Raw genomic sequence first — 266655 nt, 5'->3', positions numbered from 1 at the left:
GGTAGATGGAGGAGGTTTAGATGAGTGGAGCGGGAGGAATGGGTTGACTTTTGTAGGATGAGAAGTTCTTTGAGATAGGGGGGAGCATGTCCATGGATGCATTGAAAGGTGAGGAGGGAAACCTTGTATTCAATCCTGGTGGAGACAGGAAGCCAGTGGAGTGAGAGGAGGATGGGGGTGATGTGTTCCTGTTTGCGTACTCTCATCAGGATCCTAGCTGCAGAGTTCTGGATGTAGCCTATTGGAGACTCTGCAGGCTCTTGCTAGGGATCCCTATGAGAAGTGAATTGCAGTAGTCCAGTCTGGAAGAGATAAACACATGGACAAGCTTTTCAGCATCTGTGAGAGAGAGAGTGGGGCGAAGTTTGGAGATGTTTCGCAGGTGATAGAAAGATGTCTTACAGAGATGGTTGATGTGGGATTCGTAAGTGAGTTGGGGATCCATTTTTATGCCACGGTTTGTGACTACTGAAGAAAGAGTAATATTGGAGCCAGAGAAAGTGATGCTGGTTATTGGTGATGATTTGATCTGATGAGGAGTGCTGACTAGAATAACTTCGGTCTTAGAGTTGTTGAGTTGTAGGAAGTTGTGCCCAATCCAATCCATCTCCTCCAGACAAGTGGTAAGTTGTGACTGAGGTGATGGCAATGGAGAGGGAGGGGCTGCAGCTCTGGTGTTGATGTAGAGCTGCATGTCATCGGCATAACAGTGGAATGATAGACCATGACGGCTGATGAGTTGACCAAGGGGAGTGAGGTAAAGGATAAAGAGGATGGGGCCAAGAACTGACCCCTGGAGGACACCACAAGTGACTGGGAGAGGGTTTGATGTGGAGTGATCCAGGGAAATGTATTCTGTCCGGTTTGTGAGATAAGATCAGAACCAACTGAGGGCAGTGTCAGTGAGTCCAATGGTGAAGTGAAGCCGGTTTAGTAAAATGTCATGGTCGACAGTATCAAATGCAGCAGATAGATCCAGGAGAATGAGGAGGGAGGGGGAGCCAGAGTCTGAGGACATCAGGAGGTCATTTGTGACTCTTACAAGGGCAGTCTCTGTGCTGTGAGCAGGGCAGAAACAAGACTGAAATTTTTCATAAAGGTTGTTGTGTGTTACATGGTTCTGGAGATGAGTAGCCACTACTATTTCAAGTACTTTGGATATGAAGGGGAGATTGGAGATGGGCCAGTAGTTTGAGAGGATCTTTGGGTCAAGGGTGGGTTTTTTGAGAAGTGGTCTGATAATGGCTGTCTTCAAGATGGAGGGGATTGGGCATGAAACTCCCGGGCTGAAAAAGGGGCCCACTCCGGCCCTGCTCAAAGGTGTTAAGTATTTTAAATAAAATACACACTGGCTATACCGAAGTTCACCTCTGACCATGACTTTGCAGTATTACAGCAGTGTTATGTCTAAATACCTAGTTAGGACAAAACTAGAGTGCTCAATGAAGTTATAATCACTGTAACTCCAGAATATAATCTGTAGTGTCTTTATGCATGTGCAAATGAGGGGACTCGGAATTTGGCACAACACATGTTGTTTTGAAAAAACGTGCTAAATAAAATTGAGCACTTTCTTTGATTTTCAACTTCGACCTACCACCTGATTCACTTCTGCTCCGCCCCCTGACGGGTGAAGCAAAATCTACAGAAAAGCCGCACCTCAAAATAAGCCGCATGGTTCAAATCATGGGGAAAATGTAGCGGCTTATAGTCCGGAAAATATGGTGTGTATATATATATATATCAATGGGGAACCATCAGGGCCCTCTACGCCCTCTCAGAGGGCCTAAAATATTCTTAAAACATAAATATATATAATATAATTTATCCAATTTTATTTTATCTACTTACAGTTTGACAATCGACATCTAAACAATTACAAAAATATAAGCAAATAAATTATTCAACCGTGTCTATTCAATCTGTGTTGGAAGGAGGGGTTATGTTAAGTGGAAGCCTGGGAGATGTCACGTTGAGGACCCCGGCCCCTCCCTTTTGGGCGTGTGTAAACGTTGTCCACGTGCTCTGTCTGCGTTTTCGGAACTCCGTAGTGACAGCTTTGTTGTGTGGATAATGTGTCTCACCTGTGAATCGTCTCGTAATCACATGGGGCTAATGTGGTCTGTCTATTTAATGTGCGCTCGCGCAGTGTCCTGTGCTCGTCGTTGTCTATAGTCTGCACGTTGTGTGCCTGTGAATGTTTTCTGTGCGCCGTTGCGCAATATTCGTAATAAAAACCTTGTCGTTTGGATCGGAGACCTGGACTCGTGTCTCGTCCTTGCTCCAGCACCCCACCGTCACAGAACGACGAGCCGACCAGAGACACCCGAACATGCCAGGCTACAAGCCTAAGCCCAAGAAGGGCAAGAAGCCCAGCAAGCGGCACCACCACGCATCGTCCTCCCCCCCGCGCCGCAACTCCACGCCGACTCCGGAGCAGCTGAAGCGGGATCCCGAGTGCTCCTATCTGCTGTGTGCGGCTCGGGAGACCGCTATACCGGAGTTGGCTGAGGAGTACCGCAAGACAGCGGTGCGGGTGTGGCGGGAGAGACATCCCTCGCCTTCCCGGGAGCTCTCGCCTGTAAGGGTCAGTGTCCCCGAGCTATATGGGGCAGAGGGCGAGCTGGGAGGAGACTCCTCCTCGCACCACGAAGCTACGCCAACGTTGGAGCAGCTGAAGCGGGATCCGCAGTGCGCCGATCTGCTGTGGATGGCTAGACAGGCGTCCAGCCCCGAGTGGGCGGTGGTGCTCCGCCAGGAGGCGGTTAAGGTCTGGCTGGCCAGACACCCGTCTCCTCCCCGCTCCCTCTCACCGCTGTGGGTGGGCTCGTGCGTCCTCTGAGCTACCGAGTCCACTCCAGAGAGCAAGTTCGGGGAGGAGGACTCCGAGGAGGAGCAGGAAGGAGAAGACTACCCCCCTTCTATATGCGACGCCTCCACCGTGGACTACGGTGGAGAGGAGGAGGAAGAGGAATACCCTCCGTCAGAGGACTCCGCCTCCACCGTGGACTACGGTGGAGGGGACGGAGAGGAATACCCTCCGTCAGAGGACTCCGCCTCCACCGTGGACTACGGTGGAGGGGACGGAGAGGAATACCCTCCCTCGGAGAACTCCGCCTCCACCGTGGACTACGGTAGGGAGGAGGCGGAGTCGGAGGAAGAATCAGAGGACGAGGATTACCTCCCTCCGCCCGTGTGCTCCTCTCGCACCGCAGAGAAGGGTGAGGAGGAGGAGGGCTCCTACACTACGGAGGAAGAAGAGAGCCCTCCCCCCTCAGAGAGGTCTGCGGAGACCGTAAGAGGGAAGCGGACGCCCTCTTCCGCTCGCTCCAGAGACAGTGCTATGGACTGCTCCCGGGGGTGGCAGCCCGGAGCAGCCCATGGAGTGGAGTCGGGGAGGAGAGGAGGAGGAAGAAATGGAGACCGAAGGGGACCACTCACACGGCCCGTTCGGTCAGTCCGTCAGCCGCGACGCACCAGGCGCGTACGCCAGCCCCGGCGCTCCTGGCACGTCAGCCCGCCGCGCTGCCCCTGGCACGTCAGCCCGCCGCGCTGCCCCTGGCACGTCAGCCCGCCGCGCTGCCCCTGGCACGTCCGCCCGCCGCGCTGCACCTGGCGGAGAGTCCGCAGCAAAGGCAGGAGGAGCACCGCCTACCGCAGCGCCTGCAGAACCAGCAGCTCCGGACCTCTCTCCCCTGCTCGCTCTCCTCCTGGCGCGAAGCCTGGCGCCTGTTATGTGTTTGTCTGTGCCAGTGTTTGTCAGTCTTCCCGTGTGTGTTCCTAACCCATTTTTCCCATTCGTTCCTCTATGTGTCAATGTGCCTGTGTGCGTGTTTGTGAATGTCCCGTGTAACGTGTCTAATGTCTTTTCCCCTATGTTCCCAGGGAGGGTGTTCTAGGCGGTCCGTGGCGGACGCTTCCCCGAGGGCAGTCACCTCCCAGACGCAGGACTGAGCGCGTCAGATCCGCCCATCGTCGTGGGTTCGGGGCACTCGGTCCTGTTGGCACCCCGGGACGGGTAGTGCCCTTGGAGGGGGCGTCTGTCACGTTGAGGACCCCGGCCCCTCCCTTTTGGGCGTGTGTAAACGTTGTCCACGTGCTCTGTCTGCGTTTTCGGAACTCCGTGGTGACAGCTTTGTTGTGTGGATAATGTGTCTCACCTGTGAATCGTCTCGTAATCACATGGGGCTAATGTGGTCTGTCTATTTAATGTGCGCTCGCGCAGTGTCCTGTGCTCGTCGTTGTCTATAGTCTGCACGTTGTGTGCCTGTGAATGTTTTCTGTGCGCCGTTGCGCAATATTCGTAATAAAAACCGTGTCGTTTGGATCGGAGACCTGGACTCGTGTCTCGTCCTTGCTCCAGCACCCCACCGTCACAGGAGACTGTGTCTCCCCTTATCAGGACTGTGATGGTAATGTTGGTAATTGGTGGTCCCGCTGTTCATTTACAGAGGGCCAGGCAGTTATAATTCAGCGCAATACCAGTTTGAAATGACCAATTTCATATCTTCCCTCTTAGTGGGCGGGCTTAACTGTATGATAATTTTCTGCCCTTCCTTTGATGCCCTCGTGTGTGTTGTTTACATATTCTGCTCCCGAGGAACACGGAGCTGTGGAACCTTATTTTGTTGGAACCTTATTTTGCTTAAGTAGTTATCTAGTACAGATATTATTGTTTATTGCGTTTCTAAAGCTGTACTGACATCTGTTTTTTATTTTTTATTTATTGCAGTTAATTAAGAAAGGAACCAATTTTTTTCGGGGGGGGGGGGGGTGAGAGCGGGCCCAGGTTTAATGGTCACGATTCGCTACTGATGCCAACTGTGCAACAAATCCAGTAGTGAAATTTCCTCGCTCCTAAATATTCCACAGTCAACTGTCAGCTGTAGTATAAGAAAATGGAAGTGTTTGGAAATTACAGCAACTCAGCCAAGTTTTAGGCCACGTAAACTGACGGAGCGGGGTCAGCTGATGCTAAAGCGCATAGTGTGAAGAGGTCGCCAACTTTTTGCAGAGTCAATCACTACAGACATCCAAACTTTATGTGGCCTTCAGACTGGCTCAAGAACAGTGCACAGAGAGCTTCATGGAATGGGTTGGAGTAAGACAGTGTGGACAGTGTGAAGACAAGATGGCGCCTGTGTTTGGCTTTGCCGCTGCTCTAGCTCGACTGTCTTACCTGTTTATTGTTTTCTCCTCAGTGTTGTTTTTCTATGCTTATGATGCATCACACACACAAGATGATGTGTTTATGATGCTTATGATGCCATCATCACACACAAGATGGCGCCCACCGAGGCAGACGTCTTTGTGTGTTCCTCCGGCAACCAACGCTATTTAGTATTTATTATAGTTTTATTGTACATTTTGTATATACAACAAACACACGGAACATTTAGTTACAGTAGAGAAGCACTGTTGGAGATAAGTAAAGTTCGTCACGAACTTACGTTCAGCCTCTCGGACTTCAGCTTTCTTTTACGCTCGGACTCCACAACCAGCTCAACAACACCGGCCTCAGGTGAGCAGCGCAACCGACGAACAGAGCGGCCAAAGCGTAAACGGGGCAAGAGAGGTGGGCTACATGCTAGGCTAAAGGCTAGGGCTACTAGACCACCGCTGCCCAGCCTGTTGCTAGCTAACATCCGCTCCCTTGAAAACAAGCTGGATGAGCTGAGAACCAGAACAACAACTCAGCGAGAGACCAGAGAGTGCTGTGCGCCTATTTTCACGGAAACCTGGCTCTCAAACAGCGCACTGGAATCAGCGATCCAGCTGGAAACACACACCGTTCATCGTGCAGACCGTACGGAGGCATCGGGAAAGAACAAAGGCGGCGGTGTCTGTGTTTTTGTAAACAAACAGTGGTGTTCGGATGTAAAGACTGTCGAGAAACACTGTTCAGCGGATTTAGAATTTCTGCTGGTGAAGTGCAGACCCCACTATCTACCGAGAGAGTTCAGCGCCGTGTTTATTCTGGCTGTTTACATCCCACCACGCGCGAACTCGGCCACAGCGCTGGGGCTGCTGCATGACGCCATTAATAAACAAGAGACCGCACAGTCAGACGCCGTGTTCATTGTGGCCGGCGATTTCAACCACTGCAACCTGAAGACTGTGCTGCCCAAATATTATCAGCACGGGAGCTTTTCATACAGGGAGAGGAACATACTCGACCAGGTCTACAGCAACGTGAAGGGTGGCTACAGAGCCGTGCCTCGGCCGCACTTCGGACAGTCTGACCACATTTCCGTGTTCCTCTACCCAGCATACAAACAACTTCTCAAGCAAGGACCCCCTGTGAGTAAAATAATTAAAGTGTGGAATGAAGAGACTGACTTAATACTTCAGGACTGCTTTGATAGTACTAACTGGGATGTGTTCAGAACTGCTGCTATGAGGGAGGATGGTTCTGTGGACTTAGAGGACTATGCTTCTGGGGTAACGGGTTACATCAGCTGCTGCATCGAAGCCACTATCTCCACAAAGCGCTGCATAACGTACCCCAACCAGAAACCCTGGGTAAATGGCGACGTTCGGTCCATGCTACGTGCCCGACATACTGCATTTCTCACTGGCAGTGCTGAAGACTACAAGAGGTCCAGATATGATCTGCGTAGATCCATCAGAGAAGCCAAGAGACCATACAGGCTGAAACTTGAGGGCTACTACACCACCACAGACTCTCGACGCATGTGGCAAGGACTGCAGCACATCACCAACCACCAGCAATCAAGCAGGGCGATCACAATCAGCCAACAAACATCACCTGATGAACTGAATCAGTTCTATGCTCGCTTTGAGGACTTCAACTTGTGCCCTGGACAACTGGAACTGAAAGATCTTACAGACAAAGAGAGCATGCAGGACTCAAAGTTCACAGTGACTTCAGCAGATGTGCGCAAGAACTTCAGGAAAATAAAACCACGGAGAGCAGCTGGCCCGGATAACATCCCTGGACGTGCACTCAGGGCCTGTTCATCAGAACTGGCAGATGTGTTCATGGACATTTTTAACCTCTCTCTCGCACAAGCTGTTGTGCCAACCTGTTTTAAGACCACTACCATCATTCCCACTGCGACCTGCCTGAATGACTATCGACCTGTGGCACTCACCCCAATTGCAATGAAGTGCTTTGAAAGAATAGTCATGACTCACATTCAGCAGACCATTCCAAACTCCATAGATCCTCTCCAGTTTGCATACCATCAAAACCGCTCCACTGACGATGCAATCAACACCGCACTTCACACAACCCTGATACACTTAGAGGGCAAGGATACATATGTTAGAATGCTGTTCATTGACTATAGTTCGGCATTCAACACGGTTGTTCCATGCAAGCTCGTAGAAAAGCTCATCACCCTTGGACTGACACCCGCCCTCTGCAGCTGAGTGCTGAACTTCCTCACGGACAGACCGCAGACTGTCAGAGTTGGCAGCCGCACATCAGGTACAAAAATATTGAACACAGGGGTTCCCCAGGGCTGTGTGCTAAGCCCCCTTCTGTACACACTCTTCACATATGACTGTGTGGCCTCCCAGAACAACACCAGCATCATAAAGTTTGCTGATGATACGACAGTCATTGGACTGATCACTGGAGGGGAAGAAACGGCTTACAGGAGGGAAGTGGCTGACCTGGTGACCTGGTGTCACAATAACAACCTTTCCCTGAACACTGACAAGACCAAAGAAATGGTTATTGATCCCAGGAGAAAGCAGGAGCCACACTCATCCCTGTACATCGGTGAGACTGAGGTCAAGAGGGTGAAAACCTTCAAGTTCCTCGGTATCCACATCAGTGAGGATCTCACCTGGTCTCACAACACACACACCATTATCAGGAAGTCCCAGCAGCGCCTGTATTTTCTGAGAAGGCTGAGGAAGTTTGGCATGCCATCTACAATTCTCAGCACCTTCTACAGAAGCACCATCCAGAGTGTCCTTAGCAGCTCCATCATGGTCTGGTATGGAAACTGCACTGTGCAGGACAGGAAGGCTCTCCAGCGAGTAATCAAAACTGCACAGTCCATTTCAGGAACTACTTTCACACCCTTACAGGACATCTATCACTCCAGAGTAATCAAGAGATCACGCAACATAATCAAGGACAGTACACACCCACAGCACTCACTCTTTACACTCCTCCCTTCAGGCAGATGCTACAGGAGTGTGAAGTCCAGGACTAAAAGACTGACAAACAGTTTTTACGCACAGGCAATCAGGCTCGTTAATGCCTCTCAAGCCCCCCTCAACGCTCTACATGTTCCTGCACCTTACCACATTTAAATGCCCTTAATGTGAAATGTTTACACATACATCTCGAATATTTTACGTCAGTAACTGCCAATGTTCACATGTCCACAGTCTTTTTGCTGTGAAATATTCAAATTCACTTTATTTTCTGTATTTAATTACTTATTTACTCTTGTATTATTTCTTACTATTGTATTGTTAAATATTTTAATTTTTTAATGGTGAATGGAGGAACACCAAAGTAAGAATTTCATTGCACAGTGTAACTGCCTGTTTCTGCTGGGCACATGACAATAAATCTCTTGAATCTCTTGAATCTTGAATCTTGAATCAGCAGCTCTAGTCTATGACCGGCAAATGTTGCTGCAAATTAAACACTCTATGGAAAACTTGTCGGTCTCTAAAAACTTTTTATTTACTGGACCGACTCTCTGCTCACCTGCTCGCGGACTTCCGCTACTGAATGACTGGGGGAGAAGATCAAAAACTTCACGGGAAAAGCGCTACAGGAAAAGGAGGGGTACGAGGGCTGGCGTCCAGGTGCAATCCCGACGGCTCTGGAAGCAAGTTCAGGCTACTCCGTTGTTTTCCTGGGTGGCACTGGGTCCTTCCGTGGGAGTGCTGGATGCCATGGGGCGTGTGAGCGGCTGCGTTAGAGCGTCCTATTTACGGTTGGTGAGCGTCCTATTTATAGGCTACTTGACTGTTTGGAAGCCATTAGGAACTGGTTGTCAAATAATTTCCTACAGCTAAATGCAGAAAAGACAGAAGTTTTAATTGTTGCTCCTAGTAAGGTGACTCATGTGATCAAACAATCGCTTGGTTTTCTTTCCCCAGCCTTTTTAAATTGGCTTTTGGATATTTTACTGTAACTGTATTTCATTTTATTGCCTTGCTGCTTGTTTTATTGTTTTATGAACTGTTTTGTGTAAAGCACTTTGTGACTGCTGTCTAAGATAAGTGCTATATAAATCAATTTTACTTACTAATTTACTTTCCATGGTCGAGCAGCTGCATCCAAGCCATACATCACCAAATGCAATGCAAAGCGTCAGATGCAGAAGTGTAAAGCACGCTGCCACTAGACTCTAGAGCAGTGGAGGCACATTCTCTGGAGTGATGAATCACGCTCCTCCATCTGGCAATCTGATGGATGCGTCTGAGTTTGGCGGTTGCCAGGAAAACGGTACTTGTCTGACCGCATTGTGTCAAGTGTAAAGTTTGGTGAAGGGGGGATTATGGTGTAGGGTTGTTTTTCAGGAGCCTAGTTCCAGTTAAAGGAACTCTGAATGCTTCAGTATATCAAGACATTTTGGACAATTCCATGCTCCCAACTTTGGAGCTGGCCCCTTCATCTTCCAACATGACTGTGCACCAGTGCACAAAGCAAGGTCCATAAAGACATGGATGGCAAAGTCTGGTGTTGGTGAACTTGACTGGCCTGCACAGAGTCCTGATCTCAACCCGATAGAACACCTTTGGGTTGAATTATGTGACTTCAGCCAGGCCAGGCCTTCTCATCCAACATCAGTATTCTCATCCAAATTCGCTTCTGGAAGAATGGTCAAAAATCCCCATAAACTCACTCCTAAACCTTGTGGACAGCCTTCTCAGAAGCTGTGCTAGCTGCAAAGAGCAGACCACTGTCATATTGAACCATATGGATTAGGAATGGGATGTCACTGTGAGTCAAGGAAGGTGAGCGAATACTTTTGGCAATATAGTGTATATCGGGACCCCCTAGAGTGCTGTTCAATTGGTGACTTGGTGCACTCCCTCATGTATTTTGTGGCTTCGTGGTTAGTTTCATTTTGAGCACATATAGTTTGTGTACATAACCTGTCTGTGTTCTATGTGCCTCACAAGAGGTGTAGGGTGGGCTGCTGATTATTTTGGGGGGGGGGGGGGGGGGGTTGTGTTTTGTGGCTAGTCAGGGAAGTAGGTATTTCCTTGGGTTTGTCTCTTTGTTTTACGTTACATTATTTAGATTATTTCATTTTTTTGTTTTTTATTGTTTTAACAATAACATTAAATATTAATAAAATATTTAGTTATTGTTTTGTTGGCAATATGCTAACAGCTACTGGGTTGGGAGGGCAGAGACTGCAATACAGACAAAGTGTAAAGATGAATGATGGTTTATTACTAACAGAATTATTGGTTGAAACGATTTCTCAGTAAAACAAAAAATATATATATATTATTTCCTTAAAACCAACATAAAGTTCAAATATACCCAGGTAGCAGGGGCGGACTGGCATACATTACTACCGGTGATTTCCCCGGTGGGCCAATGGGTTAGTGGGCTGCCGGGCCGCCGGTGGTAACTCTGTCCGTGGAGGAGCCTTTGCCTCGCACTACGGCCCCGGCCCGTAGTCATGCTGCTGTTTAATGGTGCCTATTACCTCTCCCCCGCTCCAGTCAGGCAAACCTGCTCAGCGTGCAGCCGCTGGGAAAAACTGGGAAAAAACGAACTTGTCCCAGAAAATCCGGGCCGGACTACGAAAACCTACAGCAGCTGTGTCACTTATTTATACAAGTAGACACAAACTGGAAAAGCCTTGTCCATACTAATGCCACATTAATTATATCTCCCTGTTTGTATCCCACGAGTGACAAGTCAAGAGAGAGACGCCAGTTACACACTGACACTGCTGAGGGTCGAACTCATCATGTGATCCAGAGGTGGGGACTCGAGTCACATGACTTTGACTCGAGTCAGACTCGAGTCATTAATATTAAGACTTTTGACTTGACTTGAAAAAATATTCAGAGACTTAGACTTGGACTTTTACACCAATAACTTGGGACTTGAATTGGACTTGAACCTGTTTACTTGCAAAGACTTGATTTTTTTTAACCCCAAATCTAAATTTTAAAACGCATATTAATATTTATAAAGTGCGCCCCATTAATTTCATTTCCGTCCTTCTGACGCAGACCGGCGTTACACCAGATTCTGTGACCGTCGAGTTTTGTGACCACAGGGGGCGCTATTTCACAGTTTCTGTTCAGAGGCACAAACGCTTTACGAATGCTACGTAAACTACGCTGATGCACTTTCTTTACTCGTTTTGTTGGTGTCCACGAGCCAAAATATGACAGATGTTTATATTTACATTTATCGTCTCTTAATTACATAAATGTACTTAAACAAGATTTACCATCCCCTCACCATTGCAGCCAACAAAGAAATCATGAATGGGATGTACAGGTGAGCCTTTTTAACTGGGGTCACCAATTCTGACGGCAGCCATCAGAATATGTGACCCCACTGAATCTCCAGGTAACAATAGTAGCCTACACCGTGACCCCACAATAACAGAAAACAATGAAAAATAACCCTAACCTTTTATTAGTCTATATTTAAACATTTTATCCAAATGTTTAGAATAACCATTCGTAATGACAGCATCTTGCTTACGGTGAAGCTTTTTTCGTGTAAAATGATGTAACGAAACATTCTTGTTTAAGTACATTTATGTAATTAAGAGAAGATAAAATGTAAATGATCTGTCATCTTTTGGCTGGCGGACACCAACAAAACGAGTAAAGAAATGCATCAGCGTAGCATTCGTAAAGCGTTGGTGCCTGTAAAAAAAAAAAAAAAGACTCGAAAGGACTTGAAATTCCAAGTTTCAGACTTGGGACTTGACTTGACGGTTGCTTGTCTTGCCTCGAGACTTGACTTGAGTTGACTGTCTTTGCTTGAGACTTGACTCAGGACTTGAGGATAAAGACTTGGACTTACTTGAGACTTGCAAAACACTGACTTGGTCCCACCTCTGATGTGATCCCTCCACGACATGGTTGACACTACTGAAACATCAAGTTTTTCCCCTGTATTTTGTCAGGGTCAAGTTGTTAAGTTTGTTAGTTATTCTGTTATGTTATACTTTGTTATCACATTATTGCTGGAAGTAATATTGTCAATATGACAATAACAGCTGTCATATTCACTACGTGCCATGTATAGTGTATACAGATTATATATATATATATATATATATATATATATATATATATATATATATATATATATATATATATATATATATTATACACACATACAGATACATATATGTGACAGGCAGGGTGAGCGATATAAAATGGAAGCAATCATGCCAAGTCTCAGGGGAAAAAGGATGGTTTAATTGAAAAAGTGCGCAAACCAAAACCTGTGAACTGATCCAAATTAAGGATATAATAACCAGCGGTCAGCAAGACATATATAGACAAACAAACGACACTCAGGTGAGACCGGTAGGGGGCCCTCCGTACCGTGACAAATCCCCCCTCCAAGCCGCACTCCCCTCCACCGGCTGTGCGGCACACAGCGGCAGCACACAAAACAAAGGGGCAGGAAGGCAGGGACAAGGGACACACCCCCTGTAGTCCCGGAGCTGAAACACAAAAACAAACACACGTTAGCTCACCTACCTGGGCGGGACCCTGGACCGACTGGGCCGTCAACAACACAAAACCACGCCCCGGTCGGTCACAGGGCCCTCACGCCCTAACTGGCATTTGGCTGCTTAGCCCCACATGTGAGGACGAGGAGCTATGGCTCCTTATTCGTCCGAGGTGCGTGTGTGTGCAGGTTACCTCCCCGGGGCATGGTTACGTCACCTCCTGGACCTACCTCTTCCTGGAGCTGACCCCTGCCTTCTGCTAGGGGCCACCCCAGCCTCCTGGGGAGTCAGCCCCAGCCGGGGCCTCCCTTTACGAGGTGGATTCCTCCACCCAACCCAGGAGCGCTAGAGACTGAGGCCCAGAGCACCCCCGTCGCAGGCTGGGGAACAGCCCCAAGGGCCTCCTGGTCACCCCGAGCAGGAGGGAGGATCTCCATCTTCAGCAGGAGCTCTTCAGACCGGAGCCCCATGATCCCCAAACATCTGGGGGCCCCAGCCCTCTAGGGAGGGGCTCTTTATGACCGGGCTCCGGTCACCCCACAACATAACGGGGCTCCTGCCAGGTGGAGACCCCCACAAGGTCCAGGAACACCACGATCCACTTACAGGGAGAAGCACCTGCACATAACACACACACACACACCCACCCACACACACCAACACAAAACACACACGCGCACTACCCTGATCCCTGATGGGGGAAGGGTCTCCTAATCAGGAGAACCCCCCACTTACCTGGTCAAGGCCTCCGTCAGGAGCGACGCCCTCCATGCCACACCCCATGGCACGGGACCACAGCCAGTCCTCCCCCAAACACACATTTAAGGGGAGGAGCATGCGTGGAATTACAAGTAACAAATCACAGACACGCTAGGACAAAACAAACACGCAAAGACTAGACAAAACAAAAAATCGTGTTCAAATGATGAACGGACGGGACCCACAGGTACGCGCTCGTTTACTCTATTGTGACGTGCTGCTCAAGTACGCAGTCGCTCCCCACATAAACACAAGACGAACGGGGAGCGACCATGACGAGCGGCAGCTGCGTCACATACAAAACATGTAACATAAACCCAAACGAGCAAGGCACACAGACCACTACGACCGTTCACACTACCACGACAACAACCACACAACAAGAAGAGTTTTTCCCAGGGAAGACGCCCTGGTCCTCGCCGTGCCACACACAACACAAACGCACGGCGGAACTCTTCATACAAACAAACAACGGACATGAAGAGCTTTCCCAGGGCAGACTGCCCTGGTCCTCGCCGTGCCACACACGCGCACACAACACATAAGCACGGTGGAGCTCTTCAAACAAAACACCACGCAGACAAACACTTACCACGAGACATGACCACGAACAAAGGAGAAAGAAAAGGAGACTGGCGGCTTCCGAAAGCGGCTGGTTATTCTGTGACGGGCAGGGTGAGCGAAATAAAGCGATCACTCCAAGTCTCAGGGGAAAAGGACGGTTTAATTGAAAAAGTTCGCAAACCAAAACCCATGAACTGATCCAAATTAAGGATATTTTTCTTTGTACCAGAGGACCAGCAGTCAACTGGTACAAAGACAAGACATATATAGACAAACAAACAACCCTCAGGTGAGACGGATCACGGGCTCCGCCCACCCGAGGGATGAGCACAACGCAACAATAGACAGGACATACATATATATATATATATATATATGTGGATATATGGGCCAGTCTGTCAGGAACTCCCGGGCCACTTTTTCTTCCCAGTCCGCCCCAGCCAGGTAGTATATGCTTGTGTGTAATGTGCATTTATCTTTGTTTTCTAGCTGATCTATTTTTTACGCAATGATTGTAGATTGTAGGTTGTAGAACTACTATTGTTCAATTTGTTGCATACAGAGTGGTTTTCCAGTGTAGGAATTGTAAGAATACCTTGTAAGCATGACACAAAATGGATAAATAAATCCCATGTTTTTCTCATTTTATGCATATATATATATATATATATATATATATATATATATATATATATATATATATATATATATATATATATATATATATATATGAATATACACAATCATGAGCCTGAGGCCCACACAGACATTTAATATAAAAAAAATTAAAGTGAATCTGAAACCACAATGAGCAAACACATATGCATGACAAATACTGGATTTAACTTGGAGGGTTTAATGTGTGATGTGATACAGCACACTTGTGGTCCAGCAGAGCCCGGGAGCTGAAAAAAGAGACCCTTACCCAAGGCACCATGGTGATCAGTGGTGGCAGCTTCAACAGGTCTGGTGCCGCAGTAATCATGGTAGCAGCTTTGGCTGAACCCTGCAGGGACAGACCAATGAGGTACAATAGCACATGCGCAGGAGCCCATGCAGAGGACATGCAGAGGAACACGTCCATTGACCAAAGCATCTGCTGGTCTGCTGATAAGGACCTCCGTAATTGAGCTTCCACCCATGGTCTAAAGGACTCTGTTTAAAAATAAACATGCTAATTGTTTGGTTATCTTAAAAGATAATTATTTTGTTGTTTGAAATTATGAATATGTTAAACTCAATTTGAATGTTATACTATATACACATGAACAATATATTATCTGAACAAAAGATAATTAGTTGGCACAACAAACTGAGTTTGTCTTCATAATTGATGCAATAGCGCACACTGTGAAATAGCATGAATTTAATGGGTCCATCGTAAATCTAATCTAATGAGGCCAGTGTATGTTCTCAAGCACAAATAAAAAAATATCCCCATAGGAACGTGGACACATACATAGGGACATGGACATATACATATGGTATCTCGAAGTGTCCCCCTCACTCCAGATTTCAGGACAGCCTCAGAAACCAAAGTTCATAATCATATTTTAACTCTAACATTGAGAGACACTTGATACTGGATTCACCTTTAATCATGTTTTCTTGTACAGTACATTTTGCTAAACAATTTAGCATTTTCAGCACTGCAGGAAAGCATTAGACTATAGAGGAAATAAAATAGAATCTCAGATTCTGTAAGTAGATCTGACAGCACATGTACATACTTCCTGTCTGTCTGTACCTCCCCTATGACATAGGGCTTCTCATAAATACAAGAACACAGGAAAAGGTAACATGCAAAGTAAAAATAAGCCCAACCTCAGAGGAAGCCAGACATCTGCTAGTTACCGCCAGCTACCGTTTCGCTTTCCTCATCTCACTGGTGGCAGCCCAACATGTTTCTTCACACCAAAAAACTCTTTCTCTATTTATTCATGGTACACATGACTCTTCAAGGTGAGAAACTTGATTTCATTGTGACCTGATTATTTTATAATTGTTTCACCTTAAAAAAACAATGTTGCATCTAAGATATTTCCCCAGACAGAAGATGAATGCAAACAGAAATTAGATTTAATTTCAATTTGATTTAGTTTATATACCTAATTTTGGCTGGAGTGTGGTGGGTGAAATTAATATTAAAAGTAACAAAGACAATAAGAGTGACAATTATGAGCAATTTTTAACCAATGTAAAAAGTTGTTATTTCTTGTCATATCTGTTATATTCATATAGACATTCTCAAGGCAGAAATTTGATTTGGTTTAAATTATATGTTGTTCATTTGCCTAATTTTGGCTACAGTGTGTGTGGTAGGTGTGATTAATATTTAAGTAAAAATGAGCAGTGACAACTGAGCTACAAAAACAACAGTCTTGATATTCTTAGTAATTTCCTTGGGATCATGGAAACTGTGACAGCTGTGCTGTGTAAAATGTATCTAACTCCTTTGAAGACTTCAGGATTTCTAGTTTTACAACCAACCCATTCTCATTTTTAAATAACTTTATGTATTTCAGGTTGAAAGTATCACCTCAGATGCATTGAGACATTTATGTTTAATATATATTGACAATACAGTCGCATGATAGAACATGCAGACAGATATGCTGGCTGGCTGACTGACTGACTGAATAATTAACTAGGCTGCATTTGTAGGGGGCAGACATGGCTGAAGTGCCCTTAAACAAGGCTAACTAATCCCTAAGTTGCTTCCCAGCTGCTGCATTAGGTGACTGTCCACTAATATTTTTATCACTGCCCTGGTATGTACTGTGCTAATTGGTGCTGTGCTAAGTGCTGTATTTAGTGTGTATTCAGTCCAGATGGATTAAATGCAGAGAGAGAATTTCCTCAAAGACATAAAATAATAATAATTAAGTACTACTTCTCATAGAAGTACATTAAACATAGAATTGTAGAATAAACATATAATTAGATAAATATATTTAAAGAGTTGGGTATTTGATAATGCACATAAGAAATAATCTAAATAAAATTCAATATAGGTTTAAATGGTTGAATTATAATTAGGCAGAGTGCTCGCCATAAGCTTACAAGCAGATGTAATTTGAATTTCAATTCATAACATTCAGCTGGCCAAACTACTTCCAGTGCAGTAAGACAAACATCACTGTAAGTAGAAACAAGCTATTACTGAACATTGAAAATACAGCTACACTGTTGCTGTCATTTGCCAGCTAACCTTTTAGTTTGATTTACAGTAAGATTGTTGTTTTTTGCATAACTGCTATGATATGATGCAGTGACATTAATTTTTTGTGTTGATCTGTAGTACATTCCAACAAGGATACTCAAAAACTAAACCATAATTTAGTTATTCCCTTTGCCTCTCCAACAACAATCCAAATGGAAAGACAAGCCAGCTGCCAAAGTGATACAGTCTGAATCGGCAACAAATGTGTAACAAATTGTTTTGTGTAGAATTAATCTTTTATCTGTTGCTATTAAAAGCTTCTAATGTAATGTGTGAAGAATCATTATCAATTCTGTACAATGATAAGGATTTTAAAATGAACAAGAAAGAAAAAAAGGGCAGTAGAATCAGTTATATTTGGTATTGGCCAATACTCCCAGCTCAGATGTGCAATTTCATATCCGTAACTGAGTATTCATATGATACACAAATTGGACAGATTGCTTTGGCATAAAGTTTAATTCACTAAACAGTGCTCAACACAGCTCCAACACAACTTTTACAACAGTTGCTGTCAAAAAGCAGCTTTTCAAGTGTCCAGGCTCCCAGTGAACAAGCCAAGGGAGACAGAGGCAAGAAAAAACTCCCTAAGAGCATGAGGAAGATATATTGAGAGGAACCAAGACATATAGCATATAAACAACATATAATTTATGTTTTTGCCACCTATAGGTTTTCATGGCATTTTTATGTGTTGTCAATCCTCCGAACCTGTTGTACACTGTACCCTTTGACCTGAGTGTAAACTTGTATACAAGCGTTATCTTAAACTACACCAAAGCCATCATGTCTACAGTTATAATGTGTAATAGAGAAAGAACGGAGACAGAGAGCTGCTCTCCTGGAATGAATAGACAGATCAAAATGGTCAGTTTTGCTGTTTGTAAATTTTTTTTTATTGTAAACACAGAAATGAAATTTTGTCAGTAAAATTATGCTATTAAAATTATACAATTTATATATATATTAATTTAACTACTTTTGTGAACCTAACACTTTGATAAAATTATTTCTAAAACCAAATAATCACCTACACGAGTATGAAATATGAAACACTTTTAAAAATCTGACTTCATATTATCAGCTGTAGGGCCATACTATTTCTTTATGCTGTATTGTCAAATGATACTCATTAGGAAGACAGCTGAGATTGGTCTGAACATTTTTATATGAGATATGGGCATCATGCAATAAGTAAATTTGATTAAAGGAATGCCCTGAGAAAATGCCCTGAAACCTCAGAGGGTTAAATGGGCAAGTACTCACATTATAATGTTGTGAAATAAATATTACAATATTTTTGTAATTTATGGCTGTTATTACTTCAGTATTTTTACTTGCACACTTTTCTTCTTTCAGTGGAATCTAATGTCAGCAGCGTTAATAAGACAGTTGGGAAGGACGCCTGGATTAATTTCACATTTGAATCACTGAACAGCAGTAAAATAGATTATAAGAGCTTGGTTGTGCGCAGAGATGACAAAAAGATTGAAGGCTTCAAATGGACTGAAAGCCCCTCAAACTGTACACAGTTCTACATTAACATATCGTCCACGAACGTTTATCTGTACTTCCCACATCTCAGCAAAACACATATGGGAGTTTATCAGCTGGCATTATATGTAGAGAATCAACAAATGGTTCTTATTGAGAGCAACAAAGTTAATCTGACTGTATATTCTGATACTAATACAACAGCAGGTGAGCATTCTCTCAGAAAACCAGACACATTGACACTACATTTTATTCAATATAATATAACAAAGCCCTATGTCAATAGTTATGATCTGAAAGCATACTCTACAGCTATTGTTCACTCTATTACTGTAGGTTTAGGAATTTATTTTAAACTGTATATTGTATATTTAGTTGTAAATTCTGTGACATGCAGGATAAAAAGTTTATTGATTTTTTGCAGAAACTCCAGTCAGTAATGATGATTCCAGGAAAATGACCCAATCAGAAATTATCACAAAGATCTTAATCTTCAGTATCCTAGTGATCATGCCTGTGTTTGTGCTGTCAGGAATGTTGGGCTGGTTCTATTGGACTTCAAGAAAAACAGGTACAACCCAGATTGACATGCACATAAAGACATAAAATGTATACAATTTAAATATATAAGATAACCATGAAATCCGGTTCCTTGTTGATTCTTCCAAAGCTGCCTAAATAACAATTTGGTAGGTTTTGTTTGCGGAAATATTAAGCGTTGGAAAGTATGAAATGCACTCACTGTGAACTTATGAGCTGCTTCCTTCCTCACCCTCAACTCTGGAAACTAGAACTTTGGAAACATTATTGAGCTTATTTGTCATTTTAACTTGTCTAAATGACTTCAATTGAAGACACAAAAAAACAGACCAGACCAGAAATGCATAAAGTATGAGTAACATTATTAATCTTTGAAGCTTTTTTTACAGATGACACACCAGCACAGAGCCCCAGTTCACAGCAGGTATGAATACAACATTTGATTCTACATCATGAAATGAACATTATCCTTTGAATTACATTGAATTATCCATTGAATTTGTGCTGTGTGATGTTTCAGAGACAATGCCCAATGCGCAGTACAGTACCTGCTGTGAGCACTATTGAGTATGGGGTTCTGAACTTTCATAAACAACCAGACAGACCAACCCTAGCAGAGGCACCAAAGGTCCAGGAAGGAGTAGAATATGCTACCATCCTCTACCCTCCTCAGAGAAAGAGAACATGAGACTAGAGCAGACCAAGCACCAGAAAACCAGAACTGTAAATGACTTGAATCATTATGGTTTGTCCTCAGTGCACAACATACTTGAGGCAATAAATGAATATTGTGTTGAACTTTACACATGCAAAAAGTGCAATTCATTGACAGGGAACATGCATGAAAGAGAAAGCTGCTGTGAATAAATTGAATCCATATTGAGGACAATTGTGGAGAAAATGTCCTCCATATTTAATGTATTTCTGATTATGTATTTGCATATCTTTGCCACTGTAAGTACACAGTACTGTAATGTTATGAGTAACCTTTTTAGAGAGGTGATAACCACAAAAGCCCCTAGTGAGAAACCCCCTGTCCACATCACAGCTCTACACCAGCCCAAAGCCTCATTCTGTATTGCTGCTGGGTAGTTTAAGCAATATGCAAAACACTATTAGCATATAAATGTGGTGTATTTTGTGAATATTAAGATATGAATTAAGTGTGTTTTGAGTATATTATATTCATATAACATTTGAATGCAGTATGATTTTGTTATTGTGTTATTTTGTTAATGTTGATGACTTTGTGCATTCTGTGAGTAATGACAGTATTTAAAATGTAAAATGGTTTGTTAATGTATGTTTTATTGTAATGTTTTCACATGACAGAGGGGCATTTACTCTTGTAATCTTTATAATGCTAAATGGTGCCAATAAATCCTTTGTATTATTTAATCAGCAGTGTTTTTATGTGTAACATACATACACACTCACTTTGCCTGCTTATTACAATTGCATGTGCATAAACATTATTTGTATAGAAGACTCAGTTAAGCTTTGGAACTTAGATAGCATCAATGATGAAACTCAGTATGTGGTGAGACTGTATCACAATTTCTGCAGTTTTTTTCTGTTCATAAGGAGCAGGAAGGATGTGAACCTCTTTAGCTCAATTTCAGCTAGACCTGTTTGCATGCTGTGTTGATGGTGACATACTCCTTGGCTTATAGTGGATGCCTCAGCATTTCCACCACCTACTCTGCCACTCTAATGAGAAACTAACTGCAGGCCACTGCTCTCCTTCAGTCACGCATGTTTTTTGCCTTTCAGTCACAAGTAAAAATGTTTCCATTCAGCCTACAAATTAACCACAGCATGACTGGATCAGCAATTTTAGCATTCTGTAGGCTTGTTTCTTCTTTGGCCTTGAGTGTTTCAACCACAGAACAGAGACTTAATACACAGGACACACAATTTCCAGCTTCCTCTCATGAGGTTATCAAAAAGCAAGCTCTGATATGCTTTATGATCAAAAATCTCCTGGATAAACTGCTGTAAAATCCTTACACCTTCACCTAGAAGCGCCATTTAATTTTACATGGCAGAGAAACTTGTCCTTTCTGGCAGGCCAAAATATCTCGTCAATTGATCAATTAGTTTTAGAGTTATGAGCATTTATTTGGCCCCCATATACATTTCTCAGAATCAGAATCAGCTTTGTTGAGATTTTTCTGTGTTTTTAACTTGTCATAAATCAGTCATTTTTGGGTCAAACCGCACACAATTACACCAAAATCATCGGCAAGGGGTCCTCTCTCACAAAATCTCTTCGGTTCAGAGATAAGGTAAATGTATCCCAAACTACGACCATTTGTACAGATGGTGCAAATCACACTAAAACAAGGTTTTTCCACTCAGAGAAAAAGTGAGAGTGACAGTTATTTTTGAATGTCTCTCCACCCCTCCCCCACACACGCACGCGCACACACATACTGTACATCTCTCTACCATACTCACTCCACGCAGACACACACAAGCAAACATACATTCATCTCTCTCACACATACTGTACATCTCTTTCCCATACTCACTCCACACACACACACACACACACGCACGCACGCACGCACACACACACACACACACACACACACACACACACACACACACACACACACACACACACACACACACACACACACACACACACACACACACACACCTCTGTCCCATACCAACTGCACACAGACACCCTAACATCTCTCTCCCATACCAGCTCTACACAGACACACACACAAACATACTTACATCTCTCTCATACACATATCTCTGTCAAACCCACTAGACACACGCATACACACAGAGACTTGCATCTCTTTTCAAGCACTATGTATTTCCTTCAGGAAATGCACATCTAGTTGAATTTGAGTTCTCCTTAGGGAGGCAACCTCAATCTATAAGTTAAATACTCTTGCCCACAAATACACAAATGCACACACATATACACATTTAGACCAACAAAAAAATAGAATTACAAGTGACATCTGGTCCACTACATCACCCATGTCAACTCTTCCATAGGTGGGAGTAAAGCATGATCATCATTTTCATTTACTTTTTGATGTGATTCTCTGCACCTCGCTTTCGATTCCACAGAGTGGGAAACTGCCACAGAGAAGCTACAGTCATAAACTTTTAGGAGAATGTTCTGTGAAGACATATGCTAATTATCCATGTCAGTAAACATAAAAAAGTGTGATTCATTTAAGAATCAACACTTACAGCAACATATATGGAGCCCTTGTTATATGTTATGTGATTACATAAATTCAGATTTATATCTGATATCTTATATATACAGAATTGTGTTCCAAGCTACTAACAGAGACTGCAGAGAGGGGCATGCTAGATTTCATATGGCATCGACAACAAGGTAGTATATTTTTGTTATTCATTCAAGTAGTTGAAACTGAGTTGAAACCAACTCTCTTTTCCAGTGTCCTACCTAAACACAAAAATGTAATCTTGCTGATTTTTGCCTTTCAGTCAAGAGTTTCTCCTGTTATTCAAGATGGGAAAATTGAAAAGCACAAGGCCCTGAATTTGGTCTCCTGGGCTCGTTCAATTTCATGTGTGTACCTAACAATGTCATTAGATTCGATCACATCAGACCAGTCCTATAAGCTCCCAGTTAAATTGGCTCTGCAATTCTGTACTGATTTAAAAGTTCTTCTACTGACTTATAAATCACTGCATGGGCTTGCTCCTGATTACCTCCAGAGCTTATTTCCTATTATGAACCCCCACGTCCACTAAGATCACAGGGTGCTGGCCTCTTATTAGTTCCAATAATTAATAAGGTAACAGCAGGGGGAAGAGCCTTTTCTTATAAGGCCCCTCAACTATGGAATAACCTTCCAGAATGTGTCCGGGACTCTGACACAGTCTCAATCTTTAAGTCCAGGTTGAAAACTTACTTATTTAGTTTAGAGTTTGATAACTAATGTGCCCCCTTAGATAAAGGTACAGATCCAGGTGTTCACGGGCAAAGGGTTTAATGGTAAACTGGGGCGCTGTCATCCTGTCACTGCACATGCTCACTCAAGTTGCTCACTGGCTTGGACTTGGACACTTGTAAAGCTGCTTTGTGACAACAATTGTTGTAAAAAGTGCTATATAAATACATTTTGGTTTGATTTGATAGATGTGTTGCTGTGTAAGTGTCGGTACTGGTAAATGCTTGTTAGCAGTCATAAAAAATTGTAAATATAAAAGCCTAGTGGAGGAAGTTAGGTCTAAACACGAAAAGAAATGTGCCTGGATTTCCATGGAGGTGTCAACAGTAATGGAAATCCAAGAATGAAGTACTTATGCTTTTACAAGCCTGACGTTTTGTTTGCAGAGTTAGGGTGAGTTCTGTTCTTTGGGATGTCCTTTTTGCAGATGCTAAGATGCAATTTATGAAAGTATGTATCCTTTTGTCAAAACATAACACCCAGCAGCCAATGCCACTGTCACGGTGGGTCAGCCAGATCGCCACAAGTGGGCGCGCACACGCATTCCTTCTCTCACACATGCCCACAACATCACAGAGCACATCCTCTCATTCGGACACTCCTTCCATCACAATCACCCGAAAACTGACACCTGTCACTTAATCAGGTTGGGGTTGTATATATCCTCACAGGTAGCACTGTCTAGCGCTGCGCATTTAGCCTGCACCCTTGCATCGCTTCTGAGAAGAGCTGCTCTGCACTTTGGACTGCTGCATCCCGTTGATTTTGTTACATTCATTTTCTTCTTTGATCTTCTTATTGTGTTTGTCCTGCCAAGTGGCCTGAGTATTTGAGTTCTATTATAATGGATAATAAAGCCAGTCACTCTCAGCCTCTGCCTCCTGCTGCTTCTGTCCCGGCGTCACAAACACAACACGCAAAACATCTCACACTTTTGGAAAAACTAACACTTCAACCAAAACTCTTTCAACTCTTGCCCAAACCATATTTTGCATCAAAACTCTACACACAAACATCAGATGTGACAAATGAAAAACACTACTACCTTGTGTTATTTATGCATATTCAGTACTGTGAGTAGATATTCTCCGTCACAACAACCAGGTGAAAAGTGTCAGTGAAAAGCAACACACGCACACAAATTTGTTACTTCACCAAAGCACTCTAGTGTATTCCTAAGCACATCATAAAAGTTTCCCACCCTAGGGTGTCATGTCTGCTGTATGCTCTTGCTGGATAACCTTACATGTTGCATTTAGTTTCTGCCTGTTGTGTGTATCAAGCCCTTTAATTGGTTCATTTCCCATGAGCATTTTTATTTGTTTAAGTTCTCATGTATAGAACTCTCTTGTGTTTCCTTATCTTTAGCTCTGGCTTTGCTGTGTAGTGTTGCCTGTGTATTTGCTGACATGGCATTTTTTACATTTCATCAATCAGTTTGTGAATCTCTCATTGCAGACTGGCCATATCATGGCAGTCATGGCCTGGCGGTTAGGGAACTGGTCTTGTGACCTGAGGCCATTACTGAGGTGCCCCTGAGCAAGGCCCTTAACCCTAAATTGCTCACTTGTATAAAAATGAGATAAAATGTAAGTCGCTCTGGATAAGGGCATCTGCCAAATGCCGTAAATGTAAATCAGGGGTCACCAACGTGGTGCCCGCGGGCACCATGTCACCCGCGAGAACGTTATGAGTCGCCCGCGGGCTTGTTTTAAAAACAGCTCACTATATTGCCATGCACCAAAGCGCTGCATCGCTTATGTTTTTGCTGCTATTAGCGATTGTCCGCGGTTGCTAGCGGTCTTCCCGCTTAGCAATTGACACGCGCACATGAACCCAATTCCCTCCCCGCTCAACAACTTTCGTTCGCCCCCCTCCCCCCCCCCGCTCAACAACTTTCTTTCTGGTAGCCCTCCGCAATAATTGGTATCCAAGAAGTAGCTCCCAACTTCAAAAAGGTTGGTGACCCCTGATGTAAATGCTTGCAAACTACAGGCCTATTTCCAACCTTCCTTTTTTGTTAAAGGTCCTAGAGAAGGCAGTTGCATTGCAACTTCAGAACCAATCTCAACGGAAACAGCATGTTTGAGAAGTTCCAGTCTGGCTTCCATCCAGCACACAGCACAGAAACTGCCCTTCTTAGGGTAACAAATGATCTACTAATGTCAGCTAATGCAGGGTCACCATCCCTGCTTATTCTTGACCTAACAGTGGCTTTTGATACAGTGGATCGTTCCATCCTACCAGATCGCCTCTACAACACCATTGGACTCTCTGGAACTGCATTGCAGTGGTACCAGTCCTACCTGGCTGACAGGACAGAATATGTTCTACTGGGTGGTTATAAGGCAACTTCCTGTCATGTGTGGCGTTCCACAGGGGTCGGTTCTTGGCCCAATTCTTTTTATCATTTACATGTTACCCCTTGGACAAATTATCAGTAAACAGGAGTTGTCCTTTCATTGCTATGCCGACAATACCCAACTTTATTTTAAAACTGCACCAAGCTCCTCTGAACCATGTCACAACTTACCATATGTCTTGAGGATATACAGACATGGATGAGCAGCAACTTATTTCAGCTCAACAGTGGCAAAACTGAGGCACTACTTGTTGGCATAGGCGGAGCCAAAGCAAGGGCCGGGGTGGCACTGGACCCCCCTGAATTCTGATTGGACAAGTGTCACCCCAGATGACTGACGTCACCGCACCGCAAATTTTGTTGAGAGCCTAATGCGTTTTGTAATCAGTAATAATACCTATTGACTGCTAGGTCCCTCCTGTGCAGTAGTTGGTGCTATGTATCACAGAACTGCAATCCACCCCAGGAGGAGAAGAAGAGAGTAAAACGCTCACAAAATAATGCGGCAAGGAGAAGAACAGCAGCCTACCTGTTGATGGATTGAGGTAAGTTTTATGGTTTCATTCAAGTCAGAGTCATGTTTAAAGTCACTTATGTTCAGATAGAACATTTTTTTTGTAGTTTAACTTTGCTAATGTTAAAATGTGATATGATAGTTCACCCATGAGTATCAAGATAACTCCAATGATTTTATTGGAATGCCGTTAGCTACATTAGCTGATTCATGCACTGCTGGCATGAAGGTTGTGGCTAACTTGTCTACTAGCTGAAAAGTTTGAATATTAAACTTACATCTACAGTAGTCTCTTTGCCCCGACTTAAGTTTGTGTGACCATATCAGTGATGAGTGAGTTAATGAAAATATGGTGCAGGGTTGCCAACTCTCAGTTTATTTACCTCTGATCCACATATATGATTCAATGAGTTACTAGTTTGCTCTGGCGCCAACCACCGGCGATCGACAGATCGCGATATAACACTTAATTTGTGTCCATTTAACGTTCGTCACCCCCCCCCCCCCCTCCTCCAACAATTTACACTCGCCACCTCCTCCAGGTTAAAATTTCACTCCAAGCAAACGTTAAAAGTTGGCAACCCTGTATGGTGGGCAGTCATGGCCTGGTGGTAGGGAACTGGTCTTGTGACCGGAGGGTTGTGGGTTCGATTCCCAGACCTGAGGCCATGACTGAGGTGCCCTTGAGCAAGGCACCTAACCCCAACTGCTCCCTGGGCACTGGGCTAGGGCTGCCCACCGCTTTGGGCACGTGTCATCCACAGCCCCCTAGTAATCACTTGTGTGTGTGTCTTCTAACTGCACAAATGGGTAAAAAGCAGAGGATAAATTTCAATTGTGGTGAAAAATCAAAATATGGCAGATTTGATGTACTCAAGTGCAATTAGTTTTTGACGACTGCTAACGTGCATTTCCCAATACTTGTGATACATTGTCAAAACTCTAAACACAGCAACACATTGACCTCACACAAATAGCCAAATAGTTAATATCGTGTTCAAAAGCGCATTTTCTTAACTAAATAACAACTCTGCATTTCACAATGCAAACAACTTTGTTAAAACACAGCAAACCTGGTTCAGTATCCAATCATTCTTTCAAACACTAGCACATATTCTCTTTTCGAGATGAACATAGTCAATCACTGCACAACCACTGTAAAAAAAACTAACATTTGATGGCAATACAGAAACAGTATTACATGTAATATTTTACCCTCTCCCAGCAAACAACAGACATTTTACAGTAACATCTGTTGTTTTCTTAGTCAGTTCATTTTTAATGTAATCCGCTTCATTTGGACCTTTTTTTCAAATGTGTGCATTTTTGGCAACATACTGTCTACACAATGAGCAGGGGCGATTTTAGGATCTGGTCTTTAGGGGTGCCCAGCCCCCAGTGCTCACAGAGGCACAATACCAAAGTATTGCGCAGGTGCAGAGCAAGTTTTTTGCATAATATAATATTTAAAAAATGTGTTGAGCCAGGGGGTGCTGAGCAACCTCACGGTGGTGCTCTAGCACCACTAAAAATACCCTAGCCTCGCCCCTGACAATGAGTGATATTTACTGTTAGGTACTATATGGAATGTAGATTAGACAAAAAAGGAGTCAGTAACAGTTTTGCAGTAAAGGGTATATTTTACTGTATTAGGGACATTACTGTAAATTGTGGACTAACCCAAAAAATAATTATCGTAATTGTAAACATAATTAGCCGTAGTCCCATATGTGTAAAAATAAACATATACAAAAAACGCCACACAAAGGGGAAAAACAGAATACAAAACTGAACAGTCTTGTTAGGTCTAATCTAAACGGCCTTCAGCAGTTGTCCACATGTTTTCATCCACATCACATCTGATGTTGGCCCTTGCCATGCACCTGGGAAAGAAAAGCTTGGTATGTCTTATTCACCTCTGACAGTCTTCAGCTGAAATGTCTCTGCAGCCGGGATCCATTTCATGCAGCAGGGACATTTGGTCATGGGGCCGATGATCATACACCTTCCACCTCCAGACTGAAAAAAGTTCTTTAGTGGGGTTGAGTAAAGGCAAGTAGGGTGGGAGGAAAAGGGACATCACTCTTGGATGGTCTATAAACCAGTTTGTGATGACATGAGAATGACAAAATGCTACATCGTCCCATCACAAATGTCCTCGTGTTTCCTCTCACCTGTTCCCTTTCTGCTTCTGGAACCAGTTGTTGGTAGAGTTCATTCAAAAACGAAAGAAGGAGGTCACTGTTATAGGGACCAATCTGGCATTTGTGAAGCACCAAACCAGCACTTGAGATTGCAGGACAAATTGTTATATTTGCTCCTCTCTGACCCGGTACATTACTGTACTTCATTTTATTTTATACTTTTTATAAATATATATATATATATTTTATACTATACTTTATTTATCTATATGTGCAAAAAATGTGTACAACAGTAATAACTTTTCAGCTGCCTTTGTTTTTGCAGAACTTGGCATTTTATACGATATTTAAGGTTTTGAACCTTAGGTTTTTCATTTTTTTTTTCAAAACGATCCAGAATTTTGTTATTGGATAACCTTGTGTGTACAGAAAATTTAAGCATTATAAAAACATGTAAAATGACTGCATTTTGTGCCATAACAACATGAATTGAACTAATAGTATAGCCACTGAAAACTGATGTTGTGTTCACTGTGTTTGGAGTTTTGAAAATGTGACTACAGATTGGACAAACGCACGTTAGCAGTCGTCTTTCAAAAACAGTGATTCACTGTCACTCAATGATCGAGGGAATGCTGAAAGCAGCTTTCCTATTTAGTATATTTGGATTGTAAGATATGCCAGAAGTAACACGACGGCTTATTTTTGCATAGGGTGAGTTGAGAATGAAAAGACAGGGGGAGATATTCGACTTCTTTGTAAAGAGACGCAAGTCAGGCACAGATCACGCAAAGACAGAAATCAACCCTGGCATCAGCAGTCCTGACAGCTTCCACCCTGGGACTAGGGAGAGTCAGTGTGAAATACAACCCAGCTCTCCATCACCAGGTCAGAGTAATTGCAGAAGTAGTCACATTCTTAGTTCAGTAATTGATTTTATTGAATCTTCAGAATTTCGATTTAATGAGAGCATGTGTTTTTTTTAATTATGGATTAATATTTATTTTGTTTTAAAATATTTATTTACAATGTAGCTTCATTGAGGGGGGACACAGATCTGCCTCTGACCAGGATGATGATGATGATCCAGAGCCAGGAGATGCAACTGACCACTCCCCAGCTGTGTCCAGTACCATGTTTTCTCCTCCAAAAGGACCAAGTGGTAGGCATGATAGGTTCTATCAGGTGATTTACTGTCTCATAACTGAACTGAAGAGGCATTTTTCAAAGAAAAGTTGTGAGATTATGTAAGGGATGCAGTCTTTGAACCCAAAGAGTGCAACTTTCCTGAACGAAGAACCCCTGTTTGGCCTTTGAATAATCTGTTACATATTTAACACATCACATATCTTTCTTCTCCGAGGTTCACCTGGGGAGTAACACTGCAGTCGGAGCCTACAATACCAGTATCATCGCTCCGACATGGAATGAAAACCTGGCGTTCATCACAAGACATTTACATTGACAATATCAACACCCAGAACTTTCATTCTAGTTACCTTATACTTAGCCTGATTGTGTGATTTATTTGTGGCTTGTGTATTCATCTGTATAATTTTTTTTTTTTTTTTTTTTTTTTTTTTTTTGTAATTTGTGTGTTAACGGGCCGCCCAATGGAGGATGGGTTCCCTTTTGAGTCTTGGTCCTCCCAAGGTTTCTTCCTATTCCTTGCCACTGTCGCCTTTGGCTTGCTCATTAGTGTCACGTTGAGGACCCCGGTCCCTCCCTTTTGGGCGTGTGTTAACGTTGTCCACGTGCTTTGTCTGCATCAGTGGATCTCCGAGGTTATGGTTATGTCGTGTGATAATCTGTCTCACCTGTGAATCGTCTCGTAATCACTTGGGGCTAATGTGGTTTGTCTATTTAATGTGCGTTCGCACAGTGTCCTGTGCTCGTCGTTGTCTAAAGTCTACACGTTGCTGTGTGAGTGTGTTTGTTATCCGTGCGCTATTGCGCAATCATTGTTGAAAATAAAAGTGACGTCAGTCAAGAAGGAAGGATTCTATGTCTCGTCCTTCACCCTGCCCGCGCATCACAGAACGACGAGCCATCAGAGACACGAGAAAAATGCCAGGCTATAAGTCAAAGCTCTTTTCCATCTCCTCAGCGCCGCAAAGCCCCGCCGACTCTGGCGCAGCTGATGCTGGACCCCGAGTGTTCGTACCTGCTGTGCGCGGCTCGGGAGACCTCCATACCCGAGCTGGCAGAAGAATACCGCCGGACAGCTGCACGGGTGTGGGTAGAGAGGCACCCCTCTCCTTCTCGGGAGCTATCACCCCTGGGCATCCTCGAGCAGGAGGAAGACCCCCCTGGTCGAGAAGTGGGCTCTTCCTCGTGCCAGGAGGCTTTGCCCACGCAGGAACAGCTGGAGCAGGATCCCGTCTGCGCGTTCCAGCTGGCCGCGGCACGGGGGACGCAGGACCCTGAGTTGGCAGAGGAGCTCCGTGAGGGTGCGGTGCGGATTTGGCGTGAGCGCCAGCGACGCCCCCCTCCAGCACGCGCCCTCTCGCCTCTGAGGGTGGACTCCTGCGTCTACGGTGCTATCGAGTCCACCCCGGAGAACGAGTTTGGGGAGGGGGACTCCGAGGAGGAGCAGGACGAAGAGGAGGCATACCCTCCGTCGCTATGCGATGCCTCCACCGTTAACTACGGTGGGGAAGGGGAGGAGGCCTACCCTCCGTCGCTGGACGACGCATCCACAATTGACTACGGGGCAGAGGAGGAGGAGTCCGAGGAAGAGGACTACCTCCCTCCGCCCGTAGGTCCCTCTTCCATCGTAGAGGAGGGGGAGGAGGACGAAGACGAAGACTACCCGCCGTCGGAGCGCTCCGCATACCCCTCGGACTACATGAGGAGGAGGAAGGGCTTGAGGAGGAAGATCGTCCTCTGTCCGTGCGCTCGGGCGTTTCCGAGTGCACGGACAATGAACTTTACTCAGAGGAGGAGGGCAGTCCGCTCAGCCCCCTCTGAGTGTTCTGTTGGGACTGTGAAGGGGAGGTGGAGTGCGTCCTCTGATCGCTCCGGAGGAGAGAGGATGGACTGCTCTCGGGGTGGCAGCCCAGAGCAGCCCATGAGTTGGAGCCGGGGCAGCGAGGTGGAGGAGATGGAGGTGGACGAGCCCTCGGTCAACTCCAGAGGACGGTCGTGGAGCGAGGTGGGCTTGCCATACAGCCAGCTGGGGGGAGAGTCCGCCAGTCGCGCTGCACCCGGCGCGTCCGCCAGTCGCACTGCACCCGGCGCGTCTGCCAGTTGCGCTGCACCCGTCGCGTCCGCCAGTCGCGCTGCACCCGGCGCGTCCGCCAGTCGCGCTGCACCCGGCGCATCCGCCAGCCTCGCTGCACCTGGCGCGTCCGCCAGCCTCGCTGCACCCGGCGCGTCCGCCAGCCGCCCTGCACCGGGCGCAGGATTTGCAGCAAAGGCTGGAGGAGGACCGTTCACTGCAGCACCTGCAGCTCCTGATCTCTCACCCCTTATCGCCCTACTCCTGGCGCATAGCTTGGCGCCTGTTGTGTGTGTGTGTGCCTGTAATTGTAAGTCTGCCCGTATGTGTACCAAACCCCCTCTTCCCGTTTGTGTCTGTGTGTGAGCGTGCCTGTTTGTGTGTTTGTGACCGTGTCGTTGTCTAACGTCTTTTCCCCTGTGTTCCCAGGGAGGGTGTTCTAGGCGGTCCGTGGCGGACGCCTCACCAAGGGCGGTCACCTTCCAGACGCAGGACTGAGCGCGTCGGATCCGCCCATCGTCGTGGGTTCGGGGCACTCAGTCCTGTTGGCACCCCAAGGATAGAAGTCTAGCTCCGCCACTGCTTATTGGTACCCCTCATCAAGTTCGTTCCTCCTCCATACCCCAGTTTACTTTTCAGGCATGAAAATCTGTCACCTTTCGGCGAAATTCGCCGTTTTGAAGTTGAAAAGGGTGACCTACGTGAATCGTGTAGATCCGATGAGTTTTTTGTTGGGGGGGTCGGGAGATTATATGTATATATTTTAATTATCATATTGACTTAATAAGCAAACAGAGCACTTCCGAAATCGGCAATTTCAATGACACCGTGGCCAGCAGTTTCCGCCCCGAACCTTCATAGAGGCCAAATAGCGTTTCAATCATACGAACGTTCTTCATTCATGTTATTCATTTACTGCTAAGCGGGACGAGAAGCAGGACCTAGTGCTACACCGGGGACAAGGCAGAAGAGCGAACATTTACCACTACATTTACCAGATCGTACATTTACCACTACATTTACCAGATCGTACATTTACCACTACATTTACCACATCATACATTTACCACTACATTTACCAGATCGTACATTTACCACTACATTTACCAGATCGTACATTTACCAGTGGATTTAATTGGGTTATTAATGGTATCAATCGTTTTCATATTTTGCGGTAAAACAAAGTTACTGCCGTTCGCTACAGCGTTGAATACTGTCAGAGCCTCAAGCTCTTGTGATAAATAGGTAGATAGATGGGCCTATTAAGTTCGCGTCAACCCCGTGTAGTTAACGGTGACATAAAATAAGAAACAAGATTTTTTTTCTAATGTGTCTGTAGTTGTAACTGTTGAATATAGGGACGTGTGATAACATTCGCGCCAGGGCTGAAAAGGTTGAAGATGAAGTTGTAAACTCTTGTCGTTTGAGTCTACCCTGTGCTTTAGCCCATGTTAGAAAATTAAAACACGTGAACCCTGGTATTTTTACACTCATTTTCGCCGCTGTTGTATTTATTGGTTTATTAAGATGTAATGGTTTTGACTGAGCCATCTGGAATGGCGAAAGCGGCTTCTCGCGTTTATGATCTGGCTCCATACATTGAAGACAAGACAGTCAAAAAAATGTTTTTTTATGGATTTCCCTATATTGTGGCGTGGTACAGGAAGGAGAGACAGTAAACCGATCCATTTGACAAAACAGGCTGGTTTTATTCAAATACCTATCAATCGCAATCAGACTGTTGGGGAATGATCACGTGGAACAAACTCAAATAAGACATGAAACATGAGGGCAGGTCATTAGCACAGTAACATCACACACACATGGCAGGTTGATTCAGACAATGCACAACTACATAAACTAATACAGGGTGGCTTAAACTACATAACACACACATAATCAGATACATAATCAATAACACACATCATAGCATTACATATAACATGAACCAAAACCGGAGCCGCAGGGGCTCATGGGAAAGTAGTGCCGTCCCCCATTGGGCCGACGCTACAATATTTTACGGAGCCCGTAAGGTGACATCATGTAAAAAAATAATAATGCGTGGAAACGAGATACTAATGTCGCCTTTCACACGCGGCAACAAAGTTTATTTTTTCACAGCAAAGCAAGCAGATGCCAGGGATGTTCGCGAACTGACTGCCCAAGGAAGGTAAACCTGGCTTTATATAAAGTAATACTTAATTATCTTGTTCGCACGCGTTAATTATCTCGTTCGCACGCAGTAAAGCCTGGTTTATACTTGACGCGCCGCGAGCGGCGAAAATGACTAATCGCTGTGGCTCCGCCCGTGCGCGAGGGGCGCGAGGTCGTGCACCTCTCGCTTCAGCGCATGGACAAAGTCATGTTTGCCGGGTTCATACACCTATACAAGGTGGAATTAAAGCACTTGTACGTCACTTTAAAGGTCCATTTCAATATTTCCCAGCACGTTAAACTTAATTAAGTTAAATATTTATACATATACTCGAAATGAATCGAAATAATTCGCTTTTTTATCACATTATTTAATGGTTGTTTATTTTCAAAACGCCCAATCTTAACGTCTTCACGTTCTCTCATGTTTCGTCCTGGAATTACAAGAGGCTCGTATTTGTTAACGTATCGTTTCGGACAACACTGCAAAGCCATAATTACGTTTGATGCCTGATGTGTATATATACGGGCTGTGTTCGAAATAGTCTACTACATACTACTGGCATACTGATCGAGCCCCAAATCAGTATGTCGTATGCAGTATGTGACCAAAATGAAAATTTCCAGTACGCGAAACATACCCAGATGACCTACTACTTCCGCAAAATATTCCAGTACGCGAACAGAGCTATCTTCGTGGTGTACTGCATCCCATCATGCAACGCTACGTTCACGTGACCCCGTAGTGTGCTTTGCTTTTGTCGCATACTGGAAACTGTACTGCATACTACTACGAGGACCAGTATGCAGTATCCAGTATACACTGAGTCCAGTATGCAGTGTCCAGTATGTAGTAGTCTATTTCGAACACAGCCAAAGTCTCTGGTCAGGTAAAAATGTTCTTTCACCGGTTTTGCAGGGGTTTTTTATTCTCCTATCGCCACCTATCGTTTCGGAGAACACTGCAGCGACGCTCGCGACGTTCGCGAAAGTATAAACGCCTACACCGCTCGCGCAGGGTCGCGAGAGGTGGGCGGAGCCGCGCGCTACGGTCGCTCGCGAAAGTATAAACCAGGCTTAAGTCGTGGCCACGCGTTATTATATTTTTTACATGATGTCACCTTACGGGCTCCGTAATATTTGGCATCACCTGTCGCTGTACCCCCGTACACCAGCAGCCACTCCCCTGTCGCCGTATCCCCATGACGTCACATGTCAACGCCCCCCCACATGTCAACGCCCCGTCGCCGTATCCCAATGACGTCACATGCCCCGCCCCCCGGTCTTCTCACCTTTTTAACCCCTGACCCATTTTCATGCCTGACTTTTGATGGTCAGATTATCACTCTCTCCTCCTCACTATATAGGGGTTCCTCCTCACTAATATAGGGGTTCAGTTTGATCCACAGTTGACTTTTAATACTCACATAAAATATCTCAGCAAAAACTAATTTCACCACCTCCAGAACATAGCAAAACTTTGTTCTCTTCTGACTCACAAAGATGCAGAGAAACTGTCTTCAGGTTGGCTAAGGCTGAAAAACCAAAACAAAAATATAACCACTACACCAAATGTCAAATCAAACAGCCACCAACCCTGAAGACAGTGGGGTTTCACATTTATGTTTATATATATTTGCATGTCTATCACCTGTATATAAATCACCTGTATATAAACTCATATCACTATGTGCTCTTGCTCAGCAACTCAATCACACAGTCAGAGGAACGATGAGGGGGCAGTTTCGCAGCGTTTACTTTGCAAAAACCGTCAGTGTAGTCAGTATACTCGGGAGGGAGGCAAATAGTGTCTTGGATGATAGGGCTTTCTATATTAGTCGTTCTGACTGCTGTGTGTAGGCAATGCTCATAGCAATATTCACTCCACTTGATCAGTTCTCCCGATGTCAGGTGATTACTCCTGATCCACCACAGGTGGTGGTGAAAGCTGAGGTATGGCTGGCTGGGCCGGAGACAGGGTGAGACCTTGCAATGTACAAGACAAGTCATCGACTGCGGACATTAGTTGGTGAGTAGTTGTTCATGTCCTCCTAGCATGCATCCCTGGTTCAGTACTGCAGTTTGGAGCACTGACAGTCCTGCTGGATCCAGTGACGGCAAAGTATTCTTTAATGGTGGTGAACCCGAGGGTAGAGATGGATCCATAAGCAGGTGTAATATAATTTGATTTTAATATAAAGAAACAATGAGCAGTGGTCCCAAAAGGGGCAACCCCGTAAAGAAGGAAGGCAGCAGCACAAAAGGGTGAGGCAAAAAGGGAGGGTCAAAAACTAGTGATGGGACATCTGAAGCAAGGCTTCGACGTGTGTACCGAGTAAAAAGGGGGCGTGTCCGATGAAGCCCCGCTTCGGAGCTTGTGTCATGTTGAGCAAAATCACGTGATCAGCAACAAACGAGGCCTCGCATTACATCGGCCAGTTCATTGCTTCATTTTGCGTATCGTTTTTCAAAATAAAAGCGCTATGATCCCTGTTGCTTCGTGGGTTGTAGTAGGTGGTTAAATTTAAATTTAAAATCTGGAACGTTCTAAATTCTTTTTGTTTGATCACGATGTACATCAGATTCACACATCAAAAACAGACTAAAAACCATTGGAAAAGGCAAACCTTATTTGTAATGTTAAAAACCAGATCTAGAACCCCCAAGAAGCGATTATTTTAAACATATTCTGTTTTTTTAACTCAGTTTCTAACTCAAAATATTCAGTCTGGCTCAACAAACACTCAATTCCCAATATAGTAAAGTACAACATATCTTCATTGTCAAATAAGTCCATGACATACAAGAAAACCCAACAAAACCACTGATGGTCAAGGATTAGATTGGCTACATATCATGTTAATAATTAAAACATGACAATTAAGTATGATTTAATTGATTCTCCTGTTACTAAACATGAGTTTGATGGAAACTGTGACAATATTGCATTTACAAATTTTTGAATGTATGATCCAACTGAATGACAAGGCTGTTACAGTTTCACCAGCAGATGTCACTAGTGTGTGATGAATGAAGCCTTGAATAATGAACCTTTTTGCAAAGCAAAGGGTTGGAAAGCTTCATTGCTTCATGAGGCTTCATTTGCCCATCACTATCAAAAACCAGGCAGTGAATATTCAAAAACCAAAACAGTCTTCAGAAAGGGCAAGGCGAAACAGGAGGATATCAAAAGGCCAGAGCAGGGATCAAAAACAGACACTCGGGGAGGCAATACTTCACACTGGTGGCTTGTGAACAAAGTCCTTAAGTAGGGTGTGGTGAGTTGCAAATTAGAGACAGGTGTGCAGATCAATACTCTGGCGAGGGCGCCCTCTGGCGGTCATGGGTGTGACTGACATTCCTGACAGTAATGTACATTATAAATGTAGCAAGTTTTTTCATTGAGGATGTGGCTTTTTCCACCTTGTCATTTTAACTTTGCTTGTGTTCCATGCGGGACCACAGCTCTTGATCTTTATGTGTAACGATATATTTCAGTGTGTCTTTAAGTACAAATAATTGACCACTGTTGACAAAAATAGAGCACTGACAAATCTCCTAATTATAGAAATCGAAGGATAGACACACAGACAATTAAAAAGTGAAATAAGATACACCTTAATAATAATCAGATTTGAAATGCAGTTGATGCAGAAGTATAATCTTTAGACGATATATGGTAAAACGGTAAACGTAAAGTACAAAAAGGTTGTATACACAGTATGGAATATGTGTAAATTACTATAAATTGAGATGAAGTAGTACATTACAGTATATTACAGCATTATGACAATACTGCCACTGGGTAAAGCGGAAGAAAACAACAACAATAAGTAAAAATAGATAAATAAATAGATAGACAAATACATAAGCAGGTTTAAGTATATCATTGTGTAATGTCCAATGCATGGCAATCCTAAACATTACGAAAGTTCAACACCGGCAATAAATAAATAAGCTAAGTGTAAAATTGACTAGCTATCAAATCAGTACAATATGACACAGGAAACTGAAGACAGGAGGTTTAGCTCCATCTTAATCCTGACCCCAAATGTCAAAAACATAGTAAAAACCTAGCGTTCGCTGCAGAACACAGATGACTCGACAAAAGAAAAGCTCTCAATTTTAAAAAAAGATAGCTAATTTCCACTGGCACTTCAATTTTATCTCTTTGACAAGTTTGCCAAAGGCTAGAACCAGACAGCCAACAAAATCGGTTTGGAGAAAAACGATAATATAGATGAATGTCTCTGAACGATGCTTTACGACTTCTCAACATTTTGCAGATTTATTTCGACAGATATTAAAACATGACCATCCGCCAACTGGGTTGTGCGCAGACAACAACTGACCGATACATACGAAATCTCGTGCATAAGACTAAGGCTGTGTTCGAAATAGACTACTACATACTGGATACTGCATACTGGACTCCGTATATACTGGATACTGCATACTGGTCCTCGTAGTAGTATGCAGTACAGTTTCCAGTATGCAACAAAAGCAAAGCACACTACGGGGTCACGTGAACGTAACGTTGCATGATGGGATGCAGTACACCACAAAGATAGCTCTGTTCGCGTACTGGAATATTTTGTGGAAGTAGTAGATCATCCGGGTATGTTTTGCGTACTGGAAATTTTCATTTTGGTCACATACTGCATACGACATACTGATTTGGGGCTCGATCAGTACGCCAGTAGTATGTAGTAGACTATTTCGAACACAGCCTAAGAGTGTCAGACTACGGGAAGTCCATTATGACAAGATTACAATATGTGCATACAAAGGTTTTATCGTTTTAGCGCTCTCTTGCGCCTTCTGGTGTCATTAAAAGAATAACAGTATTTACAAGTCATGTAACCTGAGGACATATTTTCATACATTTTAACAGTCTCGATTGTGAACAGTTCAGTTAATGTCTCATAGTCTCTGTTTTCATACCTAGTGGACCTAACAAACTAGCTAAACTAGTGTTGTCTGTGACGTTAGCAATTTACCAGATCAGCTAGTTATAATGTCTAAATGTAAAGAAAATCCACTTTACAGTTGCCCGGAACTAAATTATTCCTAAAAGCAGATTAAAGATTGGTGAGGGTTTCAGCCACTATGGCCCAAAGCTCTAGTTCAGAGACATTTCGTCCCTACACAGCTTCAAGAAGAATCTCAAAACCTTCCTGTTTAGATCTGCATTTAGTTAAGAAACTCTAATGGTATTTGATAACTTTATCACACCATTTTATTTCAATCATTTTATTATTCAATGTCTGTTCTAATTATTTTGAATTAGAGTTTGTCATTTTATTAATTTATTTTATTATATTCGTTTCCCTTTTTTATCATTAATTTATTTTAAAGTTTATTTTTTATTATTGCTTCCTTTTAACGTTTTGTTTTATTTATTCTGTAAATCACTTTGTGTTGCATGTATGAAAGATGCTATACTGTACAAGTAAAGATTATTATAATATAACAATCTGGCGGCAACGTTGACGATTCAGCGTCATATCTACGCGTCTATGGTGATTAACTAGTGACGATATACACGCGACAAAACTGGTAGTTATAGTAACAAGGATGTGTACAACGAGTATCCGTCGATGTATTTTCATTCTTTAATAATGGATGGTTCAGACGTAGGAGCAAATACTTATCTTATTAGACCAAATTATCAGCACAAGTAAGTGAATTCGGCACAGCTATATGTAGTTAGATGCTTTTTCTAAGAATGCAAAAGCAGAGCTGGATACTTGGGTAGCCAACTAAAGAGCTAACTTTAGCTAGCTTAGCTAAGACTAGGTTTTTAAGACTTAGGTTTAGGTTAAATTAACCTTAACGTCAAAACATTATTTCAGGTCCGATGTAAACATTAGCTAACTGAACGAAATTCTGGAGCTGCTGCTGTTTTGTAAAGTTCGCCATAATGGAATGAATTTTCAACGTTCAGGGCTGAAATAACAATTGGCCTAGATTCCGAAAATCTGCGAAAGTTGAACTTTACATCTGCACTAAGCTTTAAAAACGGATCAAATGTATTAGAATATTACCATCTAGCTAAGCTGCTTCTTATCGTTGTTTCAGGTTCAGGGTGGGAGTAGTGGAAAAATGTATTCGAGAGGTCCAAAGAGAGATGCTGTCTGGTGTAGAGTATATCCCAGAGGAAGTTCCTTCGTTGTCTCTCTCGCTGGCAGACAGTATTAAAAATCGACTGAAAGGTAAGGCGGATCAAATGCTAGTAACGATTCTTACCGTTCATCCCAAACATGTTCAGATTGAATATAAATCTAACTGTAGTTAATTGAGCCAGAGTGTAGTTATTTCTAAGTAGTTTCTTCTTTTCAGAGCTTGGCTTTAACAGGTACAAGCTGGTTGTGCAGGTGGTTATTGGAGAACAACGTGGAGAGGGATTGAAGTAAGTGTACTGGTGTGCACCGAATGCTGCCATACACAATAAATGTCCCAATAACATTTAGGAAAAAAACTTGTTGTACTGATTCATATTTGTGACAACTGAATACATTCTTATAGTCTTGAAATATACTGTATGGTTTGATTTCACAATAGTATTATTTATTTCCAATATATATTTCCCCCCTGTGAAACAGAAATAATCACTACCTTCCTTGTAGGATGGCAGCTCGCTGTTTTTGGGATGCAGACACAGACAGTTATGCCAAGGACATATACACGAATGTAAGTTTTAAAAATACTGCTGAATGAGAATACAAAAATCACATGAATATCATACAACTATAATCTCTACATCTTCCCCTTTGCTTCCTTTGTATTCAACCATAGTCATATTGTCCTTTTTCTGCAGGACAGTTTATTCTGTGTGGCTGCTGCATTTGGAATTTATTACTACTGACAGTCCAGAGGAAGTGCTGGTGTCTGGCCTCAGGCCTCAGAGAGGCACCTGGTTTAGAAAGCGTTACATGACCTGTAGGACATTGCCTATCAGGTGATCTTTACAATCTTGAACATTTTTGTGTAAGCAATAAATAGAGTATTATTTCTATATTCAGTTTGGAGAACACATATGATTTCACCAAGCTTATAAAACATAAAACTGCATTCATTTTTTATTATCTGTTAAATTAAAACATATGAATTCTATTTCTAATACCATTTTGTTTGTTAAAATGCAAAAAAAAAATTAAATATAATGGTGATCAATACCTTTTTAATTCTTTTGATTTCCATTCATATTCCAAACAGTTTAGTTAATCAGCTTAGCTTTATTTTGAAGGTATTTTACATAGTGTATGTACTCTGTTAGCTTTATAGGAGTCCAGTAGGACCTGTTGTACTAGAATGTTTCAAGAAAACTACAAATGTGTCTCTACCCATAGTGACCAAAGTCTATGTCTAAAAAAAGACATGTCTATGTCTAAAAAATGGTGGCAGATACTTAAGTGATCATGAGGTAACTGGAAATGTCAGTTAATGCAGCCAGTTAATACATCAGGGAAATAAATAAATAAGTAAAAATAAAATTAACTACATTTTGATGTATGTAGAAACCTGGCCATTGCATGCATTTCAAGGGAAGTATCCCAAGTAGAGTATCCTAAGTTTATTCTAAGTAACCCTAGGTTTTCTGCAGTTATGTTACAGACATCATCTAATATATACAACCTTACAAACTTAACACAGACAGGGCTTGTTTGCCATCACTGATAAATATGCAATATGAATGGATATCTAATTGCAGATATCAGATAGTGAAAACATTTCTTTTTCAGAGATCCTAAACAAACAAACAGACAAGACAATATGTTTCAAATGGGGAGTGCTGTTGGGTTTTTTTATTTAGTTGTGGACATGAAGGTCCTGTACCATCCATTAGGGGAATTTACTATTATACAACCTATTGGGTTTACCACTGTCTTAAAGTCTGATGCTACCTTTTTAGAAAAAAATAGGACCTCCCATATTGGCTCCTTGGAGTCCATCCTTTAATCTTTAGGATTATGGTTATGGGTTATGGGTCACCCCCCTTCACACACTGGTATATGTATATGCACGATGTAAATTACGCCCATCTCCATATACAATTCAAAATACAACAGCTTCAGACTGATCTAGCCATATTGTACACTGTAAAAAATCATTTAAGCAATAAGTCATGGTAACATCCTTGAGTCAGATTTTGTAGTTTCAACTAGATCTTTTAAGGTTTTATCCTTTCAATTCATGTTTTTAGACTAGTTCAGTGACACGAAAATTTTTAAGGAATGAAATAAACTTAACATTTTGACTTATGTATGTAAGTCAGACATGTGTATCTAATGTGCCATAGAAGGGGTGCTTCATTTAAAAATATGCTGTATTGTGGTCCGTTGTGAAAACATCGTACAGCTGTTCCTGATGCAATACTGGTTCCAAATACAGAGAATTCTAATAGAAAAACGTAAGAGAACCTACAGACAGACTACCCAAAGTGATCTCACCCAGGAGGTGGATGAATGCATTTTGACGTTGGAACAGCATCACCACAAATCAGTGGGAGGAGAGGAAAAAAAGACTGAGAGAAAGGTGAGGATGTGTGTATCATTCAGTACCTGAAAACCTGTCTGAATATTTTTGTCCAGTGTTTTGTGTCACGGCCTCCATCTCCGGGAACTCCACTTCCCATCATGCCCAACCACGATGGCAGAGATCCTCCTCCCCAGATTATAAGGCACCTGTCGCTCATGATTTACATTATTATGATTATCGATGTACCTCCTATGATAATAATAATAATTTCCACTTATATAGTGTATTTTAAAGTACCCAAGGATGCTTTACAGAGAAATACAAAAAACAAAGACAAGAACAAAACAAAAAAAATGAACAAAAACAGAAATCACATAGAACAGACCTAAGTTGAAGAAGTTGTGAGAAATTTTTGAGTAAACAGATGGGTTTTTAATTAAGCCTTGAATGTGGAGAGAAGGTAAGAGCTGGAGAGAGAGGGGAAGAGAGTTCCAGAGGGTCAGGGCCGCCACTCTAAAAGATCGACCACCCATAGAGCTCAGCTTAAATCTGGGAACAACTAGGAGACCAGAGTCAGATGACCGAAGCCGGCGAGTGGGAACATAGCGGTGCAAAATGTTAGCCAGATATATGAGAGCCAAGGCAGAGAGTGCTTTATAAGTAAGTCCTAGAAGTTTGTACTGGATGCGAAGATTTATCGGAAGCCAATGAAGATGCTCTAAGAGAGGTGTTGTTGGGGAGATATAATGATAGCTAATTCGTTTAGGTGTTAGGCGTCATCCAACATGGGGCATCGGTCAGAATGCCAGGTAGAGGAATGATGAGGAGACGATGGGCTTGGTTAATTAATTGTATTCTGACTCAATATTGAAACCGGTAGCATTAACATCCACACTGATTCATATCCACAGCTTTATACCCATAGACTGACGTTGTGAATTCACATTCACAGTAAAGCGAGATGAGTTGACATTTCACACACACACAGTCTGAGAGGGTAAAGGAAACAAGAAATAGAAATAAGAAATAAGGCACTATATAATACAAATAACGATCTGTAATTACGTCAACAGTGAAGTGCCTGTATTACACTACCAATATAAACATAAATCACTGGCGATTTCTAATAGTAATAAATACAGCTCAGTCACGAAACAGGCATTTTACAGTCTCAGGAGCCATCTAGAGGCCAAAATAGGTAGTGCAAATGCAACGTCTATCTCGCGAGGACAAATGAAAACTTCACTCGAAGTATTCTCATACAGCATCGAGGCAGATAGTGCTGTACGAGATAATACACTAATAACAGGCCACTCAGAAATATATAGACATTGGACTTAGAACATTGTAGGCACGTTAGGGAAACATAGACTACACAATACATCCGAACAATATGCTAACTAGCTTAGCATACATACGGATTTACAGGCGATTTAAGTAAACGAAACAGATACCCACGAAACAGCATGACTTACTTCTCATCATTGACTGTGAAGAAATGCCACCACCATTAACTAAATAACTAAAATGAACTTCACTTAAAGGAAAGATTCAGAATTGAACTCTGAGCGTGCCCAACGAAAAGACCGCTTCGTTTCTAATATAGGCTGATGAAACAGGAAACAATACGCAACATCAAGAAATCCTACAATAAGAGTCCCGGCCTTTTGTACAGCCGCCCCCAAACGTGCAAAGCACGTTTGTTAACTATAAAGGGACAATCAGTCAGGAACTGTAGAGTCAGTGGTTGGCGAAGTATCGTCCTCCCCAGGTGGAAGGGCTGGCAACATCACCAACCGGGCCACCGGTCGGGTGTAGGTGTGTCCATTGATGAGTACATCAGCGGACCTGATGTAGCCGTCATCGCTGCGATAAACCTGGGTCACACGGCCAATGAGCCACGAGGCCCGGGGAAGCTGAGGATCAACCATCATGACCACAGCATTATCCAGGAGCTCGGGAGAAGAGGAGTGCCATTTCCGTCTGGTCTGCATGCTGGGGAGGTAGTCTCTGATGAATCGGGACCAGAAGTGGTCCGCCAGGATCTGCGAGTGCCGCCATCTCCGACGACTCAGGATCTCTGACTCGGGGTAGACCACTTGGGGAAGTGATCCATCAGGCCGCCCCATGAGGAGGCTGTTTGGAGTTACCGGATCGATATCTGCAATGTCAGCAGACACGTAACCCAGTGGTTTGGCATTGAGGATGGCCTCAACCTCCAGGAGTACGGTAAGGAGCACCTCTTCGGGGATGGGTTGAGACCCTACACAGGTATAAAGTGCAGATTTGACCGAACGCACTTCTCTTTCCCACACACCCCCGAAGTGTGGGGCAGCGGGGGGGTTAAAGTGAAACTTGATTCTCTGGCGAGCTAGTTGCCTCTGCAAGGTGGGTGCCATACTGGCAAAGGCTTCCTTAAGCTCCCTTTCACCTCCTTTGAAATTAGTCCCTTGGTCGGACCATAGTTCAGCTGGAGTGCCTCTCCGCGCAATGAAGCGCCTTAAAGCCATGAGATAGGCATCAGCGTCCATAGTGTTCAGAAGATCCAAGTATACTGCTCTGGTAGTTAAACACTTGAAGATGATCCCCCAGCGTTTCTCGTGGCGCCTACCCACCTTCACAGTCATGGGGCCGAAGCAATCCACACCCGTGGAATGAAACGCAGGCTTGTGTAGTCGTAAACGGGCGGCGGGAAGATCAGCCATTTTCGGGATGGCCGGCTGAGCTCTCCAGCGTTGACACTCCACACAGGTTCGCTGGTGTCTTCGGATCGCCTCTCTTCCATGTATCACCCAATACGACCGCCGCAGCTCTGCAAAGACGCGTTCGGGACCAGGATGATGTAGGTCTCCATCGTACTTCTGGATGAGCAGGCGTGTAACTGGGTGGGAGGCATCCAGGACAACAGGGTGCAAGGTTGTGTCGCTTTGCCCTTCCAGTCTCCTGAGTCGTCCGCCAACTCTAATGAGAGCTGTGGACTTGTCCATCTCGGGAGCCAGGGTAATGAGGCGGCTACCAGACAAGACAGGTTTCCCGGCAGATAGTAGTCGGTAATCATCAGGGAATGACTGCTGTTGAGCTCGCTGAAGAATGATCACCTCTGCCTGGCGATACTCCTCAGCAGTAGGGGTGGGGCTGCTGGGGTTCTGTTGGAGTTCACATGCAGTAACATCCATAAGCTCTTGCCAGGTGCTATATACTTTATCAGATGCTTGAGTCATGGGAGAGGTGACTGCCACTCCACAGAATGCAGACTTGCGCAGCTCTGTCTTGTCCTCAGGTGGCTCTGCACTAGGCTGCTCTGGCCATGTGTCTGGGCCCTGGAGCAGGAACGGAGGTCCTTGAGACCAACGATTGGGCTCCACAAGGGCTTCTAGGGATTTTCCCCTAGTCAGGTCATCGGCAGGGTTATTCGCCGAGTCGACATAACGCCAGGAGCAGTACTCCGTTAACTCTTGAATTTCAGCTACTCTTGCCCCTACAAAGACTTTATAGCGACAAGATTCAGAGTGTAGCCAGGTTAGTACTGTAGTGGAGTCGGACCATAATACGGTACGGGACACTTGCAAGGTGAGCTCTCGCTCAAAGACACAAGCTAGCTGGGCTGCAACCAGAGCAGCACACAGCTCCAGGCGTGGGATAGACTGCATGCGCTTCGGCACTACTCGAGAGCGGGCAAGAAGGAACGACAGGTCCACATGGCCATCAGCATTCTCAGTCCTCATGTAGGCCACCGCACCATAAGCTTGCTCTGAGGCGTCTGCGAAGATGTGCAGTTCTCATGCGGCAGCCTCTAGGCTGGCTTCGGCTGGCGCATAAGGACGAGGAAAGGCGATGTGGGGTAGGAACTTGAGTTCACTTTCCCAGGTGGACCAGGATTGCAGGTGGTCAGTTGGCAGGTTGGAGTCATCCCAGCTACGCTGTTTGTCCCACAGCTGCCGGATAATGAGCTTTGCCCGGGTGGAGTAGGGCAACAGGTAGCCCAGGGGATCATACTGTGTGGCAACGACTCTGTATATGTTGCGCAGCGTTGGGGCATCATATACAACTGGTCTGTGTTTGTAGCCGAAGGTATCTGTTTGCCAGTTCCAGCTGAGGCCCAGGGTGGACTCCAGCGGTTTGGACTTATCCTCTGCTAGCCACAGGTCGAGGCTTTCTGATCTGGCTTCTTGAGGTAGGTGGCTCAGTACGCTGGGGTCATTGCAGGCCCACTGTCGCAGCTGGAAGCCTGCAGAGGCCAGCAGTTCCTGGAGTCGGTTCACCAGCAGCTTGGCTTCATCTGTTGAGCGTACACTCTGTAGGCAGTTGTCCACATAAAAACAGTTCTCCACGGAGAACCTCAGGCTGTCATCAGGCTTGGTGTGATCAATTATGTGGCGTTGGAGTGCGTACACAGCGCAGCAGGGGCTGCAGGTAGTACCAAATGGTAGGACTTGCCACTCAAAGGTTTTAGGAGGCTCACTGACTTTCAGATCGCGCCACAGGAATCTTAAGAGGTGACAATCATCAGGGAGGAGGCGGACCTGGTGAAACATCCCCTTGATGTCTCCACTGACTGCCACAGGGTGTTCACGGAACCTCATAAGGACGCCCAGAAGGGAGGCGCCAAGGGTGGGGCCAGGCAGGAGATATTGGTTGAGCGTCTGTCCCTGGTATTGGTGTGAACAGTTGAAGACCAGGCGGTTCTTCCCGTTGTGGCTCACAAGGTGATGAGGGATATACCAGCTTTCCTTTGAGGAACTCTCCTCGCTGACCTCCTTCACCACACCGGCTTCAATGAGCTTGTTCATTTCTACCTTGTATGCATCTGCCTGCTGGGGGTCTCTTGTGGAGGCGCCTCTCTGTGCTACGCAGCAAGGGCATCACTGACTCTTTAGGTGAATGCAGTGGCGGCATACATGTATGCTGCAGCAGGGGAGTAGCATACCGGTAGACTCCTTCCACTTTGACACGGACGGTCTGAGCTTCAAGCAGAGCGATTGCCTGCTAGTCCTGCTTTGACCTGGTTACTTCCTTTTCTCGCTGGTGAGGTAGGGTGTCCACTTGCCAGAGCCGTTGGACGTGCTTGAAGAGCTCTTCTGGCGGTGGGGTGGCAGAAATGAACAGGCACTTTGTGGAGTGTGATGGCCGCCCCATGAGTTGGACAGGGCCTTGAAGAGTCCATCCCAGGCGAGTACGAACAGCTGCCGGGCTACCGGGCGGTCCAAGTCTTACAGGTTCGACAGGGGTTATTAGGTGAGGCTGGTCAGAGCCAATCAGGAGGCATGGCTTGGCTCCCTGGAATGCAGGTAGGGGGATGCCACGCAGGTGTCTGAATTTGTGCTGAAGATGCTCAATAGGGTAGATGCTTAGGAGCTAAGGTGAGACGGCTTGCTGTGAAGGCACCATCTATCTTGTAGCTGACCTGAGGTGTGGCAGCAGGAGAGACGCGGAATAAAACTGTGTGTCCGTGGAGTACCTGGATATCCTGACGGACTGTGCATAGTGGTAGGGCTTCAGGAGTTCCCCGTATGGCGAGGGACTTAGCTGCGGAGGGCAACAGCATTGTCCTCTCAGACCCGTCATCGAGGATCGCGAAGGTGTCGAAGGTCCTTCCACCACAGTGCACAAGCACAGGCACAACCTTCAGCAGTGCATGGTTGCTTGCGCCAGGTCTGTCCAGGTAGAGTGTGTCAGAGGCAGGACTGGCGCTACTTTCTTTAGCTGTTACATCTCTCCGAGCCTTGTCTGTCCTCATGTTTATTTCGTGGAGGGCGAGGAGATGCTTCCCTTGGCAGAGGTTGCAGGGTTTCTTGAGTGTGCACTGTGCTGCCTGGTGGGCTCGGGCACAGCGCCAACAGCGTTTGTTGACTTGGATCCACTCTCTTAGTTGATCCTTGGAGAGCTTGGCAACATCAGTGCACTGACTGAGGTAGTGCTCAGTACTCTCACAGTAGGCACAGTAGGCCTTCTTCTTTGGTTTCTTCTGCACAGGTGACTGGGAGGTGGACTGTAGGACCTCACCCGCACCATGCAGGACTGACACGGTCTTCTTTGCCTGACGGCTATCACTCTTTGTGTTCTGCTTCTCTTTACTGCATTTCTCGGGGACTAGCTCGTCTGTGCCTTGACACCATGACTCATGGCGGAGCCACTCTGACAGGTTGTACAACGTGTGGGCGGTTCTGGAGTGCTTTAACTGATATCGGCGAAAGTTGGCTCGTAGTTCAGGAGGGAGCTTACCAAGAAGGTTGGCTACATGTGAGCCGCAGTGGAGTTCAATCTCCCCTTCGGGTCCTACGTTCTGCAATAGGCCCACGAGCGATTGGATCTGGAGGGAGAACGCCTCGAAGGCGGGTATGTCACCGCGCTTGACTTCCGGACCCCCCAGGACACTCCGTATCCTTCTAAGGGCAAGCTGATGGGGTTGGCCGAATTTATCATATAAAGCAGCCATTGTGTCAGAGTAAGGTGTTGGTGAGTTCAGGTAGGCATCGGCGATGAGCTTAGCTTCATCTAGCTTCAGGTGGTCTACAAGTATTTGGTACTTAAAGAGTTCTGTAGCATTAGATGGAAGCAGGTTTCCAAGAGCTATGCGTAGCCGAGCAAAGTCACTAGGATCTGGGCGAGCAAACTTGGGGATAGTGGGTTTCGGACCCCTATAATGTTCTTCAGGCACTGAGGGACGCGGTGGTAGGTAAGGTGTAGTTGCCGCAGGTCTCACTCTGTAGGATGATGCTGGAAGGTAGACTAAGCTAGGCACTGCGGGCCATGTCCTGGCATAGGCTGGAGCAGGATGAGCGATTGGCTGTGAGTGTGATACAGGAGGTTGAGGCAGCTGTTGGGGGTACTCTGCCTGCGCGTAGTAGGCTAGTACCCTTCTACGAAGCACAGACTTGGAAGGTGAAGGGTGAGACCGCACTGGAGGTGGAGGTTTGTAAGGCGTGTACGCAGGTTCTAGTGAGGCATAGGAGGGTTGGCTGTAGCCTTGCTTTGGTGCCTCAAACTTTAGGTTGTATACACCTTCATTCAGTTCCTCCTCAGGCTTGCACCACACTGGAGGGTCGGGCCATGTTTCCTCTTCCTCCTCTTCCGCCCTAGGCTGTACCGCGAGGGAACAACTTGGATCTGCAGTACTGCGTGGAGGGGGATGGTGTGTGGGGTAGTTCGATGCGGGGGCATTGGACTGCCCAATCTCTGTTCTCAGTGAGCGTGCCACCTCTATTAGCTGTTTGATCTCGCTTCGTGCCTTGTTGAGCTCTGCTATGCCTGACTCAAAGTAATGCCTTGTTTGGAGCAGCTTAGCGTTCTCCTCTTGGATGGTTCTCAACTCCGCTGAGGAGTGGGGGCCTAGGTGTGAGCGTTGCAGGTGATGGTATTCAGGTAGGAGGTCATCGCTGGTCAGATCCCTCCTCTGGAAGCAGCTGATGGCTAGCTGAGGGATCTCACTGTGAGCAGCATCACTTTGGCGGCTACCAGGACGAGTCTGTGAGGTTAGGGGACTTGAATGACCTGAATGCATCCCTGTTGTGGGAGGTGATGAGCCCATGTAACGGTCCACTTCATAGTCATCAAGCCAGGGAGGTTGACTTATTTGCCGTTTAGGACGCACGACAGGCATGGTCTCTTCACCAAACTCCATCTTGAATATGCCTATCCGGCTCGAAGGACCAATGTTGGGGAGATATAATGATAGCTAATTCGTTTAGGTGTTAGGCGTCATCCAACATGGGGCATCGGTCAGAATGCCAGGTAGAGGAATGATGAGGAGACGATGGGCTTGGTTAATTAATTGTATTCTGACTCAATATTGAAACCGGTAGCATTAACATCCACACTGATTCATATCCACAGCTTTATACCCATAGACTGACGTTGTGAATTCACATTCACAGTAAAGCGAGATGAGTTGACATTTCACACACACACAGTCTGAGAGGGTAAAGGAAACAAGAAATAGAAATAAGAAATAAGGCACTATATAATACAAATAACGATCTGTAATTACGTCAACAGTGAAGTGCCTGTATTACACTACCAATATAAACATAAATCACTGGCGATTTCTAATAGTAATAAATACAGCTCAGTCACGAAACAGGCATTTTACAGTCTCAGGAGCCATCTAGAGGCCAAAATAGGTAGTGCAAATGCAACGTCTATCTCGCGAGGACAAATGAAAACTTCACTCGAAGTATTCTCATACAGCATCGAGGCAGATAGTGCTGTACGAGATAATACACTAATAACAGGCCACTCAGAAATATATAGACATTGGACTTAGAACATTGTAGGCACGTTAGGGAAACATAGACTACACAATACATCCGAACAATATGCTAACTAGCTTAGCATACATACGGATTTACAGGCGATTTAAGTAAACGAAACAGATACCCACGAAACAACAGCATGACTTACTTCTCATCATTGACTGTGAAGAAATGCCACCACCATTAACTAAATAACTAAAATGAACTTCACTTAAAGGAAAGATTCAGAATTGAACTCTGAGCGTGCCCAACGAAAAGACCGCTTCGTTTCTAATACAGGCTGATGAAACAGGAAACAATATGCAACATTAAGAAATCCTACAATAAGAGTCCCGGCCTTTTGTACAGGTGTTATATGATCGTATTTCTTTGACTGGATCAGAACACGAGCAGCAGCATTCTGAACAGTCTGAAGGGACAGAAGAGACCATAGAGGAGAGAGTTGCAGTAATCTAGTTTAGAAGTTGTAAAGGAACCAAGGTTTCAGCAGATGTAGAAGACAGAAATGAATAAAGGCAGGAGATATTGCGGAGATATTCCACTTCATCTGGGAGGAAGTGGAGAAAGAATTACTTGATTGATCCTTCAGCAGATCCTGATAGATAACTCACACTTTGTTAGTGAAAAAATTAAGAAATGCTTTACATTGATCAGATGTAGGAGCCAGAGGAGATGAAGGGGGACACAGAAGATTATGAACAATTTAAAATAGACACTTGGGGTCGGAAACAGAGTTATTTATAGCAGACGTGTAATATAGAGCACGGGCTGAGTTTAAAGCAGTGGTTCCCAAACTTTTTCTGCCGTGCCCCCCTTTAGTAGATGAGAATATTTTTGCGCCCCCCCCCCCCCCCCCCCCCCCCCCCCCTATTGACTAGGGATGCACCGATTCACGTTTTTCACTTCCGATACCCATTCATATCTATCTGAGGCTTGGTATCGGCCGATACTGATCCGATACCGATCTGATAAAACAGTGCTGAATCGACTTAAAACATTTTTTTTTTAAACACAGACATACTGAATTACAAGTTTATTGAAAACTCTGCACCAGTATAGCACACTTAAACACACATAAAAACATGTAAAAAAAAGCACAACTTGCATTTGTTCAGTCAGGGCAATTATGAATATAACATTGAATGTAAAATATCAAAGAACCTGAAACAGACAAAAACAATAGGTTCACATCTTTGGTCAAACATGAAAAAAATAAACTGCAAGAAACCTTTGAAATGGTTCAAGAATTCTAAATATCATTTTAAATAAATAAGGAGATGAAATAAGAGAAACAGCAATACCTATGCGGCTAGTTTGCTAGCGTTGACATCACGCAGAGCACAAAGCATGTAACGGCCAGAAATATGTGTACTGTCTCTTTAAGGGAGCGAGTTGAGCGCGCGTATGGAATATTGTTGTTATTTAGCTTTCCACTGCTTTAGAAAACCACTGCTCTTTATTTTATCTTTATTTTATTTCTGTAAGTAACGCATTCAATGAGCTTTGGACAACTCACCAGTTCATGTATGAACAGTCAAGTAATGATGGAGCCCAGGTTTATTTTGGTCAACCAGCACATAAACGGACTAAGTGGAATAGCACCAGCGCGAATACGAGTGAGTGATTCACCTCTTCTCTGCTTCGTGTTTCACTCGCCTGTTAACTGTCCAAGTTTTCTGTCCGTGTCGGAGTGTAACTCCGAAAAGCGTTACAAGCATAGAATTAGACTGAATAGATCTGTTTTAATGGATCGGTCACATTGTCACTGATACCCGATATAGAATTTTTTCAGATATTAATATCGGAATCGGTGCATCCCTAATATTGACACATGTGCACGTTTTACTTTCAAGCTCCGCGCCCCCCCTGCAATAGCTCCGCGCCCCACCTAGGGGGCGCGCCCCCCACTTTGGGAACCACTGGTTTAAAGCATTCTTATATTTGGTCAAGTGGTCAATATAACCCTGGTGATGAACAGGCAAACCAGTTTTCTTATATAACTGCTGAAGACGTCTGCCCGTAGTCTACAGAACATGTAGGTCAGGTGTAAACCAGGGTGATACATCGGTGGAGGGTACATACCAAGTTATCACAGGTGCTAAGGTCAGAGTGTCAGAAAGGTAATGATTGTAGACAGATAAGGCAGTATCGAGATTGAGAAGAGAGGGAATGAGGGGAAAAGAGGATGATTCTAGGGCAGAGAAGAACACCAAATAGTTTACAGATGAAAGTTTACAGTAGGTGAGAAGTAATTTGGAGGAAGGAGGCAGAGTGCTAGAAGAGAGACATGAAATGATAAACAGATGGTTAGATACCCCAGTGTCATCACCCACCACATTGGTAATGGGTGCAGGAGTGGAACAAATTAAATCCAAGATATGACCATGTTTATGGGTAGGAAAATCAACAAGCGGAAGCAAATCAAAACAGCTTAACAGTGATGAGAAGCCAAGAGAACCAGATGAAGCAGAATTAATATGGAATTTGATAGAGGATTGAGAGTAGAAAGGATTTCACCAAATTCTTGCAAAAAGTCAGAGACCGAGCTGACTTTACAGATGAGTTATATAACCAGATGTTTTAACCGCCATGCATTCAAAGTGAACTGTTTCCTGAATCATAATTTCACTGAAAGTATATTTGCTATAAAATATGACTGCTAAACCCCCTCAACGACCATAGAGTTTGGGGGCAGAGAGATGTTTAAACCCAGGTGGGGCGGAAACATTTAAATAGTAGAAATCATGTTGTAACTGCCAGGTTTCAGTCAGCAGAAGGAAATTGAGGCGATGCTGTCCGATGAGGTTGTTAATAAGGGCAGCTTTGTCAGTCATAGAACGACCCAGGATGAGCAGGCGAGGATGAACAGATGAAGGACGGAGAGTAGTAGGAAAAACCTGGGACCGTGGGACCTCTCTCAGAGCTCGAGGGTCCACTCCACGTCGAGGCGTCGAAGGGCCAAAGCTTGGGGAGACAAACAGAGCTGAAAAGCACAGGAATGCTGAAGACAGAAGATTGATGGACTAGAGAGCGATGTCTGCATCCACGGTGAATGTAATAAGGCTGATGGGCAATATCAGTGGAGAGACACATCCCGTATGTAGTGGAGTCCAGTCGTGATGAAAAACGAAGATTGTAAATTTCACCCAGGGAGTAAACTCACTGGAAATCCTCAGCAACACCCGAGACCAGCATAACAGCCATAGCCTCTAGTACGGAGACCAACATAGTAGCCACAATAGCAATGGCGGAGAAGCTAATGCTTAGGCTGCGTTAGCCCATGTTACCAACCAGATCCACAGGCTGAGATCCGCTAAGATCCACAGGCTGACAATCGCCAATAAATATCACAGATCACAGATTGGTAAACAACAGACAGAGAGAGGGAAAACTCACTGATGCATGTCGAATAACAGGGGACTGATAAAGCCACACAGACTGCTCGCAGGTAAATACAAAAGCAACCAGCTAAGCAAAGTGGGCAGTTGCAGTAGTTAGTGAATTCACACAACTCTGAATAGAATGTGGGTGAGGGCAGTGCAAACCCACTGAAACACACCACCCGCAGGTAAGTAGCTCTGACATGGTCACAGTGACGCTGCACCGCGCTACACTCGTGCCACCAGGGAGACGTGGGACCACCCGGCATCTGAGAAGTGGTAGCTGGGAAACCACACTGGAGAATGGAGGCTCGGTCTTGATTCCAGAGGCGCCTGAGTTTCACCTGCAGACCAGATCTCGAATCACTCTTTCTCCTACTGCGTTTTTTGCGCAAGGACTTCGGCTCACCTTCAAACAGTGGAATGTAGGATGGCGAGTAAACAGCAGAGCCAGGAAATGAAAAGGTTTTTGCAGTAGACCAACTTTGCATTGAGTTCCAAATCTGCAGCAGCATTTTCCGATAATCACTGTTTTAGTAATTCAGAGGAGGGGGACAGAGCATTTCTTTGATCTAGGTTACTAATCTTTTCTCACCTGAGAAAAAAAGGATCTTTTTGCTGAAGGGATTATGCTCTACGTAAGTGGGTCTCCTGTAAAAACATCAGATCAGAGTTTAGACTTTTAAAATGTGAAAACACCCTAGAATGTTTAACAGGATTATTCGTCCCCCTAACATTCCAGCTAGTAAATCTTAAGAGGTGTGCTCAGCCCATCCAAGCTGGGATTAACATTACTGCTAGCCATTTACATTGTGCGTAATCGAAACCTGGAGCCATATTTACCTATGAACGCACCTCAGACCCTCAAATTACAAACACGAGATTATACATATTAGAAATGAAATAAATCCGTTATATATTTAAAGCAGCCAGAGTATCAGTCCACACACATTTTGTGCATGTCCATGCTAAAGTAGCCCAAATGCTATTTAGCTGTTAGCACAAAGGTTTACCCATTAATCAGAGTTGATATATAACGCCCCCGCAGAGACAAATTTTTTTAACAGCACTTTTTACGACATCTTGTCACAAAATAGCTTTACAAGCACATGGGTCCAGATCTCTAATGAGCAATCAGGAGTGACAGTGGCAAGGAAAAACACTTTAGGAGGGAATTAGGATGAAACTTTGGGAGGACCAAGACTCAAAAGGGAACCATTTTGGCTAGTTGAAGTCCATATTTCTAGTTCCATTTCTAGGCTGAGCAGTCCCTCCAATGTGGATGGTGGGCCTCAGGTTGGAGTCGGCATCTGCGCGTCCACTGGCAACATTGGCACATCCATCCACAGCATCGACAGATCCAGTGGCAAGCCAGACCATATTCGAAGTACTTATATGGAATTGTCTTTGTAGAAGAATGTAACCCGTATACAAAATACAGGCTGAATATTTAAACATCAAACATCCTAAGCACACGTGCCAGTAATTAGCATGTAGCTCCAGCAGGCTTATCTATAGCAGCATAACTAAAGGGAGGGGCCTGGTGGTGACTAGGGCTGTGACGGTATGGATTTTTTCTTACCGCAGGGAGAGAGCAACATATCACCGCGGTGAAGCGGTTAACTGCCCCCCCCCCCCCCCCCATAATAAAAAAAATTATAATTTATAAATAAAAACATGCACTTTTAAATGAACAAAAACTTCATTCATTGTAAAGTAAATACTTTACACAAATTATGGCCATAATATTGTTAATAATTATGTGAATAACGTGAATTATAAACTTGCAAGACAAACCAACATGTTCACTTTGTCCGGTGTAAGGGACGATCTAAACGAGGTGGCAATCTTGCCTGCCGTGCTGAATACATGCGCCGATGGAGTGCTCGTTGCGTAAATGTAGTGGACCCCCCCACTGTGGTCTTTTTGTTATCCCCTCATTCTCGTTCTTTGTTTTGATGGTCGTTATGTTATGAGTTGGATGTGTTATCTAGCTTAATCATGCTGTGGCACTTTATCACCAGAAGATGGCAGTAAAAGACCAGACTAAGATCTGAGTAGCCAGTAGCGGGTCACGTGAAAAAGAAGAGAATAAAAACTAGACCGAAGTGACGGCAGAAGGAGAGGTAGCGGTGGTAACGCTGGAGCTGGATTGTGCTGAGTGAGGAATGCAAATAAACAACGAGCCCGTTGAAAATAAACACACTTGAGGACCTTTTTCATTTAAGTGTGCAACATAAACAGTCATATATTTTCTGGCAATGTTTGACAGAAGAGGGAATCGATTTTGATTTTCCCGCACCAGGCAACTGGATCCGAATGCGAATTGAGGGCTTCCTCCTGCAAATACCTCGCGAGTTCAGTGTCCGCACGTATTCTCCTGGGGACTGGAGTGGAGGTCTTTTCTTTTCGGAAAATGTTGTATAAGCCGCATATATCTACTGAAAATACTGAATATCTACTATATATATATATATATATATATATATATATATATATATATATATATATAATTTAAGAGCAAAGAATTTTTCAATCCAACATGTACCAAATTCCGACTCCCCGACAGAATCTGACTCCCCTCGTTTGCACACACAAGACGCTACAGATTATATTCTGTATAGTATAGTGTATAGGAGTATAGTGACATGAGATGCATGACATGGCCCAGAGCTACACACCTTCATATGTAGAATATTAACTGAAGGCTTGCTTAAATAGGTGAGTCTTAAGTCTAGATGTAAAGATTGGAACTGTGTCAGAATCCCAGCTTTAATCACTAATGTGATTAAATTCCAGCTCTAGTTTTGACTCTGGTTGCATCATTCTTTACGATTCTGTACTAGCGTCTCAAGCCCAGACTTCTTTCACCTCATAACAGTGCACTTGTTGTGACTTGTCTATACTCCAGACCATATGACTACAGGACATATTTTAGTTCCAGCATCAATGCTGAGGCATTTGCATTATTGGCTTTTTTTACTGTCAAGGTGCTGTTATCATACTGCCAGGCATTCTCATCATAAAATCAGACCAGTACATTTAGAAATGTATCCACACTTTTGTCCATGGCCTCATCAATCTTGAGTGAAAACATGCTGTTCTTTAGCTTCTTGGATGGACTTCACTGAGATGCTTTGTAACAAAATAGCTGACATACTTGAGACGGAAATATGTGCAAGGGCGGCTTTATCCTCCCCTAATTTCTTAAATAAAGTGAGAGGATGATAGAGAGGTAACTGACAGGTCAAGCTCAACAATAAAGGAGCGCAAGTGAATTTTTTTATTAGCCACATCGGACACTGAGGGTGGGATATCTGCCATGACTGTTGACCCTGGTAACATGAGGTGTGCTGAATTGCTCGGACAACTGTTTTTTGACTATGGTCTACTTCATGCCATGACAGTTTTTCCTGCTAGTTCCATATATTAGCTTCCTTGGGCACAAATTGCAGAAGCATGCTCCTGGTTACTAACCTGAATCAATCTGTATGCCCAAGACCCAAGGCCCATCCTACCCTATTACTGATTGGCTTATTGGCTAGTAAGCCAATTTTCAGTGTGACTGAGAGTGAAAACTGTGTCACTCAGATCCAGAGATCTGTCAGATCAGTGGGCGATCTGGATTTTTTTTTTCCCCCGGCCACGAAATATTGCCGGAATGCTATCAGTTCTGTAGATGGCCTACAAAGTTCCCGCTGCACATAACATCACCATCTGTTCACCATCTGTTCAAACTGCTACATTTCAATAGATAATAAATGAATTCTAAACTTTCTTGAGAGAGAGAAAAAAGAGAAACAAATTCAATAAATTCTGTTGTGTCTAAAAAAAGGTTGTAAAGATGAAGGACAGATTAGAAATTGGCCTGAAGTTGGACAGTTAAAGTAATTAGCAGCTTAATGACTGCAAGGTTAAATTATTTACTTTAATTATTTATAGCGAGCAAAGGTTCTATAGGGTGGCAAAGGGTGGAAGTGTCATGTCTTTACTGTCCATGTCTCAATGCAAAACACAGAAAGTGCAAGGTGCTGTAATGACTTGGAAAAATAGGGCAAAGAGAACAAGCAACAGGTGCCATATATAGCCATACAATTTATTAGGTGTTCCTAATTGTTAAAAAAAACTACATACTAGTAGATGCAAGTAATACAACGGGCAAGTCTTTATTACTATTAATGTTTTATTGCTATTTTATTTGCAAATGGATTAGAGAGAACACACTTGAGATTCAAGTTCGAATCATGTACCACTGTGTTAACAGAGAAAGAGGCCACTTCTGAATGGAAAAGGATAGGAAGTACAGCAGTCCCAAACTCCCATACCACATAACATACACAGTCGGCGTGGCTCAGCATCAACTGAAATTACATTACACTACCATCTCTTTGGAAACAGTCAAAATATTATCAATCATAAATATATTTTTACACACACACACACACACACACACACACACACACACACACACATATTCTAATAAATTCTGATAAGGGGCCAATTTCTAATCATTTATCGTTTAATCATTTATCAAATAGTAGAGAGGAGACACATGTGGAGAGAAAAAGTTCTAAAAATCCAGATGCTTGTTGGTGGGACCACATCCTGGCAGTTCAACTTTATTGACACGACTCACAGATTCTGATAGGTCTGGAGGCAAATGCAGCTTCTGTGGGGGTGGAAAGACAAAGAAAATGTCACATTCGTATACGCGGACAGCTCAGTATCCAAGATGTGATCAAATTAGTTCCTAATTCAGAAATACAATGCCCTCCATAATTATCCAGGCCCCTGCGTTAAGAAGTGTTCTTTGACATTATATATATATATACACACACACACACAGCTCAAAAAAATAAGGGGAACACAACACAATATAACTCCAAGTCAACCACACTTCTGTAAAACCAACCTGTTCAGTTAGGAAACAACACTGATTGTGAATCAATTTCACCTGCTGTTGTGCAAATGAAATAGACAACAGGTAGAAATGAGAGGCAATTAGCAAGACCCCCCCTATAAAGGAGGTGGGGACCACAGACCACTTCTCAGTACCTATGCTTTCTGGCTGATGTTTTGGTCACTTTTGAATGTTGGTGGTCCTTTCACACTCGTGGTAGCATGAGACGGACTCTACAACCCACACAAGTGGCTCAGGTAGTGCAGCTCATCCAGGATGGCACATCAATGCGAGCTGTGGCAAGAAGGTTTGCTGTGTCTGTCAGCGTAGTGTCCAGACGCTGGAGGCGCTACCAGGAGACAGGCCAGTACACCAGGAGACGTGGAGGAGGCCGTAGGAGGGCAACAACCCAGCAGCAGGACCGCTACCTCCGCCTTTGTGCAAGAAGGAACAGGAGGAGCACTGCCAGAGCCCTGCAAAATGACCTCCAGCAGGCCACAAATGTGCATGTGTCTGCACAAACAGAGCGATCTGCTGCCTGCAACATTCTTCAGCATGACCGGTTTGGCAGTGGGTCAGTAATGGTGTGGGGTGGCATTTCTTTGGAGGGCCACACAGCCCTCCATGTGCTCACCAGAGGTAGCCTGACTGCCATTAGGTACCGAGATGAGATCCTCAGACCCCTTGTGAGACCATATGCTGGTGCGGTTGGCCCTGGGTTCCTCCTAATGTAGGACAATGCTAGACCTCATGTGGCTGGAGTGTGTCAGCAGTTCCTGCAAGATGAAGGCATTGAAGCTATGGACTGGCCCGCCCGTTCCCCAGACCTGAATCCGAGCACATCTGGGACATCATGTCTCGCTCCATCCACCAACGTCACGTTGCACCACAGACTGTCCAGGAGTTGGCGGATGCTTTAGTCCAGGTCTGGGAGGAGATCCCTCAGGAGACCATCCGCCATCTCATCAGGAGCATGCCCAGGCGTTGTAGGGAGGTCATACAGGCATGTGGAGGCCACACACAATACTGAGCCTCATTGTTACTTATTTTAAGGATCAGCCTGTAGTGTTTTTCCACTTTTATTTTGTTTGTGGCTCCAAATCCAGGCCTCCATTGGTTAATAAATTTGATTTCCATTGATGATTTTTGTGTGATTTTGTTGTCAGCAGATTCAACTTTGTACAGAACAAAGTATTCAATGAGAATATTTCATTCATTCAGATCTAGGATGTGTTATTTGAGTGTTCCCTTTATTTTTTGAGCTTTGTCATTACTTGGGTAGCACGCATATTCTGAATGAGCCATTTTAATCTATTAATTTCAAGATTTCAGTGAGATTAATCTAGATTAAAAAATTAATCTATGCTGCCCTAATATATATATATATATAATATGTATGTCCGTATTTCACATCCTGTCCCGGGTTCTTTTTAAGTGAGGAAATGTCCTGGTTTTTAAATGACCTTCATTGGACCATTAAGACTGGATTAAACTTTCGCGAGTGACCATAGCACGAGACTCCACACACCTTGCATGAGCTGCGGAGGCGTTTCTTGACGCGTCACATTATGTGCAGAGTTGTTCACTCTCTGTGGTCGAAGATAAATGCTTACAAGACGCGCTGCAAATTGCGTCAACTGATGCAAGTTACGAACTGCCGTCCAGAAAGACAATGCCGAAGAAAATCCAGCAGCTGTATGATGAGGAAAGGGAAGTAAAACAGGTTATTGTGCCACAAATGTGGCTCTGACTGGGGATCACTGGACCTCTGTTAGCAACAAGAATTATCTTGTTGTGACAGCTCATATTATAGATGATGAATGGAGGATCCAGTCATTTGCTTTGAGCATGCAGAAGACCACTTCTAGGCACTATGGAGATGCATGTGGCAGAGGCCTGGGAAATTAAAGAAAAAGTATATAATCTAAAATGGTATTAAAAACATCTTCTGGTACTAAAAACATCTTCTGATTTACTTCAATTCTTCTTATTCTTCCAATATCCTGAGCAAAGCTCCCAAAATTAAACAACATTTTTGGTCAGAATTTCCAGTGTTCTGAAAACTGTTTGCTCTGTTTTCTGCACTCATCTATTGGTCTGTGTAGTAGACTGGTGGAAAAATAAACAAGATGTTGAAATTTATGCTTATGTTCATTGATTCATTCATCATTCAAACATCATTCAAAAAATTTATATTTCTCATGTTAAATACTGAAATGCGATTAAAATGCGATTAATTAATTACAAAGCATCTGATTAATTCGATAAATTTTTTTGATCGCATCCCACCCCTAATACACTGTATATATATATATAACGTTTAAATGCTGCAAGTTGCTGACGTGAACGTTGCCTATGAATTATTGCTTGCATCTGGATTAATGCTTGAATACTTGATTTGATACAAAATAAAGCAACGCTAACTGAAGCTTGGATTTACGTTCAAATGCTCTAACGCATCGGGCATTAGTTTCCCCTATTCAGCTGCTCGGCGACTTTGGAGTTTGTTTGACAGTCATCAACACTAACAACTACAATAGGTTTCCCACACTGTGTGTGTGAACCCTAATTAATCAAGAGAAAACACTATCATGTTATGCTTCCTTGTGTAAAGGCCCGCTTTAAGTAGAAAACAGCACAGCGCTAATAGTAAGTAGTAAAAGCAGTCAAATGACCAGCTCTTGGTGCTTCTAGTTATATTAATGAGGTGATGGCAATATTACATAGATACGAACATTTTTTGGTGTTGGATGATTACAGTTTGGCACTTCTAGGTACATGTAGGTCAAACAGGTGCGGCGCTTCTAGGAAGATGTCACAGCGGTCAAAAACGCTTCTACAGTTAACATTAACTTCCTACCCAGGGCCGGACTTTCGCAGGGGCTTATGGGGCTAAAGCCCAGGGCCCCGGCGCTTTGGGGGCCCCGCCCCAGATTGCCGTTTTGTTTATTGTGAGTGAATAGATCCAGGTGCGCCTGCAGGATTGGGTGGAGCGTCATTGATTATTTTCTCACAATGGCGGACAACAGAAAGTACGACTGGAGCGCAAAAAAGAAAGAAAAAGAAAGAAAGGAAGGAACGCGACAAAGAGGTGCTGAGAAAAATACCCAGACTTACTGGCTTTTTTAAACCGCTCGGTGGAGATGGAACAGAATCACCATCCCTCTTGTCTTCCCAAAACATTAGCTTTGCTAACACAAGCAGCAGCAGCCTTGCTAACCCCGGTCCTGGTGCTACGATCCCACCAGAAACTGGAGCTGAGATGTCTCTGGAAACCGTGACGGAGGCGCAAACTTCTTTGGCAACAGCAACCGTGACTATGGAAAATCCACCTCATAGTGGACATGGAGAAGAACCATCCCTCTCGCTTTCTCAAAATGTTAACTTTGCTAACACCACCAGCGCCAACACCGGCGGTACAGTGTTAGCAGCAACCGTGACTATGGATAACAAGCACAGTACTGATCCTGCGCATTGGGGAAATATTGATGAGTCTGTGCGGGCTTATTGGGCTGAGAAAGGACCGGGAAGTTGCCAAAATATGGATGGAAATTTTGAAGCATCGGAACGGGTGTACAAGCATCAGAAGCGGCTCTTCTCCAGATCGCACTTTAAACGCAAGCTCGCAAATGGTGAGTACGTCCAAAGGCATTGGCTGCTTTACTCTCCATCCACCGGAGCAGTGTTTTGCTTTGCATGTCGCATTTTCAGCGATGCTAAAAATCAGTCACTCTTTGAAACGGGATTCAGTGACTGGAAACACGCAGCAGAACGCACGAGGGAGCACGAAAACAGCGAAAATCACAGAAAAGCAATGCTGACATATATTAAACTTTCTTCAGCCAGTGGAAGGATAGACACAGAACTGAACAAACAGTTTGAATCTGAGTGCGCATATTGGACTGAAGTGTTGAGAAGAGTTGTGTCTGTTGATAAGTTTTTGTCAGAAAGAGGACTGGCTCTTAGAGGCTCTACTGATGTTTTTGGCAGGACTGATAATGGGAATTACCTGGGTATTTTGGAGTTAATCAGCGAGTTTGATCCCTTTCTGAAGTCTCACATTAAAAAATATGGAAATGCAGGTGCAGGGACACCTTCATATCTTTCTTCCAAAACATGTGAGGAGTTTATTCAGCTAATGGGCGAGCGTGTTTTATCTGAAATAGTCAGTGAAGTAAAAATGGCAAAATACTTCTCAATCAGTGTTGACTCAACACCTGATGTAACACATATTGATCAGCTTACATTTGTGCTAAGATATGTGTCACCTGAAGGACATTCTCTGGAACGCTTTCTGAAGTTTTTACAAATAGAAAGTCATACAGGGGAAGCACTGTGTGAGTCTGTACTCAAAGTTTTGGAAGAGATGAATATTGACATTGCAAACTGCAGGGGGCAATGCTATGATAATGCTGCCAACATGTCTGGAGTATATAAAGGATTACAAGCACGCATAAAGGAAATCAACCCATTAGTTGAATGGGTTCCATGTGCTGCACACACACTGAATTTGGTTGGAGTCAACAGTGTTAATTGTTGTTTTGAGACAGCTGATTTTTTCCAGTTTATGCAAAATCTTTTTAACTTCTGCTCCAAGTCAACAGCAAGGTGGAAGTTAGTGACAGATGGACTGCAGCCAAATGCAAACAAACGCATAGAAACACTGAAATCACTCAGTAACACAAGATGGGCTGCACATGCAGATGCCACACAGGCAGTCTATATTAACTATGCAAACATTCAAAAATCATTAAAAAATATTGCAAATGACACTAATCAAAATGCAGCAATTAGAAATGAAGCAAGATCTCTTGACAAGAAAATGGACAAGCTTGAAACTGCTTTCATGTGCACATTGTGGCATTGCATTCTCCAGCGCTTTGAAAAAGCAAGTGTTGCCTTGCAGGCTGTGGAACTGGACTTGTGTAAAGCTGTAGACTTGGTGGGATCCTTGCGAGACTACATTGAAGGTCTGAGAGATCAGTTTGACAGGTTTGAGACTCAAGCAAAGGGGTTGTCTCCAACAGTTTCAGATGTTTACAAAGCTAGCTGTCAAAGACAAAAAAAACCAAAAGCGGTTTTTGGAGAAAGCACCACCTCAGAGGTTGAGTTATCAGCTCGACAAAAATTCTCCATCAGTGTTTTTTTGGTGGTTGTTGATAGACTACGTTCTGAAATGGATCGCAGGTATGCTGCATATGATAACCTCAAAAACACCTTTGGCTTCCTGAACAACCTTTGTGAAACTACTGTTCCAGAGCTAAGAAACAAAGCATCACATCTCCAAAGTAAATATTCAACTGACCTGGAGATGGACATTGTGGAGGAGATTGTCCAGTTTAAAGACTTTATTCATGGTAAAGGCATCACATCTGCTCCACTGTTTTTACAGTTAATTAGAGAAAAAAACCTTCAGGACATCTTCCCAAATGTGGACATTGCATTTAGGCTGTACTTGACATTCCCTGTCACAAATGCAAGTGGTGAGCGATCATTCTCAAAGCTTAAAATAGTGAAGAATAGACTCAGATCCACAATGGGACAGGAAAGACTGAATCATTTGACTCTCATGTCTATTGAGAGTGATCTGTTGAGAAAGTTGGACTTCAGTGATCTTGTCAAGGACTTTGCTGCAAAAAAATCCAGAAAAGTAAACATCTCTTCAGTTTCACTTGTGAAGGAATTCTAAATGCTGGGTTGTTTGTACATATATCACTTGTTCATATGACTTTGTAAAATATACTTAAGTGTACCACTTACCTGCACTCTGTTTTAAAGCTTGTGTCGATTTGAAATAAATAGGAGTGTTTATAGGAAGTAATTTTCAGCTTATAATTTTGTGTGTGTGTGTGTGTGTATGTATGTACATGTGAAACTGCATAGCCATTAAAAAATAGGGGCCCGTTACTGGCTCAAGCCCAGGGGCCCGTATCCCCCTAAATCCGGCCCTGTTCCTACCTCAGTAACAATGAGATTTAGAAACAAGAGTCACACTGCCTTGGACAGACTCTTGGGTCACCAAGGTCCACATTGGAGGACCAGAACAATTTGATGAGCGGGGGCTACTGGAACCAAAGTAGATCTGTGCATCTGTACCTCTGTGAAGCTAGAGTTATTGTATAATACCAAAGCAGTCCAGTGAGGATCAGGTTAGAGGAGCCTCTGGCTCCATCTTAGACAATAGCAGTTGTGTCTATTAAGATAATACAACTGATTTAATGAGGGTCAAGTTCAGAGTTTTAGATAAATTGCTTCAGGGAATATGTACATGTCTGTTCATGTTTTGGGGGTAGAAGATTGAAGAACAGTGCTATTATGGTAGTAAAGCCAAGAACCCCTTTGTGCAGAGGCCATTTTCAGTCCATTTTGAGACATTGTTGAGCCTCTTGTACTACTACACTAACACTAGTTATCTCAAGTTGTACATATAGGAAAATGATCGACTGAAGTAGACAGTTGGGCCAACAATCTGATTCACCTGCAGGATTATATTTCCATAATTTTGGTACTATTTGAGAGCCTCTAATACAGAAGATAATGTCCAAAAAAACAAAAAAGCAGTTTGTACATTGGGAATGTACATTGTTTATATGTACACTGGTGATGTGAAAAACTTTCTATTATATAATGTCTGATTCAATAGGGTCTTGTCTGAAAACATAACAAATATTGAACACATACATGTAAGTATTGAAGAGTTACACAACATTGCGCATTAAATGTCCCAAGGAATGTGCATAGTGCCACACCCTTGTTCAAATGTGGCACACCCTGATACAAGACATTGGTTCATCATCAAAAGCATGCAATATATATATATATATATATATATATATATATATATATATATATATATATATATATATATATAGTTGCTGAAACAAAATAACAACGTTGGACATCTTACAGAAAGAGCAGAAAGTTCAAAATTAAGTTCTAATATAAAATTTATGTTATGTTAGGATAGAGATATCCAAGAGTCCAAGAGGCTAGCTAAGCTAACCATGCTAGCCAAGACCTTAAACGATGCTGAGGAAGTACTACAGTACTTAAATGCTCTAATAGTGTTTATTATCTAATATTTTGGTGATATTTAGTATGAATTCTCGTATGCACAATTGTTTATTTATACCAGGGGTCGGCAACCTTTGAGACATGGAGTGTCAACTTTAACATGTCTAGTCATGTCAAGTGTAAATAGTTAGCGGAGGGAAGGTGTAAATGAACACAAATTAAGTATTAATCGCCAAGTATAAACGCCTCTGCCGAGCAGAGCATTGAGGAGCGATTTTGATTGGAGGATCGTGCTCTCTGTCTGAAATTTTTTATTATAAATTTTTTTTGCTGATGCTGGTCCAGCGTGTCGCGTGCCAGTGATTATGCCTCAGCGTGCCAACGGTGGCACGCGTGCCATAGGTTGCCGACCCCTGATTTATACTGACAAACACAAATGAGTCTTTCGTAGATCTTCGTAGCTGTTGTTCATTCTAACTTCCAGATCAACGCTGTACCCAAACAACTGGACATAAACTCCAGCCAATGTAAGCCTTTTCTTTTCTGTGATGTTCAAAAGTATATGCAATCAAAATATGAGCTAAGAAAATAATCCACGACTGCTTCAGTTTTGCCAAACAGAGTCACTCGCGTGTGTTCTGGAGAGCGTAGCTTATCTTGGCTTAACCTACCTTAGGTAGCATGTTTACAACCCAACTGGCTTGTTGTTTTGCGCATGTCCTTGTCAGAGAATAACATTCACGAATCATGTCAAGTGAGGTGTTATTTATTTCAGTTTCGAGTGAACTATTGGTTAGAACTGCTATCAATTACTTTCAAAGGCGTCAGCTGGTCGCTGTCGAGGCTTCTTGGTTAACCCACTACCCCTCCCCTTTCACACCTCACCAGGCACAGGGGAGAATAGCTGTCATTCAAAGTCACTATCCCCCTCCAGACCAATAAAAATGATGCATTTCAACAGCAGACCGTTGCAGCTTTGCAATTCGAGAACAGATGACGTAACATAATGCTGCGATGTCGCTGAGAGGTCGAGAATAGTTTGTTCTTCTCAGCAAAGGGTTAGCAGTTTTTTGCAATGAAGTGAGCAAGCAACTTCTCCACGTCTCCTGGTGTACTGGCCTGTCTCCTGGTAGCGCCTTCAGCCTCTGGACACTATGCTCACAGACACAGCAAACCTTCTTGCCACAGCTCGCATTGATGTACCATCCTGGATGAGCTGCACTACCTGAGCCACTTGTGTGGGTTGTAGAGTCCGTCTCATGCTACCACGAGTGTGAAAGGACCACCAACATTCAAAAGTGACCAAAACATCAGCCAGAAAGCATAGGTACTGAGAAGTGGTCTCCCCACCTGCAGAACCACTCCTTTATAGGGGGGGTCTTGCTAATTGCCTCTCATTTCTACCTGTTGTCTATTCCATTTGCACAACAGCAGGTGAAATTGATTCACAATCAGTGTTGCTTCCTAACTGAACAGGTTGGTTTCACAGAAGTGTGGTTGACTTGGAGTTATATTGTGTTGTTTAAGTGTTCCCTTTAATTTTTTTGAGCAGCGTATATTCAAACATACATAATGTAATAACAATGATGGATGACTTCAGCCAAACTTGAGGTTCTAAAAAAGCTACTTCACATCACCATCTTCCCATTTTTACCTCAATGCTATATAATCCCAGAAAATAAGATTATATTCAGAACTGATGAGAGTCTAAAAACAAATGTGATTCATGAAAGGTTAAATGTCTGCTTGAGCATGTTGCCACATTTACAGCACAACAAGAAATATGTGTATGATGCAAAACAGTAAAACAGCAAGTAAAAAAATGATGAGACATAGTGACACAAATGACTATGCAGCTATTAAATATGTGCTGCTACGTTGATGAAAATGTCTGACCTCAATGGCAAACAGCTTTTTCTTTAGCTTGAATCCCAGATCTTTGGTGTCAGGAATTGCACATGACAGACAGTTCAGATGCGGCACTTGACAAATCTGAAGAAGCCCTGAAAGAGGACACCAAACACTATTAGTATACATTAGTATAGACTTACTACAGGTGACAGCAAATATACTCATAACAGCATACACAGCTAGAACACAGGCATTTTACATAGAACAAAAAACTTGGGTTATAAAGTGTACTAGTAGGAGAGCAGGAGATGTGCAACAAGCTTGTTGATGATTATAGGAAGTGGTCGATTTCAATTATTTTTTCAAAAGGGTGTGCAACCAAATATTACGTTGAGGGTGCCAACAATCTTGTTTGGCCCATTTTTTAAAGTTTGCATGAAATTATCACGTTTGGCTTTTTTTCCAATACACACAAAGGAAATACTGATTCAGCAACTCTGTGCCTCCTCTAATTATTCAAGGGAAGAGATGAAATGTGCATGTGTGTGGGTGCATGCATTCAGCAGCACCAAGAGGTGCATTTGACAGTACATATGTACAGTATATATTTTATATATATAGTACATATATAAAATGTAATTATATATATAAATATATATACTTGCTACCCAAGTAATGACTAAAAGTCAGTCTTTGAGATAGGGTTTCTAACCATGCTTATGGGCCGGCAGCTAGTGGCAATCCACTGAGTGAAGAGATTGGTCAACTTGTCTGATAGAGCTGCGCTGACCTTGCCTCGGTTGCACTCAGTAGTTTGGCGGCGAGTCTTCCCCTGGGCTGCATCAGAGCTTGACCCAGCAACAGCAGCATTAGCAAACGGGTGCTTTGCGTTTAAATGGTACTTCAGACTGGTAGAACTCTTACAATAAACTAATTCCGCGTTGCATAAGGTGCAAACAACTTTATTCTTGTCAATGTCTCCATTAGGAAGCTTCTTAAAAATGAATTTTCCATGAAGCAAACCTGGCGGCTTCATAGCTGCATCCATGTAAGCACATGTGCGATTTGTTGTGGTATGGTAGTCTTTGTAATTCACAGGTTTGAAAACTCGTTCTCGCCCCCTACTGTGCAATTTGGTTAGGAATACACCCGAGCTAAACTATCAAGGTGAAAGTCATCATAGTTTGCTTACCTATTTTGACCCAGCTCCCAACTCAACTTTAAGAATAGATTAATGGCGATATTTTTTATATCGCTCGATAAGAGTATCACATTATCGAACGCCGTTAACGGCCCACCACTGATGCATATATGGGCAGTCATGGCCTGGCGGTTAGGGAACTGGTCTTGTGACCGGAGGGTCGTGGGTTCGATTCCCAGACAGGCCATGACTGAGGTGCCCTTGAGCAAGGCACCTAACCCCAACTGCTCCCCGTGCGCCGGGCTAGGGCTGGCCACCGCTCTGGGCACGTGTGATCCACAGCCCCCTAGTAATCACTAGTGTGTGTGTGTTCTAATTGCACAGATGGGTTAAAAGCGGAGGACAAATTTCGATTGGGGTGTAAAAATCACAACTGACAAAAATATGGCACATTTCATTTCATTTATATATACCGTTGCATGAAAGCGTATGTGAACCCTTTGGGATCACTTGGATTTCTGCATAAATTGGTCATTAAATGTGTTCTGATCTTCATCCAAGTCACAACAATAGACAAACACAGTCTGCTTATAGACTTATACCACACAAAAATTATATGTTTGCATGCTTTTATTCAACACAACATGAAAACATCCACAGTGCTGGGTGAAAAAATTGTGAACCATTGGATTTAATAACTGGATGACCCTCCTTTGGCAGCAATAACCTCAACTAAACAAGTTGCATATCAGACCTGCATAATGGTCAGGAGGAATTTTGGACCATTCCTCTTCACAAAACTGTTTGAGTTCAGCAATATTCTAGGGATATCTGGTATGAATCACTCTCTTGAGGTCATGCCCCAGCATCTCAATTGGGTTGAGGTCAGGACTCTGACTGGGCCACTCCAGAAGGTGTTGTTGAAGCCATTCGGTTGTTTATTTACTTTTATGTTTTGGGTCATTGTCCTTTTGCATCATCCATCCTCTGTTGAGCTTCAGTTGGTGGACAGATGGTCTTAAGTTTTCCTGCAAAGTGTCTTGGTAAACTTGGGAATTGATTTTTTCCATTGATAATGGCAATTCGTCCAGGCCCTGAGGCAGCAAAGCAGCCCCAAACCATGATGCCCCCTCCACCACATTTCACAGTAGGGATGAGGTTTTGATGATGGTGTGCTATACCTTTTTTCTCCACACATAGTGTTGTGTGTTCCTTCCAAACAACTCAATTTTGGTTTCATCTGTCCATAGGATATTTTTGCCAGTAGTTCTATGGAACATCCAGGTGCTCTTTTGCAAACTTCAAACGTGCAGCAATAGTTTTCTTGGACAGTAGTGGCTTCCTCTGTGGTGTCCTCCAATGAACTCCATTCATGTGTAATGTTTTACGAATTGTAGATTTGTCGACAAAAATGTTAGCATGTGCCGGAGATTTCTGTAAGTCTTTAGCTGACATTCTAGGATTCTTCCTAACCTCATTGATCATTCTGCGCTATGCTCTTGCAGTCATCTTTACAGGACGGCTATGCCTAGGGAGAGTAGCAACAGTGCTAAACTTTCTCCATTTGTAGACTGTCTGTCTTACCGTGGACACATGAACATCAAGGCTTTTAGAGATACTTTGGTAACCCTTTCCAGCTTCATGCAAGTCAACAATTCTTGAATGTAGATCTTCTGAAAGCTCTTTTGTGCGAGGCATGACTCACATCAAGCAATGCTTCTTAAGAACAGCAAACTCAAATCTGATGCGTGTTTTTATAGGACAGGGCAGCTTTAACCAACACATTCAATCTCTTCACATTGATTGGACTCCAGATTGGCTCCAATTAGCTCTTAGAAAAGTCATTTGCCTAGGGGTTCACATACTTTTTCCACCCTGGATGTTTACATGTTGTGTTCAATAAAATCATGCAAACATATAATTTTTTGTGTGGTATAAGTTTAAGCAGACTGGGATTGTCTATTATTGTGACTTAGATGAAGATCAGAACATATTTAATGACCAATTTATGCAGAAATCCAAGTAATCCCAAAGGGTTCACATACTTTTTCATGCAACTTTTATTAGGGGTGTGAAGAGATGTAACTTGGTGATATTTCTCGTCACGTAAAAAATCTGTTTAGCAGGATTTGTGATCCAGCAAGCAACCAGAATGACGTTGGAAAATACAGCTATTACTATTGAAGATGCACCCGCCACTTTCAAATTTGGCAGCATTTTGGATACCCGGCAGAAATGATAAATGAGTGACTAATAAGACATGGATGATATGCAAACATTGTATGAAGATAATGCTGTACACCGTGGTTAATACGAGCACGATGTAGAGACATTTACAGCACCACCACAGCTCAGTACTCAAATCAACACATCTCACTTGGAACTGAGGTAGCAGGGACAGAAAGGCACGCTTTGGCAAGTTGAGACAGCAAAGGATATCGGGAGCAGTGTGGGAATGCTAATATGCTAATATATGGACATGCTAATTTTCTTTAAAAAGAACATGGCAGTTTAGTTGCAGCAAATTGTCAGTGACATACTTGGTCAGGCTCTGTTTGCACTATTTGCACTCTGTATTGACAGAGAAGAACTTTTTGTTTTGCACATAATATTGTTTGCACTTGAAAAAAGGAGAAATATTTAATTTTATTTATCTTATTTTAACTTTTATAAAATTTTATTTAAATTTCAATTTGTAGAGGAAGAAGTTTATTAAAAGTTCATTCTTACATCATGCATGTTAAGAGTTATAATAAAACATTTCAAAATGCATGTGCAACTCGGTTAAATAAAAGTCTGTTGTCCAGTCATATAATTTGTCATTTTAGTTTTCTTAAAATCTTGTCTCGTTCTCGTGAGCAGAGTGTATCGTCACACCCCTAATATCTATACATATGTTTACTGTTATTTGTAACTGGTATTTGTGTAGCTGTAATGTGTATGTCTGTCTTACCATGGTAATCTTTGTAGAGTGGACTGGTTTCTTTTTCTGAACCTTGGAATGACTCTAGAGTGAGAGCTATGTCACTCAGTCTGGTTATCCTTTCCATTACTACTCTCTTCTGTACACACACACGTACACACACACACACACACACACACACACACACACAGGGAGAGAGAGTGTTTAATGCATAACATTCAATTCATGCGGTTCTAAATTTCCAAGAATGTAGATCAGTTATTTGTCTTCGAGTTCCCAAATTGCATTGCTGCCATAGCAACAACTAATGAAACATTAATGAAATGTAATGAATGCAGTGACCATTAGCATTAAAATTCTTTACCACTGGGAATTACAAATGCTTAACTCTGATGGTCCGAAGACGTTCAATGAAATGATCACCAAGCCTCCTCTAAATTTTTCTTGCATCTATTGCAACTAGTATAGCAGAAAACTCCCAGAAAATGTATGAAGAGGAATGCATTGTAAGAGTTCATAACAATTGATCCTTTTATGGTAGACATTGTCATGTTAATACATTTACATGCACTACTTTTTGAGCTGTTGCAGGTTACTTTTACGACACTTGTTATACAAATGGTAATTTGATGCATGTTCTTGATAATAGTAGTGATAATAATAAATCTTTATTTGTATTGCACCCAGGCCAGTTGACATACTTGCTGGGGCCTCAGCGATATTTCGAACATGAAAGTAAGCTGTCCTGCATGTAGTCATGATGGGAGATGTAAAGCTGAGCTCATCAAAAGTGAAACCCAAGAACTTAACATATTGTTTGGCCTTCAAAGTAATTTGATTTATTTGTCTCTAAACATACTTATTTATAACATTACACCCAAATATTTCATATAAAAATGCTGACAACAATCTCAGCGCTCATCCTAATGAGGTTACATTTGACATTATTACGTAAATAAATTATATGGTCCTCAAGCTGAAAATATGAGGTCCGAATTTAGAATTCTTCTCATATCTCATATGAAACCACACCTTTACTGAAACAAATGAATTATATTGATGTTTGAAATAAGTTTACAAAAGTATTGGCTTCACAAAAAAGTGAAATATTTAATATATTTAAATAAAATAGTATAGAAATGTGTAAAAATTTGTTTTTTTATGATCACTTATTGCATAAAAGTGTGGTCTGAGGAACTGATAATGTGATATTTTTTATTACATATCAAGCTTCACTGAGTATCAAAATGTCAAGAGTCATGAGTTCAAGTCAAAAAAATGACAGCAACTATATAAAAAAAAAACAAACACACACAAAAACTGTACAGAGCAGTGTTCAGCATGGCCAGAACATCCATTCATCTATACTATTTTATTCTATACTTTCACACTCTGAAATCTTCAAAGTAAACATTTACTAATGGACAGTCAATTTAGTCAAAAGTAAAAAACAACCAATCAGCCAGATGTCGAATGAGGACAGAACATTTCTGCCTTCTTCCGTGAGGGGTAGATACTAGTTACTTTACTTTGCGTGAAGGTCTGTCCAGGACAGTGTTGTGGTCTGAGTACTTGGCAGTTGAGGCAAGTGACCATGAACATAGTACGCTGTGATTCTGGATCCTTGCCGAGCCAGTATCAGATTGTAGCTGTTGTTGTGTTCTGCTCAAACAACTGGTGTGTGTTTAGGATGTGTCGTTGTTGCTTTGTTTGAAGGTCAGGCCAGGTTGATGTGGTGATCTGAATACTTGGCAGCAGCCCCGTCGACAGGGGGGGACAACCGGGTCTGTTGTCCCGGGCCCTAGGGCCAGGGGGGCCCATCAAAGAGCCCAGCAATAAATTTTTTATTTAAAGTCTATAATTTTTTAATAATCTTGAAATCTTTCATTAATATAAAATTATGTACTCATAATAAGCTCAATGGCTCAAATATATATGTTTTTTACCTATCTGCATATTTTCCATTAAGTGTATACACCCCCGCCTCCCACTGGAAAATGGTTTGATCCAGCACCGACTGTAGCCGGCCAGTATCCGCCCAACAGCGGGAAATACAGTGGTGGATAGTTAAAGTAAATACAGAAATTTGGAGCGCAGAAAAGAAAGGAAAAACATTTACCTGACGAATTTTAAAGTTGCATTGTGTTCCAGGTTTGAAAAGTGCTGGAATTTAGGGTAAAGTACTTGAAAATGCTTGAAATTGTAACTACTTCGTTTCACAACAAATAGCTGTCTGACTGAACAGTTCTCGTGAAGACGTTAAGATTGGGCGTTTTGAAAATAAACAACCATTAAATAATGTGATAAAAAGCGAATTATTTCGAATCATTTCGAGTATATGTATAAATATTTAACTTAATTAAGTTTAACGTGCTGGAAAATATTGAAATGGACCTTTAAAGTGACGTTTAATTCCACCTTATAAAGGTATATGAACCCTACAAACATGACTTTGTTCATTGCGCTGAAGCACGGCGCGCGCGAAGTTACAAAATTCGAGAGGTGTACGACCTCGCGAACCGACAGCGCGCGAGACTCTCGCGCACGGGCGGAGCCACTGCGATTACGTCATTTTCGCGCGAACCCTCGCGCTGGGGGGGGGGGGGTACATGAATCTTTCTTGTCCCGGGCCCCAGCAAGACTGTCAACGGGCCTGCTTGGCAGTTGAAGCAATGGACCATGAACATAGTACGCTTCTGGATCCTTGCCGAGCCAGTATCAGTTCGTAGATGTTGCAGTGTTCTAATAGTGGTTGGTTGGTCAATTACGTGCACGGTTATGGTTGTTGGAGAGAAGATGGGCGGTAGGGCCTTGTGAGGAGTATGGGAGTGGCATAGGATATTTTACCATCTTATCCTGTGTTTAAGTATAATCTATTCTCTAGGCTACCTAGTGACCGCTGCGAACAGGGCAGTTGACAACAAAGGAAAGTCTTTGTGGCAGCTTGGAGAGACAGCTGACAAGGGGGAATAGACCCCACCGGGGCTGTCATGGGCTAGCTACTCATGATGGCGGCACTTGCGGAAATATCTGTGTGTGTGCAACCTTAAGAGCTACAAAGAAACTTAAGAAAACAATACCCCTTGAGTCTGCGAGAGCTGGGGTGGAAGATGACTCACAGGATGGTCACATGGCTACGAACTCTGGAATGGAATCGACAATGAGGAAAAGCTCTAGCACAAAGGTATCCGCTGCGGTTGGAGGTGAGATGCAGGAGTGTGTCTGTGGATGGAAGAAGGTTACGTCACTTAGAGGGCTGAGGATTCATCAAAGTAAGAAGAGATGTTTGGAGGTGGTAGTGCAGGGGCACCGCATTGAACAGTACTTCTTACGGAGTAGTTCGAATCAGTCGGTTGAAGTCCAGCGGCAGGTTGTACACCACAGCCCGCAGGATATCAGTACCTCTGTTGCTAAGGAAGTGAACTGCAGTAAAGTATTACAGGATGATGAGTCTGAGGTTCATCAGAGGAGATGCGGAAGGCTGGCGAAGGAGAAGGGTCTTGTTCAGAGAAATAAGGTAAAATGGCCCACAGCAGTAGATAAAGCAGGCTGGAGGAGCGTAAATGATGATCTTAGAGGTTTACTGGCTAGTCTGAAAGGGTCAGCAGAGAGTAAATTGAATAGATTAGGTGGAGTCATTTATGAGTATGGATTGGCTAGGTTTGGGAAAGTACAGGTGAGGGAAAAAAGGCAAGAGTCTGTGAAATCTAGGCGACAGGTAGAAATAGCTGGGCTTGTCCAGGAGTTGAGAGCTCTGAGAAAACAGTGGAACAGGGCAATGGATGAGGATAAAGAGGGTATCAATTGGCTACAGAGAGATCTGAAGAGTAGGTTAGCAACTTTAAGGAGGGCAGAGGTGTTAAGGAAAAGGAGAAGGAAGAAGGAACATGCTAGGGCAGCCTTCTTCAGAAATCCTTTTGGGTTTGTAAAGACTTTATTTAGCAAAGAGAAGTCTGGTAGACTAAATGTGGAAAGAAAGGTGTTAGAAGAGTACTTTGAATGTATGTATAGCGATAAGGATAAGGACAAGGAGTTGGAGCTCCCAGCAGACATTCCACCAGTGGGCACAATAGGGGGCTGCATGGATGTCAGCCTCCCAAAGTGGAAGGAGGTGCAAAACGTGGTTCGCCATGCAAAGGCTGGATCTGCGCCAGGGCCTAATGGTGTGACGTATTAAGTGTATAAGAATGCACCTGATGTCCTGAAGTTTTTGTGGAGAATGATGGGCATAATATGGAAAAAAGGGACTATCCCAAAAGAGTGGAGGAGAGCAGTGGGCATCCTGATTCCAAAAGAAAAGGATTCCAAGGAGATAGAGCAGTTTCGACGCGATTGTGCCATTAATGTTGGCAGGTGGGGTGAAGCACGAGATTGGAAACTTTTAGTAGATATAGGGAGAAAACTACAGGTTCTCGAGTGCATAGCAGTAACTTCACTGAGGCCCGATATGGTGTTGTACTCGAAAAGTAAACGGATTGTTTACTTTATCGAATTAACGGTTCCGTTTGAAGATGCGGTTGATGAAGCATTTGAGAGGAAAAAGCTGAAATACGCTGACTTGGTGGCCAATGTGCGAGAACGCGGATGGCAGGCGCACATAAGACCAGTAGAAATAGGTGCTAGGGGTTTTGTGGCTAAATCTATGACATCGTTGTTAACGCAATTCTGCCTTAGAGGGAGAAAGTTAAGATCAGCTGTGAAGGAGCTGTCAGTGGTAGCTGAAAGATCTAGCCAATGGCTGTGGATTAAGAGGGCACAGACTACGTGGGGTCATGTCCCATAAAGGTGGCTTGTCTGGTCTTATGGGTGAGACGTTGGGAAGGGGAAATGAGTAACATAAAAGGTGGTTGAACAGCAAGCTTTGAGGGGGGTGAGGCTGGGACGCCAGCCCTCACCGTTGAGCCTCCTTGAGGTGTTGTGGGCTCAAATCAATGAAACACCGACGAAGGGAGGTGCCCACCTGATGACCCCAGTGAAGAGCTTGCAAGTGGTTGTGAGCGTCGCTGTTACTTTGCGTGAAGGTCTGTCCAGGGCGGTGTTGTGGTCTGAGTACTTGGCAGTTGAGGCAAGTGACCATGAACATAGTACGCTGTGATTCTGGATCCTTGCCGAGCCAGTATCAGATTGTAGCTGTTGTTGTGTTCTGCTTAAACAACTGGTGTGTGTTTAGGATGTGTCGTTGTTGCTTTGTTTGAAGGTCAGGCCAGGTTGATGTGGTGATCTGAATACTTGGCAGTTGAAGCAATGGACCATGAACATAGTACGCTGTGCTTCTGGATCCTTGCCGAGCCAGTATCAGTTCGTAGATGTTGCAGTGTTCTAATAGTGGTTGGTTGGTCAATAACGTGCACGGTTATGGTTGTTGGAGAGAAGATGGGCGGTAGGGCCTTGTGAGTAGTATGGGAGTGGCATAGGATATTTTACCATCTTATCCTGTGTTTAAGTATAATCTAGTGATGTCATGATGATGGATTGGTCATGTAATAAATGACATACAAGTCTCCTAATCACATGAGGGGTGTGGCAGCTGTAAATCTTAGTGACACTCAAACAAAACAAATGTATGATTTTAAACTTCTATTCATTGATTCATAATTATGCTGGAAGTCTAAATGACAGTCTAAATGACACTATATAGCTAGTGTTTTAATTTTTTTTCTATCCAAACTGTATTTGTGACCCAGAGCAGTAGTGGTTATGGTGGGTCACCAAAGCTAGCTGTCTACAGTAGAACTACAATGTGTGCCATGTACCCATGGAAAACTATGCAGAGACGTCTCCAGAAAGTATTTGTAAAACATTTACTTTACATTTATTAAAGTTAAATGTAATACACAGATTCCCATCATTTTAATGCTTGCACTTGGTAAATGTAAAAACAACAGTAGGATGAACCTGAGAAGTTACCTAATGTCACTGCAGGAGCAACACTCATCAGATCCCTTACCTGTATAAGGTGAGAAGGGATGGTCACCATAGCAACCGAAAGAGAAGAACGTAGAAGGGCCCGCAGTGCATAAAGGAAGGTGGTAAGGGCATAGCAGTGGGTGGGGTTCTCTCTGCAGCACAAGTCGTCTCCCCACAAAGCTGAACCCAGAGAATGAAGGCCTACCCGCAAAACATTCCGCACCTTAGACTTTAGGAGAGAAAGAAGACTATTATTAGTTTTACTAATTTGGTATTATAGCCTGAAAAGATGCAGATTAGGGTTGGGTGGCATTGAGCTTTTTCATACCATCATACTTCAGATTATATGCCGGTATACTGTATTACCGGTTTGTGACGTTGTTCCTTATAACCTGTGTCCTGCCGAATGTACTTCAGTTAAAACTTCACCACCTCTTTAACCCCCGAATCCCCATCGTTACACAAACTTGACTTTTTTTAGCATTTAAATGCTGCATCTGATGAAGATCTAAAATGGAGCCTTAAATACCAACATATATCAGCACTTTTGTCAAATAATGACAGAAACCATGTCCTAAAGAAATTTCAGTCATGCTAGTGCTAAAAGAAAAGACAGAAGGAGACACCAACGTTTAAACCACTTGGAAATGACAATGAAAATGGATTATAAATGCTAGCTAGCTAGTATTTACAGACAACTTACTTTCATTTACATGAAAATGTTAATGAAAGTAAGTTGTCTGTAAATGCTAGCCAACTAGTTAGCTAACTAGCATTTATAATCCATTTTCATTGCCCAAACTAGTTAACTAGCATTTGCTGTCTACTTACTTTTAATTATTTTCATTTATCTCTTAAACTAGCTAGCTCCAACAGCTTCCCACTAGAAAAAAAAGCATGCCAATTGGCTAAAATATGAGTTCCAAAATACATGGTTTAGCTTTACTCACTGCTGCAAACCCCACAAAAGTGACACAAAACTCAGCAACAAGCACTTTCTTTATGTTATACCCACCCTTTATGTCAGATTTGCTGTTTGTAAATTTGCCACTGTAGTTCATATACCATTACCATATTTAAATACCGTGGTGTACCGAAATACAATTTCTTACAAATACAATACTTATATCGCTACAAGCGTTACCTACACTATGTTGCCAAAAGTATTCACTCACCTTCCTTGACTCACATATGAGCTCAAGTGACATCCCATTCCTAATTCATAGGGTTCAATATGACATTGGTCCACCCATTGCAACAAGAACAGCTTCAAGTCTTCAGGTAAGGCTGTCCACACATTTTAGGAGTGTTTTATGGAGATTTGGGATTTTTGACCATTCTTCCAGAAGTGCATTTGTGAGGTCAACTCCAAATTGTTCCTACAAATTTGGGAGTAGGCTTGTCACAATACTAAGAATTACAACTTCGATACGCTACTTTAAAAAATATTGAAATTCGATACCATTTTCGATACCAAAGTCAGATACTGTGCTAATTTCCATTTTAAAGCCTTTTAATTTTTTTTATAAACAAACAAATGAATGTTGCTTTGTGTTTGAAAATGCTTGAAATTGTAACTTCATTTCACAACAAATAGCTGTCTGACTGAACAGTTCTCTTGTATTACGTTAACAAATACGAGCCTCTTGCAATTCCAGGACGAAACATGAGAAAACGTGAAGACGTTAAGATTGGGCATTTTGAAAATAAACAACCATTAAATAATGTGATAAAAAAGCGAATAATTTTGAGTATATATATATATATAAATATTTAACTTATCCCAACAAACATGCAATGCCAGAAAGACGTTAAAATCATGTCTGTATCACATCGGTCAGTCCAGACCCATTTTTGAATGTCTGGTGGATGTTCAAAACTGGTTCAAAATCTGACAGTGTGACTAGGACCTTAACCCTAACTTAACTTAACATGGACATCTATGACAAGTTTTCTATCTGAACGTCTTGACTAGGACCTTTATTGGATGTCAGTGGACGTGCAAAAACTGCAACTGAACAGCAGTAATAGACGTTCAAAAGATGTTTAAAAAAGACGTCGCAAAAACTTTCATTCTGGCTTTTCAGTGGACGTCTTTTGAACGTCTGACAAAGTGTCTTTGCTTGTGCTGGGAAATATTGAAATGGACCTTGAAAGTGACATACAAGTGTTTGAATTCCACAAGGTGTATGAACCCTGCAAACATGACTTTGTTCATGCGCACGCGAGGTTGTGCACCTCTCGAATTTTGTAACTTCGCACGCGCCGCGCCTCAGCGCAATGAACAAAGTCATGTTTGCAGGGTTCATACACCTTTATAAGGTGGAATTAAAACACTTGTACCAATATTTCCCAGCACGTTAAACTTAATTAAGTTAAATAATTATACATATACTCGAAATGATTTGAAATAATTTGCTTTTAATCACATTATTTAATGGTTGTTTATTTTCATAACGCCCAATCTTAACGTCTTCACGTTCTCTCATGTTTCGTCCTGGAATTACAACGTAATACAAGAAACTGTTCAGTCAGACAGATATTTGTTGTGAAACGAAGTAGTTACAATTTCAACATTTTCAAGTACTTTAGCCTAAATTCCAGCACTTTTCAAACCTGAAACACACTGAAACACAAAGCAGCATTAAAATTCATCAGGCAAGTGTTCATTCCCCTGTTGTTGAGGGATGTTTCTTTAATACTACCACATAGTTTCGGACAACAGTGCAAAGCGGAAAGTATAAACGCCTCCACCGTTGAAATGTTTCAAAAGCACCGCTTGCAAACTGGCTTGTTCATGTCCTTCGGTTTTCCATCTGTATCTGCTTCGAATCCAACAGCACTGCGTTTGCTTTAGCTGCCATTTTAGCATTACAAACTGTCCTGTGCATTATGGCAGCTTGGGTGGGTCAAACGAAAGCGCGTTTTACGTAAAAAGAATCGATACTTAAGAGAAACGAGTATTGTACCGTTTCAGAATGTTCAGTATCGATACGTATCGATTTATCGATTTTTTTGACAACAGTAGTTGTGAGCATGGAATTATACAAAATGCCTTGGTATGCTGAAGCATTCAGAGTTCCGAATGCTTTCAGAGTTAACAAGAACAAGGTTCTTCAAATGAGAAAAAGAGACCTGCATTTACAAGCCCTACTTTAGGAGACAGATTTGAAGTTCCACCCTGGTGTGTTGCAGTTTGGTCAGCTTTATTTCTGCTCTTTGAATTTCTCATTTAACAAAAGTTTCATAGTCATCACTATTAGTATTTCGCTTCAATCCTCTTTTCTGATTGCTCAGTGGCAGAATCTCAGTTTTTGACCAGTTGGAGTAGCCAGACATCTTGCTATAATTGCTCATCAGATTATGCACTGATGGGAGGGATAATGAAGGACTGGAGATATACAGTGAAATGTCATCATTACAGAACTGATTTTATGGTGACATGCCTTTGACTGGATACAAGAGATTTTATTATCCTGTGTGATGGAAGCAGCCAAGGATTCAATGCTAAATAAGAACAGTAATGGAGAGAGAGAAAATTCTTGTAAATCTGTTGTAAATTCCAGATACCCTTGAGCCTGACTACTTCTACAGGAACCAATGCCATTAACTAGTATTCCAAATAAACATAGGCTCAAACGTCCAGCCACTTTATTTGGTACACCTTCCTAGCAGAGATGTATAGTAACAATGTAGAACTACTTCAATACTGTACTTAAATACTAAAAAGCTGTAACTGTACTTTACTGGAATATAATTTTTTCTCCTACTTCCACTTTTACTTCACTACATATTTTCCATAAGTTTAATACATTTACTCAAGACATTTTTTTTTCGTGCTGTATAATTATAAACATGTTCGCTAGGAATCAAACTCCTTATCATCCCTGCCAGAGTGGTAGATGGCGCTGTCACTGGGTCAAGCGATCAGACTGTCTCATGTGAAAATTGCACATTCTCCGGTCGCGTCCTGCCTCTTACTCTGCTGCCTGCCTATACTGAATGGCCATTTGAGTACAGTGAACTGTTGTGTTCAAAAAACCAGTCTGAGATGATTCGCACTTTATGACATGGCGCGTTTCCTGCTGGAAGTAGCCATCAGAATATGGGTACACTGTGGTCATAAAGGGATGAACATGGTCAGCAACAATACTCAGGTAGGGTGTGGCGTTGACACAATGCTTAATTGGTACTAATGGGCCCAAAGTGTGCCAGGAAAATATCCCCCACACCATTGCACCACCACCACCAGCCTGAACCGTTGATACAAGGCATGTTTTGTTTTTTGTTTTTTTACAACATGCTTTCACGTTGTTGATGCCAAATTCCAACCCTACCATTCGAAAGTCGCAGCAGAAATTGACTCATCAGACATCAATCAGGCAACGTTTTTCCAATCTTTAATTGTCAAATTTTGGTGAGCCTATATGAATTGTAGCCTCAGTTTCCTGTTCTTAGCAGGATTGGCACCTGGTGTGGTCTTCTGCTGCTGTAACCCATACGCCTCAACATGTTGTGCATTCAGAGAAGCTCTTCTGCATGCTTCGGTTGTAACGACTGGTTATTTGAGTTACTGTTGCCATTCTATCAGCTCGAACCAGTCTGGCCATTCTCCTCTGACCTCTGGCATCAACAAGGCAATTTGCGCCCACAGAACTACCATTCACTGGACATTTTCTTTTTAGACCATTCTCTGTAAACCCTACAGATGACTGTGTGTTAAAAGTGGCCAGTGAGTGTACATAGAAGTGCATATAACCATAGACAGATAAACATACAGTTTAAAGAACAAGGGGAACAAGTGCTATTTGCGGTGTTGGTGGTAATTTAAGTACTCAACAAACAGGCGAGTCTTCATTCTATTTAAAGATTGCAAGAGACTCTGCAGTCTGAACAGCTAGTAGAAGATCGGTACACCATCTCAAAGCCAGGACAGAGAAAGTCTTGAGGTTTGTCTACCGTGAAACTTTAAGCATGGCATTTCAAGCTGAACCATACTTGATATTCATAGTGCTCGTAGTACTGATCAGGTTTTGACCATGGACATCATGTAGGGAGGGGATAGTAAATTTTTGGCTTTGTAGGCAAGCATCAAGGTTTTATACACTTCCTAAGGGAAGAAACTAATTTTTTGCTATACTACTTGTTTTATATAATTCTATCTGAAGGGGAATAGACACATTAAAGCCACATAATAGTCTATTTTGAAGTCTAGTCTCCAAAGACGAGATTCTGCATGGGCCACGCAGAGGAGGGGGCTGGATCAGGAGGAGGTCTTTGGATGCACATTGACCCTGCGTCCCTCAGGAGGAGATAATGAATCTCTACTACTGTAACATTTAACTGATGCAGGTGTGATGCAAGCTCAAGCTTTTAAATATTTATTATAAAAAACATGACAGAACAGCAAACTGCAGCACAAAACGGGGTACGGGAAAACACTAACACGGAGGGGATATAAACTCAAATGGGACTAACACACAACTTACCCAAGATAAATACGGAGGCATTACAAAATATACACATAACAATGCAACGTGATAGAAAACGAGCAATAAACAAATCAGAGGAGATAACGGAGGGACCGGGAAACCCCAGAGCTAACTAGGGAAACACACCAGGTAGAGACGAACCAAACAACAGCGACGGGAAACTACAAACCGCGACGAAACACAGAACAGGCCAGGATACGGGAAGCGGGGAATACAGCAGAGATAACGAGCCTAACAGTAATAATAAAACAACACGAAACGGAAACAAGGAGGAGATACAAATTACAAAGCACGAGAGAACAGGGAATAGCAAGGAGCAATTTACAGACAATGACCAACGAGGGAACTGGGGAAACACGGGGGCTTTAAACACAGACTAAGGGTGGAATTAAACAAGACACGGCTGGGAACAATAACGGAAGAGGCAGAGACACAAGGTACAGGGGTGGGACAAAGACAGAGGAGAAACCAATTAAAAGTAAGTTTAGAATACTTATGTACATACAAGCACGTAAGGTTCACTGCTGGTTCTTTTCTGTATTGTTTTGGGTACAGAGTTAGGGTACATTTATACATTTTCAGTTTAGGGGGACAGTGAGTGACAGTGAGTGGGTCTTCTTGCCTTTCCTTCACATTGTACTGCAGTCTTACTGGTTTCCACATTGTGTTACAAGCCCTACCTAGACAGAGACATAACTGTAGTACAATGCAACTTCAATTTTTCCCCACAAGTGATCCTCTCTTGAGTATATCCAACTTAAATATCCACAGAATGCTGTTTGATCTTCATTTTTGTAGCTTTCTTCCAAATTTCTTTCAATGTCTGACAAATGTTACTTCAATTAACAATCTGATTTACTGTTAGAACATTGGAATTCAAAACTAGTTTTATGGTAACTATCCTATGCTTTTCCATTAGCTACCCATCACAGGATAATATGAGTTACAGCAAAGACATTGAAAATGAGTTATGCAGGTATGGTATTAAGATTGAATGATACTCGATTTATATAATCAGACAACTGTTTTCAATTGGACATGGAGACACACACAATCACACACAATTTTGTCAGTGACTGCCAATTTATCTAACCTCCATGTTTTTGAACTGTGGGAGGAAACTGGAGACCCTGGTAGAACATTGGATGAAGGATATAAACAAATAATATGTAATGTGCCATATTTAGTCAATTATGATTTTCACCCTAATCGAAATTTGTCCTCCACATTTACCCATCTGTGCAGTTAGAACACACATGAACACACACACACACACACACACACACACACACACACACACACACACACACACACACACAAGTGATTACTAGGGGGCTGTGGTGCACACGTGCCCAGAGCAGTGGGCAGCTCTAGCCCGGTGCCTGGAGAGCAGTTGGGGTTAGGTGCCTTGCTCAAGGACACCTCAGTCATGGCCTCAGGCCTGGGAATCAAACCCACCAGACCACCAGACAATGACTGCCACAGAAACCTGATTCACAGACTGAATCACAGAAACCCTGCTATGCATAAAACACGATTTACATTTTAGATCATGCTAATTTTTATAGCCAGCCTACTAACCTACAACTTCTTTGATTTTCAGGGATCAGAGACAAACTCCCAGAATACTGCAACAGTCCACTGCTTATGAATCTATTTATCAAAAGCTACTGCTTTATTACTGCCAGACAATATTAAAAATAAATTTTCACTTATACCTGTGAACTTGTTCCATCAAAGCCTTCCTTTTGGATCAGTGCCTGGATGGACTGCAGCAAACCAGCATAAGGTCCTATTAGGTGGCTGAGCAAAGAGAATAGGATAAAGAATAGAGTAAGCAAAATAACTCATTAAAACAAAAACCAGCTAGAGAGAAAAAGATTTCTTTATCACTCTGTACCAACATATTACAAACAGCAGCTCTCTTTTTGCTGCGCTGGACCACCAATCACTCCTTATGTTATTATTAGTAGGTAGGAGCAGAGTAACAAGTAAGTCTCAAGTCTTCACAATCAAGTCTCGAGTCAAGTCCCAAGTCAATACAAGCGAGTCTCGAGTCAAGTCCCAAGTCTTAAACTTCAAGTCCTAGTCAAGTCAATATTTCAATATTTAACACAATTGATGCAGTTGATTAGTAGTATATTAAGTTAGTCAGACTAACAAACGTTAGGCGTTCGAGTGTTTTGGTTCGCTTGAGTGAGATGTCAACGCAATTGTCGTCGTCACCTCCCCCAAGTGACTTTTGTCCGTCTGTCCATCCGTCCATCGAGCCCCCCGTCTCCGCTTTCGAATTATCGTTGGTGCGGATCGCTGACACAAGTCAAGTTGCTCATGTGGACCCTTGTAAAAGTTAATTTCCGAGCCCTGGTTTATCACATACCAGCTAGCTAGCTAACCGTTATAGCATTATGTTAAATATACATAGCAGAGACTTACTTTTGTTCGTGCAGCCTCAAATGTCAAACAAAGTTTGAAGTGGTTGCATCTCCATCTCTTATCCTGACTCCACATGTCTTGCATGTTGCAGTTCTTATTTTATTCACAACAGCATAATCTTTATAATTGAACAGGATGATTTTTGGGAGCATGTTGCTTGTCCTCTCCACACAAATTCAACGCTGCTGCCCCCCTCTCCCTCTCCCCCGATCGGCTGCAGAACTTGTAGCTAGGTTACGGATAAACTGAGCTGAACAGTTCACATTTTACAGCACCATTTAATACAAAATGATCCAGTTATGTGATTCTATATTACATATTTATTATGTTACAATAAGGATTTCAAGTCTTTTCAAGTCTTAAAGCTCAAGTCAGAGTCCAAGTCCAAGTCAGTAAATGTAAAGACTAAGTCAAGTCGCAAGTCTTCAGTGACGTTGTCGAGTCAAGTCACAAGTCGTCAGTTTAGTGACTTGAGTTGGACTTGAGTCCAAACGTCTGGGTACGAGTGTGGCTATCTCTCAGGAAGAATAAAAAAACAATATATAAAATAAAATCTATATATACAAAGGTTTAACAAAATATATAAGGATACTGAAAAATATAAATCTATTGAAAATAAAGACCAGAGGAAAATGAGATTCCACTTATTTTATCTTGTGGTAGGTTGTGACCAGTACTACAAAATGAGGATTGATGGAAAATAAATAGCATATAAATAGTAATGAATGGTGATATATTGCACATTAGACATACTGAATATAGCACATTAGTTGTACTGATTGCACATTGTTCTGCATGCAATGTTAAACATTAACTACAGGCTATTGAGCGCAGCTTGTTATACAGTCTGACGGCGTGTGGAAGGAAGGACCTGCGGTATCTCTCCTTCACGCACTGTGGGTGCAGCAGCTGGGAACTGAAGGAGCTGCTTAGTGCAGTCAGAGAGTGGTGCATGGGGTGGGACAGGTTCTTCAGCATGTGTCTAAACGTAGTCCTCATTCTCCTGGAGATGCTGCCACTAGTGGTGGGCGGTATGACCAAAATTCTCTATCATTTTTATATATTTTTGTCCTGAGTGTCCTTCGCTGACACACCAACCACTCTCATATCCTCTACCACTGCATCCATAAACCTCCTCTTAGGTCTACCTCTCCTCCTCTTGCCTGGAAGTTCCATCCTCAAGACCCTCCTACCAATATACCTCTCCTCCCTCCTCGGTACCATCTCTTTTAATGTGATAAAAAGCGAATTATTTTGAATCATTTCGATCATATGTGCATTTGAATAAATATGTAAGCTGAAGGTGCTGGAAAATATTGAAAATTGACCTTGAAAGTGCCGTACAAGTGCTTGAATTCCACCTTGTAAAGGTGTATGAACCCTGCAAACATAACGCAAAAGATAGCGCTGAAGAGCAGAACGCGCAAAGTTACAAAAATCGAGAGGTGCACAACCTCGCAACGCCGTGATTGCATCATTTTTGCCGCGCAGACCCTCGCGCCAGTCACGACGCGTCAAGTATAAGCTAGCTGGGGCATCATCTTTTACTTCAATGTTTGGTAGAATTTCAGGTTCAGAACGTCCCTCGTTTTCAGCAAGTTAGTTTTGCGCTCTGTTGTATGTGTGTTTAGCTGTGCAGCAATAAAAAGCGTCCCTTGAGAAACAATTAACGTCCGTGTTGCATTCTGGACACGTTTAGGCTATTTAAACTGGTGTGGCCGGTATAAGAAAAATTCTTATAACAAAAATAGCATAGCAAAATGGCAGAGTCTGATGTCGATGAACTTGACTGGCCTGCACAGAGTCCTAACTCAACCTGATAGAACACCTTTGGGATGAATTAGAGCAGAGACTGAGAGCCAGGCCTTCTCGACTGACATCAGTTTGTGACCTCAGAAATGCACTTCTGGAATAATGGTCAAAAATCCCCATAAACACACTTACAGCCTTCCCAGAAGAGCTTAAGCTGTTCTAGCTGCAAAGGGTGGACCAACGTCATATTGAAATCTATGTAATAGGAATGGGATGTCGCTTAAGCTCATATGTGAGTCAAGGAAGGTGAGCGAATACTAGTTATTATGTCCAAAGGTAAGTGTATCTGGTGCTTCGTGTTCTGCGTGTATGTTTCAGCGTCTGTCTCTCTAGACTGGCTAGTGCTGTCAGAAGATTGGGGCGAAGACCAGATTTTGCAGAGCATGTCTCGCGGGGAGCAAAGACCCACCCAGAGTGCAGAAATATGGGTTAACAGTTATCAGAATCACACTCTCCATAGATAAAATAAATCACACGAGGGGAGTGGCAGGTGTAAATTGTAGTGACACATGAACATACAAATGAAATGACTCCTACTATGGAGTCCTAAGTCCTAAAGGGTAGACTTCAGATTCAGGAAATGTTTTGAACCACGTTGCTACAATGTCTTTGCATAGAGATATTAATAAAATTGATTCTGACCGGCACGTCAGCTCTAATAATATCGCCTCAAAATCAATGTTTAAACACATATGCATCTCTCTCTCAACGTACATACACAACATACGTATATGTGCATGTATGTCCGTTGGATTACCAAGTCAATATCTAATACATAATACTCCAAAATTGCTTTTGATCAGTTTGATTGATATTAATTATTGTTTCACTCATTTGTAGTCTTTATCATCATTAAAATGATTTGGACACTGAGGATTGTGTACCTGGACTGTTTAGCTGCTGTTTTTTCATCGGGAAGGTAAAAGGTGTGGCACTTGGTGGCCTGACGCACTTGCTCTTCCATGGGCTTGGAGAGATCGTAGCAATGCCCAAACATTGCTGAAGAAGCCAGTGTGGTCTACACAGATCATCATCAAGCAGAAGCAAGTTAAATAATATGTACCAACACGTAAAATGTTCTACCAACAAATTTCACAAGAAGCATATCAAGTTCTGGTAGCAGTAAAGGCTTCACCATATTACTTTCTAGTGCAATGTTTATTAATCGAGGTTGTGGTATATAAAATGACATCATAACTAGCACAAGCTAAAACATCTGTTAACTGCAATGTTTTACTTGAGACAAAGAGAAGGCAAGCAGAACAAAGGATGTCAAGTTCAATGCTTTTTGTAAATTCTGTTTAGAAACACAAATAAACATGGCATTTTCATGTAAATATATCAATTCTGGTTCAATTCTGCCAGCAGTCCTACTATAGTGTTTTGTTTTGCGAACATTGAATGAACACTTGGCATTATGGAGTGTCTAATGGGACAAAAACATGTTATGAAAGAACAAATGCTCATACATGTTCATTTTTGGTCATTTGCTTTGTCCTGTGAGAACTAATCTGATAACACTATTGAGGAAACTGTTAAGGGGGGTTCTGGATTGAGGACTCAAGTCCTGCAGTAAGTCTATTGCTTTTTGTAAAAATGGCACAATCGAAAAAAGTACTCATTTGATACCTAGGGGACTGGGGGTAATGGAGAACACAAAGCCCAAGTTAATTAGAGACCAAAGAATAGGTAGGCCTAATAGAGTAGTGGGGTAATAAAGGCAGATAAAGTAAAAGCTAGAAAGACAAAGGTGTGCATGTGCGCACACACACACACACACACACACAGCAAGAAAGAAGCTTCTTTTCTGTGGACAGAGGAAAGTGAGGTGTGCAAAAGTGATATGGGGAGGGCTTGGGGCTGTGTAGAAGGCCAATCATTCTTTAGAGCTAGTGTTAGGGTTAGGTTTCACCCTCTGACACAGGTCCCACCCCCTGCTTGTCCACCTAGAGCTGCTCAGCCGAGCAATGTCTAGAGTCAAAAGCATTCACTACTCAGCAAGGGTAGTATAATATAGTATATCTATTAAAATAACAAACCTTGGGTAACCAAAGACCATAAATCACTCATCAAAAAAAGAAAATTATTTCTATGTGGACAATCCTCTGGGAAACCAAGTCGATCTCAAGAGAGGTGAAGAGTGAAGTTGCCATGGCTAAGGTAAACACTTGTGGGAACATACAGCCTGGCAAGGACCAATAGCAATGGCCTGCATTAATAAATATGCAGGTAATTCTAAATAATATTTTAATATTAGCGAAGTTGTCACTTCGCTAATGAGTTGGCAAATAATTTTAATACTTTTTTCTCTTGGTTTGTAATGTCAGCTTTGGCTGATACAGTCACAAGTTTGAGTGACTCATTTCAAATGAACCTTTATGTCCCAAGATCGGGTCCTGGGTTTATTAAAGAAAAATAAGAAAAGGACAGCAGCAGGCCTTGAAGCAATCTTAGGTACTGTGCTGACCAGCTCAGTGGAGCATTTACCGATCTTTTTCATAGATGTGATCATTGCCAACCCAAAGAATTCAGCGACTTCAGACCTATTGCTATAGGTATCTGTGTACGTGACTTATGCTTAATCAGAGCACCTAGTAGTAATAGTACGCAAGAGTAATAGCAATAGTAGGCTAACATAATATTTTAACTACTTGTACCTGTCACTACATATAGGGAATGTGATGAAAACCACTTAATGAAATGTAAACTTTTGGACACATTCTCTGAAAATCTAGTCTATGGGAAGCATATATGGGTAGAATTTCCCCCAATTTTATAGAAAATAAATAAACAATTTAATATTAAATTAACAATTGAATTAATACATTTTATATCAATTGTATAGACACTGATATGCATTGAAGTAATTAACTTTTTTCTTTTAAATTAATTTCCTAACCTAAATATAATTTGATGACTAGATACTGGAAACATATACCTGGAATTTTGGAATGCTCTGGTAGCGCCAAGCTATTTTCAAAGCATCAGGATGGTCATGGTGTAGAGGCAGTGGAGGCCTGTTTCCTTGATCCGTGTTGACATTATCCAAAATAGGAGATGGGAGCATCTATCACAAAACAAACATCTTATATGCTCAAAATCAAATATTCAGCTTAGAAGGGAATCAGTGAAGCCTTTACACAAGGATTAAATAGCAGCTTATTATTTCTAGAAACAGATTCAAAACACAAATAATTACCGTATTTTCTGGACTATAGAGTGCACCTCAATATAAGCCGCACCTACCACGTAAAAAAAAAAAGGAAAATGTTGTATAAGCCGCACCGGGCTATAAGCCACATATATCTACTGAACTGAATACAGTGAGTCCCCGCTTAATGATGGGTCTGGTTAACGACGGACCGCAGTTACGACTGACTTTTTTCTTTTTGCACGGTGCACTCCCTAATATCATCTGTAGCGTCTTTACGTGTGTGCAAATGAGGGGACTTGGAATTTGGCACATGTTGGTTTCTTCTTTGACTTACAACTTTTGACCTACCACCTGATTCACTTTCTGCTCCGCCCCCTGACGGGTGAAGAAAAATCTTCAGAAAAGCCGCACCTCAGTATAAGCCGCATTGTTCAACTCATGGGGAAATATGTAGCGGCTTACAGTCCGGAAAATACGGTACACTGGTTGCAACTCATTAAGATAACAGTGACTAGGGCCAATCAAGTCTGAGCACGAGATTAATTTTTCAATTTAGTCAATTTTTTCAATTTAGTCAATTTTGCAATGTGTTTATTGAGCATGTGATGAAGAAACTACAATTTCTCAGTCAGGAGTACTTTTAAGCCTGGCAATTAACTGATGATTTTATCAGTAATGAGATTCAACACCCCAAAAGCCACTTAAATAATAGCTTCTAAAGATGTCAAAATAATTACATTAAATGTAAAGAGTATTCTAGTCACTTGTTGATTCAACCAATGAGACAGTGGCGGCTTATCAATAGGGTGTGCTGGGATGCCGTTCCCATCAAATTATCCAGAAAATAAATGCTACTTAGCTATATAAACCTAAGAGTGAATAAGAGAATAAGGCCTGTGTGTAATGCCATATTTACACCCCAGGGACACAGGAAGTAATGAATTATTAAAGGTTCCTAGATACACTGATCCAATTTATAAACCACAATAGAAATTACATAAATGGTTCAAATACATTTATTTCCAAGAAATTGCCAATAATAATGGAACAGGTAATTTTATGGGAAATAATTATTTCCTAGTCAGGATTTTTTCTTGATTTTTATTTTCCCCTTGAAGGTTGCTTTTTTCTAATTTTTTTCAGAGTGAGATTATGCTTCTGCAATAAAAAATGTTTTTAAGGCTTTTAACACATTTTAACCAGGGGTGCCAATAATTATGGAGGGCATTGTATATGGGCACAAACTGACGCAGACTGCACATACACATGCCCGGCAGGAGGGGCTGGACCGTGATGTTACACTTTCCAGATTTGAAAAGTGCTGGAATTTTGGCTAAATACCTTGAAAATACTTGAAATCAACTATATTTTGTTTAACAACAAATAGCTATCTGACAGAATGGTTCGCTTTACAAATACATACGTTACAAATAAATAAGAAATGTACCACCTCTAGTAATTCCTGCAGGAAACTTGAGAGAACGTAAAGACATGTGTTTTAAAAATAAATTACCATTAAATAACATTAGCTTGCTGGTAGCTAAACTAGCTACTGGAACACACCTAACCAGACTAACATATTAATACTTAAATTTAGTATAAATTAGTATTAATTTAGTATAAATTAATTTAGTATATATTAATGCCATACACCAACAAGCTTATGTAATACACTTATTCTGCTATTACCAAACAGTGCAAACTCACAGAATTATGTGTGTTAAGATATTTGTGTTAGCGCCCCCCCTCAAAATTTTTGCACCAGCCACCACTGCAATGAGACCTTGTTGGTGGGCCTTAGACTGCTACAAAGCTAACATGAACCAGAAGAGAGCACACCCTTGCAAAGACACAATGGAGCAAGTTATACTGCGAAAGTTTTACATAGACCTTTTCATTTTAAATATCTCCTAAATGGCAAAGTGGATAAAATTAAAGTCCTTAAATTTTTGTTTACAATGAGATTTAGAAGAAATAGTTTAAATATATTTATTTTTGATTTATTTGTTTTATACTGCTGTTAAAAAGAACAGTTCAGCAGTATAAAAATGGTATTGCATTGCTATTTGTTAATGTAGCAGTACTTTAAAATAAAAATTATTTAAGTCCACAGATAATGGCACGATTAATCACACAGTGTCATAGTATTAATCACGAGATTAAAGATTTTGATCGTTGCCTGGCACCAATATATATACAGCTCTGGAAAAAAACTAAGAGACCACTAAAAATCAGCAATCTATATGTATGATAGCCATTCCATTCCAGTGTCAATTGAATTCCAACCCAAGTACACCTCATTCTACTTAATGTGCTTGTGATTAGGTGATCACCTGAACCAAATCTTATTTATCAAGGGAAATTATAATAAACGCTGCTGTGGTCATCACAATTATCTTGCAATAAGACAAACTGGATGGCAAAACAAGTGCTAAGAATAGCTTAAAAGTAATTGGAATAAAAAATAACCATGACAGGAGTTGGAAAAAAAAGTCTTGAGTGAGGAAAAGTGCTCAGTTCTGGCTTTACTGGCAGATGGATACAGTGACACAGGGATAGAAAATTTCTGAGATGGCAGTTCATTACAACAAGGTCAAGCAGCAGACATTGGCGGACAACAAAGCTACAGACCAGCAGAGGGCAAAATTGACTCTCCACTGACTGGGATGACAGTCACCTTATTCAAATGTCAGGCAGCAACTGCAGTGACATGAAGTGACCTACAAAAGGAATGGCAAATGGCAGCTGGGGTGAAGTGCATGGCAAGAACAGTTCATAACAGCCTCCTAGAAGCAGGCCTCAAGTCATGTAAAGCTAGAAAAAAGCCTTTCATCAGCAAAGGAGACCAAGGCTTAAGTTTGCAAAAGACCATAAGGATTGGACCATAGAGGACTGGAGGTAATCTCTGAGGAGTCCAATTTTAAGCTTTGCCCAACACCTGGTTGTCTAATGGTTAGACGGAGACTTGGAGAGGCATAAGAGTCACAGTGTCTTGCACCCACTGTGAAATGAGATGGAGGATCGGTGATCTGGGGATGCTTCAGCAAGGCTGGAATTGGGCAGGTTCATCTTATGAAGGACATATGAATCAAGCCATATACAAGAATATCCTGGAAACAAAGACGCTTGAATGTTTGTGCAAGGTGTGGCATAAGGTCACCCAAACACAGTGTGAAAGACTGGTGGAAAGCATGTCAAGACGCATGAAAGCTATGATTAAATATCATGGATATTCCACCAAGTATTGATTTCTGAACTCTTTCTGAATTAACCATTAGTATTGTTGTTCCCAAATGAATATGAACTTTTCATATTCTTTGCATTATTTGAGGTCTGAAAGCACTGCATCTTTTTCGTTATTTTGACTATTTCTCATTTTCTGCAAATAAATGCTACATTTTTGTTTGGAGTTTTGTAGACATGTTAGTAGTTTATAGAATGAAAAACCAATGTTAATTTTACTCAAACATATACCTATAAGTGCAGCAGTGACGATTTGCAGATGTGTGCATTCCTAAAGAGGAAGACTCCAAGCACATCAGCCAGTTTTGGCCATATCACTGCTCAGAGTTGAAGGTAAGATTTTCTTCAGTATCGTAGCCAAGCAATTAACAGAGTTCTTCCTCAGGAACAAATACATCAACACCTCAGTGCAGAAGGGTGGTATCCCTGTGATACCAAGGTATTTGGAGAACACGGTATGGTCGCACAGCTCCTTAGAGAGGCACGGGAGAACAAGGAGGATTGAGTGGTGCTGTGGTTAGATCTAGTAAATGCCTACAGCTCAATGTCACACAAGCTGGTCTTCAAGACTGTGGAGAGGCACCATGTCCCAACTACTGTAAGATGCATCAGATTATTACAACAATTTCAGCCTGAGGGTCTTTGCAAGGTCAGTAACATCGGAGTGGCACAGGCTGGAGGTGGGAATCATCACTAGCTGCACCATTTCAGTCATTCTGTTTGCTCTAGTAATGAACATGTTGGTGAAGTCATCTGAGCAACCACCAATCTGCACCTTTATGAATGACCTGACAGTAACCACAGAGTCAGTGCTAGGAGGAAGATGAATACTGGCAGGGCTGGAACAGGATGGGATGTCATTCAAACCAAAGAAATCCAGATCTTTAGTCTTGAAAAGGGGCATAGTAATTGAAAGGTTCCACTTCTACATTGCAGGAAAACCAATCTCCACCATCTCTGAGAAGCCTGTAAAGAGCTTGTTGTTTGACAGTAGTCTCAGGGACACAGCCCCCATCAAGAACGAGGAGCTGGAGGCAGTGGCGCAAAAAGGGGGGTATGCAGCATATGCGACGCATAGAGGCGCTGCACTAGAGGGGGCGCCAAATCGATGCCAGAAAATTATTTGCCGAGTTGGTGGGGGGTGGAGTGTGGGGGGCGCCGATAGTATGTTTACATACACCTCATAAAGTATGTAGTTGCAACCCTGGCTGGAGGTATGGTTGAAGGGTGTTGTCAGGTCTGGCCTTCCAGGAAAATTCAAGGCGTGGATTTACCAACATGGGATCCTTCCAAAGATACTGTGGCCACTATTTCTCTGAGTTTCCGACCACCACCATCTCAGAGCTGAAAAGTAGGATTAGCTACTACCTGAGGAGATGGTTAGGTCTGCAGAAGAGTCTGAGCCGCATTGCCCTCTATGGAAACAACGACAAGCTTACACTCCCCTCAAGATCTATTGAGGAGGAGTATAAATAGGTGCTGCAACTCCGTAAGTCAACAGACCCCAAAGTGTCTGGGGCTGGAGTAGCAGTCAAGACTGGCAGGAAGTGGAGGGCAGAGGCTGCAATGGAACAAGCAGAGTTGAGACTGCACCACGGAGTCCTGGTAGGAACAGTGGCCAGAAGGAGGGCTGGACTAGGAACGATCCCACCCCCTCGTTTCGATGAAGCAAGAGGGAAGGAGTGGGGGAAATTAGTCCAGAACGAGGTAAGAGAAGAGAAAAGGTCCAGCATATCAGTGGAAATAAGAGCAAGGTGCCTGGACCAGATGGGAACAAATTGTGGAGAGGAAGATCACATTGGCTGACCTGTGGCAGGCAGAGCCACACCACATTAAGTTCTTGTCCAGGCAATCTACAATGTCCTTCCCAGCCCATCCAACCTGCACAGCTGGGGTTTGGATGATACACTGGCATGCTCCCTCTGCCAGAGAAAGGGGACCCTTGAGCACATATTGAGTTGCTGCCTGAAAGCACTGGGGGAAGGCTGATACCGATGGCAATATGACCTGCAATGATGTTAATCACCATTGCAGAGATCATCTGCAGTGCTATCACCAGTGGTCAGAGGTCAAAACAAAAGAAGAATGCCATCAACTTCATCAGAACTGGGGAGAAACCAAAAGCTACAGCTGAGAGTTTCTCTGCACTGCTCAGGACTGGCAGCTGACAGCAGATGTGGGCAGCAAACTTAAATTCCCACAGCATGTTGTAAACACAACACTCAGGCCTGACATCGTCCTGGTGTCAGAGACAACAAAGAATATTGTCATGCTAGAGCTCACAGTGCCTTGGGAAGACCGTACTGAGAAGGCCTTTGAGCAGAAGGAAGCAAAGTATGATGGTCTAGTCAAGGACTGCCACAAAAAAAGGCTGGAAGGCTAGGTGCCTACCTGTGGAGGTTGGATGCAGAGGCTTTGCAGGTCAGTCTCTCTGCAGAGCATATGCTGCACTTGGCATTACAGGGGAGAGGAAGAGGCAGGCCTTCTATAACAGCACTGAGGCGGCAGAGAAAGCCTCTAGGTGGCTGTGGCTTTAGAGGGCAGATCCGTGGCTAAGCGTTGCTAGGGCACAAGCTGAGGCCTGATCAACTTCGGCTGGGTCTGATGCTCGAAAGACCTGAAACACCTAACGACCTCAGGTAACATCACTGATCATGTGTCCTAGCATTGTATCTCAAGATTAACAGATAAAGAGTAAAATCAGAGAAATTCATAATTTTGCAGTGGTCTCAATTTTTTCCAGAGCTGTATATGCCTAAATGGAGCCACAATAGACAGAGATGTGCAATGAAAATAGGTGTTGTATAAAAATACAGAAAGATAGTACCTGCATGATGTTGTCAGGGTGATCTCGGGCAGATGCCAGGAAGAGCTCATGCCCACATACTACCCCTTCAGCCAGGAAGTAGCGGAGTAGCATGTGGGAGTAGCTGTCACTGTGATCTTCCTCTGCGAACAACAACCAATTATTTAACTAATCTCTATACCACACATACGCTCACCTCAATGTGCACACCTTAAAAATTTTAATGTAGTTGTAATGTGGGGTTGTTGGAGGCTAGACACAAGTGTGGATGGTACAGAGATTTGTCTGGGTATGCAATCATGCCTGCATAAATTTGCTAAAAATTCAACAATTCCACAATGGAGTGGGGGGGGGGGGGTAGTTTGGGGGGAGGGGACTGGTAGTCTGCTTTGAAACTAGTGTTATAGCAATTACTCAGACTTATGTGAAAGCCTATGTATAGTTATATGAAAAAATTAGGAGACCTTATTAAATATTCAACTCTTTATTAAGAGATGTTCACATATCAATCTTGTTTTTGTTTATGCCACGGTACGACCCTGGATCTCTCACTTTTGGGTGTGCCTACGTGTGGTTTAGTCTGGTTATGTCCTTATATTTACCATATTTTCTCAACTATAGAGAGCATGTCAATATAAGCTGCATCTACCAAGTTTTGTTTTTTTTTATGGAAAATGCAAAAGCTGCATATATCTACTGAACTGAATACATTTCACTGAACTGATCAGTTTATGAACGGTGCCTGTAGCATTTCACGTGCGACAGATTTGGCTTTCAGCCGGTGTTGTGGCGAGTTCCGACTCCCTGGCAGAATCAGACTCCCCTCGTTTATCTGCGAATAAAGATGCTACAGATTATATTACACAGGTCAACAGTAAAAAAATTTTTTACTGGTGTCCAAAATATTTTAATGAATTTGGGGTATTTTTGGGGTGCTGATTCTGAATATGCTATCAGTTTTGCCAGATTGGCTCAAGTTTTTGAGATTTTTGGTATCTTATTTATAGCACTTGTTGGTAAATGCGACGCATCATCTCATTAATTTCTTGGGATTAGTACTTGAACTGAGCAGTTCTCAATATAGTTTTTTGTTAATTAGTGTTCTAAAAGTTTGTTCATAGCTTGATTTTTGCACTAACTTTATGTTGTTGTCTGTTTTCCAGTGAAAAGCATGAACTCATCAAGAAGAAGTTGTCTTAACGATCCAGACACATTCTGTTACATTTGTGGTGAATATACACTGCAAAAACATAGAAGAAACATAACAGACTTCATAAAAAAAGTGTATTTGGCCTATTTTAAATAAAATCAAATAAAATAAAGTTAATGCGTGTGTAGCAAATAATGTCTTTTTTTTTTTACACATTTCACGAAAAATCTCAAAAACTTGAGCCAATCTGGCAAAACTGATGACATATTCAGAATCAGCACCCCAAAGTTACCCTAAATTCGTTGAAATATCTTTGGCCCCAAAAATGCTGTTGACCTGTGATATCGATTTACCTTTCTGTGCATTAAAAAGAGCTAGACTTTACAATGGCTGAAGGGTGTTAATTATTTTAAATAAAATACACACTGGCTATACTGAAGTTCACCTCTGACCACATGACTTCACAGTATTACAGCAGTATTATGTCTAAATATGTAGTTAAGACAAAACTAGAGTACTCAATGAACTAAGTTATAATCACTGTAACTCCTGAATATCATGTGTAGCGTCTTTATACTCCCCGTGTTTGCACACACATAAAGATTTAGATTTTAGATCTAAAAATCCCCAAACCATGATACTTCCACCTCCATGTTTCACAGTTGGTATGAGGTTCTTTTCTTGGAATACTGTATTTGGTTCTTGCCAAAAATGTCTTCTGTTCTGTTTTCCAATTACACAAACATTACATAAACCCACATGGTGCTGCTTGCAAAGGAACTATAATGAGGCTATCTCTGCTGATGTTTTGTGCAACCTGAGTAACACAGAGGCAGAGAGGGAACAGTGCAGCTCTATTAACTGCATACACACAAAAAATGTAGAAAATATTTTAATTAGAAACCACAGAAACCAGTCCATGAAAAATGTTAAATGGGCATTGTCGGTGCTTAAATTTTAATGAAGCTACAGTGTATCACAAAAGTGAGTACCCCTTGTTATTTTGAGGGAAGAATACATTTACAGTTATACAAGCTGCATACAGACTACATTTCATTGTGTCAAAGTTTCATTTTGTCAGTGTGGTCCCAGGAAAACATCTGCATAAATGTGAGGTTTGTGCTCACTTTTGTGATACACAAAAATGTACACTATGCTAGTACTAATTTCTTCAGTGTGACACAGCAAGTTTGAGAATACATTTGTGTGATTTACTGAGATGTTATTCTTTATCTGCAGTATGAGTAGGGCCCAGATACTGCACTTCAAAACTTCACTCTAAGATGAATGAACTTACCTATAAGCAAGAGGGTTCCGACTGCAAGGCCTCCGCCTTGGTAGGAAAGAAAAGCAATTAGTAACTATGTCATGAAAATTTTTTATTTTTGATCTGCCTATGACAGGACCAGTTTTTAATATCTTTAAAGGAAATAACAGTAATGTCCCTCTTAATATGTTTTATAAATATTTATATAATACTCTTTTTTATTTCTTTAGTATAATTTCCTTACATTTGATGCATTGCAATCAGTTACTAATAGACTAAAGACAAATAACATTAATCTCAATTGCAGTATGTTACATTAATGTTTGGTTTGGTCCATGTGTAAGCTATTCATAGTCACCAAAGGTTAAACCAATTCAGAACTTGAATCAATTCGTTTCACAAACGCGCTACCGTAATACCGCATGAATTTCATTGTAGATAGCGCGACCGAGCTTTTGCTAAGTGCAGACGGCGCGACCGCAGTGTAAAACTCTGAACACTACAAATACACGGTTTAAGGTGTGCATACAGTACCAGATACCCGACGGAATAAACAAAAATGATCCGCAAGCTACTTTTAGTTCACTACTCAGTTTACCAAGTAGGCCGAGGCTATGCCTGTATCAGCAAAAGCCTATTTACTTTCAAAGCTTTTGTGTCAATACACATCGTTTGTCATTTAGTCTAACTCGTTAGAAAACATTAACATACTTGTTTTAACGTTGTAGTGGTTATAACTAGATTAGCCAGACATCTTTAGCATTATGGTTAATAAGGAATTCAGACATTCTGAACACTGCAACATTAGGTTTATAATCAGAGGTTGCACGAGGCAAGGGAATGAATATTTCTTTATAACAAGCCCCAAAAACCTGAAAACGTTTTACAGCAGTTCACCAACCAGCTAGCTGTTGTTTGTTATTGCCAATCGAGTAACTGCGAGTAACGTGTGAAATTACAATACTGTAACTAACCTATCACATAGTCGAGTGATGCCACGCCAGTTGAAACGATAAGCTGCCCATTTTGAACAGACGGTCTTGTTCCAGGAATAGAGACTAGTTTGCTGCGTGTTTTTTTCTGAAAGCTGATGGTGGTATTGCTTGATAAATTTGACAGATTTCCCATGCTTCTCGTGTGGGCCGCCATATTTTTCTTACAGACGGAAGAAAATAGATGACGCCGCGTACACTCCTCCAATCAGAAATGAAGATGACGCCGCGTACGCTCCTCCAATCAGAAATGAAGATGACGCCGCGTACACTCCTCCATCAGAAACGAAGCTGCTCTCTCCGCTTGAACTGTCACGTGCTGCATGACGACTGCGCTACTACAAGAGTTCAAAGGTGAAGTATATAAAATGTAACAGCTAGCTAGCTAATTAACAACACTAAGGTGAGTTTGTCGTTGAATAAATTATTTTCTAGAGTTTTATTAGCACATAATAAGTATTCAGAACTGTCCCTTTTCTGTACCTTTGCTAGACAGTTCTCCACTAATAAAAACTCAGATATAACATTTTGGTTAGACTGCTTGCTAGTTAAGGAATTGTTCTTCAAATAACTAGACATTTAACTATCGTCGATAAATAAGTCTAGCTTTAAAACAAAGTAGATATGCATATATTGTATTTATAGCTTTGGAGTATACGAAATGGTTACCGCCATCCCCTCATAATTACTAACCTGCTTTATGTAGTAGCTCCTACACCGGTGACTATATGGAACGTGCACTAAATAAATTAGGCACGTTTGGCGATGTTGGTGGTATACCCAAAAAGCACAAACAAGGACCTGAAGAACTACTGGTTATGAACAATATTTATACATGAAAAAGAGCTTAAATATTACAAATACAGCTTTAAAAAGTCTACAATACTTAGCACAATATGTAAAAATTGTCAAATCACTTGCAAACAGAATACTGAGTTTTTTCAGCTCAGTTTTTTCCTTCATTCTTCAGTTTCCAAGATTTGCATATGATGTACTCGAATTATTTGAGGCCAGGTTTTTGAGCACAGGGTCTTGCATGAAGAAAATTGTTCTGCTGATTTATTTTCTTTCTTACTAGGTCTGAAATGCCAGACATCACTGAAGTAGCAATCTATGTTCATGCCATGCACACATACTTGAATCGCATGAATCAGTGTATAAAATAGTCCCCAAACATTTCTGTTATTTAAGCTATTGCTTGTTGCAACTCATGGTGCAGTGCTACACTTTATTCAGATCTTTATAGAATGGTATTCATTGGCTGAAATAATTCGCACAATAGTTCAGTTACATATTGGCCTGGCCATTTGCCCTAAATAGAAAAAAAAAAAAAAAAGCCGCCATTTGGCTGCTTTGTCTGTATCTGGTTGTCCCCTGTAATTTTCACACAGTCAAAAACATGTCATGGGTTTCCTGAACAGATTGTTTTAATTCCGTTATGTGTGTTACTATGATCAGGGGTTAAGAATATAGGTACATTGGCCAGGAGGAAAGTTATGGCGCATTTCCACTAGGGCCTGCTTGGCGCGGTACGGTTCGATACGGATCGATTCGCAACGGAACGGTACGGTCGCGTTGTGTTTCCATTACAATGGTGGACCACCACAATGTGGGTGGAGTCGCTGTTGGCGCGCGGGTTGTAGTGTCGTGACATCATTTGTATGTGACCACAACACCGGTCGATGCCCCTTAACATATACCATTATTGTATCTTATTTATCTTTATCTTCATTATTGTATGTGGTTGCTCTAATTATTGATAATAATTTGGTATTACTCAAACAGGCTGAACACACCCTGCATAAAAAGCATCAGTCATACAATCAAATGAAATCAAACTTTATTATGAACAGGGTTCCCACGGGTCCTTGAAATCCTTGAAAGTTTGTGAATCTGAAAAAAGAAGTTCAAGGCCCTGGAAAGTTTTTAAAAACAGGCATAAAAGACAGCCGTCCTTGAAGGTCCTTGAATATTTTGGGGGGTTTGAAATTTCATATGGATGAAGACCGCAGTCAAGGAATAATAGGGCAAAGTTGGTAGGAAGTCAATACTTACAAAAGATTGCTATGAAAAAGATTGTCATAATGTTTAAAATTTCTCATCCTTTGTTGAAAAATATGATCTGATATGATAGTTATTATAAAGATTTTAAGAAAGTCTGCAAAGTGATTCCTTTAGCATTAATTCAATTAATCAAAAATGTCATTTTATATTCAGAGTTGAATGAATGAGATTCTTTAAAGAAACATACTAATACAAATTATAAAACCACAATGGCTTGTCAAATGGCCCATATCTTCTAAAGTAAAAGGGACTCATTTCAAAATAATAAATAAGATATATCCTGTAGCCATGTTTCTTGAAAGAAGATTTAATCTTGATGTGGATTCATTGATACCATTTTACTTCGGATTTTACATTTTAAGTTTGGATTTCTCTGATGCCATAAATGTAGTTGTACTTTTAGCAAAATACCACATTCACTACAGTAAGTGGAGTGGTTAAAAGCCTTCTTTTCTCTTTATGATTGAATTAATTAAGAATCATTAAGTAGATTAAAAAACTTGGAAAATGCAAGAATCATCTCACACCAGATTTCTCTAATCTAATCTCATTATATGGCTTTGCTCCTCTGTTTTATGTATGTACTGTATGTGTATATGCATATGTGTATTATTATTATTTGTCTACTGTCAACGTGCCAGCACAAGTTCATTTAAAATGATATTGATTCTACAGGGCCTATGCCGACTTACTTTGCAAAAGTTTGGTCATTCTCCTGTAGAGAAATTTGTTTGTTTGTTCAGCACCGAAAGCTAGTGTTTCCTGTATGTAGTTAACGTATGTGTAGCTGCTTTACGTGAATGTCACCTTCTCACAGGTACACTGCTAAATTGCCAGACATGTTGTGTGTGAATTAAGTTTTCGTTTAATTAGGGCTTAACGTCATGCACAGAACATTTCAGGATGCATGGCTTGAAATGGCATTCGGTCTTTTGAATTTGCATTGAATTAACATTGTTTTTTGACAACATATTCAGGGGTAACAGTAGGTAAATGGTGCCAGGTGCAGTCCTTGAATTTGAGGAAGTTGGTCCTGGAAAGTCATTGAAAGGTCCTTGAATTTGATGTTAACCGAGGTGTGGGAACCCTGTATGAAATATAGATATTTAAAGTACAACATATGTAAATAATATAGTTATAGTTAAAAAAAAGTGCAAAAAGCAAATTACCTAAAAATAACGTATAGCTTTATATGAAATAAATATTTATAGTACTACAAGCAACATTTTGTGTGCTTTTACTGGCGTCTGTCTCGCATGGTGTTCACAAGTTCACCAAGCACCCCGAGGAAAGCCCAGTTGAAGGAAACATTTTCCACCAACTCCGCTCGCCTCGTCAGTGGAAGGGGAATCTCGAACGTAAAAAATAACAAATATTAAACCCAAGCTTTCCCGTGAAAGCAACAACAATATAGCGTAACTGCACAAAATGTGTAGCACGTCATCGCTGCTCATGCTTTGTTTATGGCTACAGCTAACTAGCAACTAGCAAGGCTAAGAGCTAGCTATTGTACAGTAGTGACTGTGGTGGTGACATTAACTACAAACACAGCTCTAAATTCCTGCGTTTACAATAGATGCGTTCATATTACGTTCATATTACATCTTTTACGAGCCTAGTAGTAAAACTGAAATCACAATACAAACACCATTCTCCGTGGCCTCCAGCACCGACATTGTCGTGTCCAGCACGTTTTCCACATTTAGGTGGCCAAGTAGGTTAAGGTTATTACAACAAAGCCATGGATGACCACCATGAGTTGCATTCTGCCACCAAAATCAAGGCTTAAATGCTCTCAAGAGTGTTATCTTATTTAATGCTGCTTGGTTCCAATTTAAACCTCCCAAAAAAGCCCTGAAACATTCTCAAGAGTGTTATCTTATTTAATGCTGCTTGGTTCCAATTTAAACCTCCCAAAAAAGCCCTGAAACATGTGTGCCTCATTTTCTCTAATTTCAAAATACAGTAGAGAAAAGCCAGTGATGAATCTTTTTGGACTGAATTCGCTGTATATTTCTGACTCCCGTGCTAATTGCCCATCATAACCTTCACCTCCTATTATACCACAGTATAGTACATTTCTCCTCCTGCCTAATGTCTGGTACACCCCAAATCCTACTCTATCCTCAGCATAGTACATCTCGCATCCTGTTCTACCCGCATGGTAACTGGCATTTAGGTGTATACAAATGGGGATTCAATACCAATGAGTTTGTCATTTCAATAGTCATTTCTTCCTAGTAGCTTGCAATGTGTTTACAGGGTTCGTACGGTCATGAAAAACCTGGAAAAGTTATGGAATTTGAAAATAGCAATTTCCAGGCCTGGATAAGTTTTGGAAAAACTAAAAATACTCAAATGTTTTGGAAAAGTCATGGAAATTTGCTTGACACAATAAATATATGTCGTTCCGATAACCGGAAGAAAAAATAAACATATATAATATAGCCATGTTTTTTCTTTGTGCGGACCACTAACGTAACTTCACAGGTTAGTTCGCTGCGTTAGCGTTGGACTCCAAGCGGAGCTGTAGATTGTACTTTGATGACGTGTAAATCAGCGTAATGCTGGTAAATGCCGATTCAACTATGGCTGCTTCAGTTGGACAAATACAAGCTATGGCTTGAGAAAGACAAGGACACGGGGCATGCAAAATGTGCACTGTGTGGTTAACCAACTGGTTAACGTTGGGGTTAGAGACTGAAAAGTCTGACGCAAAGCAGTTTTCGTCGTTAAGCGCGAACCTAGATTTAGACACGCCTTGATCGTAAACACAGAATAGAAAAAAACTAACAATGTTCTCGTGCGTACAGCGTGAGAAAGAGCGACCGCGTTGCCGAGATGGGCTGCGGTGGAGGCTGCGCTACTTCAGCTTATCGTACACAACACTACACAACACAACACTCCACTACACTCCACAACACTCCACAGAGCTGCCACTGCACCTCCACGCACCGCGCGAAATTAAGAAAAGTCGGTCGTAACTCCGGCCGTCGTTAACCAGACCCGTCGGTAAAAGGGAACTCACCGGCTTTTAGCCCGGATAAGGCTTATAGCTACAACATTTTCCATAAAAAAAAACTTAGATGCGGCTTATGTTGATATTGAAAATACGGTAAATGTTTATTTTTTCAATTAAACCATGTGTCTTTTCATTAATTGATTATATACTGTGGAATTTTAGCCTGGATTTTTTCTTATTTTTTGTGTCTACACATATGTTTAGAGAATGTACAGTCATTGAAATTTGTCTGAAAGTCATGGAAAAGTCATGGAAATTAGTTGTCAAAAAAGTGTATGAACCCTGTGTTTACTATTTCATCCATACTGCTTTAAAAGTACAACAGCTATTATTATCACATTTCCCATGCAGGCACTCCTAAAGAGATCAGACCTCTCAAATAAATTCATGATTCTTTTTCCAGACACAGGCATACAAGTGGCAGCAGTAGTCTCACATAGGCCTATAACTGTCATGGTACAGCCCTTGACACTGCCCTTTGGGTGTGTTGTTGTGTGTGTTTCCATCCATCTTTGTCTGTGTTTCCATTCATCTTTGTGTGTGTTCCTTTGTTATTCGTATCACTTGTCGCTTGTTGTTTTAACATTGTGTTGCATATGTGTCTTGTTTACGCTAGTCCACGTCTTTCAGTTGTTGTTTTGACTTTGTCCCGCAGTGTGAGTGTGTATCTGTATGTTAAACCACTGTGTTTATAATACAGTTAAGACACAGTATAGCCTGCTCTCACCACGGCATCTTATATTCGCCTCACATCATTACAATAGCATTTTTGACTAGTAGAATAGATTCATCACAGATCAGTTGAAAGAATGTTAAGATGATTTTTAATGTTAGGATTACAAAATTCTTAAAGCAATACCAAAGGAAAAATTCACTTTTGTAAATGTGCCATATTTGTCAATTGTGATTATTTTTTCACCGCAATCAAAATTTGTTCGCTTTTTACCCATCTGTGCAGTTAGAAGACTCGCACACACTAGTGATTACTAAGGGGTTGTGGTGCACACGTGCCCAGAGCGGTGGGCAGCCCTAGCCCTAGCCCGGGGAGCAGTTGGGGTTAGGTGCCTTGCTCAAGGGCACCTCAGTAATGGGAATCAAACCCACAACTCTCTGGTCACAAGACCTGGGGCCTCATGTACGAATGGTGCGTACGCACAAAAACATTGCGTACGCTATGTTTCACGCAAACGGTCAGATGTACGAAATGTGATTTGAACGTGAGAAAGTTTGTACACCACCACGACACTTTCACCTCAGGCCAGGGTTGCAACTACATCTACTTTCTGAGGTGTATGCAAACATACTATCAGCTATTATCACGTTCTATCTTGTGAGTACCTAGCTAATTAAATGTACATTGACTTGAGCTTGTTAGTATGCAGCTCGTCACATTTTTTTGTGTGTGTCTCTGTCTCTGTCTGTCGAGATGGGAGCACTTTGTTGTATTTGTGTTCGTGTATTTATGAACGCATAACAGTTTTGTGAAGCAAAGATCCAGGTACTGCTGATTGGAAAGCTGTTCAGGACACTCAATCACTAATCTCAGCACTGATATTCAATGTGACTGAAAACTTGTCCTATGAGGATGTAGTTAGGGTGACCATACATCCTCTTTTCCCCAGACATGTCCTCTGTTTTGGAGCTAAAAAAAAAGTGTCCAACTGGTATTTCTGAAAGGGCTGGGATTGTGTGTACCTTTCATGCTAACGTTTGCTTTGTACAGTCACCATGCTGTTTCTCAATTCAATTCAATTTATTTATAAAGCACATTTAAAACCGCAGCGGACCAAAGTGCTGTACAGCAGATTCTGAATTGCTTTGACCATTCTTTATAGCTACAGCCTTCTTGCATGAACAGCTGATAATGTATTTGTCCTCAACACGATCATCAGACTACTTCTCTGCATGTATGTGTAGTAGGGTTGCAACGGTATGAGATTTTCACGGTATGATAACCGTCTCAGAAAATACCGCGGTATCACAGTTTGTTACATATATTATTGAAAGATACACTGACCCTTACAACAAAAGTTTTGTTTTTTTTTTTTGCTCAATGAAGAAATTCAATGTAGAAACCTGGAACTATTGTATACAAAATGTCTCCTTTAAAATAAAAATAAGCTGTACACCTGTTTATATAAATACTGCAAAATTAGAGAAACGTAAATCATGGATTTCAGTAGGCCTACAATTATTTAAGTTTAAATTATTTAATATCTGATAAACTGAGCCTGAGTCAGTGTCTGATCAACAACTGTTGTAAACGTCCATTTTACTGCCAAGTTGGAATATAACCAGATACTGCAGAAAGAGAGGATTTATTTCTGACATGATCCTCACAATAGAGATTTTTATTTTAAGGCTTTCACACCGAGTCTGGTTTTAACATATGAACGTCATGCAGTTGGGGGTAAGTTGTTGGGGGGGGGGGGGGGGGGGGGGGGGGGGGGGGTGTCGAACGTAACACTCGTGATGGAGTGTTTTTTCAATAGCCCTGAAATAAATGCTCCGGTGTTTTTTTTTTTTTTATCCGTATCCAGTTAATCAGGAATGAGATTGGGTCCGGACAGGACTGCGTTCGGGTCCGGATCCGCCAGTTGAGTACCTCTGGTGTAGAGGTCCTTCACAAAAATGTATGGCTAGAGAGAATATATTAAGTTTACCTTTTATATGACCTGTTGTCATATAATACCTGTTATGTTGTAGTCTAAAAATACCCAAACACAGTGATTCTCTAAGTATTTCAAGTTGCTGATACAGCAAAGCTTTATTCTTTACGGACAAAATCAAAAAATTTTCTAACAGCAATTGAACAGAACAGAAAGCGCAAAAGAAATGAAATTGTTGTAGTTAATGAGCAACTGTGGTGGTGTAGTTAAATAGCCATATGTGATAGCTCTGACTTCTTCTACAGAATTTCTCCTTACTGCTGAGATGCTGCATAGTCGGATGGGGAAATTCCTGGGATTTGTTGGCTACACCATCCAGTATGGCTGTATAGCACATTGCGCCTTTGAGTATGTAGGCGAGTTTGTAACAGTAAGTGTCATAAATTGTGTTTTTTGTTTCCTTGACTGAATCTTATTAGATCAATAAAGAGATTTTGACTTAATTATCAATTTAAAAATATAATAAATTTATGATTTTTTCCTGTCCAGTGTTCAGGACCTTCCATGGAACCCACCATCACAAACAGAGATGTGGTTTTTTCTGAACGCATCAGTCAACATCTGTATAGGATAGAAAAGTGAGTTTGTTCAATTGAAGATGATGCTCATGATCTCTCAACAAACTTCAGTATTTGGGGTCATTTAAAACTGTAATTTGGGGTAATTTAAAATGGTCAATTTTGATTTCGATTCTGCTTGATTGTGGTTCTTATTGATTCAAAAATGGTGGAAGATAGTTGTCAAATATTTAGTTATAATGAATATATTATAATATTTTATTATTATTATTATCATCATCATCTCTGGAAAAAAACATCAACTCTGTAGATTAGCTTAGTAATACTGTACGAGAAAACTAATAGACTGATATTTTCTTATCTGCCAACCTAAACGATTGTGCCTCGACAACTGAGAAAGGCTTTTGCCCTTTAACAACATACCATCACCGCCCTGACATTCCTCAATTTTTTTCTCTGGTTAGTTTTCCGGTCATTGTTAACGAGAAAAGGGTATCAGACGTTGCTTGTATTTCATATTTTATATAGCAAGGTGCTAGCGCAGTCTGTAGAGCTGGCAAAAGTAGCATTTTGGCTAGGAGACCACTGTTGGTTGATACACTGCTGAAGCTCATTATTATGCTGATTCATAAGATGTTTTGCCATATTAGATGTATAACCTCCTTTACAACAAATCAACTTTTCACACACATTGTGGTTTGCATTCTCGTTTTTTCTCATAAAGTGAAGCCAAACTTTTGAGCGTTTCCAGCAGTCTGTTCTCAGCTAATGTTATAGAGACACGTATCACAACAAATCTACGTGATGTATTACATGAAGCACCGGTCCTGGCTGATAACCGACTTCTTACTGATGTTTTTTGCACAAATCACTGCACTCTATTAATGTGTTGGTAGGAACCAATAAGGGGATTTTTTTTTATGGATACCTTGGTTCTTGGTATTTTGGAGCCAGTTCTGAACAAGAACTGGGTTTCAATACACAACCCTTAGGTTTTTTACCAGACTCGACAGACCCATGTCAGTCAAAATGCTCCACTTTAAATGTATATGTGTGTGACCGGTGTGTTTCTGCGTTGTGTAAAAATTATCCGCCACATGCAATCTTTGTAGGCGATCTTCTTTTTATTCGATCAGCCACTCCTGTTAATACACAACAAGTGCATTGAACAATGCTGACAAACTCACTCCAGCACTCTCTCCCACGATATTAAAATGAAAAGGGGGCCGCGCGCGCAACGCGCATGCCTTGCTGCACATACCTGTTAATACACAACAAGTGCATTGAACAATGCTGACAAACTCACTCCAGCACTCTAAAAACATAATAGAAGAAAAGTGAGTGAAGCACAAATAACAGATTTGTAAAACATTTCCCCATCACCACCATAACTGAAATAAAATGGGTGGATAACAAATAGTGACATACCTCTCCCACGATATTAAAATGAAAAGGGGGGAGTTAAGATGGGTGGTCGCTATTTATACTTGGGGGGAAACACCACAAAAGAAGAAAACAGAAAGGGGAGGAGTCTGGATCCCACATATTCACAACTAGATAAACAGATAAACAAATACAGTACATTTTGTGTAATTATACAAGTGACAGATCAACCTGGTTACATTCACCCCCCAGAATTACACAAAATCACAAGACGCACAAAAACACTCAGCAATATTACATGAACCAGTAAGAAAACGGTGACATATGTCAGCAAAACGCTACCCAAATGAAGGGCTAGGAGACCTGAGGACCGCCTGGCGCCCGGCAAGGCCCCAGATACCCCATAGACACAAAGAGGTGCCATTTACACCTCAAAATGCATGTCACATACAATTACTGGGAAATCCTAGGAGGAGCTGTCCTCCAATAAAGTGGAAATAAAAACACATGAGAAAAAAAAACAAGCAAACAACTATCCATCAAACAGCAGGTGGAGAAAAGAGTATATATAATAATAATAATAATAATAATATATATATAAATAAAAATTCACACATTCATTAAAGGTGAGCGAACATTCTCAGTGTCAAATAGCGACTCTCTTTGAGTCATAGACTCTATCAAACGGCAAACAGGTCTGAGCACCCTACCAAAACGTGAGGTGAACCTACTACTCAAGTCGGTGCTGTGCTCGTCAGAAGGACGAATGAAGTGGAGAACAGGCAGGTGATCTACAGTAGCATCTGAATCAACTGGCCCTTCAGGGACAGAGGACCAGGACTCAGGACAGGAATCTGATTCCACAGTATAGCTCGACACAGCAGAAGGTTGCTGTTGAACCCATGATGCTGTGCGGTCATCATTACTGCACCAAGAGGGAGAAGCGGCTAGAGAAGATGCAGCAGTGGCTGCTCCAGTGTCCACAACAGTCACTTCAGTCTCACGTGCATCAGAGCCAGTTACATCACTAGCAAAATCACCAGCAGGGTGAAAGTCACAACCGTCTGTGTCTGTAGTGACAGGCAAGAAGCTCACATCAAGAAGTAGGTTGCGGTGCACCACACGTTCATTTCCCTCTCGGTCCCTGATCTTGTAAACGTGCAGATTAGGCTTTGAGGCTACCACCGTGTAAAGAACTGGCTCCCACTTATCAGAAAGCTTCCGTTTCCCCTTAACCCCTTTGTTAGCTACCAGTACTTGATCCCCAAGAGAGAGAGGAAGACCCTTGGTCTTTTTGTTATACTGGTCAGACTGCTGTTTCTGTTCTTTCATGCTGTTACGCTGCGCTAAAAGCATGGCAGAACGCAAATTATCCACCAGAGATGTAACATAGGCGTTATAATCACAGACGTCGCTATCATGAAGGACATTTTTAAACAGGAGGTCAACCGGTAACCTGGGAACCCTACCGAACATTAAATAGAATGGTGCAAATCCGGTGGTCTCATGGGCAGTGCAGTTGTATGCAAACGTCATCGACTGAATCATCTGCGGCCATTTCTGTTTAGATCCTGGAGGTAAAGACCGCAACATGTTACCGAGAGAACGGTTAAACCTCTCCGTTTGTCCATTGCCCATAGGGTGGTAAGGAGTCGTGTGAGATTTCTGAACACCACACAAATTAAGGAGCTCCGCGATTAGCTCGCTCTCAAAGTTTGCTCCCTGGTCAGAGTGAATGCGCTGAGGGAAACCGTAAACACAAAAAAATTCATCCCAAAGCTTCTTTGCAACGGTCCGTGCAGTTTGGTCTTGACATCGAAACGCATGTGCCAATTTAGTGAAATGATCAGAGATCACCAAAATATCTACAGATTTGTTGTTGCTGTCCTCAGCTGACCAAAAATCAATGCATACAAGTTCCAATGGAGCGCAGGTCTTAATACTCTCCAAAGGGGCTCTTGCTGCAGGCTCTAAAGTTTTACTGAGAACACATCTGTGACAGTTTCTTACATGGTCACGAATATCCCTCTCCATATCATACCAGAAGAAGCGCTGGCGAGCTAATGAGAGTGTGCGTGGTTGACCTTGGTGACCCGCGTTGTCATGAACACCAGACAGGACCAGCGATTTCAGGGAGTTAGGTACAACAAACTGGAACCTCTTGTGTTTAGTCATAGGGTTTCTCGTGACTCGGTAGAGTATGCCATCCAAAAATGTGAGTTTATCCCACTGTTTCAGAATCCTAAGGGTCTGCACACATTCACCACAACGCTCACGCCTTGAAGGTCGGCGTCGCCTCCCAACATAGAAGGCTACCCTGGAAACAACAGGATCTGACTCCTGATGGGAAAGGAGATCAGTCAAAGGCAACTCAGAGAAAACGTCCTGACTAGGTGGAGCCACTGATGACAGGTGATCAACCAGAGACGCAGCACGCTGTGAGGGACCTGCATCCCAGTCTCTAACAGAAGACATTAAGGCAGAGGTTTCACCTTCTGACATGGTGACTTCACCAGCATTCGAGTCAGGTGGATTTTTCAGGGATTGAGGTTGACAGGTTAAATGAAACGCACTCTGCACATTCTCATCTCCCACATCACAGACCTGATCAAGCAATGCAGAGTACGGTTCTGACAGGAGACGTTGGGACAGAGGCTTGACAAAAGGAACTCTACTCAGTGCGTCCGCAACCACATTGTGTCTGCCAGGGACGTATTTGATGTCAAAACAGTACGGGGCGAGTTTGGAAACCCACCGTTGCTCACAGGCGTCCAGTTTTGGCTTGGTCAAAATATAAGTTAAGGGGTTATTATCGGTCCACACAGTAAATTTGTGGCCCTTAAGCCAGTGGCTGAATTTTTCGCACACAGCCCATTTCAAGGCCAAAAATTCGAGCCTATGTGCTGGGTATTTTGTTTGGCTGTGACTGAGAGACTTGCTGGCGAAGGCAACAGGCCTGGCCTTGTCTCCACCAGGTGGAACCTGTGACAAAACAGCACCCAACCCCTGCAGCGAAGCATCAGTTGAAAGAATGAAAGGCCTCCCAAAATCAGGGTGAGCCAGGACCACACAGTTCAAAAGCGCAGACTTAAGCTCCTCAAATGCTCTTTCGCACTCCGGAGTCCAGTCATGAGGACACAACACCCGATATGTACCAGCCTTACCGCCTCCATATCCTTTAATTCTCCTCTTCTGACCCGCTGTCAGTGCATACAGTGGTTTGGCAATCTGAGAACACCCCGGGATAAAGTGCTGGTAAAACAACACCATGCCAAGGAAGGATCGCACTTTCCGCTGTGACGGGGTGCAGCCATCTGAATCCATGAGATCTTCCTTCCGGAAGTTGGAAATGACCTCAATTTTCCCTTGATCAACAGAGACTCCACTCGCATCCACCACATGACCCAAAAACTGCACCGACCGTCTGAGGAAGTGACATTTTTTCTGCGCCAATTTTAAATTATTGGCTCTCAAACGGCGGAAAACTATTTCCAGCCTTTCCAGGGCCTCCCCTTCGGAGGGTGCAAACACCAACAAGTCATCAAGGTAGCATAGCAGACTGGAAAAATTTAGATCACCAAAGATGCTGAGCATCATTCTCATAAATGACGCCGGGCTGTTACACAAACCTTGTGGGAGACGGTTATATTCGTACAGACCCAAAGGCGTGGTGAAAGCTGTGTAATGCCTGTCAGATCTATGAAGGGGGATGTTGTAAAACCCCGACGTTAAATCCATAGAACAAAAGAATGCATTACCACCAAGTGATGCCAAGCAGTCAGCTTGATGTGGCAGAGGGTGGGCATCCTTAACTGTTTTTGCATTAAGCCGGCGGAAGTCTGTGCATATCCTCATGTCACCAGACTTCTTCCACACCATGACTAGAGGCGAAGCATATTCACTGATGGACTTACTGATAATGCCCTTCATCTCCATGTCACTCAACACTTCCCTCAAGTGTTCATAATGTGCTGGGGGCACACGGCGGTACGGTAGCCGGAAGGGTTGTTCATCAGTGAGATGAATGCGGTGCACAAAGTCTTTCGCTTCACCACAGTCCAGCTTGCCTCTGGAGAATATGTCCTGATAAGACAGTACTAGGTCAGCTAGTCTCTTCCGCCACTCATCTGATACCTCACAACCCCTGATGTCAATATCAGGTAGCCCACAGTCCTCAAGTTGTCGCACATAATCAGACAAAGAGCGCGATGGTTCAAGTGGCGTCTCTGACTGAACACAACGAGTTTCACATAGGCCCTGAAAAAGAGGCAAGTCCTCCAATGCAGTACATGCAAAGACGTCAGCAATTTTTGTATTGCGTTTCAACAACACAGGCACATGCGTGGGATTTAAGATTTTCACTGGGATCCACCGGTCTCCCCACATAGGTGTCACAACCCGCCCAACCAATATGTTCCTCGGAGAGGAATGGGTGGAAGAGGGTTCAACGATAACCGTGCTGCCCGGGGACATAGGGGACGAGGGTGGCAGCTTGCCCCACACTATGTGTTCGTGATGAGGCAGCAGGGTGACTGCTTGCCTCAATTTCACTGTGCCAATCTTGTCTGGGTCATCTGAACCCTGCCATTGGGAAACACAGCTCAGGAGCTGGAGGAACTGTTCACACTCTGGGTCCGTACTCTTAGAGGACACTAACTGCCAGTATTTCGGATCAGATTTCATCATTTGGATAATAGGGCGGAGTACATTACTGCCCACAATCAACTCATCCCGCTGCCCTGATACTAGAAATGTTGGCACTGTAAATTTACCACCACAGACTTCAATATCCAACTCATAGATACAATCCGGTTGCGTAAGGAGGCCACCACAGCCAACAAACACTACTCTCTCTGGGACAGGCTGAGGATTCAACACTATACCAGCGGCCCTTATTTTGTTCAGCGCTTCAGTACTCATAGTGCACGACATGCTCCCAGAATCAAGCATCCCTCTCAGATTTACCTGACCATTTACTAAAACCGGAGTATAGAACAATTCACTAGCTCCCCCAAGTTTCTGCGAGCCCTCAAAAATGACTTTATCATTAGGAAAGCTTTCACAACAGTTCATATATATAGAAAATGGGTCCAGCACTTCAGTGAGGGTGTCCCTAATGCCGTCCATGTTTACCCTCTCATCACATGGGCTAGCTAGTTTAAATCAGCATCAGATGGGAGAGGCACGGGTCTGGGTGACTGCTGAGCCACTAACGGGCAATCGCGTTTCATGTGGCCAGATTTGAAACAGGTAAGACACAACCTAAACAACTTGCAGTGTGCGTGTGTTGTGTGCTCTGCTGATTTACAGACTCTGCATGCAGCTTGCTGCCAGTCTCGCCGGCCCTGAGATCGGTCAAACCGCTCACGAGCACGCGGGTTGCTGCCAACAGATGAAGTGCACAAAGACAAAACTCTGTCAAATACACCCACCAATTGCTGAGTAGCATGCTCGGCCGCAGACGGTGCTGGAGTAGCACATGACGTTTGCATAACGGGAGTGCCGGGCGAAAGATGGCTCTGCTGACCTACTACAGGCTGAACCTGACCCTGATCACTAACAGGACCGGATGGGGAATTGAAATGATTCACTGGCCCACCAACCGCTACAGGGGAGTCACGTGTGTATTGGCAAGTGGGGTTAATTTGAGTCTGGGCAGGGCAGACCATGCTCATAGTTTGCTGGGACTGAACCATCAAACCTCTAGTCTGTCCAACATGGTTGTCCAGACGTCTCTGTACCTCGGCCGCAGTCCATTCCTCTGGTGGCTTTAGTTGAAATGTTAGAAAGAGGTTGGGATCAGGACAGTGAGTGACGAACATCATGGCAACCTCAGCACCAGCATCCTCAACTAGTTTACCCCTCCTGCGGAGACACTCGTTAGCTGCATCAATAGATTTGTTCAAGCGGATCCAGTAATCCATAGCACATTCACCGGGCTGTGGCAAAGTGTTATAAAAATCCTTCATGGGTAGACTAGAGTAGGCCAGTTTGCTAAAGTTGCGCCTGAGGATATCAAACACTGCAGCCGGTAGGTCAGCATCACCTAGCTCCGGTCGGCAACGAAGAGATACTTTCACTACGTCTCTAGCCTTGCCTGACAATCTGGACATAGTCAGATCAAACCTCTCTGCATGTGTCTCACAATTGGACCTAGATAAGTAGCACTTCATCATATCCTCCCATTCTTGGATACAGAATGCATCTGTACCATCTCCCCTAAAGTATGGCGGTGCTTTAGTTTCTGATTGGACCACAATCTTCAACTGGGATGGATCAGAAGGGCCTGATTGGCTGCTCGCAGTCCTCTGTGTGGGAGGGCTAGGGAGGCCAATGGCGGCAAGACTCGCAGCCACATTCTCGCCAATTTCCTTAGCTAGATCTGCGATCATACTGCTAAACGCCTCAGTCGAAATAACCTGGGTGGGCCGAGTCCGTGTATTAACAATAGGGGTGGAACTAGCCACTGGGTCCGACGTCGGTATATCCGGATGGTGAATATCGTGTTCATATTCGCTATCGGCTACTGGTCTGCCCCTACCAAAAGAAAATAATTTCCTACCCCTTCCCAAACCAAGTGCATCCGAAGGCTCCTTAAAATTCTGTTCAGCCATAGTAACGGCAGTCGTTTTTTTTTTTTTTTTTTTTTAACAGCAAGCGAAACGGGCTAACTCAAAATGGCGCTAAAGGGAGTGAAGCTAGAGTACTGTACAGTCGCGAGGGAGAGAAGGAGAAAGAGAAAAAAAAACAAACTTCCCGCTCAAATATAGCATGCGACACACGAAGGAAAAATTTTTTTATAAAAATCCAAATCAAACATAAAACTTTCGTCGGACCAACGACCATCACTATAACATATACCGGGACATATACATTCAAAAATAACGGATAATCACTCGCTTGCGATATCAGCAACAAACCGCGCGATCGCTAACTTTGAGAAAAGAAAAGAGAAAGAAAAATAAAACCTGATGAATGCAACACTGTCCAAAGGCACGTCTAGCAGCAGCTAGAGCAGCAGGGAAGATCCAGAAGTGCGGCCCGCGATGACAGGTGGGGTGCAGCAGTCCGCGCCAACCGATGAACGCAGGTCTGCGAAGTGGAGGGTCGAACGGCACCAAGTGTGACCGGTGTGTTTCTGCGTTGTGTAAAAATTATCCGCCACATGCAATCTTTGTAGGCGATCTTCTTTTTATTCGATCAGCCACTCCTGTTAATACACAACAAGTGCATTGAACAATGCTGACAAACTCACTCCAGCACTCTCTCCCACGATATTAAAATGAAAAGGGGGCCGCGCGCGCAACGCGCATGCCTTGCTGCACATACCTGTTAATACACAACAAGTGCATTGAACAATGCTGACAAACTCACTCCAGCACTCTAAAAACATAATAGAAGAAAAGTGAGTGAAGCACAAATAACAGATTTGTAAAACATTTCCCCATCACCACCATAACTGAAATAAAATGGGTGGATAACAAATAGTGACATACCTCTCCCACGATATTAAAATGAAAAGGGGGGAGTTAAGATGGGTGGTCGCTATTTATACTTGGGGGGAAACACCACAAAAGAAGAAAACAGAAAGGGGAGGAGTCTGGATCCCACATATTCACAACTAGATAAACAGATAAACAAATACAGTACATTTTGTGTAATTATACAAGTGACAGAGATCAACCTGGTTACATGTGCATAATCAGTTTTTATCAAAATCAGGAATATCATGTAAGAATTTTGGGGTGAACTTGAGATTTATTTATTTTCTACTTGGTTAGCAATGCTTTTCTGCCATGCTATTCTGCTATGGATGCCACGTATTGCCTAGTTGGTTTGTTTGTATTTTTATAGTCATGCACAGTAACCTTAGCTGAGGCTGGCATTGTCAGTAGTTCTTTAGTTGTTGTTGGGTCTTTCTCACTTCCTGGATTATTTTATGCCATCCTTTCAGTAAAGTTTTGGGAGGACATCCAATTCTGGAGCCCTAGAATGAGACTATGTAACCTCTTTCAGATTGCTAGACATCCATAGATTCTGAGGTCATCACGTGTCATCTCTGGGGGCTTATGTGTGTGACTGGACAACCTGTGTGCAAGTGCACTATGATTTAATTGCCCAAGTTAGTATTTTTATTGGACTATCTTAAATCAAATTCTATCCATCCATTAACATATGCTTATCTGGGTCCAGGTTGTGGGGGCAGTTGCCTAAGTAAGTAGGCCCAGGTTTCCCTCTTCCCTGCCACAATCTTCCAGGTATCCGGAAGTAATTCTCACTGTGATATTTAGTTTGCTCAGGAACTCTGAACTGGACCCCTGTCGGACATTATGTCTTCAGGCAGACCAAACTGTCGAAAGAGGAACAACGGAAAAGCAGACTTTTCAGGCTGGACATCATCAAGCAGAGGCACTGGATTTAATCCAGAGTGACTGAATATGCCTCTGTGGATTATTGTTATTATTTATTGCTACACACACACACAAACTGTTTAAGGGTTTTCGTCCTCACATTTAAGGTTCTAAAGCCTGTTCCTCAGGGATCAATTGTAAGGCTTCACTATTCCTTGTCACTAAGTGCAATTTGTTCAATTGCAATTCTTTTGCAAAAGTGCATTTCTTATGCTCATGACACTTGTATTGTGTAATTTACAAAATAGTTTTAACAAATTTTACACTATAAATTTTTAATGTTTAAACATTGGCAGAACTAAAGTAATATAGGGAAAATGATTGAAAGTTTATAACCTGCAGCCATTTAATGATTATTTACATTTAATACTGGTATTGTGTTTTTGAAAAAAACATCATAAAAAAAGTTTAATAAAATATTTGTCAGTAAGGCTTAATACAACACAAAATATGATCTTCAAAACACTACCATGGGACATTACATATTTTTTCTAAAAAATAATATGCCGGAAATGTAGGATATTGCATTTGGGCTAATTATTTTTTATGATAAGACCTGAAAATAACAACACAATGCTAATATTCTCTGTTAATAATAATACCAATGCTAATAATGGTGTGTTCTCTGTTAAACAGCTTCCATGTGTGCCAACTCTGCACTGGTACGCCAAATAAATATCTAAATAGGAATAAGGAAAGGAATAATTTCTGCCATTTGTTCCCTGGCATGTTATGTGACAGGGTACCCGCGGGTTCTTAAAATGTCTTAAATTTAGTTTTCCATATTCAAGGCCTAAAAATGTCTTAAAATGTCTGGAATTTTATGATGGGGTGACATTAATTATTATAGTGTGTGTTGTTCTGGCGCGATGTGAACTTTGCCGAATCTAGCGCTAATGCAGAAAATAATCGCTCCAGGGTCCTAGTGCTAGATTCTAGCGTTGGAGTATACGGCCTCAACAATGTCAACAATTCTCGTTTGGGCCCCCCCCCCCCCCCCCACCCCCCCCCCCCACCCCCCCCCCCCCCCCCCCCCCCCCCCCCCCCCCCCCCCCCCCCCCCCCCCCCCCCCCCCCCGGGTCACCCGGTCAACGATGTGTGGAGCACACTTGCATCCCCTGTATTAGTATTATTTTTTTTCTTGTGAGAGGTATTAAAAAGGTCTTAAAAGTCATTGAATTTGAGATTTAAAATGTGCAGATGCCCTGTGTGAGCAATTGTCACCTCTATTTTATTGTGACAGGTAAGGAGTACAAAAATAAAAAGAAGTGATCTTGCCAGTCTCAGGGAAAGGGATTTTACATTTTACATTGTTATGGCATTTGGCAGACGCCCTTATCCAGAGCGTCTTACATTTTTATCTCATTTTTTATACAAAGTGAGCAATTGAGGGTTAAGGGCCTTGCTCAGGGGCACCTCAGTCATGGCCTCAGGTCTGGGAATCGAAACCCACGACCCTCAGTCACAAGACCAGTTCCCTAACCGCCAGGGCACGACTGCACTTAGGATACACACACACACTGATTTAATGGATAAAGTGCAGAAAACACAAAACCTGTGACATAATCCCAATTAAGGATACAATAATCAGCAGTCAACTGTACAAAGACTTGACATATATAGATGGACAAACGACCCTCATGTGTCTGGCATCTAAGGGCCTAGCACCTGAGGAATGAACACAATGCAACAAACAACATGACAACATGAAAAACAACCCCTGGCAAGCTCGGAGGATGGTTTCATTTGTTGAACAAAAGCAGATTACAGACATGACACAAAACTTCTAATTTTCTTTCTGGCTTTAAGAAACACTAAAATAAATCAAGAAAAAAAATTGTGGCAGTCAGTAACTAGTTACTTTTTTTTTTGACCAAGCAGAGGGAAAAAATTATGGACTCACTCAATTCTGAGGAAAGGATTATGAAATCATGAATAACAAACAAAAAAAAAGAACACTCCAACATGTCACTAGTATTTTGTTGCACCACCTCTGGCTTGTAAAAACGGCTTGCAGTCTCTGAGGCATGACTTAATGAGTGACAAATAGTACTGTTCATCTGATTGCTGTTGCCAGATCAGCTTTGCAGGTTGGAGTGTTGTCATGGACCATTTTCTTCAACTTCCACCATCCATCCATTCTCATCCGTTTATCCTAGAGTCTGAGTTTAGGTCACTGGGGCAGTAGCCTAGGCAAAGAGGCCCAGGTTTCCCTCTCCCCAGCCACCTCTTCTAGCTCCTCTGGCAGGATACCGAGGCGTTCCCAAGACAGCCGAATCACTCTTCCATACGTCTCCACTCTCTCCTCTTCAGATAGAAAGGCAGGACCTTGAATCATGAGACCAGGGCAGAGGCTGTCAAGAGTGTTTCTCTCCTGCTCGCTGGTATATCTTCTTTTGAGCTCTCCATTAATTGCCTGCTTTATCTCCTGGACAATAGTTGATTCTCCAACACTTTCTTTAGTGTTCTGGATGAGTTGGGCTTCCATAGTTGCAATCAAACAGATGGTGCTGCTCTCCTCTGACAATAGAGTAGTTGCATCTTTCATTGGCTTTAGGGCTTTAACAAAATCTCTGCATTCGAGATGTCTGCTTCACTGAGAGTGCAGATTTCAGACTCTCCTCTCCTCACTTGAGGAGACCGTAAATCAGCATAGGACTGCAGGCTGCGCTCCAAAAACCTTTCAACCATCTCGTATGCACTGTTCCACCTGGTACTAACGTCTGTTTTCAGCTTATGTCTTGGTAGTCCAAGTAGCTTCTGTTTTTCTTCAAGCTGGTGTTTTGCAACAGAGCTGCGGTGGAAAAAAGTAGTAATGCGTCTTATCCTCCCTAGTATCCTAGACACAGTGGGCATCTTGAGTGCTCGATGAGTTGCCAGGTTTAGTGTGTGGGCATAACATTTCACATGTAAGAATTTCCCTACTTCAGCAGCAACAACCATGTTGGGTGCATTATCAATCACTAAAACAAATTTTTTCTTAGTGATTTGCTAGTCTTCTGCTGTAACAGCTCGGCAATATTTGCACCTGTATGGCTCTCGAAGTATAGGGAAGGACAGAAGGAGTTACATTGTGTGTTTGTTGACTTAGAGAAAGCTTATGATAGAGTACCGAGACAGGAGCTGTGGTATTGTATGAGGAAGTCAGGAGTAGCAGAAAAGTATGGAGGGTGGTACAGGATATGTATGAGAACAGTGTGACAGCAGTGAGATGTGCGGTAGGAATGACCGATGGGTTTAATGTGGGGTAGGACTACATCAGGGATCAGCCCTGAGTCCCTTCCTGTTCGCATTTGTCCATGGACAGACTGACGGACGAGGTTAGGCAGGAGTCCCCTTGGACTATGATGTTTGCTGATGACATTGTGATCTGTAGTGAGAGTAGGGAGCAGGTGGAGGTGAGCTTGGAAAGATTGAAGACATGCTTTGGAGAGCAGGGGAATGAAAGTGAGCAGGAGTAAAACAGAGTACATGTGTATGAGTGAGAGGGCAGACGGTGGACAGGTCCAGTTACAAGGAGTTGATTTGGTGAAGGTTGACGAGTTTACGTACTTGGGGTCGAGGGTACAGAGTAATGGAGGAAGTGAAAGAGAGGTAAAGAAGAGAGTGCAGGCAGGGTGGTGTGAATGGCATAAATGTCTGGGGTGATCTGTGATAGAAGGGTGTTGGCTAGAATGAAAGGAAAGATCTATAGGACAGTAGTGAGACCTGCTATATTGTATGGACTGGAGACAGTGGCACTGACAAAGAGACAGGTGAGGGAGATGGAGGGTGTCTGAGATGAAGATGTTGAGATTCATTTGGAGTGACAAGGAGGATAGATCAGAAATGAGTTTATTAGAGGATCAGCACATGTAGCTGTTTTGGAGGTAAAGTTAGAGAAGCGAGATTGAGTTGGTTTGGACATGTACAGAGGAGGGAGGAGAGGTATATTGGTAGGAGGGTCTTGAGGATGGAACTTCCAGGCAAGAGGAGGAAAGGTAGACCTAAGAGGGAGGTTTATGGATGCAGTGGTAGAGGATATGAGATTGGCTGGTGTGTCAGTGGAGGACACTCAGGACCAGGGCCAGATGGAGGAGTTTGATCCGCTGTGGCGATCCCTAAATGGGAATTGCCGAAAGAAGAAGGAAGATGGCTTTCGTTCACTGCTCTTGTTTGGAGCACATGTGACTGTAGTTGCCACTCATCGCTGATAAAATGGCCAGTTACAGTGACATACGAACGTGGCAATGGAAGTCCACGCATCACAAGTTAGAGCGATTAGTACCTGGTTTGTTGAGTGACTCTGTGACTTCAAGCTTTGGTCATGTTGTAAAGTGTGGGGATTGCTGTATCACTTAAATATCTCCTAGATGGGACGCTGTATCTCGGCTCCAATGTGTGCAGCAGGGCGTGAAAGCCCTGGTTCTCAACGACTGAATTTGGATGCAAATCCTTCACTATGAAAGTTGAGATTGAGTTAGTAATTCGCTTCGCCCTTTCGAGTTGGGTAGAAGTTTTAATAATGGCTTGCTCGATGGTACACTGTTTGGCAGCTGCAACAGATGTTGTTTTTCAGCCTCCTCTGGGTGGAAACGGTGTAACATGGTTCCTCATGTTTGTCGTGTTTCCAAAATATTTGAGCTTTGTTTGACACAACTTGCATATGGTGTAGCTCGTCAATGGATGTTTTCCCTTCGACTTCATAGAAGTCGAAGTGCTTCCACACACTAGCTTTGAGTGCAGAGGGTGTCGCTCTTCCATCTTGCGTCTTTGTTGTGTGCGCAACACAGACTGTCCGGTGCAACACAGACTGTCCGGGTGCAAACACCTCCGCTTTTCTGAGTTCCGCTCATTACGTTCCGCTCATTACGTTCTCAGTATATAGGCTAACGTCTAGACAATCAATTGTTGTCATTTGTGAATCGATTCTGAATCGTCCACGTTGCGCATCGAGATGCATCTAAGAATCGAAAATTTCCCGCACTCTCGGAAATATTGATGAGACAAAAAGCATGGACCAGCTTCTTTGCATCAGCTAACGAAAGTAAATTTCTCAGCTTAGTGATATTACTTAAATAGAAAAAGGCGCCTTAGTGACGTTGCTTATATGTGTGTCAAATGAAAGATCCAAATCAATAGTGACACCTAAGCTTTTTGAGGTAGATTTAGGTGTTACTGAAAAGCCATCTAGGGTAAGAGGAATAGTGGCCCAATTGCTTCTAACAGCTTTGGGTCCAAGAATCAACACCTCAGTTTTATCTGAATTTTAGTAGAAGAATATTAGATGCCATCCAGTTTTTTATGTCCTGGACATAGTTCTAAATTTTTCAGAGCAGTTTTGATATCATCCAGATTAGAAGATGTATACAACAGAGTATCATATGCGTAACAATGGAAGCTAATATCATGCCTTATGAATGATTGTGCCCAGCGGTAGCATATACAATGAGAATAATATGGAGCCCAATACAGATCCTTGTGGGGACACCATATTTTACCTTTGTACGTTCTGAACATTAGTTATTTTACAAGTACAAATTGATAACAATCTATCAAGTAAGATCTGAACCAGGAGGAGTGTTTGATCTCTTATGGCAATGAGTGTCTCCAGCCTATTTAGTAGAATGTTGTGATCAATGGTGTCAAAAGCAGCACTAACAGTATAAGAAAATAAAAGTGCCTTAATATCAGAGGATATTAAGAGATCGTTTACTACTTTAGTCAGTGCAGTTTCAGTGCCGTGATGGGGGTCTAAATCCAGACTGAAATAATTCTAGGACAGACAGTTCTGTCTGTAAAAAAGAAGAGAGTTGCGAAGAAACTACTTTCTCTAGAATTTTGGAAATGAACAACGATTATAGTTGGACAGTTCCTGGGGATTAAGACCAGGTTTTTGAATTAGCGGCTTGATGACTGCAAGTTTACATGTCTTGGGAATGTAGCCTAGGCTCAGAGAATAGTTAATTATAGTAAACAAAGGTTCTACATTGCTGTGTAGGAATTCTTTCAGTAGATAGGTTAGTACGGCATCTAGTATGTGGAGGGCTTGGCAGATTTTGCCAAAGAAATAAGGTCCTCATGACCAATTTGGGAAAAGGACTCCAAAAGAGCATCAGAGCTGACCAGACATTTTAAATTGTATCAGTTATCATTAAAGAATTTCATAAAATTGTTACTGCTGCACGCTAGTGGGATTAGTGATTCGATTTGTTCATGACTCCTAGTTAGGCTAGAAACAGTTTTAAATAGGAATCTTGGATTGTTTTTAAGTTTTTTCTATTAAAGCCAATAAGTATGAGGATTTTGCCATATGGAGGGCATGCTTATAATAATCTATATGCTTCTAACTTAGAAATTCGCCATTTACGCTCCAGGATTTGCGCCGCTCGTTTGAGACTACACGTGTGCTTGTAGCCAAGGTGCTATTCTTCTCTCACTGACTCAATTGGTGGCGCAACCTTGTTTATAGCTGTACGAAGAGAAGTGTCGACATACTCGGTAATACGCTCTAGCCCTTCCAGAGCTACAGGTGGATCGTTGTTTGTCAGATCTGGTTAAGTATGAATGAGTGCAGGTATGATACTAGATCAGGGGTGGCCAACCTGTCATAGACAAAGAGCCACATTATACATGGGCGAGTGTAGATTGTTGAGCGGGGGGAGGGGGGGGGGGGGGTGGTGGCGTGTGTCAATTTTGCAGTGTGTCGCCCCGTTTGTGCAGGTGAGCCCGCGGACCGGCTAGGGAGCCACGAGGGGGTTGGCGTCAAGTGTAATTTGTTGAGGGGGGGGGGGGGGGGGGGGGGGTGTAAATTATTAGCTGTGAAGACAGTCAAATGCGTGTTTTCCACTACGTCGGTTTAAAAATTATTAGCGGCTCGCTAGGCTTGTAAACAAAGCGCTCATCATGAAAATTTTGCAGTGTGTCGCCCCGTTTGTGCAGGTGAGCCCGCGGACCGGCTAGGGAGCCACATGAAACCAGGCAAAGAGCCGCAGGTTGGCCACTCCTATACTAGATGTTATAGTTCGTTTATTTTGGTAGCGGGGTGGCTGATGAATCCCGTCATTAATGTGCAACTCATATGTAATAAAGATGTGGTCAGGAACGGCCTCGCTCTGAGGAAGTACTGCTACACTGGATATGTTAATACCAAACGATAAGACCAAGTCTAAAGTATGATTACCATTTTGCGTAGGACCCATCACTTTCAGAGTGATACCTATTGAATCACGAATTGCTTGAAAGTTTAGGCTAAAAGATAGGGGTGTGTTTAAAAAATCGATCTTTCGATTCAAATCGATCTTCATTTGAATGATTCGATATCGATGTATGAAACCTGAGATCGATCTTTAGAATTAGCCAATTTTGCCCTTATATGCGTACCGTTTTAACGTCTCGTGTTTTATCTCGCGAGATTATCCTTTTTTTTCTCGAGCACCGCCACTTGGCTGGGGTGATCAGTTAAGCATGGCTGCAGCAAGAGTAAAAAAAAATGTACCTCTGATCTACGTCTATGATTCAATGAGTTACTAGTTTGCTCTGGCGCCAACCACTGGTGAGCGATCGATCGCGATATAATACTTAATTTGTGTCAATTTTACACCGCCATCCCCTCCAGGTTCAAATCTCACTCCAAGCGATCTTGAAAAGTTGGCAACCCTGCAGATGTATGGTTACATTTTGGATTCAGAAACCATGATGGTAGGGAATAGTTGGATAAAAGCACAGCCGTGTGTAAACTGTGCAACATGGAGGTGAAATATTGTGGGAATACCACAAAGCTGAGAAATAATTTAACGCGATACCATCCTGATATTCAAAAAACGCCAGAACCCAAACAAACTCCACTAGAGAAGGCATTTGCGATTAAACTATCAAGTTCCCCCGTGCCAAAAAAAATAACCGAAGTGCTTTAATTCCACCTTATAAAGGTGTATGAACCCTGCAAACATGACTTTGTTCGTTGCGCTGAAGCGCAAAGTTACAAAATTCAAGAGGTGCATGAGCTCGTGAAGCGACAGTGCACGAGCGGAGCCACCGCGATTACGTCGTTTTCAGCGCGCGGACCCTCACGACGGTTGCGACGCATCAAGTAAAATGCTGTGAAGTTTTCTCAACAGTTGGCAATATTGTTACTGCAAAAAGGAGCTGTCTCACTCCTCAACATGTTGATCAGCTCCTTTTCTTGCAAAAAAATTTGACAATCTCCAAGATGTCAAAAAGCAGTCATGAATAAATCTTAGTTTTTGGACCTTAATGTTTACATTAAATGTTTACAAAAAAAATAACTTAATTTGCACTTTAAAAGTCTGCTTTCAATGCCTTTTCTGGTAAAGGAGCTATGTGGAAGAGTGTGCATTAATTGATATTAAAAAAAGAATACGTTCTTGACTCATGTAACTGTTGTTCACAGTATAAACACTAATATCTTAATACATTTTAATAAAGTTTGAGTGTTCCTTGTATCATTACAACATTTCACATTCAAACTACACTTTTTTATTGTAACTGAAATGTCCCTACAAGAATCGATATTGAATTGAATCGAATCGAAAATCGAATTGAATCGGGACCTTGTGAATCCGAATCGAAATGGGAAATCAGTGGTGATACCCACCCCTACTAAAAGAGTCATGTAGATTTTCAAAGTGGATGTTAAAATCACCAACTATAATAACCTTATCAGCTGATAGCACTACACGAGACAGGAAGTCAGAAAAAACTCCTACAAAACCTCTCAGTATGAACCGGGGCGGGTCCTTAAGTCTTAAAATGTCCTAAATTTAGTTTTACATATTCAAGGTCTAAAAATGTCTTAAAATGTCTGGAATTTTAGGAGGGGAGGCATTAAATAAGTGTGTTGCTCAATTTTTCTGTTTTATTTTACCGATGTATATCCCACAATAATTATCATCTCCGCCACGGCCGTATACTCCGCCTAATGGCAGTAGTACGTCACGTAACAGGTGGAAACAGCAGATGATGCTTTAGCTACCTAGCAAGCTGCTTTTCTTATTTGAGGGCTGCGGCGGGAACAACAATACAAGGCTCCGATGCAGACATGGGTAAATGTCCATTAAGTGAAGTGGCTGGAAGATGAAAATTATTGTGGCTGACTGAAACCTTCCAGTCATTCGTATGAGGCGCGATGTGAACTTGCCGAAAAACATTCAAACTTGGTACAATGGGCTGTAAATCGCTGGATTCTCATATGAAATCTGAAAAACACAAGCAATATAATAGCACTCGTAATAGTAATATGCATATTGAGTCATTCGCTGCTAACTGCAGTTTAACTGTAAGTGCCAAAAATGTAGGGCGACCAAACATCCGTATTTCCCGGGACGTATTTCACGTCCTGTCCCAGGTTTCTTTTTTTAAGTGAGGAAATGTCCTGGTTTTTAAATTACCTTCATTGGACCATTACAATTTAAATGTACAGGTACTAGGGCACTGCGCACGGTGCTGCATGTCCCGTAATCCCTGAGCCGCATCAAGCTTGGTTTATACATGACGCGTCGCGACCGGCGCGAGGTTCCGCGTGCCGACAATGACGTAATCGCAGTGGCTCCGCCCCTGCGCGAGGTGTGCTGTCACTTCGCGAGGTCATGCACCCCCCCCCCCCCCCCCCCATCAACAACTTACGGTCGACACCCCCCCACCCCCCCCCTCAACAATTTACACTCGCCCAACCCTGGTATTATTTTTTCTTGTGAGAGGTATTAAAAAGGTCTTAAAAGTCATTGAATTTGAGATTTAAAAATGTGCAGATACCCTGATAAATTACTGTATTGCTTTGTTGGTTGATAAATTTGATACAGTGAGGATGAGATTTAAACTTGAAGAGCATATTACAGCATCTGACATTGTCCCCGCTAACTCACACACCTCTTTAACATAATCTTTAGTAATCTCTGACTACCTCAACATCACATCATTGGTGCCGATGTGTACGACTATCTTGGAGTATTTATGTTTATCCTGCACCTTTAGACTAGCCGTGATGTCAGGCGCTCTAGCCCCCGGGATACACTTGACAATGGCTCCTGGTGTCTCTCCAGGGGTCGCTACATACACGTGTCTGAGCTGTGAGTCTCCTATTACCAGAGTCGACCGGTGCTCAGCCCTATGGCAATGCCGCCAAAATGTCAACCATTCGCCCCGCTGCGAGGGCTTTAATGCCGGAGCTGGGGACTTGCTAGCTACGCCAAGGAGTTTCACAACTACCCTGGTCACTTCAGCCCGAGTGATGGGCAAACCCCCGTCCAAGTCCTCCAGTTCTGCTTCCTCTGTGGAAGGTGAGATGGTGGGATTGAGAAGTTCCTTGAAGTATTCCTTCTACCTCCTAATGACATCCCCAGTTGAGGTCAGAAGATCCCCAGCCCCACTGTATAGGGGTCATTCTACAGAAATGTCCACTTTTCTGTCCCTAGACTTAACAGGGCAGTTGCATTTTAAAACCCCTCAAATTTAGGGATTTATTTAAATTTTAAGACAAAACATGATATTTGAACAATTATATCTTTTTGAACCACTCATGAGTCAGTTTTTCTTTTCAACCATTTTAGTGTTTTTCCAAGTATGCCCAAAAATGCCTGTCCTCGCTGTCATGCTGGGAAACTAAGGGCTTTTATTTTTTAATGGAAAACATATACTTGATTAACTCAACTGCAGTTATGTGTCCATAAAGGTCCAATATGTCACACAAAATATTAAAAAAATACAATATTGCAAATGTAATAAAATACATAATAAATGTGTACCTCCCCTATATTCATGTCACTGGTGTTACCGTATGACAAAAGGCTATTATTTTAATATACAAAGCCATGCTGATGACATCACAGGAAGTCATTTTTTTTCCTCTCTGAAGATTAATGAAAACAGACACATTGTAAGTTCAATGCCATTTTTCATTTTTTATCAATTTTATCATCTACCCTAAGACTTCCTTCAAAGCTTCAGTGCAAGTCACTGGTATGCCCTACTTTAATCTTTGGAAAATGAACAATAAATAATAAAAATGAATAAATGTATACATAATTCAGTGAGTAGTTCATGACTGTCAACATGTGGTTTGATTCCCTGTGGCAGCTATTTTTTGTAAAATAGGTTTGTTATGACAGTTGTCACTGGTGTTACAATCCTGATGGGTAACGGTACATGAAATCTTCAAATAAATGTACAAAAAAGGCAAAAAGCCATTTAGGTGTACCTTATGTATGTTCTTATTAGGGCTGGGTATTGATTCAAATTCCAAGAATCAATCCGATTCCGATTCTGAAGATTAAGAATCGATTTTTTTCGATTTAATCGATTCGATGCGATTCGATCCAATTCGGGGTTTAGTGTTATTAAAAATGTATTTGAGCTGTTTCCTGAGTGTGTACAGAAGCAACATGTTAAAACTAGTATTATATCGATATTAATCAGCAAATAGTTACTGGTAGTTGGTAGTTACTGATGGCTGGAAGACTGGTGAAAGGGGTCATCATAAATCTACCTTCAAGAAAGTTAATCCAGGACAATAAACAGAGGACATCTTTGAGGTGTCTATATCTGCAACAGTGGGCTCCTACTGGGACACTAACCAGTGCATTATTATTATGATTGAAATAATTAAGAATTCACCCAAAAGCTGTTGCTACCAAATGCATTTTTATTTTACTGACTAACTGAAAGTATAAAATGTAAACGTGTATTTTTCTTTAAAGTGAGAATATAAGAACAGAACTCTCACGTTACGGTCCCCAACCCCTCCGTTTTGGGCGTGTTAACGTCGTCTGCGTCTAATCGTCTACGTCGGTGTATCTCCGTGGGTGCGGGTGCATCTTGTGATAGTCCTCACCTGTGGCTCGTCTCGTAATCACGTGGGGTTGATGTGGTTTGTCTATTTAATTTGCGCTCGCGCAGCGTCCTGTGCTCGTCATTGTTTGAGTCACACATGTTCTATGTAAACGTGTTTTGTGTGCGCTGTCTGCACTTCGGTAAATGTAATAAACGTAACGATTTGGAAAGTGCAAAGGATTCTGTCTCGTCCATCGCCTTGCGCCCAACGTTACAAGAACATTTTAAACTTTTTTAAAACTGTAAAAACACTGGGTAAACGGTAGGGCTGTCCACGACCAAGGATTTTGTTGGTCGACCAGTGGTCGTCATTTACTCCGACTAATCGACCAATCGACACCCCCTTCCAAAAAAATTTTGACCGGGATACACGTTTGTGAAGTTTTACCTTTAATTCCAGGCTGCCGCATCTATGCGCACTTACCACTAATGCCGGGAGTAACCTTGTGTGACTAACAATGTTTCCTGGTTAATCTAAACACTAGTTCTATAGCCTACACAAAAATGAGTTTTCTGCTCAGTTCTTCTCCCAGTCGAAGAGTGAGAAAAAAACCGTTAGTAACCATTGGCTGACGAGCAGAATTTTACAAGCGCACAGCCGGGCGCTACAAATCTGCCCTGTCTTTACACGGGCAAATGTTTTCAGATTTTGAAATTCTGAATGTGTTACAAAAATAATCAGAAAGACAGACGGATACAAGTAGTAGCTGTTTATGCAAGATGATGCAACAAAACAAAAACATACAGCCTTAAACTAATAAAAAAAAACATTTTTCGTTTCTTTTGGAAATGTACATAACAAAAAAAAAATATGATTGCTGTAAGATTCCAAAGATAAATGTTTTAAGTAGGCCTTAATTTAAAAAAATAACAACCGGCAATCGGCGAAACGGAAACACTTGAAACACTTAGTGCTAATAAAGAAACAGACCAAGGGGCAACCCCGATAAAAACTCAATAAATATAAAATAGGCAAACATAAATAGCCCTAAACGAATAAATAGGCCCAGCCTAATTTGAAACAGTGCAGATTAACAGACCAACGAGGTATCCTTGGATAAAAAATTAAATAAAAAAAAAACTTTGTCCTCGGCTCTGAGTTTTCTCAAATTGTGAGAAAGGAAGACCAATTTGTCCACATTGTCAGGGAGAAGTGAACTCTGCATCTTGTTCACAATGAAGCCGGCCTTAGAGAAGATGCGCTCCGATGGTGTGGACGTGGATGGGATGGAGTGAATACGCATGGCTGCTCTGGCCAGCTTCGGGTAGCGCTCCTCGTTTTTTTGCCACCATGCTAGCAGTCCCGACTCAACTTTTGTTTTATCCTCCAAGTACCGTTTCATTTCACTGTTCTGTTCTTCTGTCTGCTGCTCCTCATCTGTACCCATCAGCATGGATATTTCGTCCTGCTTTTCACTCTTTTTCGTTTTCTTCTGTGGTACAGGCCCGGGTTCGTTGTCGTCCCCACTGGTGTGCTGTCCCTGGACAGGCTCTTTTGCTGGAGATAGACTCTCAGCCCAATCCAACACCGTAGTATATGCCTGGTCGCGTTTTTCTTCCTCCATGAACGATAGGCTTTTAAAGCAAGGGTCCAAGACCGCAGCTTTGGTGTATATGCTCGACTGCAGCTCCTCTTTTAGCTTCCACCTCTTGTCAATTTCCTCACTAAGTGTTTTCTTCAGTGCTGTCACGGCCGCACTGTCATCCTCGCGCAGCAACAGGTGACGTCTTTTCATGTTTATGAGCATGGGCAGCGTGGCAGAGAGAGATGCATTAACATCTTGTGAAAGCAACTCGGTAAGCGTGACCATCGGCTTCAGCACCGACACTATGTCTTCTGCTATCCTCCATTGGACCGTGGTGAGATCCAAATCGCAGTCAGATCTGTGTGTGGTAACGGGGTCGGAAAGTACAGCGGTGACCGGCCACCTCTGTTCCAGAAGGCGCTCCAACATGCAGTGAGTGGAGTTCCATCTCGTGGAGACATCCTGGATGAGTTTGTGTTCAACGACATTCTGTTGTTTTTGTTTTTCAGTGAGAGCCGCTGTAGCCTTGGCACTTTTCTTAAAATGTCCAACAAGACGTCTGGCAGCTGCTATGACACGGCAAATGGGATCTTTTTTAAGAGCCGCATTGATGCACAGCTGCAAAGTGTGCCCTGCGCAACGAACTCCTTGGACGTTACCCCAGGACGGGTTACAAGATAACTGATCGGCGCACAGCACGATGTTCGCGGCATTATCGTGTACAAGTGCGACTCTTTTTTCCGCGGGGATTCTGAACTCAGCCATTACTTCGCTGAGTCGCTCTGCTATGTTAGCAGCTGTGTGGCTCACTCCCAACTCCTTCGTTTCCAGCACGAATGAATGCAGTTGCCAGTGATCAGATATAAAATGTGCTGTGACCGTCATGTAACTCTCCATCTGGTTAGATGTCCATATATCAGTTGTAAAGCTGAGTGCTTTACAGTTTTCTATCTTGCCCTGAAGTGATTGCTTTGTTGAGCTGTATTTGCTCTTAACCGCATGCATGACTGTTTCACGTCTTGGCAGGCTGTAACCGGGCTCGAGGTATTCAATGAGATTTTTAAACCCCTCACCACTGACAATATTTACAGGTCGCATGTCCAGCGCTATAAAGTCAGCTATTTTGTCAGTTATGTCTCTCTTCCTTTTTTCAGACAGATGGGCTTTAAATACGAGCTTCTGCTGCATTAATGGTGAGGATGATGATGCGGATACCGTGGAGGTGGAGGGAGCTAGATCGCAATAAAGTGGATGCGCCTGAAGAGAGATTTAAATAATAAGTAAAACAGTGAACTGGATAATTTAGCCTTGCCAATACTAGTGACAAAACAAAATGTACTTAATTATTTATTGCATTCAAATTTCAGATCGACATAGGGTAGCTAGGCTAGTAAGCTACTTACATTTTTGAGGTGGTAAAGCATGTTCGTAGTGGACGAATGATAGGCGAATGTTTTCCTGCAAATTTGGCAAGTAACCCTCTTTGGGTCATCTTTATCCTTTACAAAATGATCCCATATTTTAGAGTTCCTTCCAGACATGGCCAGAATGTCAAGCAAATCACCAGGTAAAATCGTGTCACGTCTTCCTTAGTCGAAATTCCCAGTCCCAGAAGTCCCAGAAGCCCTTTGACCAGACGCAGCTTTTTTTTCCCCTGCGACCAATCGACCAATGGAATTTGGTCGACTAGTAAAATTTTTGGTCGACCAACGATTAATCTATTATTTTCCGTCAGCCCTAGTAAACGGTCAGTGACACGGACTAACTGTAAATAGTCACTGACACTGGATAAACTGTCCTTCTGTTTTTAGATTTCCGATTTGACTATCGTCGTTACCGGCACTGTCCGACGCCAAGTCGTTACAGTTAGTTAGACCGAGCACGCCTGGGTGAATTCAGTGACGAGGCGGGGGTAAAAGTTCACTAAAAAAATCGATCTTTGGACGTACGAATCGATAATCAGATCATCATATGCGAATCGATTCTGAATCGGAAAATCGATTTTTTTCAACACAGGCCTAGTTCTTATAGCCAAAAAATGGTATTGTCGCCACAATAGGCACCGACAACCTTGCCGGTCTGCCGCATTGACAATGGAGGCACGGAACAAAGCCCACTCGGACTCGATGTCACCGGCCTCCCTCAGGATGCAGTCAAAGCTCTGCCGAATGTGGGAGATAAAGACCTTTCTAACAGATTCCTCTGCCAGATGTTCCCAGCAAATCCTCATCATAAGTTTGGGTCTGCCAGGTCTGTCCAGCATCATCGCCCGCCATCTGATCTAACTCGCCACTAGGTGGTGATCGTTTGACAGCTCAACTCCTCTCCTTAACCAAGCGTCCAAGACACACGGCCGCAAGTCTAACAGCAAGATTACAAAATCGATCAGCGAACTGCGACCTAAGGTGTCCTGGTGCCATGTGCATTTATGGACACTTTTGCTTGAACATGATGTTCGTTATGGACAGACTGTGATGAGCACAGAAGTCCAATAACAGAACACTACTCTGGTTTAGATCAGAGAGGCCATTCCTCCCAGTCACACCCTTCCCGGTCCTACTGTCATTGCCCACGTGTGCATTGAAGTCCCCTAGCAGAACAATGGAATCCCCAAAAGGGGTACCTTCTAGTATCCCCTCCAAGGACTCCAAGAAGGCCGGGTACTCCAAACTGCTATTTTATGCATAAACACAAACAACAGTCAGAGCCCGCTCCCTGAGGGCACAGGAAAGCAACCCTCTTGTTTACTGACGAAAACCCCAACACATAGGCAGCGAGCCAGGGATCTATAAGTAAGTCCACTCCAGCCCTCCGCCTTTCACCCTGAAAACAATAAAGTCCAGTCCAGAAAACAATAAAGTCCAGTCTCTCTCTCTCTCTCTCTCAATGGTTCCAGAACCCAAACCGTGTGTTGAGGTGAGCCTATATATAGTTGGTATCTCTCAGCCTCACACACACCAGCTCAGGCTCCTTCCCAACCAGAGAGGTTACATTCCATGTCCCAAGAGCCAGCTTCAGTAACCGAGGATCGGTACGCCATGGCTCCCGCCTTCGGTCTTTGCCCAGTCCACAATGCACCGAACCCTAGTACTACCCTAGGTGGTGGGCAGACAAGTAAAAAGTATTAGAGACCCATACTTGAGTAAAAGTGTTCTTTAAAAACTTGACTTATGTGGAAGTACAGAAGTTTTCAGCATTTTTTGTACTTAAGTATTGCAAGTAGTTTATTCTAAAATGTATTACTCAAGTACTGAAAGTAAAAAGTACAAGTAGCAACTTAAAAACAGGGCTTAACGCTTCTAGGATGACCATATTTTCATTTGGGAAAACCAGGAGTATATGTTTATTTGTATAAATATGTAAATTAAGCTGAAGGTACTGGAAATGTTTTTAACTGGACCATGAAAGTGCCGTACAAGTGCATGAATTCCACCGTGTGTGAGGGTGTGTGTGTGTGTGTGTGTGTGGTTGGGGAGCGGGCTGGCTAAAGTCTACCAAGAAACAGCGCGATCTATATTCTGATTGGTTCAACCTGTTATATATATATATATATATATATATATATATATATATATATATATATATATATATATATATATATATATATATAATATACAACCGATGGATTGGCTGAATATGCTGCGGTGTGCGGCGATTAGATTATTTAAAAAATAAATTAATAATAATAATATTCAAGCGTGAGAAATTCCATGTGTGGCGTGAGAGCGTGAGTCTCATGCTCAAAGCGTGCATATGACCTGCATATGACCAAGGTCAGCACGTGATTACGCAGGTTTCCCACTGACTGTAAGTCACATTTATCTGCTCTCTGTCTTAATAATCACTTTTTTTGTGTTATGTTGGCCGGGAGATGGTTGCAGAGAGTATGTTTTCAGGCTTGCCAACGCTCACGCATTGAGCATGAGACACACGCATTTGACCGTTTTCACACGCTCTCACGGCACACTTCCGATATCTCACATCCGAAAAAAAAAATCTTGTTTATTTATCTGATCCATATCTATGATTCAATGAGTTACTAGTTCGCTCTGGCGCCAACCACCCGCGATCGATAGATTGCGATATAATACTTAATTTGTGTCCATTTTACGTTCACACCCCCCGTCAACAACTTACGTCTCCACCCCCCCCCCCCCCCAAGCCTGTTTATTAAACGCATTGTAAACTGGGGTGCCTTAAAGTTTTGCATGCATATAAAGGGTGCCACAACTGAAAAAAGGTTGAGAAACACTGGTCTAAGCTCCCTGTTGCCTCTTCAAAGACAGACCAGTCAGTAGACTCAAAGCAGCCCTGTAGCTTCTCTGTATCATCACTGGTCCACTTATTCTCTGTAGTTATTTGTACTTCTTCTCTGTAGATTGCGGAAATCCACAATCATCTCCTTCATCTTGGTTGTGTTTAGAATAAGACCATTCCTCCTACTGCAGCCCGTGAACTCGGCTATAAGATCTCTATACTCAGCTTCACTCTCCCCCTTTACACACGCCACCACTGCTGTGTCGTCTGAGTATTTCTGAATGTGACACAACTCCGATTTATATGAGAAATTAGCAGTGTACAGTGTGAAGAGAAATGGCAACAGTACTGTACCCTGAGGAGCCCCCATGTTGGTCACTACCACCTCAGAGATGTTACCTCCCAACCTGACATACTGGGGACGGCCAGTTAGGTAGTTATTGATCCATTCGATTAATGTAGGATCCACCCCATACCTCACCAGTTTCTCCCTGAGAATGAGGGGATTTATCGTATTGAAAGCACTGGTGAAGTCAAAAAAACATAAATCTAACATACCCCCCAGGCCCATCCAGGAATGATAGTTTTGTGCAGCATGTATAACACCCATCTTCTCCTGATACGCGAACTGCAACGGGTCTACGGCCTGCTGTACCTGTGTCCTAAGAACGCGGAGTACAAGCCTCTCAAGAGTCTTCATAATAACCGGTCAGGGCCACTGGTCTATAATCTTTAACCCCTACTGGTCTCCTTACCTTAGTGACCAGTACGAGACAGGACATCTTATACAGGACATGAATATGCCCAGTGCGAAGACTTCGATTAAAAACCGTTTGTAGCGGCACAGCCAACTCAGAAGCACACTCCTTGAGTAGCCTAGGTGCTACCCCACCAGGCCCAGCCGACTTCCCCGGGCGCAGCCTACGTGGTTCAGTACGCACCTCATCCACAGAGAAACTACAGGGTGTCCCAGCAGCATAGGTGGAACAGCTGCTGGGTGGGTCGGTTGTCCCAGCTGCCAAGGTGGAGCAGCCGTCTGATGGAGCTAGGCAAGGTGCAGCAGTAGTGATGGGACAGCCCCCAGGTGGAGCACAGCAGGGCACAACAGTAATGGTAGAACATCCGCCAGGTGGATCGGAGCAGAGTGCAGCAGTAGTGCTAGAGCAGCCACCAGGTGGAGCGAGGCAGGGAGCAGCAGTAATGGTGGAACATCCGCCAGGTAGAGCAGTGCAGGGAACAGCAGTCATGATGGAACTACCACCAGTCAGAGCAGAGCAGTTCACACTCGCAGAGGAGGAACAACCTCCGGATGTAGCCGCGCATGTCACAGCCGCTGCAGCGGTGGTACGACCGTCGGGTGGGGAGGGGCAAGTCCAAGATACAGAGATGGGGGGTCGATCAGATGGACTTTTCAGGGCAGAAATGGAGTCGAACCTACAGTAAAAGTAGTTAAACTCGTTGGCCCTGTCAGCATGGTCTTGTGTTTCACTCCTTTTGTCCTTATATCCCGTCATGGTCTTTATGCTCTTCCATACACCTCTAGAATCTCTATTCTGCAGCTTCCTCTGTAGACCCCTTCCATAGTCTATTTTAGCCTTCTTTAATCTCTTCTTCAGCTCAGATTGCACCCTCCTAAACCCATGTCGATCCCCTGATATAAACGCTTCCTTCTTTTTATTCAAGAGATCTTTAATGTTGCTTGTAATCCATAGTTTGTTATTTGGGAAGCAGAAAACTGTTCGCATGGGCACCACCACATCAGTACAGAAGTTCACATAGTCTGTCACACGATCCACTGCCTCATTGATATCATCCAGCGCCTGAGTCAATCAGTACACTCCAGTCGGTTGACTCAAAGCAATCCTGTAAAGTCTCACTGACCTCTGGAGTCCATTTACGAAATGAGCGCCTAATTGGAGGCAGTCTTCTCACACATGGTTCATAAAGGGGTCTGAGGTAAATCAAATTGTGATCGGATTTGCCCAAAGGTGGCATGGCCAATGCACTATAGGCATCTCGCACATTGACAAAACACAGATCCAACATACTATTGTGTCTTGTGGGACAGTCAACATACTGTGTAAAACCTCCTACATGTGGCCTTATGTCCACATGATTAAAATCTCCTGATATGATCACACAAGCATCAGGATGGGCAGACTGTATTCTCGTGACAGCTTCCTGGATGACGTCACACGCGACTGTAGCTTCAGCCCGAGGAGAGAGATTTAGAGAGATTGGCACTGTTGAAGTCCCCCAGAATGATAAGTTGTGAGTCCGCATACTTCCTTTTTACTTTCATTAACTGTTCGGAAAGCTGCTTTTGCGCTTCGCCCGTGCGCGCGCCCTGCGGGATGTAAACGCCAACCAGAATGAAAGACGAAAACTCTCTGGGAGAGTAAAACGTCCGGACGCTTAGTGTAGCACTTCGTAAGCCATAAGTTCATCATTTCTTGATCCATCCACCCTTTCTCATTCACGGCGAAGGCAACTGAGGGGGATTGGATTTTTGGCATGGTTTTTCGTTTGAAAATGACCATTGGTGGCAGTTTTGATCCATCTCCACAACATGCCAGCACCACTGTGAAGTGTGATTTCTCATGACCAGTTGTTACAATATTCACACTCTTTTGCCCTTTCTCCGCTACACTTCGGCCCATGGGAATGTCAAACGTGAGGGGGACCTCATCCATGTTAATAATATGATCCGGTGTCATGTTATGCTCAGTTACGTGATTTTCAACAAATTCACGGAAACTGTCGACCTTGGCTTGGAAGTCTGCTGGCAGTTTTTGGGACATTGTTGTCCGTGCTCTGATAGACAGGCGGTTGCGTTGCATGAAGCGGTAACACCAAGAAGGTCCTCCCGCAAAGTCTTTTATATTCATCTCCTTGGCAACTACATGGGCATGGAGACGCAACTGCACTGTTGACAAGCCTCTCCCGGCTGCACGTTGTTCAAGCACCCATGTGCAAACTCGTTCCTCTAGCTGTGGCCACCTAGCTTTTAGCCCATGATTAGCTTTTTTTAGTTTTTCTCATTGCAGTAAGAGAAACCTCCGCTTTTCGCCAGTCCCTCACAAGTTTCTCGCTCACTCCGAACTTTCTTTCTGCTGCTCGATTACCGTTTTCGGCTGCATATTTCACAACTTGCAGCTTGTAATCTGCAGAATACGATTTTCTTTTAGCTGGCATTTTTTCAGCCCTTCTCAGTTGTAATTTGTTTAATGTTTAAACTTTTTTTTATTTCTTTTTTTTTTTCCAGTGGTACAGAAGTAGCAGGTACACTAGAGCGCCCTCTTGCAGTGTGAAACTAACGAACATGTGAAATTACCATGGCCGTTTCTCAATATGCGTACCCGGACTATAAGTCGCTCCGGAATACAAGTCGCAACCCCGGCCAAACTCTGAAAAAAAAGTGCGACTTATAGTCCAGAAAATACAGTACTTAATGTCACATAATCTGTTTGAACTATTTCAGTCTGGTTTTCGCTTCCAACACAGCACCGAATCAGCCCTTATCAAGGTTACAAACGACCTTCTTCTTTCCTCTGATTCTGGCAATCTTAGTATTCTCATTCTCCTCGATTTAACTGCGGCCTTTGATACTATTAACCACTCTGTTCTTCTTTCTCGCCTAGAATTCACTACCAACATCACTAGTACTGCCCTTGCATGGCTAAGATCATATCTCACAAACCGTAAACAGTCTGTATGTATCAACAACTGCAGATCACACATTGCTCCACTGTCCCAAGGTGTACCCCAGGGTTCTGTGCTTGGTCCTCTTCTGTTTGATCTCTACATGCTCCCCTTAGGTGACATCATATGGAAACATGGTCTACATTTCCACTGCTATGCCGATGATATTCAGCTTTATATTTCCACCAAATCAGTCACCACCATAACTCTTGCCACACTGTCAAACTGCCTCACTGAAATAAAATTATTGATGGAAACCAACTTTCTCAAATTAAATAGTGATAAATCTGACATGGTCGTAATAGGTCCCAAATCCCTCACAAAAAACATACAGAACGTCTGCCTGACTATAGACAACTCTACTCTGTACCCTTCCTCACACATCGTAATCTTGGTGTAATTTTTGACAGTCATTTATCATTTGAACAGCATGTAAAGCAAGTCACTAAAACTGCTTTTTTTTCATTTAAAAAATATTGCTCGCCTTCGTCCATCACTCAATTTCTCTGCTGCTGAAACCCTGATCCATGCTTTTATTACATCACAAATTGATTATTGTAATAGCATTCTCTACGGTACACCAAACAAAATCCTAAATAAACTTCAGTACATTCAGAACTCAGCTGCACGTCTTCTCACCCAGTCACGCTCCCGTGAACACATCACACCTGTTCTTCAACAACTACCCTGGCTCCCACACAACGTATTCAATATAAAATTCTTTTACTTATAAAGCTCTCCATAATCACGCACCTCCCTACATCACTGATCTGCTCCATCACTATACTCCCTCTCGGTTGCTTCGCTCCTCTGATGCAAACCTTTTGTCCATACCATATAGGATCAAACATACCTGGGATGATGGGGGCCTTTTCAGTGACTGCACCCACTCTATGAAACTCTCTCTCCAAACACATCCGTGATTCTTCTGATCTTTCCACTTTTAAATCTCTTTTAAAAACTCACCTCTTCAGATCCGCTTTTAATTTATGATGCTACACATTTATCTTTTTCTTATTTGTTTTATCTAATACTAATTCTCTTTGTTTCTTATAATGTTGTTCTATATTGTAATGTATTGTACAGTGTCATTATGCTGCTTGTAATTTTGTACTGTAAAGCATCTTTGAGTGTCCTGAAAAGCGCTATACTAAATAAAATGTATTATTATTATTAAAATTATTAAAATACTCAATAATTCATGTAATAATCATATGCTACTCCTGTACTGTTTTTTTCTTCTCATCTCTTTTAACTATTTAAATAATTTCCTGAACTGAAAGTTGTGCATGTGGAAGTTTTGAGGTCATGTTTATGCTGTCTGTAAATCAGAAACCAAGAAATGTAAATAGCCCCGAACACTGAATACAGCATAGATTTAATGCAAAAAAATGTATTCCTGGACTGTTCAATTAATATATATTGTGCTCTGTATTACAGAGGGGACATTGTAATTGCTAAAAGCCCATTTGATCCAAAGATGAATATTTGTAAAAGGGTGATTGGACTGGAAGGAGACAAAGTGTGCATCAGTGGGCCATCAGACAGCTTTCGAACCCATACTTATGTAAGTATTACTAACTCAAACCTACAGCAGTTTGTCTCTTCTCAGAAAAAGAGTCCTAAGTGACTTAAGGTTGCTTTTATCCTATGCAATGGTTTAGCAAAATGAACCTCTTTCTGTCTTGATCCTTTTATGACAATAGAAGATGACAATTTGGAGCTTTTCTTGATCTCCAACACTTGTTTGAGAGCAGAAAATCATGGCTGAAATTGTTTAGTGTGAACTCTAGAATAGCAGTAGAAGGTTATTGGTTTTTACAGCAAACGTGTGTGTGTGTGTATATATATATATATATATATATATATATATATATATATATATATATATATATATATATATATATATTAGGGGTGTCACGATTTCGTAATTAAATCGAAATCGATCGAAATTGTCACGATCTCGAGACGATCCCTCCGTCTAAGCTACGCAAACACCCACACTACGTAAAGTAAAGCCTGGTTTAAACTAGACACGTCGCCAGGGTCCGCGCGCCGAAAATGACGTAATCACGGTGTCTCCGCCCATGCGCGCTGGGAAATCGCAAGGTCGTGCACCTCTCGAATTTTGTAACTTCGCGCGTGCCGTACTTCAGCACAATGAACCAAGTCATGTTTTCTGGGCTCATACACCTTTAGAAGGTAGAATTAAAGCACCTAATTAAGTTAAATATTTATACATATACTCGTAATGATTCAAAATAATTCACTTTTTATCACATTATTTAATGGTTGTTTATTTTCAAAACGCCCAATCTTAACGTCTTCACGTTCTCTCATGTTTCGTCCTGGAATTACAAGAGGCTTGTATTTGTTAACGTAATACAAGAGAACTGTTCAGTCAGACAGCTATTTGTTGTGAAACAAAGTGGTTACACTTTCAGACATTTTCAAGTACTTTAGCCTAAATCTCAGCACTTTTCAAACCTGGAACACAATGTAACATAAATTTTCGTCAGGTAAATGTTCCTTCCCTTGTTTGTGAGGGGTGTTTCTTTATACTACCACATATCGTTTCAGAGAACACTGCAAAGAATATAAACACCCCCGCTGTTCATGGAGGTTCGCGTGAGGTGTGCGGAGTCGCGCGCTACAGTCACTCGCAAAAGTATAATCCATAATAAATAATCCAGCCTTGACGCGGCTCAGGGATTACGTCACACACAGTGTCGTGCGGCCATTACGGTTATTTAAACAAATTTAAACATGGGTCTGTGGCGGGAGCTGAGTGCAGAGCGTTGAGGAGCGATTTCAATTGGGGGATCGTGCTCTCTGCCTGAGATTTTTTATTATTACATTTTTTTGCTGATGCTGGTCCAGCGTGGCGCGTGCCAGTGATTATGCCTCGGCGTGCCAACGGTGGCACGCGTGCCATAGGTTGCTGACCCCTGCCATAGACTAATCTAAAACTGGCATAGGCCTCTCTGCTGTAAATCGAGAATCGAATCGTGACCCTAAAATCGGAAATATAATCGAATCGAGGATTTAGAGAATCATGACACCCCTAATATATGTATATATATACACGCACGCACACACGTACAGTGTTTGAACACCCGCTGACTTGTCCCATTTAAAAATCGTGGAGGGGTCTGAAATTTTCATCTTAGGTGCATGTCCACTGTGAGAGACATAATCTAAAAAGAATTCTGGAAATCACAATGTATGATTTTTTAAATAATGTATTTGTGTCTTACTGCTGCAAATAAGTATTTGAACACCTGTGAAAATCAATGGTAATGTTTGGTGCAGTAGTCTTTGTTTGCAATTACAGAGATCAAATGTTTTCTGTAGTTTTTCACTAGGTTTGCACACACTGCAGCAGGGATTTTGGCCCATTCCTCCACACAGATCAGCCAGGTTTCTGAGAAACACGGAGTTTGAGCTCCCTCTAAAGATTTTCTATAGGGCTTACAGGGTGTCCGCGGAGTTGTAAAAAGTATTAAAAGGTAGTAAATTCAGTTGGCCAAAATAAGGCCTATCTGTGTGCTTTGGGTCATTGTCATGTTGAAAGACCCAGCCGTGACCCATCTTCAATGCTTTAACTGAGGGAAGGAGGTTGTTCCCCAAAATCTTGCAATACATGGCCCCGCTCATCCTCTCCTTGTCCTGTCGTTCTGTCCCATGTGCAAAAAACACCCCAAAGCATGATGCTTCCACCACCATGCTTCACAGTAGGGATTATGTTTTTGGGATGCTACTCATCATTCTTTGTCCTTCAATTTAAGACCAAAAAGTTCTATTTTGGTCTCATCTGACCACAGAACTTTCTCCCATGACTCCTCTGGATCATACAAATGGTCACGGGCAAACTTAAGATGGGCCTGGTGGATGTGTGCTGATTTAAGCAGGGGAACCTTCCATGCCATGCATGACTTATTGCGTCTTAGTGTATAGTAACCTTGGAAACAGTGGTGCCAGCTCTCTTCAGGTCATTGACCAGCTCCCGTGTAGTTCAGGGCACATGAAAGCTGCAGGCACGACGGATTAAATTTTTTTCAAACCAACTTGTGTTGTGCCAAATTCCGACTCGCGCATTAAGATGCTACAGATGATATTCGGGAGTTACAGTGATTATAACTTAGTTAACTGAGCACTCTAGTTTTGTCCTAACTAGATATTTAGACATAATACTGCGAAGTCATGTGGTCAGAGGTGAACTTCGGTATAGCCAGTGTGTATTTTATTTAAATAATTAACACCCTTGAGCCAGTGTGGCTTTGGACATAGATAATGCTGTGCCGTTTGCTGTGATGGATAATTAATGTATAGCTCTTATTTATGCATAGAAACGTAAATTGACAATATAATCTGTAGCGTCTTTATGCGGATAAACAAGGGGAGTCGGAATTCGGCACAACACTGGCAGAAAGCCAAATCTGTCGCACGTGAAATGCTACATGCACTGTTCAGAAACTGATCAGTTCAGTTAAATGTATTCAGTTCAGTAGATATATGCGGCTTTTAGCCCGGTGCGGCTTATACAACATTTTCAGAAAAGAAAAGACCTCCACTCCAGTCCCCATGAGAATCCGTGCGGACACTGAACTCGCAAGGTATTTGCAGGAGGAAGCCCTCGATTCGGCCATGAACCAAATGCAGATTAATCATCAGGTTTCTAGTTCTTTCCACCCAGAGTCGCAGGGTGCCTTAGAGAGATTTCACCAGACCCTTAATAAAACTCAGTGCCGAATGAAGGCTCGTTTTGATTCACGTGCGGTACAGCGCTGTTTTCAAGTGAGAGACAATGTGTTGGTTCTGTTACCACTGTCTGGTTCTGCCCTACAAGCGACATTTGTTGGACCATTTGTTATTGAGTCCTGTCTAAGCGACATGAACGCTTAAATTTTAGTGGTCCCCCACCTGTCAGTCAGCGTTTGAGGCCATAAAACGACTGTTGTGTTCTTCTCCTGTCCTTTCCGTTCCCGAGTTCACAAAACCCTTCAAACTAGAGGTTGATGCCAGCGAGACTGGTTGTGGAGCAGTGTTACAGGAAGATGCTTCGTATATCGACCATCCCATTGCGTATATCTCAGCTCAATCGCCATCAACGTCACTATAGCACTTTATATAGTGTGCTTTGTGTATCTAGTCTTGGAACATCCTGTGATTGGTTAAAAAGAACATGGAAGTGTAATTGCAGCAAATTGTCAGTGACATACTTGGTCAGGCTGTTTGCACTTTTTGCACTCTGTATTGACAGAGAAGAACTTTTTGTTTTGCACATAATATTGTCTGCACTTGAAAAAGGAGAAATATTTAATTTTATTTTAACTTTCATAAAATTTTATTTTAATTTCAAATTGTAGAGGAAAAAGTTTAATAAAAGTTCATGCTTACATCATGCATGTTAAGTTATAATAAAACATTTCAAAATCCATGTGCAACTCAGTTAAATAAAAGTTTGTTGTCCAGTCATATAATTTGTCATTTAAGTTTTCTTAAAGTCTCGTTCTCGTGAACCCAATATCGTGTCTCATCTCGTGAGCTGAGTGTATCGTCACACCTCTAAAAAATATAGATTTTTTCTTTATTCTTGGCTCAGTTATACTTTTGCAGCAACATAAACGTAATGTCAGGAGATACATTGTTACTGTTAAAAATGCATTTCCAATAAATGTATTGGAAAAACTCATTTTGCTGCTGAATGTAACTACTAAAGTAACTTGTAATCTAACATAGTTACTTTTAAAATCAAGTAATATGTAACGTAACTAAGTTACTTCTTAAAGGAGTAATCAGTAATCATCAGTGGGGAACCGTCAGGGCCCTCTACGCCCTCTCAGAGGGCCTAAAAATATTCTTAAAACATAAATATATTAGTGGTGGGACTTTAACGCGTTAATTTCGATTAATTAATTACAGGAAAGTTAACGCACTAAAAAAATTAACGCATTTTAACGCACAATACACTTTTGCATCGTGGAATGTTTCTCAGTGCACGAGTTCCAGGCGTACAGATTATATGGACGCACAATAAGATGAGCATTATGGAGATTACTGAAGAGGCTACGCTGGTGGATGGGAAATTTAAATATAAGAAACTTCCAGATGGAAGTACAAACACAAATAGTGTTATTTGCACTTTATGAAGGAAGGAGTTCGCTTATCACAGGAGCACTTCCACCCTTCGTTACCACCTCAACGCAAAACATGTTGCGGCTAGCTGGGCGTACACTGTACGATATTTTAAATCGTGTACTCAGCTCCAGCTCAAACTGTACGACTAACTCGTTGAGGAGAGTCGGCTCGTGGAGCTGCTTCAACAGTGCGATACTCTCACGAGGAGCGATTTGAATTTCAAACATGTTTGATGTTCTTGCGACGCTGCGATTTCTGATCGGGAGTTGGTCGTGAGGTGTGAATCGCTCCTCGTTTACCTGTGTAAACTATACGATGCACGACACGCGATTGAGCCGAAACGAGTGAAAAATCGGCTGAAAATGGGCCAAAAATCGCACAGTGTACGCCCAGCTTAACGCGCAGGTCAGTAATGATAACTTAGCTGCTAAATGTATTCCTAGTACGATAGGGTGACCTAAACGTCCGCATTTCACATCCTGGACAGGTGTTGTCCCGGGTTTTTTTTTAAGTGAGGAAATGTCCTGGTTTTTAAAGTACCTTCATTGGACCATTAAGACTGGATTAAACTTTCGCGAGTGACCGTAGCGCGCGACTCCGCACGCGTTTATACATGACGCGTCATATTATTTGTGTCGTTCGTTCTCTGTGGTCGAAGATAAAGGCTTACAAGAAGCGCTGCACATTGCGTCAACTGATGCAAGTTATGAACTACCGTCCAGGGGTGAGTTTCCCAAAACGTTCTTAGCACCAAGTACTTCTTAACCTCGTACGTAAGAACGAGGGAAAAAAAACAGGTTATTGTGAAAGGGAAGTAAAACAGGTTATTGTGAAGAGCGCCACAAATGTGGCTCTGACTGGGGATCACTGGACCTCTGTTAGCAACAAGAATGATCTTGGTGTGACAGCTCATATTATAGATGATGAATGGAAGATCCAGTCATTTGCTTTGAGCATGCAGAAGACCACTTCTAGGCACTATGGAGATGCCTGTGGCAGAGGCCTGGGAAATTTAAGAAAAGTATACCATCTAAAATGGTATTAAAAAACATCTTCTGATTTACTTCAATTCTTCCAATATCCTGAGCAAAACTCCCAAAATTAAACAACATTTTTGGTCAGAATTTCCAATGTTCTGAACTGTTTTCTGCACTCATATATTGGTCTGTGTAGTAGACTGGTGGAAAAATAAACAAGATGTTGAAGTTTATGATTATGTTCATTGATTCATTCATCATTCAAACTTAAATTAATATTTCTCATGTTAAATACTGAAATGCGATTAAAATGCGATTAATTTCGATTAATTAATCACAAAGCTTCCGATTAATTCGATTAATTTTTTTAATCGCGTCCCACCCCTAAAATATATATAATATAATTTATCCAATTTTATTTTATCTACTTACAGTTTGACAATCGACATCTAAACAATTACAAAAATATATGCAAATAAATTATTCACCCATGTATTCAATCTGTGTTGGAAGATGAGGGGTTAAGTGGAAGCCTGTGAGCCTGTGTCTCCCCCTATCAGGACTGTGATGCCCGCTGTTCGTTTACAGAGGGCCTGGCAGTTATAATTCAGCGCAATACCAGTTTCAAATGACAGTAAAATTGACCAATCATATCTTCTCTCTTAGTGGGCGGGCTTAACTGTATGATAATTTCCGCCCGCTGTGGCGACGCTAGCTGTCGTTAGCATCACCGCTAGCTAGTTTCGTGAACCTTATTTTGTTTGGAAACTTATTTTGCTTAAGACGTTATCTAGTACAGATATTATTGTTTATTGCGTTTTAAAAGCTGTACTGTCGTCTCAGTTTTTCTTTATTGCAGTTTATTAAGAAAGGAAAAAAAAAATTCGGGGGTTAACGGGCCCAGGTTTAAAGGTCACGGTTCGCTACTGACTATATATAAGTTTACATCAACGGTTTTCAAACCGTGAGTTAGTCTTGCTTTGCCTAATAAATGCTTTAGTAGTTTGCAGGAATTCTGCGAATGGTAACCTACTTATCAAGTCAATATCTCAAAGAAATTATCTCTCGGGTATAATCCCTCTTCGCCAGGGCTAGCTGTTACATACATTATGTATGGCTGCTTTTGCCATACTGGCATTACAAAAGAATTAAGTAGAATGCAAGTTACGTATGTAAATACTAGGTGTATGGAGGACTGTGAACTAGTTAGGCTATGTTGTAATCGCTACAGAGGATCGGGTTAGGATCGCAATTGTATATATCCAGGTGAGTTGAGATGACGAGAGAGAGAGAGCTGACCCAGTCTTGCACTTAACACTCCTTTATTCTCCAAATAGGAATTGGTGAATGTGGGTGTGTTGTACGTGTGGTTTTTCTGCAATGCAGAACAAGAATAGATAGAACATGAATGTCTACAATATACTAGACAATTATAAACGAAAGCAGTTAAACATGACTAGCACGCTATACATTTAGCCAAACCACGTGAGCCATAGACAGACTATACATCGCGGAGCAATGCTACATGGCTAGTTGTTAGCTTCCTTTAAAGACTAAAAAGACATACTTAAATGCTCATCAGTCAGAAAACTCGGTGAGATACAGATGCACAATATCAAATGGCAAATAACAGTAACAAATAACAGTACTTACATTCAATGAACGCACACGATTAATAAGTTAGAGATCGTATTACACCGTCGCCCCGATATGGTGGAAATGGCAGACTCCGTAACATATCGCTACTTCGTGGCTTTATATAAAATGCTAACTGGACATTGGTGCAGTAACACTGCCATCTAATGTCGAATATAAGAATGCAGGTGAAACTCCCACCAATAAATACAATAACTAAAGACTCAAAACAAATAAATAACAGTCTTTTGTACACTAGGGGTGTATTCAACTAAGGATTTTCATCAAATCTGAATCGTCAGCTTTTCCCTTTAGTCGACTAATAGTCGAATCGGGTTTTTTATTATTTTTTTATTTAGAGCACCTTAAACGGGATCCCGTTCTCATTCAGGACTTTTTTCCTCTTCAAAGTAAAAACCTAAAACACTCAGATAAATGAATAAACATGGTAGGTTGGCTTTATTCAGCTTTTATTTATTTACTCATTAATTTTTTAATGAAATGTTGAACATTAACCGTCAGTGCGCATTGCGCATATCGAACTGTCAGACAGGCACAGTGCAAAATGTCAAAAATATTTTAAATAAAATATACCTGCCTGAAAATATAAAAAAATTGCTACACAACAGCAAAAATGTATAAGGAAAGATTCAAGTAACGGGGTTTAAAAGCAAACATCAAAAAATGTTTATAGGCCTACTTGCCGAGACGCACCGCGACGAGACGACACGACCGAAAAAACAAAGTTTTTTCGCCTTACACGTTTTAAATGGTATGCCATGTTGGTTGTTATCGTGCGAAATGAAAGACGTTGATGACATAACTTACTTTACTTTGATTCATCTTTATCTTTTTCAAAATACTTTTGAAGTTTTTTAGTAGCCATTATAATCTCGGCAGATGCTGCGTATTGTGTTGCGTGTTCAGGTCCGCTCGTTTGGATTGTGCAACTGCAGGGTGTGATTTATTAATGTGTAGTAAGGAAGATGCCTATTGTTAATGCGCAAACATCATTTTTAAATATTTATTAACAGAAATTAGGATGATTTTATTTCAGAAAAGGCTATATATATATATTGAAAACAAGACTAGCAGCATCCTTGGGCACCGCCATGCAGTTAGAATGGTACATTCGACTATGACGTTCATAGTCGACTAGGGGGTATAGTCGGCTATAGTAGGTCACCCCTAGTAAATACATACCTTTGCGAGCGATGTAAAACTGAGATGATGGCATGGGCGGTGCTGTTATGAACACTTTATTCACAATAGCATTCATGAGGCAACGCGAGCTATAAATTAGTGGTGGCGGCTACACAGTTTGAGTGAAAACTGCTTGGGCGATCGAACAGCAACGTAATTTGCTTGAAAGCTCGGTTTGGGCATTTGAACAGCAACACAGTTTACGTGACTCCTTGGTTTGGGCCATCAAAAGTATCATTTTAATAATTTAGCATTTTGTTACGCAAAGGTACATAGCCTACCTTTTATAATGATATTTTTGTAATACATTTTGCCTATTTGTGCTTTTTGTTCTTTGTCTAACACAAAACATTATAGACATTTATTTGTAGATTTGTTATGTTCACCATAGCCTGCAATTCACTAACTTACACAACTTTTAGACATTAAAACTTGGCGTAACATTTGAGTATACAAATAAACTTGCTTTGGCTCAGTCTACGGGCTTCACTTTGGTACTTTGAGTATTGAACAAGCTTTCTGTGGATGTGGGGGTTGAAGGCTCCAGCGCAGTCTGTTGCATTAGCAAGACAAAATACGTTAACGCTTCATAGTGGGGTGTGCGGACCATTGGGTTAGTGGTGTGCCGTATGAACGTATGATAATCTAGTGACATATATGCCAACAGAATAACACACAAGGCAAGGCAAGGCAAGTTTATTTATATAGCACCTTTCATACACAATGGTCATTCAAACACAGACAAATAAGCAAACTATTACACTAACCAAGCAAACTATTACACTAACCAAATAACAAAACTGAAACAATATTTTCAGGGCTCTCAAGTTTCTAAGTTTGGTGGGAGTGAGATTTGGTTGGTCACCCATCGGCCCATTGACCCTCCAAGTGTCAACTTGAAAGAGAACAAGTTTGATTTGATCAAATTTCACGGTTTATTGTTATATAATTACAAACAAGTACAGACAAGAAGAAAAATTAATAAATAAAAATAAATAAAACAAAAACACAAATTTATCCCCACGGAACAATGGTGGATATTTTCTGTGTTTGTTCATGAGTGATGTTGAATGTTGAAAGTGTTTGTGGCAGATTTAGATGCCTTGATCACAGACACTGGGGGTTCCCATTTAAAGCAATGAGGCTCAATGCCAGCCATTTCCATCCAGAGCCAAGGCATTTCTGGTTTTGGTCTTGTTCAAGCCCACCATGGAAAAAACCCTTTCTGCATCGGCATTTGAGTGTGGGAGAGTTAAAACCAATTTGGCGATTGCACAGTCTGGGAAATCTGTTCATTCCAGTCACCTTTGGAAAAAAACAAGGAACCCTAATTACACTACTAAATATTTTTACACTCCAGTTGCTCATGTCAGTTTGTGTATGCTAGGTATTTCTTAAGCTGGGCGTACACTGCGATGTTTGGCCCATTTTCAGCCGATTTTTCACTCGTGCGACTATTTTTGCGATCGGGCCGAGTTTCGGCTCAATCGTGTGTCATGCATCGTATAGTTTACACAGGTAAACGAGGAGCGATTCACACCTCACGACCAACTCCTGATCAGAAATCGCAGTGTCGCAAGAATATCAAACATGTTTGAAATTCAAATTGCTCCTCGTGAGAGTATCGCACTGTTGAAGCAGCTCCACGAGCCGACTCTCCGCAACCTCTCACACTGCGCATGTGCGAACGGCAGAAGAGGACGTAAAATCAAGCATTTCTTTGTCCATGCACGTCGCCTTTTTTTAGGTGTTTCCAGACACAGAATGGCACAAATTGCCAAGGCAGCGCGTTTTTTTTGGTGGACATTTCAGGTGAGCATCTCTCCACTTCCGGGCTCTTATACTTTTTCTTCTCCCGTTTTTATGATGCAGTTCCAGATACAAGAGTCCGATATGTGGTGCAAGGACGTACAGTGTGAGCAGTCGGGTCGTATAGTGTGAGTATGTGAGCTGTGAACTTGCGATTTAGTAAACCCTGCGATTTAGTCATACAGTTTGAGCTGGAGCTGAGTTACACGATTTAAAATATCGTACAGTGTACGCCCAGCTTTACCCTATTCTTGAGGGAAGACAGGCCTTCCCAGAAAGCTTCAACTTCAAATTCCTGGGACTCTGGAACCTCCATCAATTGGTAGTCCTGGAACTCCTCAGCAAGTTTGTCTTGTTCCTCAGGTGCTTCGTATGGAAGCATTTTGGGAAACCTAAATGATTATACTTAAACACAGGATAAGATGGTGCAATATCCTATGCCACTCCCATACCCCTCACAAGGCCCTACCGCCCATCTTCTCTCCAACAACCATAACCGTGCATGTTATTAACCAACCAACCACTATTAGAACACTGCAACATCTATGAACTGATACTGGCTCGGCAAGGATCCAGAAACACAGCGTACTATGTTCATGGTCCATTGCTTCAACTGCCAAGTATTCAGATCACCACATCAACCTGGACTGACCTTCAAACAAAACAACAACGACACATCCTATACACACAACACTTGTTTGAGCAGAACACAACAACAGCTACAATCTGATACTGGCTCAGCAAGGATCCAGAATCACAGCGTACTATGTTCATGGTCCGTTGCCTCGACTGCCAAGTACTCAGACCACAACACAGCCCTGGACAGACCTTCACGCAAAGTAACAACGACGCCCACAACCACTTGCAAGCTCTTCACTGGGGTCACTGGGGAGGTGGGCACCTCCCTTCATTGGTGTTTCATTGATTTGAGCCCACAACACCTCCAGGAGGCTCAACGGTGAGGGCTGGCGATGTTAGTGACATTAGATGAAAAACTGATGGCATAAAAAGAGCTGAACCCCGACTGTACCTCTTCATAGAGAATAAAAACAGATTGTTTCTCCCTCTGAAGTAGCAAATTAAGGAAGGTGAAGGTTGGCAATGTTGCCTGATAGAAGAGGAGGTACACTTCAGTCATTGGATTAGAGAAGGCACCCGCAAGCCTTTTGAACCATGGCTGTTTCTCATATGAAAAGACAAAAAACACAATTGTACATATTATTCATTCATTTGACAATCTCTTAAAGAACCTTGCATTCATGTCAGTAACACATGCAACTTACTTGCTGACTGGAAATAGCTGCAGAGTGGCTTGTATTGCCTCAGAACACGATTCAAGCACCGCTCCAGGCTCAGCCAACGGATGGAGATGTGTGACAGTATCTCCATGTATTCGGACTCGTAAGTCACAGAATTCTGTAATGTGATTGATTATTTCAGTGTGATGAAAGTTATTGCATTCCACTTGCACACTATTTTAGTGCTAAAATCACCAACCTGTGAAGTATTATCAACTTCACAGGTTGGTGATTATCAACTTTATCCTTTCTTCTTCTTCCATAGTCTCCTCTTCTCTCTCTTTCACTATATACAAAGTCTTCTCTGTCAGAGTGGGAGATGAAGGAGACGGAATCTCCCGCGGATGTTTTATGATGGCGGACCCAAGCGCCTCGTCCGTGCACTGAATGATCGCACACACGCCGAGGAAACAGAGACACGGCGCGCCGTGTATTCAGTGCCGACGTAGAGGGTGAAACTGAAGGTACTTGTGGAGAAACTTGATGTGTTAAATAGAGGAGAACTGAAAACAATCACGGAAATACTTCACGCGTTTAACGGGGGAAAACAGAAAACAATCGCGGAAATACTCAACACGTAAATGAACAAGCAAAAACTCAGCAGTCTCACGAGCGGAGGGGAGTTTCGGCAGGGCTACAAACTTAGCGGACTTGGAAAGGTGTGACCATGGATGTGAAGGGACCGGAAACGGGTGGAGCAGCCCCACAGGCTTAGTTTGTGGGCTTTTCCCCTGGGCGCACACAGCGCAAGCCCCCACAAAGTTGCCCACAGACTTGTCCATGTTGGGCCACCAAAAGCGATGCCTGATTAATTCAAGGGTGTGCGGCGAACGGTGAGGCGTGGGCCCATTTCATAACCTGCCCAAGCACCCGGGCCGGGACGTAGAGCCGACCCGCTGGTCCTCCCCCAGGATCGGGATCTCTGGCCAAGGCCCGTCTAACGGTGGCTTCAATGTCCCACTGGACGGGAGCCACAATCTTGGCAGGGGGAATCACGGTCCCTGCGCAGGTGTGAACAGAGGACGGTTCCCACAAGCGAGAGAGGGCATTGGGCTTGGTGTTTTTAGACCCGGGCCGGTACAACAAGGTGAAGTCAAACCTCTCAAAGAAGAGCGACCACCTAGCCTGCCTCGGGTTGAGCCTTTTAGCCTGCTGGAGGTATGCCAAATTCTTGTGGTCGGTTCAGACCACAAAAGGGTGTTTGGCACCCTCCAGCCAATGCCTCCACTTCTCGAGGGCCAATTTGACGGCCAGGAGCTCCTTATCGTAGTTGCGCTCAGGCGGAGTGAGACGGTGGGAGTAGAAGGCGCAGGGGTGGAGTTTAGGAGGGCTCCCACACCGTTGAGACAGGATGGCCCCCACCCCTGCCTCAGAGGCATCGACCTCCACAATAAAGGGGAGGTCGGGATCAGGCATACGGAGCACAGGGGCGGAGACAAACCGTCCCTTGAGATCATCAAATGCAGCCTGGGCCTGGGAGGTCCAACTGAAACCCCTAAGGATTTTACTGGTGAAAGCAGAGAGGGGGGCCGCCACAGAACCATAGTTCTTAATGAACTAGCGGTAGAAGTGGGCAAACCCCAAGAAGCGCAGCACCTGACGGACCGATGTGGGCACAGGCCAGGAGGCTACGGCTTTGGCCTTCGCTGGGTTCATGGCCAACTTGCCCTTGGAGACACGTATGGAACGCTGACTTCTCCAGTTTGACATATAGGTGGTTCTCCAGCAACAACTGGAGAACCCTCTTGACGTGCCCTATGTGTTCATCGAGTGACCGACTGTAAATCAGTATGTCATCGAGGTAGACGAACACATAGTGGTCCAAAGTCTCCCTCAAGACCTCATTAATGTACCGCTGGAAGACAGCTGGGGCATTCATGAGCCCAAACGGCATCACAAACGACTTCCTGCTTTCCTCCTGTACAGACGCTTTTCTGTCAGCTCTGCCTGTCCTTTCATTTATTTGAGTTATATCTACAAGTTAAAGTTATTTTTACAAGTTAAAAGGATCCATTACTCATTACTTCACTTGGTAAGCTTTTTTACATTCATCTATAAAGGATAATTTAGCATTTTTTACATTCCAACAGTCCGACACTGCGAGTGAGCTGTTTTTTGCGCCTCAACCTTGTGAGTGGTTTTTGTGCACTGTTTTATCAGCAGCTAATACTGTTTTCAGCTGTGAAATACCTGCCAGAACTTCTTGGGTGTTAATTTTGCACTTTGGATTTTTAACTTGGATATTTGAGCCTTGTGTGCCCGGTGCTTTTGCGATTATGGCTCATGCTTCCACATCATCTATTTGCTCTGAGTGTATCAAACTCTCTCAGAGGGTTGCAGAATTTCAGGAAAGAATCTATACCTTACATTCTATAAGGGAAGAGGAAGAATATCTGGACTCTATTCTTGCCACACAAACCGCTGACAAAACCATCCCTGTGACTGGCAAAGAAAAAGACGTTTCTCTCCATTGTCGCTGGGATGTACTGGGGGCAAAGCCTAAGCTCATCTTAGCCTCAACTCCTAATCCCGTTAACAACAACAATGATAAGGGCTGAACTGTTGTTCGGGGGAAGGAACGTAGCAGAAACCAGCACAGCAGCGGCGGCAAGCAGCAATCTTCAGAACAGACCATTCTTCTCGATAACAGATATGAAGCTCTCGCCTCAACTGAAGTAGCAGGAACTGAGCAGTCTCATCACAACATACTGCCTCCCTCTCCAGGACATCAAGGACATCAAGCACACCCCAATCAGCATCAGAGATCTGACTCCAGTCTGGCTGCTAAGCATGCAAATAACTTTGGCCATTTGCGGACCAACCACCAGGCTGCCAACTGTGTTAGCCAGCAGCATGCTAACAAGCATGCTAAGAGTCATCCCAACCACCAGCTTGCAATTCGTGCCAATCGACAGCTATCTAATAAGTATGCTAATAGGGTTAGCCATCAGGATGCTAACCATGTTGGCCATCGGGGTGGTAACCATGCTAACCATCGGGATGCTAACCATGTTAGCCGCCGAGGCATTAACGGTGAAAGGAGACGAGGAACACCGCCACAGCCTAAAACGCTGCTAATTGGGGACTCAGTCATCAGAGATGTATGGAGCAACAGTATTAAGGCCTTTTGCTTTCCTCTTGTTACTGTCTGTGAAGTGATACCTATGATTCCACACATATTGCATGACCATCCAGCTATGGAAAGACTGATTGTACATGTCGGCTCTAGCGATGTTTACAAACAACAGTCTGAGATTCTGAAACAGGATTTTAACCATCTTCCCAGTGTGAAGTGTTCATTTCTGGACCGATACCAACTGCACATCGAGGCAGTGGTCACTTTACCAGACTGCTGGCTCTAAACAGCTGGCTCACTATAGCCTGTGCTCATTGGAAGGTAAACTTCATTGACAATTTCAACATCTTTTGAAGGCGTCCTGAGCTTTTTAAACCTGATCAGCTTCACCCTAACAGGGCTGGGACTCAAATGCTTGTGGATAATCTAATGTATGGAATCACTCACATGCAGAACCTGCACCCAACCGCCAGCAGTAACGTCAGTATTGTCAGTCAAAGGAGCCCACCATCTCCTGTCAGAAAATCTGTCCACAGTCTCAGAGGTAAACTCCAGGAGAGTGAAGAGGTCTTGTAGGAACTCACCTACTTCTCCTGCACACTCAGTGATTTCTCAAGTCTGATACACTGGAACCCATGCTCCTAGTCAGTGCTACATTCCAGTTCTTTTAAATAGCCGGTGGCATGGCTCTCAGAATCAAAATAAAAATGTAATCAGAAGAAAACATAAGGGTACAAAACATTGTAACAAACTAAATTTGATCCCAGTGAAATGCACAAGTGATGTAGGCGATGCTGATCAAACACATCAAGTCTTCAAAGTCTCCTTACTAAACGTCCGCTCACTCACAAACAAGTCTTTTATAATAGCTAAATTAATTGAAGATTACTGTCTGGACTTTCTTTTTCTAACAGAGACTTGGCTTGAAAGCAATGGAGCAATAGTGCTAAATGAAGCTTCGCCTCCCGACTTTAACTATTTTAATGTCTCCAGAGTAAATAAGAGAGGTGGTGGTGTTGCATGTTTTTACCATAAATCATTCTGCTGTAAACAGATCTCATTAGGGGAACATCCTACGTTTGAATATCTGGCAGTACAACTCAACAGTACTTATTCAGTTCTTTTGATTGTTATCTATCATCCTCCCAGACTACATGCAGATTTTCTTGAAGATTTTGAAGAAATGCTTTCAAGGATTTTAATTGATTTTGATTATGTTTTAATTGCTGGGGATTTTAATATTCACATGGATATATCCACAAATCCAATCACTTCAGAATTCATGAGGATGCTTAACTCTTTCGATCTCATACAGCATGTATCAGGCCCAACTCATAAGCATGACCACATTTTAGATTTGATCATTTCTAAATGTATAGAGGTTAATAATACTGAAATTACTGATGTTGCAATCTCTGACCATTTTGGTGTATTTTTCAATATGTCATTATCTACTAGAACACTCAGTGAAAAGCGCACAATAACCAAGCGTTATCTCAGTGATGGCAGTGCCGTGGCCTTCACAGACATGATACAGTCCCTCCCTCCCCTCTCAGAAAATGGGAATGAGCTAGAAACATTGAAGACAGAGAAACATTGAAACATTCACACACAGAGTTAGGAACTGTATTGATGCTGTGGCACCAAAGGTAACTAAAATAATCTCTGGTAAAATTAAGATGCCCTGGAGAAACACTCCATCTATTGTAAAATTTAGGCAAGATTGTAGGCAGGCTGAGACACGTTGGCAAAAGTCAAAATTGCAAGTACATTTTGATATTTATAAAACAACATTGCAGAATTACAACAGTGAAGTGAAATCAGCAAGGAAAAACTATTTCTCTACCTTCTATCAATTCATCCAATAATAACTCAGCTGTCTTGTTCAGAAGCATAGATCAGCTAGTAAACCCCACCTCCTGTGGCTTCCCTGAGACAGTTTCAGTTGAAAAATGTGAGGAGTTTGCTGTATTTTTTAGGGACAAGATTACTAGTATAAGGCAGAACATAGCAACAAGCACTAATAGACCATCAACCCTTACATCAGTTACTCAGCCTAACTTTAATATGTCTTATTTCCAAGAAGTTAACATGGTAACACTGCTTGATGTGATCTCATCACTAAAATCTTCTACTTGTGAACTGGACCCTTTACCAACAAGCTTTTTCAAGCAGGTTCTGAGCTCATTAGCAAATGAAGTTCTAACGATTGTTAATCAGTCTCTGCAATTGGGTGAATTCCCTAATTTTTAAAACTGCAATGGTAAAACCACTATTAAAGAACAGAAATCTTGATCCCACAATTCTTAATAATTATCAACCTATATCTAACCTTTCCTTTCTTAGCAAAATAATTGAAAAAGTAGTGTCAATCCAGTTGAATGACTATGTCAAAGTAAATCAAATAAATTACACTTTTCAATCTGGTTTCAGAGCTCTCCACAGCACTGAAACAGCCCTAGTTAAGGTAGTAAATGACTTGAGATTGAATAAGGATGCAGGCAAACTCTCAGTCCTTTTTCTGCTAGATTTAAGCGCCGCTTTTGACACCGTTGATCATGAAATATTTCTTGATCGACTACAGAGCTGGGTAGGCCTTAGTGGCTTAGTCTTAGACTGGTTTAGATCATACCTAACTGGGCGTGATTACTATGTAGCATTAGGTACCTCTTCCTCCACACGTCAAAAAATAACTTGTGGCGTCCCCCAAGGATCAATTCTTGGGCCGTTACTATTCAACCTATATATGCTTCCGTTATCACACATCATTAATAAACATGGTATTAGTTATCATCAATATGCAGATGACACTCAACTTTATATCTCGCTAGAACCTAAAGCCCTAAAATCAATTTGCTCACTGTTTGACTGCATAGATGATATACAGACATGGATGTCTGACAATTTTCTACAGTTAAATAAACAGAAGACAGAGGTTCTTGTTCTTGGCAGTGATTCACAAAGGAATGATGTCCAGACTTATTTAAATCAAATGAATCTAAATGCCAATGTGTTAAGAACCTGGGCGTCACCTTTGATAATGAGCTCAACTTCAAATCACACATCATGACTACATGCAAGACAGCTTACTTTCACCTTCGAAACATCGCTAAGGTACGAGATATGCTCTCTCCTGCTGCCAGTGAAAAACTTGTCCATGCATTTATCACATCAAGGCTAGATTATTGTAACGCTGTTCTATCTGCTCTTCCAAAGAGCTCTATTTCGCACCTACAGCGAGTTCAGAACGCGGCTGCAAGGGTTCTGACCCGCAGGAGAAAGAGAGATCATATTACACCTGCATTCCACTCACTGCACTGGTTACCTGTCAGCTTTAGAATAGATTTTAAGGTTCTAGTCAGAGGTGGGTAGAGTATTCATCAATTTTACTCAAGTAAAAGTACTGTTACTTGAACCAAATGTTACTCAAGTAAAAGTATGCATCCCAAAAATTTACTTGAGTAAAAGTAAAAAAGCACTTTGATTAAAAGCTAATCAAGTAGTGAGTAAATGCATGAGTACTGTCTCGTGTCAGTAAATTACATCATGGGAAATTGAATTACGGGAAACAATGACTTTTAATGATAAAAATAATTTACTATAAATAAATATTATATATATATATATATATATATATATATATATATATATATATATATATATATATATAAATTATTTATTATAAATAATGTGTATTTTTGTTTGTTCCTAATTATTAGGCCTGTGTAACTTTAATGTGTTCCACAAAGGCACTAACTGATGAGACTGTCAGCCAATACGTGTAGCTACAACTTGACACCAACTGAATAAATTTGTAGCAGACTTAATCATCCTATATTGCTAGTGTGTACAATCAGTGTGTGAACTGGTTTTTAGTATTGCACTGCGTTACATTTAATAATTACATCATATAAACGTTATGCCTCAGAGATATAGCATTACACAAAATTATACATACAGCAAACTTATCACATCGTGTTTCCTCATATTTGATGTTGAGTTCTTGTAGGCTGAAATATCCACACGTTTGCAGACACAATTGGCAGCGCCAAGGTTGCAAACTCTCACGCATTGAGCGTGAGACGCACGCATTTGGCTGTCTTCACACGCTTACACGCCACACATCCGATTTCTCACGATTTCTTTTTTTCTCAAAAAAATCTAGTTTATTTACCTCAGATCCACATCTATCATTCAATGAGTTACTAGTTCGCTCTGGCGCCAACCACTGGCGATCGATCGATTGCGATATAATACTTTGTGTCCATTTTACACCCCCCGTCAACAATATACGTTCACCACCCAAACCCCCACCCCGGTTTAAATCTCACTAAAAGTGATCTTGAAAACTTGGCAACCCTGCAGCGCATTATATAGCTGTCCTTTTACACGTTTGTAATGTAAACATTGGCTGTATGAGGTCAGGGATGCTCGGGAGGTTTTTCTGTCACTTTCTTGCTACGGTGGAGAAAGTTTGCGTATGTGATCACGTGATTGACCGGCTTCATTTGATTGGTCACTCATACTCGGGTAACAAGACGTTGGTCAGTCACTGAAAAGACTAATTATTTACTAAACGAAAGTAACGGTAGCGCGCGGCACAAATCCGATTGTAACGGAGTAAAAGTCGCGTTTTTCTCACCACATATTTACTCAAGTAAAAGTAGAAGTCTTTCATATTAAAACTACTCCTACAAGTACATTTTTGTCCAAAAAGCTACTTGAGTAAATGTAACGCGTTCCTACCCACCTCTGGTTCTAGTCATGGTTTTTAAATGTCTTCATGGTCTTGCCCCTCTTTACCTCAGTGAAATGATGGTTAGATATGTTCCAGTCAGGTCTCTCAGGTCTTCAAACAGTAATCTACTGGTGATTCCTAAAAGCCGATTAAAGATTGGCGAGGGTGCTTTTAGCCACTATGGCCCAAAGCTCTGGAATTCTCTTCCTGAAGAGATCAGAGGCATTTCATCCCTGCATAGTTTTAAGAACAGTCTCAAAACATTCCTGTTTAGATACGCTTTTAGTTAGGAAATTCTCAATCTTATTTACTTTATTACATTGTTGTCTATTATTTTCTAAATCCAATTATCTTAATAGTTTTATCTTATTTACTTTACTTTTTATTATCTTATTTACTTTACTTTTTTACTTTTTATGATATTTTAATATTTTTATCTTTAATTTCTTTTAAATTCTTTTTGTCTTATCTCCTTTTAATGTTTATTTTATTTATACTGTAAAGCACTTTGAGTTGCATGTATGTATGAAATGTGCTATACAAATAAAGATTATTATTATTATTATTAATAATATTATCATCACAAGGTACTCGTAGTGACCGGACGGGGTAGTGAAAGCCGTCTTCCATTCGTCCCCCTCACGTACCCTGATGAGATTGTATGCACTGCGCAAGTCCAGCTTGGTGAAAATGGTAGCTTGCTGCAGTGCTTCAAAGGCCGATGGCATGAGGGGTAAAGGGTGCCTGTCTTTAATGGTGATCTTGTTGAGCCCCCGGTAATCGTTGCACAGCCATAAACCTCCATCCTTTTTCCTCTTAGAAAAAAAGGGAAGAAAAAAATCCATCAGCCCCTGGGGACTGTCGGCCCACCGGGCAAATGCCCGGTACGCCAAATTACCAGTCCAGCCCTGCGTTACGTGCAAATGTCGTCATTACAAATATTTTGTTTGGGCGGCTCATTCTTCCTTGCAAAACGCCATCTAGCGTTAATTATGTGTCAGTACCAGCTTCCCTGTGTAAATACTCTGTGGTCTTTTAACTGCCCGAGGCGCGCTTTAAGTAGGTGAAAACAACACGGCGCTAGTAGTAAGTGGTGAAAGCGGTCAGATAACCGGCCCTCCGTGCTTCTAGGTATAAGTATGTAAATGAGGCGCGGCACTTCTAGTGTTAATAACCTAAAATAGTTAGGCCACGAGGTCAGCGCCATCTTACTATGATCATAACGGTTAAATCATTCTAAAATCGGTTTCTAAAGTAGCGTATTCATGGCGCATAGTTTTTCTTCTCTTTCAACCCTCAATCCACATCAATTTATCGACTAATATCTGCTATTAATACAAAACTAACATGTTTAATATCCTCGTTATCAGAATCAAAGCCGTGCTCATTACCACTTCAGTGACCAGAATATCTGTTGTGACCGTTCCGCTTCAAACACTAAGCACACTGTAACAAATTGACTGTAGAATGGACAGTAAATAACTGGCAAAAAAGTTGCCAATAATCTACTGTAAAAGTGTTAATTACTGTAAAAATAATTACAGTACACTGTAAAAAACCTATAGAATCTACTCAATAAATGTGAGGTAACAATTTGCACTCAGTTTGTTTGGGTATATTTTACTCAGTTTGTTTGGGTATATTTTACCTCATATTTTGAATAAGGACTACCTAACTAACAGCTGTGACACACTAAAAGAAATTGGTTAAAGTCTACACAACATTTTCAATACATTATACCACCAGTTACTTATAAAAATTGAGTAACTAACACTTTTTTGTTAGTAGTCAATTAATCTAATTATTAAATTTAATATTAGATTGATCAAGATTGATCATGTATATTTCTTTTAATTAACTATTTGTTAATAATAAAGGTACAAAAGACCCAACTTCACTCAGCATATTCAACTGAAACTTTATTCAGCATTTGAAAACAAGGTTTTTTCTGCTTCCAAATAAAAACAATGGTCCAATGTTCACTGATTTTTGTGGTAATAGATTGGTCAAATAAAAATAACTTATCTACTTCACAATCACATGCTTCAATATAGACAATGAGGTACATAATTCAGAACTACTTTGTACCACCATTCCACCACTGCTGAATTACAGAAGCAATGAACTTGAACGCAAACATTTCACTCCATTAGTTTATTTTTAAGGCTTTGGACCTTCTTGAGCAGCTTTGCTCCGTCAAGTTCCAAAAAAAGTTTCTGGAATACCTCAAAAGTGTACTTCAGCTTCTTGGGGTACTCAAGATTGAGGGCATAGATCAATCCCATCAACAGCATACATGCCCTCGTTCGGTTTCTACACCCATGCAGCACTTGGTTCCCTTCAATGACAATAGTCACATCTACTGGACTGGCGAACGTAAGTTGTCGAGCGGGGGGGTGTGGCGAACGTAAGTTGTTGAGTATGTTGTGCCAGTTGAGTATGATGAGGCTCAACTGATGAGGCACAGGGATTCTGTGTCATACAGCGCCGTGCTCAGAGTCCTAGTGCCTGTATAATTAATGGCCCGATTAATGTAATTTAAAAAAAGGGCATTTCCACAGTTTTAAAAAAATATCCCGGGACGCCCGGGACAGGACGTGAAATACGGACATGTCCCGGGAAATACGGACGTTTGGTCACCCTACTTAAACCATTCCCCAGTCAGAACATTTTAGCTAATTTGAAACTTTACCATTAGCTTACAGGTTGCTAGCTTTGGAATTGTGGTTACGTATAGCTAACGTTTTATACAACTAAACACTGCACGTTAATTAGCTTGCTAAAATAGACTGCCTGAGAGGTTACAGCGTGAACTTATGTTTTAACACACAAGCACTGACGACAAAACTTGTCACCGATCTTACTCTTACTTAATGATTACATAATCATTACATAAAACAAATCAGAAAGAATCTCACCTTAAATCCAGCAGCTCACACAACACGTGAAGCATCAATCGCATGAAACTCCCGAGAACCAAGTTGCGCGCGCGGCCTGCCTAGTGCTGTCAAATATAACCTACAGAAAGGAATCTCCCAAAATATAATTTTATAGGGGGCATAAAATAATTTTATATTATTTTATGCCCACTTTACATACAATATATGTACTATTTAGTATTTATTTGGCCCTCAGAAATACATGAATGAGCATTATCATAATGCTCATTCATGTATTTCTGAATTGGGCAAAATTAATACTAAATAGTGCTTTATTTACAGCACAAATCACAATTATGCAAGTGACCTTTCATGTTGTCATTTTGATCAATTAATAGAAACAATTCCAATAATTATTGATAGCCATCCATCCAAATGAATTACAAGCAGTGCTTTATTTATAGAACAAACAACTATTGTGCAAGTGGATGATACGGTTACCTTTTCATGTTGTCATTTTTATAAATAAATGGAAATAATTGTAATTATCAATAATTATCAATAAGGACCCTTCAGGTATTCATTTATTCACTAACAGCACATTAAAAAACAATCAAAACAATGAGGGCATACACATCAACTGCCATTTACATCAACCGTCATAAACGTATATACATAACCACAATAAAAGGAATGATAATGATACACTTTTGAGTATATTCTATTCTATTTTTTTATGTTGCTGCAGTTACTGTTAATATGTAGGTAGTTCCTATAAAAGTTACCCATTATTATCTAGTTTCCTTGCTGCCTAATGTACTTAGGTAAATTTTAAACAATTTGTAGGGGTTGTATATACCACCCTCCAAAGTCGTTTTTTACAGTGTATGTTACTGTAACCCAGGTTACAGTTTTTTTCATGTATTTATATTACAAACATTTCTTGTGTTTTTTACAGCGATTATTTATTGTTCTTGTAATCCAATTTAAAGGAGCACTGCAGGGACGAGGTTAGGGTATTTTTAGTGGTGCTAGAGCACCACCGTGAGGTTGCTCAGCACCCCCTGGCTCAACACATTTTTTAAATATTATATTATGCAAAAAACTTGCTCTGCACCTGCGCAATACTTTGGTATTGTGCCTCTGTGAGCACTGGGGGCTGGGCACCCCTAAAGACCAGATCCTAAAATCGCCCCTGGAGCACTGGCTCTTTGAAGCCAATATAGCAAACTAACAACTACCGGAAGCTCATATCCCCACACATTAGCTACAATATTTCATTAGCCCAAAATGTGTTCAAAGTTGCAAAGCTCGAAAATTTAATTGATTTTTGCGTGCTTACCTTAACCATGATGAATTTCCACACTTTCAAACGTCTGGGAAAGTGAAGCAACGATGACCAACAGCAACAGAATTGAATGCATGTGGAGTTTAATCCGCCATGACAAGCATCAAATTCATCAGTGAGACAGGCAACCTGTTGGGGCATGTCTAATGTCTGACGTCACACCAGCATTCTATTTCTGTAGTTAATGTAATGATGACAACATTTCAGTAATTTTTACTAGTTACTACAGTTAAATTTACTGAATTTATTTAACTAAATGTGACGACACAATTACACAGTAACTCCAAGCATTACACTGAATTAAACATGACATGTTTGAGTAATTCTCAGAATTGAGGTATTCATGTAGAAATTACTTAAATTTTCCACATTGTATTTACAAAGACTACTATTGTATTGAGTGCCAAAAACAAATACAAAAAAAAGGAAAAACACAAAGAATCACACATTGAAATATTTGAACCCTTAGACCAGGGGTGTCAAACTCATTTTCACCGCGGGCCACATCAGCATAATCGTTACCCATGGAGGGCCATATGTAACTTATAAATGTACCTATTCCTTAATGTTAAATACCTCTGAATTTATTACTTATTCAAGTTACAAATATTACACATACACACAACTACACACAGCTCTCACACATTTAGACACTAAGGACTCTTATGTTAGAATGCTATTCATTGATTTCAGCTCGGCATTCAACACTATCATTCCACAACAACTCATCCAAACATTAGACAGTATTGGACTGAGCCTCCCAATGTGTAACTGGCTGTTAGACTTTCTGACTGGGAGACCACAGGCAGTACGGGTCGGCAGCAACTCATCCAGTACCATCGTGCTCAACACAGGGGCGCCCCAAGGATGCGTACTGAGCCCCCTTCTATTCACTCTACTGACACACGACTGCACACCAACATACAGCTCCAACTTCTTCTTTAAGTTTGCTGATGATACAACTGTGGTGGGTCTCATCAACAACAACGACGAGACAAATTACAGAAGCGAGGTGAGCCGCCTGGCCAGGTGGTGTGGTCACAACAACCTATATCTGAATGTGCAAAAGACAAAGGAGATAGTTGTGGACTTGAGGAAGTTGCCCTCCCAGCATGCTCCTCTGAACATCAATGGTACCGCTGTGGAGAGAGAGAGCAGCACAAGTTCCTGGGTGTAGACATCTCAGAGGACCTGTCCTGGAGTAAGAACACCGCATCTCTTAATTTTTTATTTTTTATTTTTTTCTCTAGCCAAGAAAGCCCACCTGCGCCTGTACTTTCTCCGCAAGCTGAGAAGAGCCAGTGCTCCACCCCCCCATCTTGTGCACCTTCTATAGAGGAGCCATCGAGAGTGTCATGACCAGCTGCATCACAGTCTGGTACGGCACCTGCACAGCATCCTGTCGCAAGTCCCTACAGCGCATCGTGAGAGCAGCTGAGAGGATCGTGGGCACCTCACTCCCTTCTCTACAGGACCTTCAAGACTCCCACCTCACTCGGAGAGCCCTAAACATAGTGGGTGATCCGACACACCCCATGTACAGCTACTTCAACCTACTGCCATCAGGGAGGAGACTACGAAGTCTACAAGCCAGAACCAGTAGTCTGAGGGACAGCTTCGTTCACCAGGCAGTCAGGAGGATCAACTCACTCCCTGCTCTTCCACTCTTTCATCCTTAAAAACAAGACACATCTCAAACAAATGACAACAACACTTAATACCAAGTCCCACTAAAATCTGAGACAAACTGGTTCTACACCCATCACTGTAGAAGTCTAACGCTCACTCAATTTGCACTCCTGTTACATTTGCACATTATATTTATAATTCATTGCATATGCCTTGAATGTAAATTTCAGAGACCTCTATTTATTTTATTATATATATATATATATACACAACCCAGCTATATTTTTTATCGTTACTATTGTACTTACCGTTACTATTGTACTTACCGTTACTAGTGTACTACTATTCCTTTTTTTTACTGTTTTAGTCAATGTTAATTTTAAGTAAATGTTTACCGCTGCACTATGGAGTCTGAGAGTAACGAAATTTCAATCCTGTGTATGTCCCGCACTTATCACAGATTTGACAATAAAGTTGACTTTGACATATATTTGCGTAAATGTAAAAAAATGTTTGCTTGTTGCTCTGTTATTATAACATAAATCCTTTACATTTATTAGGTTATGAAACCCACATTACTCCATCAATCAACGATCAAACTATCCAAGTGAATAAAGAAAAATTGATCAAAAAGACTGAAGTGCGGCGATTTCTTCAGCCAAAACTAAGCTTTTACTGCCGCTTCTTTTGTGGTTGTGAACACATTCTGTTGTGATCGCACTTTGCTTTTTTATTCTTTGACAATTCGTCGTTTTTATTGATGGCTAATTTGGGCATACTTAGCTCCGTGTTTGGTCGCAAAATGCCGCCGTATATTGTACTCTTTGACATCTGCCACCGATTCATACCCGGTTTTCTCCTTGAAGCACAAACATCGCTTTCCCATCTTTCTTAAAACACCCTTCTATCTGCATCTATGTTTCTCTTCCTAGACATTTTGGGATCATTATTTGTATTTCTCAATTACACTTATTGGGAAAATCGCATCGATATGGAAACACCAAGTGTCGAGATGCCGTCACTTCGCGGGTAACATAATTGTGGGAAATGTAGTTTTTGCTCATTTTAACTTTTTATTTTTTGACAATTTGGCTTTTTAAGCTCTCGCCACATAAAATGACATGGCGGGCCACATTTGGCCCGCGGGCATTGAGTTTGACACCTGTGCCTTAGACTAACCCCCCACCCTAGGGTGTTTCTTATTTGGGGTTAAAATTATATATTTTTTTCCAGTGGGCCACCCACTGAAATGGTTCATTTTGGTGAGAAAATAAATGTGTAAAAATTTCAAGGGGAAAAAAACATTTTTACTGGGCGCTACCAGTCATTGAAATTTAAGGCATATTTTACTATGCGCTCTTAGTCATTAACATAGGAAAAAATCATAAAACCGATGGAGACTGGTGATAATGACTCATTTACTTGGTACACATTTATTTACTTATTACATGCATTAAAAACATCCATTTTCTGTCATTGCATTTCTACTTATTTATTAAAAGACGTTGCATTGGCATGGGCAATATCGAATAGTTCTTCTAACCCTTCATTCCATTGGTCTTCCTTTTGTTTCAAATAATCTGAACGCTTAGCTTTATTCTCTTTATTTTTCTTCAACTTTTCCCATTCCTTGTAAATGTTTTCGATTTTAGGGACAACGTGCTTCTTTAATTGCACTGGTATTCGGGCCTTTGACCAAACTTCAAAAACATAATTTGCTGTGGAATGTAATGCTTCCCTAATGCTTTGCTTGGCAATCTGCTTATAATGGAAGAAAAGGGCCAACACTTCCCTTTTTGAAGGAAGCATAACACTGTCTAAAGAAGAGGACATCTGTCCAATAAGCCATATCTCAGTTTTCTTTCTGGTAGCTATCGTTGAACTGGTTGATGAAGCCATCATTGTACCTGCAAAAGGAACAATTAAGCATTATAGACACAATTCTGCACACTAAAAGTAAAAAAATTACTAGTTAAAAGAGGTTTGTATGCTAAGCACCAACCACTTTTGTTGCATAACATCATATGCAACATAAGCATTTTTAGGGTACATTTGCGCAATACTGTAGGGTCGGTAGCGACCCCTAAAAATCATTCTTAAAAAAAAAAAAAAAGGTATTACTTTTTTATGATAATGAACCAAATGGCAGGGTGGCCCATGCAAAAATCGAATCTTCAAAAATAAGAAACACCCTACCCCCACCCCTTACTCAGCAAAAAACCTATGGGGCTTGTACCGATCCACCCGATAGGGGAGCAGCAACCAACCATGCAACCCAACTTCCCAGAACAACTGCCAATACCCGTCAACCATGCACAAATTTATTTAAAACTTATATTTAACCCACTTAACACAGCAACACAAAAGAAAACACTGAATTACCAGTATTACTATAAATGTTCATTCAGTTCACTCTAATCTTGTTTCAGACTTGTTTACAGTAGTGTGTTAGCATACCCGATTCTCCAAATGCAAGTTATGTTCATCATTAAACAAAATGTTCAGGTATGTCTACGGTAAAACTCCTCCGCGTCATTTGGTGATCGAAACAAGTGTATTTTTCCGTTGTGGAGGACCCGCGTCTTACATGGACCATACTGAAATCCACAAAAAGTTCCTTTTTCGGTATACCGTTTCCTGATAGAGTCGCTGCCGTACGATCTCAACCGAAATGTCCTGAGCAAAAAATAATTGGTTCCCTTGAGTTATGACACGTGGTTTAGCAGAGCGAAGAACAAACTCACGATCCTGAAACTTCAGGAATCGAATGAGAACCGCTCTGTTCTGATTTGGTTTCAGTGGTGCCAGAGTTCGGTGAACTCTCTCCAGAATGAAGGATCTATCCGAGTCCAGCTCCAGCCAACGCGGTAACATGTCCTGAATCTATACTAATCTATCCAGTAATGGTTGGCACAATAACTGACAAAACAGAACTGAATTGACAGAAACTAGACACATGAATCCAGAAATGGTCAGAAAATTAGAAGACATGAGATGAAGGTGGAGACAGAAACAAAATCGGCATGTGGCAAACACCGCCATGGGAACAGAAAACCTAAACAGAACACATGGAGATAAGCATCACAGGAACTGCAACACAGAGTGGTCAAACATGATAAAACCAAACAATTCCATATAAAATCAGATATTTGGCACCCCCATAATTCTATAATTTTGATGAGAAGATTTCTGAGCTTATGTATACTGTAATGATTCTGGGTGGGAAAAATGCAACAATGTCATGGTCATTGTTTTTTGCTTTGTATAGGTACCAAGAGGTCACGTGTGGCTTGAAGGAGATAACCTGCAGAATTCCACAGATTCCAGGAGTTATGGTCCCATTCCCTATGCTCTGATTCGAGGGCGAGTTTGTTTAAAGGTAGAGAGGGAATCATTCCTTCCTCATCTTTCACTGCAGTTCTCAATGCCAAGATATTTTTAGAAATTCACCTACTGAACAAGAATGTGATTTATAAATGAAAACTCAATATAATTTATAAGTGCATTAGGTGCTTCAGAATCATTCTTATCTGTCATTATGTTGCACTGTGCATAACCCTAGAAACAGGTAATCTCATTGCATGAAATGGAAAATACTAAATAAAATAGAAAATACCAAATGAATCGCCAATGGTCTCTCTGTGCCAAATAGCTGATTATAGGGCGGAAGCTTTGCAGTAGGTTGATTGTCCACAAAACCTACTTGTTGTTCTGTTTGTTTTCCAGCTGTGGCCTCCACATAACTTTGGACTACTGAATGAAAGCCCTAATAATGGAAGAATTATATGACATGTGAATAAGTAAATGACAATTACCATGCAAATTATAACTTTTGAATAAATTGATATTATGGTCACTTTCATTCCTAATTTGATCTTAACTGCATTACTAGCTGAATCATGTTTACCCATTATTTTTATTATTTTTTTGTTTTTTATGTTGGTTTTATGTTTATTGAGCTAGAACATAACAAAAAATAAGATAAATGTATACATAAATATAATATGCAGTATGTAGTTAATGATGAAACACCCATTTTCATTCATACCAAAAAAAGTTAATAATAACTGTCAGTGAGAGTAATGATAATGACAAGAGAGAGAGAGTGCTAGAGGTGTGCGCTATTTTTGTGTAAGAATAAAGTACGTCAGTGTTTGCAAGAGTGGACTCCTGCCTCATCCTTCTCGCCGCACCGAACGTGACAGAAAGACGAGCCATCCAAGTATGCCAGGATATGCGACACACGCCAAGAAGGGGAAGAGGCCCAGCAGCCACCACCATGCCTCTTACCCTGCACACCACCGCAAAGCCCCAGTGACCGCCGAGGACACGCAGCAGGACCCTGTGTGCACACACCTGCTGCGTCAAGCTCGAGACAGCAAGGTGGCGTCAATGGCAGACTATTTGCACCAAGCCGTAGTGAGAATATGGGAGGAGAGACACCGCTCTCACTACAGAGACCCCTCCCCCCTAAGAGTAGGCTCCGTGGAGATCTGCACAACGGAGAAGACCCCCGAGAGCGAGTTCAAAGGGTAGGAGTTAGAGGAGGAAGAAGAGAGCCCTCCTTCTTCCATGTACTTGGCACTCTGCCCCCACCGAGTATTACAGAGAGGGCAAGGAGGAAGAAGAAAGCCCTCCTCCTTCCGTGTACTTGGCCCCCACCAAGTATTATAGTGAGGGCGAGGAGGAAGAAAGCCCTCCTCCTTCTGTGTACTCAGCCCCCACCGAGTATTATGGTGAGGGCAAGAAAGAAGAAAGCCCTCTTCCAACCCTGTACTCGGCTCCTGCCGTGCGATATGGAGAGGAAGCGACCCCTCCTCCATTTGAGTGCTCCGATCCGAGTACTCGGATGGTGAGCCAGGCACAGAGGATGATGACTTGAGCCCGGTCCCCTCCGAGTACTCCGGTGAGACCGTGAGGGGAGGAGAGGTCCGAGAGAGAGCATTTCTCCCTATCCCTCCGAGGGGAGCCCGATGGACTGTTCCCGAGTTGAGACCCCGGTAGAGCCAATGATCTGGCGCTCAGACGGCGAAGCTGAGAAGACGGAGGTGAAAACTACCGCTCAGGAGGCCAGATCAGGGGAACGATCACCAGGGGGAGGTGGAGTTCCCCGGTGGGACCCTCGGAGGGGGGAGAGTGAGAGTCGGCAGGCCTATCCTGCAGTGCGCCCCTCGGGGGCTGCCAGAAAGACTGGTCGCATGCCCACCGAAAGGGCTGCCAGCATGTCTGCCAGCCACACCGCACCCAGCGGAGGGTTTGCGACAAGGGCGGAAGGAGGACCGCCTACTGCAGCGCCTGCAGCTCCCGGAGGGTTTCCCCTTCTGGCAGCTCTCCTACAGGCGCAAAGCCTGGCTCTGTTTGTGTGTGTCTGTTCCGATGTTTGTGTCTGTTCCTGTGTTTATCCCGAATCCCCTTTTCCCTTTCGTGCCTCTGTCTGTTAATGTTCCTGTTTGTGTTTTCATGAATGTGCCTTTGTTTGTCTAACGTGTTTTCCCCAGGGAGGGTGTTCTAAGCTGTTTGTGGTGGACTCTTCACCGAGGGTGGTCACCTCCCAAACACTATTCCTATTTCCCACCATCTAGGTAGTTTTTCCTTGCCACTGTCGCCTTTGGCTTGCTCATTAGGGATTTGGACCCATAGTATTGTTAACCTTGTAAATCCTGTAAAGCACTTTGTGACAACATATGTTGTGAAAAGCGCTATACAAATATATTTGATTTGATGTTTTTTCAAGGGGAATTATGTAATTGAAGCCGTTGGTACAGGCAGGGGTCATAACGAGTGAACCATCCAGATTACACAGATACAGAGGCATGATGAATACAGAAAGATACGAACCAGGCAGGGAAATAACAGAGACGGAAATTACCAGAACAAACCACAATAGAACAACCACGAATAACCGACCCAACAAGGACACAGCAAGGGAGCAAGACTCTGGTAAGTTTAATCGCTATAATGAGATTTTGGCTTGTTCAATTCAGCTTAACTCTCCGATATTACAGCGTGAACGAACCAGAGACAGGAATTCCCCTTGCGCTGTGGGTACAAGGGTGTCTTGTCGCTGTAAAAACAAAGAGAAGTTACTTAGATGAGCTCCCTGATAAGCGCTATGTGTCTGCCCGACTTGGTAAACACTACAGGGAAGAGCGACCTGTAGTGCAAGATTCGGGCAGGCGGAATGAATATGCAGACGAGCGTTGGCTTGGCTCTCTGTTGGTTTTCAAGAGTCATTGTGAACTCCCGATGCCTCCGACAAGGCGGAGTCACAATGAAAGCCACAGAGAAGGGGTTGTGTCTGTATGTTCTTCCAGGTGCAGAACAGACCGGGGAAGGAAGACCACGCCCCCGAAGCAGAGCCCCGCCACCACAGCGCATCATGAGGTCAGTACCTGCCCTGAAGAAAACCTCCCTCAACTGATCCTGCCAGCCACTCCCCAAAAGACCCCAAGGATTTTTTTGGGGGGAGTAGTAGCCACTCTCCTTATGAGTGGCTGGCTCGGTTCCCCGAGGACAACAGCCTGGTGGTCCCCCCTCCCGAGGACGTCAGCCCAGTGGTCCCGCCTCCCGAGGACATCAGTTTGGCAGTCCCGCCTCCCGAGGACGTCAGTTTGGCGGTCCCACCCCCCCATTTTCCGAACCCCCTTTTTCCTCTTGTGCCACTTGTATTTCATGTTGCGATGTGTGTGTTGGTAAACGTGCCATTATGTGTGTCTAGTGTGTTTTCCCCCATCTTCCCAGGGAGGGTGTTCTAGGCTGTTCGTGGCAAACTCTCCACCGAGGGTGGTCACCTCCCAAACACAGGACTGAGGGCTCCGGATCCACCCATCGGTGTGGGTTCGGGGTGTTCGGTCCTGTTGGCACCCCGGGACGGGTAGTGCCCTTGGTGAGGGGCTCTGTCACGGTACAGCTCCCGACCCCACCCCTTTGGGCATGTGTTCATGTCGTCTGCGTCTGTGTATCTTCGTGATTGTGGTTGTGTCCAAGTGTGATTATCAGTCTCACCTGTGGCTCGTCTCTCATCACATGGGGTTTCTGTGGTTCGTCTATTTAATGTGCATTCGCGCAGGGTCCTGTGCTCGTCTTTGTCTGAGTGTCACACGTTTGTGTTAAACGTTAGATGTGCGCTGTCTGCGCTTTTTTTGTACACGTAATAAAAGTAACTGCTGTGTTGGAGCCGGTCTTCGTGTCTCGTCCTTCCGCCTGCACATAGCGTTACAATGTGAACCAGCTACACCTAATATTATAAATTGCACACTAGTTTGTTAATAACAAATAAGAGGTATTTAGTAGGGGTGTCATGATTCTCTAAATCAGGGGTACTCAACTGGCTGACCGCAGTCCGGATCCGGACCCGAACGCAGTCCTGTCCGGACCCAATCTCATTCATGATTAACTGGATACGAACCCAAAAAAAACCGTAGCATTTATTTCAGGGCTATTGAAAAAATACTCCGTCACGAGTGTTACGTTCACCACCCCGCTCAACAACTTACGTTCGCCGCCAACCCAACCCCCAGCCACCCGGACCAATTTAGACCGCGGACCAATTTAGTTGAGTACGCCTGCTCTAAATCCTCGATTCGATTGTATTTCTGATTTTAGGGTCACGATTCGATTCTTGATTTAGAGCAGAGAGGCCTATGCCAGTTTCAGATTAGTCTATGGTCAGTCATTGGTTGTCAGAAGGACTAAAGAGTTTAGGAAGTGGAAAACAAAGCATTAAGGATTGGGGCTAACAGAGGTTATCTTGAGGGAGTTACATGATGGCTATGGGAGTTTAAGACAAGGTACTGGACCAATTTCTTGCCTAATAAAAGAGTGAATTTTAGTGGCACTAATGATGTAATAACTAATTGCATCTCAGATGTTGCCAAGTACAATCTTCTATTTCACTCATTTGGGACAGGCAACTTGTTGCGGATGTGCCAGCTTTCTAGCCAAACTGCATAACTGGACTAATCAATTGGAAAGCTGAAGCTGAATTGGTGTATTTTGTCTACACCAAGAGAATTAAAAGTGAACCAATCCTATTTTTTACTTCGTACTTTTGCTAACAAACAAAAACTAGGAACAATACTGTTTAAGATTAATCTAAAATTATATTGTTTGAGTCCAGAATTAAACCACACTCTAAAAATGTAGATATATAAACACAAATACGTTTGTGGGACCAACAGGGTACTTTGGAACAGGTCCCTTAAATATTATAGTATAGTGATATATATATATACAGTTGTGTTCAAAATAATAGCAGTGTGTGTCCTAAACCGCTCTTTTTAGGCCTTTTATATGCCCGGCCAAAGTTGGGGACAGATCAGCAAAACTCAGTTTTGACCAGACATGACATGATCTCTGAGACGATTTCATCAAGAGGCATGACCAACAGTACATTTTCTTTGTCACAGCACTTCCATTTACCTTTAGATTTCTAGCAGCTTGTGACCTGGAGACCCCAATCCACAATGTACCCAGGGAGGTCTGACCTCCTCGATAAATGATGCTGTTGGATAGCGCACACACACCATAGAAAGCCAATCTCTCCTTGCTCAGTTGATCAAGTGGGGCCTTGTGGAGAAGGTCTGGCTTTTGCAGTGCTGGCCATTTTTCAGACCTTGGTGGAGAGTGAAGAAAAATCATAAGAAGCTCCCAAGTAAATATCCCACATGCCACCCCCACCCCACATGCCACAGATTTTGTTAAGATCGACCCACTGCTCCTACCACACTGACCCAGGCCCTTCAGCATCTGATGTTTGTATCACTGTCATCTTTTTTGGCCAGTTTCCATACATTTTCAATTTGGCTGGGGGAGGATAGGTGTGTGTGTGTGTGTGTGTGGGGAGGGGGGGGGGGGGGTCTTTATTCACAGTCACTCTATAAGAGGGAACATCAGTGTCTTCATCAGTAGAAAAGAATAGTAACATATGACATCAATGCCTGAGCCTTTTTCTATAGATATTCTCAGTTTGTTCCAGTTTTAGTTCAACAAATTAACACATGCAGTTCTCGATTTCTGGATTATTATTTTCTGATGCCAGATGATCATATATTTTAGTCTTATGCTATTTTCTGAGCATTCTTTATCTATTATTCTGGTAATCTGTGATTATTAAATGTCCCTGCTCTAATGATCATAAGGGCCCAACTCCCAACTTTACAACTTTACAAATATATTTACAACTTGGTTTCTGAATTCTCCTCTGTATAAAACAAACCAGTAGCTGCATTAATGATAAGAATAACAATAGGTTAATTGATTGATGTACAGTATACAGTGGGTGAGCATTTACAAATCATCTCTTGCTCAACTTGCTGACAGTAACTGTTCCATAATTCATCAGTCAAATAGCAAAGAGGAGTTCAAGATAATAAAACACATCACTCTATTAATGTGTTCAATTTAAATTAAACAGAATATTAATTGGAAGAGCCAGGAAATGGCATTAATGCTGGTCCCTTTCTCATTCCTTCACTTCTCTCATGCTGTAGTCCTTTTTGTTCAACTCTTTTCTGTTTCTATCTGTTCATGCCTAATTAATATGGAAAGGGCATTAAGACTTTTAGACCCAATACTCTGTTAATGCATGTTCATGATTTTAATGAACTGCTCAAATAAAAATATCCCTTCAAGAAAGCTTTTAATTTTTTAATTTTTTTCTCAATGGAGTTAATTTTTATAAAAAGAACATAAGACAATTAAGGTTTTTAAATACATATTTAATAATTAACTCTATATATTTCAGTTTCAATCATTTTGCATAATAATTATATCTGCAATTATAGCTTTTGTTTTGTAATAGATGTTAAATGTTGGTACAAAATACCTACTTTAGCATTCTTAGACAGAATGAATAGCCTACCACACATTTAGCACTACAGGGCTAAATACCAGTAGCCTACAAAAAACTAATTAATATTGACAGTATTTTGTGATCAGGGCGGCATGGTGGTGTGGTGGTTACCACTGTCGCCTCACAGCAAGGCGGTCTGGGTTCGATTCTCGGTCTGGGCTGCTCTGTGTGGAGTTTGCATGTTCTCCCTGTGCCTGCGTGTGTTTCCTCCGGGTACTCCGGTTTCCTCCCACAGTCTAAAGACATGCGTGTTAGGTTGGTTGATCACTCTAAATTGCCCGTAGGTGTGAGTGTGTGCGTGTGTGTTGGCCATGCGGTGGACTGGCGACCTGCCCATGGTGTACCCTGCCTTCGCCCGGAGATGCTGGGATTGGCTCCAGCCCCCCCGTGACCCCGACTAGCAGGATAAAGCGGTTCAGATAATGGATGGATGGATTTTGTGATCAACTCGTTCTTGTCCAACAGTGAAATTCAACATGAATTAATTTTGCCATTGAGCCTGTGAACTCGTACAAACACTGAAAACAAAGATGAATGAAACAAACACTGCTTATGTACTGCATATAACTGGTTTCAGTATTGGAAAAATACATGATGACCTTTATCAGTGATCAATTCAGAACACCTTTTAAGGGGCAGTCAAACACCCCTAAATTGAATCTCAGCACTCCCAAAAATAAAAGTAAAAAGTCATCTTTGTAATGAAGGTTTGTCTCTCTGCGAGAAACTGAAACATTTTTACCAGAGGTGGACATTCCAGGTTCAGAACATAAAACTTCTTCCCAGGATTTTAGTCAAGCTTGCTGGATTTTCTAATTAGTGCAAGCCAGGAAAAATTAGTGGAATCAACACAATCCAAGAAGCCTGAGCAAAATCTTGGTAATAACTTTCTGAACCTGGAATGTCCACCTCTGGTGTTAACACAGTAGAAAATATATGATTAAATATTAAATTTAACAACAAAGGAATTGCCTCGAAGTGTTATGATCCACTTTCTCCCCTACTCCTGTCCTGCTTCCCCCAAAGCAGTGCTGTGAGCATGCGCACACACACACACACACACACTAGTGTGACTGTGGTGTAGTAACGCAGACGATTTCTTTATCACTCTGCACCAACATATTACAAACTTTTAACAGTAGCTTTCTTTTACTGCACTGAACCACCAATCACTCATTATGTTGTTATGGGTAGGTAGGAGTGTGGCTATCTGATGTTTTTATCTAGCAAGCTAAAGTTGAGCTCTGATCCTAGGATCGCCCCTGACTCAACATGGATCTAAAGCAAAAAAGCTTGTGTTATATTATGAGGTGTACTTTCTTCTTTAGCAATGCTGTGATGATTGTCAATTTACTTTTCATTACTAGTCATTTGTCATTTAGACAGAGGTCCAAGTTGACATGTGCTTTAAAGCTATATTTAGAGTCTGCTAAGAAAACACTATTTAACTAGCCCAACTAGTTCACAGGTTATTATCTAGCTATGGTTAGAGGATTTTCTCATTTTAAAGCAGTAAGTGAGCAGTTGCTTTCTTGTATATTTATATAAATGTAAATCTCTGTCCACATTAGTGTCTCCGCCGTCTCTTCTATTTATTCTGTAAAGCACTTTGAGTTGCATATATGTATGAAAGGTGCTATACAAATAAATATTATTATTAATATTACTATAGTGCATGTATATAATTCATTAGTCATTGTTTAATTTGCCTCAGATTAGTTTCCATACGGCAAGAACATCTAAACTAGAATGCTTGAAAGAGTAAAGAGGCCAAAAGGGAAGTTCCACCGTAAGTTGTTCATTAGAATATTTTGATTAATGTCCACAGAAAATCTAAAGAATTTCAAAACCTCCTACTTGAGTAGGTGCTTAAGAAGATATTTCTAAAATGCAGAAAGAAATTAATGGCACTCTCCTACATCTCAAAATGAAGGTCACTAATTGACACTCCAGTCAACACGCATTCATTGGTATTGAAAACACCTTTGGCCATGCAACCTTGATTTAAATGCCTTTAGTCACAAACAGTATAACAATACCCCTTTACATTTTCATGTAGGCCCTCCATGTTTTGGTGAATAAAGGAATGATAGACATTACGCTTTTAAGAACAGCATTTCCTTCCAAAATATGCAGCATTAGAAAAATGAACAAACACTCTGTAATATGGTGACTTGACAGAAGAGGGATTTGAACCCTCACCATCTTAGTACAACAGAGGCCAAAGGAGTAAGCCATTACAGGTGCTTTATTGACAATAGGACTCAAGCGCTGAACATAAAGGCCAAATGGAAGAAAGAAATTATTAATGAAGACAGGAATTAGAACTGACTCTGTCAAAGAAAGATCTGCTGAAGAAAGATTAACTAAGAACAAAGTCATTTCTTAACTAACAAATGAGACAAGAAAGGCAACTTGAGGTAGAAGAGAAGGACTCGAGTAGAGTGTGTAAAGGCGCTCAAGGGACAATCCCTAGGGCTCCAACATACTCTGTATGCCAGAACTCTGAACACTGAGTCTGTTTTCCTAGCCCTTATAAAGCCTAACTATCAGGTGAGGCTCATTTGGCTTGATCGTCTCGAAAGCTCCCTCTGGTGGCAGATGGTGGTCAAACCCTGGAGCCAACACTTACATACTCATAAGGATGCATTTCATCATTATGATGGCATTAGTGTGGTATCAAGTATTAGTGTATCTCTGAAATGTTAATGATGAATTAAACAGTAAAATAAGAGCTCAAATTTGTTACCAGATGCATATGGTAGTTAAAATAATAATAATAATAATCTTTATTTGTATAGCACATTTCATAGATTACTTTGATAATAAAATAGAGAGTATTAGACAAAATATAAAACCTTTTATTAGCAGTACAACTGGTATGTCATCTGGTTTGGTCGATATTGATTTAAATTTTACACTGGGAGAAAAGCTTGATGCTTTTCATCCACTCCCACAATCAGCCATTTCATGGTTTTACTCTTACTTAGCTAATCGCTATCAGTTTGTAGAGCTCAATAACATTCCATTCAAACGTACAAAAGTGAAATATGAGGTCCCGCAAGGCTACATTTTAGGACCACTATTATTTGCATTATATATGCTACCATTGGGCACAGTTATAAACAAACATGCTGTCAATTTTCACTGCTATGCAGATGACACTCAACTTTACATATCAGCCAAACCTGATGACAAACTCAGTTTAGGAAAAATTGAGGCCTGTGTAAGAGATATTAAATGCTGGATGTCTCTAAACTTCCTCCAACTTAATGAGGACAAAACAGAAGTTCTCCTGGGCCCTAAGGCCACAAGACAGAAAATTCCAGATCTAATGCTTAATCACGCAGACTACCCCATTACACCTGGCACAGTAGCCAAAAACCTAGGCGTCATACTCGACTCCAACCTATAATTTGATAAATACATAGATAATACTACTAGGATAGCTTTTCTACATCTCCACAACATTGCCAAGTTAAGAAATGCATTATCACAGGATGATGCAGAAAAATTGGTGCACGCCTTTGTTAGCTCCAAATTAGACTACTGTAACTCACTACTGTCAGGATACTCAAATAGCAATCTAAATAAACTTCAAATAGTTCAAAATGCCGCAGCCAGAGTTCTGACTTGATCTAGAAAATTTCATCCTATCAGACCAGTCCTATCAGCCCTACATTGGCTCCCAGTTAAATTCTGTATTGATTTTAAAATTATTTTATTGACTTATAAAGCACTGCATGGGCTTGCTCTTGAATACCTTCAGGAACTTATTTCTATTATGAACCCCCAGGTCCACTAAGATCACAGGGTGCTGGCCTTTTATTAGTTCCAAAAATTAATAAGGTAACAGCAGGGGGAAGAGCCTTTTCTTGTAAGGCCCCCCAGCTTTGGAACAACCTTCCAAAATGCATCCGATCCGTGCAATGCTTTATAAGTTAATAAAAGAATTTTAAAGTCAATACGGAATTTAACTGGGAGCCAATGCAGGGCTGATAGGACTGGACTGATATGCTGAAATTTTCTAGTTCTGGTCAGAACCCTGGCTGCGGCATTTTGAACTATTTGAAGTTTATTTAGATTCCTATTTGAACATCCTGACAGTAGTGCATTGCAGTAGTCTAATCTAGAGCTAACAAAGGCGTGCACCAATTTTTCCGCATCATCCTGTGATAATGCATTTCTTAATTTAGCAATGTTACGGAGATGTAGAAAAGCTATCCTAGTAGTATTATCTATGTATTTATCAAATGATAGGTCAGAGTCGAGTATGACGCCTAGGTTTTTGGCTACTGTGCCAGGTGTAATGGGGTAGCCTGCGAGATTAAGCATTAGATCTGGAATTTTCTGTTTTGAGGCCTTAGGGCCCAGAAGGAGAACTTCTGTTTTGTCCTCATTAAGTTGGAGGAAGTTTAGAGACATCCAGCATTTAATATCTCTTACACAGGCCTCAATTTTTCTTAAACTGAGTTTGTCATCAGGTTTGGCTGATATGTAAAGTTGAGTGTCATCTGCATAGCAGTGAAAATTGACACCATGTTTGTTTATAACTGTGCCCAATGGTAGCATATATAATGTAAATAATAGTGGTCCTAGAATGGAGCCTTGCGGGACCCCATATTTAACTTTTGTACGTTTGGATGGAATATTATTGAGCTCTACAAACTGATAGCGATTTGTTAAGTAAGAATGAAACCATGAAAGGGCTGTGCCAGAGACTCCAACCCAGCGTTCTAACCTTTCTAGCAAGATCCTATGATCAATTGTGTCGAAAGCTGCACTAAGATCAAGAAGCACTAACAGCGATACATAACCTTGATCTGAAGCAAGGAGGAGGTCATTTGTTACTTTAACTAATGCTGTTTCAGTACTGTGATGGGGCCTAAAACCAGATTGGAACTTTTCAAATATGTGATGCCTATGCAGATATAGGCATAATTGCTGGGCAACAGCTTTTTCTATGATCTTAGATATAAATGATGTGTTTGAAATGGGTCTATAATTAGATAGTACAGTAGGATCAAGATTTGGTTTCTTAATCAGAGGTTTAATAACTGCTAATTTACATGATTTGGGCATGTGACCTATTGTAATGGATGAGTTAACTACAGTTGTGATCAAATTTATTCAACCCCCAATGCTGCGAAGGGTTTTATGGAATTCAGTGCACATTTGTAATTGTGTTCATAATGAAATCTTACAAGGACTTGTTAAAGAACTAAATGCAACTAAGATAGCATCAATTTTTTTGTCATAAAGTATTAAATGGCCTTTTTGTGATTTCTTCATTGACACAATTATTCAACCCCTTTACGACTACCACTCCTAAGAACAGAGGTTCATTCCAGTGTTTTCCATCAGGTATTGAAAACATCTGTGGATGTCAACGAGCAGCAATCAAGCATGATAAGCACCAATTAGGCCAGTGGTTCCCAAACTTTTTCTGCCGTGCCCCCCTTTAGTAGATGAGAATATTTTTGCGCCCCCCCTACACCCCCCCATATTGACTAGGGATGTGTTGAAAACTTACAAAAACAATAGGTTCACAACTTTGGTCAAACATGAAAAATATAAACAGCAAGAAACCTTTTAAATGGTTCAAGAATTCTAAATATAATTTAAAATAAATGATGAAATAAGAGAAACAGCAAAACATATGCGGCTAGTTTGCAAGCGCAGACATCACGCAGAGCGCAAAGCATGTAACGGCCAGAAATATGTGTACTGTCTCTTTAAGGGAGCGAGTTGAGTGCGCGTATGGAATATTGTTGTTTTTTAGCTTTCTGCCGAGTCAGACCACTGCTCTTTATTTCATTTCTGTAAGTAACGCATTAAATGAGATTTGGACAACTCACCAGTTCATGTATGAACAGTGAAGTATTGCTGGAGCCCAGGTTTATTTTGGTCAACCAGCAAATAAACGGACTAAGTGGAATACCACCAGCGCGAGTATTAAGGTTGAACTAACTCCGAAAAGCAAGCAATACAAGCATAGAATTAGACTGAATAGATCTGTTTTTATGGATCTGTCACATTGTCACCGATACCCGATCTAGAATTTTTTCAGATATTAATATCGGAATCGGTGCATCCCTAATATTGACACATGTGCACGTTTTACTTTCAAGCTCCGCGCCCCCCCTGCAATAGCTCCGCGCCCCACCTAGGGGGCGCGCCCCCCACTTTGGGAACCACTGAATTAGGCAGATTTAAAAGGACTGTGATACTCAGCTCCTTCTAGACATCTACTGGTGTGTTTCCAAGCATGGTGAAGGCAAGAGAATGGTCCCAGAAGACAAGAGAAGAGGTTATTGCTCTTCACAAGAATGGCAATGGATATAAAAAGATTGCGAAGTTGTTAAATATTCCAAGAGACACTATCGGAAGTATCATTCGCAAGTTCAAGTTAAAGGGCACAGTGGAAACGTTACCTGGTCGTGGCAGAAAGAAGATCCTGACCGCGACTGCTGTGCGCTACCTGAAGCGTAATGTGGAGAAAAATCCCCGCGTGACTGCTAAGGAACTGAAAAAAGACCTGTCAGATGTGGGCACTGAAGTTTCAGCTCAGACAATAAGGCGCGCACTGCATAACGAAGACCTCCATGCCAGAACGCCCAGACGCACCCCCTTGCTGACTCCAAAGAACAAGAAAAGTCGACTGCAGTATGCCAAAAGTCATGTGGACAAGCCACAAAGGTTTTGGGACAGTGTACTGTGGTCAGATGAAACTAAATTAGAACTGTTTGGGACAATGGACCAGCGCTATGTTTGGAGAAGGAAGAACCAGGCTTATGAACAAAAGAACACCTTGCCTACTGTGAAGCATGGCGGGGGGTCAATTATGCTTTGGGGCTGTTTTGCTTCTAATGGTACAGGAAAGCTTCAACGTGTGCAGGGTACCATGAATTCCCTTCAGTACCAGGAGATCTTGGAGGAAAATGTGATGGAGTCAGTCACAAACCTGCAGCTTGGGAGACGTTGGACCTTCCAACAGGACAATGATCCGAAGCACACATCCAAGTCCACTAGAGCATGGTTGAACATGAAAGGCTGGAACATTCTAGAGTGGCCATCGCAATCACCAGACTTAAATCCAATTGAGAACCTCTGGTGGGACCTAAAGAAGGCAGTTGCAGTGCGCAAGCCTAAGAATGTGACTGAACTGGAGGCTTTTGCCCATGAAGAATGGGCTAAGATACCCATAGGTCGCTGCAAGACACTTGTGTCAAGCTATGCTTCACGCTTGAAAGCTGTCATAACTGGAAAAGGATGTTGTTCTAAGTACTAAAAAATAATGTCACTAGGGGGTTGAATAAAACTGATAATGATGTGAGCACAGTAAAGACATTTGTGGTTATTCCATCATAAATATTATGTTATGTTTGTCTAATTTATAAGTGCCTCTTTGATATAATTGTAAATAAGGTGACTGAAATGATCAAAATCAATGTCAAACTGGCCAAAACACTTTATTTCAGTGGGGGTTGAATAAATTTGATCACAACTGTATAGTTAGAAGAGGTTCAGTTACCGCTGGTAATACCTCTTTTAATAACTTTGATGGAACCGAGTCTAGTGTGCAGGTAGCACAATTTAAGGAAGAAATTATTTTCTCTAATTCTGATTGTGGGAGTGGATGAAAAGCATCAAGTTTTTCTCCCAGTATGTGATTTAAATCGATGTCAACCAAACCAGATGACATACCAGTTGTATTGCTAATAAAAGGTTTTATATTTTGTCTAATATTCTCTATTTTATTATCAAAAAAATCTATAAATACATTACTAGTGAGGTTTACTGGAATCAAGGTTCCCCCCTTGAGTCTTGGTTCTTCTCAAGGTTTCTTCCTCATGCCCTTAGGGAGTTTTTCCTTGCCACTGTCGCCCTTGGGTTGCTCACTGGGGGCTAGGACTCGGACACTTGTAAAGCTGCTTTGTGACAACTGTTGTAAAAAGCGCTATATAAATAAAGTTTGATTGATTGAATCATTCATACATACATGCAACTCAGTGCTTTACAGAATAAATTAAAAGAAGCATTAAAAGGAAGCAAAAATAAGACAAAAAAATGTTAAAAGAAATTAAAGATAAAAAAGAAACAAACAAAATAATGACAAATTATAAAATAATAATAATGTAATAAAATAAATATTAAAATAACATGTAACTAAGTGAACAGTGTAGTTAGTGAACAAACATAAATTTACTCAGTTTCTTGCATCAGGTAATTGTTGTGTAGGTGGTTGTCAATCTGCAACACAATATGTTTTATTGGGTTATGTTATTATTGGAATTATAAGCAGTGTTATGTCTTTAAAAAAAAGTATGTAGTTCGTTGCCTTGCATTTTCTTTTCTTACACACACTCAGGCCACTTTATTAGGCACACTGTCCAACTACTCATTAAAGCAAATGTCAAATCAGCCAATCACAGAGCAGCAACTCAATGCATTTAGGCACATAGACAATCTGCTTCAGTTCAAACCGAGCATCAGAATGGGGAAGAAAGGCGATTTAAGTAACTTTGAACGTGGCATGATTGTTGGTGCCAGACGGGCTGGTCTGAGTATTTCAGAAACTGCTGATTTACTGGGATTTCCACGCACAACCATCTCTAGGGTTTACAGAGAATGATCCGAAAAAGAGAAAATATCCAGTGAGCAGCAGTTATGTGGGCACAAATGCCTTGTTGATGCCAAAGGTCAGAGGACAATGGCCTGACGAGCTGATAGAATGGCAACAATAACTCATATAACCAGTTGTTACAACCAAGGCTTGCAGAAGAGCATCTCTGAACACACAACACATCGAACCTTGAGGCGGAAGGGCTACAGTAGCAGAAGACCACAATGGGTGCCACTCCTGTCAGCTAAGAACAAGAAACTGAGGCTACACAGGCTCACCAAAATTGAACAATAGAAGATTGGAAAAACGTTGCCTGGTCTGATGAGTTGATTCTGCTGCAACATTTGGATGGTAGGTGTTGAGTCTTGCATAAATAAAGACGAACGCCTTAAACCGAAGCTTGGCTTTTATTCAAGATATACAGCAGGAGACATCCAACAGATAACCAGAGGTGAGCTTTAGTCGTTCGTTTTATAAGAAGCGCCTAGCGCATGCGCAGGAGCAATCCTACCGTGTCCATGTGCGGAAAATACTCAATTTTACTGTAATCACAGTCAATATTCTACAGTAGGGTCATCCATCCTGCCTTGTATCAACAGTTTAGGCTGGTGGTGGTGGTGCAGTGGTGTGGGGGATATTCTCCTGGCACACTTAGTACCAATTGAGCATCGTGTCAAAAAAAAATTATAAAGATTCAAGTAACAGGGTTTAAAAAGCAAACAAAAAATGTTTATAGGCCTACTTGCAGAGACACACTGCGATGAGATGAGACAATATGTCCGAAACGACAGACGGCTAAACTGTTATTTTTTCCGCCTTACGTACTAAATGGTATGGTATGCCATGTTTAAAATGGTATGCCATGTTGGTTGTTGTCGTGCAAAATGAAAGACATTGATGACATAACTTGCACTTTACTTTGTTTGATTCATCTTTATCTTTTTCAAAATACTCCGACACTTTTGAAGTTTTTTTAGTAGCCATTACAATCTCGGCAGATGCTGACTATCCTGTAGCATGTTCAGCTCCACTCATTTGGATTGTGCAACTGTCCACGACGAGCACGGGACACTGCGCGAACAAAGACGAACACAAAACACTGCGCAAACGCACATTAAATAGACAAACCACATTAGTCCCGAGTGATGATGAGACGAGCCACAGGTGAGACAGATGAACACAAGATGTAACCGCACCCATGGAGATCCACAGACGCAGACGACTAGACGTAGACAACGTAAACATACGCCCAAAAGGGAGGGGTCAGGGGCCGTAATGTGACAACTGCAGGGTGTGATTTAATAATGTGTAGTAAGGAAGATGCCTATTGTTAATGCGCACACATTATTTAAAAATACTTGTTAACAGAAATTAAGATGATTTTATTTGACAAAATAATGGCTATATATAACGAAAACAAAGACATTTCATGTAACAACTAATGCTTAGCAGCATCCTTGGGCACCCCTATGCAGTTTGAATTGTACATTCGACTATGACGTTCATAGTCGACTAGGGGGTATAGAAAAATTAGAAAAGGTCCAACTTCAATTCTTCATTCTCCAAGTTCCACCCAGATCTTGAATAAATACTAAATACTCTTGGTGTGAGACCATGATCAGGAAGGTGGTTCACCCAACGTGACGCTCAGCCATTGTACTCAGGTTGTGCTGATCTGACGAGGACTCAGTCAGTTTACATAGCTGCCAGGAATTTGTGTGATAAAAACTGTTATGGATACATTTATCTGGTGCTCTGTGTTTTGCATGTATTTACAGTGTCTCTCTTTCTAAACTGAATAGACAGATTGTGTCTCGCAGGGAGTAAAGACGCAGAAGGTGGAAATGAATGGAATGCGAACGCCATTGGAACGCAGAAGAAACTTATAAAAGTGGATCAGTTGTTTGCACCACGAGCGGGGTGGTTCTGTGATCTATTTGACTCGGTTGCCAGGGTTCATACACTTTTTTGACAACTAATTTCCATGACTTTTCCATGACTTTCAGACAAATTTCAATGACTGTACATTCTCTAAACATATGTGTAGACACGAAAAATAAGAAAAAATCCAGGCTAAAATTCCACAGTATATCATCAATTAATGAAAAGACACTTGGTTTAATTGAAAAAATAAACATTTACCGTATTTTCAATATCAATATAAGCCGCATCTAAGTTTTTTTTAATGGAAAATGTTGTAGCTATAAGCCGTATCCGGGCTAAAAGCCGGCGAGTTCCCGCTTACCGACGGGTCTGGTTAACGACGGACGGAGTTACGACCGACTTTTCTTAATTTCGCGCGGTGCGTGGAGGTGCAGTGGCAGCACTGTGGAGTGGAGTGTTGTGTTGTGTACGATAAGCTGAAGCAGCACAGCCTCCACCGCAGCCCATCTCGGCAACGCGGTCGCTCTTTCTCACGCTGTACGCACGAGAACATTGTTAGTTTTTTTCTATTCTGTGTTTACGATCAAGGCGTGTCTAAATCTAGGTTCGCGCTTAACGACGAAAACTGCTTTGCGTCGGACTTTTCAGTCTCTAACCCCAACGTTAACCAGTTGGTTAACCACACAGTGCACATTTTGCATGCCCTGTGTCCTTGTCTTTCTCAAGCCATAGCTTGTATTTGTCCAACTGAAGCAGCCATAGTTGAATCGGCATTTACCAGCATTACGCTGATTTACATGTCATCAAAGTACAATCTACAGCTCCGCTTGGAGTCCAACGCTAACGTAGCGAACTAACCTGTGAAGTTACGTTAGTGGTCTGCACAAAGAAAAAACATGGCTATATTATATATGTTTATTTTTTCTTCCGGTTATCGACATATATTTATTGTGTCAAGCAAATTTCCATGACTTTTCCAAAACATTTGAGTATTTTTAGTTTTTCCAAAACTTATCCAGGCCTGGAAATTGCTATTTTCAAATTCCATAACTTTTCCAGGTTTTTCATGACCGTACGAACCCTGGGTTGCCGTCTGTTGTACTGTATGTCTGTGAAATTGTGCTATTTCGGACCTTGGTTAAAACCCCCTTTAGTTAGTTGGGAAGTTCCGCTGTTCAGGGGATCTTTTGAAGCACATATATATATACAGTATATATATATCTCCCCCTATCAGGACTGTGATGCCTGCTGTTCGTTTACAGAGGGCCAGGCCATTATAATTCAGCGCAATACCAGTTTCAAATGACAGTAAAATTGACCAATCATATCTTTCCTCTTAGTGGGCAGGCTTAACTGTATGATCATTTCTGCCTGCTGTGGCGACGCTAGCTGGTGTTAGCGTACCACCGCTAGCTAGTTTCGATTCAGTCCTTTGATGCACTCGTGTGCGTTGTTTACATATTCCGCTTCCGAGGAACATGGAGCTGTGAACCTCATTTTGTTGGAACCTTATTTTGCTTAAGAAGTTATCTAGTACAGATATTATTGTTTATTGCGTTTCTAAAGCTGTACTGTCATCTCAGTTTTTTATTTTTTATTTATTGCAGTTAATTAGGAAATGAAACAATTGTTTTTTTTTTTCGGGGGGGGAGCGGGCCCAGGTTTAATAGTCACAGTTCGCTACTGATATATATATCAAGGTTACCAAGGTTATAATAGTTAACGAAAATAAACAAAAAAACGAAAATTGATATTGAAAAAACATGAAATCGATTTTTTTCACTAGAAGTTTTACATTAGCTGGCAGAATCGTACGGCACCTCATGGTCCGTCACGTCTCTTCTTTAGAGCTCCTGCTCGCCATGCTAGCCTACAAAATTACGACAACAAAATTTGGGAGAAAACGGCAAGTCTTCTATGGGATTTTTAAAATATGACTACGAGAAAGACTACCTGTATTGTAGTGGAAACAGGTGATAAAATATATAGAGTAGTTCTCAAGAGGAAAAACCCCATTGTAACGATCTGCGCGGGGCAGAACAGGGAGGCGGACACAAGCGCTGAGGAGAGCGAGATTTATTAATGGAAATTCCAAAGGCAGAGTTGTAGTCACGGGCATGGGTCATAACGGGTTGGCAATCCTGACATGAAATGTACACAGGCATGAACACGGACAAAGAAAACAACAAGGCAGACTGACTACGGAAGGACAGGCAAAATACACGGGTGACGGGTAACACAAGGCGCAAACACGGCAGTACTCACGATGAACGAGATCAGACAACTCACAGGCATAAACAAAAAGACCGACAACTAGACCTGGGAGACACAGGGACTAATATACACAGGACTAAACTAGGGACAGGTGATGACAATGACACAGGGGCGTGGTAACAAACAAGGAATCCATCAAAACCAACGAGCAGGGCGGGACAAACAGGCAGGGAACACGGACATGAGGGAACCCAGAGTGACAGCTACGAGAGGGGGCGTTGCCCTACGTGACATAACCCCCCCTCAAAGCGTGCCACTCCGGGGCACGCAAGGGCAGACAGGACAGGGACAGCGGACACAGGACAGACCGGAGGGACAGGACCAGACAAAATAGGACGAGGGACCTGGGACACGGCATGACACGGGACACAGGGAGACCGGATAGGGCCAGGGTGAGGCACAGGAGCAGGGCTGGACAGGACAGGACCGCGGACAGACACTGGAGCGGGGCCAGGGGACAGGGCAGAGGTAAACACTGAGACAAAAACGGCTTGGACTACAGAGACCGGCACAGGAACAAAGTGGGTCAGGACTTGGGGAACAGACACGGGGACAGGGACCTGGAGGAAACGACCAGACACAGGGACGGGCACGAGGACACGAACAGGTACACACACAGGAACTGGGACCAACACAAAACCAGGGACAGAACATGGGAGCAAGGGGAACATGGGCAACGAGACGGGGGCACATGGCAGAGCAGGGGGCACAAAGAGTCCAGGCCCAATAGAGGGCAGCACAGTCTCTGGGGACACAGGCGCGGCCGGGCGGCGGGCAGCGGGCACAGGCGCGGCCGGGCGGCGGGCAGCGGGCACAGGCAGGGTCCGCTGGCGGGCAGTGGGAACAGGAGCCGGCAGACAGGCAGCGGGAACAGGCAGGGTCCGCTGGCGGGCAGCGGGAACAGGCAGGGTCCGCTGGCGGGCAGCGGGAACAGGCGGAGCCGGCGAGGACGACCTCTCCAGGGTCGCGGGGACAGGAACCGGTGTGGACGACCCCTCCAGGGTCGCGGGGACAGGAACCGGCGTGGACGACCCCTCCAGGGTCGCGGGGACAGGAACCGGCGTGGACGACCCCTCCAGGGTCGCGGGGACAGGAACCGGCACGGACTGCCTACGGGCAGCGGGGACAGGAACCGGCACGGACTGCCTACGGGCAGCGGGAACTGGAACCTGGAGTGAGGAGATGCGGTCGGGGGGCATGTACGCCAAGCCGACGTCCTCGGGGGGCGGAGCCACCAAGCCGACGTCCTCGGGGGGCGGAGCCACCAAGCCGACGTCCTCGGGGGGCGGAGCCACCAAGCCGACGTCCTCGGGGGGCGGAGCCACCAAGCCGACGTCATCGGGGGGCGGGACCGCCATACTGACGTCATCGGGGGGCGGGACCGCCAAGCCGACGTGGCTTGTACTCCCCCCCAAAAAATACTTGGGGGTGTCGTGATGTGTAGCTGGCTGGATCAGCGGCGGTAGGTCCTCCTCCTCAGGGTCCTGGGTGAGCCTGGAAGAATACACAGACACAGAAGCCCCTCGGTGGCTCTCTCTGCGACGGCTCCGCCTCCTCTGAGGCGTCGGGAGCTCGCAGAAGCCATCGAGAGCCAACCGAGGGTTAAGCAAACGCCAGTCTGTGCACTCAATCCGTCTGCCCGCGACTTGTACTACAGGTTTCTCCTCCCTATAGTGATCAAGCCGGGCAGACACGTAGCGCTCAACAGGAGTCTCGACGCGAAAGCCAGTCGAAACCGAAAGTGACTGGGCTTTCGTTGGTGCGCGTCGAGACTTCCGTGTTCCCACAGCGCCAGGGGAATTTCTGTCTCTGGTTCGTTCACGCTGCGATATCGGAGAGTTGAACTGGACCGAACCAGCCAACATCTCATCACAGCGATTAAACTCACCAGAGTCTCGCTCCCTCGCTGTGTCCTTGTTTGTTCGGTCTTTATGTAACGATCTGCGCGGGGCAGAACAGGGAGGCGGACACAAGCGCTGAGGAGAGCGAGATTTATTAATGGAAATTCCAAAGGCAGAGTTGTAGTCACGGGCATGGGTCATAACGGGTTGGCAATCCTGACATGAAATGTACACAGGCATGAACACGGACAAAGAAAACAACAAGGCAGACTGACTACGGAAGGACAGGCAAAATACACGGGTGACGGGTAACACAAGGCGCAAACACGGCAGTACTCACGATGAACGAGATCAGACAACTCACAGGCATAAACAAAAAGACCGACAACTAGACCTGGGAGACACAGGGACTAATATACACAGGACTAAACTAGGGACAAGTGATGACAATGACACAGGGGCGTGGTAACAAACAAGGAATCCATCAAAACCAACGAGCAGGGCGGGACAAACAGGCAGGGAACACGGACATGAGGGAACCCAGAGTGACAGCTACGAGAGGGGGCGTTGCCCTACGTGACACCCATGAAACTCAAAGCTCACACAATAGGGCTAACTGCCAGTACCTTGACAAGCTAGCCTCTGAGTAGCTCCGCCGAAAGAGAAGCACCATCCCAGCTAGGTAGCACCGGGAAGGAGACAACCATAATGGACCATTTTCACCAGTCAAATAGCTCAAATAGCTGCTGGTTAGTTACTATGCAGGAAAACCGCAAGCGGGAGGATGCACTAGTTAATGTGTTGAGACTGGATGTCAACACGACTGTGTGACTCGATTGCCTTCAAAAAGTTTGGCTTTTCACTCGAACCAAAATAGGGTTACGCTCCTATGTTCGTGTCTGCCCTTAGTCTGGTCTTTTTCAGCAGCAATATTCACAACGGAATGATGTCCAGACCTATTTAAATCAAATGAATCTGAATGCCAGACAATGTGTTAAGAACCTGGGCGTCACCTTTGATAATGAGCTCAGCTTCAAATCACACATCATGACTACATGCAAGACAGCTTATTTTCACCTTCGAAACATTGCTAAGGTCCGAGATATGCTCACTCCTGCTGACAGTGAAATCTTGTCCATGCATTTATCACATCAAGGCTAGATTATTGTAACGCTGTTCTATCTGCTCTTCCAAAGAGCTCTATTTCGCACCTACAGCAAGTTCAGAACGCGGCTGCAAGGGTTCTGACCCGCAGGAGAAAGAGAGATCATATTACACCTGCACTCCACTCACTGCACTGGTTACCTGTCAGCTTTAGGATAGATTTTAAGGTTATAGTCATGGTTTTTAAATGTCTTCATGGTCTTGCCCCTCTTTACCTCAGTGAAATGATGGTTAGATATGTTCCAGTCAGGTCTCTGAGGTCTTCAAACAGTAATCTACTGGTGATTCCTAGATGCCGATTAAAGATTGGCGAGGGTGCTTTTAGCCACTATGGCCCAAAGCTCTGGAATTCTCTTCCTGAAGAGCTCAGAGGCATTTCTTCCCTGAATAGTTTCAAGAACAGTCTCAAAACTTTCCTGTTTAGATCTGCTTTTAGTTAAGAAACTCTAGTCTATTATTTTATAATTTGTCACTTTATTTAATTATTTCTTTTTATCTTTAATTTTAATGTTTTATTTTTATCTTCTTATATCTACTTATCTTAATTAGTTTTACTTACTTTACTTTTTTATTATATTGTTTACTTTACTTTTTTACATTTTGTTATTTTACTTTAATTTCTTCTAACATTTTCTTTTTGTCTTCTCCTTTTTGTTTCTTTTATTTATACTGTAAAGCACTTTGAGTTGCATGTATGTATGAAAGGTGCTATACAAATAAAGATTATTATTATTATTATATTTAAGGCTTCTATCTTGTGGACTGTTGGCTGTTCCAACATTAATTGAATGCATTATTTTAAATAGTATCTTTTGATGAGATTTAATTACACAATATTTATTTAAATCATTTTGAATCCTGCACCTGACAAATAACCCAAAGTATAAATGTCAGGGTGACCACTCTGGACCCTTCCCTGTGGGCGTGTCGTTGTGTCGTCTGCGTGCAGTTTGTAGTTCCGTGGGTGTGGGTCGTTTGTGAGCGTGTTCATAGTCGCACCTGTGCCTTGTCTCGAAATCACGAGGGTATGTGTCAATCACCTATTTAATGTGCGTTCGCGCATTGTGCTCGTCTTTGTCTAAAGTTTTGTGCCTGCGTGTCAGTCCGTTAGTGCTTATCCTCCGCACGGAGCTTACACGTGTTATTTGTATTATTAAACGTTTCATGTTGCATCACGTTCGGCGCTTGTCGTGCCTCCTCCTTCATGCGTCACAATAAAAAAACTAAAGCTAATACTAGAACTAATGAAAACTAAACTAAAACTAAGCTTTTAAAAATAATGAAAACTAATAAAAACTAGCAAACATGCTCTAAAAACTAATTAAAACTAACTGAATTAGAAAAAAAGTCACAATTAATGAAAAATCCAAAACTATAGGCCCTTTTCACACTTCCGCATTTTTTCTTACGGAAGCTCTCGTCGCAGGGTAAAGTTACTTCCGTTACAAAAAAATTATAAAATAAAATAAATAAATAAATAAATAATGAAAAAAAATTATCATTAAACATTTAAACAATGGCAGAGTCCAAGAACAAGAGCTTTTACAGTGTACCAGGGTGTTCGAACTCGAAGCAAAAACAGCCATATCTCAGTTTCCATGGTTTTCCGGCTGACAACGAGCAGAAAAGAAAATTGGTTTGTGCAATTAGGAGAGATGAAGGGGAAAACTTTGTGATTTCACTGCTGCAGACTACATAGTAGAGGTCTGCACTCCCGCGGGACAGAATTTAATTGTTATTGGCGGGAGCGGGAGTTTAATTTGTCCAGGCGATGGGGGAGCGGGACCGCATATACATGTAGAAAAATCCCACAAATTAATAAATAGTCTAGAAAATTATAATAATAACAACGCAATGATTTCCATGCATAAGGAATAGGACGAAAACAACTAATCATTCAGTAAGTAGGCAATAAACTAATTCAAAATATTGGCTAAGCAACTGATCACGTGAACATGAAGTGTGCGTCATTTTGATACCGAAATGGCAGAGACTGTAGACGGTCAACCAGTTGGAAAGTGTGTGGAAAATTCTATTAAAACAGGCGAATACACCATAATTAAGCCAACTACAGGAACGTCTGATGTATGGAGGTCATATTCCATTGTAATTATTGGAGATGGAAATCGTCTTGTGATAGATGTCAGAAAGTGTTGGTGTACGTCACTTGACGGCATGTGTTTGGACTGTGGTAAGAAATGGGACAGCGCGATCCATCGCTATATTGCTGTTTTAATAAATACATAAGAAAATTTAAAGTACTAAATTGAATTCAATTTATATTAGGATTGCGGGCGGGGGCGACAGAAATGTGTATGTGGCGGGCTGGTGCGGGATTAAAACAATCGATTTTTTGGCCGGTGTGGGCGGGAGCGGGACTAAAACAAGCAGGAGCGGGCGGGAGCAGAATTAAAACAAACAATTTTTTGGCAGGAGCGGGATTAAAACAAGCAGGAGCGGGATTAAAAAAACAGTCCCGCACAGACCTCTACTACATAGTAGGAAGCTCACGACTAAAAGTTGGTGCTGTTCCCAGCCGGTTTCAGTGGAACAGTTTCCATGTTCCCGCTCAAAGGCTGTCCAGATTTGAAAGAGCAAGCTCTCGGCTGGGAGTAGACGTTCGTCCACCAGAATCGGAGGTTGTAGAAGATTTGAGCATTTTCGCCAAGATCGGTAGCATCTAGCTCTGACTATCACTTTGCTGTTGACTATATTGGACACTGAATAAACAATAACACTTAGTCTCACATTCCCATAGCGAGGAATAACTTGGTGTGTGTCATGAACTTGACTGATACTGATGTAAATAACTGACACTGATATTGACCAAAAAAATCAATAGCTGATGTTACTTGGCTTGCTAACCTAGCTAGATATTGTTAACTAAAGCATTCAGTATCATTCGTAATATTATAATATATATCATAATAAAATAGACTGTTTTACCACTCCGTAGGATGACTAATGGAACTAGCTATACGTTAAATAATAGTTAGTTAGTTACCTAGCTAGTGTTAGCTAGTGTGACCTTACCCTGGTATGAGTGAATGAATTCTTCAACAAACAATTTGTAGCCTTTATTCAACTTGGAATCCTTCGTTGTTGAATGTTCTCCAACATAGACATAGATCCTCATCTATGAAGTCCATGACCTCTGAAGATATTTGGTATATTTCCTGGTTCTGTTTGTATGAACTGGTGATGATGGTTCATTGAGCTTGACTAGAACATTTGGAAATGGCACAAAGCAGACATCCCAACATCCTTGTTTTGTTGAAATCTAACATTTGGCCCATGTGGGGGAAAATATTCAACCTGGACATCTTGGTGCTCTTGGTCAATTGTTAAGGCTTTTTAGACACCTCTTTTAACAAGATAAACGTGTAAAAACAATCCAGACATAGCAATACAATTATCTAAATTTAGACAGCTCCTCCTGTTCCTTCTTGCACAAAGGCGGAGGTAGCGGTCCTGCTGCTGGGTTGTTGCCCTGCTACGGCCTCCTCCACGTCTCCTGGTGTACTGGCCTGTCTCCTGGTAGCGCCTCCAGCCTCTGGACACTACGCTGACAGACACAGCAAACCTTCTTGCCACAGCTCGCATTGATGTGCCATCCTGGATGAGCTGCACTACCTGAGCCACTTGTGTGGGTTGTAGAGTCCGTCTTATGCTACCACGAGTGTGAAAGGACCACCAACATTCAAAAGTGACCAAAACATCAGCCAGAAAGCATAGGTACTGAGAAGTGGTCTGTGGTCTGTGGTCACAATCAGTGTTGCTTTCTAACTGAACAGGTTGGTTTCACAGAAGTGTGGTTGACTTGGAGTTATATTGTGTTGTTTAAGTGTTCCCTTTATTTTTTTGAGCAGTGTATATTAAAGTATGTTTTAAATGGTATATTTTATATTTATTAAATTATTGACTTATTTGGAGGATGATTGTAGTTATGATGATTAATTTTATATTACTTTTAATTATGTTTCACTTATTGTAATATTATGAGACCTGCTTCAGGACAAGGGTTTTTTTTTTTAGGTGCGGTATCAACGTAGCCCAGAGAATACGAAGTTAGCTAAAGTCAGCTAGCAAAAGAAAAGTAGCAAAAAGGTTGTTGCATTTCCGTCTGTGATTCTCTTCTTGCAGGTTTTGCATGTTGCACTTTTTTATTGAGTACTTCGTAATTTATGTACCCAAAAGTAGTTACTCTCGGTAGCATTATCTGCCTTTAGCGTTTTTTACTTTCTTTTTTTTTTGTCTTTTTAATTTAATTGGTTGTGCTGCAGCTCAAGCACACACACACGTTACCGAGTGTGGAAAAGCAGAGGACCAGTCTGCGTCAGAAGGATGGAAATGAAATGAATGGGGCGCACTTTATAAATATTAACATGCGTTTTTAATTTTAGATTTGGGGTAAAAAAAAATAAAGTCTTTGCAAGTAAACAGGTTCAAGTCCAATTCAAGTCCCAAGTTATTGGTGTAAAAGTCTAAGTCTCTGAATATTTTTTCAAATCAAGTGAAAAGTCGTATTATTAATGACTCGAGTCTGACTCGAGTCCCCACCTCTGTTAACAAGATAAACGTGTAAAAACAATCCAGACATAGCAATACAATTATCTAAATAAATTACATTCAGCTCATGGTCTCCCCTTTGATAAAGATTATCCCAATATAGAAATGACATATTTTAAATTAGATAAATGAAACAACCATCATCGATATCTTAAGACCCTTCTTCACATACCTCTGTAAGAACTCCAGTGGAGTTGCAGGTTCCAAAGGATTGTCAATGTTTTGCAGATAATATGAGCAGAACATCATCTGGAATGCTTTGGTGAAGGTGTGATGCTGATCATTTACTATGACCTGGTCCACTGCCACCATGAACATCTTGGCAGTGAGGAGGCTGTCACATGTGACCGATGCAAGAAGAGTCCAATGAGGGCAAGAAAGCAAGTAGTTGTGTTCTTCACACATTATTTGACTTAATTGTTGAACAGCTTTTTGAGGGGGAGGAGCTTAGTCATCTGTAGTTATCAATCTGAGACATTAACTGTTTCACAAGTGAGTCAAACCCAGTGCCAACAACCTGGCCCTTAATCTCATCTCTGAAAGATTTTAGGTACCATACGAACAACCATACTTCTTGCTATTTCAGCAATATGCCTCTTTCCATGTTTCTTGCACACAGTTAGTATTTCAGCAGCCACAATCCTAATAACCTCCCTTCTCTCTGCTGCAGATGGCCTCCACTCAGAACTCAATAACGTCCGTGTACTTGAGGGTATCTTACTTCAGGGTATTTCAAAGCTGTAATGCCAGCTACTATCTCATCTGACTAAAGGTGAGAATCCACTCTGATGTAGTGGGTGAGGCTTGACTTGGCACAATGGGCGAGGCTTGATTACTCATGGTAATGACAGAATCTGACCTCCTCGTGGAAGTGGACTTTGGTGTGGAGTGGTCACTGGTGATGGAATCATCGAAGTCACCATTTAATGAATGTTCGTCAGTGCTTGACTCAACATATTTCAGGTCTTCAGTTGAACAGACTCCAATGTTTTTAATCACCTTCACTACTCGCTGTAATTTCAGTCACCCATTTATTCATGACTGTAAGAGGGAGTGAAAGATGAGTTTTTAGTGGAGATCAGATTTTTACCTTGGCTAATACTTACTACTACTACCTTGGCCCACTGACATAGCTAGTTTAAAATTCTGCTCCAGTTCAACTAGGACCAAAAATAAGTGACATCTTCAACACTGTGCTTAAGAGGTAGGGCTTTATGTCCATTTAGACTGTAGATGGGTAATGGGTAGAAATCCAGCCATTTTCTGTATTTATGCACTGCATATCCTCAGCTGATTGTTTCACTTCATAGAAGTCCATATTCTAACAAAGATTTTAATCAAAACAAGTTCAATCTGTCCAAACTTGATTCATCAGACTCTTGATCGTCCCACGACTCAACACGGCATATAATCATGAGAAAAGCTAAAGAAAACTCAAAACCACGCCCTCTTCACATCCTTTTTCAGAAGAGACCATTAATTTACAGAACTACTTTCATTGCATACATACCAAATATCAAGAAGGAAAAAAACAATATAATCCCCTTCCTCTTCTAACATGGAATTGTTACAGAATCACTGTATAGGTGAGCATGATATGGAGTAGGGGTGGGCAATATGGAAAAAATATATCACGATTTTGCTTTTCAGGATCAAGATTACGATTTTATCATGATTCATTTCAGGGGTTTTTTTGTACAACTAAACTTATCTCCAAATAAAAGCACTCAAAGAATAACAAACAATTTTGGCTAAACCAACTTTTTGAACAGTTTTTAACCCTTTAATGTCCACACCAAGAAAAAAAATCAATGGAATTTTTTTTGTGTGTGTTTTTATGTATGTTTGGGGGCAGTAATAAAAACATTTCATTCTTTTTCACAGACCTCAGTTTTTTTAAATATGCCTCTACCAAATGGTTGAGAAGGCAGTTTATGGTAAAAACCAGAACACAAGCAACAAAAATTGTTTTTAAAAAAAACATTTTTAACTTGTGTAACATTTACAAATAGATGTCATGTGTGCTGTGGTGCAATAGCACACCATGTATGCAATAGCACCAATGTTTTTTACTGCATTTCTATCAGCTTATCTGTGGTATGCTGTGAAGCATTGCTGGTTTCCAGACACAAAATAACACTGCACTTCTCACACTTCCATCTTGACACACCCTTTGGACATAGACTGCACCGTCCCCGCTTGTCACTATGGAGTGGCATGTGTCCACAGTGGTCATGGCGCACATCTGGTTGTTCTGAGGGTCATGGGATATAGCATTTTCTCTGAGACATCAGTGGTGGATAGCAGGATGGTGGCCGGCCAGCCTTGGATGTGGTCTTGTTGACTTGCTTCAATGTGTGAGCAACTGCCAGCCGGAATCTTTTGAGAGGCATTGGTTTCTCTGTCAGTACCTCACAGTCTCTTGTAGACCAGCCAGGAGTTTGAGATGCACAGGTCAAGGATGTATCCAAACAGGGGGAAGTACCATCGCCGTGACTTTGCAGGGGTCTTGTGCATGTGTACCAGCATGTGAGAAAGATCAATGCCTCCCATATGCTGGTTATAGGCATGAATAAGTGATGGGTTATTCCCGGACGATTTTGAAATTCCCCCCAGACATTTTTTAGGTCACAAAAGTAGGACATGTCCGGGAAAAAGAGGACGTCTGGTCACCCTATACAGTGCATAAGTGCTTATCAAAATAAGCGCATACAAAGTAAGCCAAATAAATAAAATAGACTGATTTTAGACTGATACTGAAAGTTTTTTTTTTTTTTTTAAGCTAATAGAGCTATGCCCAATGAGCATAAAAATAAAGTATGACTATGAGAACAAATATATTAAATCTTGCAATTAGGATTTAGAAGCACAGGAACTGCACAGAATGGAGATCAATTATCTAGCTATATTATTAAATGGTACTATTTCATTTGAAAATATTGTTGTAAATTGATAATTTAATACAACATAAACAAAACATTTTAATATTATATAAATTATTGTAGATGAGCCTCAACAGTTTAATATTTACTTTGTGAAAATGAATTTTAATTGTATTTAATTTGAGGTTCCTTTAATACAACAGGTATTATAAACCACCTCATTATTTTAGTTTATACTTTAGTTTTACTACAGAGTTTCTAATGATCAATTAAATAAACCGTCAATACGGTTCTGACTTGCGGCTGGACAAAAGATAATTTGTTGTTGCAAAAAAACTGATGTTTTGAACTTTGTTTTCTATTTTGGCATAGTGTGATGAGGTCAGAGAACCTGTCTCATCCCCATGACTGCAAAAACTCTGTGATTTGATTAATTAATGTAGCTGTATGCTTTGTGAATTGGGTTGTAAAGGAAATGTATGTGCACTTGGGGAATGTATACTTACCTGTGTTGGGAAAATGCAAGGGAGTGCGGGCACCTCTTAGGGCTTCCTTTATGCAGGCCAGAAGAGCCCATGGTCATATAGCATAGAGGGGGGGTCAGCTGAAGCATCCTGGGAAAAGAAAACACAAATGTAAAAGATACAAAGGGGTATCCATGTAAATATTGTTTGAAGGTACCTATGTTGTGTATGTGTTATTTGTCATATGTATGTGTTTGTTAGTTATTTTATTGCATATCCCTGTAAACGCACCCCAGTCAGTAATTGGTTTGGTCCAGAGGGCAGGGTTATGGGTTTATAGCAGGAGTGGCCAACCTGCGACTCGCGAGCCGCATGCGGCTCTTTGCTTGGTTTCATGCGGCTCCCTAGCCGGTCCGCGCGCTCACCTGCACAAACGGTCTGTGCTGTGGCCCGGTTATCTCATCAACTCTGAGGGCAACACACTGCTACATCTTCGTGGTGCGCGGTTTGTTTACAAGTCTAGCGAGCCGCTAATACTTTTAAAACCGGCGTAGTGGAAAACGGGAGACTAATGGCATGAAGTGACTGCTTTGAGTCTCGTTGGTGAGACGCAGTCTTCTGTCACACGTTTGGAATAAACCACTTACGAGGTGCAGCAAAGGCACCGGACACGACTGAGGGAGGCTGTCTGTTCTCTTCTTCCGAAAGGTGATTGCAGGTCAGTGGCATTGTAAAGAGTGCTGATAACGGAGTTTCTCCACTTTTTACTTAGAAAACAACAGTTGCGTACATAACAGAGCTTGTAAAACTCAATGGTGGCTTAGAACTACCAAATTATTATCATTATTTCTTAGCCAATAGATTACAATAAATTTTAAAATGGATCAAATACGACTTAATAGACAGCCCATGGTTGGACCTAGAACAAGCATTCTGCGGGAAAATAAAACTCTCAGACCTACCTTTCATTAGCTCTAATATTATGCGTCATGACTGTTTTAAAAGCCTTAGTATAAATACTTCACTGACAGCCTGGTGGGAATTTCTAAAATTAACTCGGTCCCCACTCATCCCATGCAAACTAATACCCATTTGGAACCATCCAGACATTTGTCTGAATAAGAAAGTACTACATTTCACATCATGGCATGATAAGGGAATAAAAAATTTTGAACATGTTATTAAAGATGGAAACTTTGTTACATTTCAGGAACTTATATCAGAATATGGAATAAACAACAGTAGATTTCTTGAATATCAACAACTGAAATCCACCATTCAGCAGAGATTCAACCGCAATCAACTGAATTTAGAAATATCAGCATGGGTAAATGAATTTTTAAATCTATGTACTCTTATTATCAAAACTGTATAAAGTATTGGTAAAATTTGATGACTCAATCTCCCTTCCGATAGCCAAATTGGAAGGAGATCTTTCTATTAATCCAGATCAACACTTTTGGACAGATATATGTACAAATATCTTCAAAATAAGTAAAACCCCAACTTACAACTTATACAATACAATGTCCTTCATAGAACACACTATGCAGGACAAAGGATGTTCCAAATGGGCCTAGCACAGTCAAACATATGCACCCACTGTACAGGCAATATAATTGATAACTATATGCATGCTATATGGGATTGTAGACCTGTTCAGTAATTCTGGCAGAAAATATGTGTAGACTTGTCCACGTGGTTTAAATGCTGCATCCCAACTTCCCCCAGACTGTCGAGTTATCAAGGGGTTTGGCTGCCTGAACTCGAACAGGCTCGGCACAGAGGACACAGGAAACAACTCAGCTCAACTTCATCTTGTTTATTTGATTCTCTCGTTGAAAACCAAAGCAGGTTGATAACCTCAAAGAGAAGACAAACAATCATACATTTGTTTACCCATGCACATGCACATGTGTGCATCCTAGGAGACGTCAGTGAATTGGCTATGGAGGCAAACACATCACACATAGTTCTTACTGCTCTATGCATCTCCAAGAAAGCCATTCTCATTAATTGGAAAGCAAAAAAGGACCTGCATATTACTCATTACAAAAATGCATTACTCGATCACATCTGTCTGGAGAGAATGTCTGCTTCCTCTAAAGACCAGTTGGAGGAATTAAATTCTCTTTGGTTCCCACTGATCAGTTCCATTAGCTAGTTGGGGTGGTTGGCTGGGGCATCAACTCCCGGGTGGCCTAGTTGGTGGCTGGGGGTCGACTTTGGGGGGACTGCTCGTGCCGGCCACTTTCTGGGCTGGAGGGCCGGGGCTGCCGACCGGGGATGTTTGTGTGTTTGTCCTGGTTGGCCAGGGGCTCGGGGACGCTGGCTCTGGGATGTGGGGTCGGGGGTGCGGGGGGAGCAGGTGGAGGGGTGGCTAGCCTCCCCTGCGGGGCTAAGCGGCGGGACCCGGTGCCCGGTGCTTGGGGCCCTGCCTGTGCGGGGGGACCTGCGCCGCAGCGGGCGCACAGCTGGGATGGGTGGGTCGGTCGGCCTTGTGTCGGGGCGTTGGGTCTGGGCCTTGTGGCTCTGAGGTGCCTGGGTGGCGGGGGTGGGGCGTGGCTGTTGGGGGTATCTGGGGTGGGCCAGGGCCACTGGGTTCTGGACTCAGACCAGCATGTATTCAATCCTGTTGATGTCTGTTGTCGTTTGATTATTGTGCGATTGGTATGGTTGTGGGTGCTTACAAGGGTGTGTTGTGCATATGGGACAAATGTGTGTGGGTGTGGAGATGTATATGTAGCAATGTTGAAATAAGTTCATGGTTTGTAAATATTTGGTTTTTTTTTAAAGAAGCATTAAACATATTTAATTTTGTTTGCAAAAAGACATGTACAAAAGTTTGTATTTTATTTTTGTAACCTGTAACCTTTTGTTAGGGAAGTAATTGCTTACTAGGTCATGGGACAGGAAATGGGGGGAGGGAGAACGTTAGGATTACGACGTGTAAGGACAAGATGAGCGAAGGAGAGATAGGAGATATAGATTGTTAAGCTAGCTTTGGTGATCATTTTGGTAAAAGTGCTCGATAAGAGTTCTTTACGCAACCTGAATGGTGGTGAAGTTGTTAAGTGAAAAACTTAACTGAATGCTGATGTTAACCGAGTGAGCTGCTAATTCAGTGGCTAGTGTTGCCGCCAGTGCCGTGCTAAAACGTTAGCAGCCCGCTAACATAACTAGCATAGCCTGTGGGAAACGGTGAGCTGACGAGGACAGAGAACCAACGGAACCGGACAGTGCTGCGTGTGAGGACTTTGCCTGCATTGTCTGCTGTGTCTACCCTCTCCGTCCACGCGAATCGCCTCGTCTCATCATCATCTCTTGCCATCCTTGACCGTGTGATTGATTATCTCCATCAGCAAAAGGTACTGTTTTTATTTTGCCCTTGAGGTGAAACAGCCATTTGTTTAAGACTACAGCGTTCCCGAGCAGCGTTCAGGCCTGCAACAGTTGGACTTGAGTATATTTATACATATATATGGGATGAATGTGTGTGGGTGTACATATGGGATGAATGTGTGCGGGTGTATACGTGTGTGAGAGAGAATATGTGTTTAGGCGTATGTGGATGTCCAGACTGGCTACTCTCTGCGGTGGGGGTCTGGGCTTGGATGCGGTGGCGGAGTGGGGTGTCCCCCTAGTATCCCCGGGTCAACCACTCCCTGCCTCGATCGGGGTGGGGGGGTTAGTGAAGCACGGTGCCCAATGAGCCAGCTAGCAAGCTGGCTCTCCTCTTCCAGAGGACCATTTCCTCTGGACCTACGCATTCTCACCCACCCACCCCCCACACATACATACTCACACACAGTCCTTTTACATTTAGGATCCTGGGGGGCAGGCATGTTACCCAGAGGTTGACGAGGTGGGCCTGGTGTCATGGTCTCACCTGTCTCCTCACCACTGTCTGTCCCTCAGTTTTTACTGCACTTTAAACATTGAGGGCTTTTGAGGGGACGGTGTGGACAAACACTGACCAGTGGCCCGGGGCTTTGCCCATGTTTGTCCCTGCACCTGTCACCTCAATTTTAACTACACCATAGTATCACACACTATCATACATGCATATACACCAACACCTACACACAACACAGCACTGGGGGTGGAGGGGTGGGAAGGCCTTCCTTCACCCATTTCCTGCTCCCTGCCGGGGTGGGTCGCTAGCACAGGATTGGGCTGGTGTCATCCTGGGGCTGCTGCCGATCCTTGCTGGCCCAGCCATTTGCCCCTGCCGCAGAGGGTGTGTTAGTTTGGATGAATGTGTGTCTTTGTCCTTGTCTCTGTTTGTATAAGTAGATGAATGAGTATGTGTTGGGGGGGAGGGGGGAATCTATGGGTATGTGTGTGTATATATTGGGGTGAATGTGTAAGTACATTTGTGGGTGTATGTCCGCAAGAGTGTATATGGGTGTGGGTGAATGTGTGTGGGAATGTATGTTGAGGTGGATGTACATGTGCGTGTAGGTGTATACATGGTAAGGGTGTATATAAGGGGTTGTGTGTATGTATGTAGGGGTGTATATATGGGGTTGAATGTACAGTTGTGATCAAATTTATTCAACCCCCAATGCTGCGAAGGGTTTTATGGAATTCAGTGCACATTTGTAATTGTGTTCATAATGAAATCTTACAAGGACTTGTTAAAGAACTAAATGCAACTAAGATAGCATCAATTTTTTTTGTCATAAAGTATTAAATGGCCTTTTTGTGATTTCTTCATTGACACAATTATTCAACCCCTTTACGACTACCACTCCTAAGAACAGAGGTTCATTCCAGTGTTTTCCATCAGGTATTGAAAACATCTGTGGATGTCAACGAGCAGCAATCAAGCATGATAACCCCCTTTTAGGCAGATTTAAAAGGACTGTGATACTCAGCTCCTTCTAGACATCTACTGGTGTGTTTCCAAGCATGGTGAAGGCAAGAGAATGGTCCCAGAAGACAAGAGAAGAGGTTATTGCTCTTCACAAGAATGGCAATGGATATAAAAAGATTGCGAAGTTGTTAAATATTCCAAGAGACACTATCGGAAGTATCATTCGCAAGTTCAAGTTAAAGGGCACAGTGGAAACGTTACCTGGTCGTGGCAGAAAGAAGATCCTGACCGCGACTGCTGTGCGCTACCTGAAGCGTAATGTGGAGAAAAATCCCCGCGTGACTGCTAAGGAACTGAAAAAAGACCTGTCAGATGTGGGCACTGAAGTTTCAGCTCAGACAATAAGGCGCGCACTGCATAACGAAGACCTCCATGCCAGAACGCCCAGACGCACCCCCTTGCTGACTCCAAAGAACAAGAAAAGTCGACTGCAGTATGCCAAAAGTCATGTGGACAAGCCACAAAGGTTTTGGGACAGTGTACTGTGGTCAGATGAAACTAAATTAGAACTGTTTGGGACAATGGACCAGCGCTATGTTTGGAGAAGGAAGAACCAGGCTTATGAACAAAAGAACACCTTGCCTACTGTGAAGCATGGCGGGGGGTCAATTATGCTTTGGGGCTGTTTTGCTTCTAATGGTACAGGAAAGCTTCAACGTGTGCATGGTACCATGAATTCCCTTCAGTACCAGGAGATCTTGGAGGAAAATGTGATGGAGTCAGTCACAAACCTGCGGCTTGGGAGACGTTGGACCTTCCAACAGGACAATGATCCGAAGCACACATCCAAGTCCACTAGAGCATGGTTGAACATGAAAGGCTGCAACATTCTAGAGTGGCCATCGCAATCACCAGACTTAAATCCAATTGAGAACCTCTGGTGGGACCTAAAGAAGGCAGTTGCAGTGCGCAAGCCTAAGAATGTGACTGAACTGGAGACTTTTGCCCATGAAGAATGGGCTAAGATACCCATAGGTCGCTGCAAGACACTTGTGTCAAGCTATGCTTCACGCTTGAAAGCTGTCATAACTGGAAAAGGATGTTGTACTAAGTACTAAAAAATAATGTCACTAGGGGGTTGAATAAAACTGATAATGATGTGAGCACAGTAAAGACATTTGTGGTTATTCCATCATAAATATTATGTTATGTTTGTCTAATTTATAAGTGCCTCTTTGATATAATTGTAAATAAGATGACTGAAATGATCAAAATCAATGTCAAACTGGCCAAAACACTTTATTTCAGTGGGGGTTGAATAAATTTGATCACAACTGTAAATATGAGTTTGAGTGTATGTATGAGGACAGCTGGTTCTGGGTCGGGGGCTAGTCGTGCCCGGTCCTCTCCCGGCTTCTCCCCTGTGGTTACTGCTCCCCTCCAGAGGGGGGGCGCCTTGGGGTTTCGGGGCCCGGATTGGTGCTCCGGTGTGGCGGTTGGCCCGCTCCCCTGGGCGGTTGTGGTCCAGGGTGGCCCTGCCACGTGGTGGGTGGTTCTCCGGGGCACTTGGCGCTGGGGCTTTGCTACTGGCCCATGGCGGGGGGCATCCTGGGGGGAGGCTCTGTTTCCTCTGGTTCCCCCGGACCTGTGCTCCTTGGGGGGGGGGAGTTGTCCGGGGTCTCCCTCTCCCGGGGGTCACTGGGAAGTGTGGCCCTGGGACTCCACTGCACCTGGAGGGGTGGGTGGGTGGGATTCCCGGGTCTTTCTCTGCCTGCCTCTGGCCTCTGGGGGAATGTTGTCGCAGCTTTCTACCCTTGCTGGTAAGCACATTCCGTACATTTATCCTATGTTGCACTTTTAGGTTGCACATAAACACACACACACATACATCACAGTCATTTGTACTATATGTTTTGGGTACACTTTCTGCTCTTCTTTGCAGTGGTCATTTGAGCTGGTTGTTTTTTTTTTTCTCTGCCTTTCTGTCTTTTCTCTTTTTATTTTTTCTCTCCCCCTCTTTTCTTTTCCCCTCTTTTCTATATTCTATCTTCTTATGGTCCACTTAAACCCAATAATTATCACTGCACTATATTATACAGAATTGTTATCATTTGATCTGTACATAAAAACAAAGTTTAAAAAAAGAAAGGAACCATGTCCCTTGCTAAGTAAAACATTACAGCTTCCGTTATCTCTCTCCATCGTCTACTTGTTTTCTCATATGGAGTGCCTCTTTCAAATGCCTGTGTTAGTGTTATTTCTTTGGGTCTAACTGTAGCGTTAGCCTCTGCTAGCTGTGGTGTATTTCCTTTTTTGGATTCTTGACTTTCAGTGTATTGTTTTGGATGTTGCCTTTTTAAATGGTTGAAAAGGTTTGCCGTGTTGCCATCCGACGTAAGAACAACCTCTGTGCAAACTTTGCAAAGAACCGTTGTTTGTGTCACGTCGGCTTAGGAAAATCCAAACCAGTTCCATATTAACTATATCATATTAACGATATCGACTTTTTTGGGACGAACTCTTCAGCTCTGTATGTGTGTTCATGGCGTTCTACTGGATTGTGAAAAGGGGGCAGGTATGTAAACAAAGATGCTCCGGTTTTCTGTGATTTTCGGTCCGTGAAAGGGAACTAGCAAATAGTGTGCTTTGGCTGAGCACAGAACTGCTGTAGCGGAAAGAATTTGCTTAACGATCCAGCGATTTTTCTGTGATGGCGAATCGTGGACACATTATAATCCTTCACAATCTATTATCGTCATATCGCACACCCCTAATATGGAGTTGATTTTTTTTACCTCAGCATTAGTGCAAAAAAGGAGTTCAAGCTAAGGGTTGTCTGGAGGAGCTGGTTCTCCTCAAGAGAGTGGCATAGATTCTTTTTATTTTTATTGGAATAATACAATATAAAAAGTTACAGCAATGAAAATACAGTTTACATATTCCACTTTTTTTTAAACAAAATAAAGGAAACACCCCCCCACACACACTCACCCACCCCGACCCCATTCCCAACTCGACTCACCACGACCAACCACTATATAATTAATTAAGCAATGTAGACAAATCAATAAGGAAAAGAGCACAGCTTCAAATGGGTAGAACCTTTAAATTAGTAAAATATGATATAAAAGGTTGCCACTTGTCAATAAATTTGGCTGTACAACCTCTTAAAGTAAATTTAATTTTCTCCAATTAAAAAAAAAACATGACATCCTTGAGCCACTGGGAGATGGAAGGGTATCTGTTAGACTTCTACTGCAACAACAAGAGACGTCTGGCTTGTAGGGATGTGAAGGCCATAATGTCCTTTTGTGCAGCGTTTAGTGCACTTGAGGGGTCAGAAATACCAAATATAGCAGTTAAAGGACAAGGTTGAAGATCTAACCCCAGAACTGCAGACATGATTTTAAAATACCCAGACCAGAAGCCTTTCAGTCCAGGACAAAGATAAAACATATGGCTAAGATGGCAAGGGGAGCCATGGCATTTATCACATTTGTCTTCCACATCCGGATATAATGCAGACAATCTAGCATTAGAGAAATGTGCCCTATGTAAAACCTTAAACTGGATAAGTCCAAGACGAGCACAAGAGGTGGTAGATCTTATCCTCTCTATGGCCAGTTCCCAGGACTCTTCATGTATTTGAATTCCCAATTCCAGTTCCCAAGCGCACTTGAGCTTAGTGGTTGAGTAATTACCAAAAGCTGAGATGGTGTCATAAAGCTTTGAGATAATTCCTTTGTGATGAGGCACAAGTGAAAATATAGATTCCCATCGCTGTTCAGGTGACAAAGAAGGGAAATTAGGGAAACTTTTAGATACAAAATTGCGAACCTGAAAATAGCAAAATAAATGAGTATGAGGAAGGTCGTAACGGGATGACAAATTGGTAAAATTGTCAGACACCATCAATATATAAATGCTTAATTTGTGTAATGCTCTTATCCGACCATACTTTGAATGTTAAGTCTGAAAGTGATGGAGGAAATAAATGGTTGTTAATTAAAGGTCCTGATGAAGATACAGACATAAATTTGAAGTGTCGCCTAAACTGATACCAGATCTTGAGTGTGTTAAGGACGACTAGATTATCAGTATACAAAGAGGGCCGTGCTGGTTAGGAAGAATAAAGCAAAGCAGCTAGAGAAGAACCCCTACACGATGATAGCTCTAATCTGCACCACAAGTATTGAGGGGATTCTAACAAACAGCAAAGCTTGTGGATGTGAGTAGCCCAGTAATAAGTCAAAAAATTTGGTAATGCAAGTTCACCACTAAATCTGCATCTCTGCAATGAAGCTTTACTAACCCTAGGCGACTTCGCGCCCCAGATGAAGGACAAAATTGTTTTATCTAGTGTATCAAAAAAAATGTTTGGGGAGAAAAAGAGGGATCGATTGAAATAAAAAAAGAAATTTTGGTAAAATGCTCATTTTGACGACATTTATCTTGCCAATCAATGAAAGAGGAAGGTTACTCCATCTTTGGAAATCACTTGTTATCCTTGACACAAGAGGAGTGAAATTCGCAGATATAAGGCCAGCTATTGAACGGGTCATATTAATGCAGAGGTATTTAAACCCTGATGGACTCAAACAAAATGGTAAATCTGACTGTTGAAGATGACAAGCTGTAGTATTGATGGGAAAACATTCACTTTTGTCCAAGTTTAATTTATAACCTGATAAAGTGCCAAAATTCTCCAGAATTCCTAAAACAGCAGGGATAGACTGTGTAGGGTCAGTTATATACATTAACAAATCATCTGCGTATAATGATAATTTATATTCAATACAATTCCGAGTGATGCCTTTGAATAAAGGGGAAGATCGTAACACGATAGATAGCGGCTCAATAGCGATGGCAAAGAGCAAAGGCGATAGCGGGCACCCCTGTCGCGTTGCCCTTCCAAGAGGAAAATACTCGGAATAAACATCATTTGTGTGGACACTGGCCTTGGGGGACGAGTAAAGGAGGTGAATCCAAGAAATAACTTTGTCACCAAATCCGAATTTCTTCAAAACTGCAAACAGATATTCCCACTCTACCCTATCAAATGCCATCTCGGCATCCAAGGAAATCACAAGTTCAGGAAGCTCAACCTGATGCCTTGAATAAATTATATTTAAAAAGTGTGCGGGTATTAAAAAACAATTGCCTCCCCTTTATAAACCCGTTTTGTTCTTCTGAAATAATATGAGGGAGAACATTCTCTAGTCGGGATGCAATAATTTTAGCCAACACCTTTATATCAGATTTAAGCAAAGACAATGGTCTGTAAGAGCCACAAGAAGTAGGATCTTTGTCTGTTTTGAGAAGAAGAGCAACAGTGGCTTGTGTCAAAGTTGGTGGCAATGAACCCACATCCAAGGATTCATTGAAAACGGACAATAGTAATGGAGCTAACTTGCCAATAAATAACTTGAAAAATTCAATTGGAAACCCGTCTGGGCCTGGTGCTTTGTTGGATTGCATGGATTTAATTGCATTTGATACCTCTACAAGGAAAAGTGAGGAATCTAGTTGATTGACAGTATCAGTGTCTACTACAGGATTCGAAAGATTTAGAAGAAATTTGTTTAAATTTGTCTTGTCTGTCTGAGCTTCAGATTTATATAATGATGAGTAAAATCATTTAAAAATATCATTAATTGCTACGGGATCTGTAATAATAGTACCCTGAGAGTTTTTAATACTAGGTATCAAACGCGATGCGGCCTGACGTCGTAATTGATGAGCTAGCAGACGACTTGCCTTATCACCATGTTCGTAGTATGAACTATGACTATGTAGTAACAAACGCTCTGCCTCTCTAGTAGAAATTAGATCAAATTCTGCTAGCAAATCAAGATGCTGTTTAAGTAATTCAGGAGATGGAGATAGTGCATGTTTTTGATCAAGATCACTAATCGCACATGTAAGTTCATTAAGCCTAGTATTAATCTTTTTGTTTAAACGAGCAGAGTACGAAATAATCTGACCTCTCAGGTAGCACTTAATTGTCTCCCATAACAATGAATGTGATGTAGAATCATTTTGATTGAAAGACAAGAACTCATCGATTGAATCTGAAATATATTTACAAAATTCTTTGTCTGCCAAAAGAAGAGTATTAAATCTCCAAAGTGGTGGGCTACGTTTATAGGTAGAAATTTGAATGTCTAGTAATAAAGGGGAATGGTCAGATATTACAATACCTGAACAGTCAGTAGACTTTACATGAAAACTGAGAGCACTGTCAATAAAAAAATAATCAATCCTAGAGTATGAATTGTGTACTTGACAGAAAAAAGAAAATTTCTTAATAGATGGGTTACGAAATCTCCAAGGGTCAACAAGACCATTTTGTTTCATGAAATCAGAGAAAGCAGTAGACATTGCAGATTGAGACAACCTAAGTGGATTGGACCGGTCTAGAGTTGGGTCAAAAACACAATTTAGATCCCCCCCAAAAATCAGCAGGTGTGTATTTAAGAATGGGATTTTACTTACCAAATTCAGCATCATCAAAATTTGGGGCATATACATTTACCAGCAAGACCCTCCTTTGCATTAGAGAACCAGCAACTATGATGTACCTGCCATTCCTATCAGCTATAACATCTGAAGATGAAAACGGAACCTTTTTGTTAATCAAGATGGCGACTCCCCTCGATTTTGAATTAAAATTTGAGTGAAACACTTGACCCACCCAAGGACAACGCAACCTGTGATGATCAGTATTACGAAGATGAGTCTCCTGTAGAAACACCAAATCAGAATTTAAATTTTTCAGGTGAGAAAAAACTTTGGATCTCTTAATAGGATTACCCATACCTCTGATATTCCAGCTAATAAATCTGACATCTGTGCCTGACCCAGCAGAGCTGGGATCAATATTGCTACGAACCATTACGCACACGAAAAAAAACTACAAAAATGTAATTGGTCAGAGAAAGCCGAGATGGGATGCCCTCCCCCAAAATACCCCAAACCAAAAATTCACCCAAAGTCTCCATAAAAACAAACAAAGGAGACAGCAGTGCTACCCACAATAAACTAAGGTCGTTCGTGCTGACCCACTCAAAACCTATCCGAAGCAAAATAAAAGAGAAAGGAGAGAAAAGACCCTCCCACCGATTACAATATAAAAAACAATATGCGCACAATAATAAGCTACACATATGCCTGCATATGCATATATACATACCCTAAAACTTCAAAACCCTTGATATTAAACCAACTCAAAATAAATAAGACTTCTAACAAAACCGGTTATCACGGTGATCAGACAGTTATAGTAAGGCCTGCAAAATTAGATTATCGACCCATATATAAAAATACAAAACCTGAGTCTTATTATATATAAATATTCAATAAACTGAAATAGAAAACTGAGAAACAAAAAATATATATGTATATAAACAATACTGTGAATAAACAATACAATTAATAACCAATTACACTAATATATAACTATGTAACACTGCAGTGTTAAAGCTACTTGACCTGAAACTCAAATAACAGCACAGATCCGCAACACCTCGAGGTTACCTTCCAGTCAAACTTTTAACATAATTACTGGCTTCATCTGATGAAACAAAGTCTTTCTCGACACCGTTGTATGTAATGCGGAGTCGTGCTGGATAAAACAGACCATACCGAGCTCCGTCTATACCACGGAGCTGCCGTCTGACCTCGTTAAAAGCCGCTCGAGCGATCTTTGCGGTGTGGTCGGGAAAGACAGAGATATTAAACTTCCTGACGGTAATCTGTCGGAGTTCTCTGGCCCGGCGAAGAATGGGCCACTACAATCACTATGATAGTGAAATCTGCACACCACCGCACGTGGACGATCACCGGGCTTGAGTTTGGGTTGGAGGGTCCGATGAGACCGGTCCAAAGCGGCTCCTTCTCCAAGCCGAACGCTTCTTTCAATAAAGCAGATATGGCAGTAGAGGAACAGGTATCTGGACCCTCCGGTACCCCCACTATACGGACGTTATTATGCCGTGATCTCAATTCCAAGTTCTCACATTTATTTTCCAGCTTGGCCACGGTATCAGTGAGACAATCAATGGTAGTCTTCATCGCGGTGATTTCTTCAGAGCATACTGTGAGCGCGTGCTCCATTTCTCCGACCGTGTTTTTAATCTCCGACACTGTAGCATCAGTCGCAGCTTTATAGTTTGCCAACTGCATTTTCACAGTTTGCAAGTCGAGCTTAATGGTAGCCAAAGCGTCGCCAAGTGTTTCATGCAGTTCCTTTTAAAAAATATCTGTGATTTCTTTCCTCAACGAGGCCAGCAACTCGAGTTTGAGGGTAGCAACGTCCAAATTAGCGGACGCGGAGGCATCTTCAGATGAGGCCAGAGGTTCACTCGAGGCTGTGGTCTCGGTGTGAGAACTGGGCCGCAACTGTGACTGAATCGTCTTACTCGTTTTTGCAGGCTTTCCAGACATTTAAGACATAATCTAAGTTGTATACTGACCGCTGAAGTTACTAATGAGTTGGGTAATAATAAATATATAACCCAACCGCGCAAATAAATAACAATTTTAACTGGAATCGGCAGGAGCTTCAAAACTCACGTCTTACTCCATGGATGCTCAGCAGCACCCCCCGTGGCATAGATTCTTAAAGTTTTGTATCCTCTTCACACACCTCTTGAAATACTAATGTTTATCTCAAATATCATTGTCCATAAACGAATTGGTTAAAAATTTAATGCTGTCTCTTACCTTTTTATATTGTAGCTATGATTTGTTGCCTTGTGTCACGTAGGGCTACACCCCCCTCTCCTAGTTGTCGCTCTGGTTTCCCTGTTCCTCGTGTCTGTGTTGTTCCCTGGTCGTTGATCCCGCCTTGTTGTCTGTCTCCATGGTTTCCCCTCGTCTGCCACGCCCGTGTCATTATTGTCTTCACCTGTTTCTAGTCTAGTTCAATGTATTTATAGTCCCTGTGTCTCCCATGTCGGTCATCGGTTGTTTTTATACTATTTGTTCTCTTGCTTGTTCATGCCCGTGTGGATTTTGTAGTGTCGTGAGTATTGTGTGTTTATGTTCCTGGTCTTCCTGCTTTGTAGTTTTCGTGCCCTTGTGTTGTCATGCCTGTTTATATTTCGTGTTCGGACTGCCTGCCCAATATGACCCTGCCTATGAAATTCCATTTGATAGTTCTTGCTCTCCTTAGTGTTTGTAAACGCCTTCATGCTCTACGTCACGCAGTTTGTTACACCTTGCTTGTATGGCATCTGGGTAAGGCTGCGCATTAATTTGTCCTGGCTCTGGGTCAGTTGGTTGCTCCACCACCTCTAAAAATGCCACGGCATACCTGTGTGCAACGTTGTGCAAGACCCCACATGCCCTCACAATACGACACACCTTCTCTGGCCGATACAGGAGCATTCCCCCGGTCCTGTCAAGGCAGAGCCACCGGCTTTTCAGCTGCCCAGTCACCTTCTCCATGACTGACAATGTGCGGGTGCGACAATGGAGAGAATTGTATCTCCACTCCTGGTCAGTCTGTGGATAAAAAAAGGGGGGGGGGGGGGGGGGGGGGGGGTCGTCATCAGCCACGTATTGAACGCGTAGCCGCTGTCTCATAAGCAGTGTTGCGAATAACGCTGTTAAAAATAACGGCGTCATTTTGTCAGTAATGGGATAATATAATTAGTTGCTTTTCCTGTCGTTACTACGCCGTTTACGTTACTGGTCATTAAAAGCGGTGCGTTACTATATATTGATATACTAACAGTAATGAGAGCGGAACGCTGCCCAGGCTAGTGAGGAGTAACATATCTCGATAGGTCACAGTTGTACACCTGTTTAACTTAACAATTCAGTAAGTGATTGGCTAAGGCAGCGTTATGATAGCCAATCAGAGCCAGTGTTTTTACACGCGCGCCGAAGCATGCCAGTGACACGACACAAATGGAGAAGAGGCCGAAATGGCGTCAGGTGCAAGCCGAAGAAAAATTAGCATTTTCAAAGCGATATAAACATTATTTAGGAAAATACTTGAAGTTCCTGAATGTCTACCAGACTGGGTATTTGATTTATTTAATTAAGAATAGAGGTTTTATTGTTGTTTACTTCTGTTGTGAACAAACCAGTTGTCTCAGGTTGAGAGAATTTAGTGTAACTGTTTACTTTTGCTTTTATTTTTATTTTTTATTTATTTTTTTGAGCTTATTTTGAGTACAGAATTTTATATTAATGAAAGATTTCAAGATTATATTTAAAATTATAGACTTTAAATAAAAAATTAATTGCTGGGCTCTTTGGTGGGCCCCCCTGGCCCTGGGGCCCGGGACAACAGACCGGGTTGCCCCCCCCGTCGACGGGGCTGGTCCCAACCATGCTGTTTATAAGGATGTACGAGTCATGGGTTGATCCAAATACATTAGGGAAACCGGCTATCGCTACTAATTGTGCTTTATTGTTTGCATGGACAACCGCATCATATGGGAAATTTATATACCTAGCTGACATGCAGATGATCCCATCCGGACTGGGATATCCCCGACCGGTCTGCCAGTTCTCTTTGAAACAAGCCAGTTTTCCAGAAAGCTGAACATTGTCAGCACCTGTAAAAGAACTGGCAATGTGCTCTCAGCGAATTTGGCCATTAGCAATATCTTCCAGTAATGCCAATGCTGCCATCTCCCAAGAACTCCAGCGCAACATTTCATGCGTGTTTATATAATGTAGGCTAAGTGGAAACTCGTTTAATCACAATAAATGCCTTTGACGTCATCATCACTTTCCTGCAAATACTGTACCGCTTCTTTGTAGGCATCAAGAGTTCGTACAGGAAAGCTCTTACACACATTCTCAAGTTGGTCTCTTTACACCTCACAATACCTGTACTTAGATGTGCTAAAATTCTGCCACCTATGCAGTGTGAACCCAAATTGTCACCTACAATAGATATTATTGTGGCTCGAACCACATGAAGTGGTCACAAGTCCATGTTCTTCAAGTTGTCTCAGGTCTGACAACAATCTAGGAAACACTATGTCCTGACCAAAGAATTTAGTCTGTCTCTTTAAACAACAGTACTAACTGCATATTGTCAATACTGGAACAACGAAATGGCTCAAAGTCAGCAAGTGTGAAGTATACCCCAACAAGCTTATGTTTTGTCCTGCATGACCAAAGTGGGTTGACCACTTCAAATGCATCCTGATACAAGATCAGTTTTAAGATTGTTTCTGCAAGGAGATGAAATCATGTGTTAGATTTGAAGATAGAGCCATCACAAATATCACTTAAAATGCCATTGGAATATGGACAATTTTGAGACTTAACACAGTCTTGCCACACAACAGTATCTTTTTAGAATAGCTCTTAAAGTGTAAAACATGGGTATGTACTGAACATAACGACTCTTCTATGTTCGTTGGTGACCAGATAAACATTTTCCCATTCCCAAAAACTTGAACTCCAGCCTAAAGACTCATGACTTTGCTTAGAGCAGTGGTTCCCAAACTTTTTCTGCCGTGCCCCCCTTTAGTAGATAAGAATATTTTTGCGCCCCCCCTACACACACACCCCCATATTGACACATGTGCACATGGTTTAAGCCTGGTTTATACTTGACGCATCGCAAGGGTCCACGTGGCAAAAATGACGTAATCGCAGTGGCTCCGTATGTGCTCGAGGCCTCGCGCGCTGTCGATTTGTGAGGTCGTGCACCTCTCGAATTTTGTAACTTTGCGCGCGCCGCGCCTCAGCGCAATGAACAAAGTCATGTTTGCAGGGTTCATACACCTATACAAGGTGGAATTAAAGCACTTGTACGTCACTTTAAAGGTCCATTTCAATATTTCCCAGCACGTTAAACTTAAGTTAAATGTTTATTAGGGTTGCAGCGGTAACCGGTTTCACGGTATACCACGGTATTAAAATGCACGGTTATCATACCGTGTGCGTTTGCTTATTACCGGTAAAAGGCAAGCCAGCGGAGAAACTCACCCGCGCATGCGCAACTCCGCACCGGTTCAGCTACTCAGCACACAGCGGTGAGAATGGCAGAAAAATCAGACTTGACAAATTTTTAACAAAAAAAAGGCTAAACAAAAAAGGCTAAACTAAAATCAGGGGCGAAAATGACATAATCGCGTTGTCTAGCCGTGCGCGAGGGCCTCGCGCCCTGTCAATTCGTGAGGTCATGCAGCTCTCGAATTTGCACGCGCCGCGCCTCAGCGCAATGAACAAAGTCGTGTTTGCAGGGTTCATACACCTTTATAACTTAATTAAGTTAAATATTTATACATATACTCGAAATGATTCTAAATAATTCACTTTATCACATTATTTAATAGTTGTTTATTTTCAAAATGCCCAATCTTAACGTCTTCACGTTCTCTCATGTTTCGTCCTGGAATTACAAGTTACAGGAGAACTGTGCGGAGTCGCGTGCTACGGTCACTCGCTAAAGTATAATCCTAGCTTTTTATGGTCCTTGCTTTCACTGGATGTGAAAGACGCCATTAATTTACATGCGTTCATTTTCAAATTCTAACGTGCCCTTTTTTACATGTTAAAACCAGACTCGATGTGAAAGCCTTAAAATAGAAATCTATTGTGAGGATCATGTCAGAAATAAATCCTCTCTTTCTGCATTATCTGGTTATATTCCAACTTGTTTACAACAGTTGTTGATCAGACACTGACCCAGGCTCAGTTTATCAGATATTAAATAATTTAAACTTAAATAATTGGACTGAAATCCATGATTTAGGTTTCTCTAATTTTGCAGTATTTATATAAACACATGTACATCTTGTTTTTTTTAAAGGAGACATTTTGTATACAATAGTTCCAGGTTTCTACAATAAATAGTTGTAGCCTAAAAACTTTTGTTGTAATTTCTTTAAGGGTCAGTGTATCTTTTAATAATATACGAACTGTGATACCGTGATAACCGTGAGACAGTTATCATACCGTGAAAATCTCATACTGTTGCAACCCTAATATTTATACATATACTCGAAATGATTCTAAATAATTCGCTTTTTATCACATTATTTAATGGTGGTTTATTTTCAAAACGCCCAAACTTCACGTCTTCACATTCTCTCATGTTTCGTCCTGGAATTACAATAACGTAATACAAGAGAACTGTTCAGTCAGACAGATATTTGTTGTGAAACGAAGTAGTTACAATTTCAAGCATTTTCAAGTTGTTCTGGACTGGGTTCATTGTAAAGTATTCTATGTGTTATTTACCTTTCTTGCCACTAGGTGGCGTTTGAGATTTACGATAAGCCTGTGACGTATATAGAATGTGACCGTTAGTTTTTTTTTTGTTTGTCAGACCAGTTTTAAACACGGAAGATTTATCAGCTTTGTCACGTCCAGCCCCTCCCTCCTCCCAGGTCCCGCCTAGCTCCCCGCTCCCATTCGTTCCTCCGTCTGTCTGTCACGCACTCATCGTTAGTACCCACACACCTTAGTCTTGTTTCACCGTCTTGTCTCTGTGTATAAAGAACCCAGAGTGTTTCATTCCCTTGTCGGTCATTCGTTGTATGTGAGTCCCTCGGTTCTCTCTGTCTGACTTCGTTTGTTCATGCCTTGTCTTTTGTTCTTGCTCTTAGTGTCACTCCTAGTCCTTGTTTGTTTGGGTTATGTCTCTTTAGGTTATGTGCTTGTGTTTCATTGTTGAGTTCCCCATCATTAGTAGCCATTGGTGTTTGTTATCTCTTTGCCTGTTTATTGTTTTGTATATGCTGTAGTTCGCTTCTTCCTTGTTGCCCCTGTAGTCATTGCTTCTCCTGTGTAATGTTCTCCCCGTATATGTATGTAGTTGTTAGTTGTTATGTCCTCATACGTTACATTTCCAGTTATATAGCTTACCTGTTTAGTGGTGTCTTCTCCTTTGTTTAGTGTAGCTACCCTTTTGCCTTCTGTGTTTTGGCCTTTGGTTTAACACTGTCTTTCTATTAAATCTTTCTTATTTGCACTTGCGTCACTCCTGCTAATCTCCCCGCCCCGTGAATCGTTACATAATGACCGACCTAATTAAGTTGACGCAGCAAAAGTCGTTTACTCCAGTTGGTTCGATGACACATGACAAAAAAGATTCTTTCCAAGCACGCCTGGACAACCTACAATCCTTCTTGACTAAGGACTCTGTAGGTAGATACGCTGCTTTGCCCTCACTAGCTCCCTGCCCAGATGTATACAATGGGGAGACTATGTCTGTGGACTATTTCTTCTTTCAGTGTGATATGTACTTTCAACTGTTAACTTGCCCCCCTCCTCCTGAAAGGGTGTTGGTGCTTTTTATGCGCTCCCTCCTGGAGAACAAAGCGCTGGAGTGGGCAGACATAGTTTTGTCACGACGCTTGGATGAAGCGTGGACGGTGGAGGGCTTCAGCAACTTAATGCGCACTCGGTTTGCGGGTGCTGCCATCCGGCCCTCTTTTCGGTGCAGAGAGGGGCACGCACCGGGGGGTGCTTTTGGGGGAGGCAATGCCCTGGTGCAGCAGCCTCTCATGGCCCAGCTCTCCGGCCCTGTCAGCCAGGGGGGGAGGAGTGTGGGCCTGAGTGCACGTGCCGGTAGACCTCAGGTCTCCATACCCACCTGCATCACCCAGGTTTCCACATCGTGGCCGAACGACCCGGAGGCTCCGCCCCCTGATGACGTCGACCCAGCTGATGACGTCGACCCGGAGGCTCCGCCCCCAGATGACGACGACCCGGAGGCTCCGCCCCCAGATAACGTCGACCCGGAGGCTCTGCCCCCTGATGATGTCGACCCGGAGGCTCCGCCCCCTGATGACGTCGACCCAGCTGATGACGTCGACCCGGAGGCTCCGCCCCCTGATGACGTCGACCTAGCTGATGACGTCGACCCGGAGGCTCCGCCCCCAGATGACGTCGACCCGGAGGCTCCGCCCCCTGAAGACGTCGACCCGGAGGCTCCGCCCCCTGAAGACGTCGACCCGGAGGCTCCGCCCCCTGAAGACGTCGACCCGGAGGCTCCGCCCCCTGATGACGTGGACCCGGAGGCTCCGCCCCCTGATGACGTGGACCCGGAGGCTCCGCCCCTTGATGACGTCTGTGCGACGACCAGGCCACCCGATGACGTCGGTCCGGTGGTCACGGCCTCCGAGGACGTCTGCACGGCGACCCCGCCTGTTCCCGCTGCCCGCCAACAGACTCGGCCGGTCCCTGCGGCCCGTCGGCCGGTTCCTGCGGCCCGTCGACCGGCCTCTGCGGCCTCTCCGCCGAGGTCCCCGGTCTCCGCTGTCCCTCAGCCGGACTTACCTGTTCCTCTGGACCCTCCTCCGGCTTCGTCGGTGCCCCTGGACGCTCCTCTGTCTGCGAGTGCCCCCGCAGAGACTGCCTTGCCCGCCAGCGGGTCTGGGGATGACCCCTTGCCGAACTGTTTGGACATTGACCCTCTTTCTGTTCCTGTTTTACGTCTACCTATGTTCCCTTTGTTGCCCTGTACCCTTCCTGGCTTCCTTTTGGTCCCCTTTCCTGTGTGCATGTCTGTCCACGTGCCCATCCCTGTGTCCGTCCCTGGTAGTGTCCTCCATGTCTCTGTCCCTGTCTCTGTTCCCCAGATCGTCACCCACTTTGTTCCCGTCCCCATCTCCGTAATCCTCCGTCTGTTTGCCCCTGCATCCCAGTCCTCCCTGGTGTCCGGTCCTGTGCCCTTGACCTCGTCTTGTCCAGCCCCCTTGGTCCTGCCTCCTGTGTCGACCCCCTGTCCTGTGCCATCTGGCCTCGTTCCCACGTCACCGCCCATTCCTTGTCCCGGTCCTCCCATACGTCCGGAATCCGGGCCGTTGTGTCTGTCCTGCCCCGTGTCTGTTGTCCCTGCCCCGACCTCACCCGCTAGTCTCCCTCTGTGTCGTGGTGTCTCTGTCCCCAGCGTCTGTCCGGCCCTTCCTGGTTGGCGTGCCCCGGAGTTGCACGCCTTGAGGGGGGGCTATGTCACGTCCAGCCCCTCCCTCCTCCCAGGTCCCGCCTAGCTCCCTGCTCCCATTCGTTCCTCCGTCTGTCTGTCACGCCCTCATCGTTAGTACCCACACACCTGAGTCTTGTTTCACCGTCTTGTCTCTGTGTATAAAGAACCCAGAGTGTTTCATTCCCTTGTCGGTCATTCGTTGTATGTGAGTCCCTCGGTTCTCTCTGTCTGACTTCGTTTGTTCATGCCTTGTCTTTTGTTCTTGCTCTTAGTGTCACTCCTAATCCTTGTTTGTTTGGGTTATGTGCTTGTGTTTCATTGTTGAGTTCCCCATCATTAGTAGCCATTGGTGTTTGTTATCTCTTTGCCTGTTTATTGTTTTGTATATGCTGTAGTTCGCTTCTTCCTTGTTGCCCCTGTAGTCATTGCTTCTCCTGTGTAATGTTCTCCCCGTATATGTATGTAGTTGTTAGTTATGTCCTCATACGTTACATTCCCAGTTATATAGCTTACCTGTTTAGTGGTGTCTTCTCCTTTGTTTAGTGTAGCTACCCTTTTGCCTTCTGTGTTTTGGCCTTTGGTTTACCACTGTCTTTCTATTAAATCTTTCTTATTTGCACTTGCGTCACTCCTGCTAATCTCCCCGCCCCGTGAATCGTTACAAGCTTACATATTTGCGCTCATCGTCGTGTGAAATCACTTGTAGAAGCATCATCTGTCAGTATTTTCATGGATATGTTTATGTATAAACATAAGATGTGTATATTTCTGCACAGTTTGTAATTTCATTGAAGTAACCGTTGTTGATCATTTAGCATCTCGCTATTTCATATGTTAAGTTAGTTAGTATCTTGCTAGGATAGTTCTAGGCTTTATGCTTGAAGTAGATGTACTAGATATGGTAGTAAATACATATCTTTTGCTAATTGTGTGTCTTATTTTGTTTCTTTATTTTAGTTTACCCCTTTGCATGCTGTTGGTTTGAATAAATTCCCCAAATCCAACTGGTGCATTGTAGGAGTCATCTGTCTGTCTAATTGAGGAAGGGGAACTCTTTAATGTGGGCAGAACACAAGTACTTTAGCCTAAATTCCAGCACTTTTCAAACCTGAAACACAAAGCAACATTAAAATTCTTCAGGTAAATGTTTCTTCCCCTGTTTTTGAGGGGTGTTTCTTTATACTACCACATATCGATTCGGACAAAACTACAAAGAATGTGACGCAGCTAGTATAAACGCCTCCACCATTCACGCAGATTCATAGATGTATATTTCTATCTATACAGATCTATATATATATATATATATAGTGTGTGTGTATATATTTATTTATTTTGATGCCTGGTGTAGCTTCAGGTAAAAATGTTCTTTCACCGGTTTTGCAGGGTTTTTTTATTCTCCACTGCCACCTATAGCCACCTATCGTTTCGGAGAACACTGCAGTGAAGCTCGCGCAAGTATAAACGCCTCCACCGTTCGTGCAGGGTCGCGCGAGGTGGGCGGAGTCACGCACTACGGTCACTCGCGAAAGTAAACCAGGCTTTACTTCCAAGCTCCGGGCCCCCCCTGCAATAGCTCCACGCCCCACCTAGTATTTAGTCAGTCACAAATTGTGCAAGTTCTCCCACTTAAAAAGATGAGAGAGGCCTGTAATTGACATCATAGGTAGACCTCAACTATGAGAGACAAAATGTGAAAAAAAATTGAGAAAATCATTTAGTCTGACTTTTAAAAAATTTTTTGCAAATAATGGTGGAAAATAAGTATTTGGTCACCTACAAACAAGCAAGATTTCTGGCTGTCACAGACCTGTAACTTCTTTTTTAAGAGGCTCCTCTTTCCCCCACTCATTACCTGTATTAATGGCACCTGTTTGAAGTCGTTAACAGTATAAAAGACACCTGCCCACAACCTCAAACAGTCACACTCCAAACTCCACTATGGTGAAGACGAAAGAGCTGTCGGAGGACACCAGAAACCGAATTGTAGACCTGCACCAGGCTGGGAAGACAGAATCTGCAATAGGCAAGCAGCTTGGTGTGAAGAAATCTACTGTGGGAGCAATAATCAGAAAATGGAAGACCTACAAGACCACTACTAATCTCCCTCGATCTGGGGCTCCACGCAAGACCTCAGCCCGTGGGGTCAAAATGATCACAAGAACGGTGAGGAAAACTCCCAGAACCACAAGGGGGGATCTAGTGAATGACCTGCAGAAAGCTGGGACCAACGTTACAAAGGCTACCATCAGCAACACACTACGACGCCAGGGACTCAGATCTTGCAGTGCCAGACGTGTCCCCCTGCTTAAGCCAGTCCATATCCAGACATGTCTGAAGTTTGCTAGAGAGCATTTGGATGTTCCAGAAGAGTATTGGGAGAATGTCATATGGTCAGATGAAACCAAAGTAGAACTATTTGGTAAAAACACAACTCGTTGTGTTTGGAGGACAGTGAATGCTGAGTTGCATCGAAAGAACACCATACCAACTGTCAAGCATGGGGGTGGCAACATCATGCTTTGGGGCTGTTTCTCTGCAAAGGGACCAGGACGACTGGTCCGTGTACATGAAAGAATGAATGGGGCCATGTATTGTGAGATTTTGGGTGCAAACCTCCTTCCATCAGCAAGGGCAAGGAAGATGAAACGTGGCTGGGTCTTTCAGCATGACAATGATCCCAAGCACACTGCCAGGGCAACAAAGGAGTGGCTTCGTAAGAAACATTTCAAAGTCCTGGAGTGGCCTAGCCAGTCTCCCGATCTCAACCCCATCGAAAACCTTTGGAGGAAGTTAAAAGTCTGTGTTGCCCGCCGACAGCCCCAAAACATCACTGCTCTAGAGGAAATCTGCATGGAGGAATGGGCCAACATACCAGCAACAGTGTGTGCCAACCTTGTGAAGACTTACAGAAAACGTTTGACCTCTGTCATTGCCAACAGAGGATATACAACAAAGTATTGAGATGAACTTTTGTTATTGACCAAATACTTATTTTTCACCATTATTTGCAAATAAACTATTTAAAAGTCAGACAAAATGATTTTCTCAATTTTTTTTTCACATTTTGTCTCTCATAGTTGAGGTCTACCTATGATGTCAATTACCGGCCTCTCTCATCTTTTTAAGTGGGAGAACTTGCACAATTGGTGACTGACTAAATACTTATTTTCCCCACTGTATAACAATGGAATTTTAATAGAGACGGTGAAACACACTAAATTATCTACATACAGCCTTGACCTCATGCTTATTATCTTCTTAAAGAATGTGTTTTACTCAGTAGCAGATGATATAAACAATAGCAGATAGTAAACACCAGTTTTATTGGGCGTTTTTCTGAATGCATATTTTGCCTAAAATGCACGATTTTCCCATAATAGCTGAATAGTGATGAAGCCTCTGTCAAAAAAGAACTTGGAAGCAACTGTAATAAGTAATTACAGACCTATTGCAAAAGTTCCATCTATTGGGGAAAATCACTGAGAAAATCTTCATATATATATTGTATATACTGTGTGTTAGCAGGAGGTATAGGAGAACAGGGAAGGTGTGCACAGGAGGGTTGCCACCTTTCACAAATAAAAATAAGGGCCATGACCAACATGGCCCAAGTTGCCAGACTTGCATTTTATGTTGTGTTTTTTTGTAAAGGGGTGATCAAGAAAGCAATTAGTCATAAATAAAATTAAATACTTTATTTTTTCTTTAAAAAAATGACAAAATTCAATGAACTTTAAAAATATAAACTAAAGAAGTTGAGAACTGAATGTAATGGTATATAACATTTTTGCCGTGTTGCTCTCCTGATCCATGCTGCCTGATATCAGACAGCCGGCTATGCGACACTGAAAATACTCGCCGATAAACCGTACAATTTGCCTTAAATTCATCCCCGTTGACGCTGTTCAGCCATGGATGCCCCTCTTCCCACTCACGTGCAAACACTTTCGTTTCTGGGGACGTGGTGGAGTGTCAGGTGTAGCAGAAGACATTTTTTCAGAGGCGCGGGACGGGTGTGTGGCATTATGTCTGTTGCTAGGAAATGGTGACAGCAACAACAGCAGGTAATACCGGTCCTTAGCAGGCTGGGGGGTCCTAAGAGGATCCACAACCATTTTGCTGGCCTTAGTATTTCCTGTTTTTTATTTTATGCTTAATTGTTACATTTATTGTTGATGTGTGTGTGACAGAGATGAGTATTGGACACTTTTGAAAATACAGAACAAATCACGTCCCGTATTGGTTCAATATGGGATGCAACATTTAACTACTAAATGTGGAACGATTCTGTATTTCACGGGACGGGTGGCAACCCTAATGCAGGGCCTGGCTGTGTGTTTGTTGGTGTGTGGGCTTCTCCCCTGAGCGAATGGACATTTATCAAATAAATACATTAAATATATTTTAAATTACCCTGAAAACTGAAAAAATGTTTTAGAGCTAGAGTATTTCTTTAATAAAGACCCTCTTCACACACTTCACAAAAACACCCAGAGAATTGTAAACCACGTGCTGATGGTTATAGAAGTCCAATTTTGAATGAGTCTCTATACTTTTGAATGAGTCTCTACACTTTCACTTCACTTTTCAACAGCCCATCTGCCATGGAAAAAAGAAAACACAGGGCACACACAGAGTCTTATATTAGCTGGCAAATGTGTTTAAATCATTAAAAATTAAAAATAGCTCATTATAGAACAGCATCTCAATTTTTAACACACTAAACCCTTTTATTCAATAAATTATTTTGATATTTTCCTTTTTCTAATCAACATATTATGCTTTCCATTCAGGAAAATTAAGAAAACTAATAAAGCTTTCTGTTAGGAGACAGAGAAGGCAGAGAGATGGAAGCAAGATCAGTGGGATCAGTGGGTTTTTCCTACAATGGAAACCTCTCTGCCTGCATCTCATTCCCAACACTCTGTGTCGGATTAGTGACAGCTGCATCCATGGCAGAAGGCACGTTGAATGGCAACTGAAATGGAAAATTCCATGGAAATGAGAGCAAGAAAGACAAGACAGTGAATCAGCAGCTGAGAGGGAAGCCACCATCGATTCACTCCAAATTGAATGTGTGCAGAGAGAAAAAAAACTATGGTAGATATGAGGTATGGTGTGTGACAGCTGAACCTCTGCAATGAAACAGAAAAATGTGACACTGATTCTGGGTCTGGTAGGTTTTTTTATTGTATATTCTTTATAGCTAATTTAGGAGTGAGCAAAAAGTGCTTAGGAGTGAGGTTAGTGATAAATAAGTTGCATGAATAGTCATTGTTCTATCAAAATCATGTAATACAATTGGCAATTAAAAGTGGATAACATCAAAAGATGATGGAATGTTAGGTAGTGGCATTGTTGGAGTTCTAGGTTTAGGCGATTCTTTTACTAATATTGTAATATTTTTGCTTGCGTGGACTTGGAGTTGCTGTTACGACTTTGTGTAATTTTACCCTTTCTTATGCAAAAATAAAATAAACTGAAGCCAATTTTTCATGTAAGCAATCTTTCAGGAGCAATATAACTTAAGTTTAATATTCATATTTTGTTTCATTTTCCAAGAAAACATTTTTCAAGAAAGTGATAATGCTGCTTAAAAGGAGTTCACTGATACTTACAAATTTAGATATCCATTAAATATTTTGACACTATGTGATGCTTTTCTTGCTGTTCTATTGCAGAGAAATGTCCTATTGGCCTGGTCCACCACGTGTTGTTGAATGGGATGTGGATCCCCTCATCTATAAATCTATATGAATCAAGTAGTGCTGTCAATTCCAGGTGCCGCGATTAAAAGTCCTCACCAGGATTTTGCTCTGGCTTCCTGGATTGTGTTGATTCCACTAATTTTACCTGGATTGCTAATTAGAAAATCTAGCAAGCTTGAGCAAAATCCTGGTGAGGACTTTTAATCGCGGCACCTGGAATTGACAGCACTAGAATCAAGACACATGATAGTAGTGTAGTGTTTCTCCTACATTAACTGCCTTTCTTAGTTCCTTATGGTTGCTGCATAGGACTTCAGTCAGCTATGGAGTGGATGAGGAAGATCTGGATGGCCTGGAGATGAGGGGATGTAGTAGATGAGGGGATGTGGTAGACTGAATGACTATTTGGAACAATTATAGTAATTGCCTCTAGAGGGAACTACTTTCTCAGACTAGCAATACACTTATTGGAGACACAGAAAGAACAAGAGAGAGTTTTAGTGCGGCAGAAGACATGTTAATGGTTGTGTGAGTACTGGAGAATAAAATGGCATGAAAACCAGAAAACCAACTCCAGTGTGATTGTTGCTACACGCTACCATAGGATATCACATGGACAATCAATTATTTATTTGTGGAGTTCAATACGACAGCCACTTGTCTGAAATGCAAGGAGAAAGTTGCCGTGCTTAAAGAGCACAACCTTAGGCGTCATTATACAACCAAACACGCATAGTAGTATGCTAGGTATGAAGGAGAGGGAGACACGAGTCACTTGGCTTCAAAAAGATCTTTCCCTGCAGCAAAACCTTTTCCAGCGAGCAAAAAGAGAAAGTAATGCTGCAGTTGAGGTTGTGTTGAGGTTGAGTTGAGCTGGGAAGTATTTGAATGTATTGTGGTGTGGTGTGGAAAGGAGAGGCAGTAGGCAGATCTATTGTTAGGGTAACACGGTTCTTTTATTAAATGCCTCAATAGCGTAATTACGTGAAGGAGCCGTGATCACGCAGAACAGACTCAAACCACACCCAAAACATGAGGGAATGGCATGAATGAGATGACAACACACACACACACGGCAGGGAATAATCATGTCTGTACAACTGCATAAAAATGGCACGGGGCAACTTAAACTAATAACACTCACTATCACAACATAATCAATAATCACACAACATAACCATAACAAACACAGGGCAATACTGGAGCCACGGGGGCTCATGGGTAGCTAGCGTCGTCCCTCATAAAACCGACGCTACAGTATGTAGCCTTTTTGAATTACTGTATGCGTACATAGTTTTTATATATTAAAATAGTTGTTTTTCCCTTTTCCCACTGCTGTTTGTCACGATCCTTTAATCTGGCCTCTTATTGAAAACACAGCCTGGTTAGTGGCCCTCAGGTAATTTGAGTTTGAGACCCCTGATCTAGAGTGTTCTCACCTCTAGTGGAACACTTGACATGCTGGTAGACTTTTGGGAGTACTGTCTTCAGGTTGACATTATGTAATGTACAAGAACTAGGAGAAGGACTCAAGTGCTGCAGAGAGTCCAATTTATTGATAGGAGCGGGAGTAGCTGCCTACATCCTATTCACACTGATGTAAAATGTGCAAGAACAGTGAGGCATGATTACTCGGAGACACATGAATATAACAGAGCAACTATATAACTAACAAATGAAACTAACAGTGACAATGAGGCACAGACATGAACATAACCAAACTACCACTAATGGCAGAGAAGCAATACCAAAGAGAGGTTGAGGGCAGTATGGGTCCATACACAAGAAACAATCCAACTGAGCAGAAGTACCAGAGGACAAATCCAAATGGAAAATGGAGAACAGCTAAATATCAGAGTGGAATAATAATGCTCGGTATGCTTTCAGGAATGTCGGCAATACTTTACAGGGTATTAAAGGGAGGTCTTAAATAGGACAAATGAGTGACAGTTGTCTAATAATTCGGGGAGGCGGATCTCTGCCATCTTGGTCGGGCATGCTGGGAAGTGGAGTTCCTGGAGTTGGAGGCCATGACACCAGGTATACATCTACCGAACACAGACATAGATACACAAAGGCACACAGAATTCTAACTAGGCACTAATACAGATATGACCAGGCTGACAAGAAAGGTGCAAATACAGATGAGACCAGATTATCAAAATACAATAATAGTAACGGGGGATGCCAAGGACAAGGCATGAGTAGAGAATGCAGAGAACGAAATATAGGACTTCGCACAACGGTAGGCGACAAACAGACATACAAGGAAGGGCTGGGCACACAGGGAATATAAACCAAACACATCACAAGGCTAAACCTGAAACAGCTGAACAGGACTAACAATGGTCAGTAGGAAACAGAGAGGGTGTGACAAACAGAAGGAACTCAATGGAGATCAAAAGTAAGGGAATACATTGGGTGGGGCAGAGTAGACGTTACACCTTATTAAAATCTCCTGCAAGTGTATGAACACAGTCAAGGTGAGCCCGCTGCTGTTTATTTATGGTTTTCAGCAGGAGAGAGAGCGCTGTGTCTACATTGGCATCGGGTGGTATATACACAGCCATGATGATCACTACTGTTAGGTCAGCATCTTACAGATATGTACTCGAGGTCTGGGGAACAATGTTTATATATAATTGTCCCATTGTTACATCAGTTATCGTTCACGTAAATACAGAGCCCCCCTCCCCTGCTCTTACCGGAGTCCTCAGTTGTGTTCCAACATAGTAGAATGCGGCTTGCTAGCTGCATGCTAGCATTGGGTATTCTGGGCAGAAGCCAGGTGTTTGTGATAATCGTAACACAGCAATCCCGAACATGCAGATTACCAGCAAGTTGTAGTACCAAGTCATCTGTTTTATGCTCCAGGGATTGAAGAGATAAAGGCTTGGTAGAGGTGGCTTATGTGGTTGCGTTTTTAGCCTTAGCATAATACCAGACCTGTGGCCCCGTTTCCGCTTCATCTTCCTCCTCAGCGTCACCTATAACTTGCATATACTGGAGATTTTATAACTGGAACGTCACTGGAAAGAATATGGAGTTGGTCCCTCCTTAAGGCTTCAAACCTGTATCACTGGAACCTGCCATTCTGTGGTCTTCCTTCTAATCATAGTTCCAGTACAACCAGAGAGAGTGTGTGAAAATGCCTCATTATCTACAAGAAGGCAAGTTGATGACAGGAAAATACCACCACGTACCAGCCTCTTGTTTCACAGCCTCCTAACTCTCCATCATCTTTTGTCGTAGCACCCAAGCCAGAGCAGACACCAATCACATCTCTCAATCAATTCTCAATCACTCACTTATTGATTTGTACTTAATCACCCATGTATTTATTTATTGCACACACACTGTCCATCACCTCAGAAGCCTCACAGGAATTGTCCACCGACACTACACATTAGCCTTGCCCAAGATATTAGCCTAGCCTCACATTAGCTTTGCCTTAGCCTCACTCCCCTTTTCTTATCCCAGAGTACTTTTTTGTGTTTTTATACATTGCTTTATTTCTTAATAAACCTGCTTGAATCTCACACTCTTCTTTAAAGTGCATCTCATTAGACAAATGAACAATGTATAATGTATGTTATAGCTGTTACCAGTCATATTATATCAAAATGTAACTGATTACAAGAACAATGGCACTAAATATCAAAGTAATTTTAGAATTAAAGGGATGTCTAAAGAGCACTTTCAATCTAGGATTAGCATTAGATCCTTTTTGCACTGGTGCAACGGTGCTCTGACCAAACATGTAACTTCATATGTTCATGTCCACCTGAATGCTTTCAGTATCAGTACTGAAGACCACTTTATAGTGACAGTGAAACAGATCCATTTGAATCCCAATTGTGTTGCAACTCCATCAGTCTAAATACTGAATTATTAGGACATTTGCAGTTTTTTCATTCAGTATAACCCATTCTGCCTGACAATTTTTCAGTGCTGTCATGATGTCATTTATTTGGTCTTGGACACTGATTAGACTCTGTGCTACCTGTGGCTTCTCTGAATAAGATCATATTCATAACATACCTACACCATGCAACATGAAAGATTTACAAGGTACCTTGCAGTAGTAGTGACAAAGCATCAAGGTTTGTTCCCTAAGATCCTCTAAGTCCTCCTCTAAAACAACCAGTCAAATGGCAGATGGCTGGCTCCAACCTCAGCATAAAACATTCCATTTCATTGTCAAGTCAAGTCAAATTATGTTGTCACAAAGCAGCTTTACAATTGTATAGGTCCAGATCCCCAATGAGCAAGCCAGATGTGACAGTGGCAAGGCAAAAACTCCCTATGATGGTGGAGATTAGGAAGAAACCTCGAAAGGACCAAGACAGTTGGTTAAGCATTTGCTCTCTGTTTATATGAAAATGACCAAAAGTCTCTCCAGTTTTACAGCAATTTGTGTATTTTGGTTCAGGTAAGATGAATTTACATTCACAAACATACACTTGTGTGCACTGAGTGTTTTAGGGATCAACAATTGAGACAGGCTTCAATAGCCCTTGCAAGTGAATTCTGACAGGGCAGACTGTGCTTGATCCCCCCCAGGGACCTTCACCACCGCTGAGTCACCTACACCACACCTCCCCTTGCTGACTCCCATCAATACGCCCACAGCAATCTCCCATCACCTGTCCCTGAGACAGCGGCACAACATCACAATTTGCCACCCCCCCCCACTACTTCCATGCCCCTCAATCTTCATTGCTGCTTTTCCTGCTCTATTGATTTCCTATTCTGCCCTTACCTCCTGCCCCCACCTCACTCTTAGTCTCCTCTTCTTCTTTGCGTTATTAGTGGGGGGCAATGGCCAAGTTCTCTTTTCCCCTGGACAAGGTCGACAGGACTACAGACTTTGCCAGTGCTTAACCTGCACGAATGTAGATGTAATTTGTTTGAAAGGAGGTTAATGGAATCCATAAGCAGTTGAGTTGATCTTGTTAAGAGGGCAAGGCCTGGACAAGCTCCAGGAGCATATGGAACATTCAAATAGGGGTGCGTGTGGGTGAGGGATGATTTACCAATATGACTTGCATTCAGTGAGTAGTAGACAGCGCTTATCCAAACATAACAAATAAGGTTCTTTGCAGAAGATTTTTCTAATTTGTATATGTTCATATCATTAATAAACATTATAAAAAAGCATATTTCCATACTTACAAAAACAAATGCTGTTTGTCATTTCAAAATACATAGTCATTTAGAATGAAATATTTTGTTAAATTCGGCTTCAAAATTTTTGCATGAGATCAAAATGGCTCACCTTAAGGTCTTTATTTTCCTATTCATTCTACATCTGTGCCATAATGAAACTGGATTTAAGGACAGGAGGAGAGACAGAACTACACAAGACAAACAGTCAAGACAAGTTGTATTTTATAATCACTGACTTTCCACTGGTATGGTAGTTAAGTTACAAAAGCAAAAATATTTCTACCCTGTTCCCGTCCAAGATATGATATTTATCTCCCCTACCCATCCACACCTACCCCCAGTCCCACACTTACAGAGAGCTTCATACCTCAAGATAAAGCCTGCTACAGATTTTCCCCTGTGACCTTCAGTGGCTCGTCACTCCACCCTCCTTCACTACACCATGCACAACAAGGACACAGCTCCACCCAATCCATCAGCCAAACAAACGGCCACTTCCTCCAGGAGTGATGCTTGTATACATCAACTCACCAGCACTGCTTTATATTTATAGCCCTGCTTGCCTCCACTGCCACCCTGCTCTGTCCAGCAGGTGCAGACACATTCAGATGTGTCTATGGTACACACACTCACACAAACAGTACATTATATATATATATATATATATATATATATATATATATATATATATGTGTGTGTGTGTGTGTGTGTATATATATATAACCAAAAATCTACAGGTAAACACACACAATAGCAAGATAGCAAGCACTGTCAAGAACACACCAACACACACATTCGCATAATCTTTGTACTGAGCCCTCACCTATGGAACTTTTGATAAACTTCCCCCAACAGCACAAATGATTAATGATAACAGAACTGAATTAAAGCGAAGAGAGATGGTGAGTTTTGGGTTGGTGGAGGGGTGCTCTATCTTACAGCAGGCATGGTAATTAACTTTATAGAAATATAAGACTGGGGCCCTCCCCTTCACCATGCCCAGTAATTACTGCTTTGTAATAATTCCTATTACAAGCATAGTGGAGAAGTCAGTAACTCACAGAGCTGGGACAAGGTGAAGGCAAGGCCATGGAGCAACAGATCAATATTTCATTTACTCACCCTGCTCCCGTAACCAGACCTGTATCAAATTCTTCACAGCTAGTCACAGAAAGGGAGAGAGAAGACATGAAAAGAGAGATGAAAAAAGAACAAAACAAGGTCCATGAAAAGCACGACACAAGGGCTCTAATTTCCTTGGGGTGTTGGGTGATGGTAGATGCAGAAGAATTAGAACTCTGTGTGTGTGTGTGTGTGTGTGTGTGTGTGTGTGTGTGTGTGTGTGTGTGTACACTCATGGTCATTCATTACGAACCACTGTCAGAGAGAGAAAAAAAGACCCATTAGAACTCCCTCTGCAAACACACATCAGCCAAACGCCTCTCTAGCAGCAGTGGAGCTCCAGTCTGCATTCTGCACCTTCAGTAGAGAGCCTAATTGACAATTTAATTGAACATGTATTTTTATCGTTGTCACAAAGGAGCTATATAGAAATCAGCTTTGCAGAGAATATGGGTACAGCTCTCTAAGGAACAAGCCAGGATGACAGGCAAGAAAAAAACTGAAAGGAATGAAAGCTCAGAAAGGAGGCCCTTCCTCCTCTGGCCAACACCAGATGGCAAACTAACAACACATAACAAATAAAGTCACTTTTTGCAAGTAGTTACATTTGGACTGGGCAAGTTCAAATAGTTTATTAAAGAAACAAGACAAATAACTAGACAGGGGAAGAAAACCAGGCAAAAGAGAACACACATGACTATGGGGTTCACAAACATAAACATGGCAAATAGGCAAGACACAACAGGGACCAACAATACTATCTGTCTACATCTGACAAACACGGCAACTACAAATATCACTAAAAACGAGCATAACGCAGACGGGAACAAATTAACGGGATTAACATATGGAACAAGGGTAAACCACATAACAAGGGACAACTAAGAACACAGTCACAAGGAATCAAATAACATAATACAAGCGCAATAACTGGTAGACAGGAAGAACAGGAAAGGAATAAACTGAAAGCATTAAACTACGACACAAACAACCAGTGTAACCAGAACAGGGAAGTCAGAGGCAGCGGATTTCACGCACCAGAGAACAATGACAGTGGAGGTGTAACGGTTTACGCACTGCGGAGTGAGCGGGCGGACACAAACTCTGAGGAGTGCAAGATTTAATAAAGGGAATTCCAAACTCAGAGTCGAATAGGAAGGCATGGGTCAAGTCCGATACATGAAGAGATCCAAAATGCAGAGACATACTGAATACACAGAATAACTAGAAATAAAGACTGGACAGGAATGATATACCTAAAAAAAAAAAAGACAGGAATGATATACCTCAAACAAACAAAACACGGGTTAAACGCACAACATACCAACAACAGGAACAAGGGGCATAAATCAAAATATTCCAGGACAAGGATCAAGACCAAACAGGGAAACATACACCAAGCACATTAACTGACACAGAGGTGAAATACAACAGGGTATAAATACATAGAAATTAACTTAGACTTCAACAACAGGACACTGGACCTTGTGGGGCTGGACAGGGCCAGGGCAAGGCACGGACACAGAACATATGGGGCTAGACGGGGAACAGGCTGAGACATGGGAGCAGGACTGGATGGGACCAGACTGGGAAAAGACACAGGAGTGGGGTTGAAGGGGACAGGACCAGATGGAGATACAGGAGTAGGACAGGAGTTCGAGGATGTGGAGGTGACAAAGGTAAGTATATGTAGGACTGTGGATACATGTACAGTGACAAAATGGGTGACGATTTGGGGAACTAATACAAGGACAGGAACATGAAAAACTACTCCAGGCACAGACATAGGAATGGGTACGCAGACATGAACAGGGACCGGGACCAACAGAAAACCAGGAACAGAACAGGGCAATAAAGGGAGCACAGGTATGGATGAGGAACAGTCACTAGGGGGAATAAAAACATTGTCAATTGCAGGCTCACAGGCGGGCAGTGCAGTCTCTGTGGGCACCTGAAGGGCACGGGATGCAGGAATGGGTCCCAGGTGGGCTACAGGGACAAGAGAAGTCTGCTGTCGGGTTGCAGGGACAGGAGGAGTCCGCTGGTGGGTTGCGGGGACAGAAGGAGTCCATTGGGCAGGCTGCGGGGATGGGAGGAGTCTGATGGTGGGCCGCGGAGACAGATGCCGACCCCTGACGTGCCATTGGGACAGGAGTAGCAGGTGACCTCTTTCCAGTTGCAATAACAGAAACTGCAGGTGACCCCTTCCGGGTTGTAGAAACAGGAACAGCGAGTGACTGAACAGTCTTGTTACATGTAATCTAAACGGTCTTCAGCAGTTGGCCACATGTTTTCATTCACATCACATCTGATGTTGGCCCTTGACATGAACCTGGTATAGAAACGCTTAGCATGCCTTATTCACCCCTGGCAGTCTTCAGCCGAAATATCTCTGCAGCCGGGATCCATTGCATCCAGGAGGGACATTTGGTCATGGGGCCAATGATCATACACCTTCCACCTCCAGACTGAAAAAATTTCCTTATTGGGGTTGAGGAAAGGCGAGTAGGGTGGGAGGAAAAGGGACATCACTCTTGGATGGTCTATAAACCAGTTTGTGATGACATGAGAATGACAGAATGCTACACTGTCCCATCACAAATGTCCTCGTGTTTCCTCCCACCTGTTCCATTTCTGCTTCTGGAACCAGTTGTTGGTAGAGTGCATTCAAAACTGAAAGATGGAGGTCTCTGTTATAGGGACCAATCTGGCATTTGTGAAGGACCAAACCAGCACTTGCGATTGCAAGACAAATAGTTATATTTGCTCCTCTCTGACCCGGTACATTACTGTACTTCATTTTCTTTCATTGACCTATATGTGCAAAAAATATGTATTACAGTAATAGCTTTTCAGCTGCCTTAGTTTTTGCAGAACTTTGCATTTTATACAGTATTTAAGGTTTTGAACCTTAGGTTTTCATTGTTGACATGCTGTGTGCAAACAATTGTAAATAAGGCATAAATGATCCATTTTGTTATTGGATAACCTTGTGTGTATAGAAAATGTAAGCATTATAAAAACATGTAAAATGATTGCATTTTGTGCCATAACAACATGAATTGAACTAATAGTATAGCCACTGAAGACTGATGTTGTGTTCAATGTGTTTAGAGTTTTGTGACTACAGATTGGACAAACGCCTGTTAGCAGTCGTAAAGAACTAAACAAGACAATTAATTAAAATTAATGTGAAACTTTCAATTATTTGATAACATTTTCAAGTCATTGTTATTTCTTTCAGACATGTAATAAAAATGCAAAAATGCCTTTGAATAATGAAAATCACATAATGAAAAAGATTATGTGCATGTGGAGTGTTTGTGTATCTGTGTGGAGTGAGTATGAGAGAGATGTATGTATGTGTGTGTGTGTGTGTGTGTGTGTGTGTGTGTGTGTGTGTTTGGTGTGTGTGTGGATTGGGTATGAGAGAGATGTGTGTGCGTAGGTGTGGTGTTTGTGTGAGAGATTTATGTATGCATGTGTGTGTCTGTGTGGAGTGTGTATGAGAGAGATGTATGTATGTGTGTGTCTGGAGTGGGTATGAGAGAGATGTGTGTGTGTGTGGAGTTTGTGTGAAAGAGATGTATGTGTCTGTGTGTGGAGTGGGTATGAGAGAGGTGTGTGTGTGTGGAGTTTGTGTGAGAGAGATGTAGGCTATGTGTCTGTGTGTGGAGTGTGTGTCTGTGGTATATATGTGAATGTCTGCTTGGTGTATATATGTGTTTGTGTGTGGAGTAGGCATGAGATATGTATGTGTGTGTGTGTAGTGGGTGTGAGAGATGTACAGTATGTATATGTCTGTGTGGTGTATATGTGGAGGGGGTATGAGAGAGATGTATGCATGTGTGCCTGCGTGTGTGGGGGGAGGGGGAAGAGACTGTCACTGCTTCTCTGAGTGGAGAAGCCTTATATACCCCAATACTGTCTCATTTATGACATTAAACACACAGAGAAATTGTGAAAAAGCCAATTCTGATTTTGAGAAATTTACATGGGAGCCAATGGGGCAGTTTTCTGTGCATAAGGCCAAATAAATCATGTAAAACTAATTGATCCAATTATTAGATATGCCAGAAAGGACAAGCTTCTCTAGTTTCTCTATTTTAACAGAGCTTCTAGATGAAGGTGTAAGGATTTTAGTCACGTCCAGCTCCATCCTCCTCCCTGGTACCACCTAGTTTCCCCGTTCCCATGGTTTCTCCCTCTGCCACACCCCTGTCCTCATTGTTCCCACCTGTGTCTCGTTTCACCGTCATGTTTTCTGTGTATTTAAACCCCTTCGTTCTACCCCTTGTCGTCATTGTACGTGAGTTTCCTTGCCTTCCTGGTTTGTTCATGTTCTAGGTTTTGATGTCCATGGGTTGTGTTTCTGTTTTTACTCTGTCTCTCCTGTCTGTGTATGGTTTTATCCCGTGCCCTTCTGCTCCGCTCCATGTTGTCGGTCTCGTCTTGTACTTTGGGGTTTTATGTTTAAACTTGTCGTGTTCTGTTGTAGTCCTGCCTTCCTTGTGTTTAAGTGTAGTCAGGCTTTGTTGATCTCTCTCCCCTTTGTCATTACTCCCCTTGGTGTTGTGGTTCTCCCCGTTCCGTTTAGGTAGCGTGCGTGTGGAATGTTTCTAAGTGTGGTTACTTTGCTTAGTTGTCTCGTTCCTGTGACGGGCAGGGTGAGCAACTCAAAAAGGAAGCGATCACGCCAAGTCTCAGGGAAAGAGGATGGTTTAATAGAAAGTGTGCAAACCAAAAACCCGTGCATTGTTCCAAATGAAGGAAATAATAACCAGCAGTCAACTGGTACAAAGACAAGACGTATATAGACGAACAAACGACCCTCAGGTGAGACGGATCACGGGTCCCGCCCACCTGAGGAACGAACATCACGTGACCAAAAACAGGACCGCTGCCGCTGTAACCGGGGGCGACCGGTAGGGGGCCCCCCCACAACGTGACAGACCCCCCCACCAAAGCCGCACTCCCCTCCGGATGTGCGGCTTACAGCGGCAGCACACAAAACACAACAAAGGGGCGGGAGGGCGGGGACAAGACAGGGACCCGTTCCCTGCCGTCCTGAGCTGAAACACAAAACACAAAACACATATGCTCCTCGTCACAGGACGCAGACCAGGCAGGGACCCGTTCCCTGCAGTCCTGGAGCTGAAACATAAAAACACATAAGTTAGCTCGCCTCCTGGGCGGGACCCTGGACCGACCGGGCCGTCAACAAGACGATAACCACGCCCCGGTCGGTCACAGGGCCCTCGCGCCCTAACCGGCCTTAGGCCGCTTAAGCCCCACCGCTGTGTGCGGACCGGGAGCACATGGCCCAACACACGTCACAGGTGTGGATGTGTGCAGGCCGCCACACTGGGGTGCGGCCACGGCTTCCACAAACACCTCCCGAACCTACCTCCTTGCTCGGAGCTGACCCCTGCCCTTTTCGCTAGGGGTCACCCCAGACTCCTGGGGAGTGAACCCCTCCCGGGGCCCCTCATCTCAAGGTGGACTCCTCCACCCAACCCAGGAGCGCCAGAGACCAGGGCCCTGGCAATCCGCATCAGGGACACGCTGGTCACCCCGAGCTTGAAGGGGAGGGTCTCCGCCTGGAGACCCCACTAGGTCCGGGAGTGCCGCAGTCCACCTCCAGGAGCGACCTGCAACACATCACACACACACGCACACAGACAACACATAACACAAAACGCGCACTGCTCCGACCACTGACCCCCCTTTTACACAGGGGGGAAGGGACCCCTTCTTGGCCTGAGGAGACACCCTGTCCTTACACCCCAGGCGTCCTCCGCCTACAAAGGGGTACAGGGGCTCCTCTTTGCTCAGGGGTCCCTCCCAACCGGTCAGGTCTCCTGATGGAGCAGTGCCTTCTGAGCCACATGTCGTGGCTCAGGAACCCCATAGCTCCCCCCCAAAAACATATTTAGGGGGGGCCCCTCTGGGGAATAACAAAACAAAAACACAGACACAACATTTAACATATACGCACCCAAGGTGCCCTCCGTGCCACATCCAGTGGCACGGGACCTCTAATGGGCCCCTCCCCACACACCGTGAAGAGGGGTGCAAGAGAGGAATTACATAAAACAAAGCACGCTACACTCTAGGACAATACGAACACGCAAAGACAGAACACAAACAAACGGACAGGAACCACCGATGCGCGCGCTCTGCGGAGCGCGACGCGCCTACTCTAGCTCTCTCTCTCTCTCACCGTTTTCCCAACGGGATCCGCAGATCTTTGGAGAGAGAGAGAGCTATACGCGAGCGGCTTGCGCGTCACGCCCACAGCGACGCGTCTCTCGGGCTCGCAGTCGCTCACCCCCGTCACCACGGGATATCGGGTGAGCGAGGCGAAAGGAGCAGAGAGAATCACGTCTCACGCGTTCTAGCGTGCAGCACGCATCGATGGACCCGTCTACATACACAAACACCACCAGCGAAACACACCACGACACTCACACACTCGCTCACGTCCGCGTCGTTATTAAAACACAACGTACATACACACACACATACAGACGATAACGAACAACGGACGTGCGCAATGTGAGGCACCGGTAGTTTCGCTGGGCGAGAGCGGAGTCTACCGGTCCCCAGCTCTAGTCACCGCCGTGTGATTTTACGGGTTTAAACACAAACAACATTTAAACACGGCGGGACGAGTGGGGACAGACTCAACACTCTCTCAGACAATACACGACAAACACACAGCACGTAGACAAACACTTACCACGAGACATGACCACGAACAAAGGAGAAAGCAAAGGAGACTGGCGGCTTCCGAAGGTGGCTGGTTATTCTGTGACGGGCAGGGTGAGCAACTCAAAAAGGAAGCGATCACGCCAAGTCTCAGGGAAAGAGGATGGTTTAATAGAAAGTGTGCAAACCAAAAACCCGTGCATTGTTCCAAATGAAGGAAATAATAACCAGCGGAGATGGATCACGGGTCCCGCCCACCTGAGGAACGAACATCACGTGACCAAAAACAGGACCGCTGCCGCTGTAACCGGGGGCGACCGGTAGGGGGCCCCCCCACAACGTGACAGTTCCATAGTATTAGCCTTTCGTTTTATAGTGTAGTTCCTATTTGTGTCCTGGGTTTCTATCTAGTGTTTTGTCGTTCCCCTTTTAATAAATATTCACAACTTTGCATTTGCGTCACCCCTGTGTTTGATAAACGTAACAATTATCCAGGAGATTTTTATCATTTTTCATGACGGCACACATTCTAACTGGCAGTTGTAATTTGAAATTCTGAACATTCCGCCATTCTTTTCTATTGGGCTTTTAAAAATTTTAAACTTAAATTCATTAAAAACTACAAATCCTATCGACTAAAAAAAAACATAGCACAAGTCACAGCGTCAAGACCTTCAAAATACAGTTTGAACGGAGTCTGTACATTAAGCGGTTCGGGCTGTATTAAATGCACAAATATGGACAAGAAGAACAATAAGAAGCAGTGGGATAACAATATACACTATACAATATACATATATCAAGTCTAGGTTGAAAAGACTTGATACTGTGTCAACAGACTTGAGACTGTGTCACAGTCCGGGACATTTTCTGGAAGTTTATTCCATAGTTGGGGGGCCTTATAAGAAAAGGCTTTTCCCCCTGCTGTTATCTTATTAATTGTTGGAAATAATAAGAGGCCAGCACCCTGTGATCTTAGTGGGGGTTCAAAATAGGAGATTATTCCTGTAGGTAATCGGGAGCAAGCCTGTGCAATGCTTTATAAGTCATTAGAATAATTTATTTAGATTCCTATATGAGCATCCTGACAGTAATGAGTTACAGTCAGACCCTCCAGAATTTTGCGATGTTGCGATTTGCAACTTCAACGCAAATTCAAGCAAACCCCGCGAATTCAGGGCGGTGTTGCAACTTCAGCCAATCACCGCAACTTTCCCGCAAATTTGACCAATCACTGATGTCGTCTTGATGTGACGTCGATAAACTCCCGCCTTACTTATGTGTATACGTTCAAGAGGAGCAGACTGAAAGCAGCATGAGCGAGGCGAACGTTTCACACTTGCCGACGAAAATAACGGCAAAAGATCGGGAAAAGCAGTATCCCGGTACACTACATAAAAGCGGGGATAACTGGGTTTTTTTTAGTTTTCAGTGTTTTATTGTTTCACAACGATGGGTTCTTACATGTATTTCCAACAAGTTTAACATTTCTAGTACCAGCCCATCCACTCCAAGTGATTTTTCATAGTCTTTTAATAGACGGAAAGTCCATTTCTGCCACCGAGCTGTTGCATTTTGAGGGATCATTTCAAGAAAGTGAGAGAGATCATTGTGCATTCTCTGTCCCAAGACCTGTGTTTCAGGGGGCGGGGCATACAAAAAAAAATGGATCATTCCTGCCCAAACTATTTCATACCACATAGAGTAAGAGAAATAAAATCATTGCTTGAAGTGTTAAAACCAGGGGTAAAACACAGGATAAGAAGCATAATACCCATAGGAGGATCCAAATAAATAAATAAATAAATGGACAATAAATACATGGGTAAATAACAGGGTTGCCAACTCTCACGCATTGAGCGTGAGACACGCATTTGACCGTCTTCACACGCTCTCACGCCACACTAGTTTATTTACCTGTGATCCACATCTATGATTCGATGAGTTAATAGTTCGCTCTGGCACCAACCACTGGTGATCGATCGATCGCGATATAATACTTAATTTGTGTCCTTTTTACACCCTGCCCGGTAACAACTTATGTTCGCCACCTCCTCCAGGTTCAAATCTCACTCCAAGCAATCTTGAAAAGTTGGCAACCCTGAAATAAATAGGTAAATAGATCATTAAAATTGACTACTAAATAGAGGAAACCATGCAACATTTACTCCCTATTGCAATGTAATCACAAAAAAAGCAAAAACACAACGCAACTTGCATCGCAATTTTTTTGAAAAACACCCGCAACATCAAACATTTTAGCCCGCAACAATCACAAAAAAGGCCCGCGAAATCCTGGTGGGACTGTACAGTAGTGTAATCTGGAGCTAACAAAGCATGTACCAATTTTTCTGCATCATTCTGTGATAATGTATTTTTTAGTTTGGCAATGTTGCAGACATGTAGAAAAGCTATCCTAGTAGTATTATCTATGAATTTATGAAATGATAGGTCAGAGTCTAGTATAACGCCGAAATGTTTGGCTACTGAGCCAGGTGTGATAGGGTAGTCTGAGAGATTAAGCATTAGATCTGGTATTTTCCTTTTGTGGCATTTGGGCCCAGAAGGAGAACCTCCGTTGTGTCACCATTAACATCTCTAACACAGACCTCAATTTTTCGTAAACTGAGTTTGTCATCAGGTTTGGCTGATATGTAAAGTTGAGCGTCATCTGCATAGCAGTGAAACTTGACACCATGTTTGTTTATAACTATGGAAGTTGATTACCACAAAATCCAAGATGAAGCAGGTTTTGTGTGTGTGTGTGTGTGTTAGTGATGGGACATCTGAAGCTACGCTTCGAAGCGTGTACCGAGTAAAAAGGGGCGTGTCCGATGAAGCCCCGCTTCGGAGCTTGTGTTAGATTGAGCAAAATCACGTGATCAGCAACAAACGAGGCCTCGCATTACATCGGCTACGTCATTGCTTCATTTTGCGTATCGTTTTTCAAAATAAAAGCGCTATGAACCCTGTTGCTTCGTGTTGTAGAAGGTGGTTAAATTTAAAATCTGGAACGTTCTAAATTCTTTTTGTTTGATCAGGATGTACATCAGATTCACACATCAAAAACAGACTAAAAACCATTGGAAGAGGCAAACCTTATTTGTAATGTTAAAAACATTTTACATTTGGCAGACGCCCTTATCCAGAGCGACTTACATTTTATCTCATTTTTATATAAGTGAACAATTGAGGGTTAAGGGGCGCCTCAGTCATGGCCTCAGGTCTGGGAATCGAACCCACGACCCTCCGGTTACAAGACCAGTTCCCTAACCACTTCCCTTCCCTAACCACCAGGCCATGACTACCAAACCAGATCTAGAACCCCCAAAAAGCAATTATTTAAAACACATTTTGTTTTTTTTTAAATCAGTTTCTAACTCAAAATATTGAGTCTGCCTCAACAACCACTCAATTCCCAATATAGTAAAGTACAACATATCTTCATTGTCAAATACGTTCATGACATACAAGAAAACCCAACACAACCACTAATGGTCAAGGATTAGATTGGCTACAAATCATTTTAATAATTAAAACATGACAATTAAGTATGATTTAATTGATTCTCCTGTTACTAAACATGAGTTTGATGGAAACTTTGTGACAATATTGCATTTACAAATTTTTGAAAGTATGATCCAACTGAATGACGAGGCTGTTACAGTTTCACCAGCAGATGTCACTAGTGAGTGATGAATGAAGCCTCGAGTAATGAACCTTTTTGCAAAGCAAAGGGTTGGAAAGCTTCATTGCTTCAAGAGGCTTCATTTGCCCATCACTAGTGTGTGTGTGTGTGCTCAAAGTGGGGGTTTAAATGAATAAATAACAAGCTTTACTCTGAGCTTTGCTTTGTGCTTAATTGTAGCATATTGATTTTTACTTGTCATCCTGGTTTCAAGTAAAGATGTAAACTGTACCTCAGTGTTTCACGGCCTCCTCTAATGACAAGAGATGATGGAGAGTTAGAAGACTATCCTACAGATCTTCAGTTTCTCTCTTTTTTTTATTATTATACAATGCATTACATAACGGCATAACCTCAACAGAAAATAAAAGTCATAAACAAACATGTATGCAATTTAAACATCTACATACATATGACATTCATTAGTGACATTTATTGTTTGACAGTGTCACTTACCTTTCAATGAGACAGTGGAGAAAATTAGCTGTTGTACTCTGATTTCACATGTGTGGCATGGCTTCCCAAGCAGTGGGAAGGCAGAAGCTGATGGCCTAATGCACAGCTAAAAATGGCAGTGAAAGAATTCACTGTTAACAGGACCACATACATCCCCATTCCCTCTTCCAATCAAGTGTATATTTTCATTGCAAGAAGGCAAACAATTGTAGTGGACCCCTTAAATAGTCTGGGACTTGACATTTTCTGTCATTACAGATACAATGCAGTCCATTAGAGAATTGATGGTAATTATACATGATAAAAATGTCAGAAGAATTATGGCTTACTGGCCTATGAAGTTTGTGGAGAGAATTGTTTGTTTATAATAAGAAAAAATAAAATAAATAGAGGAAAAAAGGAAAAGAAAAGCTGCCAGGAATTTTACTGTGGCATGGTAAAGGAGCGTCGAGTTTAAACCCTAAATACAATAATATTCAAAACCAGTAAATAAAGTCTTAACTAAAATAAAGGAGGGTATTGCAGCTAATAAGACAAAGAACAGATGGTTCAAAGAAACAATTTAGTGCAATGCTGAGAGAGTAGGACTAATGTGATTGAATTTTCTAGCGCTAGTTAGGACTCTGGTTGCTGCATTCTGTATGAATTGGAGTTTCTTTTGGGAATTTTTAGAGCATCTTTTATGTATGGTCGGGAAAGGCTTGATGCACGTGCAAGGGTGAGGCTGTCTTTAATGGATGTACACAACCACAGGAGTAAAACATGCACACTAACAGAGATAAGACAAATGTTATGGCCCAGATGACCCGGCTCGCTAGTCGGGCCGCAACATAAAAAAATATATACACTACCGTTCAAAAGTTTGGGGTCACCTAGACAATTTTGTGTTTTCCCTGAAATCTCATACTTTTATTTATCAAATGAGTTGCAAAATGAATAGAAATATAGTCCAGACATTGACATGGTAGAAATAATGTTTTTTTTTAAATAATTTTCTACTTTAAACTTTGCTTTCGTCAAAGAATGCTCCCTTAGCAGCAATTACAGCATTGCAGACCTTTGGCATTCTAGCTGTTAATTTGCTGAGGTAATCTGGAGAAATTTCACCCCATGCTTCCAGAAGCCGCTCCCACAAGTTTGATTGAATGAATGAATGAATGAATGAATCTTCAACTTATATAGCGCCTTTCTATATACCCAAGGTCGCTTTACAATTTTAACACAGGTACAACCATTCACACACCGGCGAGAAGCGGCAGCCAATTGCGCACAGCGTACTCTCTACCGGAAGCCACAGCCCCCTGGGGAACTGAATGGGGTGCAGGAAGGGGAGAGACGACAGACCCTAGTGGCAGAGCACCATCCACCACTGGGCACACAAGCACACACACTCCGACAACTGCTTTTTATTGGACATGAAGGGACAAAGACACACACTCAGGGAGAATTTGTCAGGGAATCAGGGACTGCCAATTTACCTAATCTCCATGTTTTTGGACTGTGGGAGGAAACCGGAGGCCCCGGAGGAAACCCACGCAGACACGGGGAGAACATGGAAACTCCACTCAGATAGGGACTTGAACCCAAGACCCCAGTGCTGAGAGGCAAACATGCCAACCACCAAGCCACCGTGTTGCCTGATTGGGTTGATGGGCACTTTTTTCGTACCATACGGTCAAGCTGCTCCCACAACAGCTCAATGGGGTTGAGATCTGGTGACTGCGCTGGCCACTCCATTACCGATAAAACACCAGCTGCCTGCTTCTTCTCTAAATAGTTTGTGCATAATTTGGAGGTGTGCTTTGGGTCATTGGCTCCAATCAAGCGCTGTCCACAGGGTATGGCATGGTGTTGCAAAATGGAGTGATAGCCTTCCTTATTCAAAATCCCTTTTACCTTGTTCAAATCTTCCACTTTACCAGCACCAAAGCAACCCCAGACCATCACATTACCTCCACCATGTTTGACAGATGGTGTCAGGCACTCTTCCAGCATCTTTTCAGTTGTTCTGCATCTCACAAATGTTCGTCTGTGTGATCCAAACACCTCAAACTTTGATTCATCTGTCCATAACACTTTTTTCCAATCTTCCTCTGTCCAATGTCTGTGTTAATTTGCCCATATTAATCTTTTTCTTTTATTAGCCAGATATGGCTTTTTCTTTGCCACTCTGCCCTGAAGGCCAGCATCCCGGAGTCGCCTCTTCACTGTAGAGCTCATCACAGCACTGAAACGGCACTAACTAAAGTATTGAATGATCTCTTAATATCCTCTGATAAAGGACACATTTCGTTTCTCATACTGCTAGACCTCAGTGCTGCTTTTGACACCATTGATCATAATATTCTACTTAATAGACTGGAGACACTCATTGGCATAAGAGGTCAAGCACTCTCCTGGTTCAGGTCCTACCTGACAGATCGTTACCAATTTGTGCTAGTAAATAACGAATGCTCTGAGCATTCTAAAGTAAAGTATGGTGTCCCACAAGGATCAAACCTGGGCCCCATATTATTCTCATTATATATGCTACCACTGGGCACTATCATTCGTAGGCATGGTATTATCTTCCATTGCTACGCAGATGATACTCAGTTGTATATATCTTCTAATCCAGATGATATCACCACAACTCTCAAGATTGAGAACTGCGTCCAGGATATTAAAAACTGGATGGCATCTAATTTTCTTAAACTAAATTCTGACAAGACTGAGGTACTGATTCTTGGGCCTAAAGCTGTTAGAAGCAATTGGGCTGATATTCCCCTTACCCTAAATGGTTTTTCAGTAACACCAAAATCTACTGCAAAATGTTTAGGTGTCACTATTGATTCTGATCTTTCATTTGACGGACATGTATGCAATGTCACTAAGGCTGCCTTTTTCCATTTACGTAATATCACCAAGCTGAGACACTTACTTTCATTAGCTGATGCAGAGAAGCTAGTCCATGCTTTTGTCTCGTCGAGATTGGACTACTGTAATAGTCTTCTAATTGGATGCTCTAAACAGTCCGTAAAGAAGCTACAACTTGTACAAAATGCCGCAGCTAGAGTCCTAACCAAGGCTAGGAAATTCGATCATATTAGTCCCACTCTCGCCGCACTACACTGGCTGCCGATTAAATATCGCATTGAATTTAAAGTTCTCCTGTTAACCTATAAGGCGTTAAATGGTCTTGCCCCACAATATCTGAGTGAACTCATTGATTACTACAACCCATCTCGCCCTTTGCGCTCCCAAAATGCTGGATTTCTCCTAGTTCCAAAAATTTGTAAAACTACAGCCGGAGGCAGAGCTTTCTCTTTTAAAGCCCCTCAATTATGGAATAGCCTTCCAGCTCCAATCCAAGATTCTGACACAGTTCCAATCTTTAAATCTAGACTTAAGACTCACCTGTTTAATCAAGCCTTCAGCTAAAATTCCCCTTGTAAGGTGTAGGGGCTTGGGGGCCCCCAGACGTTGAGATTTCTGGTGATCTGAGATGTTGATGCTGTCATCCAGCTGTGTCTTGGCATCACTCTATTTGTGACTATGACTTGACTGGAAAGCAATGTCTCAGTGAGCCCTCATGCCTGTGGTCACCTCTGAACCCCTCCCTTTAGTTATGCTGCTATAGATTAGCCTGCCGGAGCCACATGCTCATCACTGGCACGTGAGCTATGTACATTTAAATCAATGGTGGTTTAAATTCATGTCCACTCAGTCTGTATTGTCTATCTTCTTGCATGGCTCTACCCAAGACGATTGGATACAGGCACCTGCAGGCACCTGGGGGATAGTCTGGCTGCCGGTGGATGTGCTGATGCCGGGGTTCACCTGGGGAATAACACTGCAGTCGGAGCCTACAATACCAGCATCACTGCTCCGACACGGAATGAAAGCCTGGCGTTCATCAACAGACATTTACAGTGACAATATCAAAACCCAGAACTTTCAATTCTACCTTTTACCTAGTCTGATTGTGTGATTTGTGTGTGACTTGTGTATTTGTGTGCTAACGGGCCGCCCAATGGAGGATGGCTTCCCTTTTGAGTCTTGGTTCTCCCGAGGTTTCTTCCTATTCCCCACCATCATAGGGAGTTTTTCCTCGCCACTGTCGCCTTTGGCTTGCTCATTAGGGTTCTGGACCCATAGTATTGTTAACCTTGTAAATCCTGTAAAGCTGCTTTGCGACAACTTGAGTTGTTAAAAGCGCTATACAAATAAACTTTGATTGATTGATTGATTGATTGTAGACATTGACATTGCGTTTTGCGGGTACTATTTAATGAAGCTGCCAGTTGAGGACCTGTGAGGCGTCGATTTCTCAAACTGGAGACTCTAATGTACTTGTCTTCTTGCTCAGTTGTGCAGCGGGGCCTTCCACTTCTCCTTCTACTCTGGTTAGAGCCTGTCTGTGCTCTCTTCTGAAGGGAGTAGTACACACCATTGTAGGAAATCTTCAGTTTCTTGGCAATGTCTCGCATGGAATAGACTTCATTTCTCAGAACAAGAATAGACTGTCGAGTTTCAATTGAAAGTTGTTTTTTTCTGGCCATTTTGTGAGTTTAATCGAACCAACAATTGTAATGCTCCAGATTCTCAACTAGCTCAAAGGAAGGTCAGTTTTATAGCTTCTCTAATCAGCAAAACTGTTTTCAGCTGTGCTAACCTACTTGCACAAGGGTTTTCAAGAGTTTTCTAAATATCCAATAGCCTCCTTACACAGTTAGCAAACACAATGTACCATTAGAACACTGGAGTGATGGTTGTTGGAAATGGGTCTCCATACATCTATGTAGATATTGCATTAAAAACCAGATGTTTACAGCTAGAATAGTCATTTACCACATTAATAATGTATAGAGTGTATTTTGATGCATTTAATGTTAGCTAAATTGAAAAAAAAAACTTTTGAATGGTAGTGTATATAAATAAAGAAAAGAAAGAAAAAATATTGGGCGACACGAACTGCATTCATCGGCGACTTGCCATTCATTTATTTGCTGTGCTTATTTTTGAGGTATGCATATGAATCCATATGGTATTACAATAATACATGATAATATAAAAATAAACACAACACAAGGACTTCAGGCTGGGCCAAGGCCAACATAAACAAAAATCTACAACCCCCAATTCAACATAACTAACCTCATCAAGGGAAAAGCAAACCAAAATACAATAACATAACTAGAGGTGAAACGATTCTTCGAGTAACTCGAGTAAATCGATTACAGGCTTCGTTTAATTTATGTCACCATCTATTTTAAATATTTAAAATCCCGCTTTGTACTACTACGCAGCTCCGGTATCATTGTTTTACACTGACTGTTATAACTGACGCACAGGTTTAAGGCCGCGTGATTTGTTTTGATGGAAATAGCGGAAAACGAAGATAGCGGTGTCCGTAAAAGGGCAAAAATGTCAAAAGTGTGGGACCATTTTTCGCTGCGCAAGGTGGACAACGTAGTGCAGTATATTTACTGTAAAACGGATCTGGCCTACCCAGGGCATAATTTGAGCTGGATCCTGGCGGAACAAATAGTTATTGAACAAATCATTCTATAAAAGACATTTTTTAAACACAAGATCCACATTCAGGCTTCCTAAATCACACAAGAGCTCTCCCTTTTAGCGATGCCTTTCTTCGTCTCCATAAAGCTAAAAGCTAGTTATACTTTCGCGAGTGACCGTAGCGTGCAACTCCGCGAACGGCGGAAGCGTTCATACTTGACATGTCACAATTCTGTGCAGTGTTGTCCGTAACGACATGTGGTAGTATAAAGAAACACCCCTCAATAAAAGGAATGAACATTTACCTGATTAATTTTAATGTTGCATTGTGTTTCAGGTTTGAAAAGTGCTGGAATTTAGGCTTAAAAGGCACTTCTGCACTTAAAACACTTATAAAACACACGTAAATCATTTAAAAGTAATTTATATAAACGGATTGGCTTGTTATTTTGACATTTGTGCGCCTAAGCGTTGGGTTTTGTGTGCGATCCGGTGACAATGTTGGCCTCAGTGACCCCTTGTCTCATGCCGCTGTTTGCGTTCCGGCATCGTTTGATTTACAAATTAAGCACTGGGCCTACCATAACAGTACTTCCTCAATACTTCAGTACCTAAACTGAAAGCATCCACACGTGAACTGCGCTTCTCCAAGTGGAATAACAGCCAATCGCTTGCTCATTTTAAGAGCTTTCATGTTGCATTACACACTATCAATATTATTGTGTTAAAAACACAAAAGTGTGATTTTATCCGATTACTCGATTAATCGATGAAAAAATCGACAGAATACTCGATTTAAAAAATATTCGATAGTTGCAGCCCTAAACATAACCCACCTCCCTAAAAATGAACCAGGAGAAAACAACCCCCAAAAGAATCAGCAGCCCAGCCCTACTAACACAAAACAAAACTTCCCCCTCCAAAAATAATCCTCACTAATCTTCTATATAGTACACCATATACAAACACAACAAATAGACCGAAGATAGAAGCATTACGTCTCAAATCGCGTAGCGATATTGTAGCAGTACATCTCAAACCGCATAGCGATATATCTCCTAATAGACCCGAATGATAGTAACCATCAGTCCGAACGATCTCAGAACGGTAACCATAAATGCCAAACACAGCTCAGTATCCCCCAAGGACCAGGTGGAATCCACTATTCAAGACACCACAAGGTCCAGCTTCTTGCTCAAGGTGCACTTTTAAAGACCCGCCATCCAATCTCATCTCGCGTCTCATGACACTGGCACCTGATGTCAATTATGTTGTTGCGCCCTCTTCTAGAGAACCTGCAAGCACACCAAATACAACACCAAAAGAAAATCACAAAACCCCTAACCGTAACAACTAAGGCTTGCAGATCAGAGATCAACATCAAGGCAAACAAATACCAGAAATTAACAATAGCATAGACAGACCAAAAATATACTGAGATCCGAAAGAAGGCTAAGTACACGAGATAACTAAAGTACAAAGAATTGCAAGAGACGATAACTTAAGCACTATGCACATATACACAGACATAAGCACATGCAATACTCTAGAGATCCACCGAGTTAAAATACACACAAGAGTAATATTAGACCAATTACTTCTTACAGATTTGTGTCCAAGAAGCAACACCTCAGTCTTATCGGAATTTAGAAGATGAAAATTAGACGTCATACAGTTTATAATTTCCTGGGTGCAGTTCTCAATTTTGGGAGAAGAATTGACATAATCTGGATTCGAAGATATATACACAACTGAATATCATCTGCATCTGCATGAAAGATTTGCCTATAGTTAAGTGAGAAAAGAATAGCTCCTTGGTACAATGACCACACATGTAGTCTTACATGAACCATGTGAATCCTGGAGTGTAAATTTCAAAATTCTAAATTAGAGGTATGTAGTGCATGCCCTCCAAAATCTTCATAGTCAAGTAGTGTTATTGCCAATTCTGCATATGTGCAGGAAATGCAGAGAATCGAAATTACATACTCACCTTCCCAAGTTTCAGCAAAATAATAACACAAAAGTACGCTGAGAAGTAAAAATAAAATTATGAATAATAAGAGAATGATAACAATAACTGTACAAGGTCACAGATATTGACATACATGTGACAAGAGACACAACACTGGACAATAGTGCAATACAAGAGTAGTGAAGTAGTAAGATGGGGGCTTAAGAGAGAATAACAGTACCAGTGTAACAACATGTATATTCAATAGTGCAATATGGAGATGTAGCTTATGGCTGGTAAAATGAACAAGTGTGTACAGTTCATTTAAGGACACAGTGGTAGGGGGCATTAAGGTGGGTAAGAAAGTGCAAGTGTGAGCAGCAGTGCATGTATGAGGTGTGTGAGTGCATAACAGTTACCAAGTATCAGTACTGTGTTGATTTAAGTACTGTGTTGATCAGGATGCTGTATGAGTATATGTGCTGGCATTAGAAGGGGGAGGGGGTAAAGCAGGAAGAGAGTTCAGCATCCTCACAGCTTGGGGGACGTAGCTGTCCTTCAGTTTGGTGATTCTAGCCCTGAGACTCCGCAGTCTCCTCCCTGATGGCATCAGGCTGAAGAAACTGTGTAGTGGGTGGGTTGGGTCTCCTGCCAGGCAGAGGGCTTTCCGTGTGAGGTGGGGGCTGAATAAGGCCCGAAGGGAGGGGAGAGAGATGCCAATGATGATCTCAGCTGCACTCACAATGAGTTGGAGGGTCCTGCGGCAGGATGCTGTGCAGGCCCCATACTACATGGTGAGAGAGCTGGTCAGGATGCACTCGATAGCCCCACTGTAGAAGGTGCTCATGATGGGGATTGGGGCACCAGCTCTTCTTAGTTTATGGAGAACGTAGAGTTGCTGATTAGCTGATTGGTTCATTCTTCCAAACCCCTTATGTATACTGGGTGGTGTCTACTCAAAAAACTACTGCATAGTAATATAGAACCTTTGCTCTCTATAATTAACTTTTCTCTGAGCCTAAACTACGTCCCCAAATTATTTAAACCTGCAGTCATTAAGCCACTAATAAAAAAAAACCCATGAACTGTACAACTATAGGCCAATCTCTAATCTGTACTTAATTTCCAAAGTTCTGTAGAAAGTAGTTTCTTCACAACTCTTCTTTTTTGCAGACATATCATATCCTTGAGTTATTTCAGTCTGGATTTAGACCGCACCACAGCACTCAAACTGTGCTGACCAAAGTAATGATCTCTTAATATACTCTGATTCTTCTTCCTCTTCCTCTTCTTCTTCTTCTTCTTCTTCTTCTTCCGGCAATTCCCGTTTAAGGGTCGCCACAGCAGATCAAACTCCTCCATCTGGCCCTGTCCTGAGTGTCCTCCACTGACACACCAGCCAATCTCATATCCTCTACCACTGCATCCATAAACCTCCTCTTAGGTCTACCTTTCCTCCTCTTGCCTGGAAGTTCTATCCTCAAGACCCTCCTACCAATATACCTCTCCTCCCTCCTCTGTACATGTCCAAACCATCTCAATCTCGCTTCTCTAACTTTATCTCCAAAACATGCTACATGTGCTGATCCTCTAATAAACTCATTTCTGATCCTATCCTTCCTTGTCACTCCAAATGAGAATCTCAACATCTTCATCTCAGACACCTCCATCTCCCTCACCGGTCTCTTTGTCAGTGTCACTGTCTCCAGTCCATACAACATAGCAGGTCTCACTACTGCCCTATATATCTTTCCTTTCATTCTAGCTGACACCCTTCTATCACAGATCACCCCAGCCTTCCACACCACCCTGCCTGCACTCTCTTCTTTACCTCTCTTTCACTTCCTCCATTACTCTGTACCTTTGACCCTAAGTAGGTAAACTCATCAACATTCACCAAATCAACTCCTTGTAATTGGACCTGTCCACCGTCTGCCCTCTCATTCACACACATGTACTCTGTTTTACTCCTGCTCACTTTCATTCCCCTGCTCTCCAAAGCATATCTCCATCTTTCCAAGCTCACCTCCACCTGCTCCCTACTCTCACTACAGATCACAATGTCATCAGCAAACATCATAGTCCAAGGGGACTCCTGCCTAACCTCGTCCGTCAGTCTGTCCATGACAATTGCGAACATGAAGGGACTCAGGGCTGATCCCTGATGTAGTCCTACCCCAACTTTAAACCCATCCTTCATTCCTACCACACATCTCACTGCTGTCACACTGTTCGCATACATATCCTGCACTACCCTCACATACTTTTCTGCTACTTCTGACTTCCTCATACAATACCACAGCTCCTGTCTCAGTACTATATCATAAGCTTTCTCTAACTCAACAAACACACAATGTAACTCCTTCTGTCCTTCCATATAATTCTCCATTAACACTCTCAAAGCAAACATATCATCTGTGGTGCACTTAGCTGGCATGAACCCATACTGCTGCTCACAGATCTCTACCTCTCCTCTAAGCCTAGCTTCCACTACCCTTTCCCAGATTTTCAGGCTGTAACTGATAAACTTTATTCCCCTGTAATTACTACAGCTCTGAATGTCACCCTTATTCTTGAAAATCGGCACCATTATGCTTCGTCTCCACTCCTCAGGCATCTTCTGACCTTCCAAGATTCTGTTAAATAACCCAGTCAAAAACTCCACTGCTGTCTCTCCCAAACATTTCCATGCATCCACTGGAATATCATCCAGTTCAACTGCCTTACCACACTTCATTCTCTGAATTGCAGCCCTTACTTCCTCCTTGCTCACCTGAGGCACTTCCTGATTTACAACCTCTACCTCTTCTAACCTTCTTTCCCTTTCATTCTCTTGATTCATCAGTTCTTCAAAACACTCCTTCCACCTTCCCAAGACACTCTCCCAGACAACACATTACCCTTTATAATCCTAACCTGCTGCACATCCTGCCCATCACGGTTTCTCTGGCCAATCTGTACAGATCCTTTTCCCCTTCCAACTTCTCATACAGCTTACTATATGCCTTCTCTTTAGCTTCTGCCACTGCTTTATTTGCCTTGCGACACATCTCCTTGTACCTCTGTCTACTTTCTTCATCTCACTGAAAATCCCAATTCTTTTTAGCCAACCGCTTTCTTCTCAAACTTTCCTGAACTTCCTCATTCTACCACCACGACTCCTTGTCTATCTTCCTCTGTCCTGAGGTCACACTAAGTACCTTCCTAGCCACATCCCTCACTGCATTTAAAGTCTCATCCCAGGTATCCAGAACACCACCACCATTACCCAGTACCTGACTCACCTCATCCCTGCATTTTACACCACAGTCCTCATCCTTTAACTTCCACCACCTGATATTAGGTTCCGCTCTCACTCTCTTCCTCTTCTTCACCTCCAAAACAATCCTACATATCACCATCCTTTGCTGTTTAGCTACACTCTCCCCTGGTAACACCTTGCAATCCCTAACCTCTTTCAAGTTTCGTCTCCTACAGAGGATATAGTCGACCTCTTAATATACTCTGATACATTTCTTATACTCTTAGACTTTAGTGCTACTTTTGACACCATTGATCACAACTTTCTCCTGGAAAGGCTGGAGACACTCATAAAAGGTGAAGCACTCTTCTGGTTCAAATCCTACCTGACAGGTCAATACCAATTTGTCCTTGTAAGAAATGAATGCTCAGAACTCACAAAAATAAAATATGGTGTCCCACAAGAATATGTATTGGGCCCCCATATTATTCTCATAATATATGGTACCACTAGGCAAAATCAGTCAGTAGCCATGGTATTCGCTTCCATTATTCCATCAGTTGTATATATGCTCTAATCCAGATGATGTCAATACTACTCCCAAAATTGAGAAATGCACCCAGGAAATTATAAACTGTATGACGTCTAATTTTCATCTTCTAAATTCTGAATAAGTCTTAGGTATTGCTTCTTGGACCCAAATGCTAATCACTGCAACGTGTGCCATGTATTTGTTTGATGTTTACATATTTAACCTGTATTTTGTACCCTGCTGACATGCTTCTACAAAGACAATTTCATAAATCACCTAGAAAATTTTCTGGCCTGCCAGTGGATATGTCGATGCAGTGGATGGATATGCAAATGCCATTTTTCCTTTCCACTGTCACCTCTGGCTTGATCATTAGGGATCTGGAGTGGACCCATACAATTGTAAAGCTGCTTTGTGACAATGTGTTGTAAAAAACACTATATACCAGGGGTGGCCAACCCGCGGCTCGCGAGCCGCATGCGGCTCTTTGCCTGGTTTCATGCGGCTCCCCAGCCGGTCCGCGGGCTCACCTGCACAAACGGGGCGACACACTGCTACACGTGGTGCGCGGTTAGTTTACAAGCCTAGCGAGCCGCTAATACTTTTAAAACCGGCGTAGTGGAAAACACGCATTTGACTGTCTTCACAGCTAATAATTTACACTCGCCCCCCCCCCCCCCGCTCAACAGATTACACTCGCAAATGTACGATGTGGCTCTTTGCCGTAACACAGTAAGAAAAGTGGCTCTTGGTCTATGACTTGGTCAGGGGTTGGCCACCCCTGCTATATACATTTGACTTGACTTGAAAATTCAATTTTGGTAAACTCTGACCTGCAAACTAAGCCACTGCAAATGTTAAGTCATACAGGAGCTGAAAATCAGTGACCCTCAAAGAAACATCAGAATTGATTGTTTTTGTTGTCTGGAACAATTACACTTTATAGAGTATCTGTAGAAATATGTCAGCATATAGTTATATAATTTATATTTTAGCACCGAGGTATGCAAATATGTTCCAACCAAGATGGACCAGCTCTGATGCTAATTAATAATCAAATTATCTAAGTCTGATTAGATCTGATTAGATATACTGGATCCATCTTAATTGGAATGAAAACCTGCAGCCATTACAAACTTTTAAACAAAAGGTTTCCTACCCATTTTAACATTCTCAGCTGGACAAACCATGTCCTGTTAGAAAGTTTTCATGTGTTTTCTCTGTGTGTGTGTCTGTCTGTGAAAAAAATGTGCTCTGAGGAACAAACATTTAGAACAGAAGGCAACATGTGTATGTCTGTATATGAGAATAGAGAAAGGGAGGGAGAGGGAGAGATCCAATTTATATCATGTTACATTTGCAGAGAGATACAAAGCTCAGAATTAACAATGAAAGTGAGGGCTATGATGCCTCCTGTGATGAGTGACTCCTGCTTCCTGCCTGCTAAGACAAGCATGTATGCACATGTGGGTGTGTGCGTGTGTGTGTGTGTGAGAGAGAGAGAGAGAGGGAGAGAGAGGAATACAGAGAGAGAGAGGCCTTCAATACACACATACATGCCTTGAACATAAAGGCCTTGTGGGTGTAACTGGAGACATTTCTTAGGGCCCTAGTTTTCTTTCTCTGTCTCTCTGATACAACACCCCCTCTGAACAGTATCAGTTTATTCACACAACACACACATGTGCAACTATACACATCATCATGGACACTTCACTAGCCACTGTCATCCCACCCCAACCTCTGTAGCAAATGTAAACCATATCAAGTAATAAGTGCAGAGTTGCTTGATAAGCTTTTCAGACATGCAACATGCACAGAGACTAGGCACACAAGTACAAGTACATACAAAAAAAACAAATTATTAAAAAAAAATTAAAAAAAATTATATCTTCAAAAGATATTGAATTAACTTTGGTGGAGCACTATCTCTCACTGAAGCTGAACTGTGACAAATGCAGGCCCTTCTATAGCATATTCTATAGCATATACGAATCAGGAGGTATGCATTACAAGTTCCCTTTTTGAGTGAAGTAGATGGTGTCAGACCTGCCAATCACTTGAGGAGAAGCAGAAGAGGCAGGAAGAAGACAGGCAAAAAAGCACAACAATGGACGGTAACAGACTGGATTCTAACAGACTGTAATAGACGTAGTAGATCCAGGAGTGCACACGCACCTACATATGCTCACATACATATATCCACACATACCCATATGCATTCTCACTAAGCTTACTTAAAGCACTCCATTATGACCAGTGTTGGGAATGTTACTTTAAAAAAGTAATTAGTTATAGTTACTCACTACTTGTTCAAAAAAGTAACTGAGTTAGTAACTGAATTACTCTATAATAAAAGTAACTCGTTACCAGGGAAAGTAACTATTTGTGTTACAGTTAAAAAAAAGTTATATGCCAATGAATAAGGATTTTTTTGAAAAAGCAGTTTTTACAGTCAGTTGAAATGAGTAGATCAGAAAGGTGTTTAACGTTTGATATTTATTGCACATCCACAGACCAGTGCAGGATAAAATCCTTTAAAATCCCAAATCTTTGTAAAAAATAAAAGCAAAAGTAAACAGTTACACTATATAAAGTGCATTTACATCTATCAAATTAAATTAAATTCTCTCAACCTGAGACAACTGGTTTGTTCACAATAGAAGTAAACTTAACAATAAAACCTATATTCTTAATTAAATAAATCAAATACCCAGTCTGGTAGACATTCAGGAACTTCAAGTATTTTCTTAAATAATGTTTATATCGCCACCTTGAAAATGCAAATTTTTCTTCGGCTTGCTCCTGACTCGCAATTTCTGCCTCTTCTCCATTTGTGTCGTGTCACTGGAGTATTTCACCGCGCATGTAAAAACACTGGCTCTGATTGGCTACCATAACGCTGCCTTAGCCAATCGCTTACTGACTTGTTAAGTTAAACAGGTGTTACACCGAGAACTGTGACCTATCGAGATCTGTTACTCCTCACTAGCCTGGGCAGCGGTCCGCTCGCATTACTGTTAGTATATCAATATATAGTAACGCACCACTTTTAATGACCAGTAACGTCAACGGCGTTGTAACGACAGGGAAAGTAATTAATTATATTACCCCGTTAGGCTACTGACAAAATGACGCCGTTACCTAACGCCTAACTTTGTTGAGCGGGGGGGGGGGGGGGGTGGGGGGGGGGTTGTGGCGAACGTAAAATGGACACAGATTCAGTGTTATATCGCCGGTGGATGGCGCCAGAGCTAGCGAACTAGTAACGTATTGAATCATATATGTAGATCTGAGGTAAATAAACTGGATATTTTTTTTCGGCGTGAGATATCGGAAGTGTGGCGTGAGAGCGTGGGAAAACGGTCAAATGCTAACGCAGAGTTGGCAACCCTGCGTTATTCGCAACACTGATTATGACAAGATGACAACATTTCCAGCATGAAATGGCTGAAATGAACTCACTATCATCACTGGCTGCAGTGACATTGTAGAGGCTGTAAAGCCCATCCACTTACCATGCCAGGTGCTGATTTCTAAAGAGGAGAGTGAATTTTGTGCATGTAGGCACTAGCCTAGAACACTTCTGTAATGGTATACTGTAGCTCAAAGTGATCAACACCTGAATCACACAGTGAGCTCTATATCTGTCAGTGTACAGAGGCACAATCAAGATCTCTGATATTTATGCCACATTTTTCCAGGGTCACCTTGATGTGATCTATGTGATCTAGGAAGTATTCCACTTCCTGCCGACGCTGCTTCCTGCCGACGCTGTTGCGGAGCGAATTTTGATTGTTTCTCTAAAGTGTGATAATCTGTTTACGTACTAATCTTTACTTTTTGCCTCCCTAGACAACTATTACAGGTAGTGCTTCCACTATCAAGACAGTTGACTACTCTCTTCGACTGGAAACATCTTCGACATTTCGACATCTTAACCGAAGCTAAGTATTTCATCATGTCTGAGTCCCTTGTTGCTTGTGTTGAGTGTGGCATGTATAGCTACTCTTCTTCTGTCAGTAGTGATAATAATAATTATATTTGTGTGAAGTGTAGGTTAGTTATTAGTATGACGGAGAAGATTTCGCTTTTAGAGGAACGCATCCGGGCTTTAGAAAGTCCTAGAAAGTTTGTAGCAGCTAGCGCAGCTAGCGTAGCGGCTAGCGCAGCTAGTGTAGCAGGCCCGGGTTGCACAGCTGTAGCTAGCGAGCCCTCAGCTCCGGCATTAGAGCCCTCGCAGCGGGGCGAATGGGTGACGTCTCGGCGGCATAACCGTAGGGCTGAGCACCGTCCTTCTCAGGTTCCCGTGTCAAACAGGTTTGCCCCACTCAGTAATACACCGACTGAGCGACCTGTTAAAAGAGCTCTGGTGATAGGAGATTCACAGCTCAGACACGTGAACGTAGCGACTAGTTTAGAGACACCAGCGGCCATAGTCAAGTGTATCCCGGGGGCTAGAGCGCCTGACATCAGGGCTAATTTAAAGGTGCTGGCTAAACGTAAATATTCTAAGATAGTTATACACGTCGGCACCAATGATGTGGGATTGAGACAGTCTGAGATCACCAAGGATAATGTTAAAGAGGTGTGCGAGTTAGCGGGGACGATGTCAGATGCCGTAATATGCTCTGGTCCCATTCCAGTTCGGCGTGGCGCTGAAACCTACAGCAGGTTATGGGCGTTACACCGCTGGATGTCTAAATGGTGCTCAGATAACAAAGTGGGCTATATAGATAATTGGACACGTTTTGAGGGCAGGCCTGGCCTTTTGAAGCGAGACGGCATTCACCCCTCTTGGGAGGGTGCTGCTCTCATTTCTCATAGCATATCTGCTAGGCTTAATAGTGGTAGTGTAGGTGTAGTTAATGGGGATTGACAAACCAGAGCCGAGGCCAGGCAGCAGACAAACAGGCTAATCCGACTGTCTGCGAGCTGCAAAGAGACGTCACCTAGGTCACACCAGATTGAAACTGTGTCTGTTCCTCGAGTACCAAAAAATAATTCTCGTAAAGTTAGTAGACAAAATTTATTCAATGTTAAATTCAACTATGCTCCCTCAGAGAGCAGTTTAAATCTGAAACTAGGACTACTAAATATTAGATCCCTGTCATCTAAAGCATTGCTTGTTAATGAAATGATTACCGATCATGATCTATGCATGCTTTGCTTGACGGAAACCTGGACCCGACCAGACGACTATATGGCCCTAAATTAAGCTTCTCCCTCTGGCTATAGATATGTCCATAACCCCCGTCCAAATGGTCGAGGAGGTGGGGTCGCCACAATATATGACTCTGATATAGGCATTTCTCAAAAATTTGGCTTCAAGTTTAATTCTTTTGAACACCTCATCCTCACTGTATCAAATGTTTCAAATTTAACAAGCAACAAAGTGTCACAGTCGTTTATGTTAATTACTATTTACCGCCCCCCTGGTTCATACTCTGAGTTCTTGCAGGAGTTTTCAGACTTCCTGTCTCATGTAGTGCTATCAGCCGATAAGGTGATTATAGTGGGTGACTTTAATATCCATTTTGAAAATCGGTGTGACTCTTTTAGCATTCATTTTCAAGCAATTCTTGATTCAATGGGTATCACTCAGAATGTGGTGGGTCCTACGCATAACTGTAGTCATACTTTAGACTTGGTCTTGTCATTTGGTATTGACATATCCAGTTTAGCAATTCTTCCTCAGAGTGAGGCTGTTTCTGACCACAGCCTCATAACATACGAGTTGTGTTTAACTGACTGTGTTCATCGGCCACCCCGCTATCGAATTAAACGAGCTATAACACCCAGCACCATAGCCGCGCTCACTGATATTTTACCGGGTCTGACAAACACTGATCCACTTGTAGCTCCGGAAGGACTAGAGCGTTTCACCGAGCACGTCAAGACTTCCCTTCGTACAGCTTTAGACAAAGTTGCACCACTACGATATAAGAGAGCCACGGAGAGAAGAATAGCGCCATGGTACAATGAGCACACGCGTAGCCTCAAACGAGCCGCGCGGATCCTGGAACGTAAATGGCGAAATATGAAGTTAGAAGTGTATAGACTATCATGGAAAAGCAGCCTTATTGAATATAAGCATGCCCTCCATATGGCAAACTCCTTATACTTATCGGCCTTAATAGAAAAACATAAAAACAATTCAGGACTCCTTTTTAAAACTGTTTCCAGCCTTACGAGGAGTCATGAACAAAACAATTCTCTTATTCCACTAGAGTGTAGCAGTAACAATTTTATGAAATTCTTTAATGATAAGATTGATAAAATTAGGGAAAACATTAGTAGTGCTATCTCAGAGCCTGTCAACATGCCAATGCACCTTGACAGCTGTCTGGTCAGCTCTGATGCCCTGTTCGAGTCCTTCTCCCCAATTGGTCGTGAGGAGCTTATTTCACTGGTGAAATCTGCTAAACCCTCCACATGCATACTAGATGCTGTACCAACCCATCTACTTAAAGAATTACTGCACAGCAATGTAGAACCGTTGCTTACTATAATAAATTATTCTCTGAGCCTGGGCTACGTTCCCAGTTCATTTAAACTTGCAGTCATCAAGCCGCTAATTAAAAAACCTGGTCTTAACCCCCAAGAACTGTCCAACTATAGGCCAATTTCTAATCTGTCATTCATATCCAAAATTTTAGAGAAAGTAGTTTCTTCACAACTCTCTTCCTTCTTACAGACAGAACATGTCTTAGAGTTATTTCAGTCTGGATTTAGAGCTCATCACAGCACTGAAACAGCACTAACTAAAGTACTGAATGATCTCTTAATATCCTCTGATAAAGGACACATTTCGTTTCTCATACTGCTAGACCTCAGTGCTGCTTTTGACACCATTGATCATAATATTCTACTTAATAGACTGGAGACACTCATTGGCATAAGAGGTCAAGCACTCTCCTGGTTCAGGTCCTACCTGACAGATCGTTACCAATTTGTGCTAGTAAATAACGAATGCTCTGAGCATTCTAAAGTAAAGTATGGTGTCCCACAAGGATCTGTACTGGGCCCCATATTATTCTCATTATATATGCTACCACTGGGCACTATAATTCGTAGGCATGGTATTAGCTTCCATTGCTACGCAGATGATACTCAGTTGTATATATCTTCTAATCCAGATGATACCACCACAACTCTCAAGATTGAGAACTGCGTCCAGGATATTAAAAACTGGATGGCGTCTAATTTTCTTAAACTAAATTCTGACAAGACTGAGGTACTGATTCTTGGGCCTAAAGCTGTTAGAAGCAATTGGGCTGATATTCCCCTTACCCTAGATGGTTTTTCAGTAACACCAAAATCTACTGCAAAAAGTTTAGGTGTCACTATTGATTCTGATCTTTCATTTGACACACATGTATGCAATGTCACTAAGGCTGCCTTTTTCCATTTACGTAATATTGCCAAGCTGAGACACTTACTTTCATTAGCTGATGCAGAGAAGCTAGTTCATGATTGGACTACTGTAATAGTCTTCTAATTGGATGCTCTAAACAGTCCATAAAGAAGCTACAACTTGTACAAAATGCCGCAGCTAGAGTCCTAACCAAGGCTAGGAAATTCGATCATATTAGTCCCACTCTCGCCGCACTACACTGGCTGCCGATTAAATATCGCATTGAATTTAAAGTTCTCCTGTTAACCTATAAGGCGTTAAATGGTCTTGCCCCACAATATCTGAGTGAACTCATTGATTACTACAACAAGATGTTGATGCTGTCATCCAGCTGTGTCTTGGCATTACTCTATTTGTGACTATGACTTGACTGGAAAGCAATGTCTCAGTGAGCCCTCATGCCTGTGGTCACCTCTGAACCTCTCCCTTTAGTTATGCTGCTATAGATTAGTCTGCCGGAGCCACATGCTGATCACTGGCACGTGAGCTACGTACATTTAAATCAACGGTGGTTTAAATTCATGTCCACTCAGTCTGTATTATCTATCTTCTTGCATGGCTCTACCCAAGACGATTGGATACAGGCACCTGCAGGCACCTGGGGGATGGTCTGGCTGCCGGTGGATGTGCTGATACCGGGGTTCACCTGGGGAGTAACACTGCAGTCGGAGCCTACAATACCAGCATCACTGCTCCGACACGGAATGAAAGCCTGGCATTCATCAACAGACATTTACAGTGACAATATCAAAACCCAGAACTTTCAATTCTACCTTTTACCTAGTCTGATTGTGTGAATTATGTGTGACTTGTGTATTTGTGTGTTAACGGGCCGCCCAATGGAGGATGGGTTCCCTTTTGAGTCTTGGTTCTCCCGAGGTTTCTTCCTATTCCCCACCATCATAGGGAGTTTTTCCTCGCCACTGTCGCCTTTGGCTTGCTCATTAGGGTTCTGGACCCATAGTATTGTTAACCTTGTAAACCCTGTAAAGCTGCTTTGCGACAACTTGAGTTGTTAAAAGCGCTATACAAATAAACTTTGATTTGATTTGATTTGATCTATGTACTGTCACGTTTAGCTTCCAGGTCTACTATTAACTCAGGGTCAGGCTTAGGGATCACGTAGCTAGCCCTGCTCTGAGACTGTTACCACATTGCTATTTGTTTCTGATGTAAAATGTTAATTAATGTGGTGAATTTTGTCCTAAGATATGACATCAAGCTTATTCTGGAGGCATTGAACCATAAACTTCTTGAGATACTGAACATAGTAGTTGTCAGGGCTGGACCCAGGACCGTTCCCCCTATCGCCACAAGAGGGCGCACTCTACCCACGTCTGTCAGGGCTGGGTCCAGAACCGTCCCCCCGGTCGCCACTAGAAGGAGTGCTAGACTGAATGCGCAAACGAGACGCAATCAGCGGTGAGGACCTGCAGCTGTGCCTTCCCCTATTTAACAGGCACAGTTGCAGTGCCTCACTGCTGAGTTGTTCGTTGCCTCTCGCTCGTACTGCCAGCCGGTATACTGCTCTTCTCTAGTGCATTACTCTCTCGTTTGGTTAGTCTTTCCCCTGTTACTCTTCGAGTCTCTCTCCTGCGCCCTTCCTGGCCTACCTCAAGTTTTCCTTCGCTGTTTCCTTCCTGTACCATTGGTTCATTATTTTGTTCGTTTGTGCTCCTGTTTTGTGCAGACACGTTGAGTTATTGCCTCCGTGTGTTTTTGGTTCTTTGGTTCCTTTGTTTTGTTCGTTTGTGCTCCTGTTTTGTGCAGACACGTTGAGTTATTGCCTCCATGTGTTTTTGGTTCTTGGGTTTCCTTGTTTTGTTCGTTTGTGCTCCAGTTTTGTACCGACACGTCGAGTCGTTGCCTCCGTGTGTTTTTTAGTTGGTATTTTCAGAGACTTGTTCTCTGCTTTTGTTTTCTGCGTTTCCCGCTCCTCGCGGAGGCCTCAGTTCACTGTTTGTGTTTGGAGTTTGCTCCTGAGCCCATCAAACAAAAACCCCGTGGGTCCTTTGTAGTCTGAGGACCCCCGTTACAGAACAACTCAGCCAACTATGGACTCAGCAGGCTCCCAGACCGTCGATGAGCTGAGGACGGCTTTGGCTGCACAAGGGCAGGCTATAGGCAGGCACGAGCAGGTCTTACAGCAGATACTGACCCAACTGCAAAACATGTCCGCTACCATTCAGGTGGCTGGTCAGGCTGCCGCTCACCCCGGGCCGTCTGTCTCCTCTCCGGTGCCCGAACACCCTGACGTCTCACGTGGGGAGCCCGCGTTGCCCGCTCCCGCACGTTACACCGGGGAACCAGAAGGATGTCGAGGGTTTTTGCTGCAGTGTTCGCTCGTTTTCGAACAGCAGCCCTCCCGTTTCCCCACCGAGCGGGCTAAGGTAGCCTATGTGATGGCTTTGCTCTCGGGCAAGGCCTTACAGTGGGCCACGCCGGTGTGGGAGAAGCAGCCAGAGACCTGCGCCTCGTTCGACAGCTTTTCCAATGCTATGCGTCAAGCCTTTTACCATCCTCTGGCCGACGGTCTGGCTGGTTCTAGACTGCTGCGGACGCGCCAGGGCAGGGCGACCGTGGCCGAGTACTCCCTGAGTTTCCGCACGCTGGGTGCAGAGAGCTCTTGGGGATCAGAGGCTCTCGGGGCCATATTCATGGAGGGGCTTAGCGAAGAAATCAAGGACGAGCTAGCCCTTAGAGAAACACCCACCACGCTAGACGCTATGATCGACCTCGCGATTAGAATAGACAACCGGTTGCGTGACCGTAAAACGCAGCGGCGACCACAGAGCAGAGTGGTGATACACCCAGACACACCCGGCACTACGTCCGGACCTGCCGAGATAGGCGAACAGCCAATGCAATTAGGCCATACGCGCCTATCAAGGCGGGAAAGGGAGGACCGCATGCGGGGGGGTAGATGCCTGTATTGTGGGGGTGCCGAGCATAAAATCGCGGATTGCCCCGAGCTACAGGGAAAAGGGCAGACCCGCCGGTGACTGGGGAAGCCCCGACGGGTCAGACCACATATTCCCCTGCCATGGGTTTGACGGCTCATGTGGTTTTGTCATGGAGGGGCTCCAAGGAGCAACGGCTACTGGCCCTGGTCGACTCCGGAGCTGCGGGGAACTTCATTGACGCGTCCCTGTCTTCGTCCCTCGCGATACCCCTTACCCCGTTGGAGAAGCATCTCTCTGTGTCCGCTGTCGACGGTCGTATACTTACCTCTGGTATGGTCACCCACCAGACGGTGCCCCTGTTGATACACATAGGCAACCACCACGAACAGATCGCCCTTTACGTTATTGCCGCGCCCCGTTTACAGCTCATATTGGGCTTCCCATGGCTCCAACGCCACAACCCCAACATAGACTGGCTTAACCTCACCATTAGCCGCTGGAGCACCGTGTGTGAGAAGGTCTGTATGACTCCTCTCCGCCCCGAGCCAGGGGGTAGCCCGGAGGAGATCAAGGGGTTCAGGAAGGTCCCCGTGGAATACCACGACCTCCGGGACGTTTTCAGTAAGCGCAAGGCAGGGTTCCTACCACCCCATAGGGCTAACGACATTGCGATCAATCTCCTCCCGGGTACGGCTCCCCCTAGGGGGCGCCTGTTCTCATTAGCGTTACCCGAGCGCAGGGCCATGGAGGATTACATCCAGGAGTCCCTGGCGGCCGGGATCATCCGACCCTCCACTTCCCCTGCTGGGGCAGGTTTCTTTTTTGTGGGTAAAAAGGACGGGGGCCTTAGGCCCTGTATCGACTATCGAGAACTCAATAAGATAACGGTCAAGGATCGTCACCCCCTCCCTCTCATGTCCTCGGCGTTTGAGGCCCTCCAGCAAGCGTTGGTGTTCACCAAACTGGACCTACGCAGCGCGTACAATCTGCTGCGGGTCAGGGAGGGTGACGAGTGGAAAACCGCCCTTATCACACCAGCCGGGCACTACGAATACCTGGTCATGTCGGTCGGCCTGATGAACGCCCCGGCGGTCTTCCAACGCTTCGTCAATGAGATACTTAGAGAGGCCCTTGACCGTTACGTGTACGTCTACCTCAACGACATACTCATATACAGTTGTGATCAAATTTATTCAACCCCCAATGCTGCGAAGGGTTTTATGGAATTCAGTGCACATTTGTAATTGTGTTCATAATGAAATCTTACAAGGACTTGTTAAAGAACTAAATGCAACTAAGATAGCATCAATTTTTTTGTCATAAAGTATTAAATGGCCTTTTTGTGATTTCTTCATTGACACAATTATTCAACCCCTTTACGACTACCACTCCTAAGAACAGAGGTTCATTCCAGTGTTTTCCATCAGGTATTGAAAACATCTGTGGATGTCAACGAGCAGCAATCAAGCATGATAAGCACCAATTAGGCGGATTTAAAAGGACTGTGATACTCAGCTCCTTCTAGACATCTACTGGTGTGTTTCCAAGCATGGTGAAGGCAAGAGAATGGTCCCAGAAGACAAGAGAAGAGGTTATTGCTCTTCACAAGAATGGCAATGGATATAAAAAGATTGCGAAGTTGTTAAATATTCCAAGAGACACTATCGGAAGTATGATTCGCAAGTTCAAGTTAAAGGGCACAGTGAACGCCAGTGAAACGTTACCTGGTCGTGGCAGAAAGAAGATCCTGACCGCGACTGCTGTGCGCTACCTGAAGCGTAATGTGGAGGAAAATCCCCGTGTGACTGCTAAGGAACTGAAAAAAGACCTGTCAGATGTGGGCACTGAAGTTTCAGCTCAGACAATAAGGCGCACACTGCATAACGAAGACCTCCATGCCAGAACGCCCAGACGCACCCCTTTGCTGACTCCAAAGAACAAGAAAAGTCGACTGCAGTATGCCAAAAGTCATGTGGACAAGCCACAAAGGTTTTGGGACAGTGTACTGTGGTCAGATGAAACTAAATTAGAACTGTTTGGGACAATGGAC

General features: G+C 42.6%; 4 protein-coding genes and 1 long non-coding RNA gene across 9 annotated transcripts; 4 read left to right on the top strand and 1 right to left on the bottom strand.

The window, feature by feature from the left end:
- Positions 1–15817: 15817 nt before the first annotated feature.
- Positions 15818–20619, top strand: LOC143528396 (uncharacterized). Its single transcript, XM_077024111.1, has 5 exons — positions 15818–15956; positions 18577–18918; positions 19136–19282; positions 19641–19675; positions 19772–20619. Exons 1-5 carry the CDS (start codon positions 15896–15898, stop codon positions 19937–19939), a joined length of 753 nt encoding a protein of 250 aa, XP_076880226.1. The 5' UTR covers positions 15818–15895; the 3' UTR covers positions 19940–20619.
- Positions 20620–26027: 5408 nt separating this feature from the next.
- LOC143528340 (uncharacterized) lies at positions 26028–29746 on the top strand. Its single transcript, XR_013134434.1, has 4 exons — positions 26028–26117; positions 28944–29118; positions 29265–29392; positions 29594–29746. It is a non-coding gene; the product is annotated as an uncharacterized LOC143528340 (long non-coding RNA).
- Positions 29747–39129: 9383 nt separating this feature from the next.
- Positions 39130–40782, top strand: dynlt2b (dynein light chain Tctex-type 2B). The gene is made up of 5 exons (XM_077024110.1): positions 39130–39284; positions 39686–39819; positions 39947–40016; positions 40234–40297; positions 40425–40782. The coding sequence occupies exons 1-5, from the start codon at positions 39205–39207 to the stop codon at positions 40470–40472; spliced, it is 396 nt and encodes a 131-aa protein (XP_076880225.1). The 5' UTR covers positions 39130–39204; the 3' UTR covers positions 40473–40782.
- Positions 40783–57828: 17046 nt separating this feature from the next.
- elp4 (elongator acetyltransferase complex subunit 4) lies at positions 57829–100073 on the bottom strand. 2 transcript variants are annotated; one of them, XM_077023158.1, is made up of 10 exons: positions 99788–100049; positions 98844–98879; positions 96418–96539; positions 90132–90260; positions 88078–88211; positions 84664–84748; positions 77494–77682; positions 71577–71685; positions 67528–67634; positions 57833–58386 (listed from the first exon to the last, which is right to left on the bottom strand). In XM_077023158.1, exons 1-10 carry the CDS (start codon positions 99960–99962, stop codon positions 58288–58290), a joined length of 1185 nt encoding a protein of 394 aa, XP_076879273.1. In that variant the 5' UTR covers positions 99963–100049; the 3' UTR covers positions 57833–58287. The 2 variants fall into 2 exon arrangements, with proteins under 2 accessions (XP_076879274.1, XP_076879273.1); XM_077023159.1 differs by lacking the exon at positions 77494–77682 and having other exon boundaries at positions 57829–58386; positions 99788–100073.
- immp1l (inner mitochondrial membrane peptidase subunit 1) lies at positions 100036–170076 on the top strand. 4 transcript variants are annotated; one of them, XM_077023161.1, is made up of 7 exons: positions 100036–100159; positions 107806–107930; positions 108050–108138; positions 140624–140750; positions 168716–168783; positions 169185–169295; positions 169643–169656. In XM_077023161.1, the coding sequence occupies exons 1-6, from the start codon at positions 100129–100131 to the stop codon at positions 169270–169272; spliced, it is 528 nt and encodes a 175-aa protein (XP_076879276.1). In that variant the 5' UTR covers positions 100036–100128; the 3' UTR covers positions 169273–169295; positions 169643–169656. The 4 variants fall into 4 exon arrangements, with proteins under 4 accessions (XP_076879276.1, XP_076879277.1, XP_076879275.1 ...); XM_077023162.1 differs by lacking the exon at positions 168716–168783 and adding an exon at positions 151012–151076 and having other exon boundaries at positions 100037–100159; positions 169643–169672; XM_077023160.1 differs by lacking the exon at positions 168716–168783 and having other exon boundaries at positions 100037–100159; positions 169643–170076.
- The last annotated feature ends 96579 nt before the right edge of the window (positions 170077–266655 follow it).

This window comes from Brachyhypopomus gauderio, chromosome 12, assembly GCF_052324685.1.
Source record: "Brachyhypopomus gauderio isolate BG-103 chromosome 12, BGAUD_0.2, whole genome shotgun sequence".
Taxonomy (NCBI): Eukaryota; Metazoa; Chordata; class Actinopteri; order Gymnotiformes; family Hypopomidae; genus Brachyhypopomus; species Brachyhypopomus gauderio.
Note: the sequence above shows the minus strand (reverse complement) of the source record. Positions and strands in the feature narration are given on the sequence as shown.

Bases quoted from the DNA above. Each gene is read 5' to 3' on its own strand.
- immp1l (XM_077023160.1), top strand. From the start codon at position 100,129: ATGACGACTGCGCTACTACAAGAGTTCAAAG. The intron at 107,931-108,049 runs GTAAGTGTCATA...TTTCCTGTCCAG, and splicing joins ATGTAGGCGAGTTTGTAACA to TGTTCAGGACCTTCCATGGA. The intron at 108,139-140,623 runs GTGAGTTTGTTC...TCTGTATTACAG, and splicing joins CATCTGTATAGGATAGAAAA to AGGGGACATTGTAATTGCTA.
- dynlt2b (XM_077024110.1), top strand. From the start codon at position 39,205: ATGTATTTTCATTCTTTAATAATGGATGGTTCAGACGTAGGAGCAAAT. The intron at 39,285-39,685 runs GTAAGTGAATTC...TCGTTGTTTCAG, and splicing joins AGACCAAATTATCAGCACAA to GTTCAGGGTGGGAGTAGTGG. The intron at 40,298-40,424 runs GTAAGTTTTAAA...CTTTTTCTGCAG, and splicing joins CCAAGGACATATACACGAAT to GACAGTTTATTCTGTGTGGC.
- elp4 (XM_077023158.1), bottom strand. From the start codon at position 99,962: ATGGCGGCCCACACGAGAAGCATGGGAAATCTGTCAAATTTATCAAGC. The intron at 96,540-98,843 runs GTAAGTTCATTC...TGTTGTTCGCAG, and splicing joins CGGAACCCTCTTGCTTATAG to AGGAAGATCACAGTGACAGC. The intron at 71,686-77,493 runs GTAAGGGATCTG...GTGTGTGTACAG, and splicing joins TCCCTTCTCACCTTATACAG to AAGAGAGTAGTAATGGAAAG.
- LOC143528396 (XM_077024111.1), top strand. From the start codon at position 15,896: ATGTTTCTTCACACCAAAAAACTCTTTCTCTATTTATTCATGGTACAC. The intron at 19,283-19,640 runs GTACAACCCAGA...CTTTTTTTACAG, and splicing joins TTGGACTTCAAGAAAAACAG to ATGACACACCAGCACAGAGC. The intron at 19,676-19,771 runs GTATGAATACAA...GTGATGTTTCAG, and splicing joins AGAGCCCCAGTTCACAGCAG to AGACAATGCCCAATGCGCAG.